The 288358-nt window shown below is 34.7% G+C and overlaps 2 protein-coding genes across 5 annotated transcripts; one reads left to right on the top strand and one right to left on the bottom strand.

Annotated features, from left to right (window-relative positions):
• The first annotated feature begins 9050 nt into the window (after nucleotides 1-9050).
• LOC102688311 (dihydropyrimidine dehydrogenase [NADP(+)]) lies at nucleotides 9051-210462 on the top strand. Its single transcript, XM_006634975.3, has 23 exons — nucleotides 9051-9492; nucleotides 35226-35336; nucleotides 41873-41955; nucleotides 61153-61240; nucleotides 66676-66837; nucleotides 71787-71977; nucleotides 73479-73560; nucleotides 74116-74203; nucleotides 87566-87673; nucleotides 90493-90662; nucleotides 94160-94370; nucleotides 108185-108369; nucleotides 110855-111070; nucleotides 132182-132346; nucleotides 138500-138568; nucleotides 146150-146233; nucleotides 150527-150647; nucleotides 151546-151665; nucleotides 169550-169692; nucleotides 179329-179508; nucleotides 206191-206340; nucleotides 207081-207221; nucleotides 209380-210462. The coding sequence occupies exons 1-23, from the start codon at nucleotides 9454-9456 to the stop codon at nucleotides 209548-209550; spliced, it is 3078 nt and encodes a 1025-aa protein (XP_006635038.2). The 5' UTR covers nucleotides 9051-9453; the 3' UTR covers nucleotides 209551-210462.
• A 52270-nt stretch (nucleotides 210463-262732) lies between these two features.
• ptbp2a (polypyrimidine tract binding protein 2a) lies at nucleotides 262733-281650 on the bottom strand. Of its 4 annotated transcripts, none has more exons than XM_015355602.2 (15): nucleotides 281542-281650; nucleotides 280277-280307; nucleotides 273546-273621; nucleotides 272588-272760; nucleotides 272111-272254; nucleotides 271339-271503; nucleotides 271032-271142; nucleotides 270587-270782; nucleotides 270042-270119; nucleotides 269537-269652; nucleotides 267952-267985; nucleotides 267462-267554; nucleotides 266696-266912; nucleotides 266532-266609; nucleotides 262733-266109 (listed from the first exon to the last, which is right to left on the bottom strand). In XM_015355602.2, the coding sequence occupies exons 1-15, from the start codon at nucleotides 281547-281549 to the stop codon at nucleotides 265980-265982; spliced, it is 1650 nt and encodes a 549-aa protein (XP_015211088.1). In that variant the 5' UTR covers nucleotides 281550-281650; the 3' UTR covers nucleotides 262733-265979. The 4 variants fall into 4 exon arrangements, with proteins under 4 accessions (XP_015211088.1, XP_015211086.1, XP_006634947.1 ...); XM_015355600.2 differs by having other exon boundaries at nucleotides 269537-269667; nucleotides 270575-270782; XM_006634884.3 differs by having other exon boundaries at nucleotides 269537-269667; nucleotides 281542-281626.
• Between the last annotated feature and the right edge of the window lie 6708 nt (nucleotides 281651-288358).

Raw genomic sequence — 288358 nt, forward strand, 5'->3', positions numbered from 1 at the left:
CATTAAAATTAAACCCTCCCCCAGAATGTCAGAGACGGGGATTTACAATATATTAACATAGGTATTAGATTTTACTACTTTTAATTTACTTCCTCTTCTATTGCTTTTTATGTTCCATTTCTCTCAAAATATTTATGTGCATTCCAATAATTGACATATAGTGTTTTGGAGGAAAATAATAATGTTTCCAGGATAAATGCCAATTTGCTAAATGAGACATTAAGTTACTGTACATGTTTTGTATCCCAGTAAAGTGATGTTTGCACACATCTGTAACTCTTTTCATCCTGCCTTGTGCCCTGTACCTTCAGGATAAGCTCCAGAGCGCCATGACCGTTATTAGGGAAAAAAAGCAGTCTTCTGATAATGGATACAATTTTTTTTTATTCAGCTCACTGTTGAAGCATAAACATTAGACAGCTATCCAGCTGATTTTGTGCTTTAGGCAGTTAAACTTTATGTATGTTGATGTAACAATGATTATAGTATGGTAAGTACTAGGTTCATTTATGGCACATTTAATTTTCTTGGCTTGGATTTCTTAAGGTGCTCATGGCTCGGTAGTATGGGATACATGAGCACATGACCTAACAAAATGCTCATATCATAACATGAAAGTGAGTAAAAAGTGTGAAAGGCCACATAAAATGTCATTAACAGGCTACTTCAAGATGCTTTTGAAAGGAAATGTCTTGCCTCACAAAGTGAATAGAAATGGTAGGAGATAAAACCACTTCCAATTTTCAAATACTGTATAAACCTTTTAAGGTATCAGCTTCTTCAGTTTAAAAAAGCTTGTGGGTTTCTTTTTATGGCATTTACTGTATTAATTCAGGGGGGAAAACAAAGATGATTATGTTCCAAAAAGTGTGTCACACCCTATGCCTGAATCGCAAATTGAGCATTGGCTTTATTTCTGTGTGAGTTTTATTTTTATTAATCTTGATATAGCTAAAGGCTCACTCGATACTGTTTGTCACCCAGTTTTCATGAGATGTTCCAAAATATATGGGTTCTGTGTGCGGGAATCATTTACTCAGTATAATCTCCACCAGAAAATTCATAGTTGTCAGGTGCAAATACATTTACTACGGACAATAAATGGTGAGAAAAATGTCTCAAAATGTAAATTAGATTTCTAAATGGAAAATGGAGTATTTATCAGAAATTTGGGAGGAAGTCAGATTCTTATCTTCCACTATCTTACATTTGTCTTTTCCTGCCATGTCATCTTCACCCTTGCAGCAGCTCTCCAGCTCATTCCTCATGAAAGAGAGGTGAGATTCTGTCACATGCTTACAGTTAGGCTGCCATTCCCTCCGCTGGGTGAGATACACCAAACGCGAACACATTTTTTTCTATAACACATATTTTTAGGATGTGACCGAACTATTGATACAGTGGTTATTGTGTTCATATAGAGAATCTACAGTATACTCCTGGAGGTCTGCAACATATCTCTTGTCCTCAGAATTTAATACCATGTATCAATGTATTGCTAAAATAAAGTTTGGACTCAGATAATGTGGAAAGCAGAAGCAGACATCTGTACATGGTTTCACACAACATTAGAGATTAAACAGAATAATAAGGCATAAAGATACCACATTTGAACTTACATGTCAGAAATTACTGTGATTATCATACACAACTTCAGAATTAAAGTGATAGGTACTGTAGAGTCACAAAGAGTTTTAGGTGACAATTTGAGAGTTTTGTGTATAAATACAAAATTGACAAGCATATGAAAATAAGATTTATCGTGGATTTAAGATCTTGATTTCAGTTCTCTCTCCAATAATACCAGTCTACATAATAGTAAATAATGATCATTGTAGATATATGAGATACAGGGAGTGTACTTGGTAAGATTTTGAAAAAAATAGTTTAAAAAACAAAACAAACCTCTTTAGAAGGCTATTTTGATTTGTATATTGGTTTTGGAGAATAATAATTTTGTAATGGGTTTGGATTTGGTAGTAGATCATATGTGGTACAGTATAAGTTTGTTATATTTTAATATTTTGTGATCACAACCTTCTTCAGATTGATTACTCCTTGTGGTTTGTACTGTAGTACTGTGCAGCGTTCTAAAGCTTTAAGTAAACTCATACTCCTTTAGCTGGAGACATAGAAAACATGGGGGACAAAAGAGAGAACAAATGTTTCGGATCTGAAAAACAAGGTATTTGACAGTCAGGAAGCATTTCTAAATCTTCAAAAATGTGAACAGCAAGTAATCCACCTGCTGGGCTGATGAATAAAAATGAGCTTTGATTGAAATGATCTGATACTCATAATATCAGGTAGAGCAAAAGGAAAAATTGAAGTTGACAATAATTCTCTTTGGAGATTAAAAAACAACAACATTGTGGCTTGTGAAATCATGATATCGCTTTATTCCATCATATATAATGATATGGAGGTCATGTACCCAGACATACAACCAAATGAACTCTGCTGAAACTTGTAGGTCCCTAAGCAGTTTTTCAGTGAAAGTGATTTTTCATAAATTTGATTTATTATTGATAGGAATCTATTTCTTCCTATTACAGTTTTTACTTCAAAACAGTATACTAGCAATACACATTTCCTTATCTGATAGTAAACTGACAGTCATCAGAAACAGGTTTCAAAGGAATGAGAACTTTTGAGTGGCTCAAAGTATTTAGTATCCTAACTGGTTATTGATTATTACAATATAGATAGTTTTATTATTTAGTAAGCGAAAATGTCCACTGAAACACATTTCGGGCATGATCATACCCAGTTCAAGGCTCAGTATTTGATATTGGCTTTCCATTGAGTTAAGGCAAGAATTCCCTCTGAAACAAAAACCTTTATCATCAGCATTATCAACATCAGAGTTCAAACCTACTGTATAACTGCCAGGTGAGGGCAAGTTCTGAATGATTTGAGACCTTCTATTTAAGCATTTACCATTTCTATGCAAAAAGCTTTCTTTTCTGTTTACCTTCATCTTATGTCTCAAAAAATAATTTATTGTTTGAAAAAAATGCAAAAATAAACAAAAATGCAACATAATGTATAGCATTAGTAACCATTTCTGTTTATCCCGTATAAGTAAATTCTTATACTCTGTGTACTGTATATGCTGTGTGATGTAATTTGACTTCAGATTTTCTGTAGATTCACCTTTTTTACTAATCCCTTTGTTGATGGAAAAACCTAGCTGCAACCTGCTGTATGCCTGTGTGTTACATGTTTCACTTATTATGAATAAAACCTCTACTTACACCTATTTATACTATTTTACCTATTTTTCTTCATCTGGTTTCTTTTAAATCTGACTGTTCATGGACAGGTGGTTTCACTATGGTGGATATGGAATAACTCAGTCTATAAACAATAAGCATAATTGTGAAATGAATACCAGGTCCAATGGTAGGTAATTTTGCGTACAGCCGAATTGTATCGGTGTGTATTTCTTTTGAAAAGCACATTGAACTTCATACTGTACACGGTATTGAAATTATGTTCTAATCTTATGTTTGACTAACCTCTAACCTGTTTCTCTCCAAAGACACATGCTCAGTTCTAGCTTGTGCCTTACAACACCCCCATTAATCATTTAGTTAATGGAACAACTTGTCCTTTGGTCTTAGAGGTCACAAAAAACAGTCTTATGCATGCTGTGACATCTCTGATCCCCAAGACCATTTAATTACCATTTGGCATACCACTGAAGTAAAAAAAACTAAAAACTTCTCTATCATGAAGCAGTGCTACTTGCCAGCTAATCTCTAATGGTACTTGATTTAACATCAACAAATGCTGCCAATACTTAATAGCGTGTTTTTCTAAAATGCCATGTACAGTAGGTTCAATTTTCAATAGCTAAAGATAGTTCCCTTCTAACACCATAGGTTAATAGTAAAGTAGGCAGGAATGGATGTGATTTGTGAATCTTAATTTTTTTTTACTTAGGTTATTGACTTCTGTGTTATCTCAAATGACAGGGACCGAGTTGTTTTAACAAAACAAAATATACAGATACAAGGCTGAGAGATGAGGCTAAGATTAAGCTACAAGACTCATGTTTACTTACAATAAAAATTGGGCACTGTTTACTGTACTGTATACACACAACCTAAACTGTTTTTTGTTTAAATCGTTACACGGTATATTTATTATTCAAATGATGCTTTATGTAAAACTGTACATTATTAGATATGGGTAGCATGGTGGTGCAGAGGATAGCATTGCTAGCTTTAACTCTGGGGCCCAGGGTTCAATTCCTTGGATGCTATCTGAATGGAGTTTGTATGTTCGACCCATGTTCGCATCGGTGTCATCCAGGTGCTCTGGTTTCCTTTCACAAAGACATACAGAAAATCTGGCCCTGGTGTTTGTGTGTACCCCGTGATGGACTGGTGTCCTGTCCAGGGTGTACCCTGCCCTGCACCCTTTGCTTGTCAGGAAAGGTTCCGACTTCCCTGTGACCCTGAATTAGAAGAGGTGTTTAGAAAATGGATGGATTCTTAGATATGAATAGTTGTGGTATATGCTGTCAAAAATATTTAATTAAAGAAATATTGTTCTTCAAAACAGAGGAGGAATACTTACATGGTATCAGCTGTAAAGTGCAATAGTCACTTCAGGACTTCAGGATGAATTGCATAATTTACTCTAATGACATCATAAAATATACATTGTAATGAAACTTCTATATCCCAAATATTAAAAATGTATTTGTTGTAAAGAGTAATAACATCTAATGATGCTGCAAATTAAGGAACATTGACAGAAAATATGTGCACATTCATAGTCTCATTAAAGATATTCAGTCATTTTAAATGAATGAATAATGGTACTGAATCAAACAACTGTTTTTCTTTTCTATTGGCATAAAGTGTTTTTATCTTCCTCCCATTCTCTGTATTCTGGAAGATAAACCGCTAAGCATGTAAGGGAAAAAATCTGTCCAAGGAAAGATCTATTACATGACAGTGATGTTGTTAAACGTTTTAGAATTTAATAAAGGTTTTTTTCGCACATATCTACAGTATGGGTTGCTACTCTTTTGTGATTAAAATTGGCCATCTGTGCTGCTAATCATATTATGTTTTTAGAACTTAGTTTATATGTGCTATAAATTAATTTTGGCTGACATTACTTCACCTGATGAAAGAATGACATCCCCATAATCAAAGATCAACACATTGATGATGAGTCAGCAAAAGCCAGAATCTTTGTTTGTGAGGTGAAAAGGGTGATGTGTTTAAATATACATAAATCAATCCATTATCTACACTTTATCCTTGAGCCTACAAAACATGTTGTCCAGGTTCAAATGCCACATGAGTGTGAGTATCCAAACTGCTGAGGTGTACTGATACAGTATTTGCAGCCATCAATTTAATGGTTATGCATGTATGAGGTTAATCTGACAGGTGAAAATCTTAATGGATAGATATACATAATACTTTTTTCACCCTTACTTATTATATTTTGATATACAGGTACTCATTTTAAATAGGAAATCCGGAACCGTTTGATAGTGCCTTGATGATTAAAATAGCCAGATAGTACATATGGACAGAAATATGGCATGCATTTCACAAACTTTAGAAACTGCATTTGGCATATTTGAATTATAAGTAAAGGAAAATGGAAAAGGTTAATGCAACACTTTTATTCAGATGCCAAACTGGCATAGTGTTGATATGATTCCTTATATTTTTCCTACCCATAAAAACCTTTTTTATATTAATGAATTCCTGTTGAAAATAACAGGCTTCTGAGCCATGATACCTATCAGCATCTATGACTGAAGGGCTGTTCACAAACTGCACCAGATAACTGTGGTACACAGAAAAGCTTCCCAGTCCTCGATAATTTCAATATATATGGATAAAAGAGTATGCATTTTTATACTCTTATTATATTAAGTAGTGTCAGGCACATAACAATTACATGTTAAACTGGTGTTTGATTTCCCATATTTTTCTAAGAATAACATTTTGCTCCTAATGTGCTGGAAGGATATCATGCATTCATTCATAAATTTACATAAGACTGTATGACTTGTGCATTTCTGCAATTAGCTCAATCCCCTTTAAGAAATGTGAAACATTTGTGCAGAGATTAATTGTGAGTAATGTCATACTGAAAGTGGCAGTATTCATTATTTGTTCAAATTACACATACAGATGTTAACAGGTGTGTAATAACCAACACATAATTTGTTGTTGGTTTTCAAAGAACAACCTGAGAAACTAAATTATATTGGATTTCAAAATGCTTCACTCTCTGAATAATCCATGAGAAGGATGTCCTTTTTTAGGCTTGATTTTATTTGATATTTTATTCTACATACTGTATTTGATGGTTCAAAGCTGCTTATTCAGTGTATGTTTCAATGATGACTTTCAGTCATCAAATAATCAGTTTAGTTAGACACTGGTCTGCTTCCAACTAATTAGAATAATCAAGGATCTACTATTATTTACAAGCTGTTAAAAGAGGCATAGTACTTGTTTAAAACTCACTGGAACTCACTGAAATTCTTAATCTGCCTTGGGATTGTACTGTACTGTACAGTATGTCCATGCATCTGTGCTTCTGCATTACAACTTCATTTTATTGCCATAGTCTAGAATGGACAATGGCATGTGAGAATAAAAGGTGAAAAGTGTAAGTAAACCATAAAATGTACATTTTAATGTAATCTGTCTATTGACTAAAAACATTAGAAAAAAAAAAACATTAGAAAGCAGAGAAACCAAAGGAGATCATTAGACCCATTCAGCCTTTTTAGTAGTTAGTATCTAATAGGATCTCATCTAGCTGTTTTTGAAAACAAGTCAGGGTTTGGGCTTTAACAACATGGCGGTTTATCTCTTACCATACTCATACAACCCTTTGTCTAAAGAGGTGTCTCAAGTTCTTGGTTCTAAATTGGAATCGCACAGGTGACAGACAGCACTAGTGAAAAATCTGCATATGTGAAGGTACATACAGAATGTTAATTAATTAATCTGATTTTATACAAAATAATGAATGCAGTTTGTATCAAGAAATAATGTACTGTAGCTGCACCATTCCATACCATATTAAAATGTCTAATTTTATTATTTTATGCTAATGTACAGTACCATATCCAACACTATTGTGAAATCGCTAAAAATGAAAAAAAAAAGTTTTTCTTTAATTGGAGATTTATTTCTACTTTGCTCCTTATCCCCTGTGTTTACTTCTACTACTGTATGTTTCTACACACGATATTTTGTGCAGCATAAGTTATCAGTCTTATAACACTCTGTTAAGCCTTGACAATACTCAAGTTATAACAGATGCACGAGCCGTAATTATTGAACACGGCGGTGGGCTTTAGGGGAAAATAGAGCTCTTTCTATAACAGATGTGTCAATGAAAAAATAAATAAATAAGTTTTACATAAAATACTGTAAATTTTCTTTAGTTAATCTGCTGCTCTGTGGCTACAGAATGGCTGTTCACATCTGGACACTGTCAACAAATGTTCCTCTCCAGAGCTGTTGAGCTTTCATGATTCCAGTAGGTCTAAAAAAATGGAGATAGGTGGGGGGGCAATGGGAAAATGTATCCATCCATTTTCTGACTACTTCCTCCAATTCAGGGTCGCAGTGAAGCCAGAGCTTATCCTGACGTACAATGGGCAATAGGTAGGTCACACCCTGGATAGGACGCCAGACAGACACAAACAAGGCCAATATTCTCAGAGGCCAAATAACCTATACTGTAAGTATATCTTTGGACTGTGGGAGGAGACCGATGTACCTGGAGGAAACCCATGCAAACATGGGGAGAAAATATGAACTTCTTGCAGACAGCACCCCAGGTCCTGAATTCAAACCCAGGACCCTGCATTGTAAGGGAGAAATCCTAACCGCTGTATCACCCTGCAGCCCTAAAGAAAATATCAGCTCTACAGCATGTAACATGATTATAAAGTGCATTTTCTGTATGTCAGAAATAGTGATTACAACTTAAAATGTTTTTTTTAGAGTTCTATTCACAATCATTGTTTTGTGGATTGTGTATTCTTGTTAAATACAGTATAAAAGGGGGAAAAATCAGTTCATTAAATCAAACCAAATAATTTTAGGTCAGTTGCCTTCTGCCACCTGTCTTCAGTGAGTGTAATTGTCATGTGCCCCTGATTGTGATCAGTTAACATAAAAAAAATAGATTTTTACTTAGTAAAAATACTTTTGGACAATGCCCATTCAATGCAAAAAGATGAGAGTGATGATTATTGAATCTTTTACCATATACCATTTTTTTTGTGTTGCAATATTTCTTAATAAAGTATTGAACATGTTTTTAGAAACACATTTTGCATAATACAAGCATCTTATGGACTGATGTCTATTATAAGTAAATGTTTTCAACATATTAGAAAAAATATTTAAGATTGCTTTTTTCATTTACTGTATGTCACACATAATTGTATGAATATGTATTTTTACAATAAATAAAATAGGCTAGAGATTTGATTTGGAAATATGTGTACTTGAGGTCATTATTGAGGTGGAAAGCCAAATATACATTTAATCCTAGGATGACTGCAAACTGCACACACTGTTTTTAATAAAAAGGCATGATAATACATCTGTGTGTTTTAGCCAGTCTAAAATCAGTAAAAAAAAAAGGGAAGTAAAGTGTAATTTAAAAGGTAGATTATTCTCTGCTTTCGCAAAAAAAGTTACCAAAACATACAGTACTAACTGTCCAATACATTGTTGGGCAGACGACTACTGTATCTTTTCATTATTAGCTCAAATTCCCATTTTCTGATTAGGTACTGTATACCACATCATTAAAAACAGCCAAGAAAAGCTAAATCATATACTTTCTCTTTGATCGTGGTCCGTTAAGACGTTTGCTGGGTAATGTTCATGAATATAGAAGCGTATCCAAACGTACTAGACTGAACTTGTTTACATAAAAAAAACTTATCTACTCGACCGCTCAGTCAGCCAAAGCCCTCCCACCTTTTAGTAATACGCCCTCCACACAAAACACTAGTACAAACGTTCAGTAAAGTTTGTAGCAGAATGCCTCACTCTGGGATCTACCATTACAATCACAGCATAGATTTAACCAAAATACTGTAGTACCCGAAACGGGATTACTTCTTTTACTTTAATACAGCTGATGTTTGTTTTGGCACCACAAATAATCGGTTCGGTGCTGTCAGTGATTTTTTTTATTATTATTTCTTAAACAAATCTCCAAAACATACCTCAGAAAAATAATTTCGATATTGCAAACACGGAAATCCCGGAACTAAATGGATTAGTCTTCTTTTTTAGATGTTGCCTGCTACTCTGTACTTGATGAAGCAATAAGGACTTTAAACAGTTCAGTGAGACTGTTGAATTGCGTTTTCTGTTCTTCGTTTATTTCGTTAAAAGCTCAATTTCCTTGAAAAAAAAAACCCGAAGCATGGCTAGAATGCTGAGCAGGGACCTCCGGGACATTGAGGTACAAAACATCTTACTGGGGCTCTGAGACTCATCTCTAACTCTTCTATTGCTGTCACCTTTACTTCTGTCACTGTTTCCTTAATAATCAAAATATTATTATTATTATTATTATTATTATTATTATTATTATTATTATTATTATTATTATTATTATTGCAAGACTGTAGCTGTTGACATTGGTGGGTAACGTTACAGACTTTCTCACATTTGTTTCGGACAGCTAATGACAACCTCGGCACGATAGTGCTGTATCTGACAAAATTATGATAACTTTGTATTCCATGTTTTACTTACTGTACGTACAGTAAGCCAGAGATAGGGAGCTAAATAGAAAAGCCAGCAGAAACGTACAGTCAAACGCTGACTGCTGTTAATGTCCAGTGCTGAGCCGTGTGTGTTTAGTCATAAAATGTGCACAGTGTCGTTTTCATGTAGTTGCAAGAAAATATTTGTATCAGATATAAATTAAATGAAAAAGGTTTGAAAAGCGGATTAAATTGCTTGATGTCAAGATGCAGTTTTAGTTTAAATACACAGGGAACGATGCACCCCTACTCTATGTGATCGTTCATGTTTTAAGGCTTAGTTCACACTAAATTGCTGAAAATCACGATCCAGGTTACAGTTGTTGTGAACAACACATTTGTACATGACTGCTTAGATTGCACTGCACATGTCTCTTTTCCCATAGTGTATTTACAAATTGTGCAAGGAAGCTGCTAGCAATGACCGTTCACGCTGTTCATCAAAACTATGTTGTTTCATTACTCATTTCGTCATCAGCAAACTTTTAAGGGTAGGTTTAGTGGCTTTTCTTCAAAGCCTGTCCCATGGGGATTTCGGAGTAACCGAAATCACATATCGGAATCATCTGTTTTTTCTTGTTTCTTACAACAAAACTAGAAATTATTTTACAAAAAATAGATTTACAAAAAACCGAATTACTTACAAAAATTACAAGGATTAACTATACATACTCAAATTAAATAAGATCTTACTCTGTGAGTTTACTTTTTACATATACAATGTTGTTTTCGAATTTTTGTTTGAAATGTTTCCAGCTTCTTACTTGATGCACTTTGAATAAGATACTGTATAAATAGCACGACAGTGGGCTAAGGTCCACTGACCACACATACAGTATATTTCTTCAAGTCGCATACTGTATACAGTATGCTAGAACAGAGAGTTTTAGGAGTTCATAAACATAAATTTTAGGCTTCAAAAAAAGATTATGTGTTCAAGTAAGCAAGTACATAGACCTATGAAAATAATTAGTAGAGACGTGTTAACAGTGTTCTACTATTTAAATTATCAAGAATAATAAATTAGGAACAAAAGCTAGTGCATTTCTTCACTATGTGTCAATGCAAAGCTTTTTTGTCGAGAGTTATACAGAAATGTATCCACTATAATGTCAAATGCCACAAAATATGTTTGAAATATCTTGAATTTTATTAAATGAAATAATTTAAAAGGTTTATATTGATTGGCAAGTTAATTGGTAATCTATTGTGTCTTATATGCAGGTCTGGTATAAGTATTGTTCTTCTTTTTGTATTAATATAGTTGGCAATAAATAAAGCATTTAATTACAGTAATTTCAGCCAATAGTCTGAGGCAGCAACTTTACAAAACATTGCCTGAAACCTGGCATACTTAGGATGTAATATACTTCTGCTTCCACTACAATATAAATGTATATCAATGGCAAACATTATCAGTATCTACCATCTGTCATGCAGAAGGTGCTAAAAGAAAGTAACTAAATCTGTCTATTCAAGAACATCTACATACATTTTATTTTCATTAACACATAGGCAGGCCTGCTGTACTTGCAGGAACGTGTACTGTCTGTAGTGAGAAGCGCATTGAACAATATTTGGTTGTGTGATATTATACCACCAGAAGAAAGTCTATGATCTTTATTCACCTCTGTGTAAGGACCTGCTATTTTTTTGCTTTCAGTGTTATTTTCTAAAAACAATGAATTTGGTTTATAGCAGTTGCATAAAACTTTTTTTGTATGTGTGGATTAGGTTAGGAGGAAGCTTGGTGGTCAATAGCGATTGACTTTGGAGAAGAAGTAGTTTCCTTGTTATATCCAAAGTTGATTATGAAAGCTTTAAGAATACTACCATACTTTTTACTATACTTTCAGTGCTATGTAGGACAGAACTGGTAATAGATATCACTTTATTTATTATGCCATTTTTGGTTTTAGTTAACCTCTTACTATGTTTTGTGTGTTTAATTCAAAGATTGGTACCCGATTGTTGTTTTCTTGTTTCTTATGAAATTAAAAAAAAGTTTTCATGACCTTCCAAAGACCTTAAATCATTCCCCTTTTCGTTAAGAAGCACAAAGGCTAACCACAGATTCCCTGTTTCCGAGGAATCTTGTTCTGAAAGATGAGAAACCCATGATCATTGACAAGAGGACATTTTAAGTCTACTTTTTCAGGATGTTGCGGTTTGGTTTTCAAACTGCAAAGCGCAGTTGACTAATGATAAACCCTTGTGTGAAATGTTATTGTAGGGAAGGCAGGGGCAAGTGGAATAAGTTCTGGAACAACAGCAGTATTATCATTGTGGCAAGCAGTAATCAGTGATGACATGGTAGAGATAATATGAGGCTTTGAATCAGTTGATGAAGGACAGAGGTTTCTGAGTTTGACACTTGAGCACTACTTACTTGGACCAAACTGAACTGCAGTACGCTCAGATTTTTTGTAGTTTTGTAGAGCAGAGCCATGTGTCCACAATAGCATCAAATTCAATACATTAATGCTGCTATAATCCATAATCATGATGTGACTGTACTTTCAATTTTTGCAATCTTGGCTCACTTGTTCAATCATAGTTCTAATCTAAATTGTACCAAAACTGGGCTCTTTGAGGTTAATTGCTGGCATTTAAGCTATTAATTTTACTACTTCTTCTATTGCATTAGTATGTTGTCATGCCAGATAACTACAATCTCACTGGCAGAGTACACTCTTATCAGGCCACCTTTGACCATCTATGCACTTCATTGTAAGTGGAAAAAAGTAGAAATTGAGTTTTTATGCTCAGTGTGTCTTTGAAGTATTATAGCAAGGAGGCACTAATTAAGGCAGAATCTGTTCAGCAGAGCAAGTTTCTAGAATTATGAGTTATATGATGAATATTTGCTTATTGTGTTTATCGTATCAAGCAATATATTTGCTCCTGCTACCAGCTGCTTTCACGTATGTGTTTGTGCACAATCAGAGGTGCACTGGATTGGCTGTCTTATACAGTATATATACTGTACTGTATTAATTTTTCAATGTGTCATTGGGCTATAACCACATTTTTCTTGCATCTGGAATGGTGAAAAGAAGACTGTATACATTTTTCTCCCCCACATTCCATTTTTATGTTGTGATTACCACACATACTGTAGCAGAGTTACCTATAATTGGAACAGCAAAGGGAAATCAAAGCTGTCCAGAAATTCTGTTGGTTACTACACAATACACCAAGAATACCTTGACCAACCCAAGTGTTCCTAGTCCCAGTTGTACTTTATACCATTTCTTGGAGAATTCAATTTTCAGTTGATTAATGACCTACTGTAGCCAATTTTCATAATATGTTATCTTGACAACAGGGCTCAGACTGTTCTTTTAACCCTGTGGTTGAACTGTTTGTTGGTTGAACCACTGTTTGAACCACCTTTGATACCCCTTACCCAATCAAGATGAATCTTTTGTGGTTCCTTGTTGTATTTCACATTTTGATAATGCCATCAGATAATTTTTGCCTTCAGCCAATATGTCTGTCCCTGTATCTAGCTGACTGTTCTTGGTAACTTCAAGATAAAGAGTGAGAGCATTGAAGAGTTCACAGGACCATACTGTTACCTCTGACCTCAAACAGTACATGGCCTCTTTTGTTTGAACAAATACAAGTCAGATTACTTCTTTGCTTTATTCTTATGATCAGCTGTGACAAAGGGAAACTTTAGGATGCAATGTAACACAACACCAAACACACAGTAGAGGACACAGATACAGAAGGCTTTTATTTACAACACGTTCTGTCGTACCTGTAATCCATGGAATTTAATGTTAATGTTTACATTCATCCACTTTTTCCAATTCAGAGTCGGAGGGAATCTGGAGCCTATCCTGGTAAGCAGTGGGTGAAAGACAGGGTAGACCATGGACAGGACACCAGTCCATCACTGGGCAGAGATGTCCACACTCACATCTTGGGCCAATTTTCCCAGAGGCCAATTAACTAACAGTATATTTTTGGACTGTGGGAGGAAACTCGAGCACCCAGAGAAAACTCATGCAAACACAGGTACTGTAGAACATACAGGACAAACTCCACACAGATAGCACCTCAAGTCTTGGACCCAAGACCCCAGCACTGCAAAGCAGCAATTCTGAACAGTGCGTCACGCACCACCCATATTAATGTAGTGTGCAGCCCTAAAAGAAAATCACATTTGCTTTTGGTATTGGCTTAGTAATTTGCCTAGAGTGTTTTGATCAATTAATTTAGGATATTAAAACTTGGCTGTATATTAGAAGCTGTAGCTGAGGCTGTATATTAGAAAATGTGTTGTTAGATCACTAGTTTAGAAAGATGAGAAGGATTCTTTTACTGCTGAAGATGTTGGTGTTCTGAATGAAGCCAGAACAGCCTTGATTGAATTGAAGTGTACCTTCTACAGTTCATACTTAACAAAGTATGATGGCTGAATTTAGTAAAGATAAAATATTCCATTGTTTAGTGACACAAACTACCTCCAGTGTAATATGGATGTAAGTGGGTGCTCTGCCTTTTTTTAGCATATTTACTTATGGTGCAGTGGCAACAGTGCTGTGACCTCACTGTTCATAGTGCGCATAAGATGTAGTCTAAATGATTTCAGCCTGCCTTAGAAGTGCCTTTCTAAATGTCCAAATAATTGCCAGCTCTGGAGCAATTAAATTGTAATTTTTTGGGATTCCTGTCAAAAGTTAAATTATAATATTTCAATTTCTGGACGTACTGCAGTGTGCCTTTATGTGCATAAAATTCATTAAAATGATCCCAGTTTGCAATTAGTGTTCATTAAAAAAATAGGAGAAAGGCAGAATTTATACAAAGAGGCATTCTGTGTGTTTTAGTCCTGACTGTGATTGCTGTGAGAACCTCTGTTTTTCAGAGAAACCCTGATTAAAAACTATGTTCTGACATTAAAAAGTCAAATTAAAACTACTGATATGTAAATCTGATTAATTTAAAAAGTGTGTATTTTAATGAATCAAGACTGTTTTAATCAAATTTTAAGATAACTACTGTAGCTACAGTATAATAACTTCTGTATATTTTAAGGTAGTCACCTGTGTTATTTTTTAAACTTTGAGTCTATATATTTAAATATGGTATACAGTACGGAGGAATAATATAGGACTTATATTGTAAAATATTGAAACTTTAGATTAATGTTTCTGTAATATAATTTGATGATGTGCTTCCCACATTCTAAATTATTGTGAATTCTCAACTTTATTACTTTTCAACTGTTTTCAGTGTTGCAGGATGTTGCACTTGAAATCATATTATTTTGATTGGGTTGCTTTGTCCAGATTGGCAGTCAAGTTAGATCATTGCATTATGCCATGACAGTGATTTGTTTCATGACTTTTAAAATATCATCCAGTCACACATGCTGCTATGAGGCTATTTTTTTAGAATATTGCTATGGAATGGAACAGTATGTATATAACATAAAGTGTAGGCATGCATAAATTAAATCTATGCATAATTAAAATAAATTATGTATGATGCACTGGATATACTGTACCTCATATAGTTTATTTACTTTATTTGCTCTGAAGGGAAGAAACAGACAACATCTTATTTAAATAAGAAAAGGTGTTATTTGGTAACAAGTTCAGGAGGAGGTCAAATTATAATGTTGCCCTTCTGTTCTCCTACAGTACGGATATATACTGTACTCCCTGGCAGCACAAAACTACTTTTCTGGCACCCCACACTCCACTCTAGCTTCTCTGTCGCAACATGCTCCATGATTCATTCCTTGACAGGAGTGTTGTGTGTCCTAAGGTCAGCACTGTCATTTCCTCAGCCTGGCAAATTAACACCCAAGTATTAAGTACGTTATGCTTTACATTTAACATTTGTCAGTTCATTTTGTTATTAGAATTTGAAGCTCTGATAGAAATGACTCTTAATTTGTGTTCACAAGTATTATAAATATATATATATATTAGTTAAACCAGGCATAATTGTTACGATTGTTTTACTTTTACCTTCTAGTATGGAATGTTATGGTACATTAAGAAAGAACTAGAGAAATAACCAGAACGTTCAGGCATACTGATTTGCACAAACAAATCAAAGTTTATGATGATGATTTAAAATAAAGTCACTTCTAAGAATATTCTGTGAGATGGATGAAAAGAGGTCTATATACGCTTGGTTATTTAACTCTGTTTATTTTTAACCCAGCTGAAATGCGTTGCTTTGAGCTGCTGATCAGAATTTCTTTATTCCTGGTCAAAGTGTGAGGTTAAAAGTGCTTTTTGAGTAGAGGTTTTCTTATCATTTGTGTTCGGCATTGAACAGCAGGACATGTGAGTTCCTGCACAGCAATTTTACCTTTTAACTACCTTAGGAGCTGAAAGTAAATTAGATACTCTGATAAAAAAAAATCCCATAATGAAAGCAAGCAAAATACATTATGTAAAAGCTATACTGTATTTTATTTTGTCTTTATTATGTTGTTTAAGTGAAATTTCAGCATTAAAGGAGTCAGTTCAATGAAAATCAGTCAGCACAACACCGAAGAAAGGACTGCATCTGGTGTTATATATGAAAAGTCACACAGCGCAGTTTTGGCCATCTGTTGCATTACCAGTCTTGAAGAGGCAGTTGGCTTCATTGGCAGTATTCAGCAAACATGGAGCTCAGGATACTGAGTGACATGTGAATAGATGGTCTAGTAATTTCACTCCTGGCTAAGTTTGGTTTGATTGCTCTTTTAATCAATCAACACAAAAGGATCATCTTCATTCCTGTCACCACAAGGTAGGGTTCCCTGTGAGCAGCAGTGTCATAGCATGTCCCTGTGCAACTGTGTGCTGCACAGTGTAATTTACTGGCACCTCTGTTCCCAGGGGACAACATTTCACCTGATCGCATGTGACCCTCCATCTTGTGCAATTTTGATCTACAAACTCAATCCCTCAATAGAGCTCATACCCCTGCCTGCAGGCTGAACTCCTGCTGTAATATCCATGGTGTGCTGAACCTCGTTTCACTGTGGAAAAGATGAGGCCCTCTATTGTAGAGCCCGAGCAGGATTTCACTTTGGTTGATTTGCCTTCTGTTTCTGTGCTAATCGTTTGAAACCCTGACACATTCAGGACAGTTTATAAACAGCATTTAGTAAAGCTTTGGCTCATGTTGCCCATTACTTAATTAACTCCTTTACCAAATGCACTGCTGATATCAGACAGCTTTAGTTTTCTCCTGTCCCTTATGTAATACATTTTTAGTGTGCTAAGATCTCAGAAATTAAGGCTAATATCATGTACATATTGCATGTATCAGCAAAATGAGCACAATGGGTTGAATGGCTCCCCTTCATTTTTAACACTATTCTTAATTGATGTAAACAAAGTTTGAGATGCATTGACAAATGTTCTCCTGCATTGCAAGTAATTGTTGCATTTGATGACTAAATTGTACTGTACTGTATGTGATGTACGGTAGTACAGTTGGTGTGAAAGAAAGAAAAACACTAAGGGTGAGTAGGTCATCTCCGGTTCTTATAAGTACTGCTTGGTCACCCTTATACGTGGCCCCTTATGGCTACATGCCAAATTTCATTCTTCTGTAGTCGATACTGTATGTTTGCATCAACAGGCCAAGCAAAGTGCCTGGTGACCCATCCTGTATGTTAATGTAGCAGTAAGTGAAGTGTGAGATCTCCATGGAAACAAACAGTGGCCTACTGTGGCTAGCAAATGTGAGGACCTTGCAGTTGTTACCTTTCAGGTTTCTGGAGAGAAAAATACTTGTTTCTTTTTTAGGATATAACATTCTTCAGAGTAGATGTTACTTAAGTTTAGAAAGTTCTTTCTCAGCAACTTAATGTTCATGATCTGTGGCTCTTCTATTCCAGCTTCCTTTCTTCATTAAAATACTGTATTTCTAACATGACATGATATTTCACCTTTCCTTCTTTACTTGTACATGTAAGTGTCATATTGTTTGTTCTTAGTTAATCCTAAATTGAGTGATTTCTGTAGTAAAGTTAGGTACTGTAAGTGTTTCTTAAGATTTACATCAATAGCTCTTTGGGGGAACCAACAATTTTTTTTTAAATAGTGATGGTGTAGTATCATTTCTTAGGACAACAAAAGGTTGAACGTGTGTTATGTGATTTCCTTATAGCACCAGGTGTTAAGTGTCTGGTACTTGAGTTGAAATTGCCAAAATGCCTTAAGAATCTGCATAAGCAGCCTTTCAAAAAGACAAGATTTTAATTAATGCAAAGCATTGAAACATACGACCACGTCCCTCTGTGTGTAATGAAGATCGCCTGCCTGCTATCGGCATGATTGAAGACAGCCTGTCTCTGAGAGAAGTTGCCTGGAGAATGAGATTTTCTGCTTCAGCAATCAGCAGACATATCCTGAGAAACCAGGAACCTGGCACTCTGAGGGACAGGCCTTGGCGACACACTGGCCTAGGACGGTCAAATCCGTCTGATCTATCAGTGTAATTGTTTTCAGACTGTAGTGATTACAGCATGAGAGATTCTAGGGAGAAATAACCAACGCATCGGCAGAATGACTGATTATCCATCTGCATAAAATGATCTGCATGCAATTCAGAGTTAACGTTTGCTCCACAAACAGTGGAGTGTTTTATTCACCAAAAAATATTGTTTTCACTTTGACAGACCCTTTGGATGACAGTAAAATAGTTAATAATTGTATTGTGGTACTTTTCATCCCAAAGGATCCAAAGCAATTTAAATACAGGAGGGAACCTGTTTCATCAACCACTGAGTAATCACTGGCAGCCCCACTACACAAGCAGACCTGGCTCCTTTCAAGAAATGGATGGATGAGATTCTTGGATCAATTAGTTATTTACTACCAAACGGGCCTTGAAGGGCCAAATAGCCTTCTCTCCTTTGTAATGGTTCTTAGTTTTTATCAGGTAAAAAACAAATTGCTTCACCAGTTGAAATAAGAGGGAACTTTATGTAGGTCAGATTTTGCAATTCAAAAGGAGTATTTAGCTAGGACACGGAAGTTAACACTCCTACATTTATGCACAATGTTGTAAGAATTTTAATGAACAAGTCGTCAGTTTTACCTCTTTGCCAAAAGATTACTTACTAGTGAAACAACACCATTCCTACCGTTTATGGCATCCAAATACCAGTCAAGCTCAGTCTTTTGAAAGCTGATAAACTCATTCTAGAAGGTGGTTCTACTTTGTATGTGGAGATGTCATGGTGCATATTATGATCATTGTTGTGTTATTGTCAGTTAATGACATGTAGAAGTAAGATGATGTGGAAAGGAATCTAACAAGGAAAGAAAAAAATCCCACAGTGACATACTGTACAGTAGCTGAGGCTGTTAAAACACTGCCAGGATTTTGTAATGTTATCATTTTGGCAATGTGTCATGTTTCATAATGAAACTTAGTCCAATTCACATTTTTTAGATATCTAAGTTTAAAATCTTTGATGAAAACCATCAGACCTACTGTAAGGGTTTCATCTCTTTTTTTTACATCTGTATAATATCTTTGATGAGCAGATGAATTTGGGTGACACTCATGAGCCATGCAATTCAAGCACTCAGCACAAGAATCAAGCACTCTGCATTGCTAAGGTGAAGCAGAGATTACCATGCAATTAACTTGACACATTGTGATTCTCTTCGAGGTTTAGTTGTTACAAATGCAGGTTCACATCCAGATTGCTCTGTTTCTGATTTAACAGTTCTTGGCATTCACTTTGCCCTGTTTGATCAGCAACCACATGAATACATCACTTACAGCAGATTATGCTGCAGCAGCTTCAGAAGCCTTCATTGCTGGAGGTCACTCAAAGCACCTCATCCCCAAGGAGACAGATCTAGACTCCTTCTATCCTTTTTTTTGGCCCATCTTCATGCTTGCTATTACTTAAGCCATTAATGGTGAAGGTTTTTTGTCCATATACCAACATGAAAAAATACAGATCTTTTTCTATTTCACATACCTTTTGAAATTGGTTGTTTGTAATTATTATTCTTGTGTGTATTTTTTTTTATTAGGTGACCTTGTAGAATAATAAATGCTTATAATAAATGCTTTTTCTTTTGGTGATTCAACTTCCGTCTGTTTTCACTGCAAAAACAGTGAAAATTTAATTTAACAAATTTTCCAAACTACATTATTTATAAGTTTGATGTAACGTAATGCTGTGGGCTGTTATTAATAGTGTTCATCAAAGCAAAGACTTAAGTTAAACAAAAAGACCCAGGAATGATTTTGTACGTTTTTACATTAATAGGGCACTGTTAAACTAAATAATTTCAGCATTAATTAGCTTCATTAAAAGTTCTTGTTTTGATATAATATATATATAGAGGTCACTTAATGTCACAATTAAATGACACATTTTTGTTTCCTTTCATGCAGTAATTGAATATTTGACAGTGAAATTGAAGCTTGTGATAAGCACAAGGAAATGGTTGTTCCTCATTAGTTTCTCATATGTTCCTCATTAGTCTTCCATCTTACACAACACATAACATAATTTAAACCTAGTTTTCTGTACATGTTGTTCACTTTGCAAGCATCCATTTTGTGCTACTATAAATAAAATAATTTCTCCTTACACTACGCTGCATGTAAAGTATTTCAAAGAAGTGTCTACTCGGGTGATTGGACCCACAGCTAGCACTATATGCAGTTGACCATGGACCTTTGGCCTAGGCAGTGAGGCAGTGCAATGTAACAGCATTTTGCTTTGCTCTCTCCAAAATGATTTTGCCATTCTGATTAAGACCATGGAGAAACTTACCATGTTTATATCAACATGCTGAAAGCAGGGTACATTAGAGTAAAAGAGGTATTAAATACCATTTCCAAATGGTCAAAATCTGTAGGATAATCTGAATAAACTTGAGGACAGATCACGCTTCTGCCATGTTTCATTAGTTAGCACACTCGAAGGGCTCGAATGGGACAATCCCTCCAACTACTCTCAGAAGATGCTTCCTTGCTGGATCATTGGTCTCTTATTGAAATTCCCATAACAGATCATACTTATTGTGGATGTTTGACTGGATCTGTTAAACTCCATGTGCTAATCTTTAACCTTCTCCATTATACTGATTGACAGGCTGAACAGCAAGGTTCACTGAAATTCCAACAAATCAAAGTTCACAGTCATTGTCTGCAGAGAGTACTCTGGTCCGTGGTAGTGGTGGGGTGGTGGCGGGGTTGCAGCAAATTTAAAACCTTAACTGGCATTTAAATCTGTTGCATTGATATAATTCTGTGATTCTATGTAATCCGTTATAGATTTCTCAGAGTATTGTACTTTCCTGCTAACTTTCAATTTGACTTAAATACCTGCCTTTATACTGTATAATGTATTAAATTTGAGAAATTACAAAATGGTTTATGCACGTTTTTTAATAGCTATTTTATTAAAAACCTGAATACTCAAACTCAATACTTCTAAGGGAAAGATAAGTTGCAGTAAATGTTAGCAAAACTGAAGAGAAAAATTAAACATTTTAAACATTTAAAGTTAATATCGCACAACTATTCAGATCTCTCCAAGATGCATGGATATCACTTACAATACGGACAGCACTTTTCAAGTCTTACCAGAGACCCTCAGTAGAATTCAGGTCTATTCCTGATTACGCCAGGACTTTAACTGGGCCACTCGGGGACAATCAGTTTTCTATTTTTAAGACAGTCCAGTGTAGCCTTGGCCGTGTGTTTGGAATTATTGTTTAAAGGTGCATCTTCATGCCAGTTTTAGTTCAAAGGGACGTTTTCATCAAAGATTTGCCAATACTTTGCTTTATGTTTGTATGTTCCCCATACAATTACTGGGTTATTACTGACCCATGGACATTGTCTTCCATCTGAGCCACTGAACGTTGTAGCTTTTTTCAAAGGTGCCATTCGATTTTCCTACTTTCCAGGCTGCTCAGTTTTGGGAAACAACCTGATCTACTGTAGGTGGTATCTGGGTGCCTTAATTAAAGAGAGCAGCTAGATCTGGAGTGTCAAAAGTGGTTTAGGTGGCCAGAGGACAATTTCAACAAATGATATTAATTCCGCTTCTTCCCCAGAAATTGTGGAATCCTTATATATATATACTGATATATTCACAAATTATCAGTGAAGATGTAATGATTTGGTTTGCAAAGCTGGGTGGATGGAGATCACAGTGTTTATTATGGCTCCTTGACAGCATGATCCTATACCATAGGACACCATTTTTTTCCTGCCACATATTTCAGCTAACTTTGTGCATAATTATGGCCTTATGTTAATACATGACAACATGCATGACCACATGTTATACTGTATATTGCAGTAAGTACCATACATTGTACTGTGAGAAAAACATCATGGATTTTTATGGTTACAGTTATTGAAAGTGGCTATTGTGCTGTCTCAAGAATCTAGGGACAGTAGTCAAACATCTAACTAGTGTCAACATTTGCAGTTCTCCAGAGCTTCAAAGCAACAAAAGGAACTGAGCTGTTTATTTAATGGAAGGGGGTCTGAGACGCATTGATCATAGGAGTCTCCTGGTTAGCCAGGTTCTGGTTAAATGAAAGTCTGCAAATGAAGAATGATCAACAGACAGAATAGAAGATAAAAAAGGCAGGCAGGCAGAGAATGAAGAGGACGGAGAGCAAAATACAAGGAGAGAGAAGAAGAGACAATGTTAGCCGGGAGGTCCTAGTTCTAATCAGCCAGATTTGAGTTGAACCTTGAACCTTCTTATGAGAGCTTGCCATTTATGTTGGTTTTAGGTGATTTTCTGTATAGATAATTCCTAGGCTAAAAACAGTCTTCTGTTTTGTGGATGCATTTTTAGAATTTTTAGATAGGTTTCCATCCAAATTATAATAAGAGATCCTGGTTTATACAGTAGGAGGGATTTAACTTAAGGTTAAATTCTGTTTGGTATAGAAAGCAGGCTTATCTTTTTTTTTGCCGCATTAGACATTATATAGGATTTGAATGCTTGGTAGCAGTCTGTTTTTTTTTTAGTTGTTCCGGATGTAAATCTCTGAGACGCCTTGTTTGTAAATAGAACAACTTGTTTGTTTATGTTGTGTGTTATTTAGAGTATCATTGTCATTGTTAATACATACAGTACTGTATTTGTTTAACCCAGTGTGCCTGGTTTATAAGTCCTTTCCCCAAAGCTGTGCCAGAGAACATACAATTCAGGTGCCTGTAATTATACCAACTGCTTGGGTATATTGTTGGCAAAATTTGTACAATATGGGGTGGTTATGTTTTTTTAATTATTGATTAATCCACTCAGGCTATTTCTGTATTTCTCTTTGTTTTCTAGCCCCTAGTAACTTCAAATTCATTTATACAACTCCAAGTCATAGTTTAGTTTAATGTTGATGTGTCTGTTTTTAGGTGATGACCAGAAGAAAATTCAGTCTTTCACAACAGATAGACCTAATTGGGTCAGACATTTTCCTTAAGTGGTGAAAGTGATGATAGGGTCTTCTTACCTCTTATTTGGTTACAGTATTGTCAGTGTTGGAGAAGCACACTCGTATTGAAAGATAGTGGTATTCATAATGCTGCCCTTTTATCTGGTGATCAGCCACTGGTTTTCCCTCAGGTGACCTAATGGGGGGATTCACATTCTGGCAAACATTACAAAAAACAAATATCTTTCTATATTCCAGGATCTTCAGTATGATTAGAATGTGCTGGGTATTTCCTTGTTTCTTTATGTGTTTGTTCAGTAGTGCATAAGGTGTTCCCTGTGGTGTCGAGCTTCTGTTTCATCCATTATGTAATATGCTGAATGTGAGATGTTGAACACCAGAAATGGTATCTTCTCACTTAGATATCCTCATACCCTCCTGTAAACCACTGATATCTGGTAATCAGAGCTATTTGGAATAGCAACATAAAGTAGCTGTTTTAGATGAAGACATTTCTTGGGATACTGTTTGGAACAGTCTTTGTTTTTTCAAGAAAATTCTGATCATCAGTTGATACCGATATGGATCAAATCTTAATTTTACGTGCTCTGTGCCCTCAGAGTACGGTGTATACTTTTTTATTTGATGTGAGAATGTTCACAGTAGTCTGTAGTATGGGGTAGGTCTCTTCAACTTTGTCTGCAGTTCTGTAGAAAAAACATTTCTTGTTCTGTGTTGAACCTTCTGTGGGATAATGATTCATCACTTGATTTGTCTGAACAGCAAAGGCAGATTTGGCTGTCCGGCATCGCTGCTGTTAAGAAGATGATTGCTCTGCAGTGACAGTCTCTGTGTTCCCTCCCCTTATTTCACTGAAGCCTCTCTTTTCTCAATGTTGTTTATTGTATGGGTCTATAGGAAATTAGAGGGGACTATTCTGGGCTGGGGAGCAGTGATTGACACAGCCAAACCATTGTTGAGCCCACCTCTAAATGAAACTGTATGAGGGGGGATAATTGAGGCCTTTGCCTGGTTTGGTTGAGAGGAGGATTGTCACCTTGGGGGAGGTGAGAAGGGGTTTAAGAGGGAGACATTAAAGAAAAATGGGATCGATATTCTGTTTGGTGTTTTTCTTTCCTTTCCCAGTAATCAAGAATATAGTGAAATTTATACATTTAAATATAATAATTCAATTACCATATTTGCCCAGAATAAAGTGAAATGGTCAATAACAGCAACCGGATACTGCAGAGGAGTATGTAGACAAAATATCTATAAATATGCAAGAGTCCTTAAATGATTTAGAATATTTATTGCTTTTTGGTATTCAGAAATGATCGTCCTCCTCTTACAGTGGTCGGTTTTTGCTCTAATCTCCACCACCACCTCTCCCACAATACTGGATACTTTTCAGCATTTTTATCCATTCAAAAATGTTCTTTATCCTCTTGACATACAATTGTTTTAATACATATAGTACTAAAATATGACAGCAGTCATGATTAGTATAAATGTAAATATCTTGACCATAACTATTAATGAACAAATACTTAAAGATTTAAAATGGTAGGTATTGTTTGTGCACCTACAGGAAGATAGACCAAGCTTTTATATTTCTTTAAATGTTAATTGTAATATTAAATAAAACCTTAAAATATGCTATCTTATTTTTGTGTTCTGTTTTGTAGACAGTGCATATGTATTGCATTTTAAATATGAACCCAATGTTGCCAGGTACAACAAGTGTCGCAGTTGATATCAATTCAGATAAATAGTGACTGTTTTCAAATTGTAATTTACTTTGCATGTTACACTTTTTTTTCACACTCTGAAATGGAATATAGTGGTTTTCAAGTACTTAGCTAAATAGATCAATTCTCTTGGGAATGTGGTAGTTTTCAGTGATCTGTTCTCTTGTACTGTGTCTAATTATATAGGAGACTGAATGATATTCTGATTCTATATTTAATATTGCTGACCCAAAGACCATTGCTTTATTTCGCTAACAGCAGATCAATATGTGGAAATTCCTTTATTGATTCTGGGAGAAGACTAAGCTTATGCCACAGAATTGCCAGCTCATGCTTAATTGTTCTCTTCGTAGCGGTAGATGGGATTTCTTTCTGAAAATGAAGCTGCATGGGGAAAAGAGTTAAGTTTTTCACAATATTCTTTTTGCATACTAAGTCCCTGATGTTCTTGTATTTCCAGAGATAAGGCAGGTCAAGGTAATTTATTGCCCGTGTGGGGCAACTATTGATTAGATGCCGAAAAGGCAAGACCTCCTGCTTCACTAATCGTCCTGTGAATGTTTACAAAATCTTATCAGTTTAAGCAATGCAGATACTTTAAGGAAAAATAAGGGAACAGTCCTAATTTACTTGGATTCTTTGGAAGAATGTTGAAAAGTTTTCTTTTAGATGAAAAATGCATTTTTTTTTTATTTTCTGGTTTGCTCAGGGTTAATTTAAATCAGAGGTATCTGCAGCATGGCATTTACCTTTTTTTACCTTTATACGTTATCTGACCAGTTTTATTCAAGATAGTGAAGACTTTGTATACTTTGGGAATGCAAAACTGATACATCCTTCAGTTTTCTTTTCTCAATAAAGCAGGGAGAGAGATCCCCAATGGAATGAGCTTAGCTATGCCGATTGGACTGAATTTAGAAGATTATTTTATATATCCATTGTGTTAGTACATTTACTGAATGTTACACAGTTCACTAAGCTTTAATTGTCTGTAAATAAGTCTTGTAAACATTTCCTAACATCTATAACTTAGCTTACATAAGCAAAGACTTTGTATCGTGTGTTGTGCCAAAGCTTCCAGATTCCAGATAGCTACAGTAACAACATCATTTAGATTTCACATAGATGTGCTTATATTTAAATTTTATGTTTACAATACATGTAAATGTGAATCACGAAAAAATATACTGTATAACGTCTGATCTTTATTCTTTGCTGATCAAAAATCCACCCTATATTAATGTTAATAAAAAGTTTGTTTATTAAAAAGGTATTAGCTACTTACTAGTTATTGTGAAACTGGCTATTTCAGTTTTAAATTTTTAAAAATGGTAAAGAAGCTTTGAGGTATTGATTGAAATGTATAGTTGGCCACATTCTCATCTGTGAGTTATTGATCTTCATGACTCTGATGAATAAAATTCAGCACTGGTGACTAAAAAAACAGCAGACTAATATAATTAATTGCTGCAAAATACCACGGTATGTGAGTCTTTAATTACAGTACTCTGGCCATGCATGTACTGTTTGTTTCAAGGGACACAAATTGTGTATAATTGTTTAGTTTTCTTAATATTTTACAGTAAGTATTAATTATCTTAAGAAGTTGACACCCGAAGAAGGCTCCACACCCCAAATGTTGTGTTTCTTTTCTTTTCAGCATGGAATAAACCTTTATCTGTTCCTTTAATCATATTAATATTATTTGTCTTCCATTTGCAGAATTTTATTGTGCTAAATTGGTAGTATTATCTCTTTGTACTCCATGATAATAATTGTTTAAGTTTTCATCCCAAAAATCCCTTTCAGACGGTTCAGGAGGGGGACCTATTTCATTCACCCATTAGTGTGGTACAGGTAGCGGAAACTGTTCTGCACCAACAGATTCACTACACAACAAATCTGGTTGAGAAGTGAAAAATTCTCCACCAATTGATTTATAAAATTAGGAAGGCCAAAGTGCAGGTTCAGAGTGGAACCAGTGTTAGCACCCCTAGTCTTAATGAATACCACCGTAACATTTGTAATAAAGAATGACACCTCCTATGGTATTGTGTCCTTTGCCGCCTTACTAGGGTATTACTTTGAAAATTCTGGTACAGAGGGATAATTGCCGTGTATCATACTTACCTACTAAAGCCACTTAAACTTAAAACACTAATGTGGACTCCCATTCCAGTACTGCACAGGTCCAGCCTTAATCACCTTCAGAGATCAGGCTACATGAAGAAGTAATATTACCCATTTGTCTGTCTGTCCATTGTATTGAAGCCTTTTATATTTTTTTCTGATTGCTGCAAACTCCAAATATGTTTGCGAATACACATATAACCACTGGGTGCATTGTTCATCTCTCATGTATTGGCTGTATGATTGTGTGAAATTTATCTACTTTCAAAAGATTTAGTTTGTCATGCTGTAATATAGGCAAGCATTTTTTTTTTCTCTAATGATATTTAAACAATTTACTTTGACATTGATTATGCCTTTTGGGCAAATCAGAAGCTTTATGAAAGCTGAAATAAAAAAATCTGTTTTAGCTTTCATGGTATTCAAAGCATTCTTGTATGACACAAAACCGTAAAAGAATGCCAGTGCTGCATGAAACCTTGACCTTTTTGCTACAGTTTTGTACTTTTATTTTTAATATGCAGTTGTCGAAACTTACACAGACATTCTCTTGTAAAAATAAAGACATGAATCACTTAACATTGTTCTTATCTTCTTTTGTAACGCTATTCAGGATGCAGTAGGTATAGGAAAGGGCTAACATTATTATTAAAACCATCAATATTTATTTGAAACAAACATCAAAAGAAACTATCATTCTTTGCACCGTTTTCAAAGATAGAATATGCAGATATCCTTTACTTTTTGAACAAATGATGCTGAACAGTTACTACTAGGCAAGTCTTTTTTATTTTTTAATAATGTTGTTATTGCAATGTTCAGAATTACACTATGCCCTAAGCGATAATAGAGCACACGTCTACACCTGATACATATTAATAATGATATTAATAATAAATTTCATCCATAATGCAAAGAGAAATCACAGCTTTTTGAATATATGGGCAGTCATGTGCACTGTGTATGATGAGATATATCAGCAGGTGGACAGATACAAGTTTAATGCTGGTGTCTATTTTCCTATTCTTACTTAAACATTTTGTAACAACAGTAGATTAGACTCTGTCAAACATTATTAGGGTTTCCTTTTGTTGAACTGCAGCATGGATTTGTTTCACTTGTACATTTTCCACTTGAGGAGAGAAGGTCAATACAGGACTGCAAGTGGGGCTTTGCTGAAGAGAAACATGATGAATTTGTCCTCTTGTACACTTTATTATTTAAATAAATCAATGCTTTGTGACAAAAAGATATTTTTTTCCAGAGTATTGAAATTTCTGCTGTGTAAATATTAAATATTTAAAAAGAAGAAATAAAAAAAACTTCAGTAGTAATTTATTAGCTACTGTACTGACGCAAAATTAACGACTTTGCTGTTTACTGTATCACATATATAATTTTTTATGATTTTACAGGATTTATAGAATATTCATTACTTAGGATTATAATACATGAATATTTAAAACTAGAATTTATTAATCTGTAAAGTGCAAGGCAAGAAGTGTTTCTTGGATATAAATTATGGGACCGCACTTCCATATTAGATGAATACTCCTAAATAATTTCACTCGATAAAATAGGCGATTATTGTAAGTGCTGCCTAAAGGAGACTTAAATTCTCTCCTTTTTAAGCATATAAACTAAGTTCTGTGCCATCAAATTAAATGGTGTTCACTTTCAATCAACTTTTGAGACTTTTTTATCAAAATGTTCCATTTCATCCAATGTTTTGCTTGAATCTGGCAAATGAAAATTTTTTTTTTACACATAAAAAACCAGACATTTAATTTTGGGATGCTCTGGGCTATTATTTTTTGTATGACTTATTTATTGCCAAAATAATTTCTTTAGGGGCTGCTACATCTGAAATGATTGAACAGGACAGCACAGTAACTGTTAGTGATGTCAACTGCTACCATAAATTATTCATTTTATTTACCACTTATTAATTATTTGCATAGAAGGCAATCATAACGTTTAGCCCTACTGCTATACAGCTTTACAAAAGTAAAAGATAAGGAATACAGTAAAAGATCAGGAAACAAGAGGTTCTTAGCTTCAGAAGTTTTTTTAAAATGTGATTATGGCCATCTTTGGATGAAAAGGAACGCTCTGTATTAGAATCCGTAAAATATACTTTTAGTTGAGATGGTATAGTATCATTGTGACACTGTTACCATGCAGCTATATGGTCCTGGTATTGATTATTTCTAGGAGTACCAGTCTAAAAATGATTTATATGTCCTCTCTTTCTGTCTGTTTCTGCTAGATTGTCCATTTTCCTTCAAACTCCTTGTTCAGTTTAGTTGGGGGTTTGCTCCCAGTACAGCCTTAAGCAGTATACAGTACCCATGTGTTTACAGCAATTAATTCTTGGTTCTCTGTGTGAACCACCCACAGTTTGCTCATGTTTATGTGTAGACTTTGTAAAGTGATACATCCCAAAAATAATTTGTCAGATTAGTGCACCTGGCCTTCCTCCCCAGTCATACGTTATGACATTAGCTCAATGAAAACTGAGAAGAACCACATCATTATTTTATGCCATATGCCTCTTATTAAGTAACTGCATAATCTTGCAACCACCATATTTTGCATTGATCTTGTACTGCAAAGGGCAAAAAAGGTTAATTTCAATTTAAGTTTTACTTCCTGTTCCGCCCTGTTAGTCAGGCTGTTTCTGTACAACAAAATGAATGTGGACATTTTACACCATGGAGAGCGTGAAATTAGCAATAGCATGTCAGTAATTCACATTCTTGTTCCTTTCTTCCTCTGTGAACTGACTATTAATTGTATTTGGCATTTAAAGATTAAGGAGCAACTCTATAAGTTATTTGTACAGTACAGTACAAAACATTGTGTGAAAGCAGCAATTTTTGTGTAGTTTATAAATGTGTTATTTTTAATTATTTCATTCTTTATAATTACTCCTTCAATTTCTGATGCTATAGCAGATTAGATACTGATATATTCCCTGCCCAGTTCTGAGCTGATATTATAAGTTAGATATCTTCCTGTCCATTCTATGCAGATTGAACAATAAAAACAGTAGATTTCAACCCAGGTCAGTAAAATAACACCCTAACTGAATTTTTCTCTTTGTTTGTGGAAAAGGTGATATTTCTTTCCTTTCTTTGATTTCCTGTGACAATTGAATGTGGACCTGTAAGTGAGCTTTCCTAGATAATGCATTAAATGACAGTTATGTTTCAAATTCTGAGCAGATTTGATACAAAACTGAAATTATTGGGTTACATGTTAAGTATATACCTAGTTGGAAACCATCTATTCCATAAGTTGAGGTTAGATTTAGTTTCACATAGTTTTCACAGTCTTTATTATAGCAATTTCTTTTTCTTTTCTTCTTTTCTGTTTATGTAATTGTGGTACTGTTTTTGTATTGTTATATAGCAAGCTCAGCATCAGCTATTTTTATTTCCTTCTTCAAATGTAAAATACTATCCATTTTTTTGTGGTTTATTTGTTACTGTTATGAGGATGAGTTTATCATTGCAACAACTTTAAACTATGGCGGGACTCAAAAAATAGTGCTTTGTTTAAAGTAGTTTCTTATTTGTTAAAGTCAAAGTCTCTTTATTTCAGAGGATCCTAGCAGAGCAAAATCTGCTTTACTAAATGACCTTGCCATTATGTCCATGACGTTTACCTTGAGGCCTTGACATAACTTCATTGGTTTGTCTAAACCACATTAAGTAGAAATGTATAAATACAGTCTTTAACACATAATAATATTTTTTTTAGTGCTTATTTAATGCTGTGTTTTAACTACACTTTATTAGGTGTGAAATTAAAGAACTAATAGGATGATGTCTGGTCTTGCTTTAAGTGTTATGTGTAGCATCTCATTTCGTATCTGAAACTATAGCCTGCAACTGCTGGAAACAGTACATAACCTTGCCCTGTTCATTTTATTATCAATGTAATCTGGTCTTCACTTGTGTTTGTGCTGCTTATGTTGTACTTAAAATCATTCCGATTTCCTTTGATTTTTGTTTCACTTTGTAGCAAAGTCTCAGTGGGTATTTTGTATAGGCCGGCTTGTATTTAAACAAATACTTGTCGTCATCCAGAACATCAAAATTACATTAGGCTAATAAAGATTTTGACAAAGATGATAAAGATATATGTTTGCTTGTGTAGTAGATAAAGTTTATACTGTATAGTTTATGTTTAGGAAGAAACCATACATTCCAAATGCAAAAAATAACAGCTGCAAAGCTTGTAAACTAAAGAAAGGGGAGTAGTCTTAATTATTAATCACAGTTTGTTTCATCTTAACAGAAGAAAAAATCTGTTTTATCATACAGAATCTGTCTCCACTTTTAATTTCTTTGCATTCCATTTTTTTTCTAAGAAGGGGATTTATTTCCACTTCAGAAATTATCAGGTTTCTCAAAAATATCCTAGAAAAGTAAATCTTGATTTGATCTGTATCACAACTTGATCTGTAAAAGGTGACAATATATCTGTTCCAGCATATTTGGGATGATCAACAGTAAGTGCCAGTAATGTACTGTGGAAATCAAACATTTGTAATGTTTTCCATTATTGTCCACTGAAAATGTCCTTATGCATTGTTTAAAGAAAAACACAATATACTCATTGGAGTGAAAGTTCATTTTTGCCTTACCATTTAATGTGTCTTCTGCATAGTTATCTACAAAGTTCAGACACTATCTGAAAGGTTAAACTATTGATTGTAGCACCAAATAATTTATTTCTAGCAGAACATAGAAAAAGAGACTTAGGGACACAATTAACACAGTTGTTACCACAATTGTTAATACAATTTTAAGTGCTTACACAATTGTTGCATGGGATAGAGTAGTCATACATCCTCTGTTGAAACGATGATGCATTGTGTAACTGTTTAAACAAGTTTTTGGTCACCAGCCTGATATTGTATATAACATGATTTTGAATAGTAAAAAATGCCAGGATTTAATAACGGTAGCAAGAATGAATCAGTCTCCCATGTTAGAAATCTAACATTCTTTTTCTTCCTGGCAGCTGCTGACAGGAATGGGGAGTTAATCTTCGAGGGGGCGGGAAAACTTACCTACAAGATATGACTCAGGAAGTTTTATTAAAGGGTCGTCTTCAGATGGTCAAGAGGTTGTTTCTTGTGCGTAGAAGCTCTTGTGATCAGACTATTTCATCCTTTTTGAGCTTATTTTAGCCACTTCCATCTATCCTATAGTACAGTAAAATCTGCTCTAATAAGGGACCCTAAGGGCTGATTCGGTTTGGCCTTTACTCAAGGTAACCTTTAGATAAAGCATTTTTTTTATTATTATTTGAAGATAAACTGTGACGACAAGCAGATTTGAGATCTGAAAGAGATCCGTCTGAAGGAAGATTTGATATATTCCGTATTTTATAATAATAATAATAATGCTGTCCCTCATTTTTAAAATAAAAAAATAATTAAAAATGTGCAGTAGTTGTGAATCTGTCTAAAGATAGCAGCCACAAATTTTATATATGCTTTGACCTTTTTCTTATAGATAGATAAAATCATCATGCTTTGGAATACGTATTCTTGTGCATAATGAATGTAGTCAAAATCTAGAACTAGTTCTTCCTAGCCCTGGTGGAGAGAGCTCAAAATGTACATGTAACACAGCCTATTTCAAACAACACCACCCTTATAACTTCAGTAAATGTCATAGTTCAGAAGGACAGTTTTACTGTTATTGTTTACTGTAGCATGTGATAAATAGAACGTATCTTTCGGATTTTGTTAGAATATCCTGAATGTTTTAGAATTTTCAAAAAATTGTAATGTGTTATTTTGAAATATTCAAGCTCCAAATAAATAGGATTAAAGATTAAATCTGTGAACACAGAACCGATTTTTCCAATGAAGCATATTCTCTTGGTCTATTCTGGAATGAATTTAGTTTTTTTTTCTCTTTTGTGATCCCAATATGTTGTGCAGTTGAAACATAATGTAGCCTGTACAGCTGACAATAATCATGTAAGACAGGAGCATGGGGATACAAGCTGGTTGGTAAGGGGGCATCTATATTAAAAGTAGCAGCATTAATTATAATGGATGGTTGCAAATTGCAATGTTTGCTTTAACTATCCACGATTTTGTCTTGCTGAAGACAAAAAATCCCCCAGTTTCACGGACTGGAGCAAAAAATGTATTCATATTCCATTAGGGAAATCACAGCAGGTACATCTGACCATGTAGTGTGGATTTACGTCTTCTTAGCAACAATTTTAATTCAAATACAGTTTAAACATAATTTATTCATTGGCTTAAGCTCCTTATCTCCCTGAATGATTTCAAGGATCGATGGTACCATAGCTTCTTCCATTGAGTGTTGTTGAAAAATGAGGTGTCATACTCAAGGTTTCTGATTGTAGATTTAATAAACATTTAGCTTATTTGAAAACATGGGGGATTCAAGAGCCTGGATCCACAGGTGTGTATGAAAATTATTTGCCACAATTTGATGGAATAATTCACATAATATCAAAAACCATATTATATGGTAAACATCGTAAACTAAAGCTAGTAATGCTGTCACTTGCCATATGTTTCATATTGAATCTTCACCCTCTGCAATTCTTGTAGTGTGTTGGAATTCTGGCATACTTTTCATGGAATATCTGTGTACTACAGCACACTTTTAAAATGTAAGATGGAGAATACGCATAATCACCGTTGATTCTATGTATCAGTTACTTAAATCACCTAAATATATTTCTTAATTAAATGAAAAATGGGCGTCACTCTGAAAGTGATTCCCAATTCTTTTTCCACAGTATGATTTCTGTCAGTTTAATGTTTTATGTAAAGATACAGATCTGTATAATGAATCGGTTTGCGGGGGTATATACAGGATTGCATTTTTCCTATAACAATTAAATGCCATCCCCTAAGAAAAAAAACTCTGACAAGATGGTTTGCATACAGTAGCCCTATAAGTGTGTGATATGATTTGCTTACACTAATTTTAAGTTGGAATTGATGAATCTAGTTGATACATGTATCAGCAGTCTTGTATTCTTACAGGGAAAGAAAATAGGTAAGACATATATTGAAAAATTGTGTTTTACAACTAGTAATACCTGACAGTACAGGATGGCTTTTGGTATTATAAATAATCAATTATATGGTACATACTGTACAGTACAGCTGTTTTGCTTCAAGTTATCATTCAAGCTACACATTACATTTTGTGTAAGGCAAAATATACAATAAGGTGCATCCAACAACATTTTTTGAAGGTTGTTATGTTAATATTTGTTCGTGTATTGACAGAAAACAATTAGTAAGCCTAAGGCAACGGCAGGTCTTTTACTACTGGTTTATTGTTTTACCCCCAGAAAATGATTAATGGATTAATCAATGTAGTGAAAGGATACAAAGAAACCACAACTTATTAATATATGTGGAGCTGTGGGGTATTGTGTAACTTTTCTGTTACATTACTAAATTTGTTAAGATACCTATTCACTAAATTGCAAGGTTTATGCATATAGTAAGTTACATACTGTAACAGCATTATTTTTGATCGGACACAGGGTCATTGAATCAGATTTCTGCGTTTTTCACACTTTTCTGTGTTGAAAATGGTTTTTACTTAAAACCTTTAAATCACTCTTTTAATTTTCTGGGACTCACCTCAGATGTTCTGGGGCTATTTATATACTGTAGGTTCTGCTCTGTTTTCTTTTTTGTTTTTAGTGTAGTTGTGAAACTACTTGTTTATACTATACTGTTGTTATAATGTACAGTAAGTGGTGGAAAGAGTTGTTAGTGTAAGAGTTGTTATACTGTAAGAACATGAACATAAGTTTCAAAGCTGCATTCTACAACAGCTTAACATTTAAACAAACATATTAAATAACTGTTAAGTTTCTAATTTGTAAATCAAAAGGGAGGCTACAGATTTAGTAAAAACCTGTATGGAATGCAATGCAATTTTAACAATCTACAGCTCTTATTTGAAAATGGTACTAAATAGGGTAATTAGTATTCATGTTTAGACTTGTATGTCTTTGTAAAACATAATACTCAGGCCATGAAACGTTATCTGTTCAAATTCAGTCTTCTGATGTTTCGATCATCTGAGTGTCAAAACTTTTTTTTCCTAGAATATCCTGACTTTAAATCCACGTGTGAAGACTCATGCATCACTGTGTTCTACGGCGACAACTAAAAGGGAGAAGAAACATTGGAAGAGAAATGCTGATAAAAATTGTTCAGTGAGTCCTTTTCATCATTATTTTTTTTCCTTAATCCAAGTATATTTAGCTGCTGGATGCTTGTTTTACATGTAAAACAAGCATCCAGCAGCTATGATCAAACATGACTGTGTGAGGTTTTTCATGTGTAGGCTTTAATTTTCAGGACATTGATTGCTTGGAATAGTATAGCGTCTTCTATCCTAAAGCTTCTATCCTATCGCTGCATTCAAATGATCATAAAAAGGGACATTTTTTCTTTAACAGCTGGATCTAGGCCCTGGTTTTTCTTTAATGCAGTTACATGTATACAAGATGATAGTGAAAAAATGTCATTCTTGAATACACTTTATTTAACTAAATGCCTGTTTTATTATTTAACCAATTTAGTTGCTATTGATTTTGAGGATTTGCATCGTTCTGTCTGAAGGAAGCTGGCTTTACAAGACATACTAGTTCCACTTTCATTATTCACACTGGAGCATTAAACCAAATGTATAGTTCCTACGATTTTAGGAACAAGGAACAAAGAGTTTTTCCTTTTTTAAAACTCGTTATTTGTTTATGTGTGGCATGGTGGTACAAAGATTAGCATTGGTACTTTAAAGCACTGGGGCCCTGTGTTCAATTCCTGGGGTGCTACCTGCATGGAGTTTTTATCTTTTCCCCATGTATGGGTGGGTTTCCTCAGGGTGTTTTGTTTTCCTCGAACAGTACAAAGACATCCCGGTAGGTTAGTTGGCTTCTGTGAAATTTGCCCATGTTGTGAGCGTGTGCATGTTTGTGTCTGTGTGTACCCTGTGATGGACTGACGTCCCGCCCAGCGCATATCCTGCCTAGCGCCCCTTGCTTGCTGTGTTAGGCTCCTGGTCCCCCTGTGACCCTGTATTGGATAAGATGATTTAGAATATGAATGAATAATGTGTTTAGAGTGACAGTTAGGATTTTGGTATGAAATTGTCATTCCGTTTGTGAAGCACCTGAAGCCTAGACAAATTGCAATAAAATGTGTCTATCTTTTTACCTGATTTTGTTAACCCAAAGAACAGCCCTCTCTTTTCAGCATTCACGCTGCAACTCAGCAGTTTATTGATCATGTGTAATGGATTTATTCTCTGCTTAAAGACATAATGGCCATTTCAGTGGTCTTTATTGCAGGTTTTGTTAGGCTTAGCATCACCTGCATGATTTTTCCATGGTACAGTATAACTAAGATGCTACAGGGGTCATGAATTTTGTTCATAAGAAGGCGAATGTTCATTAATTCCATATGAGGGCACTTGAATGATATGGAAGAACAGCAGCCTCACGTTGATTCATGGCAGTGGGGAGAAAATCGGTAGTGCCATAGACACATTTTCAGAAAAAAGTTCCCTGTTGCATGACGCCGGAGACCCGGGTTAGCGCCCAGGCAGTGAGGGACGAACTGGCAGGGCAGGAGCGGCAAGGGCAGATACCCAAAGAACCACTACAATTGCTAGAAAAGGTCCTGTTGATTTAAATAATAAAGACGCTTACCTGTTTAAGCTGATAACATTTCTGCTCTACAGTCAACATCATAGTTTTATTACCTAAATAGGGTGTAAAAACATTGAGTTTGTATTAGGAAATGTGAGAAAAACAGTACATCTTAATAATGTTAAGTTCCAGGTGAGCAAATAAATATTGTGCAATCTATTGTAGGTCTAATTTTAATAATCTGTCTGTAGCATGTAATCCGATTTAATTAGTTTTCCAGATTGCTTTCAGATCCCAAGTATTAAAGGGCGTAGGTAATGTACCAGCTGCTGGAGCAGAAGTTATTGTGACAAAAAGAAATGCACAATGTGCAATCTAAGAGTTTACGGTTATATTCTTGGCAATGATTTCTGTAATTTTCCAAATAACCCAAGTGCTTAGCTTCACAGGGCATTAAAATGATCTGAAACTCAGTGGAGAGTCTTATAAAACCTTAAATCTGGAAAAAGAATTGCACTGTAGTCACCAGACTCCACATCGTATTGTAGGAATAAATTACATAATTTAAATTATCCTTTTCCTCTTAATAATCATCTCTGTTCTCTCTTTTTGGGTTTTAATTTCAACGTAAAGGAATGTGTGTGGGGAGATAATAATGAATCTGATATAATTACATTGAAAATATCCTTATTAATAAACCTTTTAGAAAATTGCTCAACTATTTCTTAACTGCCTTTTATTTCTTACGTCATCTTTAGATATGAAAAATTTAATGAATTCTTTAATTAAAAAATCACGACAGTGCTTTAGTAAGCTATTTAAATTGTGGTGACAATTCCCAAAAGCAGCCATAAATGTGTAATTAATAATAATAGCCTCCCTTGATACTGGATAAAGTAAATCTGTTGTTATTATAAAAATATTCCTTAAATGTTATTAACATATTAAATAATTGAATCACAATTTGCCAAATATGTCTGAAATATTGTACAGAAATATAATCCTTCTGTAAAGGATTAAAATCGAATTCCAGATTGAAAATAATTACAGAAAAAGTCAAATACTGAAAGGATAAAAAAAAGTTAAACTTCTAAAGGAAAACTGTCTGATTCAATTTTCAATTTTTAAAAAGTTGTACGTCTGTTAATTCTACTGAACAGGAAGGGCCACAAAGAGAACAACATTATGTTTCCCAGGCAAACAAAACTGTCAAAATTTCAGAAAGAACCTAATATTCAGTTTGCATTCTAAAAGCAATGATGACACTTTATTACCGTGTCTGCCAGCATGTACAATAATACTTCAGGCGAAGATTTTCTAAATTTTTTAAATTTTAGTATGTAAAATTTTTTGTGTCGTGGGAGTGGACCATAATGGAAGATGATGCATTAATAGTTTTTCTGGGTTTATGTGTCATTATTGAGGAATAATATGTGAAAAATGGAGAGCAAATATTCCACTACATCATCTGAAGATCAAAGTAAATAAATCATATCTGTGGTACTGCCTCAGTTTTGAGACAGATTGTTCATTAAATATTTTGCATTCTTTCAAAGTAATGACTATATTTAAATTATTTTATATAAAGATATTAAATAAAATGGCACATGGTGTATCAGGTAAAATACACCCCTTCCTTTTTTAATGCCCTCAAAATAAAGGAGAAAAATAGTTCTGAATGAGGAAAAAATAGGACTTTGAAGAGAGCTGTTGAAGCTTTTTAAAAATCAGTTAATATTGTTATATCATGGTACACACAAAATCAATATTATATGTTCCTGTATGATTGTAGAAAAAATAATTTCATTTAATGTATATTTCCTGGTGTAGTTTTGTTTTTGATAAAATACTGTGAAGTTATAAGTAAACAGACAATCACAATCATAAATGGAAAAATTGCAATTACAGTTGTAATTGTTAAAATTGTAATTATATTAATTACAAATATGCACAAAATTCTTATATCTTATAGTTGAATATACTAGTATCACTCCAAAGGAGTTGTCCATTAGTCCTGTATAGTATAATTATACCACTGGTCATACCACCAATTTATTCATTTCACCTGGTCAGAGGTCAAGGAACTGTTAACAAGATTTTGTAAATGGGGAATGGGGTGATTGGAATTAATGGGACTTGATGAAAGACATATATCAGACACGTTGGTCAGTGTGAACAATGAGTACCCAGCGTATTCCACTGTTAAATGGATTCCTGTTGTGATAGTGGCATCAGTTTAAACCACAGGCACTTATACGGCTTACATGTTCCCTTCCCCCTTGTAAGAGGTAGGGAATTGAGCTTAAATTAATTATATTGAATTTTAATAAAGAAATCTTTCCTCCAAGCACATTTTTCATGCTTCTTTACAGTATATACAGTAGCTTGTACAATGTTGCTTAATGCCTACCCAGCTAACTGTATTTACTGTTGAGCAGTATAATGTCATCAATGACTCCTTACAACTAGCTCTTTCTTTTCTTCATGGTGTCTCATTAAACAGATTATCATAAGTCACTTAAGTGTGTCCAGCACTAAACTGTAGATGTTTTGACATGTACTGTTGTTGAACTTTGTGTTCTGCAGTGCTGAAATCCTTTTATAGCTTTTTATCGCAGATATAAAAGAAAGCATTCCATTTCACAGTGCTAAATTACTCTTATTAAACCAACTTCTTTTGAATTAAATGCATAAATCTTCCAGGAGTTGTTAATTTAAAGGGCATTTTGCGATGCTTTAATCCAACAAGCAGGTTTTAAACTCAATATCTATGGTGCAGTATCTGAGATGACCAGTCCTACAAAGTAATCATTCAAAACTTCAAATCTTATCACAATGAAAAAATATAGTCTCTGTAAACCACAACTTTAAATGTTGAGCATGCCCTTCATTATGGTGAGTTTATTTGGTAACTAACGTAATCCTGAAAAGAATGCATAATGAATTATCAAAGGTGTTCATCTTACTTTGATTACTTTGTGTTTTTGCACAGATTGTAATGATGAAACAGCACAGTAAATTTAGTGTTTTAACTAAAGTGCAGTATATACTGTACTGTTTAAGTATGCTTTCCTGTCTTTGCAGATTTCCTGAAAAAAAGTGAAATATTCAGTAGCCAGTGGTGATTAAATTAGAGCCTGAACCTTTTAAAACTTGAAAATAATTAAATAGTTATGGATTTCTTATGTGTCCTCCTAGATCATCAGACACCTATTATGAATAGTAATGTAAGAAAACGCAGAGCTATAACCTTTCAGGTTAATGGCATTATTCGAGAACGTCCTGAATAGTCTTCAAAGCTCTGCCAATTGACATTTTAATTGTAATTATAATTAGCATTACAACTTTAATTTTAAAACACTGCCCCCCATTCCCCTTTAGAAGTGTTTAAAGAAGACTGTACGTTCAACAACATTTTTGTCAATGTTTCTTATAATTAGACTGAGATGTTTTGAGTCTTACGTGTGTGAGATTTCAAATTTGTGAAATGGAGGGTAGGTGAAAATGCATTCAGCTTATATTGAGAAGGAGTACTGAGGAGTCACACATTGGCTGTCCTCAGAAGCAAGGCATCTCTCAGTATTCCATAAACTCAAACAGCAAAATAATTATCAATTTCCATACCATTTGTTTTGTACAACAGTATAAAACTGAACGTTTGTTCACACTTCCCAATTAAATAAAGACTTCTGTGAAGAACATTGAGAGAATTCAATTTAAAATTCACTGACTTGCACTCCGAATGTAATCATGTAAATTAGGTGTCAATAGAAATTTGTGTTTTCCCTACTATTAAAAATAAAATATGACCTTCTTTGCTTTTTCTAACATTGTATACAAGTGAATTAGCTTTTGTGAATATTAAAACTACATGGCCAGGATTCTAATCAGTACCAGAGAAAGCGCTTTAGGGAGATAAATAGTGTCTATATGGATAACACCACTTGCCTCCCAGTATTATTCTATTAGTTTCACATATTTTATGTATGAAGCTGTTAGATATTTTATGGTGTACTACTGCTGTACTTTTAATAGATTTGCCTCAAAGATACTCATCAAGGGTTACTAAAGTATATACTGTACCTCCCCCTTTACATAATGTGTGTTGTAATTGCTGCAAAGCCCAAATGCTTTTACTGTACAGTATACGAACAAAGATAGGCAATTTAAATCTTGAATAGAATTGTGTATGTACTGTTTTAAAATGGGATAAGGACCATACTCAGCATAAAACACTTAGAACGTGTTAATTTCAAACCTTTTAAGACACATTTTGATCTTTTGCAGACTACTTAAAAATACTGTTGGTCAAGCAGTTTGGTTTTAAAAGTTCTAAGAACTTTAAGTTTAAAAACAGTTTAGGTCGATTGTCTTTGGGTAGATTCTTAATTGTTTGTTCAATGTATCAAATCATGCTCTTGCATGTAAACTAATGTAAAAATAGTAAACTATTAGCATGCTATATACTGTATTGAGTTTCACAAATGAAGGTTTCCAAAGTTTTTGTCATGGGATCATACACATTCAAATACTTTTAGATATGTACTGTACCTAAATATATTTACTAATTAGAAAATAAATAAAAATGCAAAAGCCCTTTTCTATGTTTTTCTTAAAAAACAGAAATAATAAAACAAGCAAGCAAACAAAAACATAACACAGTACCTACAGAGCTGCTGGGTATTAAACCTGTCTTTGTTGGGTTGATGTACTGCAGCTAGAGATCTCAGACATGGGAGGATGTTATTTATCTCCGGAGAGAAGGGCAAGGGTGCTGCCTGTGTTAATTGTCAGTATGTCAATAACGCCAGCTTTCTGTGCTGCTGGACACTTATTCGTGAGGTTGAGAAATTGATAAGAGGATTGCCATGACAACAGCATGGCGAACATAGAAGGGACTTTTGTTTCCCCGATATGTTCATGATGTCAATTTTGATTAATCATGTGCACTATAAAGCCCAGTGTGTAATCTGCATGAAGATAAGGTCCGTTATGTTTGCTGCTGTTGCTGCTGCCTCCTAAAAAAGTACGGCTGAATAATTTCCCTGATCAGTGAAATGCTTCAGAGACAAACGACTGTACCTTTTGTTTTATGGCAGAGCTGCGAGAAGCTGGAGAACAATTTTGATGACATCAAACACACGACTCTGAGTGAGCGTGGAGCACTTCGAGAAGCAATGAGGTAAGGCCAGGTCACCATGGCAACAGTCACAGATGTGGTAAAGAAAAAAGTCATTCTTCATTATTGGGGGAACAAATGAGTTTATTGCCACCATTCAGCTCTCCTCTCAGAGGTATTAATTTGTCAGTGGTGAAGCTTCCCTTGGGGCCTTACTTTGGTTATGAGGCTTTGGCAATGTTAAGCCTCACTGCACAGCAAAAAATGTAAATGTTTAATTTGTTCCTTAAAATGCTAGTGGGTACCCCTGGAAGATATTAAAATACTTAAAGATATATAGTTTACACGTGCAACCATTTTTATTGTTTGTATTTATTTTGATTCATTTGTAACAGCCTGTCAAAAAACCTGGTGTAACTGCTTTGTGTTGCACTGAAGGTAACCACTTTTACTGTGCTGTGAGTTCATGAGAAAAGTTTGGGTATGAATAGATCATTTTCACTGTTACATACCATTATAAATCAAAAGGCTGATATTCAATGCTTATCATTTAAATTAGTTATTTGAATTCAAGGTGCTAGCAAACATTTAAGTACTCTTTATATCTATACTAAAAAACATTTTAGGTACTCTTTCTAAATACCTATTACATATTTACTGTATAGGTTATATATTATCTATATATATTTGTCATCTGTTTTAATTGCAATTAATTGTAGTAAAACAGTCTTACATTTTTTAAGAATTCCAAATTCTTAAATTAATTAATAAAGCAACATTTAGTTATTTTTCTTTCCCAGGCTATTTGGTGCCATAGATTTGCCAATACTGCTTAAAGCACAAACCTAAAGCTACAGTAGAAAACATTAAATACTGTATGTAAGAAGAATATTATGTTGTGTTAATGTTTTAAATGATGTAGATCCACAGAGCTTTATGATTAGCTGACAGATGATGAATCTTGCTGTTGTTAGAGCACAATATGGTTTAATCTTCTTAGTCAAATAATAAATGAATGAGATTAGGATTACAGTGTACTTTATGTCAATTAACATAATCCCATCCTAAATTTAAAATTGTATTAAAATATTATATATAATATTGTATTAGAATATTGTCTTAATACAAATAAGGTGAAGTTTACTGTATCACTGTTTCAGAAAGACATTGAAAATACATGGAAATACAAATATGTCTTCACATTATTGACTCACATGCACACACTATCACACAGGCATATGTTCATATTCATAGAAACATATGTATATAGATCTTGTCACCAGAAAATCTGGCTAGTGAGGCAATGTATCCGCTTCTATAAATGTTCAAGCTGACTTTAATTCTTTTTTAAATGACCCCCCACTGAGCCGTGCAACAAAATTGATGAAAGATTCAGATTTTCTAAAACCTAATAATGTGAGACATTAAAGCAGAAACTGGCAACTTTTATCTACAGATGATCATAAGGAACTAAAAGCTTCTTTAGTTACCGTTTCTTTGGAGTTGTAAAATAAGATACTGAGTTCAAGCTTCATTTTTCATTTCATAGTATGTACAGAGCTGCATCCTTAGTAGCAAATATATTGTCAGTTTTTCCTGAAATAAGCAATGGTTCAGATAAGACCATGCTTGCAGTACTAAAATACATGCTCATGCACACTACTTCGGTTGCACAAATTTGGAGGAAGTACACAAGGAATTGCAGAAGATTCTGTTTCAAGGCTTTGTCACAGTGCTGAAAGGCTTGCTTAGTAACCTTGCTGATAATTAAAGTAAAGCTACCATAATGCACTACAGGAAACATTATTTTTTACATTAAAGACTCATAGACTATGTAGTTTAGAATAGCACAAAGGGTAGAGTACAGGTGTGCTCAGTTTTGTTATTATGTACACACTCTATGTCATCCAGCCTTGTACCAACAATTTTTGTAAGCTCTCAGTTTATAAGAACTACACAGCTCTCTGTTTCTTGTTCTCTTTAATCATTTTATAATCCCTAATTTATCTTTCTCAATGCTTCTTGGTCTTGCTTCTGCTTTTGACACTGTCGATCATTTTATTCTCTCGTGAGCACTCACTGACCTAAGGCTTTTTGGTTCTCTACCTACAGTACCTCACTAATTGTTTTTAGCAGGTAACTGGCAATGTTCTTACTCTACTGTTTATCCTTTCTCCACTGGTGTCCCTCACGTTTCTGTCCTGGGTCCCCTGTTATTCTCTCTCTGCATTCACATTCTGGATCCTCTCATCTCTTCACATGACTTTATGAGTCATTTTTTATGCTGATGGTACTCAACATGTTCAGTTTCCTCCCACTGATGCTCATTTCTGCTCCCATCTCCTTGTCTTTCTAAAAGTTATCTCTTTCTCAGTCCTCTCCCTATCATCATAAACTCAGTCCTCAAAGTCTGGCCTCCTTTGTACCATCCTTTCCCACTTCCTCTTCTTTTTACTTTTGATCCCACAATAACCCAGTCTTACCTCATGAAAACCTTAGTATCATCCTGACAGTGCATTGATAATAAATATTTTGTTTTTGTTTTAAATGGTTTTATAGCAGTCAGTGGATTTTGACTTGTTTCTTTTGTGAGATAACAAACTACTAGGCTTGATGCATAAGAACTCAAATACTTAAGTATCTCAGTGCTTGTTATTAGAGTCAAACATTCCAAAATCATTTAATAAAGACTATGTACGGATTGACATTTGAAAATATAAGACCTTATTTAACACAAGAATAGAAAAAGAGTTGACCATGTTCTACTTTAATAAAGATTGCCTGTTTGCTGCTAGCATCATCAACGTTTGCCTGTCTGTGAGAGGAGTTTGGCAGAGAATGGGTATTCTACTTCAGCAATCAGCTGACTAGTTCTGAGTTTGCCACATCCATCTGATCCATTTCTGTAATCATTTTCTGACTCCAGTGGCTATAGCATAAGACATTTTAGGAAGAAATGACCCACCTATCCGTAGAATAACTGTAAATTGCCATCTGTTTACTCAGAAGCAATTCAAGAGTTACTTGTTGACGGCTGAGAACCGTAATTGTCTGCAGGCCAGCAAACATGTGAGGAAGAAGCAAAGGGACTGGATGAGTGTTTACTTACAGATGAGTATTGTTGACAGACCTGATGGAAGACAATGTGTGTTGAGACATCATGGTGACGAGTGTTACACAAATTATTAGATTGTTTTCCCAGTGGAGAACTGGAAGAATAGTGATGAGGGGCTTGGATGGACTTTATGTTGTTTAGGTCCTTGAACCATTTCCTCTTCTGGAAGTGATTTTCTAGCGGGAGAAAAATACAAGTCCTCAGAGTGCTCACATTGGAGTACACTGGAATGACTCAAGAAAACAATGTAGATGTCTTGTCATGTCCCAGGTGTTTTCTTCTGACCCGAGTCTAATAGAACATCTGTGGTATCACTTTGCCAGTGCCAAGATTTGAAAACAACTGCAACTGACCAACCTTCACTATCTGACTACAGCTGCAAAGAAAGACAGACAGAACATTCAACAGTCTATGCAGAAGCTGGAAGATCAGATTTATGTGTCTGCTAAAAGTGTGTTAGTGTTCAGGGTGGTCATATCCATTTTCTAAAATGGAAAATATCCATTTTCTAAATTCTTCGTCCAGTTCAGGGCCATGTGGGAGCTGGAGCCTATCCCAGCAAGCACCAGTTTCAAGGCAGGTTATACCCAGGATGGGATGCCAGTTCATCACAGGAGGCATACTGTACAGACACACACATGCGCACACTACCTTATTACTACAATATTTAATACCTTTATGTCATATCAGAAACTTGCCATGATTCTTTGATTTGCATTTGTTTTCACATTTTCTGTTTGGGGCCTGTATTATTTAACCATTTGAATAAAATCCCTTAGAGGTTGATTGTTGAAAATACAAGTCCTTTCTGTAAACCCTGGCTTCTGTCTGCATTGCTTGTTTTCAAGAAATGGCTGGATGAGATCCTCAAGTAATTTACTGTAGCCACGAACTTCCAAACGGGCTTAATGTGCCTTATGGCCTCCTCAAGATTCTGATCTTTCTAATGTTTTTATCATTTAAAGCTGTTGACTATCCCAATTTCATTGGTTCACATTATTTTATTATTATATTAAGGAAAAAACCTTCTAAAATGTCAGATGCATTGAAAAAGATGTATGTCTTGGCATTTTGGCTAATTATGTGTTTGGTGACACCTTGCCCAGTCTTTAATTAATTAGATTTAAATGTTTTTCTAAGATTGATATACATGTACATCTACACCTCATATCTAATCCAACAATCCACTTCAGGAGAGACTGCCCACATCTCTGCGAATGAACATAAGTTTTGGATGAGCATAGTAAAATGAACTTTGACATCATTGCCCGATTAAAGGCTCAACAGAAATATAAAATTCAATAAGACAGATCTCTGCAGCTGAGGAAGAATCTCTGGTGAGTCAAATTTTTATCTGTAAAACTATCCTGAAAGCGTAGTTCTGTGAAGTGCAGTGTTTAATCCACCATGCCACATGATGTTCAGTCAGTTTGAAAATCTGGTGGTCTGAGGCTATGACCTGGAACCTTGTGATAGCCATGATGCAGATTACACTTATAAAATATCATTGCAGAGGCACATTGAGCTTTTGGTCTGTAATTGTGTTTTATTTTGTTATATCACAAATAACAAATAAACCTATAGGTCCAGGTCTGTATATTAATTGAGGCTTTCTGTTCACTGTCATCCATCTGACTCACAAAACAAATAAAAATCCAAAGCTTTCTCCTTTCTAAAATACAATCCTTCACAATTAAGCAATAGGTACACTAATTTCTATAGGGAAGTGTGTAAATGATATCGTATTTTCAGGTTTGTTAGTTTTCTTGACCTTTTTACAAATTTAAAGTTTTGCAGTTTAAGGTATTTTTATGTTTTACTTAAGAATGTATTATTGTCATGATAGGATGTTTGTATGTAAAGATGTACATGTATATCGTATTGTATATGTACTGTATAAAGTTCTTTGAGCTTTACAAACAGTATACAGTATGTATAAACATGTGTGTCATAAATATGAAAGAGAATAGATGTTGCTCTAAAGCTGTTGTTTTACACTATTTATAGATGTTTCAAGCACTGTAGATTTGAGAAACAAAGGAGCAAAAAGGATCCAGTACAGTTACTTGGAAAAATCTAATAGAAGTCAATAGACTGAGAAAAATTGCTTTCAATGCATCAGTCTAGTTTTGATCTTTAAATCTATAGATTTCTGAGCTGTTGAGTTGTTTTCAAGATATCTCTGTGCTACGTTATGTGATAAATTTCAATAGAAATGAATGGACTGAGATCCAGCAATTTTTTTATCATTGTGCTGCTTTCTTCAGCACATCTTTCAGTGTGAAAGATGGATGATGTTAAAAGCCTGGGTTCTGATCTTTAAAACCCATTTATAAATGAGTCTGAAATACTAGTCATTTTCAAAGAGAGACTGAGCAAAGATACTGTATGTGATGCAATTTAATAGAACTACTGAAACTAGATGGAGCCACTGCCACTTTTAACAGAGGGAAATGTGTTTTTTTTAACACCTCTTACTTTCCTCAATGTTATTTAAATAAAAAAGAAGTTAAGTAGTTTTTTGCTTTTATGGCTTTCAGGAGAAGGAAGTCAATATTTTTCCCATGGGGCATATATTATTATGCAATCTGGAAGCTGCGGATTTTAGAGGAATATAAAGTTTCCTGCAGTTCCCTATGCAAATTATTATACTGGTCTTGGCGACTGATTGATTTTCGGATAGGGATATTGACTCGTGCCTGGGCAAAACAAGAAAATTGTCTGATCTAGAGAAATTCTTCTTACAATGATTATATATTTTGTTTTTTATTCACTCTACATTAAACATACTTTTTTATATAGCTCTTCATAGCTGAGAAGGTAGAGTCACTCTTGAAATTGTTTCAGAAAGACTGATGAACAACTCTAGTCATGTATTTAATATATTTTACAGTCTGTGTCAAGATTGGTTTCAGGCCACGCAAGTGCTGAGGTTGGTCTGCTTGTTATTCAGTGTCACCAAGTAAGAGCACCTGTGTGCATTATGATGCAGCTACCCTTGCATGTCATTTATCATCCGTAAATGTCTGAAAAATGAATGGTACGGAAATAAATGTTTCATCAATTGTTGCAGAGAAGTGCTGACCTGAGCTTTCGGAGGGCAGAGTGGGGCAGGCTTCAGCGCAGTCAGACAGCACTGGCCTCAAAGGAAAGGTCATCAATCTGGTCCTCTTAACAGAAGCGGGGCACTAATGAATGCCACTGCATGCCCAATGTGCCACAAAGAGCCATTGCATATACACAGATACTCATTTTGATCAATTGAGATGACCACCGAAATGATAGAGAAGAATAGACACCATTGGCTACTTGTGATTGATGGCTGCCATTCCTTGAATGAAAGCTTATGAATCATTATTCGATGAATAAATTCTGTTTATGCAAGTTATTTTTTACAATTCTAAACTACTTCTAACACTGCTCTGGGTATGTCTTGACAAGGGCTGGACTCAGCATAGAAATGCTGCCCTTAAAGAACCTTGTTCCAGGTTGAATAGCAATATGCCTTTCAATTGAATTTAAAACTGGAGACCTTGAAAAGTCTTTCAATGGCCCTTTTCCACCTTATACCATACAACTGCAGTGCGAAGACTCTTTCTGTCGTTTATTGCTCGTAATGAATTAAAATGAAAGATACTGTAGTCTATCTCAATTGCTCCCCCCCAATACTTTGACCGCCTTAAAAAAATCACACCATTTCAAAAGACCTATCTCTTTCTTTGTGACTTGTGATAATTCAAATTCAAGCACGATATAATAAATTGTTTTAATATTCACGGTTTAAAGTAAGTACAGTATGTCTGTGTGAGATAAAAGAAATGGTTTAATGTTCTTTTACTTCTCTCTTGTACTATACATTGACCATGATATTTGAAAAGCCCTTTCAGAAGCATAGTCAAGAACAGTCTTAAGCATGGCAAACAATTTAAACAGATACAACATGGATCATAAAATAAAATATATTTCAATAAATGCACAGTGTTAAAACTGAGCTTTTTTGTTTGAAAAAAATAGCAGAGTATCTCACAAACCTTTAGATAAAATTAAACATTGTTATTCATATTTTAAGGGACAGGATTGCACTGCAAGAGAATCCCACATACTTTCTTTGGTTGGCCTTTTCTTCTAACAGACCTCATAACCCTTCTTATTAAAATCACACTTTTGTAAAATGGAAATGATGCAGCTGAATATTTTAAAACATGTCGGAGGAGGTGTTTTCCATCTAATGTTGAACCATTTTAGATTTTGTCTTTCCTGAACACACTTGGAAAAATCTGAATTGCACAATTTGAGAGAGGGTACTAAAGAACCTTTTGAATTTAAACAAGGTAGAAAAATTGCCATTAGCGCATTTAAAAGGATCTTCTCAGACTTCACAATTCAATAAGAGACAGCTCAAACACAATATTGAAATTCTTATTAAATGAAGGAACGTCTGTTATTGCTGTGAGCAGTCCTTACCATTGTTTGCTCCTGAGTGTCTTTGCTCTTATTCTTTAAGTATCCATTTTAAGTGCATGTGCACCAAAAAGTGTTTTCTGTTTAACCCTTTTTGATTTTGAGATCTTAATATAATTAAATTTAGGTTAATGCTCTTCTTCTTAAAAATAGATTAATCACAATGCCCAAGTTGTATGTTTTGGAAGAGCCACATATATTTTTTCCCATCACCCCATCACGTTGATCATATTATTGAGATCCCAAATGGGGCTGAGCTATTGGCTAAAATAGTGCTCATGTTTGTTCCCTGTGCTGTCATCTACCTGCATTCACTTTTCCGCTCAACAGAGGCCAGTCTGGCTGCATTCTCATTTGCTACAAACCCCTCATAATACGTGCAGCTCATTGGGGCAGACTGGAGTTATACCCAGCTTGGGTAAAACTGTCAATGGCATGCTAGATTACTATTTCTAAATCACTCTTTTTTTTCTGTTACTAAATCAGTAATTTTCTGCGATGAGAGAATTGCTGATGTGGACACATCATTGTAGGGATTTTAGTCTATAAACAAGTTTATAAAAGGCCTTTAAACTGAAATTCATGTTCCATGCATCTCCTACCATGATACTGTGTAGAAATGGTGATTGACTTAAAATAAAGTCCTCTTATTTCTGTCTCTTGGAATCTCTTTAAACTCTTTAAATTTGTTTTGGGTGGACATTCTCAAAATATCTGGACAGTTGCTTCGCTGGTAATGTCTTTCATTTAGCAATTATTGGTTCTCTAATTGAAGAGCTAAAACAGCAATAATATTCACGTTATTAATTGTCATAATAAAAATGTTCCTCTTGTGGGGAACATTTTATGTCGATTTAGCATTAACTTATGTCCTTCTCTGTTTTGGTCTCCCCATTGGATCGCTACAGATTTCTGTCAAGACAGCTCACATAGAGCATCGGCTGATTTTGATCCCGATAAACACTTTTAATTATAGCTCGCAATATACTGCTAGTGCAGAAAGATGTCAACACTGATACCGGCTTTGTCAGCTTTGGAAGACATTAAAAATCTCATGAAAAGCAAACATAATAATACGTCAATGTCCTTCACTGTTGTTTCATCAAGGGCAATAACGGTACTGCTTTCACAATACTATGAAATTCTCTTCTAAAAGCATTGCTTGTTATCTTGTTTTATTATGTTTTATGATTTATGAGGGAGACCGATAAACCTTCGATATATTCAGCAATAGAAATTGGTCTGTAAAGTCTTTAATAATGATCAGGTCTCAAGACTGGTGCCACTTTGCTTCTACCTTTTCAAAGTCTATAGTATAAAGAATTGTTCAAACTCTCAAAGATTCATGTATACAATCCCGTTGGCTTTTGCCTGGTCAGCCACATGCTGCCTTAAAAATCGAACTTTTAAGATAGACCATTTTGATGTTGAAGGGTAGCAATTATAACAGCAATTAGGTGTCATACAACATGGTTAACATTTTTAACATATAAGGTGGTAGAGACAAATATATCATACTTTGTGGTCTAAACTGAGTAAAAATGTTTGATAATATATTCCATTACAGAGGTTTACAGAGATTAAAATATAACAATTGTTTGTAAGTGCGATGCAGGATGACTTTCTTGTTTTAGTTCAAGACAAGGCAGGGTATAGAGTGTACAGTAGCACCAAAAAATGAATAAGCTGCCTAAGGGAAACATTTTGTATTAAATATAAATTATTTGGATAAAATGTATTAAACAACTTTAAGGACCAAAATTAAAAGCATCACCATGATAAATATTTCTCAGAATATCTTAAAAACATAAATATACAAGGTGCTGATATTATTATTATTATTATTATTATTATTATTATTATTATTATTATTATTATTATTAAGCTCAAGCAGATTTGTAAATCTATTCACATTTGCTGACTCTAACTTCAGATGCTGCTCTCTGCTGTCCTCTACAGTTGGTAATGGTTATGTGTCATTTATTATGAATATACATATTAATATTCTGTAAACAGTCATAGGAATGATACTTCAAGGCATGGATTATGTTGAAAAATATTAATAAATGTATTATATTAAATTATGAATATAGCTGCCTTTATGATTTTGGAAAGTCGTTGAAAGAGAGAGGCGTATGTTTTTTTTAAAATGATTGTCAATATAATTTTGAATTTGAAGGGCAATAATATATCCACCATCAGTTATTTCTGATATTTTTAGCAGGGGTTATGCTGATAACATTTTTAATGAAGGTTTCTTCAGTATTCAGGGTTGTTATAGCCTGTGTAAAACAAGAAATCCAAAATACATTTTTTTTTGCCACATGCCATGTGAAAATTAGAACAATTACCGAATTCATCATGCACCTTGCTAGACTTTTCATTATGCTACACCATCCAAACACCAACCTGAAGAAAAGAAGTGAAAATAGTAGTTTCTCCCTACCTCTTGGCAGCCAGTGTCAAAAGGTGCCAGTGATGAAGCCAGATTTAATTGGTTCTAACTTAGACAGTTTATACAATTAAAATTACAGCCAAACCTGTAAGAAAAACCACCTCATTATAAAGACCACCTGTCTTCACAGACAGATTTTACATGGTCCCTGGAGCCATCATTATGAGTATGTTTCCTGGCATTTGACTTTTTTCTGCTAACATTAGAAATCCACAAGATGTATTGTGGTAAGGGCTGTTTTTCTAAATCTGTCTATGTATTGTGGTTTCCAAAAAAGAAGACTCACCCCACAATTAATGAGCTTATTCTATAAACAAGTATAATTCTGTTAATTTATGAGAATAAAAGTGTGACTGCACAGTGATTTTTGGAATAGAATTAATTCAAGTGATGAATATGAATGTAATGTGCTGTAGCATCTGTACAGTATTTCCACTCTATGATGCTTGACAAGACTGTGATGACATCTAAAAAAATGCTCTTTTTGGTTTTGTAAACATGGAGGTGGTGATTACCATACAGCAGCATGGTAAGCCCCTCTCAGTGATAATAGAATACATTATTGAATTACACACTTATTTTAAAGAAAACAAATCAAATGATGTTGCTTGTAATACATTTTCACTATAGCCTTGTCTGAATTGTTATTGTGCCATTGAATATCATTATTATTTTAAATCTGTTGAATTTTAAATGGTAGGCTTTATGATGGGGAATTGTAGTTTCTAAATTCAGTCAAACTCAGATGGTAGGGGTATGTCTAATTTAGACCAAAACATTAAGTACATGCTGATTTTAATGATCCCTGAAAACATTTACATTAGAATTTCCTTTTTACTCTTTCTATTAGAGCTCTTCTTTTGTTAAGTGTTGGAAGCTGTGTTCAGAGTTTTATATGCAGTTGGTCTTATGTCAGTGTCATAACCTCTCTGAAGTGTTTTAAGTGTCAACAGCATTATAACAATATTTTCTGTCAGCCACTACTACAAGACAATCAATGACAATCTCTGCTGTGCATCATTAGATACGCCAGGAGAGTTTCATGTATTGAATGTATACTCCAGAGACAGGCCATTTCCATATAAACCAATCTGAAAGAAATTAAGCAAACTAACTCTGGGTCTGTTCTAAAAATGCACTATTGTTGCATGATAAAACTCACAAAGGACATATATCTGTCTTCCGTCTGCCAGACCAAGCTATTGTGGTCTAACCCCAGTGGACTTAAGGAATAACTAATTTTTACCTGCACCTTTGCTTATGGCAGTTTGATGCTTTGTATTGTATGCAGCTGTTAGATATCCTTGCTTGATCCTCAACATGCCTCCAAAGGACAGTTTTGACAGGTCTGACAGTTTTTTAGTAACCCTTGAATACACCATAATCTCTGTTCACCTGGCTCTTATTCTATGATGTAGTTCAGAAATGCTGACATTAAAATATTCCAGAAGCTGGATAACGTAGAACACAAAGGTGTAAATCTAAATATGGCTGTTAAAATTAGGATTGACAGGAATGGAATTTAGGGACATACTGTAGTGTTTTACATACTTCTCTAACATTTTAGGGAAACAATCATTTAAAATCAGATAGCTGACTTATGATTGATATTTTATTTCTATTCAGTTTATATCTTTAAAATAAAAATACTCACACAATGTTAATATAATTGTTTTTAATACAATTCTATGACACTACGTTCCAAAAGCTATTGGACATAGACAGCATATTGTATTTTTTGCTTTTGTGGTTTTCTGCATTTCATTCTAAAATGATCCTGTATGTTGTGCAAAATGTACAACTAGATCAGAATGTACAACGTAATAACTAGATTAAAACAACAAAGGAAAACATCACTTATTACTGTGTTCAAACACAAAAGCCTATTGTAAAAAATTGGACAAAATCCTTTTTGTGTAGCTGGTGCACTACCATTTTATTGGACAGACATAATGTACTCTATATAAACTCATTATGTATTTTGAAAGTCACAGGCTATAAGCAAGTGTGACCACTTTATTGAAAGCAGTACAAGCTATACTGTACATGTGCAGTTCATGCTTTGTACTAAGTTGCAGAATGCAACTCTCTTTTCATATAACCTAGACAAGCTTGTGCCTGTTCACTGGTCCCTGAGTTCCAAAGGCCACATGTTGCCCTGGATCATCCCACAAATTTGAAATGGTGCTCACATCCGGGGACCAGGGTATCCACAGAAGTGCTGCATTTTTAATTTGGAAAGATCTGTGATTACTATTAGGGCATGAGTCATCCTGCTGGAATGTTATCACACCAGGATGACATAGGGCATTCTGGACCTTCCCATAATTTTGTCTGTTGTACACAACGATTAACATAATGTCCTGTATGTCTGTGCCAGCCACACTTACTGATATCTATGAGGAAAGTCTACAGAGTCATCATTAAAGATGACTTGTTGTAGCTCCATTGCTAGTGAATCAACATGGCAAGAAGATGACGTGAAGGTTTTGATCGCTTGATAAGTGGGGAAAATTGGTTTTCTTCTGCAGTTTTATTTCTTCAGTTTTCACCAGGCTTGTCATTCAATAGGATAGGTGATCCCATCTCCTTTACCTAATCAACTCTTTCATATGAAATTAATTGAATTCTTAACAGTCAGAGCCAAAATGTTTAAAAACATGCTGCTATACAGTACATATAGTGATACATTTCTTAAGATACTCAGTATAGTAGCTACTGTAAACGCTGCTTAAGATAAAAAATTAAAATCTGCCCCATGTTTTGAGTTTCTGAGTACAAAGAAGGTGACGTTAAATTGGTAGAAGAACTAATTTGCCCTGTGAGAATTTGAATTGCTTCATCTTTCTTTCAAACCTGAGTATGGGAACACACAGAGAAACCATAATGCACATGGATAATTCATAATGAATGACAACACACAGTAGCAAAATGCTTTTAGCAATGTTTATAGAGATGTTATGGTATTGATACATTTTTAGGAAGTGATATGACTCATTATGGAGGATTATGAGTTAGGGTAGCAGATGTGAAGGAGCACTTGGGCACTTTATCCCTCCTGAACCTTTGTTAAAAACTCCTTTAAAAAACCCCAGTAAATTACTGGATGTTGAGGTTAAGCTTTACATGTTGTACAATTCAGATCTCTGTATCTGTGTTTTGATTTGTGTACATAATTAAAAATACTATGTTGAACTAACTGCTTATCCAAAAAGGTATGCTAACTACTGTATTGAGCAGAATCTCCACAAGGATCAACTGAGAAGTAGAGGCCACACAGATGCACAGATAATGCATTTTTCAGATCGATATGTACATTTTTAGCAACTTCAGGTTCCATTTTATCAGCAGGTAATTTGTGGTACTGCTTAAGTGGATATAAAGACTTTTTTGCTATTGAAACACTTGATTGCTTTGTTAAAAATTGTCACTAATCATGTTTTTTTATATATTTACACAATACCTGTAAATGAATTGAACAGTTCAGTTAGAAACAAGCTTGCAAAATAAGTGTTTTTGAAACAGTTTTATTTCTGTTTAAGATATAGCCTGAAAGATGTACAGATTGAGTTTCTATTGTTTTAGTTTTGTAATGAATGATATTTAACAGGTTGTTTTGATATTTTTTATTGCTCTGAAAATGTTTTACTTTAGCATTTTGATATCTATGTGGTGTTAGCATTCATAGTAAAAGCTGATATTTTTAATGTTTTACTCTTTTCTCAGAAATAGTGTTTTGTAATATGCTGTATCAATCATATTGATACCGTTTGTAGGAATAATTGCTTAAGAGCACAGTTGTCGTATGCACCTTTACATGAAGGAAATTAATCTGCAGATTAAAATCTTTTTTGGGCCTTTATTAATGTGCTAGCTTTAAATTTATACACATGATCAAATCACTGTTATAGGTAATAGGAAAGACAGCAACATCATACATGACTATACAGTCTTTGAAACTGAAGACAGACAACTGTAAGAATCAGATGGATGTCAGTATCCTGTTAGGTCCAACGCGAATGAATAACACTATGGCATTCTTAGCTGTTTAAGTTGATGCTGAGGAGGATTTCACTACTTCTTCTCAAGCTTGGCTAATCTGGGGTCAAACAATGTACAATACAACAAATAAACTGTACAATAAAAGCAAGTCAGATATATAGTACAGTATGTTTGGAATGGCTTAAGTCTAGAGCCCTTGCAGGCAAATGCATCCTATAGGTGATCTGTTCTGCCCAGTACTAATTTAGAATTCCTGCATAATGGGGTGAAGTACTATGGCACATCCATCCACCTACTGTATAGTACCTGCCTGGGTTTCATGATGTGGTCTAGGATTTTAGTTTTTTATCTCACATCTGTCACTATGCAACCAGCTTCTTTTATTTTGAACCTATGGCCTGTTCATCATTTTGTGACTCGGATGTGAGGCATGTTGTCATTTCTGCAGGATTGGCTATTTTCAGCTGATTAGTCCCCTATCTTAAAACTGGACATTGATAGGATGATCTTGGTGGCTGGTTGATTAGCCTAAATAGTGTAGAGACACATGCAAATTGTAAGTTCACTGATAAAGAATCCACATTTGATATATGATCCCTGGTGTGTCAATACAAATTGCTCATTATTGTGCAGGTTTACTGTATATTGTTTTGAGGTATCTGACATATGCCTATAAATGCTGAACAAATGCTTTATATACTATGTATCAGTTCAATTGGTGAATCACTTCCTAATAATGAAAGTCCACATACATATATTTTGTAGCTTGAATCAAAAAATATTTAAACTGTAAGGGGCCAGACTGGCCTTGGTGATCCTCATGCACTGCATAATGTGACCACACCATCTGCACACATGAAATTGTGTTGATTTGGGATATTGACCCAGGTCTTTCAACATAATCTATTGAGAAAATCATCCAAATAATTTGCAATACAAGAACATTTGTCCTTATTGGGACTTTCAAATGGTAATCAACACAATATTTATAAACGAATACTGTATATTCTGCAGGTATATCTGAATGCATGTATATCTGCTCAAATTGCTTAAGAGTTGTGGCATTCATTGTCGCGCTTGATCTCCAAGTGTTATAAAGTATTCGTATAGTATTAATAAGGGTGAAATGTTCTTCTGTAAAACTCTGCCTCATACTCATACACACACAACTGGGCAATACACTCACCCCCCAGCCATTTTTCATTCTATTGTCAATGTTCATAGTTTTCTCACCATCTGCTCAAATGCATTTTCCATGCACAGTGCCATTTTGGCTGGGAAATAAATGCTCTCTAGTGAGAGAGACAGCAATTAAACCTACATTCCTTGTCTTCTGATGTTAACCAACGAGACTTCCTTTTGCAGTATGCAATACAAATTTAAATACTTTCAAACTACTTGCAGTGAACAATGCTACTTTTTATTATGGATATGGGCCAACATTTTCCCAAACTATTATATGAATTCTCTACATCATAGTGCAAATAAGTAGCTGAAAACATTTTGAATACAGCTGAGATTGCTCACAGCAAATTATTATTAGGAAAAAAATCCAGATAATTAGTTGAAAGACAAAGAAGTAGATAATTCTATAATCGTTTTATATAAAGAAGTTAAGAACAAACATATTCCAATGGTCCACTCTATAAAGAGTCTTTTTATTGAATTAGACATCTTTATTGCTAACTCTAATTGGTTTAGTAATAATAGAAACAATGAATTATTAGATTAGCTACCTGCACATACAGAGAATTCAAAATGCCTAGGAATGCAGTTATCATATGATGTACCCAAGGGCTTGATTAGCATTGATTCATTAGGAAGAATCTACTGCTGCATTGATACTCAGCTGTTCATTCAATTTTGACGATACTTGGATGCAGTTTGGAGAAAAAGAATATCAGCCAACTATATTTTGTAACACCCTGCAAACCACAGGTGTTTACCTAATGTGCAGCGCATAGAAAAGTTCTCTTGTAAGCAGTGCTCTGCATGCCAGCCTGAATTGCTCTGACCTAGAGCAATTTTTGAACAAATAAGATTGCCTTTGTGTCTGCATTTTTTCTGTTGACATTTGCTAAGCACTTGCGCTGCTGGTCTCGGAGATAAATGGAGGCCTAAAATGAGGCTGTATCATCTAGTGTCTTTAATGTTACCTTGAGAGAAAAAAATGTGTTCAGAGAACAATGAAATTCTCGCCTTTAGAAAAGGCTAAAATTGACTATTGGCTCTATTTGTAGATGTCAGTATGGTGAAAAGATTGTTTTCCATTTGATTCTTTATGTTCTAGTTTCTCTAATTCAGGGGAAAAGAAGCAATAGAGTAATGTTTTTTTTTCATCGTCGTATTCATAAATTTAAGAATTATTCATGGGATTTTACAAATCGCTTTAGAGGTTGTCTTCAAAAGTGGATGTCAGAACTGATTAGTGGCCTGACTTGACATGCTGTATGTTTTTTTTCCATTTATTTTCTATCATACTGTTATTGTTCTTTCTTTAATTATGCTCTTATTCCTATTTTGTGAGACTTACAACAATTCAAAAAAAAGCACGAACGCTTACACTAGCAAGCCTCAGTCTGGAATATGTCTTCAGCTAGGCTTTTTACACTGCATGACATGTTTACTTTTTCAGTGAGAGAGACAGTTTTTAAATAGTAATCTAAAGCATCTTGGGCTTTCCCTATACAAAGTGCTTAACTAAACAGTGCCCTCCAAAGTTACAGGGTACATAAACAAGGTGATGTTCTTTGAATCATCTGCAATTCCTCTCTTTCTCCACTCTTTAACTTTTCCATTACTATGGTGGAAGTTCATCTTGCCCCCAGCTGTCTGTAAAATTGTTTTAAATGTCTCCTGATACTGTACTTGTAAGCAAAGTTTGACTGGGGTCATAGCTGTGTTACATCTGGCTCACCCCTCTATAATGAGGTTTTTAACTAAATTTCAGGAGTCATAAAATTTTGCTAATCCTTCATCTCTACTGCTTGGATTTGTGATTCTCTGTGATGTTACTTCTTCAAATCCGAGAAAAAACACATTAAGCCCCTCTCCCTGGCATTTATTTATCTTTTGTATCCCTCCCTCACTCCATCTCCACCTTCGGAGCTACCCCTTGGTTAGTTCTTCACTCACTCAGCATGGGGGTCATAACTTCCTCTTCCTCTGGCCAGGTTGTTGGCCCTCAGTCAAACAGGATAAAAAAAAAAAACTCTTTATGCATGACTTTTCAATACACATCCACAGCAATTTTGTTTTTTTGATCAGGTGCTACCATTCATTGTGAAATACAGTATGATGTAATTAATGATGGCAGCAGTAGAATTGGTTTTGAAGTTCATAGAAACATGTACTGTAGCACGACAGTGACTCACAATATACAGCCAATGCAGCTCAACAGTTCATCAGTACCAAAAAAAAAAGAAGTGGAGCACCTTTGATTTGATAAGTCAGTCTTCAGATTTAAATCTGGTTGAGCGTGCATTTTACTGTACACGCCGTAGAAGAATTTGAAGTCTGAACAATCCAAGAGTAGGCAAGAATTCAAAGTGGCTGCAGTAAAAAAAAAATCAAATAACTCCTCAAAGAGCTCAGTGGTTTGCACACCGCATGCAGTTACTACTTCAAAAATATATCAATTTTAATACTATTACTCCCTGGCATTTATTTAAAGTGAATATGTCCCAATACATTTGGTCAATTTGATTTCAGAGCTCAAAGAATGCTTTTGTGGCAATATGATTAAAAAAACATTTTTGTATTTATCATTCAAACAGTCTCATATGATATACAGTACTGTATGAAATATGATCTTAAATACAAATTGCTTGACAGTAAAGCAAAAATAATTATTGTTACTGTCGAATTTGTTGTCCTAATATTTTGGGAGGGCACTGCAAATCATCGTGTAACCACATTCCATTCCCTTTTTCATAAAATATAATGCTTTATGATTCCAGACCTATGCAGATTAATATGAGATGGAGTGTAATTGTTCTCATGTTGGTCCTCTATATGTGGCCACAGTGTCCATTTTAATTCTCAGCTTATATAATATTCCTAATAGGATGTAACAAAATGTAAAACTGAGTATCACCTACTACTACAGTATGTGAATAACAAAAGGCCGCAGTATGCATTAATTGGTACTTCCTGTGTTATACAGCTCTATCTTGGTTTTGCTTCCTTTATTAATTATAAAGCCCAGCCAGGGAAATGATAGCATGGTTGACATCTTCTAAGTATTTCACTTGCATTGTCTGCTACATTCATTGCATTGCAGCACCTTTCTTCTACAAATCCACATTGTAATATCTATTATGGTGTGGTCAAAGGATAATTTATTGTCAAATAAAAAAATAGGTCAACACTAATGTCACTTGATGATCAACCACCCAGGTTTAATAAAACATCTCGGTGGTGTGCATTCCTGCACAGCGTTTGGTATTTTAGTAGGACAACCTGGCTACAGCACTAGTGTAATTACCCGGCTGTCAGGGTGATAAGTGGGATTAATGGCAGCCTGATGCACTTTAGTCTGCAGAGAGTTTAGAGAATTGCAAGATGGGATTATTACAGGAGCCTGCCTGTAGTGGGTCTACTCACGGCACTAAAAAAATTCTACAATTTACTACTGCATCAACCTGCCTCATTAACATCTGACATTTCAACAGCTGTTTATTTGTGATCCAGTTCAAGAATAAAACTGAATAAATTGGTCAGGACCTATACCAGGCCTCTCTGTTATGCACTTGTCATATGATATTCACATGGACCAACAGAATATTGCACATCTTTTTATTTCGTATGAAGATTTAATTAGGTTGAGCTATTTATTATTTAAAATGAGTATGTCATTGTCAGCCAATGTGGTAGCCATTATGTAGTCATCATTATTTATAGTGTTATTACTCTTCAAGGCAGTCATTATAAAGACATCCCCCTCCATGTAACAAACATGAGCTGGCATCATTATTTGACTGCTGCTTCCTCATTTGAGTTACAATAAGGCACAAGCAGGATTAAAAAAAAGTGTGCATTTTCTCAATTAATTTTATGGTTCTTTGTGAGAGTATGACTTGGCCATACATTCTGAGAATCTTTTTGTCTGTTGTATTAGCGGGTTTGTAAGAAAGTCACTTAGTTTGTTAGAACAGGAAGATTCTCTCCCCTCTGTCTTAATCAGATGGTTTTCAAATGTGATCTGTCAAATGTTTTTGACTTGTAGGTGTCTTAAATGTGCAGACGCCCCATGTCAGAAAAGCTGTCCAACAAATCTGGATGTTAAATCCTTCATCACAAGCATTGCTAACAAGGTAAAGTCTGTTTTTATATTCAAAATATTTAAAATATTCTGGCAATTTATTTTTTTTCCAGCAGTACTGACTGTAATAGGATTAATACGTTGCTGTTTTGTTGGACTTCATTCTGGGAGTGTTGAATTAAAACCTGGTACAAAGAAAATTTTAAAAAATCAATTTCTTTTCAAATTAATCGGTTACTTGATTGTATTGTATGTATCGTGTCCATGTCCTCAAATAAACCGTAAAGACATAATTAATCCCTGGACAGTTGAGAATAGTGTTTTTTTGGACAAAATGATATGTATTTTTGGCTTTGAGCTGGATCATGTGTGCGTGTGCAGTATGTATATCAACAAGGATGCAGAGGGCTTGACATAATTGGTTTCTCTTTCAATTTGTATGCAGGTGCCAATATATTTTCAGAGAAACTCTTTCAGATATCACACTACAGTAATTACAATACAGTAAAAGAAGACCCATAAATACTTGTTAAAAGACTTCCTCATCAGCAATCTTTTAGAATAATGTTGTAACATTTGCCCAAATCTTGTACAGTATATCTAAAATGTTTTGCTGTATAATGTCCTTATGCCCTAAAGTAGAACATTCAAGGTAGTTAAGTATAAATACCATAACAAGACATCAACTGTACAATTGTATTAAATAGTAATATAAATCCTCTAATTCAGAGGTACAGTAGATCAGCAAGTTTATTAGCATACTGAATGAAAATGAAAGTAACATGCAGTATTATTATGGTGATCTGATTGGCATTTAACTATGTTGCTCGAAGGAATAACAGAAATAAGGAATAAGCACAGCATAATAAAATAACATGTCTTGATAACATGGCCCTTGGTGTCCAATCGACTAGACCTCAAAATAAACACAAAATGTTTAAGAATGTAACCAAATTCTTCTGAATGGAGAGTGGGTTTAAGTTTAGATTTACCTGTAGTCTATGTATTCTGGGTTTTTTATATACCTTGACATCAACAAAGAGCTTCTCTTAATGAAAGGATTAGTTGTTAACATTTTTACAACATGCTTGCAATTTGTTTGCTCTTCAAACCTTCAGTCTAACATTTTATAGAGTGCAAATTAACAAGTCTTCAGGATTTTTAAATCTTAATGTTAAGTGTCTCGTTGTAGTGAAACTCTTCAAATGTGTAAATGACTGTTAAATGTACAGTAAATGCTGAAGTGCATTATAAAAGCAGCAAAGAATTTAAATTCTTACTTAGAGTTTTATGACTCACTCTGTGCTGTTTAGTAGTATTCAGATTTAGTAGGCATCCTTTTTATTGGGAGGTCAAATCCATTTCTGATTTTTAAAGAGCTGGGTGAACAAAGAAGAAAAAAGGTTCTGATATGCTTTTAAAAATCTCTAATTTTTATGATTGCTTCTTCTAAAAAAAAGAACAACAGAATGTGTCCTCTTAACCAGTTAAAATATAGATTTGTCAGTTAATTAAGGTGTATTAATTTCTCTTCTTTAATAAAGTAAAATTAAAGGATTTTGGAACACCTGTAAACCTAGCTTGTCAACCTTCATACTGGAGAAAAGTGTCTTATGATTTTCATTAAGATATGCATTCAATGTTATAGGATTTTCGATTGTTGTGGGTAAATAAGGTCCATTAATCATTTTATGAAATTTAAGCAAGTAACCTGGGTTCACAATGGATTGTAATTTTGTTATTTATTATTAACATTCAAAACCATGACTCTGAGTCTTAACTCGATGTAATCCTATACAACTAGAAACAAGTCTCTAGAAAGGACAGTTTGGACTGCACATACTTAAATGTTTTATTCAGCTGTGATTTTACCACTTCTTAATCACAGTGTAATATTTCAATTAGAATGACAAAAAAAATATCACTTCTTAATAACATAGTATCTTTAACACCAGACCTCCAAGTAGGATAAATGCAATGTTTTAAAATTCTAAAAACCTTTAAAACTCTAAATACAATTGTAGGTGATCCATGGTAGAATGCATGTCATATTGCTGTCGATTACACTTCAATTAAGCGGTTATTTGCCATGCTTTTTAAATTATTTGTTAAATTTGTTAAATGTGATTGATTTTATAGTAGGATTACCAAAAATCCAAACAAAACTATATCTGGTCGGTGATTACCATTCAAAATTGAAATCCAATTGAATTCATGTGCATTTCACCAAATTTCCATTTCCATGAACAATACACTGTGATCACAAATAAGTAATAGAAATTAACTGAAAATTCAATTTCTAAGATACTGTATTTCAGTTTTAAAGAGGGTGTAATTTAATAAATTCTGAATATTTAAATGGTTAAGTCTGAATCTGTGTTTGGATCAAGGTAGAGTTAAGGTTAGGTTTAAGGCCAGGTTGAGTTAAGACAAGGGTTAGCCCTAAATTAGAGTTAAATCTTGGGATTTAAGGTTAAAACTAAAGGTTAGCTCTCAATCTAATGTCGAGTTTAGGTTTATGGGGAAGGATTGGTTTAGATCATTGAATGCTATTCTAGTTTTATAATTTTGTCTTCTGACGTCATTCTGGAGTCCTGGAATCCCTGTGAAATAACTCAAGCAGAAAGTGTAATCATGGCAACTCTCAACATGGGAACTCTCAGCTTGGAGAGATCTTCGATCCTTCCTGCCCTGTCAGAAGGTAACTCTTTAGTTAATTTGTGTCAGAGTTCAGCTCCGATACCTCTCAATTTGCAACTGTCCATGCTTTGGGACATCTAAGCACAGATCTGACACGTACTCATTGACATGAAAAATATACTGTACCATGTGCATTTGAAATGAAATGATTTTAAAGACAGTCACTGTTTTTACATTTAAACAGAAATAAAATACAGATTTGCTCGTGCTTTGGTTCACTGCTGACGATCTGCACACGTTTTGATTTCCAGTGTCGCTTGCTCAAACATTCAACAAAACATCTTCTCAGAAAAGAGGAGAAAAATGTTTGAGAAAATCGTATGCCAAACTCCAAAAATCTTGGTAATTCTAGATGAGGTTACAGGTACAAGTACGGGAAGTAGAGGTGGTGTCTTGGTGGAAATCAAGAAAGAACAAACACAGAATGGAAGAAATATGTTTTAATTATCAAGACAATATGCCTTTGTGCCATTGATTTGTCAAAGTGTCCTCCTGTGGACTCGCCAACAGTGCAGTGATGAATCAAGGTTTTGTGTCGACCATCCTGGTGGATATCAGCAGAAGATGTGACATGCAGAAGGATACGCCAATCATTTGGGACAGCCCTATCAATATGGAGGCCCAATTGTGGTATGGGCCCAATAATGGTATGGGCATGAGTGTCGAGTCACTACATAGCTGAACCTGTAGTGATTAATGGCACCCTGACGTCAGTCAGAGTCCTGGAATCTCACTAACTGTGGACTTATCCCAAACTGACAACATTCCAACAGGACAACACATGCCAGCATGCCATATTATAACAATTCAGGTGGGTAGCTGCTCCAGCATGCGTAGGCTGCAAAGGAAAAAGTAATAGGTTTATTCCATGCTGAAAAAAAGAAGAAAGAAAACACAACGTTTCGGCTGTGGAACCTTCTTCAGGTGGCAATATTATAACAGTGTTTCTTGCAAGGTGTGGATGTGACAGTTAAGCCAGGGATGCTCTACTCCCAGACTTCCTTCCTATTGAATATTCATGGGATGATCTGGAAGCACATGTGTCATCAAGGTCACCAAAGGCTCAGTGACCACTGAACAGGCGCTTGTCTGCTTATCTGTCAGACTATAGAAGAGGAATGGGACAAAATTTCCAAGCACAGCATGTCATGCATCAAAGAGTGTACAGCTTGTATTGAATCCAACCAGGACACATGTGCTATGAGCCCGAGATTTTCATGGTTAATCTCTTATTGATCAAACCTGTTGATGGCAAATGTTAATTGACACGAGGAATTTAAATTTAGTATGTTCATGTTCTTTCATTATCATTATTTCCATCTTCTTAAAATCTAAGCGTTATTGAAGACACAATAGTATTTTAAATACTACTAGCCTCCACATAATACTGTACATTACTGAGTTACCTGTATGTGTATGTGAAAGAAAGGCAACATTGAATGCCACATCATAATGAGAGGTAATGTTTTTTAGTTATTAAAATGATTTCTGAAAGCTTCCTTCCTTTTGAATTCTTGAGCTTGTCGCAATGACGTTTCTTTTTCCTGCATGTCAAGAAGAAGCTGTTCAGAGATTCAAACATCATGAATTTTGCTGTACACTTTTATAGTGTGATTAAATAAGGCATCATAATGTGTTAAGTAGACTAAGCTTTTGCACAGTACCTGTGAAGATACAAAAGTTTAACTTTAACATTTCAGTTTTATGTTTTCGTAAACCACTCCATTATTGTAAATGGATACCTTCATGCATTGCGATAATAGCATTAGAAAAAACATCCATTTATGGGGACAGTCTTAGCCACAAGCAAGTAAGTATACTGAATTGGTAATAAAACACTTTCCTAATCCAGTTTCATTATTCAAACCCCGACTCCAGAAACATACAAGTTCTTTATGGTTATTACTGCTTAGTTTTCAGTATAAATAATTATAATAACGTATAGTGTCACATGTGTCATAGTGACTGAAGATGAATGTGGTTTGATTTTAAATCTGTCATGTGGATAATTCTAAATTTTGTCATGTTTATACACAGTATATTTAATATGTGTCAGTAAAGCTGTTTTGTATGTAACTACATTATTTCTAATAAAATGTCCTAAATAATTTAAATGTGTGCATTTAGTATAGAAATTGTTAATGTTAGGTATCCATGTTCGCATAATAATAAAAAAACAATTAAATAAATAATAATAATTTAACTAAGCATACAGGATATAAAATGATAAAATAATGTTTTGCAAAACAATAATATGTTTATGCATTTATCCAAATATTTTTTAAACAGACACTCATTTTTCGGTTTTATTTTTTCTTTGAATGTGGAAGTATCCGATGTTCTTGGAAAAGGACAATTGTATTTATTTTTTGCGTGATATTTCGAGACAGAGAATATTACTGTCTATGTGGACTGACACAGACCATAGCTGCAGCTGTTAAGATCGTGTATGAGCACCGATCAGCTACAGTACATTTGCCTGGGTTACATCAAAGTGAGCCCTTCTGTCCTGTAACAAAGTTTGTATCAAAACAAGTGAAAGTTCTGAATTAATCAGTTAACTCTTTTTATCTTCCATGTCTACTTGATCTTATTTAGCTTTCCTCAAATGTACAGCAAATGATATTTGGGCAGCTTTATTCATTGTACTGGAACCTACAATGTCAGTCACGCTTTGATTGAAATGTGATAGATTTTTTTAATATTCCTTTCATAAATTCCATTTAATAAATGAAAATGTATAATAATCTTTATCAGTGGATTCATGTGAATCATAATTTGTTGCAGAACTACTACGGAGCTGCTAAGACTATTTTCTCTGACAACCCCCTTGGACTGACATGCGGAATGGTGTGTCCAACCTCTGACCTGTGTGTGGGAGGCTGCAATTTATATGCATCGGAGGAGGGACCAATTAACATCGGTGGACTGCAACAGTTTGCCACAGAGGTATACAGTACAAGTTATTAGCAATACCTGCCTACAGAGAGACCCCTTACATCTTTCATATAATTGAATGTTGTTCTGTTTTCTTTAAAAAATATAGTTGTTTTATCTTAATGTTAACTCCTTGCAATCTGGATGCGAATGTGAATTTGCTTAATGTTCGTACACATTAAAGTGGTTTTCCAATTTCTTTGCTGGTATTGTGCAGTGCTAGTGTCACTGGACATTGTAAATGCTGAAGCCTAACAAAATGCAGAACTAATTAAGACACTTTGTGTACCTCCAAATTATATTAGGTAATGAAAGCCCATAGTTAATACATGAATTGTATAGAGATATTGTATGGAGATAGTCCTTTTCTAAAGAAGAGAGTGGTATAGTAAGACATGGGAGGGAGTTGTCACTGAGAGAGAACAGTCAGTCTACAAGTTGTAATCTATAAGACAAGATAAGATCACCTAATTAGCCCTGTACAATTTCTTGCATTAGGAATTTGTCTTTTCGCATACCCCATCTTGCTGTCCATGAGACACACACACACATAGATAGGGAGAGAGTAACTTGGGGTCAGAGCGCAGGGTCAGCCATTGTACAGTGCCCCTGGAGCAGTTGGGGTTAAGGGCCTTGCTCAGGGGCCCAACGGAGTAGGATTCCTCTGCTGGCCACAGGATTCAAACTGGCAACCTCCCAGCCACAGGGGCAGATCCTTAGCCACAGAGCCACCGCTCCGCCCCGATTGTTGGCAACTGCCCGTTAAAGTATGACATATCTGGATTCTTTAAATTCTCATAGTCATTTTTTTGGCAAACTTACAATCCTGCCAAAATACGTTTAATGTTACTTTTACATAGTTTTAAATTCCAGTTTTTCACACACCTGAGAACATCTAAATCGAGTGAAGAGCAATCCCAATTTTGTTGGTATGGACGGCAGCTATATTTTATTCAATCTGTCACTGGTAAATTCCTCATCTGTGTTACATTCACATAACACTTCACTAAACTCTGTACTGCCCTTTTCTAATATCAACATTGTATTAATGGCATCTGTAAACTCTTTGTTATGGCAGCTGCTCTGTCTTTGACACGTGGTATCTGTCAGACTTTACCATTAAAGTAATAATTCTAGGATATTTTATTGTACATCCAGTCTCCTGCAATGATAAATGTCAAATTCGCCATCAGAAATACAGGCCTACATAAGAGAAAAAAAAGGTTTGACTTATAGGAGATGTCAAAATCATGAAAGATTGCTAAATGTAAGTATTTTTTTAAACCAAAAGAATTAGAAATCTTTCATGTCTAATACACGAGATTTAATGGAAAAAAACAACAACATTTGATCTTATTCACAAAATCATTAAAAACTTCTAATATGTATTTAAAAAAAACCCATACAATGTAGATTAATATATTTATGCTAAGCAGATTTACCTAGAGATTTACGTGATGTGCAGTATGTTTTTCCAGTGCCAGAAGGGTTATAATAATGACAGATCTGTGCTACTTTATGCATTATTGTTTTAGTATCTGTAGTGGTTTTTCCCCCTTTCTATAAAATGCTTTAGGGTACATGTGCTACTTTGGCATAGAAGTGACCATGATTTTTGGTCTCATAGTTTCCATTATCTTTTCAATTTAATTTGACTCATGTTACTCATTAAAATTAAACACATTATAGGAGCTTGCATTGCTGTCTTTGACCTGTTATGATATGGATATATTTTCTGGACTTAACTGAGATTTTTTTACAGCTTTAAAATAAACAAAGTTTTAAGGTGTCTCAAATGTGTGATTTTCAACTTCAGATGTAAGCTGACTGATATTTTTTGTAGTTTGCTTCTTCTCTGGTTGAGTTTAACCCTGGCCTGGATCAACTCTTTTAATAATGACAGTGTTATTTATTCTGAATACCAATCAGCCCTTGGTCTCTCTGTTTTTAGCGAGCGTCTCCACTTGAATTTATGTCAGGTCTGATGTGCTAACCATTCTCCACTCAATTACTGTCACTTTTTTTGCTTACTTTTGATAACAGTAAAACATCTAAAATATTATTACACGTTAAAACAGCAATAGATATTTGTAGAATCAAAGAGATGGAAAATAAAGAGAATGTGGGAGTGAAGGAAGAAAGGTAGAGGAAGAAGTCTTCAGTGCACTTTGTGACAACAGCCAGGGAAGGAACTGTCAAATTAATGTCATTAAATACAGTTTTCGGTCAACTGATCACCCAGTCCAAATTTGGAGAACTTGTTAAGGGGTTAGAAATTTAGAGCAGCTTTGATTCTCTTTGTATTAATTTGTATTGATCAAATTTGTTTATTACCCGCAATACAGTTCCTCTTATTTGATTTTCTCAGTAGTTATTTCAGCGGTTTAATGTGAGTGTTTATGTGAGGATGCATCTTTTGAAGACTGCATGAACTCGGAGGATATGAGAATGGTTCAAGGAGACAAAGCTTGCACAGGAGCCATGCTTTTCTAGATGTCATTGACGTGTGACTGTGCTGAGTTTCTACCTGGAACCTCACTGCAAATATAAAACACATCTTGTCCATACCATTGAAATTCCACCTTCTTTTTTGTTTAAAGAGTCTTAAAACCATTTTAAACGTTCATTTTCAAATGCTATGAAGCCTTTCCTCATGCATTTTTTATTGATTTAAAGGGTTCAATATGAAGATAAGGGACCTATAGTTGCAATATTTTTAATAATCTGTTCTGCCTCCAAAAGTATGTATCATTTGAATGAATGCTGTCCTCACCTGCAGGCTTCTGTATATACAGTAACTTCATGAAGCTGGAGTGTTTAAGCTCATTGCCAGCTTTAGCATTGTTAGAATCTTTTATTTTAATACACCCTTAACACACAGGTATTAAACTCAGCAACAGCAGCTCAAACAAAGAAATAATTGTGAGTGGTCCAACATGAAATCCTAGAATATTTTACTGTTTCACACTGCAATAGATACTGTAGAAAGAATATATTACAACGTGAATAGTAAATATTCAAAACATGGATATTAGGTACCGTTCATTTACAGTACAGTATTCTGCTGTCAGGTCATCATCAGTGGTTAGATGATTTACAAATGATTGTGTTACATGCATCGTAGTGTACTACTGTGATGATAAAATCAGTGCAATTGTTTTCCTCCTCAACATTGTTTGTAATCATTGCTTGACCTGATTGCTTCTGCTTTTTTATTTTTCTTTGAATACTAATGCCCTTCATTAATACTTTGGCGTTTTCATAAAAATAAGATTTCACAAGTTATTTTTCTTTGAACATTTCCACTTATTTAATTTTCTGTTAATAAGCTCAGCTTCTCTTTAACAATTCAAGCTCCAGTGCACACAGTAGAGTTAGCACTACGTGTGGAGAAAAGATGGGGCTCTCAGTGACAGCAGTGCAGGACAATGGGTGTTTTAAAAGTTACCGAGGTGTCTGTGTTGCATAGATATCATGGCCAACCAATGTCACAAAAGTCCAGCATTTCCAGTCAATTTGATGTTCCGATTAAAGACAATTTCTATAACAGTCAGCTAATTACACAGAAGAAACTTAAAATTAGAGTCTAAAATATACTGTATAGAATTCAACCTATAGAAATGCATTTACTAATACGCAATGAAATTAATACAGAGTAGTATATTTCAGCAAATTTCCACAATTTATAAATTCAGAACACATTTATGTACTATTCTTTATTTATACTCATTTACCTGATCCTCTTCTGCTTTGTACTGTATCATAATTTTTTACACTCTCCTGTTCCATTACTGTTCAAAGGATGAAAGGAACAATGACAAAAGCAGTTCTTTTTTCCTGCTCCCCATTGTTGCTGTGACTTATTATACATTTCTGGCTACATTGCAGCTCCTGTTTCCTTAAATGTGAAAGGTCATTGTGTTTATCAGGCTGATAATTAGAATTAGCCCCAGGAGTGGAGAGCTATGAGAATCCAGCTTCAGTTACTGTTACTGTCTTAGCCGGTTTAGAAACAGTGATAAAGTTATTCATTCTTTTGAAACAGTGAGACGTATGGTATTTCCTTTTAGCGCTAATCAGTTGCTGACTGAAGGAAGCCACAGGTAAGTATAAGTGCCTTTGACAGTCTGTCTTACCTTGTTTTCTAATCCAAACACAGAACCTCTCAGTTATTCACACAGAACATTAAGCCAGAGTAGGTTTAGTCTTTGCACCCAAAGTTTTAGATTTTAGAAATAACATGCGTTATTGTTTTATTAATTAATGAAATAATTATTTTCTGTATGTACATCCACTTCCCTCTTTGTAATAAATGTAGTTGCAGCACTACGACCACCTTTCCACATTATAGTACTTAATGATGTTGATGTCTGGGCAAAGGTGAAAATGTACAGATCAAAGGTTAAAGCACTGGTCAACTTTACAATGCTCAAACCAAGCAGTGAAATGCTGCATTAGTGCTGCATGTTCTAGCCAAAATGCCTACTGAGGCATCAGCAATAGATTGGGTTTGGATTAATTAAAGATATTTTTTGTTCAGATTTAAATTAAGCACACAAAAGTATACTAATTTATACCAAGCATGCATATACTTGCATGAATTAAATTGTGTACCAACAAGGATATTTCCATATTTAAATAATGTATTGAAAGACTGCTTGTGTGGGTAAATAATAATAAGTATAAACATGTTCAATATACAGTGTGGTGAATAAACCTGGCACATCAATGACCATCACTTGCTGATGTATTTTACAGATTTACAGATACACATACAGTATCAAACATAGGTTAATATACATTACAAACTAGAGAAGGCCATTTGGCCCATAGGTGTTTTCTACCCTTTTTTCCTTTAGGAAAACAAATATATTTTTGTCACTGTAAACTTTTGTTAGTACATCTTTAAAAATGAAAAAAATATATATTTATATGTTTCAAACTCACCCTTCCATTTCTAGATATTCAGCACAATGGGGATCCCTCAGATCAGAAATCCCAACCTGTCAGACAAAATGCATGAAAGCTTTCACACCAAGATAGCCTTGATTGGCTGTGGACCTGCCAGTATTAGCTGTGCTTCTTTTTTGGGGCGACTGGGCTATGATGACGTCACCATATTTGAAAAACAGAAATACGTTGGTGGTTTAAGGTAAGCACATCCTGATCTGTACAGAACCTACAGGTCATTCATTTTTTTCCACAGAAAAATAATTGTGTAATTTCTGAAATAGGAGCTTTGATCAGTGTTTTATTCAAATGACATTTTTCTGTATTAATTGTATAAGGAGTCCATTTCATCTGTACATTTGAAACGCAAGAAATTAATAAAACCCTTTCCATTTTTGCATGCATGGATGACCTTTGCTTCGCACAGACGTCATCTATAGGGATTATTATTAAAGCACTTTTAATTGAAAGACACTAAAGTATTTTCAGCTATATTCATGCCACATCTTTTCAGTCATGCATTGATATCATAGTCATCATAAGATCCTACTGTGACTTCAAAACAAGGACTGACATTACACACATTTAAGATATTCCTATTCTTATTATCAAAATTCTGTCATGAATGATGTCCTTCATAGCAGTAACTGCCAAAGGATTACCTTGGTATATACATGTCATAAGGTGGAGATTCAGTGAATGCCATGAAATATATATTTTTTTTAATCTTGCTTATTTTGAGAGAATAGTGTTCACTAGAGTTCATTTAGCACTCTTGATTTATTTGTTTAGACAGGTATGAAATGTCACAAGTATTTGTTCATACTTGAGTGTACAGCAAATGGGAAAAAAAAGTCTTCGCTCAGGTGAAAGGAAATCTCTGCCTTTCTTCATTCTGAAAGTCAGGCACTAGCAGTCAGAATATTTCACCTGTCTTCATTTTTAAATGTAGAGCCGTTTGCTAAAAACTGATTTTTTTTTCATTTCTCCTGACAGTCAATACAGAACAGTTTTGATTTTTCAGTTGCTTTCTTGTTGTGTGGTTAATTTTTAGGTTTGACATCATTACCAAACATAACAGGTGCATATTGATGTCTGTGTATATTTTTCTTTTAGGTTATTTAAAGAAAGCAAGCTAATCTTTAAATTTATGGTTTACTGCAGCTTTAAGTTTTAGGAGAGATTATCAGGTCATTGGCCATCATATCTCTGTGTTTGATAGATGTCTGAGGCTGATATTTATAGCTGTCAATATTTATGGTGTAATCATGAGAGCATCTATTCTTTAGCTGTTGAAGGACTGTGTGCGTAACGCTTTGATATATCAATATAATTAATATTTAAGAAGGTCAATTATTATGGATAAATTGTGTTATAATTTCTCATACTTTTCCTTCAAAAAAGAATTGTATGATGCAGGTAGTTTTTTGTAACCATAATTCCTTATTTATACATTTCCTGTATATTTTGATAATTGATCAAAGAAATCAAGTTACAATGTTCCTTTGATATTATACTGGTTATGAGCATTAAGGTAGAAGTACTGTTTAAAGAATAAAACATTTTTTTTTTGTCAATGGAAAGATAAAGAAGGAGATTTAATTAATGGATGAAAATTTGCTTTCATCTAGGCTATCAGACATTTCTTTAACACTGACGTCTGTCCGACAAGTTCCTGTTTTTTTTTCCTCTTCTGTCTGCAGCACTTCTGAGATCCCCCAGTTCCGACTGCCCTACAATGTGGTGCAATTTGAAATTGAGCTTATGAAGAACCTGGGTGTAAAGGTAATGAAATCCATGACCTGCCTTCTGAATGGAAGAATTAAGAATGAATTGGGGCTTAGAAAAGATTAACAGCAAAATGTCACACGCATTAATAAAGAACAATTAAAAGCTGCATTAGGAAAAGAGCAAGAAAGATGCTCCTTCTCGCTCTGGGCATTTGTCTGTCTGTTGTTTGAATGCCACTCTTCTGAGAAAGGGCAATCAATACTTCTCATCCGGCACACCTGCATGTGATTAATTTTGTGGGAAAAACAAATTCCTAACATTGCTTGGGGGGTTCTGCAGCGTACCAAAACCATACAAATTTCTTTTCCATTCCTTGTTATAGTGTTGTTTTAGGTTTATTCACTTTGAAAAATAAATTGTATTAAATTTCTTCCAATTAGTTTAATTCATAAAGAATGAGTTGAAGTAAATTGAAATAACATTGAATAAATTCACTTTATATCCATAGTTAATTATAAAAGTCTCACTCTAAACTGGATGTAGACTCATTGTGTGAACACAAAGTTTGTCAAGGTACAAGAGAGTTTTTTATCTCTTTTTTTTCCATAGGTAGTTTGTGAGAAAGGTCTTGGCTATGATCAAATGACGCTAAGCTCTTTAAAAGAAGAGGGATATGAAGCAGTCTTCATTGGAATGGGTCAGTTTTTATCTTCAAGGTTTGGTTAGAAAAAAACACCTGATTAAAATTTTATTGACTTCTGCATTTTAAAGTGATATAATTACCATTCGAAGAGTTCATTTCATTTACACGTGTTAGTTTATTATAATATGTATGTCAGCCCAGGTGTGTGTACAGACTAGTACTCTGTTGTTGTCAATTTTAAATTTTCTTGAGAATAATCTTTCTTAAACGGCTGTATACTTAGATACTCGTTATATACTTAGATACACTGGTACCATTTACAGTAGAGGCACAAGGTTATGTTCCATGACATGGGTTGATCCTTTCAGTAAGAGCAAATAGTACTGTATGTGTTTCACCTCTAAGTTGAAAGACACCAGTTAAGGTTAATTTATGTTTATGTGCCTTCCAGAATACACATTTTTGAATACAACTTAATATAATCTTAAATCATTGGGGGGGTTCTGGCAAGTAAGAAAAAGTATTGTAATACTAACATACTGTATAGTATGTGCATGGAACGATTAACTGTTGCGAGCGGTGTGAAGAACCCTATGCAGGTCAGGTAGCGAACGAGTCCAGTAGGGCAAGGTGAAGATGGACTCCGGTGTGCAGGCAGGGTCATATCCATGAGGCAGTAAGAGAGTGTGATCAAATCCAGAGGGCGAGATGAAGACGTAGTTGGGTATGCAATCAGTGTCGTTCCCAGGAGGCTTGAAGAAGGGAATCGCAAGGTTTCAAAGGTAGGAGCTAGGAAAACAGAAGACTGTTTAATACCAAGCAGTGAAGTGAAGGTCGAGGAGGTTTACTCAGCAGGTGCGGTGGGAAGCGAGAGACGTGATAGGATGATTAGCTTGTGCGTTGTCGTTTTTGGGAATTGGATCAGGCTGGTGTCTGATTAACAGGGGTGGTGGGAATGCGCCGGCGTTTATCCGAATTATGCGGTTGATTATGTGAGAGCGTGATATTAATGCTCAGTTGTACAGTACTACACATATTGCCCTATTGAATAGACTAGAATTACTGTAGTAGTTCAGGCTGGTAGCTGCGTCAGTGTGCGTAGGCTGCAAAGGAAGTAGTTTTATTCCATGATGAAAAGAGAAAAAATAAAACAACGTTTTGGCTGTGGAGCCTTCTTCGGATGTGGAATTACTGAATATCAGTGATAGGAATGACCCAGCTATGATTTTCTGAGACTTTTAAGTTAAAGCAGTAGCAGACCAGATCTTTTCCTTACTGTTACATACTGTGAGATAGAAGGTGGGTGTAAATGGCCTCACAAGAAGCATTGTTGCTGGTATGAGTATGTCCTGAGTAATGCATAAATTCAAGCAGCCGAAGGATTTTACCTGGTGTGGTTGGCAAATTTAAAAAAACATCAACAGATAACCCAAAATCAAGCCACAAGAACCTGTTGAACTCCATCCCACATGGTGTGCAGGTCTCTGTAAACTTTTATTGCCTGATTGGTTGTGTCTGCATGGGTGTCTGTGAACTTACAGCTGTACTTATGATGTATGGAGGTGGATCCATCATTCTGTATTTGGACAGGTTAGTGCATAGTTTTTTAAAAGTTAGTTTTCCAGTTAGTATGTGCAGTATTTATAGAAAGGTCCAGGTATTTTATAGGTTCATAGATAACTGTTTTAAAATATTCCCATTGTGTCATTTCATAAAGTTCTCCTAATGGGAGCATTAAACAGGATAGGTATCTGACATTATAAAGAGTTTGGAATAGTTACCTTCTGAGAGGAGTGCTGTTCAGCCTGTCTTGTTCATCAGTTTTTAGTAGCTTAATGAGTCAAGAACTCCACCAAGACTCCTGTTGAGTGTTCCCAATTATTTTATATTTAGGATTCCTTTCAAGAGTTTAAAGCTGTTAAATAGGAAGACTGAAATTAAGCTTAGCTGAGTTACTCATAGATGGAGCTACCTGTCTGGTTCCCAGTTCTGGAAAAAAGAGAAAAATTAAGAGGTTGTATTATATCATATAAAATACTATTTTTGCAAAAGATACTGGTATGGGGTTATTAAACACTCAGATTCTGATTTGAAAGACATTTTATAGTTTTATGTTTTCTTTTAAAATTAAGTGATCAATTTATGGTTGTTATGCTTTTCATTATACTCATTTTTAAAAACCTGATGTACAGGTCTTTATTAACTTAGAATTCTGTTTGGAGACAGAGAGGTAAGGAACTTTATATTTGAGTAATATGACTTGGTCTAAGCCATTCTATTTTTGAAAATGCAAGAAAAACCGTCACCATGTATTGATCTGAGAAATTCAAATATTCCTTGAAGGCAGCAGTGTGTTTTCTTTTACAATAATGGAAAAGAAGTCATATAATTTATCATGTTTAAATGTTCTAAGTCTTTTGGTACTGGCATCATAAATATGGAGAGCAGCCTAAAAGTGTTTGCTTTTAATTTCTGTGATTTGCAGGCTTTATAAATGTCATCCTCTGTAGTGATTGACATGCAAATTTCTTACTGGCATGCTCTAAATTTGAAGGCAGTTTGAAAAATGAAGATAAGGACATTGTTCTTGGCCTGTAAGCTGAGAAAACAAGCTTCTAGGTTCAAATTAGTTAGAACCCCTTCAATGTTTACTTGATAGATAAAACTTTGAGGAGCAACCTTTAAGCCTGTGTTCTTTTTAAGTGACATACTACAGTAACACTTGATGTGTTGATGAGCAACAACTGGAATGACTGCTATATTCTCTATGTTTCATTACTAAGGCATGTATTGGTCATTTATCCACTCAGCTAGTTGTGTTTTAGAAAGAAAAAAGTGTTTGGCTCATAGTTTACCCCACAAATAATGTTCTTGCTTCATGATCTCAAAGAATTAGACTTCTTAGTCCCATTTATTTCTTTACATATTTATTTGTTTGTATTATGGAAGTGTTAGGTTGGTATCATAATCCATACAATATTTAATTTGATGGAAGCTTTGTTGCTTACAAATTAGGTGGGATGTATCAATTGTACCTGGAGCCTTATAAAGGAAACACATTAATCTGTGTCTTTGAACTGAACAAGCCTTTGATATAAAAAGAAACAAGCATAAATAACAAAAAAACACAAATCAATAGACAGTAGGGTGTTAAAAGGTCTTTGTTTTAAAGAGAGGTTAATTTGTGAGAAAGACTTTCATATTTTTAATGTAAGTCTGTTTTAATTAGTTATTATCTGTGCCTAGGATGGTGATCAATACTGTAACTGCACAGCATTTAGGGCAACATGTGTTTCAAGTTTGTTAACAGAAACAGAAAAAAGCAAATTTGACTTGTATAACAAAAAATGCAGTTTCTTTCATTTCTACTGTAACTTGTAGTAAGTACCAATGCAAACACCACAGTACAGTGTATCTATTTTGCTATGCAGTTATTTAAACAACAATATTATTGACTTTTTTAGGTTTACTAGTTTTTACTTTTTCCCTTTAAAATAATCTTGTGACAGAAAGTGTTACATTTCTTATTACAGGAATGTACTCAACCAATTTCATTTTAATATACATTTTTTAACGAGAATAAGACTGCTTTTAAAGTTCAGATTCCAGAAATCTGAAAGGGTTAGAAATCAATTGGTCTCCATTATTCTTATTTTTTAATGTACTAGTAGACATAAATGTATCACATTACAATAGCACTTTTAGACAAAATGAAAGCTGTGAAATGTAACATTAAAGAATCGAGTCTCATGTTGCTTATTACATTTCATGATATTGGCTTGACTTTAATGATATTCACTGATACTAGCTCCAGGAAACCTGGATACTCTTAAATGGAAATAGTCCCAGTCTGTATTGTGAAATCTTTAAAGAGATTTTGTAAGTGATACTCTGTATATCAGTTTTGTTGCAATAATTTTATACTGGCAGTACTTCAGAAACCTTTACCCTGTGTTGAACTGCAATACAGAAAATATTTAAATATTCAATTTAGTGTTTCTCAGTCTTATAAATGCAGTGATAGATGTTGTGAGATACATAAAAACAACAACAGCAATTAAGTATTTAGGAGGCAAACAGTACATAGTAGTGTATAGATGATTATCATAAGTTAATAGGTACCCAGAACTGAAAGAACATATTCCTAGTAAGTGCAATATTTATTGGTGTATGCCCGCATATTAGCATGTTCAAAGGAATGCATTATCCAATATGAAAAGATGTGTTAATAAATAATAAATTAATGTTTTTTTGAAGAGCTACAGTATTTATGACAAGTTTTGGATTAACCCAAAATTAGCTAGTTGAAGGCCAGTCATCAGACTGTAGGACACATAAGAACAATTGCGTGCAAGAAACAGGATTATCGTGGTGTCTCAGGAAGCAAAGTCAAGGAGATTTCTGAGTTAGCATAGCAGAGACAAAGGAGAGCATGTTTCCTGACATCCCTCCAAAATGTTCCATGATGTGTTTGAGAATCCTTGACTGTAGAGTGATACCCAAATGCTCCTACATGCTCCTGGAAGAGAACATTATTAAAGTACTGTAGCTTTATCAATTCGAGACAACCTATACATACTGGAATCTAGGAGGTTCATGTCCAGTGGTGTTGTAAGGCTTACTCTCCATAAACAGTACGAAGTATAATACTGCACTCTTTCATAAGATGCTCATTGTTATGGGACACATTCCTGACTTACTGTACACTGTGTCACAATAAAAAATCAACAGTATTTCCCATTATTATCTGTTCTTCACTGCAATCTCAAGATTCATATAGTAATTCACTAATTCACTGTGCATAGTTTCAAATAATGTAAATTGTAATCCCCAAATTCACTAATATTTAAGAAGAAAATCAGTCTCTGAACAGAGAATCACCCTTCTTTTTGACTCCCTAATATGTATACCATGAGTTGTTTTACTGTACAGTATGTGTCTCTACAGTCCTTGTTTTAGTCTCTGTTATGTTGTCTTTGGGCTTCGAGGATTTTCATGAACAGTTATGTCCTACTAATGTCCCAGAACTAAGTCTGCAGTGCGGCCCTTTCAAAGTAAATCAGTTTTGATGAACCTCTTTGTTGTGGCATGCTGATGTAATGAGAGTGGATGTAATGTTACCTGTTCTTACATCAAGCAGTCATGTAACTGCTATGGCCTTTTTAAAGCACAGCAGGTGGCTATTTACTGTCTGTCCTCTGTGTTCCTGAGGTCTCACAAAAATGTCTTTAAGAGGGATTTTATTTTAGATTGTTGACTTTGTGAAAGGCAAACACTGTTCATTATTTTTATTTACAGTATATTGAAGTCATAATATTTTTCTGTTTTACTTTGAAAGTTATCTGACTATATGTTTATATAATTTACAGTTAGACATACAGATAAAAAGGTCTCTGTGGAAACGAGAAATACTGATTGAAGAGATGCAAAAGTCACTATGTATTTACAGTGTCTAATAATATTCCAAAGTGAGACTCTGTGTTATTCTAGTAAGTTTAATGAGTATCCTTCTTTCTATTGAAAAGAGCAATTATCACTATTGGAGCCTTTATGTTCAGTCATATTATATATAGTGTGCTTATACTGTACATACTTTAACAATATACCCTTTATGCCTTTTCATCTCTGTGCAATTCATAAGGTTCAGAGGGTCAGGGACTTACTAGTGAATGAAAGTCAAAACTAAAAATGAAGTACTATTCCTTTTTTGCATTGGGCACTGATAGATACTGATAATGCTTGATTAATGAGCAGAATTCTAGCTGAGAGTGAAAACATCTGTAACAGATGATTTATTATTTCAAAGGTATTGCCTGCTCACTGTATCTCCACAATTTAAGTATCTGCATCAGAACAAAATAAATGAGATGCAACATGTGAAAAATGAAAGCACATTACTTATAAAGGAGGTGTCAGAAGAAGGGTGTTATAGTTAAAATACACTTTGTCATGAGGTTTTTTGATTTGGTCCTGAATACAAATGACTGTTCTGGTTTATAAAACCAACAGTGAAAGATTCTGGCATCTATCAGCTGAGACAGAGATGAGGGCAAAGTTAATGTGCTGTAACTTTGCTTAGAAATACTGTGCAATCTTTAACATTCTCTGAGCAGCAGACATGCAAGAAAGGCAGTCTTTCAATGAGAAAAATGTATTATTATTTTTTAAAGCAATAAATTGTACATTAAGAAGTGTCCGGTTAACTTGCCAATATTCTGTGCAGGATATATAGAGCCATTCTCTACTATATATTATTAGCCCTGTGAAATATAGGAAGTAACATCTCATGTATTTTCAGAGCTAGAGAAAAAAATGAAATCTCAAGCTTGCATAATGTGCGTCTGTTTTATATACTGTATACTATGTAAATTCAATAATATGGTGATATAATGTTTGATTAGTTTTAAGATTGCAATGATATACTGGTAACCCGCCCTATTTAAAGTGAAAATTGTATTTGTTTTGCTTTGTTATTTTGTAGAAGTATGTCTGCAGTTTTCTCATTTTTAATCAATATACTGCAGGTATGTTATCACAGTGCTTTCTGCTGTACATACTGTATGTAACCCAACAATTGTCAGTCTGCATTGAGAATCCAAGTCATAGTCTGTTAACTTACATTTTTAAGTTACTCTTGTTAAATAAACTGAATTTCCAACTCTTAGACCATCAGGCTCAGCATGCACTTAAGATAAGTGTCTTTACTGGTCGAATCACTCAGAAGCCCCAGGGCAGCAATTTTTGATGTTTTTTTCAATCACTTCAGGAGTAATGTGTTTAAAACAATTGAATGACTTTAACTAATGTTCTGCAATTTCTACAGTTCTTAAAGGTTTAAAATTGTACATAATGTGTGTGTGTGTGTTTATACATAGTTGTTTTTTTTATGGTGGAAGGAAAATGGTTGGCATTAGTAATGGTGCACTTCTTTTACTCAGAATGTGTCTATCTTTATATTTTTATTAGACGGAGAGTGTTCCAATTGGTTCCAATTTTAATTGTGCTGTAGGATTTGAATAGCAAGCATTCTGCTGAGTGATACCCTGGAAGAGACACTTTTAGATTACCTACACAACTAATTCCATGATTGATTTTGTACAGTTATTGAATAAAATCAAGGCTGCTACACGGAAAAACATTGCAGATGTAATTTGACAAAATTACTGAACTGAATAGGCTGCATTTAAAACTGTCCCTTACGAAGCAGTGCTGAAATTGTGGAATGTAATTAAATAAAAATAACTCAAATCCATCATGTGAATGGGGGACTTAATGAAAGGTAATGAATGAATTTGTAGCATATTCAAGAAATGTGCTGTAGGCTTAGCAACAGAATTTGAATAGCAACTAGCAAATGTTTTTTCCTTTTTTCAAACTGAATTTGCCTGAGAGACATCACAGTTGAGGGGCTTGTTCGTTTTTGAAGTGATTTTAAAGTTCTTAGTGTAAAGCTTCAGGTGATTTGTTCTATAGTGTTATTTTAGCTGTGTGGTCTCAAATGTTTTCTACGTAACTTTAAACTGTGATTTCAAATTTCACCCCCTTTTTTTTTCTTGTCCAGTGAAGTCTTACTGAGGATTTCTTTTTTTCCAGTTTTAATTTTAGCATTGCAAATAGGTTTCAAAAAGTAAATTGGTGAAGAGAATAACAGTTTCAGGCCTATAGGAAAAGATTGTTAATGCAATTTCACAGTCAAAGATAATACTTGAGGGATGTAAATGAATTTAATGATTTGTGGGGTACATTGTTACTTCTGTTTTAATTAAGAGAAGAAACAACAAATGTCTTCAAAAACATTCATTTTGTCACTGTTAAAAGTGATACAACGTATTAAATTCAGTTGTCAGATACCGATTCTTATCTTAAAATTCCCTGAAAAAGTGTAATTATTTTCTACTCTAATGACCTTGGTGTGCCAGTTTCATCACAAGAAAGTCAATAAGCAAGTTCAAAAATTAAAATTCAGTTAGCTTTGGTGTTTGTATAAAGAAATACCTAGATGGTTTAGATTTACACTTGCAGTCATTTATCTGTCATCATTTAGCTATTCATATTCATATTTTATGAGCTCTCACCCATAAAATAATTTCCCCATTAGACTACAGTGTTATTTACTTTTAAATAGGGCAGTATAGTACAGGGCAGATAACCCTGAGCAGAGCATTATGGTGTTCAAATGGCACTATTTATTAAGCTATGATAACACTAATGTTCTTCTTTGATATATAGCATATGTGACTTCAGCTGATCTTGTAGACAGCCTTAAGGATGTTTCATTGAACATTTAGTATGGCAGCGAGCCAGAATACATTTAGTCTAAACCCAGAAGACAGACTGGTAATGAGGTTGTGATTGATAACCACTGTTTCTTTGGAGAACTTCCTTGGTAAATACATATTTGGCAGTGTGGGGTTAAATATTCCTTAAATCTGTTTCAGCTTTTTTCTTTTATTAATCAAGTTTAAAGACTGGCTACTTACCAATGTAAGTGACTGCCCTCATACTATAGATGGACCCTGTATGAAGAGATAAGTGGGTCATTTGTAAATTGTATTAGATTCCTCTTGTGAAAACACATTTTTTTCTTTCGCTTCATGTGGGAAAAATTTTAGAGAGCATTAACAAAAAAATTAAAGAGATTCTTTTATTTGTGAAACCTCAGTGTTTTTGGTTGCAGATCCACATAAATATAATAAAATGCGTTTTAAAATAAATAATAACCCTCATGGGTGTATAAAATAAACATTTTATTACCAAATTCCACACCTGTATTACCTTTTAGTTTCAAGTCACATGGGTCCCTGTTCATAAACGTGCTGGTGCTAGCTAATTAAACGTTTTGTGTCTGAGAACTTGGATATGAAAGTAATCCATGCCGAGCTTTAGATAATGATCTGTGCAGTTGGGCTAACTAAGAAGCTGATAAGCAGTTTATGAATGTTTAAATGTATAATCAAGAATAAAATCTTCCAATATGACATAACTACCTACTTACTGTATTATCATTATTACATAACATAGTAGCCTGGAATCACAAGGTAAGGAGTTTACTGGCCTGGTTTACTAGGAGTAATGAAAGTTCCCATGTACTGTAGACAGGGATGTTATCCTCATTGTCCTAGCTAAATTTGACTTCATTCAGGATTACGTTCATTTTAATGAAATCAATAGCTAGTAATGTTTCCAGACTTCTAAAGCTGTTTGTGTAAATAAGCAGATTATGTTCCTAGTTTTAAGGGGACTAAAATATTTACTTTTCTTAGCCTGAGTAGTGTCAGAGTAGGAAATTCTGTCGAGTCCAGGGAGGTACCTAGACACTTTTCTTTGGACTGTTTCCAGAGCAGCTATATCTTTTTTTTAGTGGCATCCAAAAGTTTTCCACATTCTGCATCTCAATTTTAATATACCATTTAATTCTTTTTCTTTTAAATATTTAGCCCAATACTATTTTCTTTTCTTTTTCCTACTCTACATCATCTAGAAGATGAAAATTATATGTCACACAAACACCTAAGTCTCCTTTATACTGTTGCTAGCTTCTTCAAACCCAGAGTTTCCCATTTTATATTTATAGTTCATGTTTTTGCATGTAATACTCTGCACAGCTCTATGTTATGTTATCTTCCAGGTGTTTTCCCAGTGTTAATCTCGATCAAAATCTTTTTTTAATTTCCTTTGCAGCTAGCACAGTATTTGCTGATCCCCCTATCTTTGCCTCATCTCCAAATTTGACTAGTTTGCTATGGCAGAATCTAGATCAGCAATATAAACTAGGAATAGCAGTAGTCCTTCTGCTGAGCCCTGTGGTACTCTGCTATTACACCATCTCATTTGGAGTGTTTTCCCCCTTTTGAGATCTTTTTCGAACCTTTACAGCTTATAGTAAAAGGAATGAATGTACAGGTTGTGTAGAAGGAATTTGCAACCTCTTTTATAAAGCAGTACAGTCTGATATCTAATGTGATAACATTTTAGCTGTATTCAACTAGTACTACATCAAGTCACTAAAAAGATTTAGGTGTGTGAAATTCTAAGTTGTGGCCTTTGAGGTTCCATTCTGAGGGTCATAAAGGTCAGTTAAGTGCAAACAGAGTTAAATTGTATGTCATGAACCATGGCACATGGGATGGTGGTTTGAGTTTCAATCATGAATTTTAATGGAGATTCACTTACTGTATGGTCATAAGATAAATGGAGCACATGATTAATAATAGGTTGGTTTAAAGACTAGGTTATGATGTGTGAAATATCGTTTTTTATGTTTAACAATTCTTAAAGTCGTATTATTTTTAATTTAAATATCTCAGAATAACACAATGCATGTGTATAATGCAATCAATTATTGTCAGTTTAAGCATGACCAACTCACTGAAATTACTGTACCTATAGAATAAAACAAGAGGTCCCCTGTTACTGAATTATACTGTAAATAAGTGTGCTGAAAGCATTGATATGTAGAGAAAACACACACAAAAACACACAGCTGGGAAATTATATGTGATATACTGGTAAAATATTGAGTTTCTTTTAATGTTTTGAGTTTATATTTGTGTTATAGAAATAGCAAACACAAATATCATATCTAAGTAATAATCCAGGGTCATAAAAGGCACACTGTCAATAATCTATTAAATTGTACATATCACGCAGGTTAATAGACACATATTACTCAGTTTCACTGTACTGTACAGTATGTTTAAATTTAAATAATTTTTCCAAATTTCTCCTACAGATCAGGATTTGCTCTTACGTTTTCTGAATGTTTATGAATAAGCATGAAGATAATAAGCCACTGTATGCAAGTGTAGAAAATAAAAGCAATATGAACATGTTCCTCACTTAAACATACTTTTGGGATTTGTTCTGAGATCTTTTTTGATAGACAAAAAATAATCAAAGTTTGCACTGGAGGAAAACTGAAATTATCTTTTAAAATTCAAAGAATTTGGAATAAAACTGCATTGTAAATTAAATAACACAGTTACATAGTTACTTAAAACTATTTAGATAGCGTGTTACCATTCCTAACACAATACAGCACTGTATGCACAATAGGTAAAGACTATAAATGGCTCAGTTTAAAGTTTAATTAAAATAAAGCTGGCAGACAAGATGTGTCTCCCTTCTTTTTACAGTATTGCTAACCTAAATGTGCAATATTTTGCTTAGCACAGAATTAAAAAGACCTGCTTAAACATAAAATAATTTGAAATTTGCAGTTTTGAAGAATAGATTTTTGTAAGATGTTTGAATGCTTTGTTAAATAACTATTTTTTACTTTTTTTCATTTTGAAACTCAGCAAAAAGAAATTAAGGGCACCTCACTTTTAGTTTCAGTCTATTGTATGTTCATCTGTCTGTTTCTGTCTTGTTATTGTATTTAAGCAAATTATTTTTAATTGTCAATTATCTGGTGAACATTTGTAGAGTTTCATTTAATTTAGTCAATCACAAAACCTACCAGTTTTTAAGTAAAAACAATTGTTTTGTAGTGTTAATGACACATTTTATGTTTTATTAGTTAATGCCAGTGAAATCAACATTGTAAGACAAAGTCTCAATGAGATGCTCATTTATTAAAAAGAAATCAAAGATCTTTTAAATCTTAATGTTCTTTGAGGTGGGTTATGAACAGCTAAGATCTCTCTTGTCTTCCATTTCTAAACAAATGTGAGAAAAGACAAGAGTTCAGTCTGAAATAAAATAGTAGCTCATCCTTAACTCTTGTAATGCAATTTCTTGTGAAATTGTAATGATTTCACCTCCACCCTCAAGTTAATTAACATTTATGGATTGCACACAAAACAACTAAATATTTAATCAGCTTCATCTCCAGTGTCAAATGAGAAGAGAAAAAATACGAAAGTTTAAATTAACTTTCAGAGAATGAACTCATGATCCAGATTACTAGGTGTTGTAGGTACTCAGCAGACAGATTGTCCTGAATAAATTATTTTTTAACTAGTAGATTTTGCTATTGCAAATAACTAGTAATATTTGCTATATTTTTGTAATTAAATACATTTGTATACATATATATCATTCATACTAGAAATTAAAACATGTAAGAGGATAGCACAAAAAGAAATGAAAATACATATTCCCCCAAGATCCTCCTTTGCACCATTTCTAATAGTTATCTAAACTACATACTGAATAATGTGAATGGAGAGAGAGAGAAAGCAGCTGTTTGAATTAATTCTTCCATTTTCACTGCCGACATAAATCTAAAACATCCTCCATAAATGAATTCAGAAAAGGAAGGGAGGGGGTTTAGTTGTTGTGGGTGGTGGGTATAGGATTGTCGTCGTTGTTGGTAGGGGGGGGGGGGCTGTGTTGTTTTATTCCTGGTCAGGAAATTAAAATTGATCACAGCAGACACGAGGGAGTAGGTTGTAGTATCAGAGCTCAATGTGGTTAACGAGGATAGGGCAAGGCTTGCATTCTGCTCAACTGTGCACTTACAAGTTACACATATTATTGATTATGGAGGTTACAGTGAGTTGGTCAGACAGCACTAGCCTGTTAACTCTTTCTGAGGGACCCTGGCTCTGGGGGACCAGAGAACAGGTAGCTGTAGACCTCAAGCACCTGGACAGGAGATATACCCACTTGTGCTGGCAAGCGAAGCCCATCAGGTAGAAATAATTAATGGATATGTGATAGGTTGCGTCTTCACAGGTCAAACAACAGGCACTGGAAAAGAAGAACTTTAATTGCCAGCCTCACTCAATAGACCCACCGTACAAAATGCATTAATGATAGGTTTTTAGTCTGAGACGTGTGCAGCAGACAGATGAGTGACTGACTGCTTCTTGTTTTGTTTTTTCCTTCCTTACAATTGTTGGATGTTTTTTTTTCTGTCTAAGGGGAAGATAGAGAGGAGCTATTCTACTTTTAAATCCAATTACAGTGAAACGATGACTTTGATTAAAAAACGATCATTGGTTTTCCATTTGCTTTTATGATGTATTCAATCTGATAGGTTTTTATTTCTACAAATTGGTTATGTAAAAGACTTGAAATGCTTTACTGAATGTGTCCCAAAAAATAATAAAAAATATTCAGAATAAAATAAACATGATTGATGAGGTTTATGACAAATCAACCCAAATCTTGATAGATTTGTATAGTTTTGTCATTATTTCCTTTGGTTTATTATTTGAATGTATGTATTTTATCTGAAAACAATTTATTTTTAAGGGTTAATCATAAAGGTTTAAGTTCATTTTGAGTTAGAATTTTAATTCCTGCCTTTTAATTTTCTTTTTAAATGGCTATCTTTATAATTTCCCCAAAATTACTGAAATATAAATTATTTTGTCTAATAAAAGCTATAAAAAAACAATTTCACAGCTAAAAAGTAAATGGCATTATGTGATGTTCAAAGGAATCATTGTCGCAATGTTTGAACAGGTTTGCCAGAGCCAAACAGACACCAAATCTTTGAAGGACTGACAATGGAAGAAGGTTTTTATACTTCTAAAGACTTCCTGCCATTGGTTGCCAAGGCCAGCAAACCAGGTAAAGCTTGACTAAATGTGCTGAAATAAAGAATACAGAATTTAAATTGGAATTCTGCATGTTTTATCTCCAGAAAAGGAGGAAGAAAGTACAGTATAGCGTGTTTAGCAAGAAAGGAACACTGTGTAAGACGCTCTACAAAGAGCTGTCATGCAAAGATTATTTTTTCTCTTTCTTCCATAAAAAAATGTATTTCTCTAAACTGAACTAAAAAAGGGCATAGTTTTGCCCTTCACAATTTATGTTTCAGGAAAACCAATACAACACATCAAATCTTCATTATTTTACTGAAACATGATGTATAGAATTTTGCTAGAATGATAACTCATATCAGTTACCTTTCTAAACCAGATGTGCCATTTGTTTTCTTGTCTATGAGGAAGACATATAATAGATTCTCTGTCAATGTATTTATCAAGAAAGGGACATTTTTGTGTGAGCAAAAAACGTAATGCAATGTGTTCTGAAATCAATTAAGATATATGAAGTTTTTTATTTGCTTGTCTATAGCTCTCGCGACATCAAGAACTGATTTCCTACATTTTAAATAACAATAGGCGAAATGAAATGAATACAGAGCCAAAAAGGCATAAGTGGTCGATTTAACATGGGTAGTAAAATTGTGATTACAGTGGATTTCTGAAATACTTTGTAATGACATTGCTATACTTAAACTCTAAAATACAGGCACAGCTAAAGTGTTTGTACAGTATCTAGCTATTCAAATCAACCTGTAAGATTTTCATCAAATTGTGTGCCCGCATGCATGGAGGGTATAATAAGGTCTACAAGGGAAGAGTGGCTTTAATGTGCTAAATTTCGTCTGATACCAAGGGTAGTGTAGCTCAGATGCCTACCTGAAAATATGATTTCAAATTTGTGAAATGAAAAGCAAAAGAAAAAAGAGCACGTAAAGTTGATTCGTTTTCACAGTGTGGCAGGCTAATTGGACATTACATTGGGCTTTCAGTGTCACCTAGTTAAGAAAAAAGGGCAACTGAAGTATAGAAGCAGTAAGGAAGAAATCAGCAGCAGCACTGGTTAACATGAACGTACTTTATCAAAAGAAAAAGAGTAGCTAATGCTTCTAGAAAAAAAAAACACAACACAGTGGAAATCAACAAAGACAACAGAGACTTGAAAGAGTGGTTACAGTGACTAACAAAACAAAAGCAAAGATGTAGGCTAGCTAATGGCTCCACTGCCACATTCCAGCTATCTCTAGCCTCAGAATATCTCACATCTTTTGCAAAGATATTAAAGCCATGCACTGCAAGGAGTGTGTGAAGTGGTGTCAGATCTGTTATTTCATTCATCCATCCATCATCAGAAAGCTGCTTATTCTTGATAAAGGTTGCTGCAACCCAGAGTCTGTCCCAAAAGACAGTACTACAGCCTGAATGGGACAGTAATACATCGCAGGACACAACAAAGAGACACACAGGGAGAATTTAGGGGCACCAATAAACACAAATAAATAGCATGTCTTTCCAAAACACAACTTCTCCCCAAAACACAGGGAGAAAGCACAGTACAACTTTGACAGAAGGCAGCCCAGCTCCCTCCCCCAGATCTTTGTTCTTTGAAAAAAAAATACTAATTGACTAACATTGTCTCACAGGTTATAAGTATCAGTCGCAGATTTCAGTGTATACTATGTTTGTCTAACAAGCAAGAGAGACAAGTTCTAACCTTACTAAGAGATAAAAGAGAGAGAGATCATATAAAAATATTATTTGAACACACAGAAACATACACAAAGAAACGTTAATTACTGTATATGTTTTCATTTATATCTATATCCACATAGCTTATGTGATTTTGGTGATGATCTTTGTTTACATTTTCCGTAATGGAAATGGATTGTTTTGTTTTTTTCAGACGTGTGGCAACAATTATTTTGGTCAATTTATTTACAACAAACCTACTTTTAGAACAGAAATAAAAAAAAGAATAGGGTAAAAATATTTTAAAAAAGTGATCCTCACCTTTTAATCTTACATCTAAAGAACACAATTTCACCCGTGGATGTGATGATTTATGGCTCAAAATATAAAAACTCAGCTTTCTTTGTTGAAAGGGAAATTCCCCCATAGCGCATCGAATTGAACATGAAAATCACACCGTATATTTTATGTTTAAATTTAATGTCACAATAATTCATGCTAAAGAATATAATAATTCAGTGAAATGTACAGGGTATATATATATGATTTTCATTGCAGAATGTGCTAATAAAAGACTTTGTATGAAGAGATTGTTTCAAAGTTTTAATGTGTGTAGGATGAATAAAGAAAGCTACCGTGCCTTTCAGAGAATAACCTGATAAGTGCTTTACAGTATGTTCCATAACAAATAGTGTGACAGTGGTTCCATTTCTTATAGTAGCCAAGGCTTTTAAAATAGACAAGTTGCAAATGTTCTAGAGATGCCTGCACAGGAAACTGTTGTTTGATTTTAAGTGAGTACAAAACATTTTGAATGATTGGAATGGAGGGGATTTTGATAGATTCAGTGGGATGTGATATCAGATGCTGAAATCAGCTGCATTCAATATACTCTGTAGTCATCCATATCGAAGATAAAGTAAAAGTCGCACTGCTAAAGGTACTGGGTATGAAATTACTTATATGAGGACATTTGAAAAAAAAATAGGAATAAAACTGCCTTTCAATGAAGCAGAATAATTTGATAGTGACATGCTGTGTCTGCAGACTCGAAGATGCAATTTTACACTGCCTTAAGTATTAGTATCTTTTGAACCATTGAGCTGAAATAGTTCCGCAGACAGATTTTTTTTTCTTTCCTTTGTCATTCAGGGATGTGTAGCTGTCGTTCTCAGTTGCCAGTCTTGCATGGCACAGTAATAGTGCTGGGTGCTGGTGATACTGCCTTTGACTGCGCCACCTCTGCATTGCGCTGTGGAGCCCGGCGTGTATTTGTGGTCTTCAGAAAAGGATTTAAAAACATCAGGGCTGTCCCCGAAGAGGTAAAAAGTCAACAGACTCTAACTGGGAAAGCTTATTAATATTTGGTCTGCTGAGCTAATACCACATGAATCAGTTTATTAAGATGTCTCTTAAAGTATCATCAGCACGCCTCGCTGGTGCTTTTCTACAGCTTTATTTCCACAATTATTGTAAAATACTCTTTTTCGAGTTTGGTGTCTGCTGGCGATAATTGCTGAAACCCTTCTCAAGCTGAATAAATGTGGGACCTAACATTACCAGAAAAAGTATGATTAGATTCCCTTAGCAAGAACCATGTTTAAAGGCTGTAAATACTAAGCAGTGCTGACTGTGATTTTATAGTTATTAATATGTTTGTTTTAGTTAATAAAAACTGAACATTATGATTCTCTGACCATTATTTTAAGAAGAGCTTCTAAATCTCAGGAATAGCAGTAAAAATTGTACAAAGCAAAACCATCTTCAGTTGATGTTTTGGATTATATACAGTATGTTTTATTTTTCTAGCAGCTATTTGTGAATGGAATACATACTGCAAGTAATGATACTACATATGTCTTCCTCATTAGGAAACAAAGATTTGATCTGTTTTTCTAGCAAAATGTCACAAAAAACAATAAAAGAAACAATATAATTGAGGAAGGGGGACATCCAGAGTTATAAAATCACTACTGTTTTAATGAAGCAAATTGAAAAAAAAGAAAAGACCAAGTCAGTTTGCTTGGTAGAAAACAGTACTTTGTAACTATAGACAGATACATTTTGCAATTTTTGTTTAAGGATACAGAAACTCTTTATTGAAGATTGAAAGAAAGACCAAGAGGTCTTTTGGTTCTGTGAAATGATTTAGTCATTTAGCTCTTCTTATTTCCTTGTTCTCTCACACTCTTTTTTCTTCTGCTGCATAGACTACTTCTTTCATGAGCACAACAGAATAGGTCCTCTCCAACATGTCATGTCAGTACCAAGCATTTTCAGTTTTGTCTGCATTTTCGCAGACTTATCTTAATAATCTCTCTTGATTCTCATAGATCTTGGTACTCCCAGATTGATGGTTTTTATGTGTCTGCTATATTTAAAAATCGCTGATTACCTCATCTTCCTGAATGGTAGAATTCATTCAGATATGGCTTCACAGTCTTTGGTAAAATAATAGGAACCTCAGCTATTTGGGGGAAAAAAATACTGAAGGACAAGTAATTGAGCAAAAGAATTCCTCAGTGGAATTATAGGGTTGCCATATCATCAGTTTCTACAAGTTTTCCCTAGCTGATTTCACCTATCCGCGCAAAGCTACACAATACAAATTTCCACATTAATGAAGAGGATCTTCAGAGGGCTCTATATACCTCAATCTGAGATAACAAGATCCAAAATTAAAGCAAGACACATATACTGTAGCTTTTGGACTGTGAAGTGTAATCAATTCATTCAATATGTATTGTGTTAAATGGCTGCAAAAGCATTAGCTAAGCTTCAGGTGAAAATTTTCACTGACGACTTAATAGTCAAAGTGTGGCTACGGTTAATAAGAATACAAGTTAATCACATTCTTCTCTGAATTTGGATTTCTTTTAAAATAAAGCATTTATTAAAAGGTTGATATTTTGATATAATAACCGTTTCAGTTATATATAGTTAAAAAATTGATTATAATGTGGCAGTACAGTACATCTGACATTAAATTATTCTGTTTTTGGAAAGTGGCTTTTCTTCTGTGATGTGATTACATTTTCACCTTTTAAAATGTATTAAATATTAACAAGGGTCTGTTAATGTGTTAACACACCTAAAGTCAACTAAGAAACATCAGTGTATTTCCATGCTCTTTATAAAGTGTAAAATCAAAAATATCACTGCATAAGATTTCTCCCAACACCTTCCATACTTGTTAGCAGTGTATGTTATTGATTCAGCTTGGTGTGTTACTTGATCTGTGTTAAAAAAAACAAGGATTATACTGGGAGGAAAGGGCTCAAGGGCTCATGTCTCAAATAAATGTATACCACATAAAAATAAATCTTGTTACATACGCAAAGTTAGAACACCCTTTATACTTTTTAAAGGATCGAAACCCATAACCCAAAATAACAGTATCCTATAGTAAATGCTGCACTATACATAATTAGAGCAAAATTAGTATAGTTAACGGATAGTATTGGTTTTAGACTTGTAGGTGTGCAGTAAGTAGACTTCAATGTGTTCCCAATGATGGACTGGCATCCTGTCCAATGTGTTGCTCCTCCTTCCACCTTATGCTTCTGGGATAGCCTCCTGCTTACCAGGAATAAGAAACTTTTTATGACAATATTACTGTATGTAAAAACATTGATTGCATGAAATTCGCCTGACTAGTGGAGACAAACATTAGGTAAGTTCTAACCACTGTATGTATCAATACTTGTTTCCTACCTTAATAATACCTATTGAAATTTTAACCTGCCTGTTAGTATTTTCATCATGGAATATATCAATAGCAAAGTGCAGGGAATAGAATTGTTTGAATAGGCCCAAATATATTACAAAACAGGCGAGGTCAAAAGGTCCACCTTGCTTATTTAGTTTGTAGTAATTTATTGACCATTGTGTCAGAAAAAATATTGAAAACTGAAAATTCGATATTGTAAGGAAGCCTTTCCAGTTTTGCTCAGTTCAATTAAGTAATGCCAATAATAGATGTACAGTAAAATAGCAACAAAATATTTTACCATAAAAAAGGAGAGAAATCTTACGCCACAGAGATTAATATGATCACAGACAACAGCTGGACTGCACATTTAAACAGTGACAAAGTTTACTACTGTGAAGTTTATTTTTTCACTCTATTTTTACAGAAAAAGATATCCTCCTTAGAAAATTCTCAGACTTAACTGTCCTATCCCTGTAGCATGTTCATTTCTTTCCCTGGATAAAGTACATAGTTAGTGGAAAAACTGGAAAGCCTGGTGTACCTCTGAAACATTTTTTTCTGCCCATTAGGTGGCTTCAGGGCTTTGTTTCCAATACTGTAGTCCCGCCAAACTCTCATCAGATTTGCCACTCTCTGCAAAATGGTGCCAACGGCTTTTTAATTTCCTAATGTGCTTTTGTGTTCCGTTGTGGGATGGTTGAGAGAAGCAACTCTGATTATCAAATTCAGCCTACAGAACAGTGATGAGATTGCAATGCCGCTCAAACAATTGGGTTTGGCTACACTGCTGAAAAGGTCACAAAGTGATACAGTATAATGCAGTTTTTAAATGTCGAGACAAAAAAAACCCAAACAATAAAACCCATTATCAATAGAACATCTGCCTTTTAATTTGTTTCTGTTTGGAGAGATGAATTCACATTTGTATAAGAAGACATTTTCAACTTGTGAAAACATGTACATTTCTGGATTTGAAAAAAAAAACACTTTCTTGTAAGCTAGATGTACTGTACAGTATAAACCCATTTTAGATGTTTGGCCCGTTTTTATTTTATACCGTACATAATATTAAATGACCAAATGTCTTATGTATATGTGTTCTATTAGATGGAACTTGCAAAAGAAGAGAAGTGTGAGTTTCTACCTTTCCTGTCTCCACGGAGAGTTATTAAAAAGGGTGGACAAATCGTCAGCATGGAGTTGTGTCGGACAGAAGAAAATGAAGCTGGTGACTGGATTGAGGATGAGAGCCAAATTGTTCATCTGAAAACAAATTTCATCATCAGTGCCTTTGGCTCAATGCTGAATGACAGAAAAGGTAAGTTTTCATGAGATGTAATAGAGAGAAGTTCAATGACATTTTTGTTCTGCGTTGTTTGAAAGTGGCCTCATGTAACTTGCATGACTCCTTCAGAGAGGCTACAAATAATAGTCTGGCTACAGTCATAATCCCTTGTGACTTGATTCAAAAGACAAAACATGTAAATGTGCATTTGTAAAAGTACATATTACAGTATGTCTTTAGGTTTGAGTTGGGTATCGAAATGGGATTAGGATTATATTTAGCATTAGGGTTAGGTTTATTGTAAGAACATGTGTACCTGATTTTCTTTTGGAAGAATAGTAATAAAGGGTTATGCATGTTCTCAGAATATGCATATAAGCTGTATTGAAGATGGAATTATGAAGGTATTATGCACGTTTCATAAGGCTGAGTTCAATTCAGATGTCACTGCGTAACTTTTGTAACTACCAGACACACTACAGTAGGTTAGTAAACCTTCTTATGTTCTAATGTCCATTAAAGCTTTAAAGTTCCTATAGACAGTGACTTCATACCACTAAACCAGCTCCGTATGATCACCATTTCTGTCAGAGACAGAGGTCTGCATGTCCTTAGATGTTACTCTAGGGTTCTTTGTGACTTCCTGGATGATTTTCCATGTTGTTCTTGAGGAGGTCTTGGCAAGACAGCAAGTAATGGAAAGAATCACTACATTGACTTGAATATTTTCCTTTCTTTTCCCATAATTTTATTGGGGATTCACAAACTTTTTCTCTGCACTGTACATTCCTGTTCATGCAAATACATAATACGTAGTGTGCCTTGTAAAAGTATTCGCCCCCTTCAAATGATGGCCCATTTTGTTTTATTACAAATGATGTGTATGCTTGTTTAACATCAAGAGTAGAGATCTGATGCTATAAAACACATCAATGCATGTATAATTCTAACCACTTCACCCTATAATTAAGACCTAATCTAGATAGCAAAAAATAAATATTGCATTTTAAGCAACTGATATGTTCAAGTTTAGTCAATTGGACAGTTGATGTAAGTGCCTTTTGCTATGATGATTTGAATGTGCATTTGTTTAGACAAGAGCCTCCCATCCCAACCAGAATGAAGGTGGAGGCCAAAATTAGATATACTGTATACAGTATATAGCATTTATAGGATAGTGTACAGTAGTGGTTAGGGATCTTGGCTTGTACATGGAATGGTGAGGGCTCTAATTCAGTTTGGGCCATGAGTCAGTTGAGAGCAAGTAGATGCAAAGAAATCCAAAGATATTTAAACTAGAAACTAGAACTAGTATCCAAAGAAAAAAGATGAGGAATTAAATCAAAAAGAGAACCTAAATGCCAGTGGTTAAATGCAAAACAAGATACAAGATATAGAATATACTGTGTTAACAAGCACTTACAATATAATGTGAAAGAAACAAGTTTAACTTATTTATGGAAAATAATGGTTATTGGATAGAAAACAGAGGAAAGAAAACAAATGTTTTTTTTTTTATTAAGCGCGTAGCACAGGGATCCGTATTAGGTCCAATGGTCTTCTTAATATTTATTAAGAATAAGATTCTGGTATAATCAGTTTCGATAATGATGCTCAATTAGGAGGGTTAGGAAAAACTGCCAGAGCTGCAAAATTGAAAAGGACTCAGGATTTGGTAAACACCTGGCAGATCACTTTTAATGTACTTAAACAGGGAGTTTTACTTGCACATACAGTAGCAAATACAGAAACTATATGGAAACATCGATTTTGAAGACGTTTGGTTTGAAAAAGTCTTCCTTTTAATGTTTCGTTACATCTTTCAGACAATGTGGGAAAGCACAAAACACCCCAAAAAATGTTAGGATCCATAATTAAAATTACTGTATACTGTGCTAATATAATCAAGGTCTGTACCTTGATTATATTCTGTGTTAAAATTATGTAAGGCACTGGTAAGACCTCATTCAGAATATTGTGTACAATTTTGTCAATTGTGTCACTATGATACAAAAATGATATTGCTGCTCAGGAATCAGTACAGAGTAGAGCATTCTGGGGCTCAGAGGAATGTTTTGCACTGGGGGGTGTATTTAGTGTTTAGTTATGACTAGGGAACTAATGTACAGAGGGACCTGATTCACATATCCAAACTCCTGAAAGACACTGACAATGTTTTATTCGTTGGTGGTGTGGTATTATTTTTTTGGTCTTCCTTCCAGATCGGGAATCAGAATACCCCATCAGAATAGTAGAGGATGGAGGAATTTTCTAAGTGAATGTTTGAATGTAGAGTTTATTGTAGCATTAGTCAGTTGATCATTCAATATTATCAGAGTCAAGGAGGCATTTAATCATTTTTCTGCAATAGCAATTTATTTTTCTTTAAGCCTTATATATTGTTATCAGAGCTAATCTATTTTATTTAAATTCAGTGTAAAATACTGTAAATTGGTTTCCCTTGAACTTTGTGGCTCACTGTGGTATCATAGTCCAGGTACCCTTGTATCAATGGTAAGTGTAGGCTTGTTGTCAAGGTAACTAGTGGTGTCAAGAATAATGTGAATTTGAAAACATTCTTATGTATATATTTTTCTATGTGTTAGTACAGAGGTATAAAACCCTAGCTAGAAACCAAAGGAAAAACCCTTCAACACACTGTAGACTCAAAGAAATAAAATACAATAAATTGGTTAAAGTAAATTGATAAAATCTGAAGTCCAGTATATAATGATCTTAAAATACATCATCTGGGCACAGTAGCACCAGTTTGTCCTCTGAACTGCCCTGCTGCTAAGATATATTAGCTTTAGGTTTTTATTTAATGGAACACGTTAAACTGTGCTATCCATGCAGTCACGTGTGCTTTGAAGTTCTAGATTTTTTTTAGTTTAGTTTTAAATGTTTATCTTAAGTAACTGTAATGAAAGAAAATTAAATATCCACAGAAATAATTTAGAAGTACTTTATTTTAATCAGTTCTTCCTGCATCTAATTTTTATTTTTGTTCTAATAGGTCTCTTAAATGTCATTTTTTTGCTGGGGAAATGATGTGTGTTGTTTAAAACCCCCATTCTTAAGAGATTAACACTACTTCACTAAAGATAGCCAGCTGGGACCGTACACAAATCATTCACTGCATGCCGTATCTTGAATTATTCTTGGAAAATTTTCATAGCACTATCATAAAGAAAAGACATTGCTCCCTCATGAATAAGTGTTTACCACTGTTCTACTTATCTTTATTTACCAGATTTCAGAAGTACTTCATGTGATACCTATCACTTTAGTGAAGAGAGAGATAATGCTTAGTCCCTTGTCATCAACTCTAAATTTGTGGATAATGTTTTTTCCCTGTTTGAGGTTTTGCTGATTTAGATTGTAATAAGCCTGTCTTTTTATCAGACTAAAAAACATCCAGTTTACCTTTACACATGGGAGAACACAAATAAGGATCTAGTAATGCTGAAAACATCTACAATTACCAGTTTACCTCTGCTGGTTTTTAAGAAGCTAATTCAGGAGTTTATTTTCAAAATGTTCTCTGTATAGTTATCTTCTGTGTTGCAAAATTTAATCATTTTGAATCTTCAGGCAGCAAAAGTGGCCGAATGTGTTTTCATGGTATTTTACCGCCATTTCCATTTTTCTAACCACTTCATCCAATTCGGGGTTGCGAATCAAGGAAGTGGCACAAGGTGGGGTACACCCTGGATGGGATGCCAGTGCGTCGCCAGGCAGACACAGACACACACACGTTCACACCAGGACCGGTTTTCCCAGATTAACCTACAGTATCAGTCTTTGGAATGTAGGTTGAAACCAGAGCACCTGGAGGAAACCCAAATGTACACAGGAGGAAACATCTAAACTCAAAGCAGGTAGCACTCTGGGGGTGGAATTGAACCCAGGTTCCCCATGATGAGCCCAGTATATAATGATGAGTGGCAGCAATGCTAACTACTGCTCTATGCCACTGCGCAATTCTACCCTTGCTGTCGTTCGTACATGAGGGATCAATCATCAAAATGCCACTTCATTATTCTAGTGATTGTTGAGCTACTTGCCTCAGTAATATTTGTTTCAAAATCTGAGTTCACACTTGAAAAAGAATCCTTAAAATCTGTCATTAGTGGTTCACTAACTGAAACACATTTCCTATTAAATTTAAATGTCTTAATTTAACATCGTATTTCTGTTTGTTTCTGTAGTCGTAACCTTATGCACTATTTGTGGATAGTGGTAACCTCATGCATCTGTCTATATTTTTCATTAGCTAGTTAAATTCAAGTTAAAATTCTAATCAGCTTCAATATCCAGTATTCTCTAATTGATCAGGTATGTTATTCTGACAGACGTAATATGTACTGTAACTTTATACAATAACGAATTTCAAAATGACACATACATAATGTAACATCTATATTAATACAGATCATTTTCTAAATCAGTTTCTGCACAAAGAAAACATACAGTATGACTGTTTATACTTTAGCCTTCAAATTTATTTTATACAGGAAATAACACCTCAGCACCTTTAACAAGTACCATGGGAGCTTTATTGACCAAACAGTCAGGAATGTGGTTTAAAGTTATATCTGAAGGACAGCATCTTCAATAGTACCCTGTTTTCAGCCCGGATCCTAAATCACTGGTTTGGAAATTCTTGTCCAGACAGAAGAGTGCTGCCTACTTGTCCACGAACACACTCTTACAGCAGCAGCCTGGTTTTCCTTGGAGTATCTCCCATACTCGTACTTATAGTATCAGTACTGTCTCTGACTAAGCCTGTCTCAGTTTCTTTGATCTGAAAATCTGTGAATTAAAATGTGATAAATACATAGTATATGAAAAGAATATTGAATTCATTATTGAATATCATTAAGAGAATCACAGCAAAAAGAATAGATTTCTAATTATACAGTGTTATATTTCTGAATGCGTAATGCTAATTTTTTCCATAGCCTGCAGCTTTTTGTTTCGAAAATACATGCTTTACATTTTTAGCATTGTTGCAGTTTGCAAAGTCTGGTTAGGTAACCTTGACTGCCAATGGTTAAAAGAGTGAAAATAAAAGCAAAGCATTCAGTACCATCATGAGAAAAGTTGGAGAACTGTTGAAAGATTGAATGTAAAAGCTTATTCACCTCAACAACTATAGTGACAACTTGAGTAAAAGTTATTAGACATCCCAGTTTCTGCTGTGGCTTCCATTATCAAGAAGTTAATGCCTGAGCCGATGGGTGCTACCCTACCAGAAAGAAGATGTGAGATAGTTTTACCCAATTGTGTGGTCAGAAAAGTGGTTTGGAGACTTAACTCACTCTCAAGGACAAGAGGGAACCTTCAGAAAGAAAAGATGTAAATTTTCCAAACAGCAACTAATTGGATACCATGTCAAATGAAACCAAATAATTTAGTAGTCTCACCAGCAGGATAACCAGCATAGAGAGGTGAAGCATGAGGTTGCATAAATAGTCTTTTGAGATAGTAACTTACATAAACTAACTTTGTTAGCTCATTTTAAGGTTGACATGCTATGGATAGCCAATCAGTTCCATTTTCTGTTACAATCTTCACATTTATATGAAAGGGGTAGTTGACTCTGCACGTCTCTTCTCTGCTCTGTGAGGTCCACAGCTAAAGTAGTAAGCTTCAAATGAAGGACTGTTACAACGCTTGCTGGTGGCTTTGCAAGCTCACAGCTGCCCTGCAATCCATGGGGGTTGAGTGGTGTGCAGTGAGCCAAGGATGGCCTGGACAATTTAAACCGGATTGACTCCAGTGGCATTCGTCCAGATGTGAACTCCACCTAGGGAATCCCAACTAATGATTTAGCGTAGACTCGGGCTAGTGATCCCTGGGCTGTAATGCTCACCTACCACTGTAAATGTGCTTTTTTACTGCCCACAATTGTTCCAAAAACTGGTAAATATTCTCATGGATCTTGGATGTCAGCTCAGTTAAGGCAGTGAATTGAATATAAACTATGATTGCAAATGAAACCACTATAGCTCTGAAATCATATTTTAAATGTGAGATTACTTGTATAAATTGTTGCTTGCATTTAGTTCTTTCAGTAAACTAAAAGGTGCCAATTTACAGTAAAATTAACTGTCCAAAGTAAATTAAAGAATCAGGATAATGAGACTTTTAAGATGGGAACTGAAATTTTGCAATTGGTTACCCATCAAAACCATTACACTGTTTACTGAAGCATCACAGATATACTACAGCTAATGAGTATTTCTGCTATTTAAACAAGTGCAAATCGAACATGTTTTACATGTATATATAATTAGATTGGATAGAAAAATGCATTTGTGATTGCAACTAAAAACTGTACTTCTTTTGCATAGGTGCAACCTGTAGTTTTAAAAAATCAGTTTTATTGTTGAATGTTAATTAAAAATATTATTTTATTTACACTTTCTTTACTGTGGTATACTGTAGGTACACACATAATAAAGGTAAAGTTATGAAAGTTATGAGGGAAACACTCTGCAGTAAAAATGTTATATTTTATTTGTTTTAGGATAAAGAAGTACATATACATTTTCTTATTTTTTTGCATAAAGCATTACTTCATTTTTTATTTTTATAGTTTTTAAGCCTCAGTAGGTCCATCACTTTCTTTTGCTTTCACTTCAGTTAAATCAAAACAGTAATTTAGTGCCTTTACAACAGATCCACAACCCATGCAGGAAAACCTAAATTTCCGGTGTGCAATTACTGTTCATTAAACAAGTAATAATGAACAATTCACCTATTCAGTTAATTACAGTTTAATAATAATTTCAGCAAAACCTGTGTTTGTGTAAGATGTCCAATTGTATCCTAGGGTTGGATTGCCATCTGTGATCCACAGTACCTTATAGTGCCCATCTCCCACAGCACAACAGGTGTGTTCATAATTGCAATACTGGTTGCTAACCACCAGCTGTCCACTGTGAAAAAAGGAGACCAAATGTACTGCAAGCCTCAATAAAATTAAACACAAATGTTCTAATACTCTCAACTTTGAAAAACTTTTGAATTCCACACACATTTTCACCCCTAATTCCTCATCATGTATCATGCACTGTTAACTGGTTTGAGTGTGATCCTATGTGGTTGTGACATACTCCTTTTGTGTGGAGTGAGGTGATAAACAGTGTGACTACACAAGTATGGTTAGAAAGTAATGTGTATATGTGTGTTCTCATATGCAAAGTTGATGTACTGTAGGCACAAAGGCTCTTCTTTTTCTCATACATTAGCTAATTTAATCTTATGTCGCAGTTCAATAGGAGTGAAAAAGGAAACACATGACCTGGTAAAGTATATGTAATTAGCCAGAAGGTACTGTCTAAGGATGCATAACCTGATCTTAAACCAAATGCTCACCTGTGGGATAAATAAAATGTATAATACAATTCTAAATACAATTTATTATACAATACAATTTTTATACAGTATAAGTTACTTTACAGATTAAATAGAGGAAGACTGTTCTGTTCTGTTCTCTCAAATGCTTATTTAGGGGTCTGCTGACTTGTAATGTAAGCTGTAGCTCATGCAACTTTTGAAAGTCCATGACAGAAACGATTATAGATGATAAAGAGAAGTTGCGGCCAAAACCTAGAGATCAAGCATAACTTAATCGTTTCTAATCATCCTGGAATGTGAGATTGGATTTTTTAAAGCATTTGAGTATGGGTATATTTCATAACTAATCCTGGGGCTCTTATTAAAGACTTCCAAAAATACGCTCTTTGTATCATACTCCGTTTTATGTTTCGTCCATTTTTTTTCAACCGACGGGTAGTTTGAGACTCATCATGGAACTTTCATAGTTTTAAAGAAAAGATGAAAAACTCCTTAAACATTTTGCTGATAAACGTGTTTTGAGGAGCCCATATGCTTTATTCCTAGAGATGCGCATTACTTATCCACTTTAGTATCTTGTCATATCCGTGGAAAAGGCATAGCAGTATACATGGCAAGAAAAGCTGAGATAGCTAGAAAATCTTCCAAGCAATCAGTCTAAGGGGCTGGCCCACTACAGTGACAAAATGATTAGATCCTGGCCAAAAAGCAGCTGTCTAGGGATTTTTTTTTCTACTAAGGGGATTTTCAGCATCATAAAAAAACATTGCACGTTGTTACTTTCTTATAAAAATGAACAAAAAAATCCAAAATGTAAATCATATCTGCAATGCAACGGCGATTACTTGCTAAGTAAGGGCTGCCATGACAGTTCTGTATCCTCTTCTGAATGCCTACCTTAAAGAAACTGCAGTGAATCCCTTTTAAAAATAGTGATTAATTAAGTTTCTCAGCTATACACATTTATTCAGCTAGGTTGCCTTTTTATTCGATTTTTCTGCTGTTGTCACAAATGCATCCAGTTTATGAGATGTTGCTCTCAGAGCAGCAGGTACTAAAATTGTTGCATATACTGTAATTCTGTAACCTCAAGTTCACTCTTTTTGTATGAAACTTTCTACATTTGGGTAAATGACACAAGCATGGAAAGATATTTATGTCAAATGGGCAGTAGACATGTTGGTAGAATGCTTGTCACACATATTGAAAAAGTCAAGTCCAGACCTCATTGCTGTAAGGCTGTACGATGCCAATTCTTTGTTTGGGTATTCAGTTATTTAGTTAGTTGAAATCTTTTCATCCTTTCAACACATTCCTGCATTGCTTCAGTTAAAGTCAGGCATTAGCAATGAAAATCAGATGTGAATTTTGTTTCTTTATTCCTGTGTTTCAAAAACGTAATCAATAAACTGTAATCATCTCTAGCTGATGCCAATGAATATGATACATTATTCCCATGGATGTAGAAAATTTTAGTATGAAATCAAACATAGTATTTATATATTGAAGTAGTATAAAATATATAGGAATAATCTAGTTATAGTTTTGTACTTTGTACTACATACAATAACTACCTACACCAATTCCAGGACAGTTATGTAAAATTTAATGTGTTAACATCTGTTTTAATGTAACATCTTTATAATGTAAATGGATGACATTGTGATACACTACAGTAGTGAGTCCTTCAATACATGCCTTGAACATCATCCTTTTCAGAAGCACAGTACAGAAGCAGTGTACAAAATATTATCTGCAAGTTAACTAAATACATCAGTTGTTTTTATTTATACCGAATTATTTTTAGAGAACAGTAACCTGTAGTGTATTTTTTTCTGTGCAGTTGAGCAAGAATTCATTTAAACTTTATCAATTCACACACTGAGAACAGAGGCCTTAAATCATCAATAGCAATTGAGCAAGCCTAGAAGTGCATGAGTTAACTGCAGTACCTGTGAAGAAATGTAAAGGACACTGAAGAAACTTAAATATAATTAGATGATCACTTTCTGAAACATACAGTATTTGAATTAATACCAAAGCATATCCTGTTTCCAGATACATTTGTAGAGGGAGCAAAGAGCAGCCGTAGCAGTGATTTATGAGTCTAAATAACTTTTGTCTGATTTTAACACCACGAGAGGAGGAATTGTCTTGAACTCCTCATTCTACCTTTTTGCACATATGAAGTTAGAATGAGTCAGAATGAGACTCAGACAACTATTCTGCCTATAGTAGAGTTCATCAGCATAACAAAGCTAATTTTGATTACCGACATGAATGTATTTATGTATCTTAGAACAAACACTTTATGGTACATTATGTTTTGTCCAAAATATCCATAAGCCAATTATTTTTAATATCTTATGTACATGATAAAATGTCATTTCTTTATATATATATAAAGAGATTGCTATAAATAGATTGCTAAGAATCATTACAAGTAATATAAATGATAAACTGTAAAAGGCTCAGTTCCTGTTTCTCAGCTATAACATCCATCTAGTAGTGAAAAGCAATGAATCCTATGTAATGTGTAATTATACCTGCTATTCATTAGTAACCCTCTTTCTTTGAGATAGCCTTAAGGTCTCCTTCACAGCTACTGTTTATTTCTGCTTATGCAGTCATAGTTAGTTATAGTTAAAGAGTAGTAGCTAACCTTGGTTAGCAAGAACCCAATAAGGACAACGTGTGAATTAGACGATTCTATATAGTTCCACCATCTAGTGGTGAAAAGTGGGCAAAGAGCTTATTAAAGTATGTTTATATTCATATCCACGATATATATAAAAGACAATGAATTATATGTATGAGTATTCATTAACTTATTTTTTATTCAGTCACAACAGTACAGGAAAAAGAACTGTGTTATAACTTCTCATTTTGCCTTTATTCCATAAAATATGTAAAAGACATTTTGGGCTATATTATGACTTGCTAAGATAGTACAGAAAGATGGTGTGGGAAGTAAATGCTTTAAATGCAGCAACTCATTGGATGAACTAGTGACATTTATAATGTATGTACATTATACGCATGCACCCGCATACATATGAATAAAACAGTGCAGTTTAGATCATGTTATTTTAGTAAATCTCTCAGTATTATGTATTGTTTTTAGGCTTGTACTGTTTTATCTTCTAAAACTGTAGAAAAGTGATGCATTCCTTATTGTACCATATAAGACAGCATGGCTTCTTCTGTTTAATGGACCCTGGCAATCAGCATCTGCCAGTATAGTTCTCTCTGGAGAGTGTCAGTAGGTTCTTTGGAAGCTATTTTATTTAAGAATAATCTCTCTGGAGTGCTAGAGCCTTGTCACACTCTGTAGCCTCTTCACAGCAGAAAAGAAACAAACTCCCCTACATGAATAGGTTTTTGTTGAAAAGAATGATACAGGCGATCATCATCACAAGACTTCAGTAGGGAAAGCAGCAGTGGGGCCAGAGGCTGGAAAAACATATATTTGTCATCAGGGTGTTATGGACATTCCAAAACCTAAAGCAGTCAGCTGAGCATTCTTGGAATATTTTAAATTAAACTGAGGTATAATACAAAGATGCACTACTGTTCTGGATAATGCAGTATTTCCTGTTAAGTGGGCTTTGTTTTGTTTTTATGTAGATTTAAACTAAATACATTCCATGTATGTCGAATCCATTACTACAGTTGAAGCGTTCATTCAGTATAAACCCATTAATATAATATTGTTACACAAGGAGCTTGTTAGTGGAAATATATGTGGAACAGAAGATAAAGTTTTGACTTATTTAAGTGGAAATCATATCAATCCTGGCACATGCTTAACCATCCTGTATGCATATTGTACTAGTGAAAAACAAATGTTGTCACCATGTTGTTACCGCAACTTGAAATGAGATACTGTATGTCACAATTCTGTATAACACTAATAGAATTATTGTTTTTTTAATTACATATAGTATACAGAGTGTTAGTAACTGTGTATAAATAGTAATTAGAAAACAATTTTATTGTAGACTTTGATTATTAAAATATATTATAAATAGGAGCTTTAAATCATATCACTTAAAAGCAAATAAACAAGTAAAAACAAAACAAGTGACTTGAAGTGACTTTGTCAGTTGCATACTGTAAGTTGCATTGTATCTAATACAAGCCTGCACTATATTTAGATCAATGTACTAAAATTGTTAATATTACAATTCACCATTGAGGTACAGTATGCACCACTGAAAACATTTATTTAATATAATTTTAATGATCACTTTCAAGAAAGGGGTGTAAGTAATGGTATCTAGATGAAGGCAGTCTGTATGAATGACACTAATGCTATACTATAGTTGATCAACTGTACAGTATGTGGAGCCTTCTTCAGGTGTGAGAGAGACAGGGCAGTAGGCAAAGGTAAAGTAGCTGGAGAACAAAGGTTGGGAGGGAGGAGGAGTGAGAGGCGGGAGCAGGGGACAGAAAGAGAGGCCAATCAAGAGGTGTGAAGTCAGAATTCACACCTCTTGACTTCACACCTCTTGATTGGCCTCTCTTTCTGTCCCCTGCTCCCGCCTCTCACTCCTCCTCCCTCCCAACCTTTGTTCTCCAGCTACTTTACCTTTGCCTACTGCCCTGTCTCTCTCACACCTGAAGAAGGCTCCACGGCCGAAACGTTGTGTTCTCTTTCTTCTTTTTTTCAGCATGGAATAAACCTATTACTTGTTCCTTTGCAGCCTACGCATGCTGACGCAGCTACCCACCTGAACTGTACAGTATACTGTATATATCTGTGGATATGACTTCACGGATTCTTTGACGTGTGTCCTGTGTTGTAGTTTTTTTGTCCAAGTGTTCAGTTCATGTCTGAATTAAAAACTACATGGTACTATGCTACTATATGAGGAATACACTTGTACATATACAATATGAGAGAGTATTTAGAGACCAGAATCGCATCCAAAATAATCTATGAGGTTCTTTATATTGACCACCATTGTGCACTCAGAAATTATATAGTGGACTGAACCTTGACACCTCTCTACTGCTATATTCTTCACAACAACAAACAACTTAACTGTTTCTTGCTGCGTATTTTTTCCTATGGTAACTTGAGCTATAGGGCAAATTTCCATCCTAATAAATGGTCCATCCATCTGATCTCCAAATAGATTGAGATGATATCTTGCTAGTATTAATTAATGTAACCATTTAAAGACATGTAGTGATATAAAATAACTTTTCTTGTCAAATTTCTAGCTTTCTTTCAGAATGAATGAATGGGCTTTACCTCTGAAATGATCATTTTTAAACAATTTACAGATGTCCTTCAAAATTTTTAGAAAAAAGTTTTAGAAAATACGCAAATAAAATTAAAAATAGTGATTTAAATATACAGTATGATAGTAATTCTGACAGGTACATACAGACTCTTTAAAATTATATATATTATCAAGACATACATATTTTTGCTGAAAAGAAAAGAAACACATGGTTTTGGCTGTGGAGCCTTCTTCGGGTGGGAGGGTGTGAGTAACTGTGTTACACCCAAATCTTCACACCCGAAGAAGGATCCACAGCTTAAACGTTGTGTTTCTTTTCTTCTCTTTTCAGCATGGAATATGCCTTTACTTGTTTTTCTGCAGCCTACGCATGCTGATGCAGCTACCTACTATAAATATTTTTACTGCATTTATTTTCCAAATCGATAGAGAAACTTTGCAAGTTGTCAAGATTGAAAAGTGTAATTTATGGTTTAAGATCGACCAAATTTATGAATAGGATATACATGTATCAGTGCAGGAAAGCTTTGTCCAGGACAGCAATTTCTCATTCGATTATCTGCAAGTATTATTTTCACTCTTTGTTCTTTATTTCTATAAACCTTAAACTGCATTATAATTTTGCTTAGTGCCTAGCCTAATTTGTTTAGTTTCTATTTTACTATATCTAAGAATGTCTTTGGTGTTGAGTTTTGATTTTGGGGGAAGACATTCTAAATCATAAATAAAAAAAAACCTGACAGGTTCTGCATTGTGCATTCTGAATGAAATGTCTACCTGGATAAAACGTAACAGTAGTTTCCTTCAAATTTCTGTATTTCATTTTACAACATAAGTATTTAAAGTCTTTTGAAGACCTCCTTGTACAAATCTAAAAAAAGTGCTCTCAGTAATGCTAATAGTCTACAATAAATCTTGGACAAACTGACGTTCTGTGCTTAACAATATCCTCATTGATAGATGTAGGCCATCGTCCATGCTGAAAAGCATTGTGCTCAGAAGATGAATTGTATTGGTATGCATGCAAAGAAAATACATTACGTAATGTAGATGAGTTTGACAGAGTATCTCCTTTTAAAACTCGAGTGTATAGAAGCACTGGGATATAACATTAAACCTAGCTAAGGAAAAAAGTCCCTGTCATTTGTCATCTCTCATTCTTCATATTTCTATGTATGATTTCTGGTCTATCAAATCTTTTTTTCCGATTTTTGTCCTTTATAACAGTGAAAGAGGCCATGACTCCCATAAAATTTAACAGATGGGGTCTCCCAGAGCTGGATCCAGAGACTATGCAGACCAGTGAACCATGGGTGTTTGCAGGTGGGGACATTGCAGGCCTGGCTAACACTACTGTAGAATCAGTCAATGATGGCAAGCAAGCTTCCTGGTACATTCACAAATACGTACAGGTGACGTATCCATTGACTGTTATATAATTTTACTTTAACTCATTTTATTTACTTATGAAGGTGTAAAAATGAAGATCTGTGATACAGGCGACCATCACTCTGGAAATACAGAAAATGTTTGCACAACTTGACAATTTATGAAAATCTATTTCTGTAATTAATAAGTGGCTAATTTATCCTTAAAAAAGTTACTACGGTTACTTCTTCATTCTAAGTCTAATGTCAAAGAGAACAACTTTCTCCAATGAATGATTTATGTTTCAGTTGAATTTTATCAGCATGATCGAGGCCAAATTCTAGGACAAGTATATTTTAAATTCATGTTTTTATTAATGGCAAAATACAATTATCTGATATTGCTGCACCTTACTGTATCTGTCAGATTCTAATTTTCAGTGTACTGTACATACTGACAAACCATGGTATCTTTTGTACATTTAAATTCTTAAAGAAAGTAGGAACCACATTTTCATACTTTATGTAACAGTGGAAAGATAATAGTAAATAAAATGGAATAACAATTTAAAGTGACCAAATACTATAAAAAGCCATTTTGTCAGAGCATTTCTGAACCTACTTAAATCAATGAGCTCTTTGGTCACATCCCACAAGTAGTGCATTAGCTCTCCATTGTGTATTGAAACAATTCAATGTCTTGTGCTGTCGCTTTCAAATTGAGCAATAATAAACAGTAGGTACTTTTTCCCCCTAATGTATATATAGCCTGTTTTCAGCTTTTTATTTCTCCATTCTTATTAAGAATATTAAAATCATTACTGTTATCAGTTGTTTAGCAGTTAAAAATTTGCAAGATGCATTCAAGCCAGTATTATCCATTTTTTTAAACAGAATTAAAATGGAATCTGTTTTTCAGACATACGTAAGATATTATGCTATCAAACATTTTACCGCTTACAGTACATTCAATAGATGCTAATTTGTGAAAATTGTTTTTTCATTAGAACTGTAAGGCTTTGAGAATAGGAATTAATTTAATGTAATTAGATTGCTACCAGCAAATACCCTGAGGTGAGAGATGCATGCTTGTTGAAACTGCCATTCCTACCAAGGGAATGTTGAACAAGGAAGGATTAAATCATCTGATGCAGTGTTGACAATTTCAATGTGTGTTTTAGGAGAAAAGTAAACAACTTTGATACAATATGATAGCATTACATTGTATGTCAACAATATTTTATACTTTAAACCATTTTTGTTCAGTTTTTTGTGGAGGTGAAACACATTTTCATTTAAATTGTATTTGTATTTTATTTATCTTTAATCTAAACTGTAATCTTTTCTCCAGATATAATCAAAAGACATAAGAGACCATGTGTTTTGGACATAATGAGATCAGATTCACCTTTTGTTCTTTCTATTACATCAGAGGTCTTGTAGATTTTGTTACTGATGTATGATATATCTGTTTGTTCTGAATTTTTCTGTTGCACCTCGTTGTCTTTGTAATTTTATGTGAGTACAAAAATGTATGCGACACTGCTGTTCAAAATTACAGAGGCTACTGCACTTGTATGGATTGAAGCCACCACCCCCACCCCCCTTAGCAAATTGGCGTCTACTGGAGTCCCACAGTTGAAATCTTGAGATGTGGTTGTCTTGTCAAGTTTTGCAGACAAACCTCTTGACCTTTTTTCAATTCCCTCTATTGCCTGAAAGAATATTGTAAAGCACACTGCTTAGGAGACAGGATGGGTTCATTTGTAGGTTAATTGTCAGAAGGTAGTTCTGGTCAGTGGAAAGCAAAGTTAAGTGTTTATTTGTAGATTAAATTACCACTTCTACAGAGAAAGGAAGTACAGCAGATTGCTTTGCTTTTACAGTAATGGACTATGGAAGAGGAAATGAATCAAGCAATTTGCAGGATGATTTACAGATTAATTCCACAGTTGCACAAAGATCACTTGAACCTTCAATTGAACACATCCTCTTCATCTTTAATCTTTTATATAATAAAATGAAGAAGTACAAAACTTCGTCTTTAAGGCTGTTCTAAAAACATTTTTTCTATTTTAAAAATGTAACCTTGAAGTCATAACTAGTTAACATAAGTTTAGTAAAAGCTTTATCACCTTTAAGTGTTTTCCTTACACTGCAGTTAAAAAAAGGAAGGGTAAGATTTTACAATTTGGTATCACACTGATGAATAAGGCCTGCATGGTATAATACTTTTATTGTGCTTAATTTCAATGGAGATCTGCTTTTATTGCACTGTTACAATACTTTTACATTACATTATCAGTAATTATAAATAACTAAAAAAAAGACAGCAATGAATTTAATTTATTTATTATACATATATGTACTGTACTTCTTTCCTTATGGGGGTATTACAATGTGTTCCTTAACAATTTTCATTATGTTACCATGGTAAACAAATATGAAGCAATGTTTTTGTTCTTATACTCATTAAAACAACGTTTGCATAATCTAAATTGTTCATATTTAAATCTCCCTCTATCTGCAGTCACTGCATGGCCGTTCTGTGGACTGTAAACCCCAGCTTCCTCTGTTCTACACCCCTATTGACCTGGTTGACATCAGTGTTGAGATGGCTGGGCTGAAGTTTCTGAATCCCTTTGGTTTGGCAAGTGCTCCACCGACAACCAGTACAGCCATGATCCGGAGAGCTTTCGAAGAAGGCTGGGCATTTGCTCTCACCAAGACGTTCTCCCTCGACAAGGTAGAATTAGACTGACAGCAAACTTGGAATGATTTTATTGTTTTTCTTTTAATGGAAGGTTGTATAGAGGTTTCATTATAAAAAGTGTAAATATAAATACAAAACTGCAATTTTGAAACCTTTCCAATGTTATGTGATACTATAGCAAAGCAGAAAAGTCTCTGCTATAAATTACTGAAGCATTATTGCAGTTAGGTTTAATTATTATTGGTGGTGACAAATGGAAAATTTCTAGGATGAATCGAAGATGATAAATTACATAGTTTTTATTCACGAGTAGTTTCAGCATTCAGATTTCAACCATGGTCAAGCAGATGTATTATACAGAGAACAACTGTAGTGTATAATATTGTAATTAAAACATTCCACCAAAGATATGACATATCTTGTATGTATTAATAAGAGAACAGAAGAGCAATTAGGTGACCATCGTGGTTTGCCCATTTTAGCTATGCTTTAATTGTATTGCCGCTAGAATTATATTAAGTTTGGAGTTAATTGGTCACCCAGTTGTCATTCAGGGTAATGGCCCAAATTTAAACCAAGGTTAGAAGTCATGACCCAGTATTGAAGCACTCTCAGTGTTGATGAAATTGCAATTTAATTAGTGTGGAAGATTTCGAAAAGGTGTTCAAATATGTGGTTGGGGATCCAATGTTTATGTGAATATACCTGCCTAGTTGGCAATTGCTTGACTACTCTGTCTTTGTGCAGAATAAAAAACTCAAAGATGTTTATTCATTAAGACATATTTGGTTGAATAAGAAAATTGTGAGATCGATTCCTTTAATACCTTTATTTGGAAAAATAGTATGTGATTTTCACCCTATTAAAACATTTACATTTTTGCCTCATTCATAAAATCACAATAAGGATAAATAACGTGACGGTTACTGTATGTTACTGTATATTGGCACATGAAAAATTAAATGGCAACTGTCAAGGAACCAATTAATCAGGCAGTACAAAAATAAAATTCTGACAATGGAGCTGACAGTAAAGCTAGTAGAATTAAAAAAAAAATATATAGCAGACATGCAAAGGAAGACAAAATTCTCCACTCAAGAAGTTATTATTCTCAGAGAGGATCTTGTGAAAACAGGAGACAAGATATTTGACACAATCCTCATTGAGGTGGTCACACTTGGTCATTTAAACCCAATTTTTAGACAAATAATTTAGATAAGTAGAGACAGTTTGTTTGTTGAGCTGAAGTCTTTGCCTTGCATCATTATTGGGAATAGAAAAATGATTATTTTTCTCTTTAAAGGTCAAGAAAATGGAGTTGAAATATTTAATAAACCATCTTTCATCACACAATAACCTTAATTATCTCAGTCAGTTAGTTAATTTAAACCCATATTACCCATCAGACATGAACATTTCTCCCAGATTTCACCATTAACCTTGTACGTTATTATTGATGAACAAAATTATAATGGCAAGTACATCAATTATTCAAAGAAGTAGCAAAATAGCATATGGTATCTTCCCTGTCAATAAGGTATTTGCACAACATCACCTTTTTCTCTGTATGCAAATAAGAGAAAGGGGACGTTTTGACAATATTGCCTTTAATCACAATTATGCAACACCCATGCCAGTAAATCTTATGAAGCTCTTTAATTATCAGTAAAAAAGAACAATGAGGTGGTAACAGCCTTTAATGCCATGATAAAACAGATGGTAATTTTTATACATGCCTTCACCCCACCCCCGTGTGATGACATACAGATGGGCAGGTGTGATTAATACTAATTGAAAGTAGTGGGCATATACTGTATGCATATGGTAGAAAACCTTCCTTTCTTTTCATTTCCTTGTTCTCAATATTTGAGATTGCTGGATGCACATTTACGATGCAGGATTCTCTTTGAAAAGCATCCATGCCTGCATCCATTCGCAGTAAGTGTCATCCTTAGAAGGCCGAGATAATTTCTACCACAGCTGGCCGAGGGCACAAGTTGGAGCTAAACCATGGGAAACACACAAGTGCATTGCATGTCACACACACATGGGGCAATTTAGAGACACCAGTCTACCTAAACAGCCCGCATCGCCAGACAGTGGAGAAAGCCCACATGGACAAAGGGAGAGCATGTAAACTCCACTTGGAAGACACTCAAGTCAGAATCAGAAACCCAAGAGCTATGAAGTAGCAATTCATGGGCGACAATGACTATTGAACATTGAAGAGTGAAAGAGTTGATTCTACATGAAACTAGGTGACATCTAGTGTGTATGTATGTGAACTGTGCAATAATGCCGGATTTTTTAGATTTATTTTGAAATATAAATTTGTTTTAGTGTCCCTGTTTTTGAAATATACCTTCCCTTCTATGTTAGTTGTCCCTGCAAGGGATTATTTGGGGCTTTGATATCAGTCTTCTAAGGTTATTACAACGACAGGTTGGAACACTATTATTTGTCTTCAACACAAACCCGGACTACAGAGTCATGTCTAAGCCCTTTTGATGTGAACAATAAATCCCAAATAAATTGTTACTTTAACAGGAAAAAAATAATGCTTTTCTCATGCCTTACCTGACAAATGATTTTTTACACAACTGTTTTGTACAGTACCACCCACCTGGCTTTTGTGTTACAGATCAGAATATTCACAAATATTGTTTGAAGAACTGCTATAACTATCATGAAATAAGGAAAATATACTGGTACAGTAGAAGTAGCAGTATAATAATTTCAATATTGGACAGAACTTTTTAGTCCAGTGACCTCTGCATTATATTATTCTTATTCAGGTACTGTTGACTAAGAAGGTTTTATGCGTTAATGGAATTTTTTTTTATGAATGCAGATAAGCACAAGACCTTTGGTAATTTGATATCTCTGTGTCAATGAGGGGAAAAAAATGGATAAATTCACTTAATTGTTATTAATAGACTAGAAAATATCAGCCTCAGTGGAAACTTAACATTTGTTCTTGAGAAAAAAAAAATCATGAATTGTTTATTAAGCTTTATTAGAAATATTTTGTTTTAATTTAAGTTTTAATTCCAGTGATGTGAAAATTAATCAGCAACATCTGTTTGTTCTGTGCTCACTGGCATCCCTTGATTAGTGAAGCTAGAGATGAAAATGGTTTGTTTAAAGAACACCCTTTGTTCTGAATAGTAACAGCAGTTTCTATACTGACTGTTACAGGATTCTGCGTAGTGTCTTCATAACAGTAAATCATCTTGGAGAATAATTTAACTTGACCTGTAGCTAGCAACCTTGAAGCTAGATTTTGATTGTTGAACAACTTTTGCAGAGAAATTTTATGTTTAATGCACAGACAGCATGAACAGTTTGATGATGCATACCTAAATGAAATCCATAACCTTTTTAATGGACAGCTTCCATTTCTAATCTAAAAGGTCATCTATTTTTTCTCATAATATTAAAAAAGACATTAATCAGTGTGTAGTGTATTTCTACATAAAAACAGAAACAAAGATATTTATCTCTTCCTGTATGATAAGAAAACCCGTTGCATTCTGAAGGACTGTGAGAACCTCAGCATTTCACGCAATATAATATACAATGACAAAAGGCTGTGCAAGAAAAAAAATGTAAGCTCTAATATGAAATATTAACATTTTAGAATACAGTTTTGATGAAGTGCAATTTGCTTTGCTTGCATACGATGGAGAAATTAAGTACTTACCAAGGGAGTTCAATGAGAATTAGTACCCTGCCTGAACATCTGCTTGAAATTTTATTATCCCATCCTGCAGACACCATTGCTCCCTGGCTGAGCACTTAGATTGACAGCTGAATATTGCACTGATTTGGGCTCAAATATGTTTATGTGAACTTTGTTTCTTTTTTAGGAATTTTGTACGTGTGCTTCTAGCTTGCTTTTTTCCTTCTTTACTCTTGACATTTGTAGCTGCCAGATTGGGGTCTAATATACTGTTGCAGCGAAAGGCTGTCAGCTTGCAGTGAAATACCAGCTGATATCTCAGTAAACAGAAATCATATTATTCTTTATTGTGTGCTCTGTGTGAAAGACTGTATGGAGCTTTCTTTAGGGAGATAGATAAATAAGTTCTTAATGTCAATATGAATGAACAGACTGCATTCTGCTATCATTATACTTAAACATGAGGGACTTCTTTTTAATATCCTGTTCACTGGTACCATACTCCTATCAACACATTACCATAGCGTAGTATTGATAGTATTCAAGATGCATAGTGGATTTTCTGTGGATATGAAAATCTTTCTGTGCTCTGTCTGGACGAAAAAGAATGCATGCAGAATAAGTAATTAGTTTATACATATGGTGACTAAAAATGTTCTTAAGGGTGAACTGATAAACTGTGCTATCAGTAATTGTAATGAGTGAACCTCAGCAAAAATATATTGTGTACTTCTTGTGTTGAGCTGTTTAAAGGGAAAATGTTTAAAGGGGAAATATGCCATATAAGGAAAGTCTTCAGCTAGGTAGAGCACTTTAAAAAAAGTGTGCTGTTTGTACTTTTGTTAACACCAAACAAGATACTAGACAGTTGAATCTGTGATTGATAAATTTAGACTCTCCCTAGTTAATTAGAAAGCCTAAAGATCTATTTTAGTACAGCACACTGAACCAGAAAAACCAGGGAATCTTTGATAGATCATGCCACTGGGGCCCAATTAGCACTGTGACTGATAAGTTTGAGATTAATCACTGTGCTGTGTGCCTTGGAAAGACCTTTGGTTTACAACATAAAAGTAAAAAAAAAATAAATTACATCTTTAATTGTTAATGAGTCTAAAACACTTTATCCATACCAATGTTGTAGACAAGTTGAACAGTGTTCTATGCAGAGGTACAGTATGTCCAGTAAGTTGTATTTTAGAGAAAGTATACCATGCAAATGATTCATTTCCACCAAGGTTTTATACACATTTTTGTGAAAGAATAGAACAATAAACACACCATGATATCCTCTCAAGTTGGCACAGTTTGTGTACTAACTGGAAATGCATGGATAAACATTCCTGTAAAAAAACATACTTCCATTCTTTATGCAGAGATTTTAAGTTGGTTAGTACAACCACAAAACTCAAATTGCTCTTTTATTATTTAAATGAACTCTATAGTTACCTTATTGTATTTTCAAAAATGAACTCTGCAGCCATTCTTCAATGAACTTTTTTTCACAATGTTCACTTAAATTAAGAACTTAGTAATCATGAAATCAATTCATGATATCAACCAGAAAAGTTATGCATTGTAATACATATTCTTCATAATATGCAGGCTGTCGCTCCTGAGAACAGCTGAGGAGGGAATAATAAATTACTTTAAGTTTGTGAATTTTAATGCAGGCTTCACACATTCTTCATTTAAATTTATCCATCTGCCAGATAAGGAAACCAAATTCACAAACAAACAAAAAAATAATATGACTTTGTAATCCCCAAATGGCTTTATGAACCATCAAGATGTAGTAAAAGAAATATTTTTTGTAATGTCTAAACAAACAGAATTAGAATAGGAATGCATCTAATTTTATGCATTTTGTCTTACAATCCTTAATGTGAATAGTGTAGAATTATTTAAATACTTTTCCAGAAGTTTTGTATCATAGATGTGCAACAGTTAATTTGTAAGTAACGTCTGCAGACTCTGCATGATTCTGTAAATCTTGCTGTGCTAATTAGTAACGCAGTTGTATTGTAAGCAATGCCAATATATTTTAAAGGGGGTGGGGTAGATAATTCAGTAACAAAGATTTCAGTCTGCTTTTGCAGTTCTCTTCATATTTATGTGATTGTATCAAGCATACGTTCTATTTTTAAAAGATTTAACATTATCAAAACATAAGCTAATGTATTGTTTAAAAAAACTATGGGTCCAGTGACCTAGTGGCAACTAAACTAAATCCACTCAATTTGTGTTCAATACAACTAATATACTTGACTTACAGGAACTAAAGCAACAGCTAGAGAACAATTAAAAGATAAAAAGTAAGGTACAAGGATCAATACTGCCTTTAACACATTATTTTTAATACAAGAAACAAGTCAACAAAGAGATGGTTATCATTTTCTTGCAATACTTTATCTTTGAATCCCTACTATTATTTTAATCCTGAAAGGCCTTGAAAAATGTATGCTTATTTTGCTACAATTTTTAAATTGAATTTCAGGATGGTATGAAGGTATGTTTCCTTAACTTTTAGTTCAGTTTTCCCTTCATATATTTTTTTTTTCAAATTAACAACACTAATGTGCTGTATAGTGAAATAGTATACTATAAAAGTAATTGATGAGTCAAAGACGCCATGCAAGATCAGACAAACAGGTTTTCAGTTGAGGTTTGAGTACCATGACTGAGGCCGAGTCCGATATGACAAGGAAGAGAGATCTTGTGTCAGTCTTTGGTCTCTCGTTACCTAGCAAACCTAATGCCTTGTTTCCACCTGCCAACAGGCAGAAGTTGTAAGAGACTTGAAATCATACTTGTAGATTTCCATAAGTGCAAGAGTGATATGAAAGAGCTGTTAAATGACTCTGACAGAGCAAGCTGGAAGTATGGGCTTGCTGAGAAATTGCTGTGCTTGGGCAGGAGGAAGACAATGCATGTGACAGTTGTTTTAAAAAAAAACTAGGATGTAGATTATGCATAATCAATAAAAGTGTTTTTTTTCTAATGTACCCACCCAATTACTGTATCACCTGCCACTTGTTTCTCTGTCTATCAGTTAACAGACAGGACCCCTGTATACAGTAATAGCAGAATAACAAAGACCCCAACTTGCATTTGCTCCAAACAAACACACAAAAACAAACAAAATGTATTGCAAACATTGCCGTGCATCACATTTCAAATGGGAGACAAAGACATTTCAGTGTAAATATAACCCACATAAAAACATGTTCCACTTATTGATCTGCAAAAACTAACGTGTCATAGATACAGGAGTTCTTCTTTTTTAATCACAGCTCAAAGGTACTTACCGATCTGAAACAATTAGGTTTTTTTTGGGATTAGACAACTGATAGATGCAGTTCAGCAGAACTGAAGTCCAACTTGTTGAGATCTTTGGACAACAAATTCAATAGACAACATTGTTCACAACTGTTTACTTAACTTAATGCGAAATGAAATCAAATTGCCTTCTTTGCAATCGCTACATGCCTAAAAACGCATTTAGAAGGACTTCCTTATTCGCCAGCTTTGTTTTCAATGGTCTGATGACTGGAATGGATTACTAAACAGCTTTTTGTTGTGTCCCATGAGACATCGGCAACTTGTTTTTTTAAGAGATAAAGAATCTTCCAGCATTGTCTCTATTACTTGTATTTATTTATTATATGCATATATATATATATGGATTTACTTTAAATATATGTATCTATTATTTATGAACATGTGTATGTATAATTAAAAGCGACTGCAGTTACATTATCTTTGAAAAATGTTCTACATGACCACTATGTAGTGCATATAAAATATTAAAATATTATGAATCCCTATATTTTCTAAATAATTGGATTAGGAAATGTCTAGTTCACACATACTGTATTGTTCATTGTTGCTTGTTGAGTGTGTTGCATAGGAAATGCAACTAGCAAAGAAGCAAGAAAAGAACAAAGCATGCCTGTAACGTTGAGGTGAGCAAAATGTACACAATAGATTTCACATAAAAAAACTGTATTGTCCATTATTACTGTGTTACATTTATTATTCATTGATGTGTCCAGGTGCCTTTTTATACATGGAGATTTAGGAATAAAATAATTATACTTGGTTTTGACTCCAAATGTGTATAGAAGGCAGGGCTGTCAAAGCAGTCAGTAAGATCTGAGAGGTGTTGACTAATTGCCTGCTAATTACACAGTAAATTGTCTAATTAAGCTGATGGTTAATTAGGGTAAGCTTGCACAGCAGTCTTGTGGAATTTTAGTTGGGTGCCTGGGAAGCAGCTTGTGTAATTGCCAAACTGGCAGTGACTGGCAGAGAACATGACTCTGGGAAGCGCCATGGCAGTATGTCTGACAGAATCAGGATGCACTGCAAACAAAGTACTTGTCATATGTACGGGAGGTTTCGTTCTGTACCCACATCTCAAGGCAGTTAGCAAGCTGGAATTCAAATTTGAAACATTTTGCTTCTACTAGCTTCAGTCTTCTGACCTATAATAGAGGTGGTTTTGCAGTTATAAAGGTCCAGCATGTTGTGATCTTAGATACTGAATAGCAGGTCATTTATAGGATGAAGGAACTATGTACATCTGTGCATGGTTTTTCACAGTTTCCTTATAAAAATGGCTTATTTCTTTTTCTATTGATTATGCTAATTCTGCTTCTCTGCCTGGTTTTGCTTTTAGCAGAGAGCAGAACACCATAGATTATATATTGATGAAGGCTTACACGAGGAAAGATACTAGATAATTAACAGAAGAATTCCATTTCTTTGCTATTTTTTGTTTTTAAAAATGATATAATAAAGGTGATTTTGTGTAGATGTAATCCAACATCCGTAACGCTGCACTGTCACAAAAGAGAAGAATGGATGAATGAAATCTTAGATATAACAGTCAAAATCCCAGACTAAATGGTACTAAATTTTATATTGTGAGAATAGCAGTTTTGAAAATGTAATGTATTTGTGAGTACGTGATACATGAGAAATAAAAGATGACGATGAGAGATGACAGTGTAAGCAAAGGTTTTTTAAAACTGCACAAATTAATATATATATACAGTATATATCAATATAGTGCTTGTATAGTTTAATATTTAAATTTTAGCTACTAAAACTCATCTCTAGTGGACTTCCAGAGTTATGTTTCTTAATGCCTGTGCTGTATTCTACCATTTCAAATTCGTAACCATTTTTCAGTTTTTCAAAAAACTCCCCTTGAAGCTACAGCAAAACTGAAAGGTGTGATCTACAGGACTAAGAGGACATTAACTGAGTCTTTTAACATTTTAAAAGATATTTAACATTTTTATGAATAGAATAGTTATAATTGATGTGTTTGAATGAGTTGATGTCTGCTCACGCCCTGTTTTTTGTTTTTGTAAATATGAGAAATACAGATGCCACAACAATCAATATTTTATTGCAGTAGGACTAAGTTCTTTCAAGTAATAGGTCATTCCTTGCTTGGTTTTCAACTAAATCGGAAAGATGTGGCTTGGAAATGTGAAAAATATTTGGCATGTAACGTGTCAGTCACAGTCCAGTAACTTCTATTTAACAAGCAAATTAGTGAAAGTTGTGTTTCTGCTGCCAAATAAAAAAGTTAAATATTCTAGCCTCATTAGCTCCAGTTACATGTTTACAATATTTAAATCTATTCAATTAATTGGAAGATCAAAGCGGCGATGACTACCTTGCATGACTGAGAAGATAGATAAAGTGTGGCTCAGAATCTGTGTTGTTTCCTCAACATCCATAAATCCAGTTTGTTTGTTTGTCTGTTGTTTTTTTTTGAGGGGTGTATGGGCAACACATCAAAGAAAGATGAGAATAAGTTTGTTCCCGATATTGTGATCTGTTGGCCCAGAAATTGCTGCAGCACAGTAAGAGAGCACTACATAGGGCTACTAACCGGAGAAGAAATGTTCTACTTCCTTATCGCAAGTTAAAAAATAAAAGTTAAGAAACACAAACAGAATGCAGTTTTAGTAATCATATTCTCTTTACTATATCTGCCCTGAAAAAAAAAGGTTTAGCATGTGAAATCAAACAGGTTATTATTGACTTCAGCCATTCTTTCTGAAATGACATTCACAGTGTCTAACTTTTATGTGTTGTGCCCTGAAAATAGGATGAGGTCTCTACATGCAGCAGAATCATCTATCTTTGTGTATTTACAATGAAAACAAGGCAAGCAAGTTTATCTTTTTCTTAATTCTATGGAAAGATATTCATAAAATTTTGACCTCTTCAAGCACTGCAGCCATCCTGCTGGGGCTGTTTGAATGCACTATTCAATACACAGATTAAGAGAATTGTATTCAAAGACAGAACTTGCTATTACTTATATACAGTATGAAATGGTTTCCTGGCATGTGTAACAAAATAAAATGTTTATTATATGAATATGTAAGTACATATTAAGACATTTTAACTTGATCAGATTCGATCTGATGCATTATTTATCTTATGTATTAATATCTTATATATTAATAAATACAGTTTATAGTATACTGTATATACTGTTTAGTAGAAGGTTTTTTTCAAGCATTGTCATTCTTTAAAATTGTTTTCCCTTGAAGGAAAAGAAGTATTAAAAGCGTTAATTCCACATCAGTCTCAAACTTTTTTCCTAAAGCTATACTGTAGCTGTGATTATCACATACAATAATTAACACTATTTTTCATAGTGGGTTAAAATATTCATCTACTTAAACAGGCAGAAGAAGAGCTTTAATAGCCTAGTCATCTCTTTTAAGTAAGCTTAATTTACCTGTAAGTATGTCTGAAAGAGTGGAATAATACAAATATTTATCTTTCCTGACTATCTTGAAAATTTATATTAATTTGTATCTAAATGCAGACATACTGGAACATTCCATGCATCCCTTTACAACAGTAACTAGAACACGAAAGGTAGGACACTACAAATTGTACAATGTTTGAGACTTTCTGTAGTTTAACATTGGTTAGTTTCACAAATAGGTGAAATTGTGAATCAGCATCATGTTCTCCTGTGATCCCATTTCAAAGTACACATTCAGAAGAATTCCATATTCATCTGTCGTTTTGAATTTACCTGAAATGTTTGAGCAATGTTTGAGTTTATTTTCTATATGTACACTAAATTAATGATAATTCTTGAAGTATTATAGTTAATGCACTTAGTACTGTCCAGGAAATAATCTTCTGCAGAAGAGAAAAAGGGTAACTCAGACATTTATTCAGACACTAATTTGAGTAATGAGCTGATACTGTATGGACTATGCTGCCATAACAGGTTTCACGCTTGACACTGATTTATGAAAACTACCCTATGCACTTTTCAGATTTTTTTCATTAAAGTGAGTCTTGATCAAAATGTATTCCATTATTCTTATGTATGGGCTTTATTTTGAAGTAAGAATAAGTACAGTACTATATTACATATTAGACTTCATCACCCACAAAACCATTTGGTGAGTTGTTAGAGCTGTTCAGTACATTTCTCTGGTGATGAATAAAAGTTGCCAAGTTTTCTTGTGGAATTTAATTTACAAATAATAAATGAGAATAATAAACTTTATATAGTGCCTTTAAAGGTGGCTTCTCAAAGTGTTTTACAGAATAACAACAAAAAGTATACAATACACTGTTTACACAATGAAAATACACAATGAGGGGAGAACGTTGATGGGGATATGGAATACAGCTGGAGGAGACGGGTATACAGTAAATCAGAACCAGTTAAATAAAATGTAAGGTTTTAAGTCTAGATTTGAAAGACATTGGGGAAAGAGACTCTCTGATTTCCTTGAGGATAGAGTTCAGGAGCTTTGGGCCATAACAGGAGAAGGCACCCATAGATTGTAGATAGGCTTGGGGGAGATCAGAATTAGAAGAGTGAAGGTTGCAATATGGGGAGTAGGATTATGGTGTCTCAGTCAGGTATTGAGCTGCCAAGCCATGCAGAGCCTTATAATGAATGAAAGCCTTAATGGCGAAAGTTTTTTGTCCAATATTAATGTGAGCATATTTAGTAGTACATACATGACAGTGCACCATTATTCTGTTGAATACTATTACACTTCATTTCTTTATTTTCTTGGGAGCCACAATGTAATTGAACTTCACCGCAGTAATGGGAAATGAGGTTGGTTTTTAAAAAATATATATATTTAAAGTCAGGCTGTTGACAGCTTAGCCTTCCAATGCAGTAGCTTTAAATAGTGAAGGAATAAGTTCATTACTGAATTGAAGAACTTTGCAATTTTTTGTCATTTAAGAAGACATAATTATAAGATCTTTCTTTTGTTTTAAAACATCTGGCAAAACCCCAATTATTTTTCCTTCAATATTTTTCAAGGTAAGCATGGCAACTTTGTCTGTGGGAAATGGCAGTGTATTGTAAGTTGTTAAGAGTTTTTGAAAGTGTCTACTTGTTACAGGTGAGGAAAAGGGAGATTAAGGCTGAATTGTCAGGCAACCTATGCTTGACATCGACCATGTCTTCAGGCAGAAGCTTTTTCCCTTTAGTGTCATTAGCATTTTCATTTTGAAAAATGAGAGTATTCAGGAGGAGCAGTTAAAATTTTCAACCTGTGGTTTAAATTATTGATTTCTTTAGAATATTGAAACCGTATTTCAAAAAGGATTCTGTCAGTCTGGGGATGTGGGATGAGATTACCTATGGTAATAATTGGTATTAAAAACAAGCAGTTTCTCTCTGTTTGCTTTAGTCCAAGGAATGTCAATTGCTATAGCAGTAGTTTTTCTTTATTAAGTTGTAGATTAGAAAAGCGATGTGAAGGACTAATGACCAAACTGACATACAATATCCTTCATCATTTATCACATGAGCTTAATATCCTTTGCTTTGACAGTAATGCATTAACTCCTTTTGGGGTGGGGTATTAGCTGGAGCTTTTTAAAATTTCCTCCACAATATTATTTTACGGAATTCATGCACATTAGTTACTATTGCAGGAGGTCCCTGATACTCTATATACTGTATCTTTTCCAATCCTTGCATATTAGAAAGCATATGCATGGAGTAAAATGTAATTTAGATGGCCTTTGTAAAAGGGAAGCTAGTTTGGAAGCTAGTTTGGTTGACTTTTCTGTTAGATTTATACTGAATTTTGATCATTGGATGCACACTTTGAATTCCTCTTCACTTTTTTGTACATGGTTTAGCTCCTACTGTACCATTATCCCTATTTCAGATTTCTGTAATGTTATTTTTTACTCTCTCTCTTTAATTGTGCTAGTATTTGTTTTCTGATTTTTTAAATTATACTTGCTTTATCTTTAATACCTGATTTCTGTATCACCTGATGTGTTTACATGTCTTTGGTACTACATATAGGAGGCAGAGCAATATCAAAGTTTCAGTAGACTATGTACTGTACAACTTTCATTGTTTTCATGAACATAAGATATAAATATTCTCTTTATATATAAATATGTGATTTCCCTTATTGCTGTCAATCTGAAACTTTATATACATTCACAAAAGATATCTATACTAAAATATACATTCATGGTGTTTAAATAAGGTTTACATTTACAATAACAGAACACTTACTGCATGAAAAATGTATTCAGTGTTACTATACAATACAGATTAATATGTCATTAAAAAAACAGACATTTTCTATTAACTCTTTGTGTGGCATCATAGGTATATAGGTATCTGAAAAAAATATTGGTTTGTCATCATTCATTGGCCCTTGATGCAGACATGAGCATTACTTGGATATTTTGTCTGATTTGAAGTAGTGATACAGCACATTATCACGTGGTCTTTGAATTCTGCTCTAACCAAACAATGTTTAATAAAAAAAAAATCAATTGTTTTTCACTAGAGGTGAATTTGCTTTGTTGTGCTTTGCACTGTGCCTCCTATTCAAATTTAAAGTGAAGGTCTCTAAAAGGATTGTATGCTTTCCAAAGAAATAATTCAGAGCCAGGCCATTGAAATTCAAGGCTAGTTCACATTGTGTTCCAGAGCGCTTTCACTGTACAAGAGAGTTGTCAAATGGTTTATCAAGGCTAAATTCCAGTGTGTAGATTTGTTGGTTAGATGTGGTTGTGGATTCAAGGTTGCTTAGATTTATAAGTCACAGCTATAGAGAGAGGATTAAGAGGGGTGAGGTTATCTTTGTCAGAAATCTAAACTAACATCAGTAAGAATAAATCCTTACACATAGACTTTTATATACAATTCGCATGCACCAAACCTAATTTGCTTTGAAGGCTTAAGGGAGACTAAATTAGTTTGCGAGTTCATCTTTCATTTTTGCCTGGTGGTTGTGCGGTATTTGTCAGAATATTTTCAGCTGCATTGGACAAGGCTTTCTCTGTTTTGTATTGCTAATATAGAAGGCTCTCCAAAAATCTTATTAAGCATGTATATGAAGTGGAACTCAACCCAAAAAGTCTGAATGTGACCTGCATTCTTTATTTAATATTATATACAGTGTGTATCTGTGTTGGGACACTCTTGAACTGCACACTTAGATTGAACAGACTCACACTGTTGGCTTCTTGTTGAGTATAACAGCTGATCTCTTGGCCTTGTGGCTCTCTGTGTCTCACGTGGAATTTTAACAAAGGTGGTATTATCAGCTCAGTGTAAACCAGCCACATGAAACTGCTGACCCAGGTCCTCATGGACTACAGCCTAATTAGAGCCCTGACAACAAATGCCACTGTAGCAAAGCTGCTAAGATGTTTATTCAACCCCCCCAAAAAATAGCTTTCTGGTTTGATGACTTTAAAATATAGAAGAGTATCTTCTGAGTTCAAAGCATATTCTCAACAGTAGGATAACGATAAAGACTTAAACAACATAAACTAAAACATCCCAAATTAATTTGAAGACAAAATAATGAATTTATTTACAGAAATTTTGACTGAGTCATCTAAGGCTGAGGATGTGTTTTGCGGTTTTCTTTATGATTATTTTTGTCTATCTGCAAAACATTTTCCCTGTTTAAAAAAGAGGTAGGTGAGACTCTAGAGTCTTGTGTCGTCTAAACATAGTCTGAGTGGGGAGCAAAAAATATTGTTTTAATTTAATATTTGTGAAATTGCCCCTGATATGTGGGAAGACTGTCTTCCTTTGAAGAATTGATAGCTATCAAAATTAACCCTTAATATTGGTGGGATCTCTGGAAATATCTGCATGCTCACTGCAGCAAAAAAAGGGATTTAATAGAGAAAGACATATTACAGTATATTCCACAATAAGTGTAGATAAAAGATTACTAAATTAAACTGTTATATTGTGAAATATGCAGCTTTTTAATATGTCATAAATGCTGTCTGTCACTGAAAATACAGGTAAATCAGTTTTAAACTCTGGAGAGTCTTATGTGCTGGTAAAGGTTTTCTCTTGATCCATTAAAGACAGTGTTAGGCAGATGATGTTATCCACGCAGAGGTAGCAACATTCTCCCACTTTCACTCTGGCATGTGCTATAAAATACAGGATTAAATGATAGGATACCAAGTGTTAGTGCTGCACTTCATGGACAAAGATAAATTGTCTTCAGAACTCCAGAGTTGCAGTCCTGCCATTTTTTTAAAGTTACTGTTTATAAGCAATGAGTTGGGTGGTCAGGCCGTGGAAGAGAACTGAAACAGCAATCCTACGACTTTTCTGTCACGGCTATTTATAATGATTAATGTCTCGACTTTGTAAGTAATGTAATTATAGTGCTTCTAGATTTTTCCTGTTAGCCAAACGGGTCACCCAACTCAGACGACCTAAAAGCTGTCACTGTTACTATATGCCATCTATGGTAATATACAATTTCCTATTCTTTTTCATTCAGTTACTGTGCTCCATGTTGAGAAAATTCCCATCTGATTCTTTAGGAGTTATGGTTGAAATAGAGCACTGTTTTAATCAGTTTGAACTCTCAATTGAGCTTTAATTGAAAAGCTTTAATTGAGCAAAATTTAATAAGTTATCTACTGTAGTTCAGGTGGGTAGCTGCGTCAGGAACAAGTAATAGGTTTTCTCCATGCTGATGTGTCCATGTGTCACACCTGAAGAAGGCTCCAAGGCTGAAACCTTCTTTTTTTTCAGCATGGAATAAACCTATTACTGTTTAAGTAGTTTACACAGTTAAATCTAACTTTGATATTTCCTGAAATGGGTGCTCAAAGAATAAGTCAGGAATTGTGAGAATTAATGGCGATTGTTGGACAGAGTTCTGAGAACAATTTGTTGAAAGTTGAATGGACTAGTAAAGTTGAGAAGTGGTGTCTACCTTCCTCCTACTTGGTTTCAAAAGATTTTGCAATGTCATTTTGCTTCTGCAGGTTTCCTTACAGTGAGGTCTGAAAGGTTTTCTTTTCAAAGCTGTTTTTTTCTTCAATAGTTAATTAGTATAGCAATTAACCATCTTAGCAGAAACAACCACTGGGAACAAAACAGAATAAATAGTAATCAGATTTTTAACACAGACAAGATGAAACAAAACATAATTGCAGGTAATACCTTATACTTTAGAGGTAACCATTTCTGGTGATTAAGGGACTTTTCTGAGCCTGTTTTGAGAAGAATTAAAAGAAGGAAGGCAATTTGGAACGTGGTAAAAATATGTAATAAAATTCAGGATTGCATTTGTGCATGATTATTTTCATTTACACTTGCTTGGGGAAACACTTACAAAAATACCCATTATTTGAGAATACTCTACTATCAGTAAAAAAGAAAATACTGCACAAAATGCCAAGTGAAGGATCTAAAACACGCTGATCAAAATGGAGGTCACTAATCTCATCCCTCCCAAATTCAAAACAAAACACAAGCCTAATTTATACCTCTTATTAGAGGAGAGTTACAAGACAGAGAGAAGCCTGGTGGATTTTTTTTTTCGTGCGTATTCTGTATGCCTTTCAAAAGAACAGAATTATAGAAAACACTCAGTTCTACTTCAGAGTAGTAAAACATTTGATGTAGAGTTAGCGCTAGCTTGTGGCAGAGTATTTGAGATTATCTCAATCCCTCTATATGTACTTGACCTTACCAGAAAGAGAAAAAAAGGGAAGCATCTGAGGAGATGAGAAGGAGCCACAATGCCTCATCTCTTTAAATGTGACAAACATACTTTTTTTAAATGAGATGCATTTAAACTAACAATGAAATAAGCAGATTTATTCACTTAACATTCATAGCCACCAACCTCAGCCTCACAGGATAATGACAGTTGTAGTCAAGAAGATAATACTAGCTGAATGATTTTCTGTGTCAGCTTAAAAATAGTGGTTCTTCAGTGGAATTTGAAGTGTAGTGAAATTTAAATAAGGATTTGGTATGATAAGGTCTACGAAGCAACAACCGTGTAACCGTTGTATAATAATTACTTAAAATATGACTTTAAGTCAACAAATCAGAGGCTGACTCAGTATGTACTGTGCTATAATACACAAAATTTGATTGCTATTTATCTTCTCTGTCCTCTTTCAAAAGGTTATGTGCTGTATAGAAGGATTAAGGGTCTGTGCAGCCGTGATAAAACCCTGTTAGCTTAAAAACATACAAGTAGCTGTTACCAAATCTGAACATGCGTGAAACAGAATGCATAGAGCAAGATTGTTTTTTGACAGGTTACAGCATGTTATTGGACTGGGGGATAGTGTTATTTACTAACAGCTGGAAGTCCTTCATAGGCATTATGTTGAAAAGGATTTGAAAGGGTAACTCCTATAGTACCAAGGCCACATAAAAAGCATGCTTCATTTCCTGTGTGAACATTTTAATCCACCTCCTGCTTTCCATGAAAATATTTGTAAATGTGCACAATAATGCTCCTATCCTTTTTATATGTGGTGCATGTCTAGCAAGGCAATTTCTACTGAATACAATTTATTTGTGTCACAAAATACAAGAAGCCCTTATCTTTTGCTACGGAGAGCGGCACCTGTGTTTTTATAGTAAGCCATTTCTGTCCCTTTGGGCAATTTCATGGTTTCCAGTTGTTTAATATTAAAACTCTTGTACAGAAATGTCCTGATAATAAATAATGCCAAGAGCTAAATGTTCCTGGGTCACAACTTCATTAAATACAGACTTGCATATTTGCCCTATAGCCCCTGGGATGCCTGTTTCAATTCACCATTGTCGTCTTACTGGAGGGTACCTCAAGTCTATTAAAAAGGGCTATGTCTATTTTCACAATTCAGAATCATATTCCAAGAGCTATTCAGTAGACAGAAATGTCTAACTTATTTCAAGGTACCAGATTGACATATTTTGTGTTCCTGTTATGTAACATATCAAACAGACTTCTTAAGAAAAAAACATTTTAATTTTCTGCAATGGTACATGAGATTTCAAAATGTATATATTTAAAAATATGTTTTTTAGATTTCTTTAATTGTTTAGAATGTAAATAACTGTAAGTGGTGGAACATTCAATGAGATCTGTAACTGCTGGCAAGGCTATGCTGAATAAGGAGCAATTCCCAGGGTTGGAAACTGGGGTGCAAAACTCGAAAGAATGATGTGATACTGTATAGTGTTGTGGACAATGCCAAATGGACTCCTTTATTCCTAATATGTATTTTTTAATTTAACTTTATTTTACAGGTTATTTTATCCAAAGTGGCTCAATTGTAATTTGTTACAATGATAACAAATAATAATCTGATGCACTGTTTACTGAGTGAATTATCTTTCTTAAAGGTACAACAGCTTTGCTCCATACAGGATGTGAGTCCACAGCCTCCCATTTATGAATCCCAATCCGTAATCCCTGCTCCATGCTTAATACTATGTTTTCAGTTGTAGCATGTTTTCGGTGGACAATGCACAAGATGCTAATGTCAAATGTGAAAGTATGTTTCCAAAACATCTTTAAATGATAACTGGCATGTGGTTTATTAAGGGTTGAAAGGTGCAGTTCCTCTGTTTTACCTGTGTAAATCATTTCCAGCAGGACTAGAAATGCGCATTTTTATTAAAAGTACAAATATGTGCTAGTAGAGCTATTAAAAAGAATGCTAACCAATGTGCAATTATGCTTGCATGCTCAATGAAGTTTCTAATGTACAGTACTTAGAACATGGTGAAAGCTTGATTTTTTTGAGTGACTGTATCTGTTAATATCTGCAACAAAAAGAAAATTCATAATTAAAGACCAGAATTGTGATTTAACTGGAGATATGGAACAACAACCATGCTCTATGGCTTTGGTATTAGGTATAGACTTTTTTAAGTCATTGCTGCATAATACATTAATATCCTCAAGAAGAAGTGGAATTATTAAATACTCCAGCAATTGCTCTGCAATGTTCTGCATGATTTACCACAAAGTCCACAAAAATATTTGGTGTTGGTGTTCTCTTTTCTCGGTTGTATTGACTGAATGTCAAGTCTTCATATTTATTATGGGTGTGTTTAACATCTACTTATAATCGAAATCTGATTTTATACCAGTTAAATTCCAATGTACAATGTTAAATACCTTTGTACTTTAGTTTGCAACACCTTTTTTGTCTTTTCAGGAAATGTACAAATGTAAAAGATACATATAAAAATTATGTAGTTTTTCTCAGCATACTGTGAAGCTTACATAACACTCTGTTATCTCTTAAATTTAACATCCTGTGAAAGCTGATCTTTTACGTGACTTTTTTACAGGAATATTTCAAATGCTTTGAAAATGCATTTCCCAGCAAGCCCTTATAATCAGAAAAGTGAGCTAACCACTTGTCATTTCTTATTGATAAACCACCAAACAATCCATGTTTCATGATGAAACCATGGTTACAATAAAATGTGCCTCCATTTTGTGTATTTATGTTATTAATAGCTCTTTTACCAAAGCTAACTTTTAAATATTCTGTGACATATTTTCTTTCATAATACTAGTACCTTTCTTCCCACTTAAATGATTTCTTAAAAGTGGAATTAAACTCTTGATATATTACCCTGTGGATACAAGAACATTCTTAAGACAGTTTAAACCTACTGTGGCATTGACTAAGAAGATAGCAGATGTGACAGTGACAGAAATGTGAAATCATAGAAAATTCACTTGGAGTGTGAAACCCTCCTTTATTCCTAGAACAGTAGCATTTGGCAGATTAAGGGATAAATAATCTTATATTGTGGCAATGGTATGCCTTATCAAATGTATGCAGATTAGGCCTAATTAGTGCTAATTAAGGTTTCTTGTCTAGCTAGTTGGAAAAATGTCCAAATGTTATGAAATCGAGTTAGTATGCTATTATCTTAATTGTTTTGTATGGGGTAGTTCTTAATTAAAATATGCAAATTGTTCTTAATTACTATATACTAATGGCCCATGGTTTTATCATATAAGAGAAGACCAAAAATGTCACTACATCTTTAGCGTACATCTTTTTGAACAATTTAAACATGAAAAAAATATTTCAAGTTGTCAGAGGAAGATTTATATATAAATTAAAATAATTTATATAATGTATTAATACATGCTTTAATATTAAAGTGTAAAAAATGTTACCTTTAAAAATAACTAGGGATTAGAATGTACAGTATAATATTTTTTAACTTATCTACTTCCTTTCCTGATGGGATCTGTTGCTTTCAAAAGAATACCAATATTTAATATAAAAATATTATTGTCAGATAAAATGGACCTGAATGGCACAGGCAGAAAATGTTTCCCTTGCAGGGTTACAGGAGTCTTTACTTTTACTGGAATAGCCTTTTTTTTACTTTCCCAGAACCATTATAAGGTTTGTAAAACATTAAGCTTTTTTGCTGGCTTTCAGCTCCTAATGTGTTTATACTATACTGTAGCTGTACATGGAAAGATCTTTGTAATTTAAACATCAAAAGAATGTAATTCCTAGTGGATATTACCATGAACTGGCAGGATTTGCCAACAAGGAAACATTTGCCAACAATTTCTGTTGTCTTTTTTTCACAAAATATAGACTGTTTCACTGTTATAGGATGAGAGTTTTACCATTTTTGCAGGTGAACGTCCTGCTCACCGATGTGAAAGACATTCAAACTGAAACATTAATTCTCCACTTATTTCATACAGTAATTTACTTATTTAATTATTTTTCTCTTACTATATCATATTTTCCCTGGCTTATATTGAAAATAATGTTCCTTCAGATGTAATAAAATATGAACTTTGCTTCATACTGTAGTTCCTAATAAAATAAAATAGTTATTGGGTTCATGTCATGTACAGTAAATAAAAATAGGATGATGATTTTCTCTTTATACTATTTTATCAAACTACAATATATTAGTAATATTTGCCCAGTTCGAGGGTTTCATTACCTCGACAGAGAACTACATTTAATAACCAAGCAGTGGTATTTACATTTGAAGCTTTGTAGATAATAAGGTACAGTATATACTGTAATGAGATCATTTTGAATTCAGAAAAAGGAAAAGGAATCTGCAGCATGTTGTTCAGCATATTGCAAAGACTAAAGTTTTTTTTCTTACTTTTTCACAGGACTTGGTCACCAATGTTTCTCCTAGAATTGTACGTGGAACTACCTCAGGCCATGTCTTTGGTCCTGGACAAGGCTCTTTCCTCAATATTGAGCTCATCAGTGAAAAGACAGCTGCATATTGGTGCCAGAGTATAACTGAACTGAAAACAGATTTCCCACAACATGTAAGTTTGCTTTCCTTCCACATTTGCCTGGTGCTGATTATTGGTTATCAATTATTGGTTCTGTTTCTGAAGGAGAAATATTTAATTAAACGTGACCACTATAAAGACATAGAGTAGGACTCAATATATTTACATTTGAACTCTTTTTAACTTTAATGTGCTAAAGATCAGCAATTGTTCAGTCATTAAATATCATATTAATTTCAGTGTAAACTTTGATTAAAATAATTAAAATATAGATTTATCCCAGGTTATGTTGTTTGATCATGCTCATTAATACTGGCTAAATATTCATTAAGTTTATCATGTTCTTTTTATTTAAAAACGTATGATTAATTATTGTTGCCCTAGAGATGGAAACAGTCAATCCTCAGTTTTCAATCCAATAGTTAATAACATCATATCCTTTCCGGTAAAGAGTAATATGTCAATGTTTAGAATCATTTCTACCTCATTACAATGCTGTTTAAGGATTTCTTGAAGTACATTCTGTATAGGAACACATGATTTAAAACATATAACTGTAACCTAAATAGGCCGCTTTTTCACTTTTGGAAATAGCTTTCCAGTTTTGTATTAATTGTTAATATACAGTAGAGCATGATCTACTGGATTTAAACTTTGTAAACCTAAATAATTCTGGTTAGACAGTGAAAGCAATCAAAACCTTTTTTTTTTCTTAATAAATACATACTTATTACAATTTGTTTTGACAAATTGGAATTTTGGTTTTTGAAACAACTCAGTTGAAGGTGAGATTTCGTCCGACCTTGCTTTGCTCGTAAAATAAGTTTTGTGCTGGATGCATTAGCTTTAAATGCATGCCTTTATCATGCCCTAGAGCATGGCTTTTACAATACATCTGAGCTATTGCCTTTATTGGTATTTTAAATTCTGTAGAGATTGTTTTTCTTTCTCGTTTTGGTACATTTTTTTGAAAAATAAAACATTTTGAAAACAGGATAACATGAGGAAGTATCAAAGGATTGCTTTTGCAAGGTCAGCATATTACACCTGAAAGGGCAGTTAAAAGGAGCAGTAATGTTGTATTGTGTTTGCTAGCATTAGTGATGTGACAGTGTAGAAACATACTGCACTGCAGATCAAAGCTCTGGCTCTGTTGAAATCTTTATTACAATATTATGTACTTTACAACCTCTTTGCAGATCAAAGTTGAATGTGAACAAGGTGGTATGGTTTTAAAATAAATTACAGCCTAAGTGCTGTTTCTCAGATGTATTTAATTTAAACACAAAAGAGTTCAGTGCTTTTCCTCTGTTCACAATGCTGGTTACTGTTAGTCTATAGCACAGGATGTTGTTTTGTGCCAGGAACGATTATTTCCATTATTACTTTTGTCAACACATGACAGACTCCAGGGTCACTGTGCCCTGTTATTCCACACACTTCATTTGCCTGAAGTGCAACATTCTTACAGCTTTGGAGAAAATAGGGCCAAGCTGATTTGAATGCATGCCACAAAAAAAGTGAAGGTCAGAGATTGCTTGTTAAAATTATTCATAAAAAAAAACAACAAAAAAAAATAAAAAACAATTGTGAGGCTTATAGGTCATAGCTGTCAGCCATACTGCATTGATTGCATTTATCGTCTCAGAAAATTTTCTTATTACACCAGCACCAAAAGAATAGATTTATGGAGAGAAGGTGCATTGTCCCCAATTTTTAATATGTCCCTATCTGCTGAGATTGACAGTTTCCACAGCCGTGAATTTCCCTGGAGACGTGGTGTTACGGGTGTTGGTGGACGGCATCGCTTACTTCAATGTTCCATTATTAAATTGATAACAAGATAATTCCTGTGCTTCTCAGAGACATGACAGGATTTACAATTGTTAACTCCCTCACTGAATGGGATTTGATGTTCGGGGGTGGGCTCTAATAATCACAGCATATTTTTATTTCTCTCTGCACCACCAGAAGGAATCAAGTGCCAGAAATCTACATGGTAACAGCACGGTAGAATACAGTTAGAAACAACACTGAAACAAGTGATACTCTCTTACATGGGCAAGAGGCACATTCATTACAGAAAATGAATGTGCATGTGTGTATAAACTTAGAGTAGCTCCTGAATTCATTACTCATTCAGTGAATAATTTCCCCTCGCGTTCAGCAAAATTAAGTACAATAAAAAACTTCCAATATTAAAAAAATTGAATTTAAAATGTATGAGAGCAATAAGGTCTGGTTGTGTTTATTTTAGAAGCAGAATCTCATGAATAATAGCACAAAAATAAATCAACCTATCAAACAATGCATTGAAGTTTAATTTTTGATTAAAAGTGGTAGAAAAATAAATTTTTAATTCTAAACAGTCCATGTTAAGTATTTGTGTGTAGTTTAAAATTTTTCCCCAAAAGGATTTAGTTATTAGATGTCAGGGGTGCTCAGCTCCTGTGGAGGGGGATTGTGGAGAGATAGAGTGTCTGCAGGTTTGCATTCCACTTGAGCTTTTAACTAGCTAATTGATCTAATTATTGCTTTAAGTGGAGCAGTTTAACACATTTCCCAAGTTTTTAGGTACAGCAGATCTAAAGAGACCCTTAAGACCTGCTGGAATGGACTCCTTGAGGACTGAAGTTGAGCACCACAGCTATACTGTATAATGTACAGTATGCATGTATATAAGTTACAATAGTAAACTCACAATTTCTTTAACATCCAATAATGATTGTATACATAGTTCATAATGTACATACATACATATATAGATACAGTATAATTACACACAGCACTTACATGAGTATTTATTACATAATTAACAGATGTTAAAGGAGACATTTAGTGCAAAGCATGACAAATATGCATTCTGAACATTGTTCATTGTACATTAGCTCATTGTTGTACACTCCCAAACAACTCTCTAATGCCACACTGGCAGTCTACAAATTCCTCACTGTGCAGCCTCCTGAGCCACATAAAAGCCACCTTATGTTATAACAAGAAAGAGAGGTGTTTGTGCTGATGTATTCTGATGCTTCACACCCATTGCACATACTGAAACATTGTGAAGCAACCAAAGCTTTGGGTTTTGAAGAAGACGGGGCAGAAGGAGGTGAATGTTCACTTAAAGTAGATTGTCTCCTTTGCACCATACTGAATATCCGTAGAAAGAGACTCCTATGCAATCTTAAAGTGACAGGGCAAGGGTGAGAATAAACTAAGTCAGCACAATACATACACATACGCATGCTGACGCAGCTACCCACCTGAACCAATACATACATATACTGTATATTGAAATTGAATCTGTTCCAATCAGTACTGCCAGGACTATTTTGGGAGACTGTTGTTCTCACTGCATCCATTTCATGTTTTATTTCATGCTACTCTATATAGCTTTGCTTTCGATTGTATTTATATTTTTTCACTTTGGTTGTCCCTTAGGTATATTAGCCATCAAATTCGCATCCATCCATTTTCTAAGCACTTTATCCAGTCACAGGGTCACAGAGGAACTATTCAGCAAAGAACGTGTGTAGGACAGACTACACCCTTCATAGAATGACTGTCCATTGCAGGGCACAGGCAGCCACAGACACACAATCGCACACACACTCACACAAGGGCCAATTTGTTTCTCAGAAGCAAATACCAGAAGTTTATCTTTGGACTGTTGGATGAAACCAAAGAACTGGAGGAAATCCATGCTTCCTTCACATGTTTGTGAGAACATGCAAACTCCACACAGATAGCACCCTGGGAATTGAACCCAGGGCCCCAGTGCTGCGAGGTAGGAATGCCAACCACGGTGCCACCCTCAAATTCACATATGTAAATAAGAATTGTATGAATAAGAACTTTACAAAAATAACATTTTAGGAGATTTTAATATGAACATTGTTGGTGGTCATATTGCCCAATATGGACACTGGAGGTGGCTTTTTTACCTCCTCCATAAAACCACTTGAATGTTAAATAACATGGTGATCATGCCTTTCTGGCACATTTGTCACAGAAAATTATTAGCAACTGCCAAAGCAACCAATAAAGGTTAGTATGCAAATTCATGTTCAAATCTGAGATGATAAGGTGTTTTGTGCTAATGGCTTGTGGAATTCAAATTCATATGACAGAAAGGCAAAGAAAACTGGAAATCTCTTTCAGGAACTGAATATTCTAGGAGAGAAGCTTGTAGAAAAGACAGATAAATTATAAAAAAGCATAATAGTGAAAAAATAAGTTTAGTGTTTAGTAACTGTTGCTGAGATGGTCCCAGCTGGTCACCTTAACATTTTTAGAAAAAATGTGTGAAATCTTTATTAATACTAAGGCTTCACAATTATTATTGTTCGGTGTAGGGACATGTACAGTAGGAAATTACAGCTGTCTTCATACTTTGTTTTTGTCATGCTATACAAAAGAATAGTAGTGGGTAATCACACACATTACAGTATTGTTTAATCCAGTTTAGCAAGCATGAGAGCAGCATAATTTCACAAAGCTTTACTCTTTTTACTTGCTTGGTTTCTTATGTTGAAGTGCTTGTGTTGTGTCCTGATCAGAAAGTGATAAATTATCATATTTCAGTTCAATAGTACCTGCTGAAAAAAAAAGACTTGCAAGAATTAATAAACCTGTTTTTCCAGATAAGAACTTTAACTATGTCAGGTGAGTTGTACCTGCCTTTAATTGATCAGAAATTAAAATAATATATCAGAAATTAAAGACTGCTTCCATATTTCACTGCAATACTTCTTTGTATGGTAAGGTAATGTACAACTGCGCTTAAATACATTCAATTAAGTGTGATTGAATAGTATTACATCAGACACCTACACGTTATATAAATGTGGAATATAAACAAAAAATTCCAATTGCCAAGCCTGTGTTATTACCGTAAGGAACTGAGTAATCAGTATTTTGAGTGCTGGTAAAAGACATTTACTATCATCAGATTTTTCATGAATCCCTTTTGATGTGTGCAAATGAAGTAAAAGAGGTATTGTGATGATATTGCTTTCCATCACGGCACCGCAACTACATTACTAGGCCAGTGAACCCAATTTTTCAATAGGAAAAAGGCACAAACAATGGTGTCAGCCTTTTCCACCATTGTGCCACAGACAGTAAGTTTCATGCACAGCCTCCATAGCTAGAGTACTAACTCAATCCTTCACCAAGGAGAAAAGGGCTTGAACTAACCAATTTTGGATATGCTGTTAGCCAGTTAATTTTTGTTGAGTACAAACTTGGCATTTCTTCTGGGGAAAATGTATGTCCTGCATGTTTAATATTTCCTTTTTCTTTTTTGCTGGTGGTATGGTTGGTATGCTCTAAGCAGTGATTATTTTGCATATTTTTATGAGAAGTACTATAGACATAAAGGTTCACAGGTCTGTAAACCTTTGCAGCAGAAGCCAGTACATGTTTGCAAGGGGAACTATAGTTGGATAAGGTCATTTAAATATCGGAGGTACATTATTATAACAATTGAAAATTTGTCGTCCTTCAGGGTAGAAAATGTTCACATTGTTTGCTATTCATTTCTACCTCGACTGCATTGAATCAATATTTATAATTTATTAGAAACTGCTGTGGATGTAGAGCATGAACCAATCCAGGCTTTACAGAGTTGTGAAGTAAGTTGTAAAATCAAACACCAACCTGCTTGGTAATTTCCGGCTTTCCAACCAGAGACATTTTGTATCCTTTGTGAATTACACTTATGGTATATATATATTGAAGTCTATTCATTCTTGTGATTACTTAAAACCAAAGCAATAAGAAGAAGAAGGTTCTATATTTTCTTTTTTATGGCAAGATTATTGAGTGTCTAGAGGAGAAAAATGAAAATAGTCCTACCTAATCCAGTGATACCACAAAAGGGCTCTTAACTAATACCATCACTTTGATGTTTTTATTGTTTTAATAATGCTTGCACACCAGTGGATTTGTCTTGATCCTGTAAATTATAAATATTGATTTTGTGACTTTGAGTGAGGAAGGATGAGACTGGTCTTTTTAAAGACTAGATAATGGCTTTCAGATCCATTTTCGAATGTGTTGAAACGAGCTGAATTGTAAACGTTTTTCACCATAAAATCGACTCTATTGTTTAATTCCGTAAGGTGTGATAGACTGAAACAAATCAGTCATTGTTATTTACCTTCCCATTTTCTCCTTTTTCAGATTCTTATCGCCAGTATTATGTGCAGTTATAACAAGTCTGACTGGATGGAACTCTCTAAAATGGCAGAGGTTAGTGATTTTTCTCATTTGTTTTTTGGAACCTGAATATTTCAGATGTTTATTCTGTTCTTCATAATGTTAAAAGCAGTACCAGTATAAGTAATAACACAACACCAGTATCAGCAGTAATGCCAATAGTACAGGTAGCAATATATTAGTACTGTGTATATTTATGAAGTTATGAAAATAGCTAATGAACTATGAAGGGAAAATTGTACCATTAATGTTGTTAATTGGCATTTGGAAAATAAAGTGCCCTTTCAAGTATTTATCTACTGGTTGATATTGTTTTAACTAAAAATAAAAATTGTATGCCTTCAGTAATTATCTGCAAATTAGATTTTAACACCAAATTGTTCTACAGTTATTCTATAAAATAAAAGTATGACCTAATATATGCATATTTTTATTTTCGATAAAATACAGTTTGCTTTTGTTGTGTGCATCCTTGTAATTATGGTATTTTAGTGCGGTGTTCCCTGGTGAAAGAGTAGATTAGTGGTTAAGATTTTAGATGCTCTTATGAAGATTATGGGTTTGCCCCATCTCCACACACCACTGTTGTACAGTAATGGAATAGTGTCCCAATTGGGAAAATTCAGCACTCTACATCATGCTGCAGAAACTGAGATAAACTCTAGCCTGGTGACCCACTGAGTTTCGACTTTACTTTACATCTTTATACATGCTGTATACACTGTATATACATATGAACCAGAAGTATTGAAACATACTGTACAGTATATTCCATAAGGGACAGTGAGTGGGCTTATTCAACTTTCAGCAGAAAAGATGGACAGAACTCCATGTTTTCACAGTTGTATGCCTCACTAGTGAAACCATTTAAAATACATTTAGTCATTAACACAACAAAACCCCAGGATATTTTTGTAAATACTACCAATTATGTTTCACAATGTGAAGATGTTTTATTGTGCAAACACATTCAGGACACAATGTCTTTCAGTATGAGTGGAGAAAATTCCCAGTGGACACTTTGTGAAAACAGATAACACAAGAAAAGAAAATAAGAAATGTAAAAAAACATAGATACGAATCAAAGAGACATTTTTTGATTTAAGGTTAGAGACTAGAGGTAAAGTAAGCTAAACCTTCAGTTTTTTATTGATATTCTTTTGCTGATACTTTTTGATAACGTTTGAAAAGTTGTTGCTGTGGGTGATGTCACAAGCCAAGATGTCAGTTCATCTGTGGTGTAACGTCAGCACATTAAATTAAATTTCAGATGGCATATGCTTGCACTATTCTCCAGGGAGAAATACCACCTGTTGTTTCATGCAAATATAAATGCATTGTTCTAGTACATTTTGAACATATTGGAATCCTGGCGGAAATATTACAAAATGCAAGGGTTAAATGGACCTTTCAGTTAAAAAAGATATATTTTATAATACTGACTAGATATTGGTAACTAACAATATAGTTCGCCAAATAAGTCTTGTTTCAGATTTAAGGTGTCAACGTTTTTTTTGTCTGTATACATAGTGTTCTAAGAGTTTTGTTTTAGCAATGACATTAATTTAAAGTGTATTTCCTAAAAAATGCTAAGCTTTTAGAATAATAAATAATGTGTGACTTAGGCCTATTATAAAATGCTAAGCTCTAGTTAAAGTGTAAGTGCTAGTTAAAGTGTAATTATTACTCCTTAAAAGTTTTAATCCTGGATTTTGACTGCATAACATAGTTAAATGTTTCTGGTGTTTGGCTCGCAGGGCACTGCCAAGTTCATGAAAGCAGGAGACAGATGCAACTGTGGGAGTAAACTGGTGGGGAGGGAGGGTTTTGGGGCGAGTCGACTGTGAGCCGTTTGTTCACCTCAGATCTTCCCATCTGTGAACACTGAAAGCTCTAATTCCAGTTCTTTCCTGTTTACTTTCTTAGTCTAAGGGGCACAAATTAATGGAACGTCTCCAGTGCTGTATGCCTTAGACATTTACAATGCAATACCCACTGGCCCTTAGTAATAATTCATGGTTAATAATTTTGTTTAGGAAAAATACAACTGTAAGGATTCTATTCAAAGAAGCATGCCTTTCTTGATAAACTCCATAATAAAACTTATGTACAGAAATGTTGCCTGCCATTCTGTTACATGTAAAAACTTCCAATTTCAAATAAAAAAATGCACATGATTCTCATTAAATTATCAGAAAGTCACAATACTAAAAACTCTGCTTAAAGATCTAAGGAAAAACAAATATTTCCATTTTTCTCTCACACTGTGTCCTGTATGCATGGTTCGTTTGCTGATAAAACAAACATCCATAGTGTTTCACAATCTTAATATCATACAAATGTAGTTGCATACACTATGCATTTTAAACAGTTAAATATATGAGGATTCACGGATGCTCGTAATTGTATTAATTTCACAGTGTCTTGCTGCTTAGTCTTGTATTTTAGTGAAATTAATGCATCAGTATCACCTAAAATTAAATACAAATAATAGTCATTTACATTATGTGTTAATACAGTACATTAATAGAAGAATGTTTTAAACCACAATCTTCTCATTTCAGAAGAGTGCCTTGTGATTTTCATACAATTCATCTTCCCCTTCAAACTGTCTGTGACTGTAGAGTTTATCATGTTACCCTTTTATCCAAGAAAGCACAGGTTTTCACCATTACAAGCTTCCTATCACAAGAACTGGAATCAGGTCTTTACTGTTGGGTGTATGTGATTCAGGTGTTTAAAACTACATTCACACCTTCAGTCACGATTTTGTTTTAGATCATTACATGAGCATTATAGGTGCATAAAACATGAAGAAGGAGTATACGTTTTATGAGTGTTCCTACAGTATACCGTGTCTGTGAGAAGACTTGTTTATTTTTTTCACTCATGGAATCGTACTTGTGCACATGGAATCATACCTGTTTTATTAACAAGTTTTGTCAGTGTCTGTGTTCAAGCATTCAATACAAATTAGCTCATTCCACAGGCCTTGTCGTAGTGTATCTCCTGTCATCTGACCACCTTATTGATTTTAATCAGGACTTTGAAAGTACTGTTCTTCTGTTACTGTGCTGCAATATAGCATTTTGGGAGTACTGTGTGTACCTTTCCTGGATTGGTATGCACTGTTGTAGTTCATTTATTGTACCACAGTAAATTTATCATGCTGCTACAGTAAGTTCATTTAGCAGATTTTAATTGCAATGCCTATTTCATGCTGTGACATTCAGTGTAGTTTTTTTTTCTTTGGTGAGCTCAAGCCAGCCCTAATCCTACATGGTTTATCTGATTTATGGACATAAAGTAGATTTATATTTTATATGAATTTTCCAAATATGTTGAGGAAATATCAGACAGTAAAACTTTGAACAGTCTGAGAGAGAGTAAGCCAACATATTGAATCTTTGCCCTCCTATCAGTGGTATGATCCCTCTGTGACTGTGTGACTTGTCTTTCTTGCATCTATAGCTTTCTGTTTAACTACCTTTGTAGGGAAGATGAAATAAATCCCTGTTACCATGGAAACTCAGTCTTCAAGAAGAGTAAACCATTCACTCATTCTTTGAAATCTATGAGGCAACACTTAGCACATTTCTTTGCCTAAGGAGAGTACTCAAAAGTTTTTGTATAGAATTGAAATTGTCTTAGTGAGGAGTAAAAAATATCTTCTCTGTCTTAAACAAAATATTTTTACCTGTCTTTTTTTGGATTCCTGTGTATTGAATATTGCATCATACCTTTGTGTTTAAATTGAGCTTAAGTTGTCTGTTTTTGTATTGCTGTATATTATGGTTTTGCACATTTATCTGCAGCAGAGCACATCTACTGTATAATCTGACTGTTCTGCCAGATTAATAATTGTGGGAAACTCTTTTAAGTCCTTTCATAGGTGTTATTTTTTTTAATGCATTAATAAAGAAGACATGATTCAGCACATTGCTCATGCAATAGTTTGTGTGACATACAGTATACTGTAGAGGATTAAACTGATGCTTCAGAAATTGTAATTGACGAAAGGATCTTTGTTTGACTTTATTTTTTTGTATTGTTAGAAAGGGTTGTAGTTATGTTGCCTCTTGTAGAGAAAGGGCAGGAAAATATTACCGGAAAAGCATGCTGCAGAATATAACAGGGTAATGCAGAGGTATTTAAAGACATTTCAATAAATGCCTAAATCATGATGTTTATTCTCAATCTTTTACAAGGTTACAAGGTGATCTGCCCTTTTGTGCTGGGACTAATTATAAAGCATGGTGGTCATTTTGAATCAATAGAATTTTGTTGTAAACTATTCTACAGTAGCTCATAGCTTGTTAAAGTTAAATGAGAGAATGTTTAAAATATGTTCAGTTGTGAATGTTAAAAAGGAGAGATCAATTGATGACAATAATTTGCTGGAAAATAGAGGCATTTTGCTACTTTAGGAAGGTAATTTAAAAATGTACAGATCAATACTTTATGCTGATTCTTCCTTTTATACAGTACGTAGATGCATTTCTCTAAGAGTCAAGCTTTTCTGAATGAAGACATGAATTAAATTTTATTGCATTTTGGGGAAGCACAGTAACTTACACACGAATAGATATAACTCTTAAGAGCATTCTCAAGTGGGTCTAAAGGTTATGACACATTTGCTTCTTTTCATGATTGATTTTTCCTTAGTAGACGTGCATGCAGAAATTACAATTCAATGAAGCATTTCAGTCCACATTACCATATTCATGAAGGGAGTCTTGAATAATTACTAAATCCTAGTGATATGATACCTTTAAAATGTTGTGCATGCATTCAACATGTTTATTCCTTCATTCCTTCAACCAAGACTCCTTATTCATAAGGAAAAAAAAACATTTGTTAAAATGTGCACAAAAGAAATGAAAGTTGTCCATATGTGCTCGTAAGGTATTGCAAGTTGTTGAAAATGACCTTGCAACCTGTATTTGAAAAGACACAGCAGTTGCATTTATATTTATTTTCATTTTACTTCAGCTAAAAGGGAGAGCGGAGAAGACAGAAAGTAATCAACCTATTATTAATATAAATGAAAGCAGTCTATGTTAAAACATTCAGAAATGTAAAAGAAGGTTCTTTGTGCATGTTCATAATGTCTGTACCTACTGTAGGGACAGAATTTGAAGGTCTCAGATTAGGAGTAAATATAATTTTTCACAGTATTATTTTAGCCACATAGGCCAGATAACAGTGGTTGTTGGTGTGAGCGAATCTTTGTCATTAGCTAGTTGTTACCAGGGCTGAGTACACCAACAGGATCGAGCAGATATAAATGAGCAAGGTTTCCTCGTTTCCTGGGGCACTGATACCACCTAGAAAATGCTGCATTAATTAACTGTAGATATAAACCTGGGACTGTATAACAAAACAATATTGGTGATTCCAAAATTTAAAAACCTGAAATACGGTAATTAACAACAGAGATATTACCTTTGAAGTCAGATTTCAAGGAGTCATTGAAAAGACCACAGTAGAGTACAGTTCCTACTTCACTGCCATTAATTCATTCATTCCAAAGGGATACTTTTTTTTAATTAAATGGGTATCAAAACAATTCGAAGTGTTAAACACAAATAAATAATTTCAACACTTTGTTGAGAAAGATTTTAGGGGAGTAGTAAAACACTGTCAAAAGTAATGCCAGGCTTGATGTGTATTCATTTTGTAAGCCTCCAGCCCTTTTGTAGGATAAGTCAAGTGCTTTCTCAGTGTGCACTTCTTTTTTTTCAGCTACATATTTTTATGGACCATTTCCTCATGGAAAATCAATACACCATACAATGCATATATAAATATTAATGTAGTGCCAGGCCTGTATTCTTTCTATGTTTATGATCAACTTCATAAAGCACACATTTAAAATTCATATAATACAAGTATCACATCATCCATCATTTATCCAAGTGTATGTGCATATGTTTACATGTGTATGATATATGTTAACATTATATCTAAAATATATGTCTGCTTTGATGGGATTAGGAATATGGTGGTTTGTAACAGCAGCAGTGAGCTCTTACTCTGAGTTTACCCTTTTGCTCCAGGGGAAGAAAAAAAAACTTCCTTTTACATGCAAGAGCAGGAGCTGAAGCTATATCTGTGACTGCTGCAACACACTTTGCATCACAGCACAGGACTTGTTTTCCCTTTCTTCCTTTATTCGTAAACTAAGCTGACAATAATAACTATCTAACGGGTTTTGCCTTGCAAAGTATACCAAAGCTCTTATTGTGATCCATAATGATAGCACTCAGTTTTAGGTCTCTGCTTCTTTTGTGACATCGAAGGAAATATTCTTAACGTAAAGGGCTTAGTGGAGAGGGGTGAAATTAAACATTATTGATAATTAGCTTTGCGATCTTTCTGCATTGTGTCCATTTTGTACCTATATTCGCCTAATTGACCATGAAATCTTGTGCGGAATCCATGCTTGACATGAGCTCTACCACTCTTAAAGCTGACTATGATAAATGGCTTTATCATGCCACTTGCTCCTCTGCTCTTTGTAAGGCTAAAATGCTTATTATTCTTTTCCTCTCTAATGGCTGTCAGTTTGAGGAAAATCATAAATCTGTGGCTGGACTAACTCTGGCAGGTTTGTAGAGCTTTTGTAATTGTTTAAATCCCTCTTCTGATGCATTTTAAAGCCCTTTCGGAAATGTAATTGCCTGTCAAATGCTTTTCCAGCTCAAACACTTTAGACTCCTCACTCTATCATTATATATAGCATCTTTTTAAACACGGAGTCAATAAATTATTTCCCCCATTCGCTAATTTTAACTTCTTTTTTAGCCGTTATTCTTTGAGACTGATTATCAAATATTATACCGCTCACAAATAGAAACCCCTCTGCTTTTTAAACCATGTTGATATGTTGCTATTAGTTCTAGTAACAGCCTTTGAGAATTGTATTTTTTGTATTTGCTGAGTTTTAGAAGATGTAAATGTCTTAAAAGATACATTTTAGAAGATGTAAATGTCTCATTAATTTCATAATGATTTGCTGTGAATTTGTCAGTAGTTGCATCTGAAAATCCATACATTTTAAATACTGTAATCCAAATGGAATAATGTCTACCTTCAGCTTTGTGTATATTTTATTGTCATAATTTAGAAATTTCCAAATCTGAAATCTTTTTGTCCATACCTTTGAATACTTGTTTTTTTTTTATAAAAATGTCCAGTTTTACTGGGAAAAACAAAAATATCAAAGATATTTCGTCAACATCTGCTGTGGTCGCTAATGAAGCAGCTTTAAAATATTCTTAACACTGCATTGGAATAAATTTCTATCTAGAATTTAATAGACCCCAAATAAATCTTCCATAACCTTAATTCTGTTTTTTTTTCTTTTAATTTTGTTATGATGATTGGTGAAGACTTTGCTGAGAAAGTGCTTTCAGCCAGCAGTATTCTATGATGTGTTATTAAAAATACCTGTCTCGAAGTATCTTGAGAATATGAATGTCTACAGAATGGCTCAACTCCTGTGGTACACAAAACTAGCAAAAATAACCCACAGGCCAAACTTTGAGATAAATCCTGCTGCATTTTAACCAAAAAATAATTTTACAGTTTTGCATTTTCCATATTTAACAGGCTTCTGAAGCAGATGCCCTGGAGTTAAACTTATCTTGTCCACATGGTATGGGAGAGAGGGGCATGGGTCTGGCCTGTGGGCAGGTAAGACCTTAACTTAAATCTCTATCACGTCTCATCAGAAATACAGCACCATTGCGTTGATATGTTCCATACCTCACAGGCACAAATAAACTAGCCACACAGTTTCAGCTTTGTATTGTTAAATATTCTATGCTATAAAAAATAAAAGAGGGTTATGTGAGTACATTTATATCAATGTTAAAGACAAACAGAGAAGCTTACAAGCATGTTCATAAGCAAATATGAATTAACAGCTTTCTACTCCAGTGAAGCACTTATTTTTACTGTCTGAATAATTCACTTCATTCCATAGCTTTAACATCCCATTACAACAAAGTATTTAACAGGATTTAATAATCCATAAATAATCCTCTTTGCGGTTTGCAAACACTGTCTTACAAATCAAACATTTTGTGTTCTGAAAATTAAATGCCGCACTTGTGTGGCTTCTAAAAGAATCTGTTCTTGGACTCTTCCCCTGTTGTGTGTATGTACAGTAGGCAAAGTAAAAGGGGATGTTTGAAGTAGCATTTGGAAATTCATGTATTTGTGCAGTTTTGTGAAAAATCTAGTTAACAGTTTGTGAGATTAATTAGAAAGGGAATGTGTGTAAAAGCATTACTGAGATAAATTAATGCAAACTTTTTTTTTCTTAACTTCCAAAGTGACAAATTATCAAATAAAATCATTTAGGCAAAGTAGTGGTGTTGAATCACTGCAAATTATATTGCTGTTTAAACTGGAAAATACAATTGAATAACAAAATATTATCACTTTACTTACTGAATAAGTAATAGCATTGTCTTTTATGTTTTAACTGATGTACACAATACAGTATATAGTGTAAAGCCTAAAATGCATAAACTACAGCATGGTAATAACAACAGAATACTGTACCTCAGCTTTAGTGCAATTACTAAGGTGGTAGCTGAAGGAAGGTTAAAAAGGCATTCTTTCCGGAGAAAAAGAGCAGTTGATTGTGGTAAAACTTTACAAAGCTCACTTCAGTATACTGCCATAAATAAACCAAATACGGAGTAAAATTATGGTGGCTGTTAAGAGCAAAGACACAGTGCAGCGTAATAACGAGTCTTAAAGGCTTTATCTAGCTTGAGGTGGCAAAGAAAAGCATGATTTTCTCTCTTACTATTCTGACTATTTATTATAGTCCAGGGACTAAAAATTGTTTCCTTCTAAACAGGAGACAAAGCTATTTTCTTTCTGCAGTGCTCATAAATTACCAGTGTTATATCCTTTGCTTTAAATTTTCTCCTGTAAGACATAAACCTAATCAAAGCCTCATGCCTGCAGGCAGGTAACCTCTGTGTGAACTAAAGGGAAGCAATATCATTTAATCACACCATTTGCCACTTTTTCTCAACAGCAGCAGCAAACATTTTTGTTTTCATGGAAACAAGTGAAAAAATTATTTAATGGCTTGTAAATTCTCTCTATATATATATCACTTTAAAGGTATTCATTTAATTAAAATTGTCATTTTGTTATGGAAAATGAATTAATTTGTGTTCCAGAGATTAAACTAATTATTTCCTCAATCAATGTATTGGAAAACCTAAATATAACTATTCGTGTATAGGAGTTCAATCATATTGATTCCAGTAATGTGAATAAAGCAACACTCTCTAAAGTTAAAGTTTCTAATTTGATTTGATTTTTTTTAATTTTACAAATTGTGTTTTTCATGAATCATGCTCCCCAAACCACAGCTCTGACAGTCAAAACATTCTAATTAACCATTGCTAAAAGACATGGATTTGACTTGGGAATCTAATTTTCATTTTTTGTGTGTAATAAAAGGCATTTAACTTCAAGATTGTGTTTGTTTAGTTCTGCTAAAATGGATGAAATGATTGAACAATTACATTTTTTTATTAAAATTAAAATTAAACATTTTAAAATTATTTTTAAAGCAGATTATATGCATTATTTTTTTAACATGGAGTCTCAGGGATAACTAGACTTGGTAGTTACATGATTTTGTTTAATCTTTATCTTTGAAGTAAAAAGGAATTTCACTTTTGCGCACTCAAACCATTTTAATATTTAAAGTCAAATTCTGTCACCACTACAGCTGCTTGCCTTATATTTTGAAACATGTCTAACTTTGTGAACCAAAAAATTGAAATGATCTCATAATATTATTGTAAAGTATTTATTTTCAAATTTTAGCCTGTAGTTAGGCTTTTCCATCGTTATATCTCAGTGTTACTGCTTTACCTTGATGCTGTGATTTATGTTACTTACTGTTGTGCCATGAAAGGGCCAGTGTTGAGGATGTCTTGCAGACAGCTGGAAACCTTTCAACTCAGGTATCCCCCAGACTCCTTGTCTATATCTCGGCGGCCTTAACTTGTACTGCTGTCCAAGCAACTACTGCTGACTCCCAGGCTTCAGAGGCCTCTGTAACTGTCCAGGGTTCTGATCCTTTGAAAACTTAATAAGTCATGTCTCCACCAATGACAGTAGGCTTAAAATCTTAGCACTGTGATTCAACCCATTCCTTACATTTGTACATAAATTCCCATTGTGGATATCTTCTCATTGCACTGTTCTTTTTCTTTCTGTACTGTTCCATCAGAGAGCTTTAGCACCAGAGCCCTGAGACCACTATTAAATCTTTTGTGTCTGTGCTCAGAAAGGTTTTTTTTGTTGTGACCGTATTTTACTGGTGTTAGATGTATTCCATACATATACAGTATATGTATGCAGAGATTCAGAGCCCTGCCTGTGAACTTTTTTTTTAATTCACAAATGCTATATCACAAAGTCCACAATATGGAACCAAAGATGATTAGTCCGATAGTTATTTGGGAACAGAAGCATTTTATAGTGGTTAGTGCTCTATTCTAAACAGCAAGTCCTACAAGACCTGTCTTTGAGTTTTCTAAAAAAATATAATGATGGGTTCTCTCAGTTTGATCACTAACAAAAGAAAAGCATGAAGAGTTCATTTATAGTTGTCTTTGCCATTAAAGAAAAAAAAAAGCTAGCAAGCTGTTGTACTGTTTAAATTAAAACAGTTACTCTTTCTCAGGTCTTGTGAGGTTTGATATTTACCATCAAATATTTTTAATAAAGTGAATGCAAAAGCTGTGAGGGAGTTATAATATTGCATCTTCTGGCATATGAATGGGTGTTTAAAGATTACATTCAACACTTCAGTCTTGCTTAACTATGTTTAAATCTGGAATAAATCATGGCAAATTGCAAAGAGTAACATTTGCTGTAAGTGTGTGCATTATATCTCAGAAAATCCATAGAATTAATTTTATAGTCTCCAATGAAGTAACCTTTCTTGTCCTTCTCAATACTTTTAGAATATATTTGGCACTTCTCTTAAAAATATAATTTTCCACCATTGCAATGTATGTGGCTCCAGTACTGCGCAACTTTCAACTCTTATTTGTCAATAAATGTCTTTGAAAACTACCATCAAACCACTTTATCTTTAATGCACAAAGAAACACTGAAGTCTTTTTTTTTCAAAGCAGTTATTTTTACAAATCAATTTTAGTTTATGTTTTTAAAGTAGAGCGTTTAAATCAAGGTGACCTTTACCCTGTATTTCACTGTAACTGACCTCACAGCTCTGTTATGTGTATAGGCCTTGTAAATCTTACTTCTTTATCCATGGAGTGCCAGAACTATTGCTCAGGGGGATATATATATGCCAACAATTATTGGATATTTCAGGAAAGAAGCACATTTACCAAGAAAGACAACAGAAAAATGAGAGAGAGTGGTAGAGTGATGTGGTATTTTAAACGTATACTGCAGCAATGAGACATTGCACAATTTAGACCTACATGTAATTCTTAGAATACATTATGGGCATTAAAAGAAAACAGGACCGAAATAAAATCTGCTTTAAAACATTAACTGTACATGGAAAAGCGCACACCTTGGATTTTATAAATACAACATAACATTACAACATAACAGAGTTTTCTTGCAGTTTGTTTTTTGCTGAGATTCCTTGCAGTGTTGTTTGCTGAGATTCTAAATGATGCTACAAAACAGAGCCAGAAGTAGAAAACAATAACAAAAAAACATACAGTGTTAATATTAAATAGATTCAAAAACTCAAAGCAAACAAATAAACTGTGGAATTCTCCTGGTGATGTAGTTTGCAGTAATCTAATCTAATAGGTTCTGTAATAAGCTGAATAGAATGCCTTTTCAGCCCCATGCCGGGCTGACAGATTGGCAGCATTAAGTTCTGCTGCTTTGCTCAATGCACAGATTTATCAGATTAGTTTATCACTGAGTTTTGTAACTGACCCATTTGAACAGGATCCAGAGCTGGTGCGAAACATCTGTCGCTGGGTACGACAAGCTGTTAAGATCCCGTTCTTTGCCAAGCTGACCCCTAATGTCACCAATATTGTGGATATTGCAATGGCTGCTCATGAAGGTATGAGAGAACTTTGTCCTTATTGATCATGGAGTGGTGGGGTGGGAAGAGAAGTCCTCTAATGAAACTGCTCAACAGTCCATTAATTATTGTTAATACGACAGATTCATTTTATTTGAAAAATGTGGATTTAGGGTCAATTATTGTTTCACATTAATCCAAATATTGCCGTTTAAGTCGACCTGAATAAAAACTGTACAATGTACAGTAACATTGTACAAATACTGTACAATGTAACAGTACATTATTCCTTATTACATATTTATGATAATTTTAATATAAATGAGAATTAATTTACACTTGTGTGTATACATACAACAATCCAGTGGCCTTTATGTAACTACAGCATGTAACTATTTTATACTGTGCATAAGTGTGAGCAATTTGGAATGTTTTACTGATAATGAGATGAAATTTAGAAGAGACAGTAATAAAACCTAGCAATAGAAATACCAATATGCTCCCAAATTAGTCTTACTGGAAGTCAAATATGGACTTCCAGTGATTTTGTTTTAGCAAAGCGCACATCAACTGTTCTAAAAAACTACAAAGCAAATTGATTTAAGCATTTGTTTCTTTCAAAACCCAGTGGTAGCTACAGTACAGTCCCCTTTAATAAACCCATCGCCATCATGTGAGTAAATACAGTACAGTATGTATTTCCCCATCATTAAAAAAGCAGAAGCTTAAAACCCACATTTTTAATTAATAAAAAGAAACCAAGTATTACTGTTTTTTTTTAGATAATGATAAGGAAAAAGTAAGACTTTTGCAAGCTGTTGGTTTGCGGCTGTTCCTCATTAGTGTCGAAGAATCACTGGCCATTACATTTGGGAGGGTGTGTTTTGGGAGTTTGGCACCTCATTTCCCCGGCTAACCACTAATAACTGCCACGCAGGTGGTGCAGATGGCGTTACAGCAACCAACACCGTCTCGGGGCTGATGGGACTGCGAGCAGACGGCACACCCTGGCCTGCCGTTGGAGGAGGGAAACGGACCACATATGGCGGAGTGTCTGGTAGGTGTTACCCTCCTCACTGCACACTCTTCCCTCTGAGGCGGTATAACACACCAGGAGGTCCATGTAGCCGGCTGAGCTAGCATGTCTCCAGTAATGTTCAGGCTTTGCAATGCAGCACTGGTCAGTGCTTCTAATAGTAATGACAGATGGAGCAGATTGAGTGTGAAAGCACTAGTAATGCCCTCTTTTTCACATAGGTGAAAGAAAACATCACTGAAGCAGCAAGAAACAAATTCCTTTCTGTTGCTCCCGTACGTGCTTTACAGCCCTGTTTTTCCTTTTTTTAAAAAAAATTTGTCCCAGATTCTTAAAATACAAGTGAACATGAACGGTTATGCAACGGGTCATTTGAAAAACAAACAAGCCTTTAATTTATTTGAATGTTACTGTAAGGTTGAAATAAATTGTGCTTTCAGTAACGTAAGCAAGTTCTGAACTTTTTTATGCTGATTGTATAAAACTACTAATTAGTCTCTTTTTTGTGTAGAAGCCCTCTAGATTAATAAAAAAAATAACGTTTTACTACAACTTCTTATTTCAGTTAGTGTCACACCTCATAAAGCACTGTTTCTGACTATCCAGTTTAGCATAGTCTTTCAACTGATAAAATGGTCTGCTTTTACTGCTGTTTTCTCTGTTTGCAATATAAAGATCAACAATAGAAGAAGTGATGAAATTGTATTATTAATGATAGCTTTTTCTTAGGAAAATTGGTATTCTGATTTCTTTATGATAAGGCATTTACACTATGAACTTTTATGAAATTCTAAATGTATTATCTGTATTATGAAAAATCTAAGGTTTTTAGGCCTTTAGCATGGTGGTTTAAAAATAAGGCTGTAACCAAAAGAAATTTATCACCATGGATGACAGACTTCTTCTGTCAAAGCTGTATTTATCAGTAAGATATTATCTGAGCAAGAGTTGGTTTATTTTTCTTTGCTAACTACCAACTCTGGGTTCTGAATTCCAAACAATAAAATCTGTTAGGGAAAACAGGAAATGTTTGCCGTTGATGAAAACGATAATTTTTCCTAAAATTAATCTTGATATACTCATCATACAGATGTCTGTTGCTGCATATTACTGTTAGGAATAGAAAGTTTGATTTTACTCCAGAGGCGTAAATTTGTTTTCAGTTCATAAATTATTAACAGCAAGAGATTTCTTCACTTAAAATGAGATAGAAACCCCAAAGTATATGGGCTAGTGCTGATAAAACAAATTGAAACACATTTTGCCCGAGATCTTTAATGCTTGTTTCATGAAAGGTACTGTAGATTTTCATTAGGAAATGCATAAAAAATGTGTCCCAAGTGCTGCACACTGATGTCTCATTGGTTTGCCTCTAGCAAAAAGACAGCATTGTTTGTTTACTATATTGACCATTTTTCTTCCAGTGCTATCATGTTAGAAACAGCTGGTTAAGATATTGTCATTTATTCAAGAAAGGTTTATTATCCTTAATTTTGCAAATTATGTGGGTTTTTTCTGTAGGCCATTGACTTTCTTTTTCTCCTTGGATTTCAAATACATCGATAACATTGCTCCAGAAGAGATTTGCATTATTAACAAGAGGAAACATGTCAAGAAAAAGTCGGCTTTTCTACAGACCTGAGTTGACCATTGTGACAATTTTTATTCTGAAAGCTTATGAGAGCTCTATGGCAACGGTCGTGCATAACTGCAGAGAAAGAGTAAATGCCACTTATGACATTACCCTTCACTTTCTGCATTTTGGCTGGGATTATTTAATACTATGTATATATGAATATATAGTATATTAAAGCACCAGAGATATCATCTCAGCACGGTAGACTGCTGCTGCATTCTCGCTGTCAACTTGTTTAGTTTTTTCTCAGCTGCTGTATTGATGGCTGGGGGAGAAACGGGGTCAGGAAGGTACTGTGCATTAAAAATTAATATAGAAACTATTGCAGCAGTATTTTATGTAAGCAAAACTACTCAATGTCATATTTTTCACATTTAAGTTGCAGCTGCTGTGTTTCTTGACATCCCCCAGAGTCAGCCGGCTATGTGGCTATGACGATGCTGGAACCAGAGCCAGCAATTGATCACTGGGCTGCTAAAGGGACAGCAGTCTGCAATTTGGTTTACAGCTACAGGGCTGAGGGTACTTTCATTTGCTGTTTTCAACATTCACATCCCTAAGATATAAAACAGCTGTATTATCAAAGTAACTTTCAATGGAATGGGAATTTTAAAGAATGTGGTGTTCAAGTAACTGTTAGAAGGATTTGCCACAAAACAAACAAAGTCTTTTTCGGATTTAATTTGTTTTATATTCAGTTTTATTTTTGTTTTGGTGTGATTATAAGGCAGTGTTGCTGTTTTTGTTATTTTATGAGGGAGGAACTTCCTTAAGGCAATTTGATTATAGAGGAAAGACTGAGATCCTTCTTTATCAACCTGAAGCCTCCATATTCCATTCATTTGTAAACCAGAATGTATACCTTGTATTGAATATTTAATAGAAGAGGGTTCTGAGTGTGCTCATCTAGTAAAGCTACTTGATTAGGTGCAGGTTGAGCTCAGTATTCTCGGGTGAGCTTTTCTTGTGTCACTAGCAAACTATGACTGGGATGTCCCAAGCAGTGGTTCACAATTGACGGAGCATAATCTGGGCATTGGTTGGCTAGGACCCTCATTATATTGGGTGAAAAATTGACTGTCTGTAAGCTTGCATCGATATTGGTATAAAACATGGCTCCTGCTTCTTGTGTCTTATAAGGCACAGTGCAGCCTGTAGCATGTCAAAAGATGAATGACTCTGACAGGTGGGAGTGTCAGTGGAGCCTGTCTGCAGGTCTTTATTCTCCCTATGCAGCACAGGAGCTATAGCCATAAGCCAAATGTTAATTAGAAATTCCAGATGGGATGGACATAAATAAATAACCACAGATTATGAATTTTAAAAAAATGATGATGTTCTATGCATTTCATACCACTTTTTCAATATGTGGTTAATCTCAATACACAAGCTATAACTGACTATATATATATGTGTGTGTGATATACAGTATGATTAGCTTTTATCATTCATGTATAATAAGTAGGGGGTTTTAATCAATCATGCCTGTGGTCATTGATTGATTAAAAGAGTTATTGATTAATTTACCCGTGCTCTGTAGCAAAAATGCATTGTGTGAAAAACAAATCTACATGGGTAACAGAGATCAGTTTGGAAGGACAGCTGTAAATGTATCACAGAGAAATATCCTAAATTTTAGCATTGGAAGGAGATGAAGGAAAAAGTCTACAACCTGAAAGATTTAGCTTTTCTTAGCTTTTTCACAAGTTTATCCCATTCTGTCAAATGGTTAACATACTCAAATATATTTACCTCCTAAAAGATGCTTTGATTGGGTTACTTTGTTCTAGTCTCATTATTATATGTATCATATGAATGTTTTTCCTTCCCACTTTCTTCTAATTCTGTGCCTTCACATAACTATTAGAGACAGGGGATGAAAGAGAACAATTACATTCTTAATTATCAGAAGCAGTGCCAAATGTGTTTAACAACAGAATTGCATGCTACAAGTTTCCTTCTTTCTGTTTTTTGGAAAGGGGTGCGTAAATAGAAAGTGACACACACTTGGTAAACATTAGACATTTGCACTGTATTTAACAAAAACTAACAAGCTTACAATTGCATATCCTAGTAAATTGGTGTGATTAACTGGTTAAGTGTGTCACCCATATGGTTTGATTAATCCATTTAATGTAAACGCAATGATTAAAACCCTTAAACAATACAGTAGTAATCTCTATGCTAATTTGTTTTTTACCAAGAAATATACTGTACAATGACAATGTTTGTTCAATTAAAGCTGAATGGTGAAAGTAAGTTTTAGATTATACTGTACATGGAATGTAGCATGAGGACACTGCATTTACTTTGGCATTTTTATTAAGAAGAAGACAGTGCTGAGCTACAGCGTAGTGAAAGATGTAAAAGCTTACTTTATCTGGAATCTGTGGTTATGGCTGGAAATCCTGACTTATTTCAGAGGTGTATTTATAGCTGGGTTCAGCAAATTTTCATTCCACTAACAACATATGGTTCAGATAAACAAGTATTGTAAAACCAACATTCTCAAGTCTGCTTTGCTTCCCTTACCTGGCTATCTTTACTTCTCAAAAGGAGCTTCTTTATTCTTTTCTACTGTATCTGACAGTGGCTGCTGTTATCACAGCTGATCACCATCACCATCATGTGCAGAGAAGATCAGAACACAGATAAAGGCTATCTGACAGACATCCTGGCTCTCACCTGCCTTATACAAATCTCTACCACTCTTATTTACAGCACAGCAACAAAGACAACATACAATAATGCCAAGTGCTTGTTTTGAAGTCCAGTCCAGTCCAAAGAATGACATTTAGGAAGAAAGGCTTTTTATGACATGTGTAATTTTTCACCTGAATCTTACATGCTGTCCTCAAAGCAGTTCTGCTCCCAGTGCATTACTAAAGCTGGAACAGCAATATTTGTCTTCGATCTATATTCAGTAAATGTCGCCTGCTAAATATTATTGTACTGGCAAATGGAAGGGAAGGCTAATCAACCCAAAGTGGGCATTCTTTTAGAGTTATTGTGTCACTGAAAATAAAGGCTTTGTTTCTGTTTTAACTGCTTGTGCTGTTATCTATTGCCAGTGGTGATGGTTGGTACTGTATGTTAATTGAATGGATAAATGATGATTTTATTCTAAAGATTGACTCTGCATTTATTACCTGGTAGTTGTTGGTGTAAACTTGTTTTTTTAAGAATAGCATTTACTATAACTTTAAGAGCTGTGTTGCAAATTATTATGTTGAATTATTAAGTTTGTCATTTAAGTTAAGAACGTCTTTCTTGACTAGTCATATTCTTTCAAGATTTCATTTCTTGTACCATTGTACACTAAATTGGCTAGCATGGCTACAGTTGTTTTTTTGCATATAATCAGGAACGGCATGCACACTATCTGGCCACAAAGTGCTATAAACTCCACAAGGTGCTGAAGGGGTCTTAAGGATCTCAAAGAAATTGAACCCCTTCTTACATTACTAGTTCAAACAATCCCATTGCTGTTAAGAAGAAGGCAGAGAAATGACAAATGATGAATGCATCACTTAAGTTCTTTCCTAAAATGCTCAATTGAATTGAGATTAGGGAATTTTGGTTGCCAAGAGAGATCAATCTCATAGTGTCTGTCATGCTCAAAAGTGGTCACATACACTTTGGTTTTGGCTTTTTACACTTTAAAACTGAAATCTAAAATTCAAAGATCGCTATAAGTTTTCTATATGTATCACGAAAAAAGGTTTGAAAAAGCAATAAGTGATGTGAAAAGGGTTCACTGTTATACAGCCCTTAAGAGCAGACACAAGAGATATATGGGCAGAGAGTTAAAAGACAGATTTAAAACTTGAATTTAAAGTAAAGCCATGAAAATGTTCAAACTTGAGAGACTAAAAGGTTCAATGATCATGAGATAACATAAACAAAATGGTTTAATATGAATGGCATCAAAATATATTCATTAAAACTAGACTTCAGTTAATGAGAAAATATGATTAGGAGTCCTTGCAGTAAATACAAAGCCATAAGGTAAAGGTGTTTAGAGAGGCTATGGACTTGCACAGTAGGTAATGCAGATAGGTGCAGGTCTTTTGATCAAGATTAATTAATATTGCTAATAATAGTTCATGTAATACATTCTTTATTCACAGTTGTCTATCATATTGAAAAATTAAACTGACATGACAGGAAATCATATTCCAGCTACACAGTCTGCATAAAAATATTTTATATTTGTATTATTTTTATTCATTGGAGTAGACAAGGACAGCCAAGACAGTTTTAGCAGTTTTGCAGTAAATTGCCTACAGAAACTACAGACAGTAGAAAATACTGGTATTTAATGGTTTAAAAGAAGGCAATCATTCAGAAAGGTATGGCATGATCTGTTGATAATGATAGAAAACCCTGCTTGTACAGCCCAGCTGAATTCATTTTCATGTTAAAGGGTAACTGTGAAAGCCTTCTGTTTAAATCCCATTATCCTTACTTGCATAAACTAATGAATAGATATGTTATTCAACATGTAAAGGAAGAAAAGTAGGAGAGAGTTTAGGAGCTGAAACATTATAAACAATGTGTAATCTCCTGAGAAAATGTTCATCCTTTACTAGCAATGTCATCTACTTGTAGGTCATAATAACCTGCGGAGCATCCTGAAAGCTGAATGTTTCTCAAATTTGCATTTTTATTCACTAAACAGAAACATTCATTCCCCCAGTAATAAAATACTATGGTGTGAAGATATATTTCTTGATTCTTAGATGCAAGCTTGTGGCTGTTTAATTTAGTGCTACACGTTTCAGTAATCCTTGTAACAGTTCACCATGTTAGACTACCATGGTACAGTAAGTCAGATTAATTAAAAAGCTTGCAGAGAACTGAGTTCTCAGTACTGTCAAGATTTCAATTTTATGTTAAATATTTTCTAAAGGCCAGACCCTTAAATCTCAGGGGCTGTACCAAGCAGTGAGCTGTGAATTTAACCATAGGCTAACTGCTAATGATAAGGACGCAGTCCAAGATGAGGCGCCTGTAATACAGTCATTGGATTAGGCTATCAATCACTCCAGTCTCCAGGGAGAGGGAGGGGAGACGAAACAGTGAAAAGGGAAATTAGGAAAAGAGAGCATGACTAGAATGTAATTTTTTCACTAGCTTTCTCTGCTAGTCGGGGCTGAATTCCCCTGGTTTTTCTCTTGAAATTCACAGCAAAGCAAGTGCAGCCTTCAGGTTGTGGAAACAGAACTGATCTATTCAACACAGTAGTCTTGTCTACTGTTGCCTATGGTGTCAAAAAAAGTATGTTAAGCAATTATATGACCCCGACAAAAGAAGACAATAGAATCTTGATATGGATGCACTGAACGTTTTAAAAGACATAGAGGTATTTCTGCTGTTTTCTTTTAAGGAAAGAAACCTTTATCTTGCGCTTGAGAACCAGAAAAATACAAAAAGCACAGCGACCGAAATAATATACAGTACCTTTAACACAAATATATCTTTAATACAGCCTGCAAGGTATACATTATCTTGCATACCATTTTGCTGTATTTAAAATAGTTTATTGAACTGCATTGCTTTTACCTACTGTAAATGCTGAAAATGTCCACTGACGTCAACACATCTTTTAATCAAATGTGTAAAAATATATGTGTGAAAAATCATCAACGTTTACATGTTATCTATATATAATGTATATGATGTCAAAATATACAAATACAACATATTTCTAAGGCAAAAGTTTTAAATCAATCTGAAATTGTTTCTATTTGCACTGGGTAAATACTAAAATTACATAAACACATTTCATTCAGGTTAGAATACAGCTAACAGTACTAAAAATATATATAATAAGAGCTTGTTGGAGTGTTTGTTGTTTTATTTTTTTTACGAAAACCTTGAGCTCCTTTATACTACATGACAAAATGAGACAACTCAAAAAAGGCAGCCGTAGTATGAAATGTTTCATTTTTATCTTGCTTTGTATCTGCACCCTCTATTCAATTTTGTGCTTTATGTTTCCGCAAAGACAAAATACACTTCAAGCTGAAAAGAAAGACTGTTTCTTTAATCTCATCTACAGAATAATAATCACAGGCGTTTGTTAAAGCCTGTGGTTAGGGCCGTTTGGGTAAGGATTCATGGCATGCTCCCTAGGAGCTAAATATTGACAAGCATGCTCTGGCAAGCGAGATCAAGCTTGCTAAATTAACACAGTCCAAGTTCCTGCATTGGTGTTGTAACCTAGAGAAGAGACCTTTATCTCAACATGTTAAATTAAACCCCTTATGTGATCTGTCCTTTAAAGAGTGTTCTGAAAAATATAATGGACAGTTGCAGCAATTAGAGATCCCAGAAACAGCTGGGCTTCAAAAAAATTAAAGATTAAATTTGGGGAGATTCGTTATTTGTCTTTTCCCACAGATTTCTACTTAACCTGCAGGCATAAAAGACTACATATAAACTTGCTCTAAAAAAAAAAACATATAATGACTTGGTGTGTTGAAGTTTTAATTTTCACTCTATAATCTTTGCAGGAAAAAAAAAGATGTTTCTATTTATTGTCCCACGTTCATTTATTGAATTAGTTAAGTAGGTTCTTTGAAGAGTATTTAATTTATGGCAGAGAAAAGCAAAGGGATGTTGAAAACAGCTGCATTATAATTTAATTAACAAGTTATTGGGTAAAGAAATTAGAACAATTAATCAGCCAATGCAAGTAAAACAGTGATAATTGAACTGCAAAGGCGTTAATTAAGTCACACAAAAGCAGGAAGTTCCCTACAACAATGGGTAGGTTTTTTAGGAAAGAAAGGATAACATCACTCTTCTTAAATTGTTGAAATGGTCATTTTTTTATTTAATCATTGTTTAATGATGCGTTTGATTTTTTTTTATTTTTGGATAAAATGCTACATTCTTTATATGCACTTTAAACATAATTCAGGACTTGCTGAATTAACGGAATCACCTTTTTGTGTCTTTTTTCATGTTTCAGCCGTTTGCTTCTTTGAGATAACAGAAGGTACCTTGGGACTTTATGCATGTGATTTGCACTTTGTCCACTGTTTTCTTTTATTTCTTTAAAATTCTTTGAGAAGCAACTTTGTCTTTTCCAGAGGTTATGATCGGATGAAAAATTATTTCATCTTTAAAGTCACTCATTAAGTTTCAAATGCAACCACATGAACTATGATATATGAATGTGTGGGCATACAGTAGCAGTGGAATCCTGCTCAGGTCTGCACAGTGTCATATTAAAGCAATATAGATGATATTAGTAGAAAAATGACACACACGGTAGTGCAATATCATGTCATGAGTGGCTGTCCAGACTTTTAGGATTTAAACAGTTCTAAGAGATAATCACTGTGCATCCCCTTATGCAGACAAAGGTTAGGTTTCAGTCACAACTTTGACTTGCTTGTCAATTCAGATTTAAAAATCCTCTTTATGTTGAAAGTTTGATTTAATCCCTGTGCCATATATGTGTTTACCTGTTAAAAACTGTGAGGAATAAAGGTATTCAAAAAAGTTACTTCCATAGGTCAGGTTTTAAAAATCATGTCATGACAAAAGGCATGTCTTAAAACAAACAGGTTCTGCAAGAAGGTATCCTAAAGATGACATCCTATTTTTATAGTTCAATCCTATCCCCAGAACTATAACACCAGTAATAATGGTAATTGTTTGCCACCCCTAGCCCTTTATCTTGACTTTCAATTTATTTTTGTATTTATTCTCTTTTAATTCTGCTTCCTTATTAAAAGTACAGTCCCCTAGTATTGATCTATAAAACACTCTGAAGGCTAAATTCCAAGTGTTTTGATAACTTTTTTTGTTCCTGAATGTATAAGTTAATGCTTGGATTTGGGTTTTTTGTACTCTCTAAAAAAACACTTAAATGACAAGCAGATACTGTACAGTCTTAAATTGTTCATATTTCTTTCTTTGCCACTCGTTCATTGTCTACAGACCTAGATGGGCTAAAGCTATAATCAGTCTTAATAGTACTCTGGATTTCAAAGTCACCCTGCTTCTTTAGAATGAAGACAAAAAGAATTCCTTTCTGGCTGCATTCTTTCCAGTCCTATGTATATGTATATTGAAAGCTGGTGGCCTTTTCAGCCACTGAATCCCAAACACAGATATCAAACACTGAATTATGCATCTTCAACCTAAGATAATAACCACTGATATCCACATTGAGCTGCTTTGTCCTGTGAATCAGAAAGGCCATGCACTGAAGAGGTTTCTATTATGCTGCTGAAATCTAACTTAGTCTCGCTTTCTTCATTTTCATTTTCTCAATGAATTAATAACAGATTTTTTGTTTGCTTTATCTCATTAAAAAAAAAACACTGAAAACACTTCTCCTTATCTATATATGGGGAGCTCTGGTACAAGGAGCCCTGTTTTGCAAGCAAAGCTTGAGATTTCATGTAGGTAAATAATGTCCTTTGAAATAAGGACTTGGTTCCAGTGTGTGTTTTTAAGGAAGTGCTTAACTGCAGAATTCTATTAAAACACTGCTTTATCAGGTAATTGTTTAAACATAATGCCATCGTACTGTCAATGTGAAAGGTGAACTGATGGCATTTGCAAATGTCAGAATTATCTTAACACTTTTATTACACTATATTAAAAAGAGCTAGGTCCTGGGCATTTCATGACAATTATTTTCACAGAAATTGGTTATTTAAATAAATTGCTAATTATCTTCGTCTGTCAGTCCTGAAATTCTGCTAATGAGTGTTAGGCTAAATGTGGCTTATTGTGGCCACCTATGGGCTGGATTGATGAAAAACATTCACCAAATGGTTTATTAATTTGCAGCTCGAACAAAGAGGGAGATTTGATATAAGACGAATTGGGTCAGCAGTTACATTTCATAAAATGAATGTATTTCTGTTCATTGTTTTTTAAATTACTTTTTTTGTGAATTTAAAGGATATACTTTAAACGCAGCTGTCTATACAATACAAACAGAGCTTTTATACAAATATTCTCTTCCTTGCTGGGTAAGGTGCCATTTGGTTTATTAAAAACAAAACACAGGTTGCTTATTTTCTACATTGCCAGTCTTTATAGCCTTTGTCTTAATTTTATTTCAATTAAAATGTATTAGCTGCACTCAGGTGTCGCAGGCAGGGAATGTATGAATGTGTTTTTATTGTTATGTATTTTGTTTTTAGTATACATATTTGTTCCAAATGCATTGAAACATGAAATTGTTTAAATTGGTTAGATTTTAATCTTTATTCTAGTTGCAATTTAAAATATGAACAAAGATACTAATATGTTATTCCTTAGGCCTTGCAAAATATTGTTTTAACATAATTATCTTGTTGCTTCTTATCCATTTGCTTCTCTTTGTGAAGTCATCCTTTCATAAAATAATCTAGTTGGAAACTGGGTCTCCATGCCCTGCTTGAGTTAACCACATATTGCTGTGCATCAAAGTATCAGTTATTATCTGGTAGGGTTTTTGCAGTGCTTGGTTATTACAGTTGTGAAGTGCTATTGCCTGCTGTATTGTTTAAGACACAAGGACACAGTTCCCATCTACTGGTGTACAATCCCAAAGGTCCAATGGCTTTGGTGGTATTGCAAATGAACATAAGAATATAAAAAAGGTCAAAACCAAGTGGAGGCCATTCAGAGAATGTAGTCCGTTTGGTTGCCAGTAGTGAATTGATCTGAGGATCACAACCTGCTGTTTCTGGAAAAATTCCAAGAAATGTATCCATTTCAACGACGTCTTGTTCCATACTCTACCAATTGTTTGTGTAGGTAAAGCTCCAGTTCTCCATTATAAACACCCCTCCATGCAACCCAAGTGCAAGTCCTTTCATTCTTGTTTCACTGCTGATTCTGAACAAAGTGCTTACGGTTTACTTAGTCAGTGTCTTTTACACTAGGATTGTGAATATTGAATCAGGTCCCCACAAATTCTTCCCTGTTCCAGACTAAAAATGTTTAGTGTTTACCTAATATAAGGTAAAATCCAGTCAACATATTAAAAAATAATTCCTTCAAGCCAATATGAAATACTGTAGATCTGTTTGCAGTTCTCAGGGTTGATTCCAGGGCAGCTGCTGTACATACAGTATCCTGTATATACTGTATATTGAATGCGTCAACCAATATTGTACACCGTATTCTAAGTAAGGTGTTTTTCATGTTCTTCTCTTTGGTTTACCAATGAGTTTTGCTCCACAAAGGCACTAGGCATTCTCTTGAAGCATTGAATGGGAGCTACTAGACTTTCAGCTCACTTTCATATTTGGTAGTAACATCAGTTCTACAGAGTTGCACTTTGTATAGCTTGTACATTTCCTTGATTCTAATATCATTCCCAATACCTTGCCTCTGTAATTAATAAGCTGATCTACGTTCATTGTAACTTCTAATTTTGAACATCTAACTGAACACTACAATATATTCTACAAGTGTTGTTGATGAGGGAAGTCTGTCTGTTGGATGTTACTGAACACATTCTCAAAATGAGGCCTGCCATTTCCTCCATATATACTTATATATTAATTTGTTAAAGCCTGTTAGTAATAATAATATTTGTAATCTTCATTCTGGGGTGGTTTCCACATTTTACTAACCTTGCAGGCTTAACACATACTTTTCGGTACTACTGAGATACTAAAATGATATTGTTTCCCCTTTCAATCATCTTACAGCATCAATACATTCAAGTATCAAGGCCAATGAGCCCGTTTGGCACTTTGGCAGTGTGCCTTTATTCAGATGGTTTGAAACAGACCATACTATGAAAAAGCACGATCTGAATAATAAGGTAGGCAATCATATGCATTAGTTTCAATGATGTCTTTTGTACTGCCTTTGATGTAGCCTTTGACTCCTACAGTAGAATCAAACCTGTGTCCCATTGAATCCAGGAGCCACAGCTGAAACCAAGAAACTCCTCCAATTTCAATGATGATAAGCATCTGGAGCTATTAAAATTTTATAATAGCTTGTTATAACATGCTCGTGGGGAGTACATGAAGATTTATTAGTTACTTCAAAACTGCAGAAATTACCATGGTGATGTGACATATTATAGATATAGTGATATAGGCAGTATCTCAGTATTGTATACTACAGGAGACATAACTTTAGAAGAAAAATTCTGTTATGTATGTCTTTGTCAAAAAAAGTTATTTGGTTAAGAAGTTAAGCACATGCCATATATTCACCATACCAAAGTCAGACATATGGTTTTTCTCAATGCTATAGTTGCTGGAGACTGGACTTTCGTCTCTTTTGACTTTGATCTGTCAGGTATATGATTCATGACAGGATTCAGATCTGCACCCAAAATCATATCAATCTCAGTGAGTTCCTACTGGGATTTGGCCAGGAGATTAAAAAATGTGGTTCAAACATTAGAAGGGCGTAAACTGAAACAAAATCAGTATTACAATAGATCGATATCAGTTCTACAAAATGTTTAATCTTGGTGTTACAACCGCAAAAGGATGAAGTAAAGCATCTCTAAGATAATAATAGGAAAACATTAACTGTAGTTGAAGAAAGGGAAATGGTTGATGAAGTGATTTTCATAGAGGTATTTACAAGGAAAGAAATTGACAACATGAGTCAGGCTGAGGAAAGACAAGCTTCTACAATAACAAATATTAGCAATTAAGAGGTAGAAGTGTTACAGGTACTAGAAACCAATCTCCAATGTTTGAGAGTTGTCTAGCAGTTGTACATAAGGAATAGAGAAACACAAGACATTTGTGGTTAACAAATCTCTGGTTACAACAGGGGTTTTGCAATAATAGGGTAATAGCCATTGACTGGAAAATTTGTAATGTAAGATTCATCCATTAAAATGATGACAAAACCAAACAAGTAATTACTTATAAGTCTTTATTTCTGTTATATATAAGGTTACAGTATGTTCAGTTCAGTTTATTTGTCATATGCATAAGTGCAGTGAAATGCTTATTTGCATGTATGCTCCAGTACAAAGTCATTAAAGGGATCACTAAAAACATACACACAGAACAGGAGCAACAAGTTAAATAGCATACAACTATAAAAAAAAGTCAGACAAGCAGTGTGAGAAAAAAAACATCAGTGTGAGCCAGTGGTAGGGGTAGAGTTACGTAATCTGACAGCTTGTGGGAAGAAACTGAATCTGGAAGATCGTGCCTTTATGCTCCTATAACGCTTACCATACGAAGGGGGGAGAAAAATGAGAAACCAGGATGATTGGTATCCCTAGAAATACTTCCAGCCTTCCTGAGATGGCGAGTTGTTAAAATGTCCACAGTATAGGGGAGATGTATTCCAGTGATGGACTGGGCTGAGCTGATCACCCCCAGTGACGCCTTCCGGTCAGACAACGATCTGCTGCCAAGCCACACTATGGAAACTATTATTGGAACCAAACTAGAGGATCATTTAATATGGAAAAAGCATTCTGGGGGATTGTTAACATGGATTTAGAAAAGAGATATCTGGCTTAATTAACTCTTCAGAGTCCTTGTTAGAACAAGAAATTAAATGTCCAAGGGCCAAGGGCACAACATTTCAAATGTACTGAATTTGGTAACAAGGATGTCATTGTATACCGTGATCATGTAACTGGCATGATCTGAGTCAAATCCGGTCACATTTATTAAAGTCTTCTTCAAATGCCATTCAGCATTCCATAATGCCCCGTGTCACTGAGGAGTAATTCACAGAGAGCGGATAAACTCTGTCTGATAGAATAACTGTCATTTCTCTCGTACTTGTTTGTCCTGGACATCTATTGTACAAATTTGTCAGTAAGTCAAACATTTTGATCAGAGCTTTAAGTTTGTTTTTGTGTGTTGAAAAATACTGTTTTGTCACTTAATTTGCTGTGAAACAGCCACTCCATTTATTCCATTTGTAAAAAATATGCTTGGTATGGTCAACTATTTCCAGGGGAATATTAGTGCACATGAATGCCTCTGTCAAATTGTAATTACAGCATGAAACATTTTCATTCTATTAAATGTTTGCAGATGGCAGTTTTCAATAAGTATTCAGTTGTGCCATAACAGATGATTTACAAGCCACAATGTTCACGGTAGTTCGACAGTATTTTCTCACAACTATTTCAATGTTTTCCACTTGTGGATTTACGATCAGAGGTACACTCGCTTGTTTTTTGTGTATGTGATAAAGTATTTATTTCTAACCCAGTTAGTGCTGTAAAATCCTCATTACATGTTCCGTTCTAACAACCAGAATCTTATGCTTTCAGGCAAATGCAGCTCCTACAGTTATGAGTGTTAGTACCTTTATAATGCATTGATATACAAATTAGAAAGGCTCTTTTAAAATTACACTGGAAAAAGGGGTGAAGTTAAAGTAAACAGAAGTAACACTTCATTAAAACCCTAGGGGGGTAATTTAGAGTAGCTAATCAAGTGTTTGATGCTTGTCTTTTGAAGAAATTCCTTCTGGTGGAAAAAATATTACTACTCAGCACATGAGAATTGAGAGGACAAGCAAGCATCATACAGGCAAGAACTCCAGTCCAGACCTGAACCCCAAACCCTAAAACTGTGAGACAGCAGTGCTAAACACAAAGCCTTTGTGCCACCCACTTCACCCCTGCAATATGGTAATAATGTTTTCTAAAGAGCTGCACTGCTGTTTAAGTCCTAGAATTCTACAATTAAGAGCATCAACAATTTACTGACACTAGTGTTTTGTACAGATATAATAACTTTATCTTTATGCCAATCAGGGCCTCCTAATAACCCCCATCTGTAATCTGGATTCATCACTCTGTTCTCCTCCCCACTGATAGCTGATGTGTGATGAGCATACTGAATGGACTTAGTTGCCGTTGCATCATCTTGGTGGATGCTACACAGTAGTGGTGGTGGAGGGGAGTCCCCATTTCCTGTAAAGTTCTTTGAGTGGAGTGTCCATAAAAGTTGTAAGGACTTTTTAGTTATTATCTGTTATTAATAGTTTGGGTTGGATGAGAAGAAACCAATATGAAATGTTGTGGTAGCTCATCTATGACAATTCCTAATGAAATCTAGTTAACTCATTGCCAGGTGTTGCCCATGAGTGCCGTAATTAGTTTCTTTACACATCCAAGTAAACATTTTTATACTACCTGCTGTAGCAAACAGATTAATCAGGATTAACTTTTATCTTCAAGCAGTATAGTTAAAAGTTCAGTTGAAGATCACCATATAATTGTATTTCTGTAAAAAAAAAAAACACTGCATGGACAGAACAGAACAATGCACAGTGTCTTGTCCTTAACTTTCTAATTTATCATCATTCGACTCAGTAAAACATTTCAAACTGAAATAAAAAACATAACACCATTGGATCCATACGCTTTGTAAGCTTAAATATATAATTTGAGATTTCTGGTGGTTAGCATGCATAGCAATAGAGCGGTAATAAAGGAGATACAGGTATCTACTGTCAGAAGGGACCATTTATTTACTTGAAGTTGACTGGTTGATAATATCATTTTCATAGTAATAAGAGGACTATAAACATGTCTAATTAAACTGTCATCTCTTACTCTACTCTGTGCCCGTATGTAGTCTTAGAAAAAGTTTTAATATCACTTAGATATAAGACAGCATATTATGAATATAAAAAGTCTGTGCAATACCTGTATGGCACTGCTGGATTTTTGTGAAATGGCTTGCCCTTTAGATTTTGTCAATGTGAGGTGTATAAGTAGCTTATGGGTTTCTTATAGTCAGAGGCCAGCAATGTATTTTCTACTTCATGATCCTCAAGCAAGGTTTATAACCAGAGTGCAAAAAATGTTAAAAGCCACAGACGTGGTGAGTGCAGTTATTAGCTCTGATTTCCATCTGCTTGCCCTTTCCTGTCAGCATTATCCAGAATACATGTTTAGCTCACCACCCCTGTGGGGCAACAGTTATATATCACCATTCACTAGTGTCTGATACACCATCTATATGAAATAGATTAAGTAAGAGGATGTTCTCATTTTGAATTTGCCTTCCAAATGCTATTCTTATTTATGCTGCTACATTTGGAAATTAATGAGATATTACAATAGCGTTTTAATGAATAATTCAACTCGAAGAACCACTGATTCAAAGAAACAGAAAACAGAGGTATTTTGACCATTAACCACTCAAATATGATATAAAAGTAAGTCTTGTGACTCAATCTGCCTTCCCCTTTTTAGTATTATGTTAATAATAAACTTGTTTATGATGCACAGTAAAGCTGTCATTCTCTGAAGTCCTGCAACAGGACTTTTGAGGCAAGAAAGCAAAATTAGTGTAGACAATGTGTAGCTGTGATCAATGAAAGGAAACCTGTTTGCTAAACAAGGTTAAATCTAATGTGATAAACACTTCCATCTGTCAGCATGATTGGAGTAGAGGCTTTAATTCATTAGGGACATTGGAGCACAGGTAAATAAATTATGTACTAATATTAGAAGAAACAACAGTCTCTGCACAACATACTGAAGCTTTCATTTCTTCTTTAAGATTTATTTTCCTGAGCAGAATTTGTTTTAAATGAAGGGCACAATGCAGCCCATTGGTGTGAAGTCCATTAAAAATGCACACTTTTAGTTCAATAACCAAATTCCCCCAGTGCCACCTCAATCTCTTCTTAAAAATGTTGACAACTGCTTTCATAGACCCTGATTACCAGCAATCTGGGTTGGCCTACTGTTGCATTATGTAAAGCATGTAAAAATACTTAGTGGAGTATTACCTCACTAATGTTTGATAAACATGTATTAACACGATCTTATTACTGCTTACTAAATCTTGCAGGCAATACAAATGTATTCACATTGTGACAATTGCATAACAGGAATGGTGTTAGTAGTTTCTAAAACCAGCAGTAATCAAAATCTGTAAAATGAGGTATAAATCTTCACTAGAGTCTGGTATTGATCCTGTAGGTTTGAATATGGAAAATGAGGAAGTGGAGCCTAGAAGCTGATGAAATGAAATATGTTTTTTTTTTTTAAACGCAGGCCTGTTCCTTCTGTAGAGAAAAAAAAAAGGAGTTACTCCTAGAATATTAAACACCTGGCATCTATGGGAATTAAAGAAGAAAAGAATATTCGCGGACAGCATAAATCCTTTGCATGACAAGACATTAAAAGGATGCAAAGTGTTTCATTGATAAATAATTAAAAATGAAATTACATTATTAAATCAAAGTATTCAATTATTGCACAGGGGAACATCAAAGACTGCCATGTGGGTATTTTGATTAACGTAAACATTTTCTTCTTTTAATTTTGTGCAGGAAATGCCATTAGACCAATAGCACTTCGGGCAGTGTCTGCCATTGCCAGGGCTTTGCCAGGGTTTCCTATCCTAGCAACCGGAGGAATTGATTCAGCTGAGGCTGGATTGCAATTTCTTCAAGCCGGTGCTTCAGTATTGCAGGTAACTTTTAATTCAATTCACCATTTCAATAGAGAAAATAGTCCAAGTAATTTGCTTTTATGTGCTAGTTTTGTACGTACTGTAGGGACTGGGAGTTGTAAATGAAGGACTATGAGGTAGTTACAGGGCCTTTCTCATTCAGTATTTTATTTCAGAGAATCTGTGCTTTCTCAGCCTGTTCTATGATTACCCTTCATAAAACTTTAATGAAAAGATGTGTAGTTTTCTTTTTGTCAAGATAGATAGTCCACTGTTTTTGATGAAGCTCATAGTATAAAAAACAATTAACTTTAGAGAAGGGTATGAGAAAGTTTGTAACTGCTTTAGAGCCTAAACTCAAGCTTCATATCCTTTTTTGTACCTGTTATGATAGTTTATTTCAGACCCAGCATGTGCAAAGAACAGTAGTACTTTGAGAATAAATACCTTCTCAGTTTTGAATACATTTTAATTCTTTTAAACCTTTTCCCCTAAATACACATAGCAAGATCTTAACCTGTATGATCTGGGGAGGCTTCATAAGTCTTTCTGCAAAAGGCTTTGCAAAAAAGTGAAACTTTATTACAATGAGATTTTCTTTATTGGGTATTTAGATTTAAAAGCTTATAAAATTCATTTTCTTAAAATTCATATAAATAGAAAAGGGGTTTAGAAAAGGAGCAGTTTTCTCCTTCTTATTTTGTCAAATGTTTATTTATAATACAGACAGTCCAATATTCAGCAAATAGGTTTGTACAGTATGGTAAATAAAAAACCTTTTCTGCCTGACTTGGCTGCTGCATGTGTAACATTTTAGTGCTGTGTAAATATAATTACCTTTTTAAAAATGTGGTTATACTGTAGGTTATTTGCTTCATGTGTAAGGAAGGCAAATATTTATTTAATCTTCTGCAGAGGGTGTTTGTGAACAACAGTAATCTTCCTTTTCAGGATTTTCCAGTTCACAAAACGAGGACACAATTAAATCTGCAATCAAAACCATTTTTCAGTATATTCCATTCTGCTGTATTTTTTTCTTTTGAGGAAATATATATTTTTTGCTGATAAATCTTTTACTGTATATTCTGGTATATATTTATGTAGGAGCTTTTGAAACTAGGCTGTAAAGTCTTTGCTATTAAATTTTTATGCAAGATTAATTTGTCCTAAAATGTGGTTTGGGCCTGCATTAAATTCAGTCCTTCACTCACCAATCAATTGTAAAAAAAAACAGTAACTTAAAGGGGCTTTAGATCTGAGAGATGCAAGAAGCCTCTGGTGAGCAGATAGCCTCCATCAAGTGGCACTTCTACAATTGGCTGCTGGCAGGTGGGTTGAAATTTTTCATTTAATCTGAGCTTTGGCCTTGTTTTACAAAGACATAAGGAAGAGGTCTTGACTCTTTTGTGTCCCTTCAAACATTCCAAATGCCTGTAGGTGATTAAGGAACTATTGAAGTAAAAGGCCTGATCTGCATCCACTGGTAACTCATTTGTCTGGCACTCAAGGGAAAGTGGGAAGGAAAAGAAATCACTAATTCATTATGTTGTAATTAGCAAAACATCTTTTTTGACTAATTAGGTAGAATTTTCTTTAGGATCACTTTTTTGGATTACTTTATTATGGGTTAAGCTACTCACAGTTTGAAAATAACGGTTGCAATAGATGTCAGACTACAAATTGCAGTATTGTTTTAGTATGCATAAATGTATACATACAGTGTATGTTTAGTTATCATTTTTGTGGTATTTATGCCCTGACAAACATCTATGACCTATGTCAATGTTTTGTTTTAAACAACACTGGACCAGCTACAGTATCTTCCTCCTAAATGGATTAGTCCTTTTAAGGTTCAGGGCTCTATTATTAGCTTTTATTTTATTTTTTGCTTCATATATACAGTCTTTTAATTGTAAGGGATACATGAATAAAAATTTGGAAATGTGGCTATATACTGCATATATTTCAATACAAATGTGAACCCCTATATTTAAACAATGATTTAACCTATTTACTGAAATATTTAGGGACTTTGCAAAATCCCTGCTTTCATTTTTTTCCTGTTTACTCACATTCCCTTGCAAAGCAGAGCTAATCGGAGCTGAATGGAAAATTACCGTGGGCAGTGAGTGGGATTTCAAGAGATGTCAATCAACTTAAATTCACAAAACCTTTTAAGATATTGTTTTTTTTTTAAAATAATGGAATCTCAAATCGGAAAGAAATCAAACTGTCATGACCTGGCGCCAGTGTACTGACATGTCATTGAGAAATGTGAACTTGTATGTATCACAGGATTTCAGTGAAAATGTATAGGACATTCACAAATTGCATTAATCAACAGAAACTTCAAAACATATTTTACTGAATTCAATGTCCCATCATGAGCTCTACTAATCAAGATAAGCAATCTCCAGCCTATTTATGTGAACTCCTTTATTGTTGTAAACTGTGATTATTTATTTTACCATACATTTAGAAATAGCCAAAGCCTTGTTTGTGCCATAATCCTAGTTGGCAAAAACCTCATATAGGTTTGTCTTTACCAAAAACATATACAGTATGAACCCTGATGCTTGAAAAAGTCATGAATGTTTCAAATTAGGGTGCCATTTCACTTATCAAGCAACTTCATTTACTTTCTTCAGTTAAGGATTTTAGCACGTTTTTATGAAGAGAGAGAATAAACCATACAGCACATCCCAATTCCTTCTGCACAACATTTACTGTGTATTATAAATATGGAAATGATAATTCTTCCCAAACATACTTACTCTTATTAAAGACAACATTATTTGAAAAGCCCAAAAACAGAATGTAAAACTATTTCCACACATTTTTGTCTTTATTATAAAGTGCCATATTGGACCATACATTATCATAATTATTGACACCCTTCAGATTTACAAAAAAAGCCATATAAAATGTGTTCTAATTGCATGAGAATAAAAGTAGTTTTCTAAAAGCCTGTAGTCTTCTCATTTTCTGGGGCATAAAATGTAGCTCATTATCTGTGCTGTTTGTTTTTTACAGCTTTTTTGTACAGCTTTATCGAGAGTGCCAATAATTATTGAGCTCACTGTATATTCAGTGATGTATGTGTTACGTCCCAGTTTACACCAGAAAGTTAATATAGGTGTCTATTTTGGGATACTGATACTTGTGCAGTCTGACAAAGGAGTTAATTAAACAGGACAGTCCTTTATGTATGTGTTACATAAGAGCAGCATCAGTTCAGCCATAAAATGAAAAAAAAAAAACCTTGTTCTGTTTAGTTAAGTCACTTATTGAGTTCCTCTTTCAGCATGGGACAGTCAGTCTGGGTTTCAACCCTCAAACCTCAAACACTCTTTGCTTTAAATCAAAAGTCCGGTGGCAAAATGATCTATCATATCTTTCTTCCCCTCAGTTTCTTGTCACTCCAAGTTGGTTCACACTAGAACACTAGTGTTTGCTTTCTAATTCCTCCCTGAGGAAGGCTCTTTCTTTCTTTTTTTTTCCCTGTCCCACTGTCAGAGTCTCAACAGAATACATTTACTTCCCACAGTCCCCTCAGTCTTCAGTCAGACAGACTTCCTTCTCTAACTGTCATAGATCTCTTCCAACTCCAGTGTAGAAAATAACAGTTTACACCCATACATTTCTGTTCCGGTCTCCTGCATGACATCAGAAAACTATATTTCCCTGCCTTTTATATATTGCAGACACTTCATCATGATTGCCGAGTACTTTGAAGGGACAGGATTCTTGAAATTGTAGTTTGTACTGTAGCTTCTTTCTGGCTCATTCAGCAAATGGGCAGTGATACAGCTTCTCCACATCCCACAATGCTACAACTGTAACCCAAATAAATAGCACTGTTGAGGATAAGGTTAAAATTCAAGGTCAATAGCTGAATTTTTAGCTACTAACTAAAGCTGAAAATAATTGTTCCTGTTTTTCCATCTGAAAAAAAAGAAAAATGGAAACCTTTCCATACAGCACGTAAGGACAGATACCAGCCAAGATGTGGCTGCTGGACATTACTCTTTTAAAATGTATAAAAGTGTAATTGGAACAAGACTATCAACACTGTGCAGAATTACGAAGCACATGCTTTACTGAGGAGATGACATGATCCACTTATAGATCAATACTCTGGAGTTAATTCATTACTAAAAAAATTCATTTGCAATTACCTCAGGAGGTTTTGCCCTGCTTGGTGAGACCAATGGCTTCTCTAGCCCTTTTTCATAGGTATTCTTAGCAATTATTTCTTACTGACTTACAGGAAAGACAGAAACAATAAAACACAATTGTTGGCTAGCTTGTAGAAGATGCTTATTTCATCCCTACATATATCAAATGGCCACTTGGAAAGCTCTATGTGATTAGATTCAAATTCAATCAATTTTTAGAGTTCAGTTTCCGTCAAGCAAAATTTAACAAGTTTAAATATCACTGTTCGAGTGTATCCGCCTATTTCCCAAATGGTTGATGCCTTAAAACTACAGTAACACATAAGCATTCGTAACAAGTTGATTGTATAGAGCCCTTGTTAGATTATGAAATCCAAGTACTTCATAGCACATGATCTAGCTGTACAGTGAGGGAAGATGTTTGGCACAATAATCGATGTGGTCTACTTATATTCAGACAAGCTACAGATAACTGAGGAGAAAGATACATCTGTACAAATGTAATCATTTGTAATTTGTAATGTGAGCAAAAAGGGTTGTGTGAAAATCTGAGGTAACTGATGATAAGGTGGTATGGTGATGTGGTGGGTGTTAGCCGTAAAACTTTTCAAGAATCACCGTGCAGATATTCTGAAGATCATATTCTTAGACTTTGTAAAGAAGTAAGGCCATTTTTCTCTCACACAAATCCATTTTGCATTTGACATTGCGACTTTAAAAGTGCAAGCAAATAAAATGAATAATTGAGGCAGACAACAGGAGAGAATAGGACTTGAATGTACTGTAATATTTTTAGAAGAACGGAGTGTAAAGGGAGTTTTTTTAACAAACAACAACAGTAATGAACACACACAGGGCATACAGCTTGCTGTTTTTAGATTTTCAGAAGGCTTTTGATGAAGTTACGTATAAAATGAGAAAGTGGTAAAAAAGTGGGTAAAAAGGAAATAAGGGGATAATATAGATACTCAGTGATAATTAGTAATTAGTGGTGTATCACAGGGGACTGTACTAGAACCACTGCTTCTCTTAATTAATATTGATAATCTACAGTATATTGTATATCAACAGTAGATGGTATAGTTAGTATTATAGTCAAGTTTGCAAACAATAGCAAAATAGGAGGATTAGCAAACATTGTTGAACCAACACATGAAATTGAAAAGGATTAAGATAACATCTAAGACTGTGCAAACAGCAGGCAGATTATGTTTAATGTCAACAAGTGTAGAATATTGCACACAGTAGGCAAAAACATAAACTATAAAGCCAAAATGAGAAATGCTGAGCTTGAAGGAGATGTATGTATGAAAAAGACTTACTTTACTTGTACAGTAGGTGTTTACTGATGTTGATACAGCATTTACATCTTGATAATGTGTTAAAGCAGTAATAAGGTGAACAAAGGATACTGTCTTTATTTAAAATAACAGAATTGAAATCAAGGGATGTTAACATGTACAATGCACTAGTAATGCCTCAATAAGACTCTTGTGTACAATTTGGGTCAGAATGTTAAAATAAAGATAATGCGGCCCTAGAATCAGTCCAGAGGTAAAACAAATGTCCTACACTGACAGGTTGGAAGAACTGAATCTTTTAAGTCTCAAATAGAGATTACTATAATTGGACCTGATCCACGTTCAAAGTCCTCAAAGGGATTAACAAAGTCAAACCCGTGAACTTCTTCAGTATGAACAGCGAAACACGAACCAGAAGTCACAAGTGGAAGCTACGTGGAAGTGCATTTAAATCTGATAAAAGGAAATGCTTTTTTACACAGGGGGTTGTGAGAATACAGTATGTAATAAGATATCCAGCTATGTTGTTGAAGCCGATACCCTGGCTTTTTTCAAGAAATTACTGCATCTTTCTCAGATCACTTACTTACTGATTACCAAACAGGCTAGATGGGCAGAATAGTAACATAACACATTTTTTTATATGTTCAAAATTAATTGCAAGATCAGCATATTTGTCTTCACATAACTTTAAAGTTATTAATTCTTAAGATGACATCTTTTCAGTATAGAACATTTTTAAATATTGTATAAGAATGGCTTTAGTAGTGATTACTACTTTCATTTCTCTAACCATTTGTACCTTTCAAAAACAATATATTAGATATTGCATATCTATCTGCTTCTGATTCTCCCATATTGTAAAATGTCAGTTTATGCTGTCTATTAAGCCACCCCCAAATTATGCACCATCCTTTACTAGAAAAGTAGATGTGCATCTGTTATCACATTTGAGACTACAAAAGACTGCAAAAACTTGCTTTAAGTACCATTTTGTTGTTTGGCTGTATTAAACTTTCACATTTTGGGTGGAAGTGAGATGGTGTTCTGCTAAATGCTAGAATTTTATCACTTGAAATAAAAAAGCTGTCAGAGAGACCAGGGAATATAAAAGCATTTGAGATCTCAGAAGGAGTTTATATCAATGCATTGCCAGAGTTACAGAGCAGATAAAAGAGCCTGCTGTCTCAATTGCCTGGAAACTAGTTAGAAATTCTCACTTCGATTTATTCTGGGAGTCAGTTACATTAGTACTAAATGCAATGTACGAGGGCACCACATCTTTGATGTTTTGAAGCAAATGAATGGAGTGCTTCAGCTATAACAGCAAGATTTATGCATAGACCATTTTGGAGACACACCCTGTGTTTTCTGGATCTTGAGTCTTAAGGCAGAATGCAAATAAGCAGTGGCTGAACTTAGTTCATGCTTCGCTGATTCTAAAACAAAAGTGAACATATTTCAACAAATAATTGTGTTAATGTTGAAAATGTCACAAATCTTACTACTTTTTGGCTACTAAGACATGATATGATTATAAATATGGTGGTGATAGTTACTATGGGATATAAGGATGAAGCTAGAGTATATTACTTTAGACTTCATAGCTGTTTCTAAGTTAGAATGAAATTCATGTTTACACTTAAACAACCTTTAGAAAAAATCAGTTGACGCCAATAATTGCTGTAAAATCTCTTAGTCTGTGGGAGGTATAAAAACTCTAATTAATGCTTACTGTATTTCTCTGGAGAAATAGAATTTGTCTAATATAAATGAGCTTTATAGAGATATGCTCATGAGCTTATTTTATGAATCTGCTCCCCACACCCCCTTTTCAAATAAACTATTTCAGTGTTTTGAGCCTTGAATTTTAATAACAACAGGCAATGTTTAGTTACCTCTTAATGTGAAGACTGCTTTTCTAGCCAGGCTCATCATTGGCATATTTATAAGTGAATTGTTAAATTGTCCCTCTTATATTTTGCCTTATTCTCACCTAGTTCTGCTTTTGTTTTCAGAATTACAAAATTTTTAACAATACGCATATAGACATACTCCTGTCTTAACAGCTCTCAATAGTAAGTTCTATGCAAATCAGAATACTAATGAAAACATTGCTGTGAACAAGAAGTGATTAGAGTAAATAAATCTATTATCTCTGCATGGGGCTTTCACTCTGAAATTTCTTTTTAAATAAATAGAACAGCTGTAAATGTAACAAGAAATAAGATTTCCTAGATATTTTACAGATTTGGCATCAGAGAAAAAACCTTTAGTATACAGTAGACGATAAGACATTAAGGTGTTATGACTCTGAATGTACAGATGTATTTTCTGTTTAATTTCCTGATACCATATTGCTGTCAGTGTTGCAGGATATTTTTGTTCTTTTTTTCATATAACAGTTGCAGAGATGTTTAAAATAGATGTGTGGCTGCCTGTCAAACATTCCCATTTTCTCTCACTTCTAAGACGTCTTGCTTAGTCTGAACAGTAGTACTCAAGCAAATGTTGTTGGCAGTACAATGTGTTGTTCGATACTCTTTCAATGTTTTGATCAAGTTGTGAAATTCTTAATTTCCGAACACATTTTTGTTGTGAGATAGCTTTGTTTTCTGAAGTTCCTTTATGTTCATTGACATTGCTGGTTCCCTAAAGTAACACCACCAAAAATTACAGTATCACACCATTTATATTTTGCATTCTTTTTCAGTTAGCTTTAGGTCAAACTTAAGCAATACAACGTACAGGCTAAAAACAACTGCACCCATTTGTGGTAATAATGAAATTTATTTGGTACAGACATTTGTCTCAGCAGAGCAATGTAAGTTGTGCTACAAAATGTATATATTTTTTTATAAAATAGCTTTATTGTGAGTGATTAGACAGAGACAAATAGCAGATTCTTCACCTTGTATATAAGGAGAAACGGCAAACAGCACCACATTTCCAAGGACTATCTGAACAAGCTAGTAATGAAGAAATTGCTGGCTTAAGCATCTCATTTGTAAGAAGTAGATTTGATAAATCTTTGATAAAACCCACCATAGGGCATAAAAAAACAGGGTATACTGTAATTCTAATAAGCGTTCTCTGGAATGCTTTTTCCAGAGAATGCTTCCTATATGTACTTCCTTTCCTCTGGAAAGGAAGTACATATATCACAATATCTCTCTAATTTCCTTTTATGCTAGTCAATATTCTTCTCTTTTGTCTGATGTTCTGCATTTCAAATGGTGGTTGTGTTTCATGAGAAGGAATATTTTTAAAATTAAAGCAGTGATGTCTAGTTTTTCCTTCATCTGTTTTTGATGTGAATCATAAGTTCATGACTTAATTATTTCTCATTGTTTCCAGTGGCTTAGGTTCAAGGAGGTCATATTATTAAAATAAATATATTTTAGAAGTAGTATGCTACCACATAGATTTATGAACAAATAAATCACTGCTACCAATAAACTGTTCTTGTACAAATGAATCATTCTGTTTAAGCAAGCGATTCATTTAATGATTACTTCAACTAAGGATCCAAGAATGGAAACTAAGGAGTTATTCCTGAAAGCATACTCCACCCATCAATCAAAAGCATCAACACAGGTCCTATGCTAATATGACATCTCATCCCAGTTCTGATAGTGTTCATTAATTTGCTCTTCAGCACCCCAATTCTCTGCTTTTCACAAGCCTTATCCATGGAAAAGTTGCCTTTGCTCCTGTTCTGCACACTGGGCTAGCAAAATTAGTTTCAACAACAGGGGGTAGAGCTACTTCTTTTTAGAATTCTACATTTAGGGTTCGGGTTTGGATTAAGCCAACTACAACCAGTTTATTTTTTTGTTTCACAGGCAATGCATCTATTAGGAGGTCTTTATTAAAAATGTTTATATTGATAAATCAAGAAGATAGAAGTCAATGGCATTTAAAATCATAAGAGGTCAGACTACCATGACATGCACTGTACACTAGCTGCCTGCAACTGCTCTTCTTGTCTCTCTTTGTGCCAGAAAAAGTGCTTCACAGAAGCATCTCGTGGATGCTGTATAACCGTTTCAGTTTTCCCAGAGTTTTTCAAGACTGTATAATCCATATTTCCCCAAGGAGCCAAGACCATAACATTCTACATTATTTCCTTCTGTACCTTTTCCATGCCTCACTAGTATGCAATTCTGTGTTGATAGGTGTGCAGTGCTGTTCAGAATCAGGACTTCACACTGATTGAGGATTACTGCACAGGGCTGAAGGCCCTGCTCTACCTAGAGAGCATCGAGGAGCTGAAGGACTGGGATGGACAGTCCCCTCCTACCCAATGCCATCAGAAAGGCAAGCCCATTCTCAAGGTGTCTGAACTTGTGGGGAAGGTGAGTTATACTCTGAGAAAGACTTTACATGTGAACTGAAAAAAATGCAATTTACATCTTTTATGATGTACATTTATGACCCTGTGATCAAAAAGTAGTTTTACTGAGGCTTCATAAGAAATACTATTTTTTTCTTGTATTTGCTTTACATTTAATACATTTTAGTGTACTGGAATTTTAAAATGACACATTTGTACAGTAAGTATTTTTTTTTATACCTCTGAATTTTCTTGCATCCACTTAAATGATGTGTAGGTAATGAAGCCTACTTGAAACAATCTACTGTACATTTATATTACAGTGCTTAAATGTGAGGTTTCCTTTTTTATCATTAATATTAATCCACAATTAATATTTATTTCAGAAAAAAGAGCCACTAATTTGTGATATTTTATTGAATTGCAAAGTAATGTGTAACTAATTGCTTTGAAAGAATTGAATGGAAATATGAATTACTTTGTTTTTTAATTAATCTGTCCAGCTAGGCACATATACTGTATATTCAGCCAATGGAAACACTGAACTGAAATAAATATTTTGTTCCGTAAACAAATGTGCTTATTTTAACACTTCACATTGCAGTGTCTAATGGAATATTTATTCTTTCTTGCTCAACGAAACCTTTTGTTCACTTTTGTAAACATCTTTGTTCTTCCTCCTTCTGTAATCTATAATGCAGCACCTAAGTCTCACTGAGACACTTTTATTCTTTGCTGCCTCAATAACTTTAATCACTTGACAGTGGGGGCTTTTCCCTGGGCTTAAAGGTTTCAATCCTTATCAGCTATCAACAAAATTATATCGGATTTGCAACAAAGCAGGAACATAAATACACTTAGTATGAACTTAAAGGAAATTTAATTTAACCGCAATAGTGTTTTTTCCCTGCAGAATGTAATGGATTTTAGTAGGCTGTGGATTTTAACAATATACACATAGGAATAATGGATTGTATTTATGAAAAATAAAAAGAATATAATAGGGGAAAAGACACTACTTATAAGGTGTGTATATCAAATTTAATCCAATTTCCTGTGTTTGAATCACTACACTTTATTTGTTATCCAGAAAGGTTGAATATACTGTAGTATAGGTTAAGCAGTGACTTGTTCAGTGTATTTTGAGTGCCTGCAAAGGGACTACAGTATGTTTCATTTGCCAGAACAAGAAAGCTTCTGTTTAAAATAACTAAATAAATGCACAGTGAAGTACTGTTACTTTTGTTCTCATTGCTTGTGTCACACTATAGTACAAAGCTATGAAAGGTCAAGTATGCCAAGGCTGACTTTCTGTGGGCAGAGTTACATTTCCCAAGACTGTCACAGCTGTCTCTAATAACGAGAGTAGGGATGTGGAAAACAGCTTTTCGTTCCTTTTTCCCCCAATTAAAACCCATTTTAAAGTGAACTCTATCCAACAGAAAAGTTTTGTTTACAAATTAATGTAAAACAGTGTATCTTCACGGGTTGTACTAAATACATATTTTTGTAAAACATTATAAGAACATACTAAATGCATGTATATTTTTTAGTACAAGATTACAAGATGATTTATGTGTATACTTGGAACATTTATATGTACAGTACATGCTAGCAGAAGATATACTGTACTGTCATTAGGACCAGTTTGTTAACAATCATTGCTGTCCACAATCTGAGCAGTTTGTCAGTTATAACAGTTCATCTGAATACACCTAATTTTATCCTAGAGCATATTTGTGCTGGTTGTAATCTTCTTTTTGTCTTTTCTGTCATGCTCACCCTATGGCATTTCATTGAAGATGTGGTTCATAGTCTGAATGGTCAGAGGCTGGAGAATTAAGATTTGAATGGCATGCATGTTACAACATTTTACATACATAAAGACAAAATATATGTAAATATACTGTTTACACATTGTATGCATCATGTTTTTGCAAAGTATCACTAAGCTTCACATGACCGGTGTTTTCTGTAAGTTTTGTACAACAGTCTGACAATTTCTCAGTTGTTTTGCTGCTCAGATGCTCTCCTCTACTTGGCACTTATACATTTAAACATTTTTTATCTTCACCATTACTCCTATGATTAATCTTCATGGTTCAGCACCCATTCCAGATATTTTAGGTGTTCTCTTGTGTGAGCAAAAATATTCCAGCTGTCTGCCCATCATGCAAGCTTATTAGTAATGTCCCCTTACTGTTTTCTTTCATGCTGTGGGATTTCTAAAAATCAAGAACATGACAAGTATAGGCTTGCAAATGATTAACTTTAAACTCTGCCCTGACCCATTGTTTTGCATTGCTGCTATTTCTTCTATATCTGTTGTCTATACTCTGTACTTTATTAAAAATAACATTTGTTTTTCTTGCAGTTTCCTTCCTTGTTAAGGGTAATTACAGAGGTACATTGACAATATTATGTTTTACACCTTCCCTGGAGCCACCATAAGTTACTCATCATGCATTCCCTATCCATATTTTTTCAGGCTCTGTCTTAAAAAAAAAACAAACTGCTGGGATGTTTCTTTGTTTTTATATGATTCTCTTGTGAAATTTTAAGAAGGCACTATAGACTTCTGACTGTGAGAAGAGTGGGCATTCCTTTAAAAGAAGTTAGAGGTTCATGGGAGTAGCCGAGATTAAAGTTCAATAAACGGTCAGCTTTATTTTTTTCATTTCAAAACTTCGTATGACCCAATGGAGAAGGATTTCAGTTAAATTTATATGTGTTCCCATAACTTTGAGTACTAGTGTATTTACACATGTTTAATAAGGCCATTTCCTTTCACTTTTCTTTATGAACTGCTTCATGTGAAGTGTCAGTGTATATTTATTGCGTAACTTGTGATAAATGCTATCAAGTCAATCCTGGGAAATGGTTAGCATCTGTTAAGCAGTTATCCGGGAAAGTGGTAATAAAGCAGTCCAATGCATATATTGTGCAGCCTGTCTAAACAATATTTTTCATCTTCATTTTTGTGGCCGTAAATGAATGGACTATCACCAGTATACCTTGTTCATAACATTACATTATAGGTCTTTATCAGGCAATAGCATGTTTGCTGACACATGAGAAAAATATAACTTTTAGGTTTGCACATACTGTACTATGTACTACTTCATTGATAATTACAGTACATTACATTAAGGACACTTTGTTGTATTAGAAAGTGAATACCAAACAGAACTTAACCACTCCAAAATGCATAACACCTAGGTGAGCGAATCTGCCTTCCAGGTTTTGCAGTATTATACTCATGGTGAAAAAAAAGAAAGAATTTATATCGGTGCCTGTGTGAGGTTGAGCCATGTCACACCATTTCAAAACGACATCATCACACCGGGCAGAAAACAAAATCAGAATACCGGAGGCTAGACTGTTCTGGAAATACCTGCATCACTGTGGGGATCACATCATGTTAAAAGTCATCTGCCGCACATGTCAGAAAAAGGTTAAGATGATAAATTCAAGACAAATTAAAAACAATGTGCATGTACGCATTTGAGACATTTCTGATCTTTTTCAAAAGGCGATTTTCTATGTCCACCTTCCCATGCCCTAGAAATACAAGATTACACATGTAAGCTTTCCACATTCCTTGCAGTTCCAGCCTAGTGTCAGAAGTAGTGCTAGCAGTCATTTTGCACAGTAATTGAGAAGAGTGAAAGAATTGCTTTTCACATTGTTCAGATTGTTTCTACCTTGTGGACAGAGGTGCTCTTTAAAAGAAATGACACAGCTGACCCATAGCTTGCAACATTCAATGAAATCTGCACACACACACAACAAAATGCCAAGCTCTTTTCAAATTCCAAAATAAGAAGCTGTCAGAAAGCCGGTAAGGCTGAGAGGTAACGGGCTTGCCCACTGTGCAGTTTGAGTACAGAGACGAGGAATGACAGCTAGCCCGCAGGTTTTCCACATGGACAGTGGATGTCCAGTTAGGCCTACTGCAGTGTGTGCCAGCAGTACATCTGAGACACTGCAATGTACTGTACAAGCCTGCAGAGATGGATACTTATACCAAAGCAGATGTTTAATTTTTTTAAGTCAGAGTGAAGTACAGATAAAGGTGGACATTCATCTATCACCTCAAAACTGAAATAAGCAAAAGGGATGAAAAAAGTTGAATAAAATAATGTAAAAATAATGCTTTTGTGAGGAAAAAAAAGTTTAGATCTTAAATAAAAGCACACAGTGCGCAACAGCTAGCTTTTTGCAACAGCTAGGGGTTTAAACAAATTGGAATAAAACAGAAGTACCCCTGTTTCCTCTGAGGTCGTTTTTTCTCACTCCACCATGACTTCTGCTTTATTTATCCCCCCACAAATCACCATGAAAATGCCATAATGATAATCTGCTTGTTCAAAAAAATGCTTTCTCTAGAAATAATGAAGCTACAAAAAAGCTGTTGGAATCATGGATTATAGCATTATGCTCTAGCAAATCTCCTGCAAAATAACTCTCATTGTTAGTTTTTAATTAAGCACTCTTATAGGGAATTCTGAGGTATTCAGGGGACAAGAAGTTTTTGTTAGTTTTAATGTCAGGTTTACGTCATATTATCTTTTGTATTCTATGCATGAGCCAAAGCTTATACAAAATAAATGTAACAATAGTTACGAAGCACCATGGTGTTTAGAATGATATGCATCATCTTGTGAGAAAACATTGATGGCTGTGATCAATATACTGCATACAGTATTAATGAGTTGACAGTAAAAGTAAAGAGTCACACTGCAAGAACACGTAGCACAAATTTTGCCACATTTTTGTGTAAGGGAATGAGGGGATGCTTTCTCTCCCGGACCCTCCTGTGGCTATAAGCCAGTGTCTTTGCTCTTCTCATTTGTGCTCCTGGTCTTGCCAAACAAAAAGCAGGAGAACATTTGCCCCAGGAGGCAGGCAGGACTGGAATGTCAGCTCTTAAATAGCTGTTTGGCTCACTGTTGTACCAATATCAAGCTTGGCAGGCTCACTGCTGTAATGAAGCCTTCATCTGGACCAGCCTGCCTCTCTCAGCTGGAGGGCCTGGAGTGACTCAGTGGTGATTAGAGTGTGGAAGTGGGGGGGGGTGGGGGGTGGGAGAGGGGGTTGGTGATATGGGAAAGTTACTATTAAAGGCTTTAGGAGTGGGAATGTGCTGTGATGTGTAATATCTAATGTTAACTCTATACCGTACCAGGAAACTCAAACTTCTTTGAGCAATGTAGTGTAGCATCTTTCTACGTGCACGTGAAAGAGCAGCATGAAGACAAAATGTCTGCCCAGTAAACGTATTTTAGTAAGTTATTTTTAAACCTTTAAAGATCAATTTTTGTCATGGTTTTTCTTCAGAAAAATACTGTAGTTCAACATGTGTTCCCAGTAAGAATCTTCACTCTGCTCCCTTTGTAATTGTTAGTGAACTCTCTTTTTTATTTTGAAAGCAGTCATTTTGCTCTTTTGAGACAAAATAAACTGAAAATGAATAGTTCTTACAGGAGTTCAGTGACAGGCCTGCTCTGTCAGCAGCATTACCACCTTGTAGGCTGATACTGTCAGATCTCAGAAGCTAAACAAGGAACAAGGCTAGAAAAGCAGTTTGCTGCTGTAAGTTATTGGACCAGCCTTCAGCACTCTCCCCTCTTACCCAGGACTTCCAAACCAATGGCTCTGAATGGTAACCAGGGAAACTGTTCTGTAGTAAGAGCCCTCCTTCAGATTAGATGTTGACCAGGGTCCTGGCTACTTAGTCATGTAAAATCACTTTTACAAGTTTTGAAGGAGTCAGTGTGCTATCCTGAGTGTACTGGTTAAATTCCACTTTGGGTCTGCACAATTTGGTATTCCTAACTTTCAGCTTTAATTGAATTGCTAAAGCAATGTCTCACTTTTCCATTTGATGTGCAATGTGGGGCTGCTGGCTCCCAATGGCTACTGTGTGTCAGCCAGGTGGATGCTGCACTTCAGTGTGGATGAAGGGGATCCCCTACCAATTCTACTGGCATCTGTTGAGATGAAAAAGCCTTATACATATGAGATTAATTGTTATTAGCATCATAATTCTACAGATTTTAGAAGAAACCTTGACGTTGCCCTATTGGTCCAAAAGTAGTTTGGTATATACAGTAAATGTTACTCACTTTTTCTCCTCATTTTTCAGGAAGCTCAGAGTGCTTCAGGCTAAAGTTTTACTAAGTGTCATGCCATATTTTAATAAGGTAAAGTGTTATCCTCCTGCCAAAGAAGATCTTTTCATGATGCTTGTTGGACAGTTGCTATTTTTGAGATAATGTGTAGAAGAGATTGAGCGTCACTGTTTATTTGTAATTAAAAATGACTTTTTTTTCCAAGAGAAAATGCACTTCGAAGTTTTATCTTTCATAAGCTGTTTGTGGAATGTCCAAAAATAGCAAAGTTTCCAATATTAGTTTAGACAAGACACGCAAAAAGTAACATGTTTAAATCTGTGAATGAACACAAAAGTGTCCAATAAATGCTGTCAGGAGTATGGAGATCCATATGTTCAGACGTTAGCTATGCTACTTTTAGGCTTTGTTAACCATCACTGGTATCCTAAAATATGATAGATTACAAACATTTTGAAAGCGTACATTGAAAAACAAGGCATTCTTCTGTTCTGTGCAAAATCCAAATGCAAGGGATATAAAATAAATAATAGTTAAAATCTAAGAAGATGATAAGAAAACCAATTTAAGTGGGCTAGTATGTAAGTTTTTCTTTATTTCCTTTATTAGACAGGTTTACAGTGCTGTATTATGATGCTTTAAGGCTTTACAGTGCCAGGTTACGATGCTATTGTGGAACTGAGAGTGTTTGAAGATTCACTGGGGAGGTGAAACTAGTGATATATTCATACTATGCATATTATATGTGCAGCTTTAGAAACAAAAGCTTAGGACAGAAGTCAGCCTCTAGCTAAAGCCACTTACTGTATAGAACTTCATGATTCTGTATAAATACAGATAATTAATTCTTCCTTCCCAGGATTTGACACTCTGCATTCCTCAACCTTCCTAGTCACTGCCCTTGCAGTAGTTCCTTCTCTTGTTCCAAATGAGGTGCTCTTTCTTTCTCGTGCTTACTGTATGGCCAAATTGCTTCAGCTAAAAGTGCTGTAATACAGTTGCTCGTGTATTGCGTATCAACACAACCATACTACGTTTGGTGGTGTCTGTATCCTCTGAAGAGCTTATAATGCTTATTTTGGGACGTTTATAGTATACATTAGTAGGGAAAGGAAATTCAATGATAGCTCAATCCAGTCAGTTCAACTATACAGTACATTATCTGAAAGTCAGTAATTCCTGGTGAGGTTTGCTGCATCTTGGAATCTCTCCCTTAAGCATAGGGCACAAGCCAGGACTGTAAACTTAGGGATGCCAGTTAGCATTAACACATACAAGCACAAGGAAGAGATGTAAATTAACTTAGTCAGCAGGTTTTGGGGTTGAGAAGGAAACTAGAACAGTTGGACAAAAAACTGCCATAGACATGGGAAATACATCAAATGTAGTTTCAACCACCATCCCACCATGTTGCCCCAATTCATAAAAAAAAACATTTGAAGAAACAGGTAGTAGAGAAACAATATCTAACAATTCCAGTAATAGCTCAATAGTTTCCAGCTTTTTCTCTTTGGTCTAAATTGAGCAGCTTTGATTTCAGTTCTCGAAACAATATTCTGACCTGAATCAAGCTGGTCTGAGGGAAACATCCTATAATTCAAAGGAATCCAGATATACTGTATAAAAGTAGAAAAGCACTGTAATTAAAACAAAGGTTATTATACATAAGAGACACTTATTCATAAACTCAGTATTTACGTTCTTGAACATTATAGTGAAAGGTTATGGAAATTATTTTGGACACCATGTGTATACCTGGTACAACATCTCTTTTATTTGCTGTTATACAACAGAAATATACCTAGTACATATATTGCTTCAGACTCACAATTATACCAAAAGAGGATTATATTGCATTTTTTTTAAAGATGAAAATAATTAGTTGATGTATGATTTTATTTAGGTATTTATGTGAAATTCTCTCATGTGTAGTCTTGATAAAGACATCTTTAAACTGTATAGCATTCTTTGTTATAAGATGCTCATCATCTAGGATTTTAATTTGCACATCTGGGATAAATATATATTTTATTATATAATGAACACTATGTTATGTGCTATGTACAATGAGCCAAAACACAAGTACACTGTAATTGTCTCTAATGATACTCACCTGAAAATAAAAAATAAAATCTGGCATAGTACTGTATGTTCATGCAGTATAATGGCTTGTTATTGGTTGAGTATTCTAAAATAGTATTTCAAGAACACTGTTGAGTTTGGACCCTTTGATGATGATGATCCATGGGTTGTTCTAACTTTTACTTGGCTCAAAACCTTGAACTCTTATTTAAAATCTTAATATTTAGCGAGTAGATTACACAATGTCTGTTTTTTTCTTGTTTTATTGCTTATGTTTTAGCTCATTACAATGGTCAATAAATAACTAAAATGTCAAACAAGACCATTTTGTGCACTAAATTACATAAAATAAATACCACTCTGACAGAACACTCAGTATGCATTGCAGAGATTTCATGTGGGTTAACAACAATGTGTCTGGTATAAGGAAAATAGGATTTCTGCTGAATAAGTCTGAAGAAAGTGAACTCATGAAACTGAACTTTCCTACAGCCATGGGCCATGTACAGTTATTGGCTAGCCAGTCCAGTTTTATTCTGGAATCTTTCATTAGTACTTTTCTGATTTCACCAAGCAATTATGTTTAAAGTCATACACTTATTTATAATTGGTAGCCCACTGATAAAAATAAATTTGGGTGACAAGATAATGTAAAAATTGACAAAGAGTACAATAAGTCTATTAAACAAAGATACTTGGGTTACATACTGTTTAAGTGTAAGGTACACAAAAATAAATGATACTGTATATTACTAAACTTCAAAGTATTAGATTAGACACCTTTAGCAATAGTAAGGATTTATTTTAAGACTGGAAAACTATTTTGATTGTAAGGATTCACTTCTTTAAAATTTCGTAACTGCTGATGTCTAAAGACCAGGAGCATGGGTTCTTCATACTGGACTAGAATAGACAAGCCATTTAATTTGTGACAGAATTTTGGGTCCTTTATCAACCCAGATGATGGTATGGTTTAGATAATTGAAAACCTTTTTAAAATAATATACTATTTTTCTACAACAATGACAAGTGCTAAATAAACAAATACAGGAGTATATGTACAGTATGAATCATTTGATCAAGATACATACAAATGGGTGATGGATTACAAATATATTGACTATGACGCCCAGTCACATACAATCATCAACATTTATAAACACTCGAATGATAAGTTAATATTCAATTACTTGCATTACTTGATCTTTATCAAACATATACTTGTTCTAGAATGAGCTTAATTCTCCAGTATTCACATGTGTACATTGAATGTATACTCATTGAAATTGAGAATGCTTGGTCAGGAAGGAGTTCTGATGAGTGTTTTAAAATCCCATGTGGCAAGGAACATTGGACCTGTGTCAGTGCTTGTGTAGTCTGTATCCACTGACAGCCTAGAGCTTCCTTTCTTAGCATCGCTCTGAAGTTGGGTCCCTATGGAACATGTATACAGTCTAAGGATTTAGGAGCTGGCCCTAGTGAGATTTAGATGGGGAGAAATGTTAGGTCTGTCGGTGATATTCAGAGGTGTCAACAAAAGTCCAGCTGTGCTATTCTGTTGATCAGTAGCTCATCACAAAATTCTTCTTGCAGAGTTAAATTATTGGGCAGAATTCATGTTTAAGAAGTTCACTCAGCCCAGCTTTTATTTTTAACTGAGTTTGTGTGCAGCTGTGGTCTGGAGAACAGAAGCCACAGTCTTGTGTTTAGTTGATAATAATAAACTTTATTTCATTTAGCACCTTTAAAGTTGGTTTCTCAAAGCGCTAAACAGAATGATAACAACAACGATAAACGAAAACACAAGATATGCATGATGAGAATACACAATTAGAGGAGACAGTAGATGGTGGTACTGAATACAGTAGTAGCAGAGGGGTAAATAACATTACTAGTTAAGTAAAGGCTCTGCTAAAGAAGAAGGGTTTGAGTCTGGATTTGGGGTTTAGAGAAGGTGACTCTCTTATATCTTTAGGGATAGAGTTCCAGAGCTTTGGGGCATAACAGGAGAAGGCCCTGTCACCCACAGAGTGTAGATGGGCTGGGGGAACAGACAGGAGACCAGAACTAGAAGACCAAAGCTTGCAAGGTGAGGAATAGGGCGATAATAGCTCAACCCAAAGGAAATTTATGCTGTCAAACATCTCCTCAAACTCTATTTCAGTAGGAGCATTTTACCAGGGAAAACAGATCAATTTTGGATTTGAGTATGCAGTTAGCAAGATATAACTAGTGTCAAAATGGGCTCCAAATTATAGATGTATACAGTGTAGTATTCTCTCTTCCTACAATGTTTTTGGCATATTTTTCATTTCAGATTAGAAATGACAAGAATTTTGAATTACAGTAAATTTAAGTTCTGAAGTTAAGAAATTGTTTTCTTGAGGTTTTTTTTACTTAACAGCTAAATGGAATGGAGAGTGAGTGCTGATTCCTAGTTTTGTGACGATGACAGCAGGTGTTATCAGAAATATAAATGCTTATTGCTTAGATTTGGTGCATTAGTTCTGTTTAATGGGAATCACATTTACCTTGAACATGCTTTTTGTGGTGGCTACAATAAAGTATGGAAATATAATTCCATAATAAGCCCCCCCGCCCCCAAAAAGAAGAATCTGTAATTATTGTACATTAGACAATTCACTTTTACCCTTGTCAAATTGTAGTCTTAGCTTTATTTTTCACATAGCAGTTCTGAAAACTACATTAGATCTGCTGCATTTACAGTATTTACAGGTAATGATACAGGGCTTGCAGTAAATAGAAAGTTGACTGCAGTAGTGGATACTGTTGATGGGAACAAACACAATCTCTGTTCTCATCATGGTAGCATGCTAATATTATAAGAGTAAAAATCACTGTATTCAAATAGCCAAATATTTTGGATTTTAGGGTGTCCAATTCTGTGGCCCTCCAATTGGGCGGAGTGGTGGCTCTGTGGCTAAGGATCTGGGCCTGTGACCAGAAGGTTGCCAGTTCAAATCCTGCGGCTGGCAGAGGAATCCTACTCCGTTGGGCCCCTGAGCAAGGCCCTTAACCCCAACTGCTCCAGGGGCGCTGTACAATGGCAGACCCTGTGCTCTGACCCCAAGCTTCTCTCCCTGTCTCTGTGTCTGTGTCTCCCTGGAGAAAAGCTGGGGTATGTGAAAAGACGCATTCCTAATGCAAGAAATTGTATAGGGCTAATAAAGAAACATTATTATTAGGTGGGTAGCTGCGTCAGCATGCGTAGGCTGCAAAGGAACAAGTAATAGGTTTATTCCATGCTGAAAAAAAGAGCCTTCTTCAGGTGTCACCTGAAGAAGGCTCCACGGCTGAAACGTTGTGTTCTCTTTCTTCTTTTTTTCAGCATGGAATAAACCTATTACTTGTTCCATTATTATTATTATTATTATATCAGGGGCTGTTAAGTTAGCATGGCAATAGTGCTCCACTGACCCACCCTTGTTTTGACCACTCAAGAGTTTTTCAACGAACTAGTGTTGAGATCATTTGGAATAAGAATACAAGCACCCCTGTAGCTTGCAAACACCACAGCTGGCTGTTCCAGTCTTAATTAAACCAAGTTATTTACTAAATTGATCAAAACTGATGTGATTCGTCTATTTACCAAGTAATAATCCCTAAACATTTTAAGCACCAAAGTCAGGCATTTTCTTTTACTATAACAGATAGAAAAACTCCCTTGCTTTTAACAGAACGTTTCATAATTTCTAACAACGAAAATTATTTAAACTGCGACACTTTTATCATTCAACGAGAGCTCAAAATATCACAAGGATCCTCAAGAGATCAACAAAGACAACAGAAAAGGATATGTGTATAAGATACTTATACCATGGGATATAGCTTTTTTATCTATGCCAAGTAGTCTTTAATATTTCTTCATTACACAGTGAAGTCAAAATTCCGGGATGTGCCTATTTACGCTGGGCAAACGTTCCGAGGTAAAATTCTTCCAGCACGGGGGTACCTTTAAAGTGGAGACGACGGCACCGACATTTTTTGGCATGCATAAAAAACAGCAATTCTGTCAGTAAGCCCTAAATGAATTAATATCAAACATGGTTTACATTTTTCCAAGAAAGTTTAGCCTTTGTCACTAATGAAACCACTTAATAAAGACATAAATATAGAAATCTTAAGATTTTTAAAATACACGACTTTGCTAAAATGTATTTAAAAATAAAAACAATAACAAACGCCAGTGGAGAGAGAGTGCTTACTTTGTCAGCACCCAGACAAAAATACAGTGCTTTTATTCATTCTTAATCAGATGGTGAGAGTGAAGGGGGAGCGATAAGGTTGAAGGTGAGGAAAAAGAAGTGAAAGCTTCTTTTTTAATTGACTAGACTTGAAGCTTAATTGACTAGAACAGGGGAGGGATGTTGGTTTTGCATAAGGGGCCGGACTATGGAAATGAGGTCTATTTGGGAATGTGGAGTTACATATTCTGGCTGTTTGTGAATTATCGTTGTTGAATATGGAGTGTTGAGGTATTGATTTTGTGTTATGCTTTATGTTGAAAATTGAGATGGATTTTGTTAATGATAAAGAGGATAAACTGGGATGGGAGGAGGGTTTGGTTTTGCATAAGGGGATTATGATAATTGGAAGAATTTGAGAGAGTTTGCGGGCTGTTTTTGGTTTGTATTTTGAATAATTCGTACACGATATTGAGATTTGTTGATAATTGGAGGAGGGTTTTGCTTTAATAGTTTGATATATTTGATTTTGTATTGTGGTTGTTATCTATGTTTTTGGTTGGTATTATGTTTATATGGTTGTTTTTGTTGGTTGGTCGTTATTATGGTTATGTTTATTGTGTCATTTTTGATTATTGGATGTAATAATTAAAAGAGAGAGAGAAAGCGAGCGCCTTCTTTTTACTTTTGTAGCCAAAGGGCCTTGCAGATCAGATTCCCTTCCCCCTACGGAAAGACAGACACGTTTTCACAGTTTAGAAGTCGCTATTCAGACGCAGGCGAGCAGCCCCTAGATAAAACATTATTAATTAAAATATTAATGGTTTTTAATTACCGTACTCTTATGGAACATGCCACTAGCCATCTGCATTGAGCGATTAAAAATAAAAACGATTACGATTGGCACTCCTGTAGTTTTTTCATGAAACCTCCTTTTTCAAGAAATCTCCAACAGAGCTGTTCAACCGGTTTTTATCGGGCACCTCTTATGTCAGGCGTAAGCGATAAATATACAGTATTTAGCTGAAAAGCTGTACAACGCAAGACATTTCGTTACTCTAGGAGGTTTCGTGAAAAAGCACATTGTGCTGCTGTAATAGTTTAAATTAATTAAAAGTCTAAACAGAATCAGCTTATTTATGGGTTGTAATTTTAAAAAAGTCCAAAACCGCACTCAAAATGCAATTTAGCGCTTTTTGGCAAGAGGAGACACCCAAAATAATAATGTAACATGCTACTGTTTGTGCATGAACATAGTTACTGTATACTTTTATTTCTTTAGATACGTGATTCCATGTTTTTTTTTAATCCCTGACGGGACCGGGAGTCCATAAGAATCGAGTAATAGGTTTCATTGCACTTTGACAGATCGTCTTTAAATCAATTGTTGATTTAAAGTTTGACAGTAAATGTTTATATTGTAACGCATACTGTACAGCCTCTATTTCTCTATAAAAATCTAAAAGATAGTTTGCGCAGCCTTACAGGGGGTGAATGCACTACAATAGATTTGCATACTGTAGAGGAAAATAGTATAGGCATCGTTGATATGAGGACTTTTGAAACCAAATTTCCCAAATTTAATATGTGCTTTTCTATATTTATTGTAAATTGATTGTCCATAATATTGCTATTCTAAGCAAGGAGCGCTTCACCCCGCCTGCTGTGGGAAGAGTGTAACGAACAGTTATTTCCGGACCCTATGCGAACGACACAATCCGAAGAAGTGGGAAACCAAAAACACAAGAATAAGTCCATAGCCAGGTGATCCATCCAAACAAGGAATTAAAACCATGAACCGGGTCGGAACCGGCGGACAGGGAACGGGACCAGGCGCTTCCAGGTCCCGGACTCGCACGGTGCGGAAACCAGATGCAGAGCCAGGCTGAACGTCAGCACCTGGCTTTTAAGGTGGGCTGGGAAAAGGGGTCAGGTGCACAGAATTAAGTCTAAAGTGAAAGGGCTGGAGCACCCTTAAGGAGGAGGGACTATAATCGTGAAAAAGAGTTGGCTTATTCCTTCCCTGCCTCACCGAGGGATCGGTGGCACTCACCGAGGCACTCACCTGTGCCATCCTACTCCTTAGTTAATACATTTTATTATTTATAAACAGTTAACATTGTTAGCAAAATATTTTGAATTATATTTTACCCTGTTTTTTCTTTGGTTTTGTATTTAACTTATTATATGATAGTCAGATTTAATGTATATTTGAACAATTAAAATATATGTTTTCAAGATGCGGGGGAAAGTGCAACAACTTATTACAGTGCTAAATTCGATATTATTGATTACTAATAGTTTATGCTTACACCTAACTTTCTTAATTAGATGTATTTAAAACATTGAACTACTGTAAGTGTAACATATTCAGAAATACAATCGAGAATAGTTTTGTGGTGTTTGTATAGATGAAACGTTCCAAAAACGTATAACGTAACAAAATTAAAGATGATTAAAATCTGTAATCTTTCCACTTGTATGTCATCGGAAAATACAAGAAGTTCTTGCTTTGTCTAAGGATGGTATATAATCTAAGTGGTGAGAAAGCTTTGCTTAATGATAATTAAGGGACTTAAAAGTAAAAAGAGATGCTTCATATTGCTTGACTAATTTTAAAACCTAAGGTATAAATGCAGATGCTCTCTCAGTGAAGCACCGGATCTAAATATCTAAATATACATTCGCCCCGGGCAGAGGCCGAAGAGCGCCCGGCTGGGGTGCGTGGAAAAGAGCAGGACAGGAGTGAAAGTGGTCAGGGCGGGCTGTCCCACAGTGAAGCGGGTGTACAGTCTGGGGAGGTATCTGTTTTCCTTGTAAATAGTTCCCTGCTTCTGCACCCCTGGGTCTTACAATTCAATTCAAGGTGCTTTATTAGCATGACCGATGGGTACAATCAGTGTTGCCAAAGCAAATGAAAGTAATGATTTTTACATTAAACAAAACAAAAAATAGAAGTAAAATAAAATCTAAAGACATATTACAGACATTTACAACAAAGACATATTATAAAATATTGACATATACTGTAGGCGGCTGGAGCATTATTGGGAGACAGACTCACTGTTCCTCAGGCTGAGACAGGAGATCACACACTGGGCTGCCAGTTCAACTGAGTTCCCTCCTCCCTCTCCCAGTAGGATTGGGACCCGTTGTGATTACTCTCTCTTTTCTCTCTCTCTCTCTCTCTCGGGCGCGCGTGCGGTGTGTTGGCTTGCGCTGTTGGTGGGCGGGGGCACGGGAGAGCCGGGCTAGCAGGTGGTGACGAAGAAAAATAAAGGCTTTAACTTGCTTTAACTCCGCAAGTCTGAGTTCTTGTGTCCGTCGTATCCAAACCCAAAAGTCTTGCAATATGTATCTATATAGCAGGTGGTGTACAGCTTTTTAGTATAGATTACACTTTTCTAAAATGTATTTAAAAAATAAAACGATTACAATCTAATCTTTCCACGTTTGATCCCAAAATCCCAAGAAAAATAAATTTTTAAAGCTATGCTGAAAGTTTATTAAGATACTTAAAAGACAAAGATATCAATTTATGTTGCATTTGTCTGATTATGATTAAAAAAACACATATAATTAAACACGCGTTTGCGATTTAAATCAAAACGTGATTTAAATCAATATAAATGTTTAGATTGTAATGCATACTGTACAGCCTCCATTTCTCTATAAAAATTTAAAAGATCGAGTGCGCAGCCTAAGAGGGGGGGGGTCTACTGTCAGTGACAGCTGACAATCCTCCATACACCCATGTGAATTAATAATTAATAATAGAATTAATAATTAAAAATCAATAATGCCAATGTAAACGTCGTATTTACAATTTGTTGATAATAGAAATGTCTAAAGCTTTGTGATAGTTGACCCAGGCAGCAAAAGATCAGCTGCACTGGTAAGATGCGACATGATATGGTTATTAAGATATGATTAATAACCTTTTAAATCTGAGGGGAGATCTAAAGGGATCACCCCCACACACACACGATAGAAGCAGGAAGCAGAAGCAGGGACAGTTGTCAGAAGGGAAGAAGGTGACTATTTATTGTTATTAAAAATGACTTAAATTTGATCATGTTCTGATATTTAGAAATATAAATGTCAATTTATTGTCCATAATATTGCTATTCTATTTTTTCAAAGAAATGTTTGTTAAAAGAAAAGTCACGGTGCCAGCTTTATTTGAACACATAACCTGTAGGTTAGTAATCAGGCACATAGACCAGTGGGCTACTGGGGAAGTCACGTGAAGAAAGAGGTGAAACAGCCCTACACAGCCCTGTCGCAGTACACGAATATAATTATATCGTTATTAATTTCTTTAGATACGCGATTCCATATTATATTAGCAGAAAAGCTTAAAACTACCACTTTTTTACACGCTATTTCACATGTTAGTTAAAGACTTCGATGCTTAAAATGTTTAGGGAGAAATGGAATACTGGTGTGTATTTTTTCTTTAAAAAAACAATTCCTTGAATTATGAAATGCTCTGTTAAAAACAAAGGGAGTTTTTATGTCCGTTGCAGCAAAAGAAAATGCCTGACAAAGTAGGGCTTGGACAGATTCCAAGTGCTTGTACAAATGTGCTAAAGAAATTAGCAAAAAAGTAATTCCTTTATCGTATTGGCTAGCTAATGTCCAGTCCTCGTTAGTTAGATCAACGAACTGCTGTGGTGTTTGTCAAAGAAAAAAATAAAAGTATTTTTGTTTAAAATGACGGTTAGAAAGAATGTGGACCAGCGTAATACTTTGAGTTTACAGCTTGTCCAAAGTCATTCATTATTAATACTATTAGTAATATCTTTGGTAAAGGCTTTGATGCATAAAATATTTCTGCATAATTAAAACATTTATGATAAAGGTAGGTTGTGTACTTTTGTCCAACTGAGCAATCTTGCTTTCGTAAAATCTACCAACTTTTTAAAGTTTAAATTTAAAAGCTCAAATGCTGTACATGAGATGTTAAGCTTTATTGGCTCCTCCTGGCGGTTTATCAAGGTGATTCTGGAAACTTTCCGGCATGATGTCAAATGACGCGATATACCGTGTGATACTGCGTTTTCATGCGACACGCCCACCACGGTGTACCGCGAAATACCCCATGCATTTTGAATGGCTGCATCTGTATATATATACACATATGTACCATATTCAGAGACTGACATACAGCAAAATGCTGCTCAGTGCCAATGGCCTTATTACTTGGGCCTTCTCTGTCTTGAATTTGTCCTGGAAAAACAGACCTTGATGCTGTCTCCTGCTCAGTAAGACCAATGTAGTGGTAAATTACAGTACTTTCTTCATACCTGTATATCCTGAATGTAATCACCTACAGTACAGTACATATAATTTATTTTTATAGTTACAAAAATACAAACCCCCCACTTATATTTAAGATAGCTGAGTTCTTCTGCTAAATATAATCCTGAACATTTTCTAAAAAAAAAAACATTTTTGTTCATTCTTAATGTTTTTAAGCCAAGCTGTAAGTATTAATGTCAGACATTCTTTATGGTCAGGTGAATATGCATGCATCTGAAAAACACACATTGCAAACAAACCTGAAGTACTGTAATCTTATTTTCTTGGTTTTACTGTAAGTAGTTTTTTTCAAGCCATTGGTTTAAACATTTAACTATGGAGTGTAATATTAAAGGTAATTTTGTCAAAATTTAAGGATGCTTCTTGTATCCAGCAGTTTTGACAGTTCTTTTTTTTGTTAATTGCGACTCTCTTATTTACAAAAGACAACTGACAATAGTTGTGTTTTGGATGACATTTCATTTCATTAGCAGTGGCTGTCTCTGCTTGCTCAGGACATATGCTTGGCAGTTTATGCATGCCACCCAATACCTCTCATTAAAATAGCTACAGTTCACCAGTTTCGGTAGCTTCAAATGAACTCCGAATGAATTATTATACAACAAATAGGCTGCTATCATGCAGAACATAAGACAAGCAAAAGGCAGCTTTGGCTTAATGAGGCTAAGTGAGTGTCTTCCCAGCACTGTGGCCACATGACAGTCTTTGAGCAAAGGTTTTTTTTTTTCCCCTTCATCGGTAAACCCTTTGCTTCTGGTTTATGTTTATGCACCTCCAAGGCTAATATACATTTTAATGCACTGCAATGAGAAGGAAAAAAAATCAGCCATTAGATTAGAACATGTGCGCTTCCTGTTAAGTTAATGACAGCTGAACACAGAGATAAATTTAGTTTTTCATATTTAATTATGGCACACTGCAGTACTTTAGTGAGGATAAATTGCACAATTATTATGCTTCAGCTTTTTTTTCCTTTTGGCTCACAGCCTGATATCTTTTCTTATTAGCATTGTGTATTTCAGATGGCAATAAACCTTATTATGTTTATTATAAAGATAGGTACTGTAAAAAAGGATGTGTTTGGTTGTGGTTGTGTATCTGATCATACTTTTGGGCAAAATATTTCAATATATTTATGTGATGTGGTTTTCAGTAAATCTTTTCTTTGTTCCCTGTTTCATCATTGCATTGCCAGAGTTTTAAGTGACACTTTCATACATATACAGTATGTATTCCCTGCCATTGAAGAAAATGAAGAATATTTAGAAGGAATACATTATAACAACACATATTTGATTGACATCGCTGACATCAACATGCATTAAAGGTTGTGTACAAAGAATAATGAAGATTATAGACAGAACAAATCTCATTTCTCCTGGGCAATAGTAAATCTATAGAATCCACTCAACAGCATTTTTTATCTGAATTTAATAGTTAGGTTTCATTCTAAATAAAAATGTCATGGGTGTGATTAATTTAAATTGTACTACTAGGGTCTACTAGGATAATTTGTCAGTAAACTTTAATTTCAGGAAATTTTAAATTTAGGTAAATCTAAATTTGCATTTACAACTTGCAACTCTTTTGATCAGGGCTAGCAAATGTCATTTATAAAGGATTTATAAATTATGTATATTGATAAGTATGGAAAAACTGACATAAATGATAAAAGCCAGCCTCTACTGTGGATTAATTGCATGTTAGTAACAAAATTCTATTTTTTGTCATACTCTGAACCATACAACTAACCCTCAACCTTCTTAAAGGTACATACAATATTTTTGTAACAGTTTGTAATAACAGTTTAATAGAGTGTTTATAAACTGTTATAACACAGCCCTAAATTAAAACATAAATCAAAGCTTAATTTAAAAACCCAAGTACTTTTTGCCAGTGGAAAAGGAGGCCAGTCATGGTGTACTGTGTTTGTAAATTTTTGATTTTTTCCAAGCCATGCAGTAAGTAATGATTTAAAGTGTTATTTGATGTTTCAATTTTGAATGTTTAAAAAATGTCCAGTACCTTGATGCCTTAATCAATATATATATATTTGCATATCTTTGTCTGACATCAATAGTTGTGGATGGTACATATTTACTTAAATAGAAACTCTTTACTTTTTGTACCAGGATTCAGTGATGTGCATGAGTCATATAAAAAAAAACTTGTGTATATAGGCTTGTTTATCTGTCGATATGTTGACTTTTTTATCATCTAGAATGCGCCTTCTTTTAAAGAAATTCTACTTTTACATTGTGTCCAGTTTCATTTTGGCAGAATCGAGAACAGTAAATAAAAACAGAATGGGAGTCAATGGGAAGTCCCCGCAAAACAAACGTGAGTGTTTGTGTGGTAGTGGTGGGGAGGTTGGAAACAAAAATCTGTTCCAGACACCTGTTTACATAAAGAATGCTTTTAAGAGTGCCAGTTTATTAACAGCCTACCAGCCATCTGCATTTAAACTCACTCTACATAAGCCAGAAAATCTCTGTTGTGAACAGCTGTGCTTAGAATCTGCATTCTTATGTATGAAGAACAAGCTAGAAAATACATTTTTTTGTGGATGATTCCTAAATTATTACCAATTGTTTTATATCATCCATCCTTGTTATCAAGAGACTCGTATAAAAACTGTACTGGCATACCAGCACTTTTGCTGACACTTGGCTGTTACATCACACCATGAAGCAAACTACTGTACTGTATTTGGAGAAGCCTTTCTAAAAAGTCCATTGTTTGTTAGCCTGAATTTAGGGATTCCCCTTGAAAAAAAAATATGCAGTAATATTTGGTTTAGAAAAGCGTTGCATTTTCTTACAACTTAAAGATAAGGAAACTGACTGTAAAAAAAACCCCAGGAACAGAAAATAAATATTGTGCTCAGCTTCCTTAGGTACTTATTAACTGAAAATATATTATCTCCAGTAGACTCTTTTACTCCAGCAGACTACCATTTACATAAACTGAAGTTGAGTCCTTTACTTGCTTGTCTACCAAACTGAAGACAAACTGCCTGCCAGTTTTTTAATTCTCTTTTCATGTTCATGGAAACAGTGAGTGGAATGCTTTCACTCTAAACTGTCATGAATATGGTAATCTGTTGAAATCACTACAAGCAGGTACTCCAGTTAAGCACATGCTAGGAGAATGAAATGCCCAGGTCTTCTCTAGCTGTGTGGATTCACTACCTGACAGAATACCAGCTGTGCGTGAAGATAATGGTGTGATTGGGTGAACCTTTTGTTGTGTCACTTCTTAGAGAATTGTAACAACTAGTGAAGAGACATTAATTCTATATTCATGTGGATTTTTGTGATAATGAATATTATCAGTACTACTGCCACTGGGCAAACCTTACCCATTTGAACACAGTGTGTTAGCATTTGCATGTGCAGTGCATCCTGGACTGCTTCAACTGAACTCACCATTGGAACACATTAAAAAAAGGTGTGTGAAGAGAATTTACATTCACCTAATCCACTGCGTCAGTATGAATCTTGATGCTTGTATTCCCCTGTGAAGGGATGTATTATCAAAGAACTTTTTCCTTTTTAAATTGCAGGACAAGAAAGTACATCTCAATATCAAATGTCTGCTATTTTCACTTTGATTTTTAAAGTAGATGACAACAAAAATTTGCATTTCTGCACACTGTTATCGGTTGTACTCCTTACAATCATACCCTTTGATCATAAAGCTACAGGAAGTCAAATTAAATTCAGTGAAATTTTAATACCCTTTTTATTTCTATATTATGACTAAAAAAAACATTTTTTCATAACATCTTTAATTCTTTCATAAGCATTACAAAATATGATGCTTTGTTTTCCTATATAAACAAAGTAAATGTTAGGAACTACTGTATATGAATGTGTTGTTCAATCTTCCCAACTCCCACATCCAAATGAATATGACTATTCATATGAATATGACTTTCTGCTACTACATTTACTATTGTTGAAGGTGAAATTAATAATAGCAATCTCTGTTCTAATCACACAATGTAAAAAGACCAGAATCAAAAGCTGATTCTTAAATATAATTATTACTGCTCCCTATTACTCTGAAAATTGTCTAATCAGTTTACAAATGTATTATATTAATATTGTTTTTCTTGATTTTAATGCTCTGATATTTTTTTCAACTATGATAAAAGCTCCAAAACATCATCATAAGATTAAGTAACGTTTTCATTAACAGTTCTTTTGGCAGCCATCATTTCCACATGACGTTCAGTTGCTGTATGCTTAACGTTTTCTTCCTCATTTAATAATGTAATTTTACTGAAATCAAAGTGTTTAAAAATAGATGGCCAAACTGATTGTTTAATATAGTTCTAACCAAATATTTTACTTATTCATAACCGTTCGACTATCTTTGACCTAGCAGAGTAATAAATTGTAGCCCACGTTTTCTATTTTTTTTAACATGTGGTCCCAAACCCTTTATGGTTTAAGGCTGTAACTGTTGATTCATTATGCTGTCAGCCACCGCCTGCTAGTGTTGTGCTTTGTTCAAGATGGAAAGAGGTTTTAGTGGTAGATGCGTACTATCTTTAGATGGTTAGGATTTAGTTCCACTGGGAACAAATATATCAATGATGAGTCCCTAAGCAAACCATTAGAAAAAAATAACCACCACTGCCAGAGATCTGTACATCTGTCATGACGACGGTTTTGATGGTCCTGAATGAAAACAACATTCTTTTTCTTTGCGTTCTTTCAGAAATACATTGCTAGGGCTCCAGACAATATAAACGCAACTAGACTGGTTTCCTTTGCAGGAGAATGGAAGCTAAGAACTAAGAATAGAAGGGAAAGTAGTAGACAAAACTTCTAGGCAAGATAGGTTTTCTAATGTATTCAGTAAACAGTCACATAATAGGTATAAATGGCATTATAATTATTCACATTTATATGAAACACTAAGATGTACATTAACATGAATTATTCAATTCTAGTGCAGCCTGCTATACTAGTTCGTGAAATGCAAACTCAAGACTAGCTTGTTCAAAACATCAGAACAATTGCACCTATTTTCACTAACACATAATTATAATGTAATTGAGCAGCTTTGATCCTATGTGATTTAATGGCTGTTATTTTTGCTATTGTCCAACAAAATGTGTGATTCATATCACATTAAATATTTAATGTTTGGATTATAGTCATTTCAGACATTTACACTTATTAAATGCCAAATAAATGCTATTAATGGCTCATCAGAACATCCTTCTTCAATTATTTATATTTGTCTTACATTTCTAATGTACATATGCACACTAGATAACATTATGAAGTCTGGTAATTGGATGTTATTGGTTAGTTAGAGAATGAAAGTACTGATTGCAAAACTGTATGTTTTACTTCATTTTGTGTAGCTAAAATAAGACAATCTACTGTACCTGTGACCTGGACCCTCTTTCTACTCCCATACTCAGACTTCACTCCTCAGATCTTTCTCCATTTGTTACTAACTTCAATAATGAATCTCTGAAATCTGATCTTGTTCCTGCTGGCTTAAGGTCTACTGATTTCACACCTGTGTTAAAAAAACCTGACCAAGACACCAAAGTACTTAAAAACTACCATTCTGTTTCCAATTTGCCTTTTCTTGCAGAATGTCTGGAACAGGTGGTGGCAGCTCAATTACAATCTCATCTTATACCTGAGGAGCTCTTCAAACAAATTTCAGTCAGTGATAGACAAAGACATAGTACCAAAACAGTCCTTGGTCAGTTAAATTGTTTTTCCTCCTGGATGCAGCTTTTCATACTGTCAGTCTCTGCATCTTACTGGACCACATGGAAAATTATCTAACAATTAGTGGTTCTTCCACTTATTAGTTTGACTTCTTAAGACTACCGGGAGCCAATTCATGAATCTTTGTTGTTTTCAGTCAGATACTGTTCCACTCATTCAAGGTGTTCCACATGTGTCTGTGCTGGGACCTTTACTTTTAATTATATCACATGTTGCCTCTTGATGACATCATTTGCCATAAGACACAAGAGACTTGTGTTTTAGTGAAATGCTTATATTCATATTCAGATATATTGCAGGCCAAATCAGATACTACAGTTTTAGCTTTTGATTCATTTTTTATTATATCAATGCTTTATTTACTGATATATATTCTAAGATGCTAAATAGGCTTTAGTATGTCCAGAATTTTACTCTGGCAAATTAGAGTAAGAATGCCTTGTTTTCCAGATATTACTTACACAATGGGTGACAAAGCCTTTTTGTGTTCACACACAATCGGTGAAACCCATGAACAAAAACCCAAATTCTTTAGAAATACTCTGTGATTGTTGATATTTCCACACTTCATTTAGAAGTGATTGTTCACTAATATATATTTTTTTCTAATGTATATTGGGTAACTTATTTTACGATAGTTTCACCAATCGTTTTTCCACTTTTGTTTTTTTCTGTTGTGTACAGTATGACTTTTGTGCTATTATAGAGCATTTTGAGTTTCTTGAAAAACATTCATGAATAAAATTGTATTAATATTATTTAAAAAAAACATTTTTATGAGGTAAAAATCACTCAAAGCTGATGTGTTTTGAAATGGGATTTTCAGTTTATTGTTTCACGTTCATCTTGTCTGCGTTTGAGTTAGACCATGTATTGTGATATTATTCAATATATCTGTGAAAATATTCATAAAACAGCATGGCTTAAGATATTAGTGTTCCAATAAATACGAATTACTTTCAGTTTGTTTGCCCGGATATATCACTTCTCATAATGTGGTATTTAACACCTTATTTGCTATAAGTAACACTATCTACTAAGAAAAGCTGCTTTCTTTTCAACTGACAATATACCAAACAATGGAGTTACAATACAATTGGATCCTGAAAACCATCTACTATATGTTGAAGCTTTGTAACTTGAAGCTGATTTTCCCACAGGAAATTTGTCCCATAGAATCATTAAAAATGGAGGACTTGATACTTTATTTTTGCCACAATACATGATTAATATATAATAGATAGATGTTAAAGCTTTTAAAAAACACAAACGTCCTCTATAAGAGCAATGGCATCTTCACCTAAGATCTGGATGGGATGTAAACTGGTCTCTGTCTTCAACATCATTAATCAGCATCAAACTTAATTAAAAAGCTCAGCATTTCTTTAGATCATCATAAATACTTCTAGCCTTTTCCTAAGTTATGCCTAAACTCATTGGAGCGTGTTTAAGACATAATTAAGATCCTCCAGCATTTAAGAAACTTTTATCCTTTTCTTAACCCAAACGTAGGTTATATGTGCTGCGTAGTTATCACAATTGACTGCCCTAAACGCTTCAAAACTTTAAGATGTTCCTGAATTTTTAGCCTGTATTTCATGATAATTATTTTGATTTTTTGTTTCCATAGTTATTCCATACTACATTACATTACATTCTACATTTTGTTGACGACAGATCCCTTGCATTAGATTTACTCTTACTTGCACATGTGAAGAATCAATACTTTTGGAGTAAAGTCTTTACAAAGATTTACCCAATACAAAATGGTATCAGAAGAGCAACTAAGTGTCTGGAGTCAGGGAACTGGGCAGAATGATGTCATGCATATGACTGTTTGAACTCATTGGATGATTTAAAGCTGACATTGGAAAATAATTTTGAAATGCCTAACTGCTGTATATATCATAATTGAAATATCATAAAGTTGAGAACGTGCATGTACTCCTTTTCAGTTATAATTTCAATCATTTTAATAATGAAAGTTAATGAACTGTAAATATAATGTAAATAAAATTTAATTAAATAGTTTAATTAATACTTTTGCCATTTAATATTTCCAGTGTATAACCAAAGTATTGTTGCAGGATTTTTGTTTTACCAGATGGCTTGTAATACATTCAACAAGTCCAAGAGTTGTGGATTACCCTTATTTTCTGACTCTGGGCAATCACATATGGCCTTAATTGGATTCTTGTTAGGAGTGTATGGTGGTTGTCCAAGAATTTTTGGCATACTCTCTTCCACCTTTGTTAGTAAATAACTTTAAAATATTTTATCAATGTGTTTTGGATGGTTATTTTGCTGTTAAGATTAAATTAATTATATCCAAATTAACTCAAATATGTGCACCCCACTGTATATCTACATGCTTTAATAGCTCTGACCTTGTTGGGAATAACTTGGATTTGATTTCCTATATAAAGTGCAGTTTCACTCCTAAATTGTAATTAGTGAGGGGAACCTAAGAATGACTCACACTAGAAATGCCAGGTCTGATTGGGCATCACATCAACATTTTATTATAGTTTAATGATGAAAATACATTTTAGCAAAAGGCTAGTAAGTGCAGTGTGGGGTATTCAAAGGGAACTTTGCTGCTTATCATGCTATGTAGGGAGATAAAGTGTTCACAGGAAAATAATAAACATTGCATTACTACATTAACATAATCAAATTTTATATGTTCTTTTCTAAATGATTAATTGTTAGAGATGCAGATGGCTGCCTATTTCTAAACAGTGACTAGAGGCTTGTTTTTTCATGATTTGTTTAGCAGTGAAGGTTTTGCTGCCAGATAAATGTGTCTCAGATACAGAAACAATCAGAAGATATTTTAATCTACCATAAATAGCTGAGTAATAAAAGTTTCACAGGCCTTCAGAAAATTAGGTTCTGATTTTCTACACCAAGTCAGCAAATTGTCTTGAAATGTTGCTGTTTTTTAATCAATGAATTTTTTCATCATATTCATGCCTGGTCAGAATTCTCATTTTGGGGGTATAAGAAAGGGACATACCCTAGTAATGTAAATTTGGCTTTACCTAGTCAAAAACCATTGCTAATGGCCAGAAAAAGACATTCCCTACTGAATGACAAAGAGGTCTTTGATTTAAAGTTCAATGCGGAATTGGTACAGTATGCAAAGTGATACAAATTCAGGTTTCTAAATACATATACATTTCTTTTACAGAAACTGCCTTGTTTTGGCCCATATCTTGAGGAGAGAAAGATGATGTTAGCTGAACAGAAGCTGAAGATGAAAATGGCTAGTGAAAGTACTGCTCAACAATCCAATCCAAAGCAACCATATACACCCAAAAAGCCTATTCCTGCTGTCAGGGTAAAAATAACCTTTATGCACACTAGCCAGCAGCCATATCACCCAGCAATTCACAACTGGTAATCCACTGAGGTGTGAGCCTGGCCAGTACCTGGATGGAAGACCTCCTGGGAAAACCTAAGCTTGCTGCTGGAAAAGGGGCCAGTAGGGAGTGCTCATCCTGCAGTCGGTGTGGGTCCTAATGCCCCAGTATACTAATGGGAATACATTACTGTAAAAAGGCACCGAAAAGGATGAGATGTAAAACCGAGGTCATTACTCTGCTCTCCTCCCCACTGATAGCTGATGTGTGGTGAGTGTACTGGTGCACTATGGCTGCCGTCGCATCATCCAGGTTGATGCTGCACATTGGTGGTGGTGGAGGGGAGTCCCCATTACCTGTAAAGTGCTTTGAGTGGAGTGTCCAGAAATGTGCTATATAATTGTAAGGAATTATTGTTAATTATTACTACAAATGAAATTTTATACAGAATAGTCTCAAAATATGTTATACAATAAGCTTCTTTATTATGTATTATACTGTGTGAATGAACTGTACGCTCAGGTCCAAGTAGTCCACAGTAGTACAATATCAATATCAATATCAAGCATTGCCCTTTTAGACAACCTGAACACAATATGGAGCAACTTGATTTAATTAGAATTTTTGTGTATAGTAGTCTTATCTACCTATGTGCCTGTTTCCAAGTCTTTTTTCCCCAAACATAAGCATACTAAAACATCTTTACTGGTGTATTTAGGATGTGATTGCAAGAGCACTGAAACACATTGGGACTTTTGGAGAACTGAACATCAAGGAGCAAGTGGTGGCACTGATTGATGAAGAGATGTGCATTAACTGTGGGAAATGCTACATGACCTGCAATGACTCTGGCTACCAGGTATGAACAACGTTGTAATTAAACAAATGCCAGACTGAATTTTACCAATAGTGGCATTCCCCCCAAAAGGATCTTTCTATTATCAGTGTAAATTAGTGCTAGCAATTTACACTTGTACTGCAGATTACACTAGATTGTTTGACTCTGCCTATAAAATCTTGGTACAGTATATTGCCATCATATGACTTTTGCACCAAAGCCAGCAAAAGACATTCATGTCAGCATGTCTTGAAAACCCAGGTGTGTTTATGGGATTGTGAATACGCAAAAGCGTTTTTTCCCAGGCAAGGGAGTTGCATTTTACAGACTATAAATAGAATGTTTTTAATATAATCAACAAAAAATTACCGATGTAGCATATTTGACCCCTTTGTACCACAAGGCCCTGATTCTATTGCAAGCACTAAAAAACATAAGAAAAGTCATGTATATTAATGGTTCCCTATAATAAGGAACCAATGCATCTAAAATATATAGTACATGGGAAAATCAGCATGAATTCAATATTGCTGGCAATTGACACCCAACATGTAGCATAAAGGAAGTCTTGATGTGACCCTCCTAATCAGCATCTAAGCAAATAGTGTTTTTCTTACAATCTACAAACCACATGTAATTAAAATGCAAAAATATCTTTGGAGTTTTTGGTGCAGAAAATTAAACAATACATTACATGAGGTACCATGCTGCCTGGCATCTCTGACAATGTGCTGCAAGATTTTTTTCACCATCAGACCTTTGAGCCCAAACTTTGTTAACTTATTGGACATAAACAATTTGCCAGGTTTCCTTACGTTGATATACAGTACAGCTTATAATATGTTAGAAATGGGAGGGTGTTATGCTGCTGTTTGGGAATGACGTTTAGAAACCAGCATTCTGGTTTTCAGTGGAGGATAATTTATCTCACCTGCTGCAGTATTCTAAGGCTGTGTCCTGCAATTTTGTTTCAAATTTCCATTTGAAACACAGACTGAACAAACCTCACTAAACTAGCAAAAGTATCCTTGGACAAATAAATTGAACTACTTTATGATTAATTTGAAACAATAGCAAAAACCATTAAAAATTAGTACTACTACAGATCATGTATTTTTCTATGCATTTGTGGTGTTTACAAATAAATAGACATAATTAGACACGATAAGTGTCTGCCAGACTTTAATTGTATTTATTATGAAGTTGTTGCAAGAACAGATCTAAAACGTATGTTGAGAAGATGTATTTTTTTAAATACATTGATCTGGATTTTCTTGCATTGTAAATTAAATAATTAATCACCAAAAAACAGTAAATAAATGCAACAAACAGTAGAATCGTTTCTTTGAATTAAATTGTGATAACATTTGAGTCTCTGATCGTACACTATTAAACGGTCTGTGATATGTAGTTTGTTTTTATACAGTGAAACTCAATACATTGACATTATTTACAAAGTGTTTATCTCAAGAATAGTAAATTATTGTATTAAACTTGTCCTCATAATTTATCATGAATTAATGAAAATGTGGACAAGTCCTATCAAAGCTATAATTATTTATTGTGAGGGTTATTTATTATTAATGTTTTTTCAAAGAGGAAAACATTAATCATTATATGAGGTCATTATTTAATATTTGCCTCTATAAGCAATTTAAAAAGGAATCCTTGGCAGTAATAAGAATAAAAGCAAATAAATGTAGTTATGAAATAATTGACCTATAACCCAAAAGGGAAAAAAAGTATGGTTACACATTCACAGAATCATTTCTGTCTTGAATTTGAATCTCTTCCTGTATTACATTTTCTTGGAATATAACTAGGTTTTGGTTGCACTCATAGAACCTCATAATACATTTTTATAAAATCAAAGAAGTAAAATCCAGACCAAAATAATAATATCTGAAATATTATTTAATATTTTAGATGTTTAAAAAATAATCCACATTTATAATGCATAATGATTCCTTGGAAAATGTACCTGTGAAGTGTGATTTTATTATGGTTAGCACTCCAGTTATTTCCCCCTATTTGTAAAGAATTCCAGCTGCATGACATTCATTTCTGATTTGCTGCAGAAACACAATGATATACATTTTTTTCCTAATCCTAGCAGAAAGTCCTCCTATGGAGGGCAACCTAATAATTCTAATCTAATAGCCTTTGCTTCCTTTTGCAGGCTATTAAGTTTGACCCTGAAACCCACCTGCCTACAGTTACTGACAGCTGCACCGGTTGCACTCTGTGCCTTAGTGTATGCCCCATAATCGACTGCATCAGAATGGTTACCAGGACAACACCTCATGTGCCAAAGAGAGGCCTGCCTCAAGCTGTTGATCCGGTTTGCTAAAGAAGCCTGGGTTCGCCTATTGAAAAAGGACCTAACCTCTACTTCACAGCATTGATTCACTTCATAATTGCAGTGTGAAAAATTACCTTTATTATAAAAACGAATAATTAGTTGGAGAAATAATTACCTTATATTCCCAAGCCAATTATCCAGAAATAATTGTGCGGACACAAATAGTTGCATTATTTCTAAACAATAGCCTGCAATATTTTTTTCTGTCAGTGCTGTAGTAATGAAACTGAAGGGGAGTTTGAAAATAATAGATGTTTATGTACTGTAGATCTTATATCAAGGACTAATGCAACATTTCTAAACAGGACAGGATGACAGTTTTTATAGTTCTACCATAAGTTTACAGCTGGAGGTGAGCAGCCGAGTGAGATATTTCAAATTTTTTTTGTTTGCAAAATAATTAGACAAGGAATTATCAAAGATGAAGAGATGTTTCTTTGTTTTTCAGAAACTAAAAATTACAGAAACTCATTCAAATTAAACCCCAGGGGATATATAATGCTAAATTTAATTATGGGAGTATGTCATAGTATGTAATTATTTGAAATATTTTTATAGTAACTTTGCTTCAGGTCATATCTACAAATTAGAACTGGGCAAGTTTCGGTCAATACAAGTGACAATTTTGAACTCACTTATCAGTGTACCTGATTTTGTATTCGATTGTCCATTTCTTTTCCCTTTTTATGGCAATATTATAGCTTCTTCATTGTGAGTTTTTCATGTATGGATATTTTGAGGCATTAATATGAGGTATTGATAGCGATAACAGAAAATATCAACTCACCTTAATGAGCTGTTCAGCTAATCCAATCGTCACTTACTACTTCAGAGCAATGAGCTGATGTGCCGTACTGTATGTTACAATTATATCAGAAGTAATAAAAGTTTGAACTCTAACTTGTTTGCATTTTCATTTGCAAAATTTAAATAAATTAAAACAGTCAGAACAAGGGCAGTGATAAGCATTGTTGCCTCACAGTGTTGTGCCCCTGGGTTCAATTCTCCCTCTGTACTGTACATGTGAGTTTCCTCTCCCAGTCCACAGATATACTGGTAGATTAATTGGTTTCTGGAAAATTGGCCCTGGTGTGCGAGTGTATCTGTGTCTGTGTGTATCCTGTAATAGGCTAATGTCCTGCCCAGGGTGTATCCTGCCTTCTTCCTCTTTACTTGCTCGGATAGGCTCCTTTTTGGTGAAGAAGATAAGGCAGTCTTGGCAAATAAAGATAATCTGTGACTGTTTCCAGTGCATTAAACATCAGTGCCAACTGTGTTCGTTTCTGACCTAGTAAAGGTCAGTTAATGGATGTAACCAATCCAATTAGTACCATTTTCGACACGAGGAGTAAGAGCCAAAACAACTAAAGTCTGAATTTAGGCATTTAGTCAACTCTATGATTTCATCCATTTGCAATATTTAGGTCATTCACTACTTTCTTTAACTCTGTAACTGTGCAGAATTGGCTTTATTTTATAGTACCTATACATTTCATGTGATTTTTTTTATCTAAATACTTACTCCAATAAAATAACCTGTAAGGAAAACCAGATGTTTGCTGTAAAGGGTCTTGGTGAACAAATAGGTGGTAATCATCCCTATTAACCAGAATTATCAATACTAATGCCCAGTTTGGTGGTAGTGGACACTTTGCTGTAAACGGTCCCATTCTCAAGAAGAAATCTTAAACTAAAGTCATGTCTACTTGGCATTAAAAATCCATGGCACTCTTCAAAGGTGTAGGGTTGTTAAGTCCTGTGCCCTGGCTAAATTCCACTCTGGTATTTTACAATTTTTCCTACCTGAAATTCCGCCTTTATTCAGAAGTAAAAGCACCTGATCTTCTGTGTAGTGGAGCTACAGGCATATAACAGCTGCAGCATCATTGTGGTGGGACCAGTGTTGGACAAAGTACAGCACAGTAGGTCTCCCCCTATATGTAACACATGTTCAGATCCTATGAGATATAAAATATTTAAAAATGTTGAATGATGACACATTATTATGCATTCTGACATTAACAAAAAATATTTTAGAGAAAGCATTTGTTTGAAGGTATTTGAAACACAATACAGAATTAAAATATTTTTAATATAAAGAACTGCAATAGATACAGTATAATAAGTTTAATTAGAAACAAAACACAAAAAATGTATAAAAAGATACAGTTTATCTTGTACTGTATGTCCTCATTGTATTGGTGAAAAATTCAAGAAGCTTAAAAATACTTTGTATATTTTCCTTATTTTTATTCTTGGTATCCTGAGACTGGAACTGTACTGTACATAGCTAAAGAGACAATCTGGGATAGACATTTTGCGTGATCCCATCTTGTTGATCCTGTCCCCCCACACAATTCGTCATACTTTCCCATGTGTCTACATTATATGTGAATAAAACCCTAGAACTATATTCCTAAGTATCCTTTCAGACCTAAAACACAACCATTCCATCAAAAACTGTCTACATTTCATGGGAATAAAATTTGCTAGGTAGGGTTCAAATATTCCTCAAAGGTTTTTCACAATATTCCACTCATTTGACTGGAAAATGTGTTTCTCTGAATCAAAATATTAGTCTGAAAAGACAATACAACACTGCCAAAACCAAAAGAGTGTGTCAGGAATGGTCAAATGAAATTTTGAAAGGTATTCTTTCATTGGAAATTTAGTGTTGAATAGAATGCTAAATGAATGTACGTTAAGGCTTAAGTGGCCTAAAAGTCCAAAACAACTAATACATTTTGGCTTCATTTGTTAATATGCTTGTGATTTCAAAGCCCATGGCAAGAGTTTGAAAGTTAAATCGGGTTCTTTCAAACTGTTGCTTGTCGGGCAATTCAGACGCCATTCCTTTTTGGGGCAAAGCACTGTACACACCCATATAGGTCAGAAATTATGTTTAGAAAACATTGAAAGAACTATATTTCTAAGAATCCTTTCAGCCCAAAAACACAGCCATGCCATCAAAACTGTCTACATTGTATGAAAATAAAACCCTAACCCTAGCTTCGGTTTTTGCTAGGTTAGTGTTGGGGTTCAAATATTCCTCAAAGGCTTTTCACAATATTCCACTCATTTGTCTGGAAAATTTGCTTCTCTGAATCATAATATTAGTCTAAAAAAGACAATACACTGCCTTGTCGTTGAATGGTTTTGAGGTGCTGAGAACCCTGCAGCACTCTTTTCCCCATCTTGTGGTTGTCCTGGACAGTGGTCTCCCACAAGTTGGTGTCAATGTTGCCCTCTTCACTGTTGGTGTTGAGGACATCTTTGAAGCATCTTCTCAGCTCTCCTCTAAAGCATATGAAATGTCTCAGCTGGGAGAAAAAGACATCCAGGCCACATAGCCAGCTCAGTGAAGTTGATATCTGTTGTTCATTGCCTTGATGCTCATTGTGCTTGCATGAGAAGGTACTAATGTTATGTTTTTCAGTTGTATTCAAAATATCTTCCACATGGTGTGTTGGTCACATCTCAGTTTCATTTAAGCTGAGTATGTTGGGGATCATGACTTGCACATTTGAGGTCATCATTGAAGTCAGCCATTTGTGAGAGATGCCTTCTAATGTATGGAAAAATGCCCAGCGTTCTCCAGACTCTCCATGAATCTGAACTGCCAGACCTGGGGACATCTCATTAACCACTTGTTGATGGAGGGTCTTAGTCTTCACGGTATTAAGTGACAATCCCATTTTCCTGTATGCCTCATTAAAGATATCGACTATTGCCTGAAGTTACACTTCTAAGTAAGCACAAACTACAGCATCATCAGGGTCCTGGAGCTCAAGGACAGACGCTAGGATGATCTGTGTTCTGGATCAGAGATGTCTGCAGTTTCATTCCTTAACTTGGTTAATTATTTGGCTACACTTGTTTGCAAATTATTATATAAAATTATGTTTTATCTAACTCCATTGTGAGCACGATAAAACAGATGTTCTGCTGATTTACAGTCATTTTTTAAATTAGTACAAGAATTTGATGTGGGATGTTTGTTTCACTGCATTTGACATAGTTTACAAAAGTAGACAAATATTGTGTTTTTGATTGTCCACCTATAGTCAAAAGTATGGATGAAATATAGTACATTCCATTTAAAAATTTCACTCAACCAATACTCAGTGCAAACAACAATAACTGTTTCCTCAGAATAGTAACAATTTTTGCCAGATCATTAACCAGTATTTAATGCCTTTAAATAATGCCTTTAAAATTTAAGACACAATACTTTTCCTACGGTTCTGAGATTTTCCTTACACACACTGTATATTGTATTTTAAAATACACCACATTTCAGCTCTTCTTTTTCCAGTTGTGAAACTACCTGTCTTCTATGCTAATATTTAAATAGATGGATAACATTTTCAAAGTTATCATTATATTTTTAAATGTGGTTGAGAAGTTAAACAGAACCTCTGTTACAATGAGTTTTCACATAAATCTTTCCTCACATTCTCAGTAGGCGTCTGCATATGAAAATGTATCACTCTCTGAAGTCCTTTACCCAGAAGATATATATGGGCAAGTCAGTTGTGTCATCATAATAATTTATGGCACATGAAGTTAATCCATTTTCTAACATAGTGTTAACATAAGCATAGCAAAGGCTGTACGTTCGCCCTGTGATCCTCCTACCTACAGTATCAAAATAAATCTTTCAGTGTGAACTTATGAGAATATTATGGCTAAAATGCACAAGACTAATGTGCTGTTAACTATTCTATATGCATAACTCAATGAAAAAAAACTGTCCAACATAACAAAATAACATGGCCCAGATTGCACTTTATGAATTGTTGTGAATTACAAAATAAGTTGAATAAACCTCGAAAAATATATAAAGGTCGTATTCCTGAAGCAGCATGATTTTATTTTTATTATTATTTTGCCAAACCTTTAAGTAGGAAATGTTCGATGCCATCCATCACTTTCTCCATGCTACAGCAGTCCTTTTTGGACTGTTAAACAGCAAATGTTCAGGTTTTATATCTGTGGATAGCACATCACACTCTGCATTTTCTAATGAAGGCAGCCTTTTTTAATTCTTATTCACCTACATTTCTGATTTAGTTTTGCCCATTTAAAAATATAAATTATTTTCCAGTCAATACTTTTTTGTCCGCTGGGGTGTAAAAGAATAATTCACTCCTTTTGCAGGATTTGGAGATTTAAAGCTACAATGCAGCACTTTTATATATCAATCTGAAGTCATACCTCTCAATTTCATACATTTAAAGGTAGTGTTACAAGAATGTAGTCACAACTAGTGCTGCATTGACATTTAATTGGGTGAGCTTAATCACAGTTATGCTCTAGGTCCTGTTAGGTCATCCATTTTGTGGTTCGAAATTGCTTTGATTTAATTCTGTTTTTCACTGTTATACATAACTGAAAGGCACATGAGTTGAAAAGTGAGCATGAACTTATGTAAATGGGTTTCCCAGTTGTTTTAGTTTGGGTCAAACACAGCAAGCTTAAAAATGAGGCTGACACAGTTTGAGCAAGGTTCAATATAAGGCCATTACTTCTAATATTTTCTCATTAGTGAAAAAGTGAGTATTGATCCATTACTCTGTGTCTGGAATTATGCCAGGAATCAAAACACCAACCAATTAAAAGGATATGCAACTTCATAACTGCTTCATTAGCCACAACACTGTTATTAAGAAGACTTTAAAAAGGTGAAGCAGTTTTCAGGATTTTTATGTTACTTAGAAAAAATAAAAAAGCAAAAACATCTTAAAATCAGGCAGCAATCCCACTGCCACACGCAACGACACTTGGAAGTGGTGCTATCAATCCATGTCTGAGTGTCTGAAAATCAGTATTATTTGATTCTGAAAAGAGCTCTTTCCTTGTTTTTTTTCTGTCCTGTTCATTTTCATTAGAAGCTCACTAAATGTCAAGACAAGCTCGGTAAATAGAAATCAATATGTCCCTTGTAAAAACAAAGATATTCATAAACATAAAAAAGTTTCACAATGTCTTTTCAAATGTCACATTTCCTATGTTGTTGGCTCTTTCTAGGAGTAGAGTTCAGAAGACATTAGACCTCAAGACCTTTAGACAGGTTGAGTGACAAATCACTGAAAATGACCAGTTACAAAATGCATTGTAATGTTAAACAGTTAAAAATGTCATGATTACTAATCCATAAATATTTGAAGTATACTGTATTTTTGTTCTACGCTGGAAGGTAGATTATCGTCTTTGGGTCTCTTCTACTTTTCTTACTGAATATTAAAATACATGTATATATCTTCAGTAAATAAATTACTAATTTAATCTCTTCCTGCAATCTGATTACAATTTTCAGCAGCCTGAAACTGTAATGTGAAATAACTTCATTACATTTGGACTTTTTTATATCTTCAGTGACCATTTAGCTGTACAGGTGTCGCATAAGGTGGGACATGAGTCATGAGATTCTTTTTCCATTTTCACTAGACAGGCAATGTGATATAGCTTGTGTTTTTATGACCCTTTCAAGCTCTGTTCTGTTTTGTGCTTAACTCATGAGATTTCCCCATTTTGGAAAATTGTAGCAGAACTACAATACATCTATTTCTTAAATTATTGTACCATAGTATTCAGCTACCTTAACAACATGCAGTTATGTTCATCTCTCTTGGAACTGTACAAATCTTATAGCTGTAATATATTACTTTTAAAAACCACAACTGTGCATACTATGATCCTCCTTCTCTTTTTGTTATCAAGCTTCGGAAGCTCTGAAGGGCAAGCTCATGAACACATGCTCCATTGGTGAATTGCATGCAAGGTTATATATGTTTATGTAAACCAACTATGACTTTCTGCTTTTCTTTTTCTAGTTTTAACAAAATAGAGCACAAGGTCAAGGAGTCAAATGTAAAGAATGAGAACATTTCTGTTTGCTAGACCTACAAGCAAGGGTTGAACATCATGAAAATGAAACAAAATATCAGATGTGTTTTCCAGACTCCAGTAAAATACATGGATCTTATATTTGAATTCCCTTCAGCACCAAATGGGCTTTTTTGTGAAGAAAAGCAGAATAGGTGTATAAATGTATGTCAGCTCTTGCCACAATTCTAAAACAGGTTTGTCTTCTGGTCGTGTTGTCTATTTCATTAATATTATTCTCACATTTTGAAAATAAAGACTAAGCAATTAATTAGATTGTGTCCTAACAAGGTCATTAGAGAAATGAAGTTCACAGAGAAAAAAAAATAACTCTGTAACTCTGTGATTGTTTTTCTTTTTTTCTTCAATTTCCATCAACAAGAACATTTCATTTTTAAGACTATTTTCCAACCTTGTAGGTTCCTTCTTCGATTGGATAATCATTATCATAAACAATAATCAATAGGCTGGAGCTGCTCATGAACTGTCCGTCAGAAAGGAACATATTTCTGACAGAATGAATGATTTACATCTTGAAGGTCAAATGATTTAATTTTAAAGTGTATAATAATTTATGTGAGTTGCTTTGATAAGTATAAGACACAGAGTTTTGCCATTTTTTTAAAGCAAAATTATGGATAGAAGTATTTATAATTCACAACTGGCACCCTCTTACCAGTTTGCATATTTGAAACTAAATTCAAATCATTATAGTTTCATTTTTGATTTTATTTGACTGCATTTTCAGATGGACTGTTCTTGACATTCTGTGGTTGAAGAACCTGAGAGAGTCATTGTTGATACTCTCAGGTGATAAATGGGTACTGTCTTATCAGGTTCCTTTACTGTTTTTTAAAGATTCTTGAGTATACCATTTGACTCACATACTATATGTAATAATATTTTATACACAGTCTACATTCTTATAGTAAATCCTTACATTAAGTTCCATTTTAGCAGGACTCAATGGTTCACGGTCTTAACCTGGTGAAACACCAAAGATCTTTCTTGCTATAGTCATGTTTTGGGGATTAGCTGCAAGGTTTTGATTTGAAAGCTAAGTAGATATTGAAAATGCAGATCCTGTCTATTGTATGCCAGAGAAAAACTCTGCTTTCGAAATTACACAGACCTTGTATTGAATTTTACGTGCAGACCTTCAGCTTTTATCACTGCTGTTGCTTAGTTGCCATGGCAACAAACCTTTAACCATTTCAATCCAGACATTTGTTCTGAATAGTTGTTGTAACTTTCAGCAATAGCAATAGCTTGTAAGAAACCACCCACTTGTGTATTCCAAATATTAGACTTCAAAACTATAGTCAAGACCTCTTTGTCTAAACATTGTAAATACTACAAATATTTGGAGATAATTCTGTGATTGCTAGTTTTCTTAAGTTACCGCTCAATAATATACCTTTCCACTGTTCATGTTATCTTTGGTACCATAAAAAAACTTGCTCAAAATGAATAAAACTAAATTTAACACCTCGAAAATGAAGTAGTAAATCTGTTATTTGCTAACTCTGCTAAAATAATAAAAGAATTAAAATATTTTTTATTTGTGGTGTCTGTTCAGTAATAGTCAAAATTGGGTTGATATCTGCCAAGCCTAACACAGCAGTTGTTTATCACATACTTAGTGACATACACACAATAGTGACATATTTGTTTATCCTTTTTATTGTACTTAATCAAACCATAGATTTGCCTTCAAACTCCAAGCTAGTTATGGCACTTTCAATCCAGAAACTGTACAACAAGTTACAGTATATTATTTTTTGCTACCGCATTTTAAATGTGAGGATAGGCATTTGGAAAGGAAGTTCAGAAGTGAGCAATGAAACATTATCATTTGCATAAAAAATTAGTTTTGTGATCTGGCTTCACAATTTGTTTATTTTCTTGTTTAACATACAGTAGATGTAACCGACAAATTCAGAGTCCTAATGCATTAGTTGAGGGAAACATTTATTTCTGATTTGGAAACCTGAAATCTGTTTTTTCCTTGTGCCTCTAAGCACTTGTTTACTAGAGCTAAAAGAGGAGAATAAATGTTTAAAGATGGAGTTAAAAAGATGAAGGGTGAAAATACTTTATTACTGGCAAGGGGGTTATAAAGATAATAATGTCAGTGCTTATAAGAGCACCCCAGTAATCCTAACACAAATACAAGACCCTATCATTTGGTCCTTGGCTTCTCACTGAAAAGGATTGCTAATTGAACCATTTTTTCTCTCCAATCATTGGATTTTTATTTTTCTATTGTAAATAGCTGGGAAACCGGTAAACCTGATGTGCTTTTTGAGCTAACCTGCACTTTGCTATAAAGCCATGGCATCACATTAAGATGTCCACTATTAAAGAATTGTATTTATCATTTTCAGTCTTACACTGCAAGAAGGTATTCTCAACATTCTTCCATGACCCTATATATACTGCAGACTGATTTTATCTCTTTAAGGAATATCATAAATGTACAACAAGAAAGTTATCTTTCTTTCCAAACGGTTGCTTTTCATTTTCTTGTCCTCAGTAAATAAAAGGATGGTAAGCAAAAAGAAAAATTCCCCTCCATACACAATGTTATAACAGAGCTATTATACTATTAAACAGTTTCTGATTCCTTGCCATACACAATATACAATCATGTACTAATAAACTATTGCAGTGTATAAATTGGAAATAGTCAGGCTGCAATTCAGTTCCAAAGTTTCCATTTTTAGTCCTGCAATGCATTTTCTTTATATTTTCTATTTTGCTTTAAAAAGCCTCCCTAGTTTTTTTCTGATTTGTTTGAGAGGTGACATGCATGGTTTATTTTCTCTATGGTAGCATATTCATGTAAGATTTTAAAAAATTCACTAGGCCAAGTGCAATGTTAACAGAATAGATTTCTATGGTTACGCTTCAAAAAGACAGCGGCTCAGAAACATGTATGGTAATATAACATCTACCGTACTGTGTAATCATCAATTTTAGAGTCTCTATGCATGTCCATTCAGTCGTCTTCTCTTCCTGTCAATGGAATGTGATTTCTGTTTATGCCTAAAAAATGTGGACAGGGAAGTCACAATACACTTGGCCATGAGGGATGAATACTCTAGGCTTTTCCAAGTGCAAAACACTCAGCTTGGAAATGTATTTTCTCAGTCTGTTGAGAGCTGGGATGGTTACTAAGACATTTTGAAGTTAGATGAAATTACAAAATGATTACAATGACGGATATATCTACACTATATATCACTTTGGGATATTTTTTACTATTTGATGGCTAAATAAATCCAAGTTCGTAATTTACTAATTAATGCAATTTATTTAATATGTATATTCATTTTTATTTTTTGAAATAGAAGAAGATAACTCCTAGGGGCTACAGTCCTGCTCTCTGCAACTCGTTCATCTAAGATACTGTAAATGGGCATGTATCACTGTAGCGATTATTTTAATCCTTTACACTAGAGGAGGCTGCACATTTTCCTTCTTTAAAAGCAAGTATTCAATTAGAATAAATTCTTCTCCCAAGCTAAGCCTAGACTACTGAGAGCCGGCCTGTGATTCATGCTACAGAATTTAGGGAGAGATTTTTGAAGCTTTCACAGAGTAGTATGCACAGGAACTCCAAAGCTTTTCTATTGTCTGCAGTGTTCCAGACAACTTCAGTTTCCTCCTTGATTGCAATTAGTAAATTATGAACTTGGACTTCGGCCAGCACTACAAGATTAAATTATTCATAAATATTAATAGAAGGCACTCCCTTCAGAAGCATGTCCTTGTGAAATCACATTGACCTTTTCACTGCAGCCTGTCTGTAGAATAAAGGAGATGCTACTACTTTAAGAAGTATGAAACACAAAGGGATTAAGCGCTGCAAATGCTTAAAACACGAAGAGCTAGATAAATTGCTTTGAAAGCTGTCAAACAATAAAATAGCATGTGCAACAGCATTTGGATGCCATATACATAGCTATTTGTAAATATTTTTTTTCCTTGGTGATATTAACAGTGATAGAAAGAAACTGTGCAACTGTGCAAACAAAAGTGAAGCAATACAACTTGGAAGTCTAACAGAGGGACCAATGTCCAGACAGGCTAACCCTACAGTTGCTTTATCCTGGGTTTAAGAAAATCCCACTCTTTCCCATTAGAGGGCACTGTTCCATCAGGTCCCAGGGAGATGATGAGCAGATTGATAGAGACTGACAGCAGATCCCTGCATTGTGAAACACAGTCTCTGCCTCCCATTAATTACTTAGATTCTCTAATTGTTGCAATCACAAGTAATTTAATACATGATGTAAACTGTTACCTTGCTTTCAGCAATTTGCCAGCAATCCAATGGATGTATTCCTATGAGTAAAGCTTCATACGATGCTGCTAAACGTAGTGGGAAAAAAAAGGGAAGAGAATCCCATAGAAAGCAAGTATTTTCACACGTAATGATAATAAGTAAAAGGTGAGGTTAACTGAAGAGGGTGCTAAGTACAGCAGCAGGTTTGAAAAATTGTCATTTAATATGCTAATCACTATACACTGATGTATTAAGAATAACATGTTTTCATTTTTCTATCAGGAAACTGAGTTTCATTTCTCAATAAAAATGCACATGAACGGTACCTTTGTCATAGACTTCTGTTTTTCATCTGACTCGAAGAGCAGTCGGTAGTCCATAAAGAAGCTGAAACCAGGTATTTCAAATTTTGCATCACATTCTTCTGTCTTGTTCATTCGATAGAATAAGGGGGTTTGGGGTGCATAAGGGGAGTCACCCTTTTGTTTATCTTTTTTTGTGCTCAAACTATTCAGAATTGAACACACGGGGAGGATATTTTCAGAGCAACTCCCACACGTTTTAATTTGTACACACACAAGCCTCTGTAAATCTTTTGAAAATGACCAGATTCTTTTGACAGTGTGATTGAGACATTCTGTATATGATGGCATGCAAATTTCAATAATGTACAATAAGCCAGAAGTGCATGTTCTTGTACCTACTGATGCATGATGCAATCTATTACTCTACTGGTACTGTATGTATTTGCATTCTGGTGCTCGGAAAACTACTTTAATAAAGCAAAACAGATGATGTCCTGCAGAGAGATTTTTGTAACCTAATCAAAGCTTGTCAACACACTGAAACATTCATGTCATCCTTCATGAAACACCCGCAGATAATGAAGTTTGTATCATAATTTAAGATTCCATTTTGCTGGGGGAGTGAATTTTTTTTCCCCCGTCAGAAAAAAAATGATATATCGCCTTAGCTGTGCAAACCTAACATTGTAATTTTATATCATGTCTATGTGTGTCTCTTCCCCAGCCTGGATTCAATCACTGTCCCCCAGCAACACGCTGTAACCTTCAGCAGCTCTGGAATTCACTATGCCAAAAGGCCAGCATCCTACCATTGGAGACTTCCATACCGTTGAAGGATTAAGGGAGTAATGTCACTGTAACACTCTCACATTGCACATACAGTATATCCCCATGTTTTGTAATCTCTAAATCTCAGCTCATTGTTACAACCATTGTACCAAGACAGGATATATAAGACAACTAAACCTCTAGTTTCAGTGAGTTCGAAGGCACAGTCCTGTATAAAATGTGAGCTAATTTTACTTTTTACATGAACACTAGTGAAAAAATGGATGCTGTGCCACAGAAAGACCTCTACCATCAGCATTTTGTTCCTCAGGGCTACCAATCTCCCCACGTCATGGAGGCCGGTCAGTATACGGTGCATGTGTAGCCGTAGCCTAAGTGGCTATCGTTGTCGTCAGACGCTCTTAGAACTAACGAGCGCTGGATTTGTGGTTTATTAGCCAGAGGGGTAAAACAAATGCATATATCTACGTTTTTCAAAAAGTCGCGTGTAGATGCCCAGACCAGTCCCGACACAAATAAGACACATGAGATGCTACAGGCATCTTTGGTTTTAAGGAGTACAACCTGACTTCCCAAATACAAGTGTTTCTTCAACGCAAGGGGCAGTGTACGTGTTTGCTTGTAGCAGCAGCTCAATACATGTTTGACCTGTAGGAGTTAAGCAAGAAGAAGTTCTAAAATTTCTCCTGTAAACAAATTACAAGTTTTGGAATGCATGAATAAAACTAAGACAGTATTAACAGATAGATGCGATTGTGCATTTTACAGATAACTATTCATATCGACTCTAAATGCCCTGCAGTATTTTTAAGTGAACGAAGCTTACACATCTAAAATACATCCTAAGTATGTTTTTGAAGCTTTTATTAACAGACCATTCTTGCAATTAAAGGTACAATGATTTGGTTAGCACTGTAATGCGACTATACCAATTCAGTGTTCAATTACCAAGTCTTGTGGGAAGCCACGAATTTCCAAATTAGGTGTCTTTTGGTATCGAAAATAGAATGCTAACTTCGTGGGTTTCATACAAGTTTAAAGGCATCCTGAAGGATCAAACAAGATCTTCAGAACTTAATATTTTAGGACCTTGGCAGTTTTTATTCTCATGGCGCCTCACTCAGTATTACCCTTGGGGCGATGCATTTACTCCAACCTCTGAAACCCATACGTGCGTGCACGTTCTTCTGGTATGTTATGCTAAAGTCTGCTGAATATTTAAAGGCAAGGTGAACTCTGCATGGTATTTTAAATACAATATTTTAAATCTTGCGTTTTGCGTTGTGTTAATTGTGTTTTGCAATAAAATATTAACTTCAGAGTAACTCGTAAAACTACTGAACAATCTAAAAGCAGGCATACGAAATACTTAGAACTGTTACAAGCAACAAGTGAAAATCTAAATTTTCTTTAGCTATAGGCAAAGTCCTCATATGAGAGACCTTTGCAAACTAGCTCTCATTTGAATGGGAACTTGCCGACTCTCTTAAGTGACAAGATTATCGGCATATTCAATTCCAAGCCCCAACGCCTGCATCTGGTCTAGAAACATCACAACAGAGGTAAGCACCGATTGTTTTGTGTGTGTGTGTCCGCAGTGGCACAGTAGCGTTCGGCAGCCTAGGTAATTGTTGCTTAACCTGTGTGTGTGTGAGAGAGATGTGTATATAATTTAAGTTACGCTAATTTCTACTGTTTGATTATACCGCTTGACAATTGGATTGTAAATTGGAGGGGTGCAACTATGCTGGCAGGATGGTCAGTTGGAGCCCGGGCCACCCACTTTATCACGGGCCCACCCAAAAATCAATTCCTGGCTACACCCCTGGCCACAAGGGGTCTATGTTCTCTCCTCCACTCCATTCATACTGTATAAATATATTACTGACAGTTGTTCACTTTTGGAGACTCTGGCAAATGTTTTTGTTTTGGTTGTATCTTTCAAATATGGTAAAATGTAGTAAAACATTCAGAATTTGGATTGCATGAAATAAACACATTATAGCTCCAATAATAGCTTACCCTGGAATCTTTTTCAACTTACAGCTGCATCTTTCCCTTGTTGAACAACTAAGCTTTTGATTCAAGAGACTTTACTGTCACTGTGGTCATTATCTTATGGTGGAGAATGTTGCTGAGATAAATAAAGCACAAGAGTGATTTACAATGGAACACAAGTGAAAGAAACAGTATTTTATGAGGATGCTATTTTTCTCAATTCACAATGAACATGGGCATAATATTAACTCCTACACAACAGCTGTCAATACTGACCTTTAAACAGGTTGCTGCAATCCATGTCACTGTCACAGTAAGGACTGCAGACATAAAAACTGGGAAAAAACTGTGAAAGGACAGGGTATGTTCCTCAGCCCTTCCTGTAATTGAAGCTGACAACAACTTTGAAACCAAATTAACATATTGTAGCACTTATAAGTGTTCTGGGATCTTTGAGAGTAAATGGCATTTTTGCTCATGAAGAAACCTTTTCCTTTGCAGTGTACCATTATTCTTTCTCACGTGGAATAATTGTCCTGCACTGCTGATTGTTGTTAATTTGTGTATGATAAGAAAGAAATCCATAAAGTTTGAAAAAAAGGGTATGCTTTTAAGCTCACAAGGAGGAGAAATGCCCTTTTTATTATAGAATAAAGCAAGACCAGGAGTATGTAGCACTTATAATGGTCAGTACCATTCCGAGAAATAGCTGGCATTTTTTTCTAAGAAAATGGACACATTTTGCTATGGACAAGGCATTCTTTTAAAGAAACTTATCTTGTGTGGAGAAGTCAACCTTCAGAGCATGTTTGCTTTCCTCTCCACTGAAAAACACAGCACACAAAGATTTGTTTACTTCCTCCCATTTTTCTTCTGCCATCAACTGGAAGTTGCTTATCCTCTACCACAGACGCTGATAACTCTCACCATGGATAAGCTACCATATAACAAGCTCTCTGCACTTACACATGCACACATCGCTGCCTAATCAAGTCCATGGAAGGTGGTTCCCAGGTTCACAGTAAAACTTGAGCATTATAAAACCTAATGATAATAATACAACACAAAACCAGTAAGTTTTTGTCCCCAATGCAAAAGGCTACAGAATTTTTGTTTTGTCTACACTCAGCTGTTTTGTTATTTAAATAAAAGACTCAAAGGCCTCCGCGTGCCACTACTGTGTAGGGGCCAGGGCAACTACATCCCCATTGGTCCTCCCAAATACCACGCAAGGTGCTCAAGATGGCTAGGAATCTTACGTGGTGTCCATCCATCAGGGAATTTAAATTGGGTTCTGTCTCGGGTCCTGCAGGAATCATGTTTCATGATTCCTGAAGACAACCAGCCCCAGTGGAGCATCACCACTCCCCCACACATTTGAGCTGTGTGAACTTGGTATACCACGACCAAGAGTGGGTAGGTATCTACCTTGGCAATCTGTTCCTGGGCTTATGAGTGGGCAGGGTGGCAACAAATAAAACTAGATTGCACACATAACTCAACAGGACATATAAAACTCAAAATCTCCAAAGTTTTATTATGTAGTTTTCAAACAGACGTTCCCCCATGGAAGGTGGGACGCAAAATTACTATTGTAGTCCAAATTGAGCTGTTTTATTACTAAAATACAAAACATTACAATATTAACTTGAAAGTTAATGGGAGACAGTGGAAAACAGCATGTAGAAAGCTAACCCTGTGTGTCCTGAAATGAAGTAGCAATAAGCTCTCATTGAAGGCATTTCAGCCTTTCGTATTGTAAGCACGTAATTGTGAAACTACTGTACTGTATGTAAAGTGTTACTATAACTGAATATTTAATGTTTTTTATGATAGAAGCAACACAAAATAGTTCCCTTTTTCCACCATATTAATCACAAGCAGTATCTAAGGCAAAAAGGATATTGTTTTAGATTTATGTTCAGATGAGGCTGTGGAATATACTGTACATAGTTGTGAATTGCACATTATCTGTATTCGTTGAATTTCGATTGAAATGTTTATTGTTAATGGAAAACAAAATAGTACACAGAACTTCTATATATTAACTATATGTATAAACACTATATATAGATGTATTGTGTTAAGATAATACTTAATTCACATGAGGTTTGTATTTTTGTAGAAAATGACCTTAGCCAAAACTGAGGTGTGTACAGTATTTTAAGAGAGGTAATTTTCATTTCCACATATTTTTGGGGAGTGAATAAGATTTACTATAAATATATCGAGTCTATATGTACAGTATATATACTTTATTGTATGATATGGTACAGTATTTCTAGTTAATCTTATATATTTTAATAATTGCATGACTACACAATTCTCATTACCTTTAACACTTATCTAATCATGTGCACTAGACAATATAGATGTTGAAGGCAGTCAAATGCAGATTGAGTGATACTCTGAGCAGTAAACTCTGGTATACATATAGGAGGTCCAAAAGGTATCTTCAGGATACAATTGTTTATTCATTATTATTGATTGTTTATTATTGCAAGTCTTTGTGGCCAGATTTTACACAATAATTAAACTTTTATTATTCTCACTTCAGAATTGAAAACTTTTTTCAATTTACTTTTTAAGAAATAAGTTTAATTAATGTTTTAATGTGAACTCCTTAAGACTGAATCTCCTGATTGAACAGCCTTAATTATTGATTTCCATAGCAACAGTAATTTTCAGTCTCTATAGACAGCCATCATATGTGTCCAAAAAAATCGGTTAATAGAGCACAGCAATGTAAACACCATTTATCAATTAGTCATCACCGTATTTCCCATTTTTTGCAGTTGACAAATGTATTTTCTCATGTATCGTATCTTCAGTTCTCAAGTATTGGATTGATTTTGCCAGATACCTCGTTGGTAGAAGAACATTAAATTTAATTCATACCTGTATGCTAAGAATGTACAATTGAAATATTTACCTAACCTGGTCAGAATTAGATTAGTAGGAACAAATGTAAAATATATATTTTTGTAAAGATGTACAGTATTCAATGAGATTGATTGATTACAGTGCATTGTACAACATACAGTAAATTCCATTTCTGCTAACATTTGACAATTAAAGATTGTTTTGATATCTTAAAATGTCTCAATCCATTTGGGAAATGCACAGATTAAAAAAAAATCATAATGTGGATCTATCTGAAGAACATATAGAATGTCTCACCAAAAATAAAGAAAACTTTAACAACAACCACACAGGACCACAGGACATATGGTTGGGTGACATGTGGTCTCTTTGCTAGATGGCCAATTCAATTTGCAGCTTTTGCAAGTATTAACAGAAACAAACTATCAATGTCCAAAACTGGACACAAAGAAAATCATTTTTGGATCTGTATTAGCTATGCCAGCAGATGGTTACAATCCTGCATCACCCAAACCACTGTGGTCTTTGCTGGAATATAATTACCAAACCTAGTGCCTTTAGTCTTGCTTGGTGTCAAGACTCCTTGGATTCAAAGGTGATGAAAGGTGAAAGTCAGATGGACTGAGCGGGGAACTAAACCTCATTTACTTGTAGAACACAAAATGCCCATTTATGTTTAAGTTTTTTTTTCCAACTGAAGATTGGAAGTACCCCTTGAAACAAATCACATGAAAGTGCTTGATTCTTGGAGAGGTTGTCTCAAAGATTCTTAACTGAAAGTAACTCCTTGTTTCTGACCTTGAACTCCAGAGCCTGATTTCCAGAGCTGTGTTAATTTTCTGATTGCACCTCTCCAGAAAGGTGAGGTATCCTCCTGGGTATCTCTGTCCATCAGTTTAATTGTCTAAAGCCTTGGAAGTTATTTTCAGTAGTAAAAGAGCTTTGTTCTTTTACAAAGGCTAAACACTTCTTCGAAGTGATTCTTTCTAAGAATTATGTTGGTGAAAATTATCTTCACACTACCTATTTCTTATTCTCTGAGGGAAAGCTTTGATCACATCTTGTCTATCCTAACATCTCTTTAAGGCTCTGGCAGCGTCTTTTGCAGATGTCTTCCTGTATAGTCCTACAATTGTCTCGTCTTGTCAAGCTGTTGTAATTGGTTTTTTCTCCTCTTCCACTGTTTGCTGTTAACTTCAACAGTCTTAATCTTCTTGACAAAGTCACTTACAGTGGATGATGGAAATTTCTTAACATCTTCAACAGCAACAACACTTTTTTTTTCTACATAACCAATTGCTGTCTTCTCACCTCTCTCTGCTATGTATTGCAGTTAATGACTTTAATAGTTCATTGATGTTTAAACGGAGCTTTCATGCCTCATTTGTGCCATAATGTGTTAATAAGCAGAATGGCTTTTAAGACACTGTAAAAGCCTCGTTGCAGTGACCAGCATGGTCAAGGATATACATGACTGTGCACAGACAAGAGTAATGAGAGTACAAAAGATCATTTTAATATGAAGTGTTTGACGAATTTATAAAAAATGATTTTACCTTTTAAGAAAACATTATAGTCTTGTTCATTGTACATTTATTGTCTTTAATTAAAACAAATTATGCAGAGCTGGGTTAGTGTTATAAAAAAGGAAGTGAAAGGTATTAAGATATTTTAGTGAAAAGGTCAAAACAGTTTGTGACATGAATAGAGATGCAAGTTTGTAGACCTTGATTATGGTTTATTTATTCCAGATTATGCTGATTTCATAAGAACTTTTCTGGATAAACCCTTATAAGTATAAAATTTCTCCCATTTCGTAAGGTGAATAAGATTGCTATTTCTACGTAAACCTCTTCTATTACTAATGCTACTAACACTTGAATTATGCATTATTATAGCATATTATTATATTAGAAATCTATTATAATATTATAATCTAACACATATATTATTTTAATTATATTTTAGTAATAGTTTGCTAAGAATCACAATTACAAGAAACTTAACCAATAATTTTCCAATGGATTTCCTTTTCCATTTGTACAGAGAAAATAGAATCTCATTTACTCTCTTAATTAAATCAGCCCATGGGAATAGGGATGTCTGTGGCATTATGTCCACAATAATTCTGCTTTGCCAGATCTCTTCTGGGCCTTTCTCTCTATCAAGCCACCAGGCGTACAGTGCATCTGAGATGGGTTGTGCTGCCAATGTTGGCAGAATAGTGCAGTTAATGTTATCAAAACATGTTGGAATTTTCATGTATTTGGCTTCTTTTTCACGGATGATAAATTCTCAGCCAATGCCCAGTTCTGACCGGCACTTCATCACAAATACCTGATTCACTGTTTCAGGGGAGACTGGAGGTAACCCTTTTAGCCATTTATATTGCAGCACGTCCCAAAGCCATCAATTAATAATAAAACTCCAGCTGGCTTCACATGCTCCAGTGTTGCAGCTTGGTCCTGCAAAATGGAACATTTTCGCTTTTAGAGCACAACATAAAACAGATGTTTTGAAAGTGGTCCCTTGATAAATGCACTGATAAATGTTAATGGAAGTGATTACCTTAAAAGGCAAATGGCCTCTTTGCCGCAGGAGATCAGCAGGGCTTACACTGCCTGACTGACACAACAAAAGAGAGATTGGGAAGCAAAGGTTATTGAATCAGACCCCTACCTTCACCTTAGATGCACTTCACACAAGCCATAGACATAATCTTTGTCCTGTGCACTTGCAGACATACTTTAATTCAAATACAATTATCTTCACTTCAATCAATTTTAAAATTGATAGCACAATGCAATTTTCCACCTGTCCTCAGTCGCTGTGCAGGTGCATTAAACAATGCAGTCTTCACAATATACTTTTCCTGAACAATTAAGAGGCATACTGTATATGGCATAAACCTACTGTATGTGCATCTCTGAGGATAGCAAAAAATAAATCACAGTAACATAAATCTGTGCAATGTTTTGCCTTGTTCAGATATCAATGCATGAAAAAGAGGCAAAGGAAAGGAACAAAGATTTTCCTAACATTAAGTAAAAAAAGCGTTAAAATCATTAATCTTCCTTTAGATAAGTAGAAATTGTGCAGAACCATTAATGCCTGAAGTGGAGTGTGGTGAGATGACCAGTGCAATGTTCTATGGAATGATATACAACTTGATGGAGATATTCTGCTGTGCAGTCAATGACCCTCAGCTTAGGAACCTGAAGGCATAAGACTGCTGGAGGATCTCAGTGCACTGGAGAATGCTGAAAGAGGTCCAGTGCCCTCATACTGAGTATTACATTTAACATCTTGAAAAGAAGAATACCTTGGGGATTATTCACCTCACTACTCTGGGATTGCTCTGAACTGGGATACTTGGACTCATAAGGGGCAGACACCCGATAGACATTTTCTTTTAGATACTTCTAATATGTCACTGAACATGTACCCTACATTAATTTCTCATCATAATGCATATCACAGCTAATATGTACCATTGTAACACAATAAGGCCATGATCCCCAACAAGACATGCAGGTAGAATTTCAATCCACTTATACATACCATACAGCTAAACCTTCAATAAAATAATAAATAAACCAGAAAACTATCTAAAAGAATGCAAATTTACTTTTTTATGATCCTGACATTCTGTTATATTATGATGCATCTTATTGTTTTTATTCTTTATGATTCATTATTGTTTCTATGTAAACTATGACTTACAAACTTAACTGGGTAAGCAAATAAAATGTTTTATGTTCTGTTTCCCCAAAACACCCCATTAAGGAATTTTTAGAAGTTCTTTCATTTGGAAGGTCATATAGGTCTTATATATAGGTCTTATATCTCATCAGTAGGACAGACTGCAGGTTGAGCACTCCCTACTGGTCCCACATCCAGGTAGTGGCCACACTCACACCTGCTTAGCTTCAGAGAGTCGGCACTTGTGATATATCTGATGGATATATATTTATGATAACTGATATCACTAACTGATGTCAGTCAGCATTTCAAAATCCTGTCTTAAAACTCACTTTTAAGACTCACTTCAGTGGGTTTCCAGTTGTGAGTTGCAGGGTGATATAGTTGCTGGCTAAGATCTGGAACACAAATTCACAAACCCCAAAAAATGGCAGAAGGTCTAAGGTTGCTTTGTTTAAAATGCCTTCTTGAAGAGAGACAGAGTGGAGAGTCTGGATCCAAGGAAGGAACAGATGCCAGCTTCTTGTACCCACACATACTGGGATGGGACCCACACATACATCCCACACATACTGGGATGGTGACTACTCTTTAAAATGAAAGGGGAAACATCTCTCCATGAATTAGCAATCTGCAAATGAAAGTTCAAAAATGAAGATTCTCTAAGAAACAAAGCCTGTGCTGCTAATGGCCCATGTGGACTTGGGTTGAAAATCTCATAAGCCATTGGAAAGGCAGAGTAGTTGATGTGGACAGAACTGTTATGGAGATTAGAAAGCAAGTGGTTTTCAAATCGGTAAGAAAAAAAAGCCTAAAAGCAGGAAGAACCTGCGCAAAGCCTTTAGAATTTGAATATGAAGACACAGCTGCTGCTCATAACAACAAACAGTAGGCTTTATTTGTTGGCTTTTAAAAAAAACAATTACATGGGGAAATAAAAACTCGTATAAACCAATAACAAACTAGTCTGAAATCCAGACTCCTATAGAATCAGCGTAAATCCCATTTTAGACAAAATACACATGTCATATAGCAGGGAAAATTAGATTTAATCAAATATTTGCCTCTTTTAGCATAATTCTACAGCTCCTTTGTGTGTGTCTCCTCTTAAGAGGAGATAACAATATCAATAGTCTGGTAAGTCCAATTATATTTTTTTTCAATTAAAAGACTTTTTCCTGATTATAAGATTTCAGATTGTAAAAAATGCACTCAGTGTGTGATCAGCACTCTCAGAAGACAGTAATGTAATGAAAAAACTAACACTAAAAACTAATACAACATACAACACAAACTGAAAATAAGTTAGTTGGCTCACTCATTCACTTGTACTAATTTGAACCATTGTTATTTTCTATATAAATCACAATATAAAATAACATATTTATATAATATAACAATTTGAGTCATAATAATTTGTGATCTTCCCATATATCAGTTACTGCTTTTACAAAATTTTATAGCTCTCCTATTACTAATTGTTGAAAATGGAGCAAAATATGTAAAATCTCATACAGCTGGTGGAAAATAGAATGCATTTAAGACTCATTTTAGTCTTTCTATATATTTAAACAAAATTCTAAACTATTTTTTTCATCCTAACTAGATTAAGGGTTAAACTGACATTCAGCAAGGGACTGAAGAAAGAGTGGGTGGGTGAGAGTCTAACAGTAAAAATATGTGATCAACAAAGCAAAAGAGACATAATCATGTACAAAATAATAAAAAAAAATCCATTATGTTTTTGAATTGAGAATTGCAGCTTTTCTTTTGGGCAATAGCCACTTGAAATCAGTTGGGTTGTGAAGTGCACAAAAGTAATCCCATGTTCAAACTGAAAAGCTTGAGAGATCTGAGTTTTATTGTGATGAAAAAGAAATCTGAAATTGGAATATTTGGAAGCTTAAGGCATAGTTTTCCCCTCCTGTTTCTTGTCCTGAGGTACATTTTAGATTTATAGTAGTATAATATAAGATAAAAACAATGTTTTTCTTCTTAAACATTCTTATCATTGCTGTAGTTTCCCATTTTCATGGGAAATATAGAGATAAATTACAAATGCCCCATTCTAAGCTTCAGTGATGTAGACTAGACTGATGTTTTTTTTTATAATTCACAAGAGCTGTTTATTAGGAGAAAGTGTGTATCATTAAATACCTGCCTTAAGGAAAGTAAATAGCCTTACTGCTTGGTTTGCGATTTCCACCCACACTACTGTATATGTCTCAGTGATTTTTTCTTTAAGCATTCTGATATGTGCCAATAGTTCATGCTATATCAGTTAGAGGAAATGTGTTGTTTTTAATTGCTTCCTTTTAAAATAATTCAATTCCATATGTGCTGCATTGCAGTTCCACAAGAAAATCTATTTATTCATTGAGGTTAAAGGTAGATTTGTCTTGCAGAAAAAATGTATTGTTTAGGGGAACAGAAGAAGGCCAAACAGCTATCCATTTCTGTAATGTCAAAGTTAATGACAAAAATGGATCTGTATAATTGTGAGAAATAATAACCATTTCCAGGTTAGCCTTTAAATACCGAGCTTTTAATCTATAACAAATGGACTCTGATTACACTGCAACTCTACTATTTATAGAGAAAAACATTTTTCTTTCTTCATTTGCATTTCTTGGTGCACAGGGTGTATGTACTGAAGCCATGTACAGAGGAAGCACAACCAACTTTTATCACATTCCACAATATATCAATAATGTAAAATCAAATTTCTTTTAGACTAGTTAAGTCTGTTCTACTTCCATGGAATTATATAAATAATTAGATTAAACAGTTGGCAAGGCATACTCTTTTGACTGGTGAAGTCCAGTGTACAATACTGTAAGTGTAGGGGCTGCACCGAGCAATCCGATAGGAAACTCACATGTGTGTTTTGCATTCTTAACATACAACAGCATGTTATTGCACAGAACAAAAATAAATACTACCAGAAATTCCTTCACTTATGTTCTATGTACAGTATGTCACAAAGCATTAAATAGCATGAACAAAAATAAATATTATAATAAAATAAACACCACCCAGCAAATATTATCAGTATTTTATTATAAGCGTTAGTAACCAGCTGCACATTACATTAACCTTGCTTTGTTTTAATGCAGTACGAAACTTGAAACTCAATTGCTAATATAGCCGCAACTGGCAGCCCAGCCAGTGCTTGGACCTAGGCTGCCACAGTGATGGGTTATCCACCATCTCCCCCTCCACCCCCCAAAATTTACAACCACCCTCGTTTGGTGTCTAACTGGTGTGGTAATGGCTCTTCTCCCTCCCAAAGCTCCTTTTTTGGCAGTTTCTGCTCTGAATAAATTCTAATCTATTTCTTCTGCCAAACGTGCTCAAGTCTACATCATACACACCTCTCATTCACTGCATATCTGGAACTACTCAATTAAACCAAATCTCAGACTGCATCATTCCGTGCTGCACACACATTGAGCTTGATTCCTGTAAAACCACAGCTGAATCGACTTACTCTAAGCTCAGTGTTCTAAATCAACAACACTGATCTCAAACACCCAAGAATAAAGTGTCCTGAAAGAATTACGGAGTGTTAAGTGAAGATGTGGCTTAACCCACTTGACTGAGGGCTAACCTCCTGACAGGGGAAAAGGAGGCCAGGACCCCCAAAAGAACCAAGTGGGACCCCAGATCACAAATGCAGAATTATAGAAAGCATGGAAAAGGTGAGAGAAGTGTTTTACATTGCATGGCTCGAACTCTGGGTCATTGCAGTAGTTGATAGAAAGCTGGGGAAGTCCTTGTTTTATGGTTATCTGTATAGTTTTGCTGTATGTAAGGGAGTGTGACAGATTGCTTGTTATTTTTTCTTTCTTTTACTGAATGTGAAATACTCCAATATTTCCCTCTACCTTTCTGGTATTTTTGAGAGTGTATATGTGATATGAATGAAGTGTGAACGATACTTACCCTTTTTGTTGTTTTCCCCATTGGAGTATTGTATTGTGTTGATCAAGATGGCCACCAGTCACCTTTCCTGTTTGTAGTATCACACAATTGATCTTAAAGGGAAAGGTTACTGGTGAGCCATCTATAAATAACCAATGTAAGGTTAGTTGTTTTGTTTAAGTGAATATATCATGGTTGCATGACTCTGTTAAAATGTATAAGTTTTTTTTGGATGGTCAAATACTTTATTTTGGTCAAACTGCCTATCTCTGTTAAGAAAATGTGAGCGAGTCCCTTTAAGAGGATGGTCTTTAGAAGAGGAGGGGCTATAAAAGGGACTGGGAGAGCTCAGTATGGGGTGCCTTGGAGGAAAGGTATGGAGAGTACACCTGGGGGGGGGTTGTTATCCCTATTTTAATGGCAATAAATCCAGTATTGTGTGCATCTGAAGACTGCTGTGTGGGAGTTTCTTTTCGTTTGAGCCAAACCTGGTCACTTGGCCGGTGACAGGGAGGTAGGCTTCTGGTCGCCTAATCAAGTTGCTCAACTGTGTTGATGAGCTGCTGAGGAGGCAGGTTAAATTCGGAAGAAATGGCAAGAATTGCTCAGCGGCAAATCCTGAGAGAACTTCCAGCAGATTATAGCAAAAAAAAGACAGTTTGAGACTGTTCTGTAGCAAAAGATGATCAGCAGTTGATGGTCCTTGTGAGACGTGAATTTGAAAATATTGGAGTAGAGATTCTTCAGGACTGGTGGAGTTAGACTTAAATACTGTAGGTCATACCTGGATCTTAATTTACATTAGAGGAGAGGTGGAAGGATTAAAAACCTTTCAAAGCAGTCCAGTAGGAACTGAGGGGGCAAGGTCCAGATAAAACAGTAAAGTCAGTTGGAGGTATTGATGGAAAGGATGGTTCAGGGGAATACAAGATCTGAATCAGCTGGAACTGGACTGGGATCCTGTTAGCATCCAGTGCTAAGATCGTAAACTTTGGAAACAAGAAATAGAAATCAGCAATATTATTGAAGTGAACCAGGATGTGAGCTGCAGCAATTGGAAATGATTCTTAAGAGAAAGCTACTTAGATAGCTAAGGAATTTTGTGATAAACTGGGAAGATCTTCCTTTGTTGATTAGAACTGGCAATGTTATCTGAATGGATAAGGACCCATTTTTCCCAGTTGTGCACCCAAAAAGCAGCAATGGAAATTAGAAACTGCTTGAAAGTGGAGGAATGATTAGAAGGATAGACGAAGATAAACGGCAATGTCTTGGCATGCTATGACCACTGCCTTTGATAATAGCCTCTCAGGCGAATGGAAGGGCTCTAACAGGGTTCCTGTTAGACTCCAGACTCCAGCTGTAATGCTGTAACTGAGAAGATGCAGCAGTGGTTTGGAGCTAACTGTACGAACATTTAGTAAACAGAACAAGGAACTGGGGCTAAGAAGGTGGCATCAGTAGCAGTATAGGATGAGAGGAATGAACCTTGGGCTGAACTGGACACTGTGGATACAGACACAAACAAAACGGATATTACCCACAGCATGACTGCTGACCGAGCCGGACAGACCTGGGACTGAGATGGCATCAGTAGCAGCAGATGATGAGAGCAATGAACCTCGAGTGGAATTGAACGTTGAGGATAGAGACACGAACAAGACGGTGACAAAAGGGCAAACTGCTGACTGAGCCAGAGGTAGGACTCCGGACAGACCTGGGGCCGAGGAGTTGACTTCAGTAGCAGCAGAGGACAAGAGGGATAAACCCGGGGCCGAATTGCATGCTAGGGAATGGAAGATTGAGAGAGCACAGGGGAGAAGGCTCGATTAAAGAACATGGAGGAAAGAAAATAGCTTGGGGCTTGAAATTCAGAGGAGTGAGTTTAGACAGGATAATAAAGAAAACAAGAGGAAGCAGAATCAAGAAGAACAGACAAAGAATACTAAAAGAAGAAACAAACATAGGAAGAATTCAGAAGCATGCTGGATAGCGGTTTATTTATTAACTTAGGAGAGAGTAAAAGTTCTCTTAGGTTAAATAGGTATGTGAGAAGCTGGAAATGTTGCGGATTGTGTTGATTGGCTTTATTAAAAGAAATTGGATGAATTTTTAAACTGAAAGCATACACTGAATATGTGAAATTTGCGAATGTAGATCGTCTTATTTTTTCCATTCTCTGTAGAAGTTAAGATATGGAAAAAAGACCAACCTTCAACACTCCAGTTTTTTAATTAGCAAAACCTTTTGCAGTATTTTAATGATGGGTCAAAGATTATTTGTATATCTAATGCAGATAAATGAAGTCTTACCCATTAATTGGGTTTCTGTGGGCATAATATTTCACCAAAATGTTGCGTGAAATGTTATTTCAGAAAGTTTGACGAGCATTGCTGTTGTAGTCAGTAAAAATCCATAATAGTGTCAGTTAGATATGAACTTAGCTCATTTAAGGGAACCCTGCTGTTAAAGGTTTAGAGTTTACCTTTTCAGCAACCAGGATTTGAGCTACGGATTATATTTAATTATGAAGAACTTCAAAAATGTATTAAAAAAACTGAGCCATTTAACTAAACACTGTCTTTTACAAGCTTTATACATTCTGCTTGTTAGTTATTGTGCAAGGTGCCAAGTGTTACAGTATATAGCACATTGTTCTTAGAAAGAAGACATGGTAATTCATTCCCGTAACATTTAGATTGAAATGTCTGGAATAATAGATTTAGTTAATATTTTTGAAACCATTTCTTTTGTTCATTCTGTTGACACGAACTTTCAATTAATGCTGAAATTTCGTACAGTACATTATTTCAATGTAATCAGTGTAAATTCAGCAGTCCAGTTACTAAAACCTGATGTCATTTTTTAAAATGCAATACGACAATTTAAACATTGATGTTATGTCATTAAGATTTCAAGATATCTTGATTTTGATTTATGCTTCCAGTACTTTAGTCCACTAAAATACTAACAAAGTAAAATATTGCATTCAGTATATTTTTAAATAAACTTTGCATGCAAGCTAAACTTATATTCTTCCCTGTAAGACATATTCACTGGAATTATTAGTTGTTGTTTTTCTTTTATTGCTGTTATTTTGTATTTTATTAGTAAAATCAGTACATGCAAAATAAAATAATAAAACTAAAAGGTTTTGTCAAAACAATAAAGTAAAAATATACATTTCTATAAATGGGCTCTTTCAATGTTTCGGTTTGTATTCCAGACTTTGTGAAACTACAGAAAACAAGACCCTAAAGGAAACAAATTGTTCAAATGGAAACAAATTTAGATTTTTAGATCTAATAAGTTACACATGTCATGATACTTTTGGTTTTGCTATCTAAACTAATATACCTTCCGCTTGTGTTTTACAGAAATCTTTGGAGGATCATTTAAATGCAAAAGTAAATAAATGAATGTGTTAAATAGCAACATTTTCTCTAGTTGCCATTCTTCTAATGGCATTGCTTATCACCCCTGTCATCTCCACATTGTAGTGACTTTCTACAGTTTGATCATCAGAGTTGTGGGCAGTGATAGCAAAAACAATAGGAGGCAAAGTACTCAGTAGAAGTGTGATTGCTTCAGAGCACACTTGATATGTAATTTGTTGTTGATCAGCAATATTTGTTAATTCCCATTATAAAGTAAAAGTTAACCAAGGAGAAATGTGTATTTCTGTATGCAATATATACAGTACGGTGCCTTCCAAAACTATGCACCTCCCTACAAAATGTCTGCATTTTGTTCCTGTTTGAATTTGCAAGCATGGCACTTTCAAATACGACTATACATTGAGAGTCCACACATTCTATTCCAAACCAATAAAGCTAAAAAACAAATTATGTTTACATAAGATTTATTATGAAAATAGAAGATTATTACTTGTAAAAGTATTCAACACCTTTACTACAGCATCCCTAAAACAGTTCACATGCAAAAGAATAGTACAAAAGGTAAATACTGTACATCTGAACTCTGCACGTTTTCTTACGTAGACATTAAATTTCAAGTTTCCACTCACAGAGGGGAAGGTCCAGTCAACCATGAAGAGCAAAGGGCTTTCAAAACAAATGAGAGATAAGGTAGCAGACAGGCACAGACTAGGAGAAGGTTCTCGTCACTTGGAGTACAGTGAAGTCCATCATTAAGAAGAGGAATGTGCATCCTACCAACTTGAGCAGTGGTTCCAAGCCCTGGGCCTGGAGAAACTCTGTCCTTTCAGGGTTCTGTTACATGGTTTAAGCACAAACAAGAAAATAATTGAACTTTCTGGTCCAAATGCACATCATTATATCTGGTTCCCAGCACAGCACATTAAACATTCTGCAGAACAATGGCCTGAACAACAAGGCCAAAACCACACTGAAGGAGAGTGTCAAAGATAGTGTGAATGTGGCCCATTCAAACTTCTGACTTGTAGTCAGTAGAAAACATTGGGTGAAACGTAATGATTACAGTCCCCAGCAAACTTGTCAAATCTGGAGCAATGTTCCCTGGAAGAATGGACAAAATTATACCATCTCACGGTGCTAAACTGGTACAGATCTGTGCAAAAACAGGTAACTGCCTCCTGAGACACTTCTAGCAAATACTGACTTACGTTCTTATGCCATCATTACATTTCATTTTCAACCTTATTCAGGTTGAAACTTATTAAATTAATCAACTAATTCCAACATTATTCAAAACTGTTAAACTGAACACAAAATGTTGTATTGGAAAAAAAATAACGTACATTACTACAGTATCTCCTATTATAGGCAGGGGTTGAATACTTTTGCAAGGTTCTGTGTTCAAAGTATGTGTACTACATGTTGAACCGCAGAGTGATATTGATTTGGTGCTGTAAATAAGGAAGAGAGGCAGCTGCAGGCTCCTGATTTGCTGTTTTTTAGTTTAGGATATGGGATGTGTGTGGGTGTGAGTTGAATTCAGAAATGTGCATCTCCCTTGTTAAAAATCAATCAGGATACTCAGGAATTCAAGAAAGAATTTATGATTTCACATTAGATTGGTCAAAGCCATACAGGGGAACCAGAGGTCTGAAGTAGTGTTGCTTGGAACATATTTACCGTATTACTTAAATGATCGAGGTTACAAATTTACAAAATAATGCAAATGTATGCTTTGGTAGGTGCACAGTAGTCTTTTAATATTATTATTGTAAGTTTATATTAGGTTGTGTTACTGCAATAAGTTCATTACTTAGTTTTCCACAAAGCAGCAGTGCCTTCTAAAACTATGCTCCTCTAAAACCGTGTCCATTTCCAGTTGGTTTTGCAGGAAAGTACAGAAGTTGCTTCAGTTATCAGAATTCCCTCAGACAGGTTTTTTTTTTCTTGGGCACAAAACACAATTGTTTTCACAATTGATTCAAGAGCTTTGTATTTTTTTTTCTTTACTTACTTTTTCATTGTAAGCTTCAAAGAGACACTGCAACTCTCATGCTGCCCAGTTCACCATTGCAGACCCTGTAAATTAAAATTAGTTCACACTTAGACTGTCCATTTTAAAATACCTGTGTGACCACAGATGCCTTTTTGACAATTTTCTAAATACTGGTTCTTTTCCATGGCTTGTGGTCAAACTAGAAAATTAACAAGCCCTTTTCAATATATAATCACATTAACTCTATATTTGATAAAGATAATTGTTCACAAAACAAAACAATTACTTTCTTATTCTAATTAGTATTTGCAATTCAACAGATCTTTGCCATAGACAAATAATGGTTGGTCAACAGCATTAATAAAGTTCTAGTTCTGTAACCTGGAAGTAGAGTGGACTGGGAAGAGAAGTTGTTGTCTGTGGTAAACAAAGTGAGGTTTATTGAACGACACCCAATACACATTTTAGGTATAATTTCTCTATCTCCCCACAACAACCACATCATAGAGGTCTTTACAGTATTTTTATTATTTTATTATTATCCTGGCACAAGAGTAAACAGTGTGACAATATTGAACATGTTGAAAATTTTGCTCAGTATTTTCTGTCTTTGCTGATGTTGCTCACACAAAGAAACCAAAGAGCCTTGGTATACGTCCAGGTCTTGTGTGCTAAAAGACTGAAATTGAATTTCCATTTAAACTGAAAAAGGCAGCAGAGGAAGCAAGATGAAATTAACATACATTTGGTTTTGTTAGCTGTGGGGATAAGATCATTTTCTGGAAACTATTTCTGACCTGTTATTGATACTGGATTGAAGGTTATGCAAATCTTTAAAAGACATGCACCTTGTGAAATCCTGTGTTATCTTATGAAATCTGTGAGAAACCTGTGAGAAAAATTAGGTGCAGTATTTACAAAAATGGGATACTTTCTCTTTATTTTTTCATATATCGGAATGTATATCATCTGAAATAGTTAACACAGTTATTCACATTGTCATTGTACTCTGTAACTACAATAAATTCAATGTCACCTTTAATGGCATCATGATTAGTCTATTGGTCTTGCCAAATAAATTACAAAACAACGTATTGCTGTCTTAACTAGAACTGTAATGAACATCTAGGAAGTAAGGTATGTCTATTATTCTTTCTATGATTCATTTCTTACTAAATTAATTGCAAATTTTGTTTCGGCATTTGAGAACTATGGTATTTGAGTTAAAGACAAACAAGATATAATTAGTCTCTAGCTTCTACTTTCTAATGGTGATATAGTACCAGATTTCACCTTAGCAGAAATCTGGTCTCACTTCAGCCATCATACTTTGTATTAAGACTGACTGTATTGACCAGCTAAACTACTATTTAAACCTATTGATTTAAGGCATTCATTTTCATGCTATGTTTATTTTCTTTATATTTATTAGATCCATGAATTTGACCATTGGAATGGGATTACAGGGTGATTAAGGTCATGCAATACCCAATGCATACCATGCTTAGATGTGGTGTGGGGTCATAGGCCAGGTAGCATGGATGAAGAAGTCTTGATGAAACACTAGAAGGGATAAGCAGTATGAAGGATGATGTTGAGAGTGGGGGTGGTGATGGTTGAGAGCATTATAGGCATCTGTGAGAGGATGGGAAATGCAGTTATAAAGTGATGGTGTACAGAGATTGCTTTAGAATAACCCACTCTTCATTATTTTTCAGATAACAGTAGGATGTACAGTACAGTATTCTGTACATTTGTTTGTTTGTTACTGAATGGACGCCTACAATGTGCCTGGAAATTGCCCCTCAAGGCACTTCAATCCTTGCCTAGCTGTCTTCCAAAGAAGCCTAATCTTACTATATTATTTGTCAAGAACTGACAACTCCAGATTTCCTCTGCTTGCAGAGTTTTTCAGAATTGAGAAATGATTGAACATTTCTGTCTGTTCAGATTTCCATCAGGGACACATATTTGAGAAAAAAATATATTAATAGATGCATAACAACAATATAACCAACACAAAGTCTCAGTTTACTGGTTTGACAAGTGTAATAAATGTCCAACAGTACACCTTGCTGTAAGTAGAATGCTTGGAATTCTAAATAAAAAATAGTTTAAAGGGCTTTTTAGTTTAAGAGCAATATCATGGTTCAAATAAACCAATACTATTGTTAAAAAGACAATTAAACGTCTTTAAAAAGAGCCAACATCGTCATTCTGGTAATATTAAGTAACATATCATTCTTTTTTCTGTTTTGTATCTGTATTGTTAGCATATACTGTATAATTCATATAAATGAAAACTGACAGCTGTTTTGCAACACGTGGAAATATATTCTGAATGAAATCCTTTATATAACCAATCACTGCAGTTTGCATGTTCTGGTGTTTCATTGACCATTAAACCCATCATACAATGCTCTCTTAAACAATATACATCTTAAACAATATACATACAAAAAATAATCCCATCACACAGAGATAGGGGGGTAAACTTTGTGAAAATCTTGAGGAGATAATGCAGTTATAGAAACCTTGAATTATCACCATGCATAACAACAACAACATTTACATACATTACACTATTTAACCACGCAACCTTTTTTTTTTACAATCCGTGTTCATGATACACATCAGTTCATTGTCATTTCTGTTCAAGCCATGAAAATGTGACTGCATGATCTCTACAACAAATACAAAGTGATTACCTGCCAGTTTGTTAGATAATGCATGCAGTTAGAAATAACAAACATGCATTTTACTTTGAACACACAGAGCAACAGGAGCATTAATAAAACAAACATTTTTTATCTGTGAAACAACTGGTATTATTGTTAGATTGTGAATCCTCATATCAGTATTTCCAAGATGTGATTATTGACTATTAATAACATGACAATTAAACATAGTTTTTTTTCCTTCTGCTATTGTATTAAACAATGACATTGTTTCACATCCCTGATTCAATCAAGCACTCATTTCATAAACAGATGGAAGAAGGTAAATTATGTTCTTAAATGTTGTCGGACAGGATTAATAGCAGCACTCAGCTGCCTTTTGATAAAAAGTTTCTGTATGCATCATTCACTGAAAGAGCCTTTTAATCCCTCCCCTACTGAGACAAAGACTTCAATCTTTTCTGTCATTGGAAAGATTGGCTCAGCAAGTGTAAGTTTTACTGAAAAGTCATTTTCTCCAAATCTCCTTGTGAATTGAAGAAGAAGAAAACCCTGGATGACAAGACCCGTCATCTAACTATTTTTAGTGATTACATTTCACCTGATAAAATATTATTTTTACATTGCCTTTATCATTACATTATTTGGAAAAAAGAGACTGTAGATTCCAGCTTCACTTGTTGGTAGCACATTTGACATCTTCTGACTAATACTCACTGCAATATGAGCAAGTTTTTCTATTTTCTTTATTATTGAATCAATGAGGTACTCTGTTAGGTATTGGGTTTTTGTACAGTTATATAAACATGCTTTTACAAAAGACCAACCCAATGCTAATTAGATTTAGCTCACTATGTATTTGTTCATTTAAGGACCGCAGCAATGGTACACAATATTCAACGGGAATACCACATGTCCTTGATGGGTTCCTGCTAAAGATGGCAATTGTGGAATATTATAATAAATTACTTTTGTCCTAGAGAGAAATGCTAGGACAAAATACATTTCAGGTTTTTATTGAAATCCCAATTCAATGTTATTATCCGAGTCTAACAACCCCTGTGTTAATTCTTTTTAATGTTTGCTGTTAACATTGTCAAACTAATATGAAGTAACTTGTAAGCTTTAAAGCCGCAGCTGATGGAAACCCTGCAGCAGCAGGAGACTAGATCAATAAGAAAGATGCAGTAATTGTGTTTTCATTGATCTTTAAAGACAGAGCTAAAAGAATGTGGTTTACAGTGATATGTTTAATATTCTCTTTAACTGTCAACAGTTGCAATGCATGCAGCTGATCACAATGATGTTATTGTGGCAACATATAAAATTCCATTAACAACACATCGGATGCAAATCCTTTGTGAAAAGCTGCTTTTATCTCATACTGGTTCTCTGTGGTGCACTGGGGTCCTTAAAACTTCTGCTAGATGTTTTATATCCACTATAATTTCATACTAAGCATGTCTATGGCTGATTGTGCAGAGTACACAAGACTTAAATTTAAAGGTCAAAATCTATCTGAATTTCATCTGCACTGATAACAGCGCATAGGGCCTGAACATGATACAGATTTTCATTTTGTGATATAATCCATCTTAAAGGGGCTGACAAATTCCTCAACGGGGAGTGAAATACAACCTTCACCATACTGTATCAAGCCACCAGCAACATGTAACAGGAACCACACTGGATGACCTGATTCGATCAAATCAGCAGAGAAAAGTCTACTAAACAGAAAATTAATTTGCTAACAATAAAATCTGTCATGAATGTATATGGAATATGGTACTAGCAAGAGAACAGGAAATATATATTTCAATAGCAGTTTTTCACTTCTCTGTGATTCCCTTAAATATAATAAGCAGTTTGTTTCAGAATTAGAGAAATAAGAACCCAAAACAGAGAGTATATGATATACAATTCAAATATTTTCTCATTTTTCCCCATTGGCTTTTTAGGTTATTTTGTCTGTCTGTTCAGCCATTTATGTGCCAATAAATATTTTTTAATCGTCTTGCTTAATACAAGGGTCACAGGATTCGTACATAAATGGAAGTCTTTTACGGGACTTGATCTATGATTTAATAAGGGGAGGCCGAGTGCAGTCTGGCTAATGGTGTTGCTAGTTTAATTTGTTGCCATGTGTCAGCCTCCAGTTCTTAAGCCAGAGAAACAATCCATGATGGGTCTCATTAATAAACGTTAATGGATACTGGACAGGTGCCAGACACCCAGCTGTTGCACAAGGCATTGAAATGGTAAATAGCTCTTGATCTGTTGAAAAACAAATGACAGTGACTGCTGGCTTTTTTGACAAATGACTCCTTAGCAACCAGTCTAAAAAATAACTTCCCATACCTCCCGAGACCTATTTCAAATCTGTTTTTTTTAAGGTCAAAATAGTCATGAAGTCTTTTACTAGGAATCTCTAACAAGAATATATCAATGTAAGATGCTATAAACTATCTGCTGAACATTCAGTGTGACATTTTGTCTTCATGGCTAATGATTCGAGGTTGGCTCATATTTATCCCAGAGTCAAGCTGATCTGTGAATACAGTTGATCAGGCACGTTGCAGTTCCAGGCTATGTGCTTCCTTGACTTGGTCAGAAGCTTTCAAATTATTAGAGAAAATAGAGTGGCGAACTCTGATACTTAGGAGAATGAAGCAATTAGCCATGGTCATTTCCACTGCACTCTGCTAAGGGAAATGCACATCATTCACTGATATGATTAAAATTTCTTTTAGGAAGCCGTATTCATTATACAAAGTGCAAGAAGCAGAATGTTGTTCTCAGTCTTATACTGTATGTCTCCAGGATGAACTGTTATACCTTTTGGCTCCATGTCTTTTACTCACATTGTAAAAATAAATGCATGACAATACAGTAAATAAAGCCTCTAAAGAAGAGCATTCAAAATATCAGGTTTTAAAAAAATGCATAAATACAGTTTAGGATTAAGGTCATGATTTCATTTTAGACTTAGGATAAAGAGACTTACAAGATTATATACAGTAGTAAGTTACTAGTGAGGGTGCTGTATAGGCCCATAGATTTGGGGCTTGGTCTCTACATTAGGCTCATGGCCTGCAGATTGTATATTTGGTGAACTCAAAGGTGCAAATGTCACCATGCAGTGTTTTGTAAAATCAAGAGCTGGATGGAAATACAAGAGCAATTTGCTGCATATTAAATGTAAACAGAACACTTATGTTGATAATGCTGGTAAATTGGATCTTCAGTACAGTAGCTCTACATCATCTTACATCATCTGAAAGAACAGCCTTGGTCCAGCTAGAGTGTATTAAACTCATTTTGCTTTATAATACATCCTTTGGGGAGATTAGATCACTGATAGTGACTTCACCTTCTGTGCTGATGTCATATTTAAGTGCAGACTCCCATGAGAAATTAAAGCCATTTCTCTCTGTCAGTCTACTGATAATTTGCTCATTAAACATGTTACTTTGAAAATAATATTTTTAAAACAAACGGCTCTTTCAATGCTTATGCTCCCTTAAAAAAATAAGATTCTGAAAAGTAGTGATTTCAGAATCAAGGCACCTCTTTTGCCTTTTCTCTTTTGAGAAAGTATTAGCAGTATGTACAGTAACTTAAAAATAAGGTTTTAAAAAACATGCATAAAAATTAATATAATTCATGCATTCAAGCATTTTAGTGGCTGCTATTAACTCTCAGGCTAATGAGCTAATGTCACATGCTAATTGTATTACTTTATATTGTGCAGGTAGTATTTTTAAAATCTAGTATTTATGGTAAAACATGTATCTGCCATATTTATAGTTTATCAGTTTTAGTTATAATTCATATACAGTACCTTCAGTTCCCTTTGAACATTTTGTATGAATGTCTTTAGCCTTAAATTAATGTGTCAATTTATACATTATTTCAAATTTATATTTGTGTCTTTTGCACTTTGTACAGTGATTTACAGTACAGTACATATAGTTAGAGTTGCAGGATCTTGGATGTCATCAGTCTGATATACAGTGTGCATTTTTGACAAAGCCATGTGTTGTAACACCAATAGATACATAATAAGAAGAACTTGGAATTCCATACCACATGTCCACAATTGTATTCAATCTTGCTACATATACATTTATAGTATAGGGCTTCACTGATTACTGTGATATGTACTGTAAGCGAGAGGAGAAAGTTTAACACATCTATTTCATTTGAATTTTTGTGATTTTGTATTTGTATTGTTATAGTATTTGTTAGTTTATATGACAATGCTAAAGAAAATGGAAGACTAAAAGTCTTTGAGTGCATGATGGCTTTTTCAACACTCCTTCAAGGTCATAACTGCCCTAACACAGCGATACCTGTTTTTTTATATACTTCACACTGAGATTTGGCTAAAGATCAGATTGAATGCCAAATAAAAAACATCATCAGTTAAATTCAATTTCAGTTTGTACATTTGTTTTTAGTTAAATATGTGTTATAAGTAAGTTTCCTTTTTCTACCAATCAGGGACTTTTTGCAGAAGTCTCTCAAGCATACAGTATCTACACACAAGTGTTTTTTAAATTATTTTCTCAGAACAGAATAACTGTACATAGAATATAGTGGCCACAAAATTTGGTTAACCTTAGAGTGCTTGGTTAAAAATGGGCTTAGCTCTGAATACAACAACTCCTTAAAACAAGTGACTACAGTACATTTGAAGAGAAACATGACAAAAAAAACTCTGAAAAACTGAAAATTAAATAACAAGGACATTAAACAGTGAGGTTATGACATAGAACAGTCGTGTCACAGCCCTTCTAAATTCTAAATAAGGCATCAGCAACCTTATACAGGATTTAAAATGTAATAGGTGGTATAATTTCTGACTTACACAACATTTCAATAGGTAAGTTTTACACAGGTGCTCCTGTGGTACTACAACACATCCCAAAATCTTTGAGATGAGCTAGGTCTAATTTTCTGTGAAGTATTAATGACTTGGAACAAATCTTCCTCACTTGCAAAACTCAATGCCTTGTGAATTATATTGCTATAATATATAATATATAATATATAATATATAATATATAATATATAATATATAATATATAATATATAATATATAATATATAATATATAATATATAATATATAATATATAAGACTTGAACCCTATTCAGCATACACAGGACAAGAGAGTGATAGAACTGTCTTTAAACTCTTCAGGAGGCCCAGTTTGTATAAGAACATATACAAAATCTAATTAATGTGAATTGTAATGATGAAAAATGTGATTTTTCACTAGTCAAATAACATTGTTTACATAACACTTGATTGATATAAGAGCCCAAATAATGACTGTATATATGCTATATTTTGTTTCTATTATAATTAAGCATAGGTTTAACAATTGATCATCATCTTAAAAAAATAGTACATTATGAAACTATACCTTAATAAACCGATAAATATATTTGTATTATATTTTTTTTTAAAATAAGTCATCTTCTCAACTATTGTTCTTGTGCAATGTGATTCAAAGACAGTAGAGGGAGTCTCTCTCTCTCTCAGCCATTTCTAAACTAGAAACTAGATGTCTGGATTTATTCTTCACGAAAGGATTTTTGTTTAAAAAAACAAGTATTAAAGTGTCATGTTTAATTGTATACAGTATATATAATGAAATAGGAATACAGTATCATTCAATCTAAATGAAAAATGTGTTTTATGTTAGGAGCCAAGTTCCCTTACATATCTTGAAGTCCAGTTTTAGTCTCCATGAAGTCTTGGTCTTGATCAAATAGTGATTCAATACAGTTTCAACTAAAACAAAAAGAGGCTCCAGTAAATACAACTACAGAGAGCCAGCAGACATCAGCTACACCTAATATTGGATTATTATTCTATACAGGGTTTGGCTATCACAACAAGACTGCCTAAATCCCCTTTCAAAGTTCAACAGAAAACACTACTCATATTTTTGACCATTGGTCTAGAGTATTGGTATTTACTATAGGCTTTGGGATACGAAATTGCAATGTGAAAGATTAACCTTTGGCCTGTGTAGAATTTGCTTAGTGTGCTCTTATTAAATCCTTTCTTTAGGGAGAAAGCTTGCTTCAGGGTTTACATACTGCCTATCACTTGGCTTTATATAATAGCCTAACCATCCATGGTCAAAAGACACCCAAAGGGACAGAGCAGAACTAAATAATGGAAACTGAGCAAAGCAGGAAAAAGCACTCTAGTTTGGATTTTGGAACTTTTGGAGCACTGTGTCAGACTATAAGAACATAAGAAAGCTTACAAGCAAGAGGCACTATCAGCCCATCTAACACATTTGTACAGTAGTTCGTAGCTAATTCATCCAATGATTTTATCCAGCTGTTCCTCGAAAGAAACCAGATTATCAGCTTCAACAACATGACTGGGTAGCTTATTACGTACTCTGACAATTCCATATAAAAATGTGCCTCGTGATGGCGGTTTTAAAAGCACTTTCAATTATGTCCTCTGGTTCATGGTCCAATGTTGATTCTGAAGATGTCCATTGGGCTGATGTTGGAATAATAGAAATAATCAGATATAGTCAGAAACAATGTGGAGCCTTTTCAAAGCTACAATAACTTCTCAGATAGTGTCTTAGTACTGAGTCCTCCTAGTTCTATGTACACAAAGACCAATTTAGTAAATCATAATCTTGTTTTTAGAGAAATCATGAGCATTGTACTGCACATCTGCAATTTCTGATAACAGCAAGTGTTCAAGTACCAAAAAAACTATTTTATTTTAGAAAATGTCTTCCACACTTAACTTTTACTTTTTCTTTTTTTTATTTTCCAATAACAAGGTCACTTTAAGTTGCAGTATAACACATTATTCAACTTCAAGTCTATTAATAGAGATTTGATTTTTTTTTTCTCCCAAAGCAGTCACCTGAATTGTAGATAAGATGCAAGACACACATTTTGTTTTAAAAACTAGATGATTTACTAAATCCAGGGCTTTGGATAAGCCTAGATAAAAGAACATGATCGTGTTCTCTGTCCCTGGACAAATCAATATCAAACAAATGAAAACTATGTAAGCCCTGCAAAAATTTGAAAGCACTGTTTAAGTGAATAGAAGTACTGTTTTTTTTTCTGTATGAGTCATGTTTCAGAAATCAGCCAGATTGTGTTGTTTTCTGCTAGATGGTAGGAAGATGGCATGCCTGTTTAGTTGCACAAGTTAACATGGGAGTTTCCTCTTCGGTGATGCTTAAAATAATTATTCTACAAAAAGGATTAAAGCATAACATCAAATAATACTTTAAAGTGAACACACCAAATAAAGAACTGCAGGAGGGGGCGATTGCTGGGGTTCATTCCAACTCACCTGTTTCATAATTAATTTAAACCTCATTGTACAGTGAAACTGAAAATCTGACGTGAAAAAACAAAAACTATTCACAGTGCGTGTCACAGTGCAGTCTATGGCCTAAAATCTTGTCATGCGGTTGCAAGCACAGTTTGATTCTTCAGGAAGAAGAATATAACTGAGTCATATAACTGAGGGGCTCCCAATTCATGTCCTGCAGGCCTGCACACCTGCTGGTTTTTGTTCCTACTACCCAGCTCACAACTCCAGTCCTTGACTACCTGGATCCTACAGGTTTTAGATGTAATGTTCAATTTCCGCCCGAATAAGACCTGGAAAACACTGCTGAGCTGACGTCTTATCCAATTAATTCATTCAATTAAGTCGTTAAGGTCTGAGTAGGTCTGAAAAACAGGAAAGATTGGAGTTGCAAATCTCAATTTAAAAAAACAATGAGAAAAACACAGCTGACATCATCACAGCCTTTGCCTCAGTGAGCCATTAAAAGAAAAAGCTTTTTGGAGATTTATTTAAATTACATTTCCCCAAAACTAACATGTACTGTATGTGCAGTAGGTGTATTCAAAGTTATGCTGTTATACAGGGTAATGGACAAGAAAAAATCTCTAACCTGTACATTACAGGTCACGTTATTCCTCTAAATATGAAAGCAATTTTTTTTGCAGCCCATAGAAAATGTGAGTATGAAATGAATAAATATTTTTACCAAGTTAATTGTTCCTTTTGATACGAAGAGCTTTTATTGTGTTATCTTCCCCAACAAAAGCCTTTCTCCTTCAACACTTCACATAAATTATTTAAATAAGTGTAAGATGGGAGTCATTTGCATATAGATAAAAGTCAGTTTAATATTGTAAATTACCATTTTATAAAGCAATCTAAAAGATTTTTCTTTAATCTGCAAATAAATGTCCTTTCAAGGTTTTCCAAAGGCGGTATGTCAGTGGGGGAAATGAAGATGTCACAAGAAAGAGGGACTTATTAATCCCCTGGCTGTCAATAATTAATAGATTATTTACACATGCACACTCCTATATCCCAGCTCGCAGTGTTTCATTTACACTCTGACCCGAGCCCAACAGCAGATTTCACATCAGGCTGACCTTGTCATCTACCAGGGGCCACACACTTGTCAAGCACAGGAAGCACATCATTTGAAATGTGCATCCATTAGTGTATACTGGGCTACTCTATTTTGGGTTGGAGGTGGGGCTATGCAAAATGACAAATATAGAAAAATAACACATTTAAATTCTGTTCTGGCTGGATGTAAGAGTTATACAAGCTGCAAAAAGTTGCTTGTGATCTGTCCAAGCACATGAAAACCTTACTATACAGTGTTGCAGTGGTAGAATGAAAAAAATAATTCCCTTCTCCCCCCCCCCCCCTTTACTTACAAGCGAAACAAACCATAATCTGTAATTTCGCACAAGCGGTGAATTAAAATATTTTTGCGCTTTGTGAAAACAGCCGATGATCACCTGACAGACTTGGACAGCAGCTGAAGAATGATGTCCCATGAGGTCTAAGTTCAGAAGCAATAATTAAATAATAATAATGCAATAATTCAAATATCCCTGGCAGCCTTAAATAGCAGTACAGTAGCTATCCGCAGCCAGAGAATGACAAAAGTGTTTGTTCTTCATTTTTTTTTTGGCCCGAGCTCCAAAACACTGGTAATGTAACTGTTGAATAGAATTTGTTGATTTGCATGACTAAAGGCAATGAGCCAAAATGAACTTGCTTCACAATGTATTAACAAAAAATAAAAGATTACTTCCCACAGGCATTTGAGAGGAGATTTCCAAAAAATGTATTGCACAGCAATGTCAGTTTTCTTGCAGGCAGAATAAAATATGCATGATCCTCTAGCATATTACACCTTCCACATTATTTTAATTTGTAATGATAAATTATGTAAAACAGTCTATGAGAAAAGATGGTGAAATTCAGATGTGAATTTGCACTGCACTGTTTAATGTAATTGAACAGATTTATGATTATTTATTAGCATAGCTTTTCAAGGGACATTGATTAGCTGGGAAAAAAAAAGGTATACCGTTTTTAATAAGCAACGCAACATTCTAGAACCACAAGCAAATGTATTCACATCAGTAAGAGTTTAAACACCTTTCGGAAATGAAAGGATAAAACACGGTAAATAAATTCAATGCATTCCTTAAAATATCATTTACGTAGCTAACTACTGTACAGTGTGAACTCATAGAGTTTTTCATTAAAAGTGGCACATGCAATGAAGAATTGGATAAGTTTTGATTAGTACATTGATTTCTTTTCTATATGGGATTGAAAATGAAAGAGTATGGTTATATCTGCCATAATGCTGTTATCACTCAAACCACAGAAATTAAGAAAGTGCACTATTAAATGGCTCAGTAACCACATGACGTAAAGTGATGGGGTTATTATCAGTACATTTACTTGGCCTCTGCCAGAACAGTAGCTGTATTCTGAGGTAAAGAAGAGTTGAAGTCAGGCTGCTGTAGTACTTTATAGCCGCTTATATTAAAGTGTTTGGACATCACCAGCAAAAAAAAACATTATCTTATATTCTTCTCCTAGATTTATTAATTAATAGTTTTCAGTGGATAATAATTATTTGTGAAGTTATAGTACTCACAATTTACTTAATAAAATGGAATTTAAGGCCACCAAGCAAATGGGTGCAAACGCTGATGTATAAAGCAATGAAGCAACTTACTGATACATCCATCCATCTTCTAACTGCTTCTTCCATTTCAAGTCACATGGGCTCTTATCCTGGCAAGCAACAGGTCCTAGGCAGGGTACACCCTGGATTGGACACCAGTCCATCACAGGGCACACACAGACACAGAAACGCACACACTCACACCAGGGCCAATTTTCCCAGAGGCCAATTAAAAGTACTGGATGTATGAAATCTGTATTTGAGACAAATCAAATGTCTTTGGGTTGTGGAGGGAAACTGGAACACCTGGAGGAAACCCACGTGAACGCAGGTAGAACATACAAACTCCACACAGATAGCACTCCAGGTTCAGAATTGAACCCAGGACCCCAGCGCTGCGAGGCAGCAATGCTGACCACTGCATCACTGTGCTGCCCACTTACTGATACATTACTGCAAAAATATTGTTTATTATATGGAGTTATTCCATTTATAAATTCTTTATATAATCCCTTAAATAGTCTTGTCTGCCATGATCAAATAATTATGGTAAAATAGAAGGCTTTTTGTTAATGTTTAACTGTTTTATTAGCTATAAATTCACAAAATATGCTGAAATGGTTGAACCTTTTTTCTTTAAAAAATGCCTACATTACTCTTTTCAAGGCCATTTTGCCCACGGCACCAGCAGGTTCCCCAGGTATTCTTGTCAATGCTGATTGTTCATGTAGGACTAAACAAACAGCACTTGCTAATTTCCCTTCCTCCCCTTTGCCCTTGTCACATGTGGTCACCATGACGATCCACAAAATGTCGTAACCAGGGAAGACAATGCAGTGAGCCGGTCCGACATGAAAAGACACAAGCAGTGCGTCTTGAAAGGAACACAGTCCAATCGATACTGTCATTATCAGTAGGACTCTGCTGAATTAGATGTCACAGTCTCTGTAGCTAGGAGCTGACATAAATGAAGAGCAAATGATGGATAGGTACAGTCTGCTCCTTTAAAGCGTGAATTGACCACAGTGTGTATGGATTAACAGTTGCACTTTTTTGTTATGCGTTAATGACTAAGAAGTGAACTTAGTAAATGGAATCAGGTATCTAATAGAGCATGAAGGGGTGGCTCAGTCACTAGAGGAATAAAAAGAGCACCTAATGATAGTCTGGTTAAAAGGAAAATATGGCTGTTAAGATCTTTATGGTAGGTTATGGAAGACAGAACAGCTTGAAAAGTTATAAAAAACATTTACCAACTTTACAACGAGGAATTGCAATGCACATAACATTGTTATGCACAAAATCGATGCTTGAGTGTTTGAATATTTTCTTTTTCATCTTTTTTCTGTGTAATATAAAATTACAGTATATTAACCAAAGACAATTTATGAGTAGATTATTGTTTAATCAAATAGTTTCTTATTTCATTAATAAGCCAAAAACAAACACGGGCAGCAGGAACTAGAAAACCTCTATATTCAACATGAATATATTGCTTGTTCAAATTAAAAATAAGGCTTTACCAAATATATACATTATATCCTTGAAATTGAATATATACAGTATATATTATACAGGGTGTTGCAGTTCCTTCCATAACAGATTAAATGTATTTTTAGAGAAACTAAATTTTCTTCAGGGATTTTTAGGGAAGAAATGATTAGCTTTAAAGAAAAAGACAATTAAAGTTTAAATTAAAACTTAAAATTTGAAGATTGTAGACTCTGGTTTTAATAAAAAGATGGAATTTGCAGGAACTAGAATTTAAATTAATTAATATAACCATATTCTCTCCTTTGCATTCTCTTCACAAGGTGCATATGTATAACTACACTATTTATTCTGTAGTAGGAGGCAGATGTGACATGAACCATAATTTACACACAGGAGCACTGACAGAACCCATAGAATAAAAACTACTGTGAATTGAATAGATTACATTTATCCATACTCTATATATAGAAAACAAGAAACCTGTATCACATTCCTGTATTAACCTGAGGGAAGATTAGCTTAACAGTTTGAAAGCAAACACAGATCTTCTGCTTGTCAAACAAATCCCAAATTGGCAACTCCAAGTCATTATTGTGAACAATTTTAAAAATACTAACCTATAACCTCTTTACCCATCCAGTGGAAATTATAGGAATGAGGAACGATGATGAAATTTGACAGGTGACAAGAAAATTAAATAATTCATTACTTTTACAACTGTTAATATCGTTTGCAATTTTACAAAGTAAAGAGTGTGTAGAATAAGTAACCTAGCTCTGGATTAATTTTTAATGTTCTATGGGAAATTACTTATTCAATATCAGAATACCATGACCTGCTCTGGAGCATAGGGCAGCATAGTGCTATTTTGATTCTCTGTAATATAACTAGAGAAAAGTACTCTTGTTACTATAACTTTCTCATTGGATAACCACATCTGAAAAATGACAAATGAAGAATGGTTTAGAAGGCTTTTAAAAAAAACTAACTCTTATAAAACCATTGTGGAGCCCTAAAACTAATTTCAGAATATTGAATGCATGATATTGATCTTTGCAAAAAAAAAACTGCCAGAGACAAGCTGTCAGCAAAGAAAGTAATTAATTATTATTATTTCAGTCATATCAACTTAAAACAATATCTGGGATTTTGTTTTGTGGCATATTCAAAAAGCAATAGTAAAAATGTTTAAGAGAATCTGGGCTAGAAAAAAGGTCAAGAAAATGTCCTTTTTTATGGTGTCTTTCAACGCATGAATGTCAAGGTGCATCACAAAGGTCTGAGATATATTGAGAAATAAATAATAAACCTTTTTCATGTCCAAAAATAGCCTACTTTGGGGCAACTCATTGAAAATCCTGTAGAACACGATTTAAGACTCACATCACTTTGAAATTAATATGTTGTCCCGACTCACGTTAGAGTAAAAAAAAAACCAAAAATTTAATCAAATTTCCAGAGGAAGCCAGTGAAGGGATGCTATAAAAGTGAAATATGCAAGTAAAGTTGATTTAAAAGTAGGCCCCAGGCTGGACCATTCTTCCCTTTATGAAACGAAATGCAAAAAGATGAGGAGGCAAAAAGCATTTGCACTTATACTGTAGCTCAATCCATGGGTGATAAATAGATGGTGTAAGGTCCCGGTTTCAGGCAAGACAAGACAAGAAAACATTTATGCAATATTGAGCAAATGGAAAAAAAAACACCATTTTGTAACCTCTTTTTAAAACGTGTAATACAATTTCTTTCGAATTATCCGGGATTCAGCTGGAATATTTTACTGTGACCACCCAAAGGCTTGAAAGTGAATGAAGTACATAAGTAAAAGACTGCATGTTTTTAAAGCTAAGTACAGAGCCCCAGAAGCAATAAATTTGCCTTACTATAATTTAATTCAAGCTAAACAAAAAACAAAACTTTTCTCTAGAAAAAAAGAAGAATCTTCATTCCCACAACAGAATTTTTTAACAGAGATTTGTTTCGTCAATAAGTCATTTTTGCTGTTCCGAGTGCAAAAGTTACATTGAAGGAAGAAAAGAAAAGTCAGATTTACCCTTAAAACCCTGTTACATAGGAATATTAAATTATCAGTAACAAAATTATACTTATATTAGGCAAAACAAAAATACAGTCATGTCATGCATAGAGTATATCAAAGTACTAAGAGTCACTGTCAAAATATGAAAACAAGGGCTCATTAATGAAGTATGTTATAAAAAGGATCACTGTGGTGATAATGTGAATTCTGAATTCAAATCTGAAGACATTAAATATGTTGTTTTTGAAGTATTTCAATATTTCAGTATTGCATATAATTAGCCGCTTTCCCTTTTGGATCTTACAGCTCGATACTGAATTTAAAAGCTGCAACAACAAAAGAAACTTTAAAAATGAGCAAAATATCACTGCAGCTGGAGGTTCTGAAAACAGAAAAGGAATACAAGTAATACCAAGCTGAGTATCCTTTTTTTAAAAAATGCATATAGTTCAATGAGGAAACGACAACTGGGAAAAAAATTCAGTCGGATGATCAGAGAGCACAAAAAAACAGTACCTTGTAATTTCATTAATTCTGTGGCTAATTTATGCAAGGTGATGAACATCCAATCTTTCAAGTACTGTATCATTTGCTTTGTAACAATTGTTTTAGAGCCCTAATGTTAACAGAAAAAGCCTAAGAAAAATTAAAATAACTTGTTTGCTGAGATATTGCGGTTTTTACATTCACACCAGAACTCATGCATGGGCTTCATTTGAATTTCATATCCTCCTCTTTTAAAGAAGTCATTTTGGTGATTCGGTTTCTACCTGACAGAGAAGGAACGAGTGAATTCTGCTTTCATTAGATGAACATACAACCTTGCAGTCCATTTAATTAAAAAATAATATGCAGTTTGCCTCAACAGACACATTTAAGTGCAGTTTCCTGATTGGATCTTTTTAGCTGAGTGGTTGCTAGGTAATGAGCTTTCAGTCTAAAAGCATCTCTTATCTCTAAATCCATAATCATACATTAAGGTGCATTATACTCCACACAGCCACCATCAATTACTCCCTGTGTTTGCTTCCCTGCATAAAAACAGCTGCTCAGAATGAACCTGTCTTTCTCAATGTTGACTGAAGAATTCACAGCTTTTGACATTAGTGACCAGATATTTAGAACCACTTGCTCTTTGGTATTAGAATTATTGACTGCACCGCAATCTACTTTGTTCAGATGAAATAATAACAAAAATTGTTACTGCTGTCATTACAGTGTGATATGAAATGCTTTTGACTTGTTTTATGACACTTAGACATCCACTTTAATGTTGAAAACAATTGGATTGGAAGTAGCTGATACAGTATTATTTTAAAAAATCCTACACTTTCATAAATATTGTCAGGAAACAATAAACCATGTAAGCAGGCTTACAAACAGTGCATCACTACATATTTTGAGCAAGGTAAAGAAAAAAACCTACAATGTTTTGGCGATTTAGTTTTTCCTAAACTAACCCATGCTATTTTCAACATAAATCATGTAACTGTCTTTAATATTGACATAGAAATTTGAAATTCGAGTAATAGAGAACCATTCACACTTGTAAATATCAAGACACACAGATCATTGTTGCTCATTCAATATATAAGAACTGCCATACATACTGTAAGCACTTAGTATGTTAAAGCATTTCTTTATTGCTCAGCATGAACACTTAACTGGGCAAGTTTTAAACAAGCTCTGAATGGGTCCCAATGTGCTGACAAAAAAAATAATTGGATATTATATTGCTGGCTGCTTTTTCAGAAGACATCAAGTAAACCACTTAAACATAACAGAAAACTAAAAAAAATACTGTACTTGATTTACTCCAATTAAAATGAATTGAAGAAAATAAAAAGAATTGCAACAAATTGTCAGAACCACTGGAAAGGATGACTGACAGGAAACCTAAAGCTCTTTCAAAACTGCACATTGGGATGTGTATCTGTGAGGAATAAAAAAGCCCTTTTAAATGTTACAATAATCTACAGCTGCTGGGAAGAGGTCTGTATGATTTCACTACCGATTCTAAACTGAGGAGCTTCTTTTTCTCTTCAGAAAATAAAGCTGGCAATATTACCATTATTTAACCAAACATCTTAACGAAAACTAAAACGCCTGAACACATATTTCCCTTCTTTGTACTGACTCCCTATGGATTTCAGAAAAAACATTCAAAATACTACCGCCTAATCTTTATGGGTTTGAACGGTTTGCCTCCCGAAATACATCAGTGAACTGTTAACTCCTTATAAACCTTCATGTAATTTGCACTCTGGATTTCCAGTAAGAGCCTGAGCACTGTTCCACTGCTCCAAGATTGGGGAACGATCAATATCACATCTTGCAAGTTATTCAGCACCTGCTAAATTCTGCCCCCAAACTCACTTTTATACTCTTTTGTTTGTTTTGAGCATAGAGTACCTGTCAGTTGTTTTACTGTTAAGCACTTTCAAGGCCTATTGACAAAAAGAACCACTGTAACAGGGTGTATATTCTTGAAGATGGAAACCATCCATTCATTCATTTTCTTACCACTTCTTCCAAGTCACACAGAAGCCAGATATTACCCTGGCAAGCAATGGACGCAAGACAGGGGACAGCATGGATAGGAAGCCAGTCCATCGCAGGGCACACACAGACACAAACACAGACAAGCAAACACTCACACCAAAGCTAATTTTACGGAAGCCAATTAATCTACCATCAGGTTTTTAGTCTGTAGGAGGAAATTGGAGCACAAATTGGAGCAAACACAGGGAGAACATACAAGCTCCACGCAAAAAACACCCCGGAAATTGAACCCAGGGCCCCAGCACTGTGAGGCAGCAATGCCACCACTGCACCACCATGCCACCCAGGGGGCATTCAATATCAATCTTATTGTTTTTGCTGAGTGCAGAGGTGCCAGCACTACTTTGCAGCAAAAATAATTATAATCCTCCATGCTCAAAATGTTTTTACTTGTAGTTTATCTAGCCTGACACAAATTAGTAAACAAAGAAAATGATTAAGGAGTGTACAATGTTTCTGAAAAAACAAATTGCAGCGACACCTTAAGCATTCTGCACGTGTACTCTGAGTGATATTCACCAAAGTTAGGTGGTGCATTTACAAAGAATCTGAAAAGGCACACTGACTGCTAATCACCAAGATCCAGGCTGAGACTTTAAAAGGGAAATGGTATTAGACACCTGCCTTGTCAGTGATCAAGTCTACTTTTGCTGGAAAAATCCTTCAATTCCATTGATGATATATAATGTAAAAAAGAATTAACTCTTCAGGGCTTCTCTCAGAAATGACACAGTATTAGCTACAAATGAGAGACACTGCTGGCACCTGTTATGAGAGCAGCAGCTCCCACAGCACAAAATATGATTAAGAAAACATTTTTTGTTCAATTTAATTTAGTGGTACACAGCTGAAAAAGGCAGACTGTGTTAAGCACCTAATAACCTATTTTAGAGATATAGTTTTGCTGCCTAGGACTGAGGAGGAAAACTGATTATTAGGAAAAATCTATTCCTGGGTTAAATGCACCTTAGATGCAGTTTAAGCAATTTAAATTCGATAGACTTTGTCTTAAACTAAATCTCAGAAAACACTAATTTGCTTTATCAGTGTTTAGAATGGCTTCTCTAATTTGCTGGATTCATAGTTACTTGGATTACCCTCCACAGATGTAATTCATTAAATTTTATATAATTTTTGGCTTCCTCAAGCTGAAACAAATTGAAATCTGTACTTTAATGAGAGGCTCTCATAATGTTTTTCAGTTTTATTACCCAAACCTTTCAATTTTAAAAGCCAGCTTCGTGACAGTACTCCTTAATAATTATAATAAATAATTTCTTGCATTTATGTAGCGTTTTTCATCCCAAAGGATACCAAAGCACATAACTCATCGAAGAGGACCACCAGGGTAATGCACTATAACACCACTACACAGATTAGGTAGAACAATGAGAAAGTACCTCACTAATTGAATTAAGGGAGAACTAAATAGACCAGATTATACAAGACTAATGTGGAATTTGGCTAGAACACAGGGGCTAACACTTTAATGACCAAGTAATAAGGCCTTGCATTTAACATCTCATCAAAAGGGGAGCTCAACCTAGAGCACAATATCCCCTGGTCACAAAACAAGGGCATGGTTTTGGAAAAACTTTGGTCCAGGGTGAAGAGTGCCACCTACTGGTCTACAAGCACAACTTTCTGCAGTAACTTCGATTTCCTTGCATGCCTCCCATCCCAGTACCTTCCAAGCCCAACCTCCGAGATCTAAGGAGACGAGGCTACAGAAATTTAAAACATTAGACTTAATAGCAATAACACAGTTTAGGTGTTTTCTTATAACTCCCCTGTCCCTGATAATGTAAAATTACTCCTAATTAAACTGAGCCTTATCACTAGTATTACCCTAGACCCTAGCACTCTTTCCACTGAAACATGAATTTGCTAACTGGAAGTGTACAGTGACTCTTAATAAAGCAAGCTTGCAATGTCCAGCCAAGTCAGAGTTGGGCAACTGTTGATTCACAAATGGTTAATCACAGTCACTGTTAGCAATGTCCTAATTACAGGGCTCCGGCTGTGTTCTCAGTAAGCTTTTAGCAGTTGAGCCACTGGCCCTTTCTAAATCATTTTTATTTTTATAATTGTGATGAATTTATATGAAGGAATCTTAACCGTACAACCACGCCATCCATTTTATGCAATTCACACTGTTTGTTTTTATGAGACACACCACTCACCTTAAAGACTGGATGGATGAACATTTAAATGAAATGTTATTCAAAAAAGATTCTTTAGACTTATAATATTGAAAGAATATTCATTGAAAGCAAGCAATGATATTTTAAGTCATTGGGAATGGGAGCTTGTGTTGACTTTACATGCCTTTTAGCCAGGAAAAGTACAGATTAGTGTTGATTTTTAGCAATTTTTTGCTCCATTTCCTTTAAGCAAATCTTCTGCTTTTTGATTTATAATATTAACAGCCTTATTGGCTAGTAGAAACTTGTCGAGGTTTAAATTACAGTCTGAATTTGCAATCCATCTGCTTTCCTAAATATTTTACCAAAAGCATTGTACAACACACAGGTTAAAGGTACCTAATCAAGCAGATATAAGGAATGACTTGCCTTTTTTTCCCCAGTGTGGTTCTTACCAAAGTTGGCCAGTAGCCTGAGCTGTCCGTGGGGTGACATACTGTACCATTACATTTTCGAGTGTTTTGGACAGTCATCATATTTCTCTGCACATTAACCAATGCTTCTAGTCCAAGTCATGAGAAATGTATGCATATAAACATATTGTCATCACCACGCTTAATCAAAGATTGCACTGCAAACCAAAGAATTCTTTGAGTACTCATAACTCCGACAGATGATTCCCTTCTCCATACCTCAATAATCGGCGAATTCAAGAATCCAAAAGCCATCCTTGTGTATTCCTTTTTGAGCAGACTGATCAAAAAAAATTCCCATAGCATACAGTAGATAACCTTGAAGCACTGAGCATCAGCTATTATTCTTCATTGTGTTCCACAGTTTGCCGTGCACGGTCAGCATTCCCCCAGTTATGAACTTCCACATCTTCATGGGCAGTTATAGGTGACCAACTTCCAATGCAGGCTGATTTGCCATCTACCTCAATCTATGTGCAACACACATTCATAAAACTTCTAAAATAGTGTAGATTACCTTTATATACGCTTGGACTACCACACATACACCTTCTATATATGAATGAGCCTCTGACACAACCCATTACCAGCAAAGTGTCACAAAGACTATACTACTAAGTACCTAGTACTTAATATTATAGTGTATGACACTTTTTATAAAAGATACATTTTACTATTTTTTCCTGTTTGCAAATCCTGTAATTACATTCCAAATGATACTTCTAACTGTCCAATTAAGCAAAGAGCATGTGTAGAAGAGAAAAGGCACCTAATGAAATCACTTTAAAAAGAAAAACAAAGGAAGATATTAACACTGGTACATCATATTTTTCATTGAATGCCAATTTATTTTTTTCATTTTATGCAATAAGATTTCTCGAATCTGATGCAAACCTTCATACTTGTTAAATTGTATACAAAATGTAAATCCATTTAAAAAACGTCCAATAATTAGAGGGATAAACTTCTATAATATGAAAAGTAGATTGCGAAGTAACCAATTATAATTTTCTTTGCCGGATCTGCAACATTTTATAAAAATAAATGCTGGGAACATCTGGATAGCAGTGCTTACAGACAGTTTTGCTGCACTGTTGCAGAAGCATCTCAACAAATAAGCGAGGATAAATCTGCATCAAGAATGACTGCCAATCAAAATACATTATAGACAAATGCACTGTATGAGCATTTTGTGAAGAGAAAAGATTTAGTAGAAAAGGGCTCTATAGCAGATAGAAGGTGAAAGATGAATTTGCAGTAAAGAAGCATGAAACCCTGAAAGATTGATTAGTATAAACATCTACGGAGACAGAACAAAGAGTTAAAAATCAGAAAGGGCAGATTTGTTTCGCAGCAGAGTACAATACAGGGTGGGAAACAGGTTTTTAAGATTCGACAGTGGGGTTTTTGTTGGTTCATTTCTTATTTGGCTTTCTTTTCCCGATTAGGATTCCGAAATGTAAAAGCTTTCAAATAACTGCATTTTCCCACCCTGACAAAGATCATGACATCAGAAGCATAGTGAGGTGAAATACAAGAGAAGAGAGAGAGGCAGAATAGAGACAGAAGAGGTGAATATAGAGCTACAGAAGTGTTTATTGAGCATGCTACAGAGGTAAGCAGAGTACACGCAGGGTGAAATTAACACAACCATCAAACCTCCCGACTTGTTAGAAAATTAATTTTTAATTGTGCCGCTCCCAAACTATACTGAATTTTACATTTCTAAAGATGTAAAAACTCAACTAATATAGAAAATATACATGATTTTTTAAACATAGACCACAGAATCTATTTTTTAACTAAGAACATCTATTGGGGGGTGGGGGGGGGGGGATTGAGGGGAAAGGATTTTCAACATCTGATGGTGATCACAGGTGAGCTCATGTAGTAAATATCCTTGAAGGATTCATATGTAGATTCTGAGGCATGTTTGTTATAAAGTCTGGATTTTAAAATACAAAAAATTTCATAGGTTCATTAAAACTGAATATTACAATGCAAGGAAAATTAAGACTAAAGGCACATAAACTTTGGTCCCACCAGGCTGTCCTCTTCAAACAAAAACTGTCACTGTTACTGTAGGCTGACTGCACAGCTCACTTCTGTTAGCTTTTTATAATGCATGCAACAGCAGTTTGTCCCAGAACTAACTAGACCAGTCAGTACATGCTCAGAAATCCACAGTCATTTTAAATCCTCAAATATAAACTAAACATGGTAAAATATAAATGCACATAAGTAAGGTCAAAAAACAACTACAAAGTATATTTAGTCATAACACTTACACTAAATTCCTCAACAGTGTATAACAGACATTTTAGATGGTTTTACCGAGTTTCAGATAAGATTAAAGCTTTATCTTTGGCTGTCTGGATAAAGCAAGTTAATAGTGAAACAAATGCAAAATGATCATTTTTAGCCAAGGCTGGGGCGAGGACTTTTTATCTGTATATATTGTTTCCCATAAAATTGAGATATTGATAAATTTGTTCTTTCACTTTAGCAAATTGTCAGTAAAGCCAGTGGGGGATTATAGTGAAACCAAACATACAAACTGGACTAGAGAACGAAACTTAATTAACAGTTCCAATGCTTCTGAAAAACCACATACCCTTGTGATTAGAAACTGATTGGTACCATGTCCCACAAGCTACTGTAGGTGAAACTGTCAGTATTCCGACAACATCTGTTGGGTTTCTAAAGTTAGGATTCCAAAGAATTAGTAGAAAAAATGTTAATCACAGCTATGGGCGCACTCAGGATGTGTTGAGGATAAAGAAAGGGTTGTCAAAGTCTCTCCAAACTGATCCTCGAGTAAAATGAACTAATGCATCAGTTCTGTTTGAATGTGTGCATGGTTAGGGAGCTCACCTGGCAGACTTATCTGTACAACTGCTGGCTACTGGTCCAAATTTAATCTGTTTATAAAATATTGAGATTTCAGGTAAAGATTAATCACACATTGTATGGATAATTCACTAATCTCACCTTTTACATTACACCTGTCACGCAAAAAATTAAGCAATAGCCAATCAAAAGTAATAAAAATTAAGTAACAGAGTGGTTCCAGTTAAAAAAAACTGGAGGTTGTATGCTTTCTTCCCACACATATGCAATTAATATCTGCTCCACTGGCACTGTATTAATTTATTTTAGTTAAAACAAAATAAGTAACTTGATAAAAAGAAGAGAGTAAAACAGTAAATTCAATGTTATTTTGTAGGCCTATTGATGAAATAAGTCATGTTATTTCTTAAGGACAAAATACTGCATAAATTCAAAGTATGCTACTGTAGAATGTTTAGAAAATTCCATCAAAAGAAATCAACACAAAAAGGGTGTACATATTCTGTGAAATACCAGTATCCAATTATATGAACATCAGTGTCATACTTAAATCATTGTCAAGTCTTTATCTTTTGGGATCCTGGTGCAAACCACTGGTCATATGGAAGATATGGAAGCAGAAATGTATTTAATTAAATTTTAAAGCCTTCCATGCTTATTTCATGACTTCTGACTGTGTGGGGCAAAATTCTATTTTATGGGAACAATATACATGAAATAACATGGGAAAGCACAATACAGGGGCTAGTGACAGTTTTCTAGGTCACGTAATATCTTGCTCTTTTAATGTGCTGATTAATGACACCATTATACAAGAGGGAACAATACTCAACTTAAATTCAATAAGACAATACTTTTAAGCAACAAGTGTTTCTTCCCCATTTTAAAGACATCACCCCAAAAAGAATATACTTTTCTTTAACACATTCAAGAGCCACAACTATTTTTTTTTTTTAATCAGGACTGCCTTGGAATGGCAATTCTGTTATATACAACCAAAACTACTAAACTTATTACAACTGCAACATATTACTATTCTTCTGGCTTGGTAAGCCATCCATCCAACTTCCATATAATTTGCTTTAATAATATCCCTGCATTAGGCAAATACTTTTAGGCAAACTAAAACCCTATCTGCCAGAGATAACAAATGTCTATGTTGGTAATGTACTCTTATTTGGGCTTCTTTATGCTCTGTTTGATTTAATCTGCTCCACATCTAACTAACCCAAATGTATTTGAATTAAGATGTCAGATTTGTGACTGCCTTTTGTGAGGGGAAAAAATAAATGATGCACTGGCCTGGATATCGATAATGATCAAAAAGGAAATGTACTGACAATTTACTGATTAATCAATACATCACCCCAGCCTCAATCTTAGCAGAACGATGTCCTTTGTTCACCTTAGGTCTTACAAAAACTCTGAATCTTAACTAATAAAATAAAATGTAATTTTCAACTAAAGGAAGGAAATCTGCAGAAATTAATAAGTCACAGCTAGTAAGGACTACACTTTGAGGGGTAGAGAACTCCACAAACTGTACAAATACATACAGAAATACCTATTTTTACATCTCTGCTTCTTACACCATCAGAACCAATGTGCCTAAATAGTCAACTGTAATGGATCATGTAAATGTACTGATGTAAAAGTGTTGATACTATTTTGTCAAGTAAGGCACATATCTTGTCATCTAATCAAATTATAATAAAAAGAGGAATTTACTTACTTCCTTCTTATGATGAAATGGAAAAACGTTAATGGCTTGCCTAACATATAAATGGGGTGGGGAAAGTCTTCAAAGCAGACTAGTAGACTCTGCTGTGTAATGTTTCTTTTCTGATAATCCATCATATTCTTAAAGGAATGATTGATAAAATTTAAAATGTCAAACTGTGGTCCCCAGTGTCCGGAAACAGTCAATAGGTAACGCTTCTAAAGAGCGTAAACACATTTTATCCTGCGAGCATGTTCAAATTGTTGATTTAGAGAAGGAGACTCTCAGGTGATGATTATCTCCCATGTTGTAATTGTGAAGGTCAATCAAGGCCTGAATTGCTTCTTCAACAGTTGCCATCTGCAGCAGTGCCATTTTGTGATCCCTGTAAAAAGGAATAGTTTTCAAAAAATGCATGACTTTAAAGCCTACATGCCAGTTTTTAAAGAAATTCATTAATGGTAATTAACGTTTTCGTTAATGGTAAATGCAGCAAAATAATGCTAAACTGGACAAATGTTTTGGTAGTATATTTTATCATAAAATAAACTTTAATTAACCCATCTAATGTGCAAAATATAAATTTAACACTTAAATAAGGATTTGCATGGTTAAAATAGCTTTTTAACTAAGTGAAAACAAAGTACTTTTAAAAATAATTTATAAGGCATCTGGTTACATTGTAAAAACAAAATAGATGTTGAGCTAAAACTCATACAAGTCAATAAGCTTTTAAAAGGAAACTTCCCCCACATATAAGCAAGTTAAGGGACCTGAAAATCGATAAAATTAAGATAAGAATCTTACTGGAAAAACTTGAAGGCTTTCACAGTGCCACCGGAGTTTGAGAACAGTACTCTGAGGTCCTCTTCGGTTATGTCTTGTCTGTAAATGGGGAAAAAAAGCTCAGGTTACCTTTCAGCTGTAAAATTATCAACCCAAAAAATGGGACAGTTATTTTATTTACTTACGGGATGTTTGACAGATGAAGGGTTGCTGAAGGAGGAAATATATTCTGGAAGTTCTTTGACCCAGGCTTCTTGAAACGATGTAATGGCGAGTTGGTGAAATCCTTTGTGAGCCCTTGATCATCAAGCCCCTCTCTTGGCAGCTGTACAGTCTGATGTTTAGATAAGGTCACTCGAATGATCTTCCCATACATCTTCTGGCCATTCAGATGACTCATCGCTAAGAAATACAAGGACAGGAAACTTTCAACTGAAATAAGGAATTGTGGAATAAGGAAAGTATTGGGGGGAAATGGATTTCAAAAACACATTAATCTAGACTAAAAAATGCCTACTATGAAATTATAGTTTCCTATAAACTTGGGGGCTTACAACCGTAATACTTCATTTTTCAACACGTCCCAAAAAAACAAATCCATCCATTTTCAGTGCCATATTTTCGCAGGAATCAAGAGAAAAAAAGGTTTATTGGACATGTTTCGTTGTCTTTTGTAAAATTTGGCAAGAAGGCATTTCTGATCTGAAAGCTATGGATGCCATTTTCAATCATGAATGGAAATGAAAGTATATGCCATCCCCTTATTATTCTTAATTGTGGTAAGAACTAACGCATGGTGGAAAACTAGTTAATACACTTCAGATCTAAGAAACGTTTGCAGACATGGCCATATTTTTTCTCGGGTGGATGACAACCTTCAATTTAGGCTTAGAATCATTGGTAATCCTACAAAAAAATCTTAATCTTAAAATCCTAAAAATCAAATCTTACCAAGCTGAGCTTGATTTGCATCTGCCATTTGTATCAGAGCACTGTCTTTCTTATTGTAAAGTATCTTCACGCGCTGAGCATCACCATAAACACCTTTTCAGAGTGAAAAGCAGTCAGGGGGAAAAGAAATTAATTAGAAGTTAAGAGAACAGTTAACATTTCAGAAACTGATATATAGACATCAAAGTGAAAAGATAGCACATTCGTCCAAATGAATAAATAAATCAAGATTTGAATAGAGATTTGAAGAGAACATTCTGATACACCCTCCAAAACAAGCTTTGTGAAATGATAAAAAATACATGCAAAATAATTTAACCATGCATTAACATAAACTTTCTATGGAGAGAAACTTTAAAGCCAAAGAGAGAAGTAAAAAAAAAAAGATACTACAACTGTAAGCCAAAATGCTAGGTATAAATCAGAATTCAAAAGATGAAAAACATTTAAAAAAATAATAAAAAAAAGTAGAGTGCTAACAATAACATACCGAAGAGGGTAAACAGACTTTGGGGCGTAACCATCTTTAGAAGGAGAGAAGAGCAAGCAGCGTAAGACAGGAAGAGAGAAGAGTCGAGGAAGAGCGGAGATGAACAGATCATCCATAACGAAGGGTGGTTTCCCGTAGAATGGTGAGGTGGTCATGGATCATGGTTCAAGGCAGTTAATTGGGGCAAGTTGGTCCGAGGAACATTTTGTTCAAGCACAAAGCATGAACAGGAGGGAGGGGGGACAGGTAATGAAGAGGGGAGGAGGCAGGGGAACAAAGGGCAAACAGAGGGCAAGAGAAAGAAAGGAGGGGAAAGGAATGGAAAGGGGAAGGGGGGTAGCAATGCAGAATAAAACAAGGAGTAGGGGAACAAAAATAAAATATAGGTCAGTACATAGGAAATGCAGGAGTTTGGTCAGAAAATGGCTGGTTTATGTTTTTTACAAGAAAATAATTGTGCCAAATGTAGTCACCCATGACAAACGTGGGCAAAGTACATTCATATCAAAGAATAATTACAGCATATAACAATGAGGAAAAAAGGGGCATGCAAAAGAATCTGACGTTTTAATAGCTTAAGCATGGCAAAGTATGAAATGCAGGCAAACTGTTAAAGAAGGTGCACTGGTTCAATCGGTTTTAGCATGCAAGTGTAGAAATGAAAACCACCTTGCAAAGTTATGGTACTACACAAAGCACATCATGTTATATCCACAAACTCACAAAGAGTTTGGGAAAATCATGGCAAATTTAAATTGATATACCCCTAAGTGGGGTAACGCTCCCACATTTCATACCAGCGTTCATAGCAACAGAAAACAGTAGAGAAAGTCAGGAGAGAAAAGGCAAACGAGAGCTTAGAGAGAAAAGACCAAGAATTAACGAGTATCAGTTGACAAAAAAAGGAGTACAGAAGGATGAGTTTAGAAGACAGTGGCCAAAATCTGCAAAGAAAATACTGCTAAGAGACTGGAAAGTGCCCCTCATCAATTCTCTTGGGAGAGAACCTTGAAAGAAAGAGGTATTTCAATAGAATTTCCACAAAGCCAAGATTTAACAAATATGACATATGTAAGCACAAATACAAAGGCAAACAAAATAGTTTAGAAAATAAAACAATGAACAACAAGAGCTACAATCAACTATATTTTTGTTATACGTTAAGTGGGTGTAATATATTGTTGAATAAGCCGAGACCTGCTTAGGTGATTCCAAAGAAGCAAAGCCCCTTATGTCAGAAGCACTTTTGGGAAATGTGCTACACATAATATTAATGCAGTTACATCACAGAATCTGTAAATATATATAATTATGGACAAGAACTCTTATCTCTTCAAGTGTTAAAAAAAACACCTATATTAGCTAACGTATATTTGATTTTCAGGATGAAGAGTTAATGCTACAAATAAGACTAAAACCCAAATAGATGTCAGATTTGTTCACCTCATTTGAAATACTACACACTATATCAAGACCGCACAGACGATGGCAAAAGAGCAACACAATAAAAAGCACAATATGCAATGGTCACCTCACTCAACAGAAAGGGAACGCAGTCGGCTGGGGAAAGCAGTGGATTACTGACCTCCTCATTGAGATTGCTGACCAGGAGCACGCTGCTGGTGCCCGAGACCCCAGACAGCGCTACCCGCCCTGCGGCTGCGGCTGCAGCTGCTGCTGCACTCAGAGGACTGAGAGCCCCTGGAAAGGCAAGCCCTGGTTAGAAGAAACATTCGTCGGACGCTGGGTACTTGAACCAGAAGCCTTGGAGCTTTCCTTTATCTAGCCACGCAAGCTTCACACATAAAGCTCAGGACTTCTAATCAAGATTACCATGGTCTCTGCACAGGAATATAACATGGCACATGTGCCATAGGGTAAGTTACTTTACAGCTTGTCTAATCTTGCATGCAGTTAATTTATAAACGTTCTAAAGAAAAACATTTTTTTAATTGTCTCAAACCTAAGATGTATGCTGAAAACAGCAGTGGTGTTCTTTTGCAACAATTACTGCATAAACAAGCCAATCTGCTTAAGCTACCTCAGTGAACACAAACAGCCTGAACAGACCATAATGAAAGTACATGTACCTCCACCCTGGGCAAAACCAAGAGAGGATGGAAACCCTCCACCGCCAGAATAGGGAGATACCATTCCAGAAGGAGTACCTAAGGAAAATTTGTACATTAAATTCTTTTAACAGACAATGCCATTAAATCTACAACAATATACTGTGAGAAAGCAGTTCACCAACCAAGGATAATTTTCAATCAGTGCTACACTATGTTCCCCCAAAGACTCCTTAAATGCTTACCCAATTACCCTTATCACTTTGTTGGCATGTGAGAAGCAAGATTTAAATCAACCCAAATTCCATTATATTCTCATTCCTTCTTTCTGCCCACTGGCAAACATTTAACAATGTTTACAACACAAACATGTCATTTTACATCGGGCAAAGTGTGATCAGATCTTTGTGGTCAAAGGCACACAACTGAAAACAACTAAGTATATCAAAAGTTGCATCTGTCAGAAGGGCCACGAAAAGGGAAAGGCATTGTTGTGCAACTTCCTGACCCATATCCCCCACCCCTTTTAAAGTTTGGAACAAAGTTTATTATACCTTGACTCTTACCAAGCAGCGAGGAATCCTTATTAAATGCAGCAGCTACAGAAGGGTCCATGCTGGGCTGACCATCTCCAGCTGGAAGCTCGGGACGGGTGTAGTCACGGCTCTTGTCGTTGTTGTATTTAACATTTAAATTGACCAGTTTAGAAAAGTCAATGCGTAGAGTGCAGCAGGCATTATAAATATTCTGACCATCCAGAGCCTTGAGAACAGAAGGAATAATCAGTATTTTTCATATTCCCCAAAAAGACTAATGACTTAAAGCAAGTACATACTATTGATCTTAAATCAAAAACAATTGTAACAATACAAAAATAAAGGTTCTTAAAGCCATTGACCATGCTGGATCAAGTCAATTTTGCATTTTAAAGATAACATAACTTGCTAGTCTCTTTCGACATGCACACCAACTGTTTGAACATAAAAATAGCCATTTTCTGTCTTCACTCACCAATTTGGCTTGCTGGGCATTCACTGGGTCATTAAACTGAAGTAAAGCTTGAAACTGATTGTTCTTTGTGAATGTAATGATCTTCATAACAGTTCCAAATTTTGAAAATATCTGTCAATTGAAACAGGTCTGGTTAGAAAAGCTACATTTAATGACACCTCTGATTCACTCTTGTGCTTAAAGAACAAGACATAAAAAATGGTACCTGTGCTTGGGATCTAAGAACACTGCCTGAAATAAAATTTAATGTCAAGTTAAAAATAACCACAAACCAGACAAAAGTTAAGAGTATAAAATACCAACTTACCTGCTGAAGAACATCCAGTGTAACAGGGTAAAACATATTGTCAATGATTATTCTGAGCACTGGACTTGGAGCTGGTGTTAATGCACTCTCACTTGCTGTAGTCCCTGATGTTGGGGTACTGGCTGCCTGGACAGCAGTTACAGCTTGAAGAACTGCTTGCGCACGCTACAATGAAAATTGAATGGACTTCAAAATGCCAACATCTAAAAACTTTTGAAAAGGTTTTCAATACAAGTCTCCAAAATACACCCGTGTCCATTCACTTATTCTTAACCACTTTGTCCAATACAGACGATTGGAGCACAACAGGGTTGCAGCGAAACAAAGGGCAGACAAAACACAAGACAGGCTACACTTTGGAAGGGACGGCAGTCCATTGCAGGGTTAGCACACACATATTGAGGAAACTATTTGCAAATAAGTTCTATTATATTCTATCCAGGTTTACATGTGAAAGGTGTCGAATTGGCAACAAACATTCGTTAATTTTTAATTGTAACACTTTCCTCAGTATTTTGTCATTGCATCAAATGTAAACAGTTCTTTCACTTTTAAGCTCATTATGTACATTTAACAGATATAACAGTCTTGAAGACGCTACCGTGAAAATGTATCAGTCATGACGCAAGCGGGATTAACACAATTCACCAATCTTAAGAAACCATTATAAATACGACATTCCTTAATTAGGTTACAACACCAGTTTGAGGTCTTTTTAGATGCAGGTGGAGTTAGCTGTCCTAGTCATTTTTAGCAATCTAGCAGAACATACCTGGTTAAGAGCATTGTCAGTCTTTAATTCTTTGTGATTTGAATACTGGATGAAAACGGGCACATTACGAACATGAGGAGTCACAGCTGTGTAATAGTTAACCATTGTAATAGCTGCTTCCTCAGTTCCAAGTTCAAGGAAGGCCTGTTGGGGGAAAATGAAGACATACATGAATATCTAAAATTTAACTCTACAGCTCCAAAAAAAAAAAAAAGCATTTCCTTCTGTTGTCCATTCACTACTTAAAAGATGGCCAAACTTATTTTGAATGTTTAAAGGTCTATTTCAGTTAAATAAAAAATTCTTGCTAATGGCTGACAGTTTCACTCTTTCAGCTAAAGTATTCAGGAGAAAAAAAACAAAATATCAGGACCAAGTAACTTTAAATAATATTATAACACTAACTTGAAACAATACATGTCAGAATCACGAAGATCTGTTTTCCAAAATAATAAAAAACACAAGTGACAAGCACACCTGATTTTTTCCTTTAAGCATGAGAATGTTAGTGACTTTCCCAAACGGTAAACCCAAGGCAATAACTTCTGTCTCTGTAACTTCATTGGGCAGCTTCCTGATGTGGAGAACACGTGAAGGGGGACAATCCATTCTGTCTTCAACTCTTAACTTTTTGCTATCATTTCCATTAGCTGTAAAAAAAAATAATATATTTACATATTAAAAGTCCTTTTCTCATAGAAATCTCATCCATCTTTTCTAAGTTCTGGCTATTCGACAACATTAAAAATCACTTAAGCAAATAAGATGCCGTAAATGCAGGCAAAATTAGTCAAAGGATCTCTTTTGTTTCTCTTTATGATTTATTTTAACATGTGACAACTTGCTATGATCACCTTTAGTAATTTATGAGTAAAGAATAGTTCTGAAATAATTTTTTGTACAAGTAGTATTTCTATTCTTAAAAAAGTATTAGAATATTCAAATCAGAGTATGGAAATTGATGAGAGTTTTTTTTCAAACTTTGCAACAGTCTTGAAATATCCAATATCCTTTTTTAGTGAAAATGCATACAGTTGTCAGAGTATTCCTCCCAAAAATACTACACAAGTTCACTCAAATTTTATAAGAATGACAATGGATCTCCAGGACACAAGTTTTTATTTGGATATGGGAACAATCTCTCATGTCTACGAATTGTTACTAAGACTTTAATGCCACTAAATTATGAAGCATCCTATTCAGTTGGCCCAATTATACTGTTGTTACTGCATGTGACATGTGAAAAACCAAAGTTTAGTAGTGCTTGTTTGAATCTTCTGTCTTTCTTTGAAAAAATCATTTAGCACAGAATTATCATGACGGCCGATAATTAAAGAAGATCACCCAGTCCTCACTATAATGTTGAAGCAAAAAGTACAAAACAAAATTAAGTTCAATTTATTTGGGTCACAAATTTAAATTGATTTACACTCACCCGTTACAACCATGCCACTCATATTAGAGTTGGGGCTGTTGTACAGACTGCTAGACAGTAGCTCGTCTGATCCTCTCTGAAAAAGTAAATAGGAAATCGTAAATATTGAACAGATCTCTTAAGACAGTACACAGATAGAGAGACATAAAACAACACAACCTGTATTGCTCTCTTTTCACTGTTTTAATCTTGTAAGTCTAAGATCTAAAATAACCAGATGGTGTAATTTCATCTGGACCTCATGTTCTCCCTAAAGATTCAGAACAGTCATTGCTTCAGTCAGAAGCTCCTAAGAGCTGTGCTTAAAATGACTGATAGATGGGTGGTCAAACACAAATTGACTACTGAATTGTGTTATCCACTACACTATCTAATGTGACACCTCAGTTTCATCTAAGCGTGCATTCCTGCAAATGTTCTTTATAGGCTTCACTTTTTATGGAAGCAATAAATTAAATGCAAGCCCCAGAAGGTCAGAGCCCACATATAAATTAAATGTCAAAATATAGCTACAATCTAAATCTTACTGGATTTAAGCCAATGTAAGCTGCAGAAAAAAAAATGTTTAACAAGTGAGTCCCCTAACAGCGAATTCATGAAAAATTCTACATTAAATTTAAAAAAGGCAAACTTGAAAGCCAAGAAATTAAATTTTTCATCAATTCAGGAACCTAGAATAAAGCAGGTAAAGTAGTGAAAATCCTGTAACATTGTTAAAATACCTCAACAGAATATTGATTTTATGACTTTAACTCAAGTCAACACTTTCTCCCCAGCAATGATGACCAGTCAGTATTTATTTTAAAATGATATTTTGGCCTAGAGTGGCACACTGCCAGGAGTATTAACTCAATTGCTATGTGAGCAGTCTTTGCATTCCTCTGAAACCAAATCTGTTAACAAGTGCAAAGTTGTTCCTCTACATGCCAAGAATTTGAATTTTAAAAACTGAATTATCAAGTCAAAGAACCACTAGACAAATCAGTCATTAATAGCTTCCACTGCATGAATTATTGAAAAAACTAATTCAAAGTAAAGAAAAGAGCCCATTGACATGAGCTCAACATTATAGAAAACAGCCCATTGGTATGAGCTCCACATTATAGATAGCAGTTCACAGAGGCAAAAGCTTAACTTTGGAATGTAGTGAACAACAAAAATTTTGCTACTGTTGGAATGCCGCATTTTGAGATGTTACATGAAAAGAGCACTTCTGGGAAAAAAAAACTTTTTCAAAATGTCGTAGACTGAAAATAGGGATTTGTAATAGCACGTTTCCGAAAAAAATGTTTTACTGTTCACTTCTTACATCTAAAGACTACAGTACATCCACAGTGAAAAATACCTCAAGCCTGGCTTAGCTTCAGCTTCCTCCTAACCTCATAAAGTGGCATCTATTCAAACGTGCAAACAAAATTAAACCAAGATGCAAGGTTCAAAATCAGATTCACTTTTCTGAGTCCTGGAAAAACATATACACATTCCCTAAAGGATAAAGCAATTGTGTGAGGTGAGTAAAAAAAAAACAAAATTATATTATTTGCCCAAATGACAATGGAATAAAGCAGGTGAAATAGTGAAAATCCTATAACAGTGTCAAAACACGATGAGGAGCAGTAGGCTTATATGCTTTATTCCATACACCTAAAATTGACTTAATCTTTATAGCTTTATATGATGAACAATGGGTAGATATTTAAAAACACAATTGATATTCCTACCCTACACTGACTTTACTATCAACTCAATCTCTTTGTGAGCAGTCTTTCAACACAATCATCAAACATTCTGGCACAGTGCTGTGTGGATATGACAGAGGTAACAAATTAAACACACAGGCCTTCCTGGCATCAGCTGAAACCAAATCTCTTAACAAGTGCAGAACCCTTCTTGCACCTGCCAAAATTAGAGTTTTATGAACTCCTTTAATTAGCCAAGTCAAAGAATCGCAAGACAAATCAGTCATTAATTACTTCCACTGGTAGGTTTGTTCAAGGCAATATCTTCTTGGCAGTAGTAGTTTACTACAATGACCCAAACCCTTCTAATGTATAACCACACAATCAATATACCTATGTGTTAAAAAGTAGCTTTGGAAGAAAATAGAATAGCATTTTTAATGCTATACATGTATTAAAAATATTTGCTGAAGTATTGCATGAAGGCCGATTCTCCCAGAATTTTAATGCATCTCTGTAAAGCTCAGTTCTATCCTTGTATGAACAAAGATGGAAGAAAGACAGACATATGCACAAGAAATGTTACAATCCTTGAACTGAACTTTCAATATGGAACAAAAAAATGCATATAGAGAAACCGTATTGAAAGTCACACCTCAACATTCTCTTAAATATTTTCTGAAATATTATATTGTAATAAAAATGTTGGACTGATCATGATGAAGTGTCTGTACAAATGAGCTGCTTACTATACACTCATAGCTTTATGTGACTGTTTGCATGTGTATGTGATACCTGCTACATTATGCACATGTATTGCACGGATACCTTGCCATAAATACTATACAATACATACAATACGAACTATAACTTTTGAAAAAAACGAAGATGAAAATATACCTTTAGTTTATTTTGTGAAAATTAAAAGACATTATAAAGGGTACAGGTTGAGTCATTCTTGCTGGATTGGATCATTAGTCAGCTTTAGGACTTCTCGAGTAGATCCCAACTTGCTGAGCACTACCAGACTGTGCAAGTATGACCTCATCAGTCTCTTCAGGCCTGTAGGACTTGTTGGGCACCTGTATGGCTTACACGTTTGTCAGCTAGAGCTACAACACTCCCCAAATTTATCTCATCATTCTCCTACAGGGAACATGTGAACTACAGGGCTTAGAACTATTGGACAGCTCTGAGAGATGTTTGGTACCAATCTATGTTGTCCTGGTAAAGAGCCACAGCAATGAACTCAGATGATCAACAGGCAATTCCAGATTCTATATATACAGAGAAAATAATCACCCATATTTATTTTAAAAAACAGCTGCTAACATCACCCTTGATAATATTACATGATGGTTTTATGGCTTTGAATTTTGACATTATGACTCATGCACTTAATTAACAATCATAAAATACAAGACTATACAATTAATGTTCCTAAAACTTTAACAATAAAAACTAAAGCATACAAAAATGATTATTCACCAATGTGAAAAGGCTAAGTAAAATAATATTTTGCCTTGCTTTCATAGCATGTATTATACTGAAAGTTTTGTTGCTTATTTCTACTGTCTTACTTGAGCCATTGGACAGCAGTGACATTAATACTAAGAAATACTGACACTGTGTGCAGTGCCTATCATATCCTGACATAATCCACAATATTAGCCTTGAAAGATACCAGAGTCTGTGCCGTAGCCAAAGAAAGCCATGGCAGAGTAGCAACATAATGTGTGATAAGTGGGAGATTATGTTAGACAGCCAACTGGAAGAAGAATGCTTAAGAAAAATCCTTATGTGATCTGATGAAATGAAAACAGTACATCAATAATCAAAGTATTTTACACTGCTAATTTCTAGGTATTCAATAATTAAACACCAAAAGGTTAATTGCAATGCACATGACTTCTCCCACCACTTTAACACTATGAACTATCAAGGCAGTTTAATTATGAATGACAGTAGGAAATAAGCAGGTAACCAACAACAAAACATTCTGAATCACATAAGGGACGTTCAAGATTAACTGAACCTACAAGTTCATTTTAGTCCATCTGTACTGCAAAATATGATTTAGTGACTGAAAAAAAATCATCCATGGACACAATGATTATCAACCTGTATATTGCTTCTCATACAATTTTAACACAATTAAAACATTTTAATCTTTATAAGCTGCTATAATTTTATCTTCTGCTCTTATTCTTTAAATTATTTCATTATTTTAATAGAAAAACAAGTGGCATTAGTTATGATAAAGAAACCAGAAACCTTAAGAACCAAGAGTTCTTAAGTCCAAAAATATATCTGGAAACAACTCAGAAAATGTATCAATCCCTTTTTATCATAGAAAGAAAACTATTTGTTCTGTATGAGAGATAAAAATGACAATTTTAATGAGCATAATGCATGCAAAAGGATTGATACTGTAATGTGTTTTTGAGAAGAAATAGTTAAAAAAACTACTTAATTATAATTTGGATTTTAAACAAATTTATTACACCAACACCCAATTTGGTAACTAATTGCGTTACTAAGGCATCACTCATTTGTTTTAAAACTTTGAAACTTAAAGATAACAAATCCCTCGACCTATAACAAAATGTTTTAATACTTATAAACATCAGATAAAAATTAGTTTATTTAGATCTCTTACATTGTATCTGCTGTTTCGACAAGGAAAGTCCTGATGTTTTTTAAATTCGATTTCACCAACTTTAAAAAAAGAATTTGCATTTTTAACACTTTAGGTATATTGTGTATTGAACTAGTCAGGATTTCTGGATGGAAATAAAATCCATACCCCTCTTCTGCTAGCAACCCCTCATCTTTGCACTTGTCTTTAGCTACCAAAACACATCCAACCTATGATCCCTCTCTCCTTATATACTGCTGTCTTCAGTGCTCTGCTACCTCTGACTTCATGTTACTTATCTATGTAAATTTCCCTTTTCTCACCCACTAACCTACTTACTCAGTAGTTACTTCTCTACAGTCCTGGCCTGCTCATTTCCCCCCCTTGCATTTCAGTGGTGAAGTCAGACACCCTGAAGCTGCAGGACTACATCATCCATAGCCACCTTCCAGCTCCTCAACACACACCGGTTCAAACTATACCTGCTTGCACTGCTGTACTGACCATGCATCATGTATTCTCATCCTGTAGTTTGCTGAATTATTTTTATGTCCTTCTACACTTTTTTGGCACCTTAACATCTTTTACAGTCTAGTTCTTTTGCATGCAATAAGTTTTTTAAGATGTATTTTTTATTTAATCAGTTTATAGCCAGCTATGTCAACTGAGACAAATTCACATTTACAATACTGATCTGGAGATCAGTTGCTCAGAAGGGCATTCATTTGGGAAACAGGAAGAACATACTCAGGTCAAGACAGCAGGATCCTAACACCTTCTGGTAAGGGGTCCTTCAAGGAATCAGAATAAAGCCCTTAAACAAGACATGATGTTAGATAGCAAAGGAACAAGTAATAGGTTTATTCCATGCTGAAAAAAAAGAAGAAAGAGAACACAACGTTTCAGCCGTGGAGCCTTCTTCAGGTGTGTCACACCTAAAGGACACACCTGAAAAAGGCTCCACGGCCGAAACGTTGTGTTCTCTTTCTTCTTTCTTTCAGCATGGAATAAACCTATTACTTGTTCCTTTGCAGCCTACACATGCTGACGCAGCTACCCATCTGAACTACTATGATGTTAGATATTTTATTTGTATAAGAACCTCACACGTTTAATTGGATAAGTTGTTGCTAAAATGGGAATGCTGTCTTCATCTCTGAATTGCGAATTGAGATTGAGCTTTTTGTGAAAAAAACTGCAGTAATTTTAAAAATTATAATAATAATTAATAATTGCTTACACTTCTGGACACTGCACTCAAAGCGCTTTACGGGTAATGGGGTCTCCCCTCCACCACCACCAATGTGCAGCATCCACCTGCCATAGTGGCAACCATAGTGCACCAGAATGCTCACCACACATCAGCTATTAGTGGGGAGGAGAGCAGAGAGTAATGAAGCCAATTCATAGATGGGGATTATTAGGAGGCCATGATCGGTAAGGGCCAATGGGAAATTTGGCCAGGATGCTGGGGTTACACCCTTACTCTTTTCGAGAAACGCCCTAGGATTTTTAATGACCACAGAGAGTCAGGACCTCGGTTTTACGGCTCATCCGAAGGACGGTACCTGTTTACAGTATAGTGTCCCCATCACTATACCGGGGCAGTAGGACCCACGTGGACCACAGGGTGAGCGCCCCCTGCTGGCCCCACTAACACCTCTTCCAGCAGCAAACTTAAAATTGATTTAACAGAAACAGTGTACGACCAAACCATCGTTTTTGTAATGCTTTGGCGATAAGAGTAAGAAACAGTCAAGACAGAATTACTATTTTTGTTGGGACCAGCTAAATATGAGGTTGTTTTAGAGGACTTTTAAAATAAAAAACGTAAACTTTGATTTCAAATATTCATTGTACACCGAAAAATGTTGTCTACTGTTCTTCATGGGCCTTTAAATTGAAAGTGACATCCTAGATATACTAAGCACAAGAAGCCGAGGCACTTCAATTAAAATCACCTCAGACAACTGTGAGTAGTGAAAACCAAAATAGTAGGAGAGTTACATCTTGAACAAAAGTCTGCTTTTTATAAGTTTATTTTAAGTGCACATCTGTGATGATTTAAGGTTATGTCTTTGTACTCTACGAAATAACCCAAACCTTACAAACCAACTCACCTTGAATTCATTACCTATCCACCTGTCCTGTTCATACAACTCTAAAATAACTAACATAAGCAGTCCTTTCCACATCCAAATTACATTTTAGCCTAAAGGTGAACAGAGGAAAGCATTAGACAAGTGATGCCTCAAACCACTTTCTAATGTTGTGAGAGTTTTTTTTTGTCTTCATGGGGTGCAGGTTATTTGAGCCACTTCTTTGTGAAGATGAGCACTCACATGAAAATAAAGGCCTGGCACAGGTAGTGTAAACATTAAAATCACACGTTTATAACCAACAATAATCCTTACCTTTACGCCAACTGCAACATCAGTGACAATGCTACAACACAGAAAAAGGAGAAAGTCAGTGTTACTGTATGGTACCCAGCAAACAAAGACCCTCCCACGCGACCAACCTGCTTTATCCTAAGAAAACAAAGCATCATCCATTACAACTCAGTTTAGAGACACATCTGGCCAGTGTAACTTAAGCAACCGCCCTGTTTGAATTTGGTCAATGTTATTACAAACGGCACTACAATGTAGTTGTCTGAGACCTCTGGTGTTTTGTTAACGGGCAGTTATTTGCTACAAAAATTACATCCTTTTGTGTTCTTCACCGCAGCCTAGCAATTACAGAGGGAGAGGTTTATGAGCGTCACGACTGCTTAAATGGCGCTGGATACAACCTCAGAAAGGCACTCAAAAGCATTCTTAAAATGTATTATGTACAGAGATCCACTTTTCTCCGAGGAGCACACTTCGACAAAAACAACTCCTCTACAGCGTGAATCAATAGGGCCCTACTCTCAAAGGCATAAACCTGGCTCCACGCCACTGAACAGGCCTGTTTCCATATGGCCTTCGCCTCCAATACCGCGTAACTCATTTCCACATCAGCGTATAATAACGGGGGTCTTTGCAATGTCAGGTTTGATTTGTATTAGAACCAACGTTTAATTTGTATGAAAAAAAGCACATGTAGCACCGCTTATATCACACCATATTTAGATTACAAAGTACAAAGATACGTCTACGTGACTTGACAGGAAAGATGCTCCCCACCGGAAAAAGAAAGAAACTGTAGGTAGGACCAAGTAGAACCCAAGACCTCTTTATTCGTTTGGATTGTGCATCAGAGGTTGTAAAAGTGCGGCAGAAATCCGTAACCTTAGTTTTAAAATAATAAGCACACAAATGATCCCAGTGCTATCCACGACAAGAGACCGCCAGGGCTTTTTCAGCGCTACTTTCTACGAAAGCAGCAATAAACACGCCTTATTTCTCTAACAAAACAAAGAACCATTTTTAACATTTTTCACACTCTGTTGCTTTCAACCCTTACAATTCCCGCTATAACCCAAAGGAGAAAAAAAAGCCCTAACATCAGATAACCAAGAAAAATCACTTCTTTCTCAGCTGGGGTGAAAAAACACACAGACCGTTTGTTAACTGGACACACACGTCCGACTTCTCATTCCCAGTTCATCTTAGTCTCTACTGTATCTTTGCAGTGATCGCTAAGATATGACAATTAAAATGTTTATAATTAACATAACCAAAAAGCACCTTACCCGTCCATTGCCGGATTAGCTATCTCTACGATGTGATCTACAGTACAGCACCTCAGCCAGCTGCACGCAAGTCGACAAAATGGTGGCGGAAACCAGGACGGAAATGGCCGAACATAGCCGAACCTCTGACGGGAACCTGCGCCGAATCGATGGCAGTAAAATAAACCGTCTATGGGAGGTGTACACCACCGGGAGTACAGAGAATCAGTTGTCCCTCTGTTAAAACGTTACAATGTTATTTCTTTCCTCTCCTTTTTCTTCTTCCACTCACCTCTGCTGTTAAACCATAGTCATTCAGTGTATGTGAGCTTGCAGGAGGAACTGAAAACAGCTAATTGTCTAGTTTCATGAAGATTATATTGAAGTTATTTAATTAATGTGTTTTAAACCATATAAAATTGTAGGTACGTACAGTGGGAATATCAGTTGTATAAAAAAATGTTGTACTTGTTATTGCTGACAGGCTGCCAGTTTTGATGGAATGAAGTATGGCCCCAATTTATTGGGAAAGGCTCAAATATCTGTGCATGAAAAATCACCAAATGTATTGCAAGTTAAATAGTGTGGCTGTTGAGTTGTTGAATCACACTTATCCAAAGGAGATTGTATGAAAGAGTTAAACAGCATGCAATTGTTAATTAACTTGCAAGCATTTTAAAAACAACCTGTAAGGTAAGACTATTTCCTTAGATTGCGATTATTGCTATTTAAGGATTATTGTTTGGCAACTGTGTAACTTGCAACTTCTTGGCCACATCTGCACAGATGGAAACATACAGGTGAACTTTGTAAAACTCAAGCTCATGCTGTTTTCCCATGCAACAAAATCAATATCACATCCAACATCACAGGAATAAAAGCACCTAATCCATCTCAGTTCGAACAGGCTTCTTATCATTTATAAGTTTTCTTATGGCCTTATCTTCAAAATTGTATGCTTTGCTTTTCTTCTTTCTGAGTTTCTGTAGGTGAATATCTTTTTGGTGTTCTAGCTATATATACACTCAATATAAATATGTCCAGAGGTGTCAGATATTAATAACGCCAGAATGTGTGTGTCACTCTGAATCCACAATTCTTACAAACTGTCACTGGCAATGCTGACAGCTCATTCTTCAGTACTCTCCTGTGGCCGTGCAAGTCAGCCTAAGAAACCACAGGGTGGCTTTCAAATCCCAAAGCAGGCAAAGCAAATTCCACAGGTACACCAGCACATTCACCAGGCTCTAGGATTGCAGTTTTAAATTTTTATTAAAGGCAGAGGAATAGTAGAATACCGTACAGTACTGTATACGCTAGTAACACACCATATTCAGTTATTTCTAGATGTGCAGGGTTATTTGACTTTTAAGGTTTCTATGCAACTTTTTAATCATTTATTTTTAATTAGATCTGGAATCAAATTCCACAAGGCACATTTTTAAAACATTGTAATAGGTAAAATAATCAGCTACAATTTTTAATATGACTCTATGTATGCTTTTATTTAAGTACACACTAAAGTTTAAAGCTCCATAAATGCATAGCAAGCATGATTATCTTTCTGTTATTGATAAAGCTATAACATAAAATATGTGTTTCATAAATCTGTAACAATCATTATAAACACAAGCTGTTAATACTCAAATGTGCATTAATAAAGCATTTATGATTGCAAATAAGCTATTGTTAATATCATGATGTTAATCATTAGTAAAGATACTACCAGGTTAGTATCTAGAAATGTGTTTTTGTATATTAAAGGATATAAAGGATTTATACAGTAAATGAAATTTGAATGCCCCCTCAATCTAATTCTGTATCTGTAGGAAGCATAAACAACAGGAACAAACTACGAGAGATAGATGTATTGAAGAAAGGAACACTTTAATGTACTTTTTTAAAATGTATTTCTCATTCTAAGTCTTACAAGGTATTGAACAAAGCCATCACAACAAAAAACAATAATGGTGCATTGTTGGTTGTCCCTTTCTGTGCGTTTTTATGAATTTACATTGCAACTTCTGATACCACCATGTTCCATTTCTTTCATAACATGAATATGCTCATATTGTTTCATACCGGTTTTTCTTGGGCGAAGTGAAATCTATGTCTACAGTGGTTCTCCACAAGGTTTTGAGTTGCCCTCTTACGTCCTCTGTCAAGTTAAATCTTTACCTGAAGGCATGACTTTTCTTCTCGTGATATCACTTAAAGTGTAATGATGTGTACACTCTTTCTGAGATTGCTAACAGGCACGGGTGTGCATCATCATTCTCTTTTCCTCACCTTGTACCACCATTCCATCAGTGTGTCTGCTCCATAAGCACAGGTCCATGAGGCAAATTCTTCTCCTGAGATGACAGGCTGCCTTGTGTCGCTATTTTTCCTTTCTGCCCATCATACTGACAGACTGCTGACTTCAGATGACAGAAACCGTGTTTATGCAGCGGTTGGAGAGGATTTTTCCCATAAGAAAAAAAAAGAGAGGACAGAAGTTGAATTTAAAATATGGAAAACAAAAGCAATGCAAAATAAGGGAAACAACATGTGAACTCTAATACACATTACAAAGTGCATTAAAGTACAATGGGCAGTCATTAATCTTCTATTAATTCTTGAACTACAATACTCTGGGGAACCAAAAATCTTTGCTTGCCAACATTTCTTTTTTTTTTCCAAAACCCCTTTTAAAAAATCAAGTAAACTCTAGACCTAACTTTGTTTTCTTTTAAGTCTAGAAAATATACTGTATTCAGCAAAAGCACATTATTTTGATTCTTGTGTAAGTAGACCTCAGGTGGGGCTACTGACAAAAAACATTTTCTCTTTTGTTGTCATTTATCCTTTATTTGCAGATTAAACTATATATGTACTGTTTATATTAAGGAACTGAGTAAAATAACTTCATAGTGCTAATTCTAACTTTGTTAACTGTCACGCCCTCTGCAGCCAGAGGGCGCTCCTTCTCTGTCCTGTCCCTAGTTTCCGGTCTGCTGTCCTTCCTGTCCCTCTCTTCCTTGGGCTATATATTTCCGGGTCTTGCACTCTGTCTTCGCTCAGCATTGATGTTCGGATGTCCTGAGACCCGCCTAGCACCAGGGCGCCCCACGTCCGCTCCCTGAGGGCATAGGTTTCTATACGGCATTCTTGAACTCTTTGCACTAATGAGCCCGGGCCTTTTTCCCGTCTCGCCGCTATGGATATGGGTCTTTTTCTGCTCTCCTGCTCCCCACGGTTAGTCCCTTTGGACGTCCATGACATAAACAGATATAAACATATTTCAAAAGTAAACTTTAAAAACAATTTTATTTTCTAAGGTTAGAATCATCTGTCTGAACATTTCCTTGTCCACTTGTTGCATCAATATCAATAGTTTTCTTTATTTCTGATTTCATTTATCATCTTAAAAAACCAAGAAATATGTCATTATCAGAAATTTACCATGCATTGTATAGTAGTACTCCACGGTACAATAATTATTTGTAATATATTTGTTATGTTGTTGTTTATTATCTTATTTGTAAGTTCTGCCTTTTCTTTGAACTTCCTTGTGTACGCTTAAACTTTATTTTGGTCATGAATGATCTAAATGAAATTTATTTAGCAGTTTTGAAATTCCTGTGTCAAGCCAGTGGGGGAAAAATAAGTATTAAAATGAAGGAATTAGGTTGTTCCAAACAGAAGAAAACATCTCTAAAAACAGCTTTAAAGTTTTTATTGTAAAACGCATCCTTCATGTTTGTTGTTTGATAACATTCTTGCATACATCTCTGCATTTAAGTGTCTTCTGTGAATTATTCATGTGGCCCTAACAGTGAGATAGTCTTTCACAGTTTTGATCCATATGATTGCATTTCAGAATTTAGCAGTGGTTAAATGCTTCAGTTTTTCTTGGGGAACAGAAAATTACTTCCTTATGCATATCATTTTTCTTGACAGACATACGTCATGCTCTCCCAGCTTCTTTGCAATTGCACGCCCCAAGTGAAGTTAATTCATTCTATGTTAAAAGACCTGGGACTTAATTAAAAATGACATTTCCCCAAACACTTCGTTGTACTTTCAATACCGGCATGTTGAAATTAGCATTGTGAGCCCTAGAGCGAAAGAAAAGTAGCGAACTGTCAGGCGTTCGCAAAATCGCAAAGAAAACTAGCCATTTGCTCTCAAAAATAAAAACTGTCTGACTTTCAGTTCCTTAAAGATAATTAGAAACACCTCGATATTTTATTTCCAGACTAGTCAATTAAAAAGGAATGAACAGTATTCAAGAGCAAAGTTTCACACTTGGATGAAGAAATATCTATTTCCAGGAAAGTAATATAAAGGCATCACAGCATCACAATAAAAAAAAAGAAAGGGAAGGTTTTGCTGCAGTCATCTGATAACAGATGAGACCAGTTTTACCTTTATAGCCTTAAATCAATATAAAGACATATGGTTTCAACCCGTTTATTCACATGACGAAAATACACCAGTAATTAAAAAAGGTGTCTCCTTCGGAGACTAAGTTTCATTATAGGTTTCAACTTAATTCCAACACACTGACAGCAGCCATGCATTAAAACTGTATTGTTTAATTTCCATTGTAATGTCTCTGCCCCTCTTAAACTGAAGTTATATAAACCATGGTTTACTTCCATTGCAAAATATATTGCTTGTCAGAACTTTTAAATTTGTAATGCAATTCTGTCACCCAAAGAAACATCAGAATATGTTTTAAAATATACATACATTTAATTTTTGCTCTACAGGGCCACTAATGTTGGTCTTTTTACCATCACCCCTACAATCTTTTACTGACGTGTGTATCATTTTTCATTGACACTCACAACTTCCGTTTGCTTTTTATATTTTCTATGTCCCTTTTTTCTTTAATGCATTCACATACTGCTTGTAGTATTTCATAAATCAATGCTAAATTTCACACTTTAGTTTGACATGTCACACAACCACCAATATTGTAACAGTGGTATTTCTGAATGGGATTCTGTCATATTTTCTAGGTAAAATATATTTTCTTAAACTATTCCTTTCACTATGTCAGGAAGATAGGCTGAATGTATTTATGTTCTTGTATAGAAAATATACATCTTTCACATGGAAATAATATCATTTAATAAAACATCTAGAGGCATGGTGAATGCTGGTTCTTTTGTGAAACAGGTCTTATTATCAACAGGTAAGGTTTTAGGATATACAATTTCAGAGTATTCTCTCTAAATAATTGAAATATATATCCCATTGTTTTTCACACTCCACTTGTATTTATGCAAATTGGGGGCTATTATTCCATTCATGTATCAGTTCTACTTAACTTTATAGAATTTTCTGAACTTTATTACTACTGTAAAACCTGCCTAATGAAATAAAAAAAGATCATGAAGGGTATCCTGCTTGCTGTATATTTAACAGTAGTACTTCTTATTTTCATTAGAAATATGTCATATTTATTAATCTATTACATCTAATTGGTTTTAGCTTCAAATTCATAGTGCAATTATTTCAATGTTTTAAATAAAAAACATTAATCGCAAATATAACAAAATAACTGATCAAGACCCTTTTCAACAAGAAATGCTGAACTTATAAAGAAAGACATTCAGAAAAATACTTGAATTTTCCATCATAATAATAATAAATGGTAATTACTGTTCATGATGGTTACTATATAAAAGGTATGGAGATATTGTAGAAAACTGGCATCTGGTTACTCTTCCTTCCTGGAGAACTTTAAAGTTTACATTGCTTACTTTGATAGGATACTTCCAGTAGCTCAGCTTTAACCTTGAATGCAGGTTAAAACATCTTTTAGGACTCAAATATTTTAATGAAAGTTTAATTTCTTATGGACACCATAAGCCGGTTTTCCAGTGAGTAATATGAAGGACAAATGAAGATCCTTCTCTGAATGCCAGTGAGGTCTTCTCAAGGAAGAGTGCATTAGTTCCTGAATTTTGTATACAACTGACAAGCTTTTGCCATTTACAGACCAGAAGGAAGCATTTAAGTTTCCATTTTGACATAATAACACATTATGGAAATTAGCTTGTCAAGAGAAGCTGGAGGCTGGCATGAAATAAAAGCGTCAGACATGACTGACTAATAAATGAATATTTGTTAACAGCTTTGCTGTCTGCACAAGACCTAATAAACAAACCTGGGTCTCCATACCACAGAGTAAAGAGATATAAGAAGCTGTTGGAGCTGTTATAGCATACCTTTTCCATTTACTCAGGCAGTGACAATATATATTTATGATGACAAACACATTTCCCTGGATGAGAGTTCCCTCATCTAAATGTGAATTTGTAAAGGCAACTTAAATATTCTAAAAAAGCGTCAGATTTAATGCTTATGTAGTAACATACAATAAGAGTACCACTTCAACCTTTATTAACAAGATGTATCGCTACCACTACTGAAATAACCAACATCTCAAATTTCCAGGTGATGGGAGAAAATAAAATGAATGGGCCTACTGTCAAAATATTGCTATTTAAAATTGCACAAAACTCTGGGAACAAGAAGGATGGTAGTTCTAATATATATATAAAGAGGTGAATATGTCTAAGCAGAATTATTGAGAATGCTGTCAGAAACAGTTCTCTTCTTTGTTAAGTGGAGGATGAACATGTGAAAGCCTGCCAATGTAGATGGCTGCCGCTTCCCATGATGGTAGTGACAAGATTTTTGACAGGACTTCACCAGGGGAGCTCTTTTAATTTTTAATCTAACGCAGTTTGAGGTGTGATGTGCTAAGAGAATATCTGTTGACCAATAGGGTATATCATCACTGCATTTACAAATTAAAGCGTGTACATATGCTTTGATG

This window comes from Lepisosteus oculatus, chromosome 9 (assembly GCF_040954835.1).
Source record: "Lepisosteus oculatus isolate fLepOcu1 chromosome 9, fLepOcu1.hap2, whole genome shotgun sequence".
In the NCBI taxonomy this organism is placed as follows: domain Eukaryota; kingdom Metazoa; phylum Chordata; class Actinopteri; order Semionotiformes; family Lepisosteidae; genus Lepisosteus; species Lepisosteus oculatus.

Excerpts from the sequence above, each read along its gene's own strand:
- ptbp2a (XM_015355600.2), bottom strand. Across the intron at positions 267,555-267,951 it reads AAGTCTGTTTACCCTCTTCG|GTGTTTATGGTGATGCTCAG; the intron begins GTATGTTATTGT and ends CACTCTGAAAAG. Across the intron at positions 266,913-267,461 it reads TGCAAATCAAGCTCAGCTTG|CGATGAGTCATCTGAATGGC; the intron begins GTAAGATTTGAT and ends TGTATTTCTTAG.
- LOC102688311 (XM_006634975.3), top strand. The coding sequence starts at position 9,454 with ATGGCTAGAATGCTGAGCAGGGACCTCCGGGACATTGAG. Across the intron at positions 61,241-66,675 it reads TCACAAGCATTGCTAACAAG|AACTACTACGGAGCTGCTAA; the intron begins GTAAAGTCTGTT and ends AATTTGTTGCAG. Across the intron at positions 90,663-94,159 it reads TCAGGGCTGTCCCCGAAGAG|ATGGAACTTGCAAAAGAAGA; the intron begins GTAAAAAGTCAA and ends GTGTTCTATTAG.